Here is a 288,358-nt window from a genome sequence, read left to right as displayed (position 1 = left end):
TTGTTTAAAATTGTCGTCTTTTGGACAGGCCATTAGGTAGGCCATGTATTTTTATATTTTTCTGAAAATTCCTTCAGCCCTACACAAATAAATAGTATATATTTTTCAACGGACTTTAAAAAGAGGTAGATTCTCAATGCTCCTTCAGTTAAAATCCTGTTTGGAATTTCCATAGTTCCATAGAAATTTTATCGGAATCAGTTTAGTAGTTTTTAAATCAAAATAACTCAGTTGGCTTTACTTTAAATCAGTTTTTTCGTGGAACACAATCATCTTTTGATTGTAAATAATTTTATTCGTGATTTCAGCGCTGTTTGTGTCTATTCGTGTATGTTAGTGGCAACAGTTATTGTATTTTAATAGGCGTGTATTCATAGCTGGTTTGCTATTTCACATAATATTAGTAATAGTATAGTGGTTTAGGTATAAAAGCCTAAGATTTTATGTAGTAATGTTTCATGTAGTTAGTATTACTATCAACTTCACAAAATTCGTGCATATACAAGTAGTTCGTTTACGAATAGTAGTAAAAGATTTTGATATACATTTTATTTGAGCATATCAAATTAAATAATGCTGTAAAATAATGTACTATTCTTGGTACTGTGATGTTTGAAATAATGTTATACGTATTTAAATGAAATTGTAGTTTTGTGTTTATTCTAATTGTTTTTTTGGGGTACCTAACTTTATTGTCTCTCTTTTTATAATTTGCTTATACACTAATAGATCTAACGAGTAGATAGACAAATAAATAAATGAAATTTATACAGTTTATGGGTGTATATCGCCGTGTGGTCTTGGCATAGAATAGGCCATCCATTCCTTTCCCGTGGGTGTCGTAAGAGACGACTAAGGTAGGGCGAGGCATGGGCGGCAGTGTCCCTCTTAAAACATCTCTAAAGCCTAATTGCGATTGCCAATTAGCCTGCCAAGCATGGCAACCACTGGCAAAACTCCTTATGGAGAAGGTTTATGTGTAGCAGTAGACAGTTTACGACTGAAATAATAATAAAATAGGTGCATACGGAAATTATAATTTATTATACTTTGTTTTAAGATACACAGTTTTAATGTAACATAGTAATCTTACCTGCTTTTATTTCAAGTGGAACAAAATCTTATTTGTATTTCGACCTTCCACCTACCTTGGGAAAAGTTTAACAATTTTCCATACATTATCATTGGATTTCGGATTGTTTCGGATTTAGTAACAGGAACTAGCGCACCCGTTACTAGGAATATACTTACACAGGTCGACCTCCACGCGGTTCCTCCTGGAAACAATCGTGATTATTTTTGAATTCGTTAAGATGAGCTAACTGACCAGCTTCCATTCTCATCTATTGTCGTTCACTGGTACCTCAATAATAGTGTTAGTGTATACCGATGGTGTAGGACGGATTATAATTCCATTATAATCCCTATTAAAAAAAAAAAAAAAACCATCGGTACGTACTGTCTGAAAGTAAGTTTTTTTTTTTTTAACTACTAAGCACGTGTAAAAGAACAATGGTTAACCTCCAATGCTAACTGACGTAGACTAAAATTTAAAAAGTCACAGAAAACATTCTTATTCTAAATTTATTTTAAATTATACAAATAGGTATAATTAAATTGTAATTAGTAGAGCAATTAAGAGAGAGTAAGAGATATTTAAAAAAAATGTTAGATGTTAATGTTAAAAGGGGTTGTACGACCAATAGATGCCAAAACAATAATAAAAGTTTTGTCTATTTGAATCTGTGCGTTCTGGCATTACGCAGAAACTATTGCATTAGATTGGTTGCATTTGAAAAAGTGAAGAAGTTTATAGTTGTATTTATGATGGTCTAAGTTCAAAACTAGTGTATGTTTTATTTTGATAAGTCTTCTAGAAGTAGTTTATTTTGTTAGTTTTTCTAGTTCTAAATTTTACGCGTACGAAGTAGTTGACAATACTAGTACGATATTAACTCTCAATATATTGATTTAAAAATTATTTCTTTCTGTAACATATGAGAAAAGGAGATACGTAAGTTACAATGCCTACAATTGTTTTACAATGTCAGTTAGGAATTGTTGGTTAATCATCGAATTGTCATGCCCTTTCTTTTACTGTGAATTTTCTATAACTTTCATGTGCCATCACTTATCGACGGGTCATGATATATAGCACAGTGGTGTCATGGCCCGCTACAAGCGTCAAGGCCACTACCCCTAATGACAGGTTGACCGAGCCGCGTGTACCAGGAAAAAAAATACCTACTAATATCCATTCACTATCAAGTCTAACATCGGCATACAATATTGATTGGCCCCGATCGTGTGGAAGCCGCCCGTTTTAAAACATTACAAATGTATGTTACATATGAAATATGAATATGTATCTGCTTGACAAATGCTATTGTAGGTTACACAGTTTCGTCATCTTTAAACATTTCTTTGTATGATGTCGGGGGTTTAAAGTGGTCACTTTAAGTTTTCTGCTACAATACTTCAAAACTAACAACAACAAGTATTATGTATACTAGCACAACCGTGCGACTTCGTCCGCGTAAAATTATAATTCGGTTTAGAAAATATATAATACAAGAAAATATAAATCGTCACGAAACTAATATTTTAATATGTATATTATATTAATTATAATCATACAATTGTCTTTGAAATAAGTTATAATATTTTATAAGAGATAATAATGAAAGCAAATTAGATAATAACTGATTATTCAGTTCCAAATTGGTGACATAACGTGAAAAACAAATAATACAGACATAATGAAATCTCTCGCTTTTGATCGATTTGCTAACTACTAAAAAACAAACATGGAATGGTATACCGTCGGCGTTATCTGTAAACGTTGACGAGGCACCAGTGAGAGATGATGGGTGAGGATGATACCAGGTCAATTAACCCATCTTTACGAATTCCACAAGTATTAACTACGACGGTGTTTAGGGGGAACTGCATGGAAGTTGACCAGATAGTGTATATATATTGCTAGCAATGAAGCTGTTAAACCCCATTACTAATAATTCCTTTCCCCCCAACATAAGTGTTTTTATGGATGATAATAGAATGGTAACCCCGCCTGCACTACTGGTATACGCTGGCGGAGCACAAATGAGGGATGATAGGTGAGAATGAAAACTAAGATCAATTAGCTCATCGTGATGAATACAATTGGAATTAACCACGATGGCTTCCATGGAGGATCGGTGGAGGTCGACCTGAAAGTGTATATATAAGGAACTCTTAAACCCCATTACTAACAATTCCTTTCCACCCGACGTAAGTGGTTGTTACCATGGCAGATACTATTAAATATTTCTAATGTGTTGTTAATCATCACTAACCGTAGTTTAAATAATGGACATGGACACAGTTGAACTCTTGACCACCGGTAGCAAATTATATAAATCCCTTTGATTTTATGTAATTTAGTATCGCGACTAACCTTGGCAGCATACCGTCACGTTCTCATCACATACACTTATCTTTCCATGAGTAATAAAAAAAAAATTCTCATTATTATTCCTGTGCCTATTTTTAAATCATTTTGTTTTTCTTTCTTGTTCTATTATTCTATGTTTAGTCGAGGTCATATCTCCAATACCTTCCTTCTATCCTGGATTGTCATTTTGGATATTTGGATTTTGAATAATTAATTATTTAAAAAAAATATTTTAATATTCTATACTGTATTACAAAAGCCCAACCACTATTTGAATATGTTGTTTCGTTATAAATACGAAATAATAGTATTATTTTAAAGTTTATCTATACACCAACTCACTATCACCAATGACCGATGATTACAAGTTTTGAACTTGGAAAGTCCTTCAAATATATCTAATCTGTTGCTTGGTTAGATTTAAATATTACAAAATAAAAGACTTCTTATCGTCAATGTATTATTTAGATAATTATATCGTTTTTTGTGTTTAGTTTGTACAAAAAACTGAAACATTCACTTCCTAAAAATATGCTACATACAGCATACATATTATTTATAAATAAAATACCGATAATAATGAGTTATAGTGTAGGGTATTCTATTTTTACCTGTAGTTTGATAGTATTATATAGTATTTCCAATGGTATATTTATATGTTTTGTAAAAATAGACATTAGAATCATTTTTAGGCTGAGTTTTTAATATTAAAAACTTCTTTAATAAAAGTTATTTATTTATATAAATAATTTTATTGATTAAAATAAAATAAGGTACAAATGATGAACTTAATGCTAGTAGCATTCTCTACCAGTCAACCTTTGGGATGAGCAGTAAATCATGAACGCGGTGCTTTATTATAGGGATAGGTAAAGAAAATAATTAAATAATAAGTTAATAAATCAAATGAACTTATGACTGGTAGATAAGTTTGAATTTACATTTTTTATTACACTGGCGTATATAATAAATATGCATGTAAATAAATATTACATAATACCAATGAAAAATTGAATGGGTTACATTTATTGCAAAAATAATTATTTTTAATATTGATAGATAACGGGCAAGGCCGAAATCATATAACAATAAAAAATATTACTGCTTTAACGCTGTAAGGTTAACAGATAAACATACGGAATATAAAATAATAAAAATATATTTTGGTTGCGAGAGTATTCGATTAATAAGGTATATAACAACAGATCTTAAATTTTGTATGTCGTAGTTAAAATTTAATCTGTAGATGTTTTACGACGATTTCCAAAACAACACACATCTCAATTTCAATTTGTTTAAATTTTTTAATTTCATTTTTTAATACTATGTTACGCAATTACATCGCCGATTCTGAACCGATTTTTATCATTTCTTTTTGCAGTTGATAGACCCGGTTTACTTTCATTAATGTTAGTTCATTATTTTGAGATTTATAATGGAGTTGTTTTTTTTTCTTTGCGCCATAAAATAAATCTGTTTGTTATTAAGCAAAATCTATTTTTAGTCGTGATCGTAACTTGTATTTTCTAAATTCGAACGTTTTTAATATATCTAGGAAACAACTCGTGATAAGCGGAAGCCAAAAGAAGGAAAAAAAAAACTTGATATTCATTGGCGATTGTGTGTTCATGATCGAAGTAGTCTTTTTTCCAAGGAAAATGCATTTATTTGTAATACGAGTGTAATGCTTAAGTTATAGTGTCATAGTTTTCGTGTAAAATTTAAAAAATTGTGAAATGATTAGATATAGACAAGAGGTTAAATATTAAATAAATTACATGTTATTAGGTCAGACGTAACAAATATGTACTCAAGAGGGTTTCAGCGACCGATAAATAAAGGAAAACTATTTTACATTGAAAATTATCATATAATAAATCCTTCAAAAGGTTTGGGTAAATAAGATTCTCTCCTCGGTATAGGAGTAGACAATGTATGTGATATAAAGAATATGTGTTTACATTCTGAATTTACTTGCAAACGCATTAATATTCTATCCTCTATATTGATCTAGTACAGTTCGAGACAACTTTAATTATTAACGCCTCGTTGAGTGGTTAATTTATTATAATTTTCTACTTTGTATTCTCAATTATGTTACCATGCATTGAATGGAGTCATTTATACAGCGACGCAGTTTTGCTGGGCCGTTGTTTTGCTATTTTGCCACTGTTGAATCTTACTGTTTGTACAACATGCCTTTAACAAGACCATTGTTTTGTGTGCGGTGTATTTGGTAATGAAACCAAACTATCGATCGAAGATGAAACTGAACTGCTGGAACTCCGTCAATGTCCGGTGAATCCGCAATATTTAAACTTCATAATTATATCATATTGGACTTACATTATTGTTAGGAATTGTGTACAGGAGTGTATCGATATAATTAAGGTTTATTTTTTGCTCATTTATATAATTTAAATGTCTATATTAATTTTATTTATACAGCCTTTATTTAAAGCGCCTTGTTTAACTTTTTATCTATTAGTTTTATTCCACGGTATGCCCGTGTGAATTAAGATAAAAAAAGTATTCTATATATTAATCTACGGTATGATCTATGAGCAAAATCAAGTTTAATCCGAATTCATCCATCGTTTTGTGTATTTGAGTAACAAATGTGTTTACATCTAAATACCTTTATGTTACATTTTATATTCTGTATTTGTAATTTGCGTTAGTATAATTTCAGCTATTCCTTGACTATTCCTGAACTTAGCTTTCTACAGACTGCTATCGTTCTTTGAAATTGAGACTATTTAGTAAGGAGGGCGTAATGATTGACACATTGCTGCACTAGCTTCCTAATTCCTCGGACTATATCGTTCATGTTGTTTCTTTGGGAATATTTTCGTTTCAGAATCAATTCTGCAGCGACTGGATCCAAGTCACCCAGTTGCTATGCCTGATTGATCTAATTGTGTATCATATCACTCTACGTAATCAGTTTATTAATTATAAACTACTATTTGTAGAGTAGATATTGTATGTTGTTGTTGCCTGGATAGATTGTTTGTAGATGTACCAATGTATTTGTTTACTTTCTCGGTAACCACTAGAGGCACTACACCTTCCTTAGGTGGGTGTTATATTATCGTGATGTTAATCTATGATGGATATAGTGTCATTCATATCTATAAATGACAGTTACTGATGGAAAGTGCTAGTTCCATATGTTATATTTATATATTTATAGTTGACCTAATTTTACTATTTACTGTAGCATACAAAAATAAGATGTTTTTACCAAATATTACTGCTATAGATTAAATTCTTCATAGCATGTTATTATTTTTTCCAAACACTTGATTACATATGACTTTTTTTCAAAATGTTATTTGTATATATTATTGCTTTAAAATGAATTAACTATTTACTATCTAGCCTGTTTAACATACCTTTTAAATATCACGTCGACTAGCAATAAATTCTTCATTAGCTAGATGCACACAATATTTTTTAATTGGAAAGTCTGCTGGTTATGGAGATGTTTTTACGGTTCTGATAAAAATTTTATTACACGAGGGTTTGTGTACACGGCGATAAGAAAAAATCGTGTACGGTGGTTTGTTTGAATTGAATTATCATTTTGCTAACTTGGTAAATCGCTTCCACTATATATAATACATTTTATACATTAACAATTTTGATTTAGCCTTATGAAACATATGAAGGGATTGCATGTTAAATATTTAATTTTGTTAGCGTTACACTATTATTAAGAACAGTTATAGTTAGTGTAACTGTTCTCAAAATTTGTGTAATAATTTTAATATTATTTATTAATTAGTTATTAATAAAACAAACCTTATAATATTTTTCATATCTTTCGCAATGTATTTACATAGGATAGATCAGACTACGAATATTTAGACCTTCCTATTTTGCTTCAATTTTGATCAAAATTCAACTCCAACCAATTGTAATCTACCGATTCGTTGCAGTAATCATTAAACATATGAAAAAAAAATTGACATTGTTGAAATAATATCGGAAATGGTTATAATAATTCGTACAATGCTCGTTCCTCCCCTTCGTCCCCTACCTCTCCCCGCATCATGATAACATCACTTTTGTTGATTACAGTCACCCAGCTTCACATTTAGTAATGTATACTTATCTAAATCCAAACAAATATTTTGTGTACATACATTTAGTGATTACATTTTATATGTAACTATAATTATTAAAATGTACTAAAATGTATAATAATGTAAAGAAATATTGTTTGGGCGACTTCATAAAATGAAGGTTCTCAATTTGTCTATAATTTTATGTTACATGAAAACATAATTAATTCAGATACGTTCAAAAATTAAAAATAGAACAATAGTGTAGCATTAAACTTGTTCTTTTTTAGTCTATTTAGTAATAAAATTGTAATTAGACGATGTCTGTACATGAGAGATATTTAAGAAAAAATATATAATGGCTCCTAATAAGAGCAATAGAAATCAAAACGATATTTTTTTTGAAATTTTATCTGTCTGTCTATATGTTTGTATCGGCATAACGCAAAAATTACTGCATCAAATTAGATGCGGGTTTCACAGTTGTGTTCCTAAAGTTCTAATTTAAAAACTGATATGTTTTGTCTTGATACTCGTATCTAGAAGTAGTTTATTCCATTGGTTTTTCTACTTTTGAAAACCACGCGTACAAAGTAGCAGGCAAAATGCTAGTTAAGTATATGTTAATTAGTATGGCATAATGCGATTAACTTGTTGTTCAAATGCCCATATACAACCTTGGATTAAACGAAATAATTATCCTCATCGAATTTATAATAAATTTACATTATAAAAGAGATAAACTGACTAGTACAAATATATATTATTGATGCTTCAGTTTGTCACGCACATTATTAAATTTTCAATAGGTGCTAAAAATACTCCTATAGTTTTAATAATGATGTTATTTATTAGTTTTGACTTATACAATTATGTACATTCCAATTGTATATGTGATAATTTTATTTTCTACTGATATACAAATAAATGTGACTTTGTAGAGATATTTCGGTGTTTTTTGCTCAGTCGCACTCAAGCAGTTAACAAAATGTTCGTATTTTATTCACGTGGCAATCCTCGTGAGCAAGTTGCGGGATACAGTTTGTTACTGATGGATCTTTTTTTTTTCGGGAAATTATCTTATGAAGTTTGTTATTTTAGAAATATCTCAGAATTGCATAGTATTCTATCTTATTTGGATGTTTGTTCTATTTTTATCCCTAATTTAAAGCGGGGAGCTTTAAAATATACCCATTCTGTAATATACGAGTACTATGCCAAGAACCGAATGAGAATTCCACTTAGCAGCATTTCGTATCTGAAGTAACGGGTTTGAGATTTAGCATGTTTGTAAGTTCAGAATTTTGTCCGCTAAGCTTGTCAGCAGTCAGGCGCTAACAGTTTAAGTAAATGGTACAAATATTGCTACTCAGTACAATATAGTTTCTATATAAACCATATTAGAGTAATAGCAAGTAAAATTCCATCTTTGTACCGTTAAGTTGTCGAACCATTGATCGTGGTATTTCGTTGACTATAAATTAATTAATGAAATACGATATTTTTTCTCATATCATTCCGTCATAGATTAATTGATAATAATGTATATATTTTCATACCAGACTCTTTATGGAAAAAGTAGAGAGAAATGTGTACTTTATAGCAGGCGTCTAAAGGTTACATTGATTGTTTACCATCAGGCTGGCTGTAGGTGGGAACATATTACATATAGTTTCTCTGTTATAACATGAATTTTGAAAAGGGCTTCTGTACCATAAACTTTATAACATTAGCTGAGCTATTCAGCATTGAGAAAGCGCTAATGATAATGGTTATTCTTAACTAAGGCCTTATTAAATTTTCAACCACAGCCACTTGTAATACTGTGTTACAACTGCAAAAGAAGGTAAAGCAAATTTACGTTATGCTCTAAACTTGGCGTGTAGTAACAGTACAATTGTTAAAACGATAAACGGTTTTTAAAACCGGAATGATTTGGTAATATTGACAAATATAATTGTTTTTTTCTATTATGTATGTAGATGTATAGGTTTTGAATTCGTGAAATGTCTTTGTATTGTAATTAACATCAGCGTTTAGGCGTAACCCATGAATGCCTAAATACTTAATTGAGTGGTAAACATTTTGGTCGTATAATTTCTAATTAGGTATAAGTTTATATTTGTATTTCATTTTTCTTAAAGTTCAACGCGTAATATGTTGTAATATAAATATACAATTTTTAAGGGCGGGGGCAGCTGCCTTTCGTCTCTCTCCCTAAGCACGTGTTTGCCCAGTCATCATACTTTATGTTATACATACTCGTATTTCTGAACGCTAGTTTTTTCACAATGATACGATATCATAGCGCCAAGGAGTGCTGTCGATTTTCTACCAGAGTTTTATTAATAGACCTACAAGAGATGCTCTATTTTAGTTTTCGTTGATCGAAATGTCAATGAACTAACTTGACAACGTGACTATCCTAAAAGGGATACCTTAATAATATGCGCATCTCTACCCTTACTTTTTAATGAATAAGCATTGATATTGTGTATCGTTATTTGTAATCGCAACAAAGCTAAGTTCATCGGTGCTCCGAGTGCAATAACCTTAGGCGAGTAGATACAATGAGGTATACGCAAGTCACTTGTTTATTTTTAATATTATCCCTATTTATGTCGTTTCACTGAACATGTCGTGATATTATGTGGTATATAAGTAATGTAATATATATATTCTGAATAATTTTATATTCAGAATTTATTAGCCTTTAGCTGTCATATTAATAAAATAAAAAAACTTGTCTGTTGGTAGGAATTAGGTTTTATGCAATATCTACATTGAATAAGTTTCGATATATGCATGTATATAGAACTAATATAGATAAAATATATTATCCTAGTAACGATAATACATTAAGATTATTTTATACAAGAAAACCCACTTCAATCTTGAACAAATTAGTAGATTTAGATAGGTAATGAAACGAAAATGCAAGTAACACCTATTCAAAAAAGGATTATCGAAATCGGTTTCAAAAGGAAGAAGTTCTAAATTCAATTGTATTTTTTATGTGAATCTATGTTATTTGATATTATCTTTGATTTTTGCAATCGATAGGTAAATCCTATCTTCTCGTATTGATCCTATATTAATTACGTGACAATTGATAACTCTATTTTGGTTTAATTAAAGATTGTGTCCCAAGAACCAACTTCAATTGTGAAAAAAAGCAGTTCTTTTGGTCTAAAAATTGAACTACTTAACCGATTTTCATAAAATTTCTACCACCATTTTAAGATTAAAAAATTATTTTCCAAATCAGTTTAGAACTAATGGAGTTATGAACAATCATAAAAAAATACAATCGAATTGAGAACCTCCTGTTTTTGAAGTTGAATAAAACAAAATTTGATCCGGCTTCTATAGATTCGGTGTCCTAACAATAGTTTTCTATGAATCTCGAGTGTTTTATTTGATAACCGTGATGTCACACGCGACAATATGTTATGTATTTGTTTTGCAGCAATTATCTAGATTCTATAAATACATCCAGATAAAGATAGGTTTTGTTAATATTTAATTACAAGCACCTTGATTTCATAAGTGTGCACCGAGTTGTTAAGAAGTATTGTTCGTCTGAACTACATCGTCATCCTATTCGCATATATGTAGGTTCATAATTGGTGTATCGACGCAGTCTCCAGTTTCCTAACGTGATGTATATATCTCTCTTCCTACATCCCTCGATATGTGGCTGAAACGTGTCCGTTTTCCCGCGCATTAGAAGGTACAAGTAGTTGGAAGTAGTTGTCTCAATCTATTTCACGCATATGGTTGCGAAAGCGTATCTATCGATAGATTCGTTTGTCACATGTCTAGGAGATCTGTTTAACTGGGTAGCAAACCCCTATTCTATTAATCCGTGCATCTCATATAGTAATCAAGTTCTGACTTGGTAACCAATTTAAGTGGCAGATTTTAGTGGCGATGACTGCCATATTGTCAATCGACTTAAAAAAAGGAGGTTATCAGAATTCCGTCATTTATCTTATTTAGAAAATTCTTTTTTCTCATTTATCTGAAAGGACACATATTTAGTTTGGTCCTATAAAAAATTTATCAAAATCGGTTTATTACTTTAGTTTTTATATCAAAATATATGGAATTGCCCCAATGAAAGTCGGTGTTTTTTTTTGTCGAACAAAATCTTAAACTATATTTTAGACCTATTTAAATTTCACATTTTTGAAATAATAAATGTTTTATTTTAACGATTCAACTATTTAACTGTTGGTATTTCTTACTTACTAGCTTTTACCCGCGACTTCGTCCGCGTGTTCACTGTCTGGGATAAAAAAGAGCTTAATAGTAGTATCTTTTTTCATTCCGTGTAATACATGTATACCGAAATTCATTGCGATTGGTTAAGTCGTTAAGGCTCTAAAAGGAATCAAACAATTGAATTCACTTTCACATTTATAATATTAGTAAGGATTACCAGGATTATTGTAGCGTAGTTTTAGACACAATATGTATAGGTATGTATGGATGCTTCGAATACTTACAAGGTAATGTGTAGGTAAATGTTATCCTGACACAACACCAACTAGACATATTCAATGACTCGAAACGAATGATACGAAACACAAGTTACTCTATTGTCTTTAACCTCTGTGGCCTCACGTAACATACAGTTAGCATAATTTATAACTTGTGTGTAAATATAAAAGTATTATCATTTAACACAATCCCTTTTTAATATATTTAACATAAAATTTCGTTGTGAACCGCAAACTGTCCACACATGCGTATATAGTGTGAGTTATTTGTACCTAAATGGGCGCTGATAATTTTTATCTACTGAATTGTGTCAACAACTATATCTCGTTTGTTATTGTAGCGCAATAATACATATAAATAAGTACCTATTAATTTAAAGTACCATGAGGAAAAAAGATATACATAAATAATATTAATTTATTTTTAGTTTAATTTTAATAGTTTTGTTTTTTTTTACTCTGTACACTATTACAGAAATATGAAACCTACATATATACAATGTGTTTATTAAAATAATAAGATTTCGCAGTTTTTCAATTCATTCAAATGTTAAATTCTTTTCTCCGATATGTGGCGTCCCCATCGCATGTTACAATAAACTGCTTTCCCAGTGGAAGGGTAGAGTAACGTGGGTATGGACCATACGGAGCTAGTTACAAAGGGTAATTTAATCCTAAATCATTCATAAAATTAAACAACTTTAAGTCTAGTATATGAAAAAATATCATTTTTATATATATAACATTATGTTATTTCAACAAAATCATGAACAATGAAACCTGCACAATAAATTCTTTTGTATGTAAAATTGTTATTGCGTCTGTGTTTGACACACACCCTAAAAATTCTACTTATTTGTCATCCGCGCAGTTTCAAGACTGACGGGGAAATTCAAGCCTTTTTATATTTTATTAAAAAGTTTCGTATATGTTCAAACTAGAATATGATTTATCTATTCCAAATTTCATTGAACCTTTTGAGTGTAAACGATTACCCAAATATAATATAAATATAAATATCCATACATTTTTCACATTCATAATATTAAAAGGATAGTAAAAGATAGAGAGTAAGATATAATATTTTTTGTTTACGTAAAATTGTACGGTTTCATGCATGATTTTAATTGGGTTTCAGCTGGTGTGTTGTGATATATACGCAGAATATCAAATATTTTAGACCCAGTAGGTTTTGCTGTGTTCTCGGAGTATTCGTTGTTTTTTTATATTTATTATATTTCTATTATTAGCGACTCGCGCCAGCTGCGTGCGTGTAGATAGAAAATAATATATTGCCTATGTTACTCGCTGGTAAATATAGCTTGTTACAGATGAAAGAATTTTTTAAATCGGTTACGGAACTTTTGAGTTTATTCATTACAAACAAACAAAAAAAACAAAAAAACAAAAGAACGTACACATAAATCTTTTCTCTTTATAATATTAGTATAGATAATTTATTAGAAGTTCGACAATTATTTTTAAATAAAAAGTTTGCATTTATTTAATACTGCGCTAGCTAACTTAGTAACGTAAAATATTAATGAATATCCGATTTCGATAGTGATTCAATTGCGTGCGTGTTTCATAAAAAGTTAATTTTACGCAAACATTGCACGGATGGTTAAACTAAATACTTTAGTAGGTACGTCGGTCGAATACTGGCAACATAAAACACAGGAATAAAAATATTAAAACTACTATAATTATAAATATAAAATAGAATTCTTAATTTAAAATCCAATGAGTTATTAAAAATGTCCTCTTGTAACTAACTGTACCTACAGACAGATAAATTGCGATAGTTGTATGTTCGACAGTTATAGTAAGCACTACGTATCAAAATATACATTTTTATTGTTTGTATAGTATTTTATATTATATTGCTACAGTATCAACGCGTTAGTAATGAGTTGCTGTTGAAATTTTATTTCGCCTACACGGTACTGCTGGCGATACTGTGTAGAATATACCTATATCGCCAAGGTTAAGATAATACGTACATTGTATTTGCTGATACGAGTACAAGTCTGTATTAATTAACCGTATCAATTAACAGCTGTGCATACAGCACGGTGTTAATAAAATTAGTCAACTGCATGCAGCGACACGCGTTTGTCCAGTTTGTGAAATTATAAATCTTCAATTTTTGTATCATTTTGTTCATATATCATTTATTATTTTATAATGATTTACAATTACTATATTCATTTTCAATTAATACCATAGCGCCCCTTGATCGAGCTAATAATTTGATTACAAGTAAAATACCAATATAATCTAAAGTGATCATTTAAAGGAAGTTCTCAATTAGTCTGCATTTTTTTGTGTATGTTACACCATATCGTCGATAATTTTGAATCAAATTTGAGAATTTTTTTGCAATCAATAGGGTTTTACTCCGGTTTTGGTTACTTTCATAATTTTTTGTTTAATTCAAATAGAACAGCAATCAAGTCAACAATCTACGTGATAAAAAGTGGTAACCGTCGCCTATAGGGGGAGGGGGGGGGAAGGAATTGTTAATAATGGGGATCTAACAGCCACATTGCTAGCAGTATACTCTGTAGATTTCCATGCGGTTCCCCCTGGAAACTATCTTGGTTAATTATTCATGAATTTGAGTTTTGCTTTCATGCTTCACAGGTGCCCCACCAGAGTATATCAATAGCGCAGGAAGTTACCATTCCATTGTCACCCATTAACAAAAAAAAAAAACTATCGCCTATAAATATGATGTATATTAATTAATTATTATCCTACTATGCCTACTCTGTAAGGAACTTTTCATGATGATAAATAATTTATTGAATAATTTTGTCACTATTGAAGAAGTCGTTGTATTTTTAGGGGCGAAAATTATAAGCAATACTCCGTGGTAATAAACTTGCAACGCACGGTCGTCGTAAAATGTTATATTTACATATCGCGGTTTCTCCCGTGATCGTTTTGTGATGATGAGTAGACTACAAATGTTTTCAATAAGTGAGCTATCGAATGCAAAAAAAAAAAATCAAATCCGACTAGTAGTCTCAGAGATTAGTACATTGAAAGAAACAAAGTTTTCCTTTTTATTATATTATTATATATACGATGTATAAGCAGGGAGGGACATATCAATCTTATATGACTTGTCAATGCTGTGTTCATATCATTACAGGTGGTATATGTACGAGTAAATGGCTTTAATAACATAGAAGCGAATAGTTTACTTGAACAGTGTACCAGGTCTTAGAGGGGGTGGGGGGAGGGATTATTAGTAATAAGGTCTAACAGAGGGAGACTTTGTACAAAAGTCGATTGCTTGGGTACCTCTGTACCATTCATGTTTCAACCGTGAAGCAGTTGTGTTTGCATGGCTGTGTTTCGGTTTGAAGAGTGGGATATGACGTGAATTTACTAGGTACAGAGGAATAACGAATAAAATCATACGCGAAACAGTATACTCTGTTATATCCATGGTACTGCTCATGTCTATAGGCGACGGTTACCACTTTCCATCAGGTGGGCCGTCAGCTTGTTTGCCATTCTAAGTTGTATAAAAAAAAAAAACAATCTCATTGCTAGCAGCATACCAAGTCGATCTCCATATCAAGTTGAAGCCATAGGGGTTAATTCTTGTGGAATCTGTCATGGTAGGCAAACTGAGTTGCTTTCATCCTCTTTTATCATCACTCACAGATGTTCTGCCAACGTATACCAATAGTGATGGCGAGGTTACCATTCCATTGTCACCCATTTGGCTAGTACCAGGTCTTAGAAATGTTACGTTAGTATAATTCTTATTTCTGTAGTTATTATTTATAAATTTAGGCAATTTGAAGCTGAGTAAAACATTGAATTTCTTAGTATTCGCGACCTTGGTGACTGCGCATAAGCGTGCTCCATTTCCACCCCGACATCCTCGGATAGAGACGGCCCTGTACATGTTTTTAAAAGGTTATAAGAAAAGGTCAAGTTATAAAATAAAAAAAATTACAAAACTTATTCAAGTAACAGACAATTAAGTATAGAACATATTTTGATTCTCATATATTGAGTATGAAAAGATAAAAAATTATTTTTATACTAGCCGTTTATTACTGCCTCATCCGTGAAATCCCGTTATCTTCCATCCCCATAAAAATTTGGAGAAATTCAATAAAAGGAATATATTTTAAACCTCACAATTCATTTAAATTTGAATGGCTTTATCGATCATGAGTTTGAATCGGTTTTTTATTACTAGTAGTAAAAGTAAACTGCAAAGAAAGAAAGCAGCTCTTGTTTTATTAGGTAAAGCATGTGTGTTTGAAATTAAAAACAAGCTCAAGCTCAACTGATGGATTAATAATCATGGCTTATAGTCGTAAACAGCACCATAAATATCATTGAATTTTGTTACATATTTCACCTCTTTAAAGCCTTCCGTTTAAACAATAAATATAATAATATATTTGCTTTTGGTAGAAATACGAGTAAGACTGTAGTACTTATACGTCATTAGGTACCTAATACACTATTTAAATATTTGTTTTCAATGTTAATTTCATCTCGCAGATTGCTGTCGGTCGCAGTACACGAGACCACACTATAGACGTGAATTTGAGCTTGGAAGGACCTGCAGCGAAGGTGTCAAGGAAGCAAGCCACAATCCGCTTACGTAACAGCGGCGACTTTTTTATGTCATCAGAAGGCAAAAGGCCAATTTTCGTGGACGGCCGGCCAGTACTTCAAGGGAACAAAGTCAAGCTTAACCATAACAGTGTTATAGAGGTTTGTTTGCTCTTTTCACCATTCTTAATAGGTTTACTGGAGCAGAGCCTATGTGTTAACACCAGTTGGAAGTGGATCATTAACCGTACCTATATCTATACAAAACATATATTCAGAATGTGACAATATATTCTTATTTGATCATAGGACTTTAATTATCCGAGTAATTTATGAGGATACGTAAGCTTTGGCGTTCTTGACGATTCAGCGTTGTATTGTCTCTGTTAGCTGCTCAATCTTAAAACAGTGATATTTGTTATGGATATATTTTTTTATAATGTCAGCTGATGATCTACTTAATTATTAAATTATTTATTCTGATACGTAGGAAAACTTCTATTGCGATCCCAGTACGTATTACCTACATGTTAAACAGCACGCTCAACTTTTATCATTACATTATCTAAGGTTGTTTTAACTTTTTGTATAAAAGAGCAGGCCCTCTAAACAAGTGACAAACGAATTCGTCGATGGAATTGACATCGCTAGCGAGTCCATGAGTTGGAATGAGACATCCGACGTTGCTATCTTATAGACTTGCTAGCGATGTCGATTCCATCGACGAATTCGCTTGCCACATGTTTAGAGGCCCAGGTGTACTAATGTTATCTCTCAGGATGTAACATAACGCACGTGTTGCTTATTGATTTATAAATAGGTAAGACAGACCCATATGAATATTGTAAAATTTTACTGCTACGACAATATACTAATACCTACGTATTAACTATCCACAATGACAATACGTACCACAGTATAGTCAGTTCCTACTCCTTTTGAGCTGACCTCAATCACCTCTCCTGTTTCAAATATACCGTTCAAGAAAAAAACGTACATGCCCATATGCGTAGTAGGCACTTATTTTTCTTTTTCATTTACGTCTTTACAAACGTCATTTATTTATGTAGTAATAAGTCATGGATCACGCCATTTTCTATATTCGTAAAATATCCTGGTGATCATACAATCGGTTCAACGATATATTACGATACTTAGCGGATTCTGTTTTGTAGTACAGGTTCCCTGTAGATGATCAAAATTTTTTTTTGCCAGACTTGAGCATCTGGTCTCAAAGTTTAGTTTTTTTTTAACTCTAAATTACAAAAATTTAAAACAAAAGATTAGCAGTGTACTTAAAACTATGAATTCTAATTATATATGTCATAGACGCACCTAATCTTATATTAATTTTAAATCCCAATACGTCTCATTGGCATCCCAAGGCATTTCGTCGCCTATTTCATCGTTACGATATAATAAGATAGAGTTTTATATGGAATGATTATTATATTTTTTATACCTCAAAGGTGGCAAACAAACTATCTGTATACGGTCACTAGTCTATAGGCGCCTTCAACATTAGAGGTGTCACTGCATGCATTTTGCTGACCCTGAAGAAACCTTAATATACCCTTTTTGAAGAACGTTCTTCATGTATATGTTATAATTATGCTATTTTTATGTTCAACAGATCGCTGGACTGCGCTTCGTATTTCTTATAAACCAAGAGCTTATTAACGCAATTCGTCAGGAAGCTGTTAAAGTTAATATTCCTGTTTAGTAAATAAAACAATAAATATTTCATAACTGAGAAATGCATTTTCTTTAGAACACATTTATTTGGTCAATTTTAGAACATTTTTCAAAACTTGTACACTCAAAAACATATCTTATATCAATAGATATACAGTTATCGCAATGCACTATTTGTAATATAGATAGGTAGGTACCACCCAATTTTTACATTAAGTGTATTATTAATTAGATATTAAAACTATCACGAAACACTATCACGTGCGTTACTGGCATAAGATATGCATTAACGTTATATGACAAAACAAATTATTATTATTTTTAATTATTTCATAATTCATAACAAATTCCATAACCCCTAGTTTTTTAAAACCACAATAAATTATTAACTAATCACAATTTTCAAAACATAATCAACAAAGTGCAGGAACCATTAAAACTCAACAATTCACTCAATTGTGCATAACAAACATACTTTATAAAAGGAAATGGTATAGGAAAATTATATACTCTGTACAGTGATTATGGAAAGATCAGTCACTAAAATGTAATAGTTATTACAAACATGGTACCTGATAACTCGAATACTTATCTGTAACTGACCACTCTTAACTCATTGCCCTTACACCTTTGTACATTTAAGATTTACTTATATTACTAACATTCATACCTATCGTATGGAAATAATAACCTATCTATAATAAATAAACAGTCCAATAACGTTCAACACGCTTATAGTAATAAATTACCTATATTAAATAGTATTCAGTAACTGATTATAGTTAACTACGAAGGCAACACATGCAAAATATGCATGTAGGATTTAAAAGCACATTATTTGGTATATTTATTTAACACCCTGTACATATTATAAAAATAGTGATAATATTTTATTAACCTCGTTTAGGCACGATCAGGCAAACATAATATACAATGCGAAATTCTGGTATATGAGATCAATTTATTTTAAGAATGTCCAAAATATAAATATGATCCTTTTACAAGTATATATGGTTTAATATCATTTTGAATAAGCCCGATTAAAAGGCACTATAGTTTTTAAATACACATTTGAGTCGATGTGCAATACTGGATAGTGATAAGTAGTCATTGTTAAACAATTTCAGTTGAAATTTTTTGGTACAGTATTAAAATAAATACTTAAATATATTATAGGTATCTATAGGTATAAATATTGCACAACATGAAAATTCGATGTAACAATATTACATCTTGTAAAGGATTTTCAGCTATCTATCTGTATATTTCCCAAGAATTTTTATATTCTGAGTATTGGCTTTGGTTATTTCACGCTATAATTTTATTACCTATATAACTATACTATACAATTATAATACGACATACAAACCATTGACCAACAACAAGCATTCTTTACAAATTTATAATATAATTATTATGGACAATTATATAAATATATTAATAATATGTTAACATAGTTACAATTCAGATTTAGTGTGTAGTCTTTGTACTTCATCCTTTAATGTAAGAGTACACACTACTCGCGGTTAAATCAAATTTTTAAATAGTAATTTTATGTGCTTAGAATTTACATGAGCAATCATTGATCATTACCAGTGGAATGACCATTTTAACAATTATATATAATATAGATAACATCTGTATTTATGCTAACCACGAAAAATCCATAATGGATCAAGTGTGGGAGAAATATATAATTAAGTATTTTATCTACATTGAAAGCAGAGCAATACAGTAATATAAACATTTGGTAAAATATATAACGAGAGAAATAACTATAGATCTTATTACATACGGCATAAAAACATTTTTGAAACTCATCTGCTATTTTGCTTTTATATTTTAGGCACTTATAATAATATAAATTTTAAATCAATATATACATTTCAACAGAATCATCTAAAATTTAAAATATCAATAAAATTAAAATTTAAACACATGATAATACTTATTATGGCTATATTCACACGCAAAAATGTGAAAATATTATGGTAATTTTTTTGGAAAAAAGCATCTACTTAAAATGGAATGACAGTAAATATTATTATAAACTTTGAAAGTATATTAACAAAATAGAAATCAGATCCAATTGCACAATAAAAAACAATACCTACTTAATTTGTCTTTGTTTTATATCACACTTAGTACAGAATTTGGCTTGGTTTTCTAATCTAGGTACTATTTGATAGTGAACTAATGTGATTAAATACTTAATATTGGAATCGTAGGAATGCATAAAGAGACCAACGACCAGGGTGGGATATAATTATGATATTAAAAATCCAGGAACCAGTTCTATATGTAACTGCACCAAACTGTAGATTTCTTTAAACAAACTACCTTCAATATGTATGCTTTAATCTAATAGTACATTTGAGTTGTCCTATTGAAGATTCCTCCAATTTTGGCGACGATATAATAAACTTCGCGCTTTCCATAGATTTATATTTTTGGAATTTTTCAGCAAAAACATACGCATTTTTTCTATAACTAAAAACAGCTTTGGTTTTTTTCCTAAGTGCCATTTTGTCAATAAAATTATCTTTTTCTAAAAATACCCATGGTTGCCATTTACGTCCCGTTAAATCAGGATTAAACGCTGATGGCGTTTTTGGTGTACTAGCATAATGAGATCCATTCTCATTTTTTTTTATCACTACCTTGGGTATTGATTTTTTTACTTTTTTACTCTTTTCCTTAAGCATTTTAAATTGAATTTCATCTATACTTTTTAAGACCTCTTCAAACTTTGGTTTAGGTTTCTTTGGAATTTCTTTTTTTGAATTTGCATTAATGTGTTTTATCTTTGGTGCGGTTTTTAAAATTTTTAATTGTTTTAATTTTAGTAAACTATGTTGTGGTAATGGAAGTTTTATTTTAAGATCATGAAATGTTTCTTTCAAAGGGGGAATATATTTCTGAGCTGCTTTTGTAATCAAAGGTCGACTTGGGGTTAAATTATAATTACCACTATCATAGTGAATAGAGTTTTCAGTATATTTTGAATTTATTTCTTTGTTATTTCTTCCAATTTCCTCATCAATATATTGTGGTAGTCTTGATACTTTAAAGTTAGTAATTTTTAACACCATATTTGAGCCTTTTTCTTCAGATGTTGTTGAAGATACTTCTGGCGAACTAGAGGTTTTATATTCTGTGGTGTCCTCTTTTTTAATGTAATTAAATACATTATCTATACTGGACTCACAGGAATGTATGGTATCATCTTGTGTTTGTATATTCAATACGTTTGGTTGTATATTTGATGGTTGTACAGTTCTTTCTGATTCACTTTTAGAATCAAATGCTACATTTTCCTCGTCACATATGTCTTTAAAATTTATTGATAGAGTAGTAAAGATACTAGTAGGATTAGTCTGACACTTTTCTTGGTTTGAGTCTGATAAAATTTTTTCCAAGGATTCTTTATTATAGCACTTGTTCAATTCCTCAGTCACATAACATTCTCTATTAACGAGTGTTTTGTTGACATCCATTTGAGGTGTACGATACAAAGTTTCAACAAATTGAGCATCATCATTACACATTTTATCGCCATATATGTATTTTACTTTGTCTGTATGTTGGTTGCTATTAAATATTTCTGTATCTTCATTTTCTGATGAAATTTGTCTTGGAGATGAAGGCGCGCTATTTGTAATATCTTCGACAAGATCGTCACTGACTACAGTCTCCACGCAAGCGACGTCGTCTACCCATGGTTCCTCTAAAGACTCGTCTATATTTTCTAATGATAAACATTCAGATACGTCACATTTATTATTATCTTCTAAATGTATTTCTACTTTAGAAGGGGAATATGTGATTTCGTATTCATTATTAGTGGTATCCTCTACATTAATATTTTCTGACATTTCAGTGATGCATATTTTTTCTTGTTCACTTTCTTGTGTAATAATACAATTATTATCAATCAGAATACAAAAAGAAACGTTATCTTCATTATAAATAGAAGATATAGAATTCCGTCTAATGTTTTGAATACTACAAAAATTATCTTCTAATAACGGTTGTTCAATTAAATCGTGTAAATGTTGTTTTCTTCGTTTGGACTGCCACCGTAATTGTAAATCATCGTTACTATCATCTTTAAACCTATCTAATGCAGAATCTGATAGTGCTCTTTTAAGACATGTTTTTTCAGGTTGTGGTAAATTTTGTAATTGTAAAGAACATTCAATGACATTCAAGCAATTTTTATCGTCATGATCTATAGCCTCTTCGTAGATATTCTCCTCTTGTGATGAATTAATATTTTCTACAATATCTTTAGAGTTAGGATACGTTTGGACATAATCCACAACATTAGTTACGTTGTCTACTGAATTTGGTATACTATCACACATTGCATTAGATCTTTCTATGCAATTATCACTCATTTCAGTATTTTGTTTGGAAACTGTATTTGATAATGTAATAGTATTTTCTAATCTATTATGAGAGTCACCTTCTTTAGTGTTATCATGACAATATTGGTTTGAGACCAATATTAGTCTATTATTAATCTGTTTATCATTATTGGTATCGCAGTTTTCTTTGGTAGTAGGATTAATTTGAGTTTTAGGTCCAGATATTATCTCAAAATATTTATTACCATCATCTATACTTTTTCGCATATTAGACGTAGTTTCAATATTGTCCAAATTTGGCTTAATAATAAAACTGTCTTTAGAATAAAATTTGTAACATGCAGATTCCTCATGCATTATTAATTTCTGAATCCAAGGAGAAAACAATTCTTTGCTAATATGATAAGATATATTTTTAACAGTGTTAATATCAGATCCTACATCTGGTGGACTGAGACTATTACTTTGTATCAAAGAATGACATAAGGAAAAGTTTTCAGTATTGTTTTTATTCGAATTGTCAGATTTCTCTGTTTCTTTTGTATGTACAATATATACACCATCTTGATCTTTTTGAATTGTTTTCGTTTTTATTATTGCTTTTCCGTCATATTCTTTTAATGCATTATTATCATGTGATTCTAATGAAAAAATAGACATAGCAGGATTCACATTCTTTGAATTAATTTTAGATTCATAAGATTTAAAAGGTACGGGCGAAACAGGAGATTCAGATGAACTTCCATCAGGAGTTTTCATTTGTAATTTAATACAATTTACATTTGTATTATCTATGTTTGAAATTGTATCTTTAAAATTCAAATCATTACTCTTAATTTCAGCTTCAGATTGATGGGGTGATAAAGTAATGTTACATAAATTAGTGAATTTGTTTTCTAAGTTTTTATGAACATCCTGAACGCTTTTTTTACTGACATAAATTGTTTCTAATACAGTATCTTTAATGTCTGAGTTTTGCTGATGTTTTATATTCGTATTATTTAGATCTATGATTTCTGTATCATTTTCCGTATACAGTGATTGTTGTGACAGTCTAGGTTGGATATTTTGAGAATCGCTATCAATATGTGCTGATGTTATATCAGTAATGTTTGCGATTTGGGAATTACTTTGATTTTCAAGACTATAATTATTGCAGTTTACAGAAGCAGTTTGACGGGACGATGACACCGTACTTGCGAATTTTTCTGGATAGCTTTTTGTTTGTGAAATTGGCACAATATTTAATTCAGACAAATTTTGATAATTATTGAACACTTCTGTATTTATGTTCGAGGAAATATCAATATTTTCAGAAATTATGTTATTCATATCCATTTCTTCTGTAATGTTTTCAACAGAAGAAACGTTCTGGTCAATATTTTTTGATATATCTTCTGTATATTTTTTCGAGGAAATATTAACATTTTCTGAAGTTTCATTATTCGTATTTATATCTTTCGAAAGGTCTTCAATTGTAGATGTTTCGTTATTTAAATTATCGCAACTGATATAGTTTTCCTGAACACACTCAATGCTAACTTTTGTTTCAGATATATCATCAGCTACAGTAAATTCTGTAAAATCTTTTTCATTTTCTTTAGTTATTTTATTTTGTTTGTCGGTTTCGACAGTTTTGTGTAGAACCAGATTATTAGAAATATTTAATTTATTAGATACAGATTTTTCATTAGTTCTATTTTCATTATTGGTATCTGTTTTCAAGACCATTTTATTACAGTTATTTAATGATTCATCAACTTCCAATTTTGTTTCTATATCTGGTCTTAAGATAACTTCCGAAGAAGTGTCTTTACTTTTTGGATTTTTACTTATGCTGATATTTATAGGTTGTATTTTATTAGTGCTTTCTTTCGAAATATTATTATCTTTTACTGAAGTATGTTCATTTATAAACTCATTTGACAATGTAGACGTATGAACGTTAACAATTTCCTTACTAATTTTATCACTTTCATTATTATATTCTTTCAAATTGGTTTTGATAGGATTTTCTTCATTAATGTTTATATCTTTTGATTGACTATTTACTACAGAATGTGTGTCATATTGTGTACACAAATTAATATGCTCCATTGGAGATGTTTGAATTTCATTAATGAAGTCTTTATTTGCTGGACTCGTGGCGCAAACACTTTTTGATTTGCTTATACTAAAATCAATAGCAAAATCTACGCCATTTTCTGTTTTATCATTTTCCTTATTAATATTTGACATACCCAATGGACTTCTATAGTTAGGAGATAGATTTACTGGGTTAATTTGAAGGTTTTCTGTTAATTTATTAACAGGAGAAATAGTGTCTCTGTTATTTTCATTAACCTTAACATTATCAGGATTTTTAATAATCACACTATCTGTTCTTAAGGTCTGTAAACATAGTTGCAAATTATCACTTTTAGGTTCAGAGCCCTTTTTTATTTTTCTATATTTACTTAATTTGGCAAATTCTCTTTCGGATTCAATGCTGGGAGAAAATTGGCAACTTAGTTCAGATTCAGTTTGTAAAATATCTTTATTTTTTAATATAATTTCAGAACTATTTGTTGTTATTGCTGTTAAATCTTTAGCTGTAGTTATTACAGTTTCTCCTTTATTTGCATTAATAAATTGCTGGTTTACTTCAGTGAAATTTAACTCAATATCATTGTCAAGTCTTGGTAATGAAGCTAGACTGATACTAGAATTACTCTCTAAATCTTGCAAAGTATAATTGCTTTTTTCAGGCACAATATCATTTGTAGCAAACTGTGTATTAGCCATTTTGCAGCTAGGAATTTTCAAATCGTCATTTGATGTTATACGAGGGAGTGAATCTACTCTTGTGTGAATTGTTTCAACATTTTTGTTATTTTCATCAATGCTGTGCAAATGATGCGAGGTTAAAATAAGCGGGTTCGTTACTTTTTCTATAACTCTTTCTCCTAAAATAGTTTGAGCAGGTGTTGCTATCTCAACATTTAACATTTGTGGACTGCAAGGTTTTATTTCAAAGTTGCATCCAACTTCTTTATGAATCACTGACTGACTAATTTTTGCTTCAACATCTAATGGTGACACTGATCGCGTCACAATTTCTGAAGTTTGAAGGGGAACAGAACCTTTCATAGGCATTTGACAACGGATATCTCTCTGAGAAGAATGTTTCAAGTTAAAATTATTTGTTTTTGATGATTCAATTGCTTCTTCAAACTGATTAAGCAATTCAATATTATTATAACCTTTGATATTTTCTGGTAACTTTGAAACTTTTTGAATGTGATCATATTTACTTAGATCTTCATTTGGAACATTTACTAATCCAAGTACATATAGTTGATCCTGATTTTTTCCTAGCTCCTTGGGAACAGGAATTTTGTTACTGACATTTGGATGTGCTTGAGTTGCAATTTCCTTACAGTTTTCATTATTTTCTTCATCTCCTTCATTCCACATTTGTAAGAATTGTCTAACGTCAATACCTTTTTTTTCTTTGGATAACCTAGCAGAATTTATCTCAGGTTTAGATACAATAGCCGTTCTCGATTTAGGTACAAATTTAGGATCATATCGTTTATAAAAGTCATTTGAGATACGGTTCATTCCTAAATCCATGCTTCTTATGCTTGCTGTTGGAGATTGGCTCACATATCCACAATCTTCTTGAGTATTTATATGTGTTTGCATTGCATCATTGCTGGTATTGGAATCTGATGGGGATATGGCTATAGAATTAGGAGAAATTTGAGATGGAAACCTTGATAAAGGCAATGATGATTCCATATTTCTATATTGTGTCATATATTCATAATTTTTAAATGATGTATTTTCTTTTCTAAAATATGGATGTGGTAATGGATGCATATTTACTGTTGGATAATTAGGTACATATTGATTTTTTTGATGATGTGCTTTTGATATTTCATTAACATAGAAATTTTCAGAAGCTGAAAAAGGTTTTGGTCTACTATTGTCTACATAGTCAACATATATTTTGCTGTTATCATAAGGTAGTTTGTTTGCAGAAATTGATTTAACAGAGGTTTCTGATGGTAATGGATACATTTTATTTGGAATACAGTTCCCTAACATAGGCCCATAAGTAGGATGTATCACTTGGTTACGAATTGGTACATTATAATTACCTTGTGGATTGGGCCTTTGGTATCCATCCATAATAGGTTCAGATATTCTGCCATCAAAATATTTTAAAGGAATTTGTGGGTATGAAGCATAAGGAGGTAGTGATTTTTGCAAATCATATTTAGTAGATGGGAATGGTGGTGCAGGATGGAATGGATTTGAATAATTACCAATATATTCATACCTTGGTTGAGGATACCTTTCCTTGATTGTTGGGTAAGGTTTATAGCGATTATTGCCATCACAGCTATAAGGGTCTGCATATACAAGCCCAGGATCTTCATGTGTTGTTCTATGTAGTCTATTTATCTGCACCGGCCTGGGACCAGCACAGCTAGCATATTCAGGATACTGATAAAGTTCATGACCACTGTAGGGTTTTGCTGGTCTCATATTTGGGGGCCACCCATTAGGAGCATTTTGTGTAAGCACTGAGTTAACATTTGATGCACGTAATTCAGTATTTCTAGCACTGTTTTGGTCATTATTTATGTTATTAATATTATAAGGCACATCACAATATTTGGTCTCGGCAGGAATGTTTGTTTTCACATTTTTTAACAAAGTTACATTTCTGTCTTGAGAATAATTAGGATCTTCATTTATTCTCCCAGTGTTGTAGCTAGGCGGCACCATGATGCGTTGCATGTTTTCCTGGAATGTTTGTCTTGGTGATATATTTCTTAATGGTGTTTGGTAACTGGATGGTTTCAGAGGATAATCTGGTGGGTAATGGTATGAATTGTCCGTATATGGCCATGATTCGTAGGGTCCTTTTTTTAAGTCATTAGAAACTAATGGCGGTATCACTCTATCAGGCCCTATAACGGCGCAAGGCCGTGTCGGTACATCCACTTTACCCAACTGATTTGAAGTAATATCTTGATATGGTTTGTTTCTGTTGTATGATGGGGCGCTGCTGTTTGCATTGAACTTGATAGCATCGTTGTTGCGTTCTCCGAGAGTAGGTTCACTTCGTAAATCTTTAACATCCATGGCCGTTGCTAATCATACAGACATTTCCTCTTAATGTCACCATTTTTCATTTTCCACTTTTAATAAATTGGTTTCAATTCAATGTTCAGACGTCACATAAAATGTTTTTCATCCTGCAACATAAACAAAATATTAGCGAGATATGCAATGACAAATGTCAAAACGCGATGCCACATAGGTATACTTTCAGATTAGGAAACAATATTTCACTACATTTTAAATAGAACATAACATTACTACAATACCTTCCATACTTTTTAGGAACATTAAAACATCAATATTATTTCCTAGGAGACACCGATTTATTACGATCTCACACTACAGTCCTAATGGATATACAGAGCAATGTTGCCAATATTATAAAAAAAATACTATAAAGGTATTGACATACTATACATAATCACCATGGCCTCCGTAGATGGTGCTTAAATTATATAGTAAAGTATCAAACGTTAGATTATTATTACGGTAGCTTGGGTCAAGCAAATAATTAGACCTAGTAAATGCTTGTCAAGTAAGGAAGTTGAAGTATCTTCGTCTTTGTATAATAAACAGTTTTAAACACATACTTAGACTTTATTAAATTTGAAACGTTTATTATTTCAATAATTATACACTCGAAGAGATTATTGAAAAAAAAAAAAACGACATGAACCTTTAAACGCTTAAACCATAGGCACTTTAAAGGAGGACCAGTAGGCCGTATCCACCTTAAAATTATCTTGTGCCCACTCCAGATGCAAGTAAAGATGACTGATAGTACATATGAACCTTTTTTAACAAAATACGGCAATGACTATGTTCAAACCAGTTTTCTCATTTTTTTTTTTACTTTATAATATCTACTTATCGATGTCTTTATATGACGTGTAGCGACATAATTGTCAATTATATCTTTGTCAATTTTGATAGTTTTTACAACTTACCTATCTATGACTACCGATCAGAATTTAGAGGTTATAAAACAAAATAATAATAAAATAAATTTCAACAATCCAATCTGCAAAAATTATTTGTGATGAAGTATATATCTGTCAGTCTAATACTTTCTATTGTTTTTGCCGTTTATATTATAAACACAATATGGACACTAGCTGAAATTTTTATACCTCCTAAATGCAGTCGTGGCGAAATATGTTATACTTCACATTTGGCTTCAAATCCAGTTCAGCATTTAGTTCTCTATACTTCTGTGAAACAACGTCCGTCTTTAGGTGGTTCATCTGCAGATGCTATCACCAAAGTGCATACTTCTACCAAATTTGATTACCGTAGTTCCGCAACTTTGTGAGTCTGTTCATTACTTATTATTATTTAGTTTGTTACTTATAATTAATAAATATTTTCTTTATTGTAATTATCTTATATTTTCTTTATCTTTTCAGTAACATTATATTGAAAGTACCTCGTAAAACCCGTAATAATGGGACATTATTCATGCATGCAGTACTGTTAGATGATAGTCGACTTTATAGAGATTTCGATGAAATTCGTCGTACAGAATCTGTCCACACATTGCCCCTGATCACTTATATTGAACCTCAGGCAGCTACATTTAACCTACTTGAAAGCAATGTAAGTAAAAAAATATAAAGTTATAACAAGTTTTTAAGTAAGTATATGGTCTATTTGTGTAACAAATTTCATTCTAATCAGTTTAGTAATTTAAGTATGATTGAATAATGAACATCCAAACATCTTTACAAACTTTCACATTTATAAAAAATATATATTGTAGAGACAAAGATTTCATATAATGATTTGTATTTGAATGTAAGTGAATTAGTAATAACTAAATATAATAATTAATATAATAAGTCTAATTCAAGCTTTATTTTCTTATATTTTTAGAGCAATGTGAAAAAGCTAAAAGATGAGAGTTTTCATCCATTTGCACATATAGCAACGTCAGTGCCACTCTCTATTTTAACAGATAATTTGTATCTTCCTGACAATAAGTTACCTGGTGAATTACTTCCATACATGAGGTAAACTGTTAATCTGTAGAACTTACAATATACAGGATGGAAGGGACAGGTTGGTGAAAATGAAAACAGCTGATTTAGATAAATTAAATCAGATGGCAGATTATTTTCCCACTGGAAGTGTACCACCATATAATTTACAATTCTTAGTTTGGACTCTGCACAATGTTCCATGTGTTGCAGTAGGATTTTAATATGTATGTTAAATTGCTGTTATGACATAATATCATAGATTTCATGATTTCAAATGAAAAAAAAAACAAAAAAACTTAAAATTTTTCAGAATGTTATTTCATTTTGGTTTTCAGTTTAGAATAATGGTCTGCAATCACTGTTTCAGTTTTTGCTAACCCATCCCTTACTCCCTGTATACTTATTTTCAGCTTTACATATATTTATATTTTTTTTTCAAATAAATTTGAGGTTTTGTTGTTTTATATATATATTTAACACTTTGCTGATTGGTAAGCAGTAAACTTGTCATTGCGCTAACATGTAGGTACATTCTTCTACCATGAAGGGCAAGACCTTTTGGATTACAAAGGGTTCATGACCAAAAAATTACTTTGTATTTAGGTTTTTATCACAATTTTAGTTTAATTCCAAAGATTTCAACCATGATGGAATTCCCAGTTAGCAAAGTGTTAAAGTACTTTTCTCGTAATTCTTATCACTGAAATATTTTTAATGTATTTTCAGAGTTAGAAATGGGAAATTTCTACCTATAATCCAACACAATGTCCTTAAATCTCGGATGTCAACATTACAACTGTTAAATAGTAGTACATCAGAAGTGAATATAACTGTAAATGTTGCACCCACTTCATATGGATCGTTTGGGTTGGCCCTACATGTGAGACTTGCTTTGGAACAGCTACGCACACTTGGCTTCAGTGAAAAAGATATAGACGATGTTAAGGGAATATTTGCAGATACAAATTTGTACCTGCTGTCAGCAACAGTCTTGATAGCCAGTTGTCATGTAAGTGAATTTAAATAATAAATAATTATTATGATATTAGCGGGGCTGATAGTAGTTTGTCTTAGTTTTTTTTTTATTGCCACCAATAATTCAGGATTGCAAAAATATTATATATTTTTTTTTATTAATAGTTCACCCATAAGGATAGAGGGTGGTTATTGCCACTTGGTTCTCCTTGTCCATGCTATATATGAGTACTTTATAATTTATAATTGGTCTGTCACACACAAATGTTATCAATAAATGAATTATTAGATACCATGTTATAAATCTCATTGGATTTCTTATATGGTTCACACAGAATTATACTGAACTCTTATTTATATAAGTGGGGATGATTGTTGAAAAATATAATTTTTAGTTAGAAATATCTGCATATATACTAATTAAATTTTCAGTTGCTGTTCGACTTCTTAGCATTCAAGAATGATGTTTCATTCTGGCGCCGCAAAAGGTCGCTTGCGGGTTTATCCGCGCGTACAGTGGTCTGGCGCGCATTCTCACAGTTTATCATTTTCTTTTATCTAATAGATGAGCAGACGTCACTTCTAGTACTTGTACCAGCTGGTATAAGTGCTGTTATTGAGGTAATTTTTGCATGAAAATGCATTTACAATATTCCTTCACAACAAGTTCTGTTTAGTTTTGTTACTGTGTAATAAGTTGAAACAAAATGAACAATAAATACCATTAGTATTTATTGTTCATTTTAATGTATAGCAGAAAATACTATTTATTCTTCCCACTTATTATTAGTATTCTGTAATATAATAAAATTTATCACGTCACAAAAATTGTACAATGTAATTCTCTATGTCTGTAAAACATGTGAACATTGTTTTTTTTTATGCAACTTAGAATGGCAAACAAGCTGACGGTCCACCTGATGGAAAGTGATAACCGTCGCCTATAGACATGAGCAATACCATGGATATAACAGAGTGTACTGTTTCGCTCATGATACCCCCCATGCGTTGCCATTCCTGAGGACTCAGGTGTTATACCTCTGTACCCTGTAAATTCACGCCATATCCCACCCTTGAAACCGAAACACAGCCATGCAAACAATTGCTTCACGGTTGAAACACGAATAGGACAGAGGTATCCAAGCAATCGGTTTTTGTACAAAGTCTCCCTCTGGTTATTATTATATGTAAATGTAAAATTATATAATTTATTATAACATTATATTTATTTTATGATATATAAAATAATTCAATTGTTTTGTAGCTATGGAAAGTGACGAGGATTTTCCACGTGCGCGTCTCGTTTGCGGGGTGGCGCGTACGTGTGTGGCGCGAGCGTGCGGACGCGGCCGAGCGCAGCACGGCGCAAGCGGACGCGGAAGCCATGCGCTACCTCGCAATGCTGCTGTATCCACTCTGCATCCTTGGTGCACTCTATTCGCTGGTTTATGAGCCACATAAGAGGTAGCTATGATGTTTTTGTAGATTTGAAAATGGCAAAATACCTGTTAGGTTATAGAAATGGAAAGTAGTAACTTGTCTATAGTTAAAAAAAATATATCAAAGTAAGAAGTCAGTCGTTATTTATGTTATAAGAATATATGACCAAATAATGAAATGGAGTTGCAATAATATGAACAGGCATATAACTTTCCTACTATTCTTATAACCTTTCACAAAAAACATACATTGTACATGAAGTTGACAGGTATATATTGGTACAGTTTTCTTAATTTATTGTTTTTTTTTTCTGTATAGTATATATTATTTTATATTTACAAAAATCAATATTTTTAACAGGTAGTAGAAGTAGTATCCGTAGTATATGCTCTACTTAGTATGGGAGTAGATGACGCTGTGCAACCAAGACCTATTTGAGTATTTATTTTCGTTTTGCAGTTGGTACTCCTGGGCTCTTCATAGCATCGTGAATGGCGTGTACGCATTCGGGTTCTTATTCATGCTGCCTCAATTGTTCGTGAATTACCGCTTGCGATCGGTGGCGGCGCTGCCGTGGCGGGCGTTCATGTATAAAGCGTTCAACACGTTCATCGATGATGTATTCGCTTTTATTATAACCATGCCGACTGCGCATCGCGTCGCCTGCTTCAGAGACGACTTGGTCTTTCTCGTTTATTTGTACCAAAGATGGTAAGAATTTTGCATTTGTATTAAATATAGTAAAAAAAAAAAATTCGTTTCTCGTTTATATTTTAGTACAAAATACTGTGAAACATTTCAAGGAAGGGTATTACTATCTCTAAAAGATATATTAGTTTACTATATTGGTTGTTAATAGATGTCGTATTTATATTTATTAATTTAGTATAGTAACATATATTCACACAGATGTATTTAAAGGGGGAGGGGGCGTTCCCACTTTAGAGTATATTTATGCACCATTTTTTATTATCTATTTTTATTCAAACTGAATCATCCTCACAGAAGACATTTATTTTATACCACGAAGGTAGCAAACAAGTATACAGGATGCCTGCAACACTATTATTTATTTGTAATTTACAATTTTAATTCGAAATTTCATTCGTGTGATTGATTGATCTGGACAAAGAGTAACCTTAGTTTATTTTATCCCAAGATGCCAAATTTTATGACTTGGTTGAGAGGTTAAGTCACCAAGAGCTAACAAACAAATTCTTTTGCTACTTAACTACGTTTGTTTAATGGATGAAAAAGGAATGGTAACTCTGACTGCGCTATCGGTATGCGGTAGCGGAACACTAATGAAGGTTCATAGGTGAGACTAGAAGTTGGTAAGTTGGTCCATTGTGATCAATTGAACAACATTTAACCACGATTGTTTCCAGTGAGAACCACGTAGGAGTCGGCCTGGTAGAGTATACTATTACTATTACTAGCAGCGGAGTTGTTATTTCCCATTACTAGCAATTCCTTCTCCCCTCCTCTTATAGGGTATACTTTTTTTTCATAATGGATGATAATGGAAAGGTAACCCCACCCGCGCTATCGGTATACACCGGCGGGGCACCATTGAAGGATGATAGATGAGGATGAAGTAGGTCAGGTAGCCCATCGTGACGAATTCAACAAGAATTATTCACGATTGTTTCCAGGGGGAACCACCTGGAGGTCGACCTAATAAGGCATGTTGCTAGCAATGGGGCTGTCAAACTCCATTGCTAACAATCCCTTTCCCCCCCTATAGGGTATACTTGGTTTAACCAAATATATCCCCTTACACAGTATATAAGAACACATTGTGTTAATTTTTACCATCTTCTTTCAGGTTATATCCCGTCGATAAGTCGCGTACAGACACCGCCTCTAGTATGGATGCAAGTCCAGAAGAATTGGAACCATTGAAAGAGAAAGCGGAATAAATCGATGTGAAGTAATTAAGTATTTTGGTTAAACATTGTTTAACGAAATTCTATTGTTTTAAATTTCGATATATGAATATACACAGGTATTCAGAATGTTAAACATTGCTTAATTGATTGTTAATCACAATACAGGGTTAGCCGTAAAAGATATACCATTCTGAAACTCAGTATTCTTTAAACTGAAACAATTTTTCTAAGAAACATTTAAAATTTATACAAAAATAATTTTATATAAATTTTATACAAAAATTCAAAAAATATTTTCCTATTTCGATTATGTTTTTTATTCTGGGAAATTGTTTAATTTTATAATATCTACCATCACTAGGTTTCAGATTGGTATTCTATTTATGATTAATCTATTACTACTATTTATAATATTGTTGAAACGCATAGAGGCTGCGTGATATATTAATAAACGAACGCCAATGCTATTTTGATAAACAAATTAAATTATTTGTAAAAGACATTAAGGACTATTATATAAAAAAAAATATGTAGGTGTATTTGTTTAAGATTGACATTGTTTATTGTTTTTTATGTATATTGAGCGCCTTTAAAGATATTTACGAATAGATAATAAAATTACATTGTCTATGGAATATTTGTAAATTAGCTGCGGTAGAGCTGCCAACTGTCAGGTATCATTATGACGAGTTAAAAAAAAATATTATATTAAAAGTCTTAATTTAAAAACAATTATTAATTCTATTATTGATGTCAATTATACACAAGGAAGCATGAAATATTTTTCAATGTCATAGCTTTAAAATTTTTTATGTTTTCTATCTTTATCTATATAAAAAATTCTCACGGTGCATCTTTTTTTTTTATACAACTTAGAATGTCAAACAAGCTGACAGCCCACCTGATGGAAAGTGGTTTCACTATTTCATGGATCTTCTGTCAAAGAACTGCAGTTCATCTTAAATTTTACTTTCGTTATATATGCCCACTACTATGATCGTTTTAATACGTTTCAATAGTGCCAATAAAATTCAATTGTGTTTCCTCAACGATATATTATGGGGCTTTTAATAAAGTACATTTTTATAACAGTTATTATACCGCTATCAGAGCACTTTTAAAATGTCAATTGGAAATATTGAAGTTGTTTTTGAGAATTGACAGATAATTATGATACTTCGATAAGCATTGATATGAACATTCTTATTTTTTAAACAACGTACTGATAACACAACATCTTCTAATCAATAATACAAATATTTTCAATAAATAAAAAATTAAAAAAAAAAAACTATCTTGAAAGAGAAAACTTGTCCTGTTTCACTTATGTTTCGATTCAACCCTAACCTTGTATTGTTTGCTCTTGGCCTTGGCCTTATTGTCTTCTTGCTCATTATTTTTACGCATCCTATAAACCCGAATAGATGGCAGCTCTAAACTGTGATCTCTTGACTATTTACGTGATATTACTACTGTGTAAGTTAGCGTGTAGTAATAAGTAGCGTCATATTACAATAATATTCTAAAGTCATGTGCATTTAAAAATATATTATTCCCAATATACGATACGATAACGCTTTTATAACGGATTATTATTGTCTTAGAGTTTAACGCTGAAAAATTCCATTTATGAGATTGAATGAATACCAAAAAACATGACAATTTTTTTGTTTTACACATAGGTTGTATTTGTGAATTGTAAACAAGAAAATAGTGGAATTTAATGCGGTACAATTTCCTAGGTCTCGGTTATAGAGCGGCTGAGCGTTACGCAGGACGGTACATTTTCGGATCGTAGCTATTTGTATAGAGGCGGTAGGTGATACGTAACTCATTCTGCTGATTCGCGCTGTTTGTTATGAGTCATCTACGTCGTATTGATAAGTATATTAATAAAATGATATAAAAATATAAACAACTACATTAAATTGCATTAAATTAAAATAAAACATGGAAACAAAAAAAAATCGTTACCATCATTAAATTTACTTGGATTTTAATTAGAATTTCATTACATTGATGAAATCGAAATTGAATTATTTAATTATTAAAATCTTTATGAAAATTTAAGGATCGACGCCCTTCTCGCTTCTAATTGCTGTGCCCGACAGGGTCTACAATTACTAACATCTTTTATAATAATATTGTAGAATGCAACCCGTCACAAACTAAAGTTTCATCCCAATCATCTGGACGAGTGGCGGTCTTCCACCGTGCGTTTTTCAAGGCACTTTCTTCCACGCACAACCATTCTTTGGAATCAACTTCCAGCAGCAGTATTTCCGAACCGATACGACAACATAACCTTCAAGAAAAGAGTATATTCCTTTTTAAAAGGCCGGCAGCACACCTGCAATGCCGCTGGTGTTGTGGGTGATCATGGGCGGCGATAGTCACTTACCATCAGGTGAGCCGCATGCTCGTTTGCCCCGTGTTGTAAAAAAAATGCAATAAATAAATTCAATTGAATTGAATCGTTACGTGCGCAGTAGTCTTACACATCGCTGTGAAATGTCGTCATCGTCGTCTCTGTAAATGTTTTCGTACATCTCCATACTAGAATTTTCAGTATTGCGCCCCAAACTACTCTTCGTAATAAACCAATTGTCCAGTGAGACTTTAGATATATATTATCAACTATATAGACTCATATCTCTGGCTTCAAACCGTAAATTATTATTATCTAAATTATTATATATTTTAAATATAATACTTTTATAGTGACATACAAATGTACTTTAAATGTGGCCTATTGCAAAACAATGTTAGTTTTATTTCTCTTGCAATATAAGCCCCAGTAGTTTAAACTCTGCTATTAATTTATTAGTTTTATTTGTGCAATTGACTACAAAGATGAACAGTCTATTGTTTCAGTGGCCTCAAATCCATGAGGTTTTATGCCTTATAATTTATTCCTAATTAGATGTTGTCTAAGCATGCAAGCAAACATGTTATAATAATATGATGATATTTTAAGTCTGTCACATTGCCTGTATGAAATATTTAAATGTAAATTATTTAATGTTATCGATCGAATGTAAGTTTTTTTTTATTGTTATTTATTGACTTATTTTATGTGTTTGGATGTTTAGCTATAATTGTTCAGTTTAAAGTATGTTCTTTTAAATATGTTTCATTATTTTGGAATTTCTATTTGTCTTAGGGATGTCTATATGTTAGTTTCTACTATTCGATTTGACCTATGAAATTCCATTAGTAAATTAACTATATAATCTAAAATTTTCCATTGTAGGAAAATGTTGATAGTATGAGTACTTTCTGTATTTAACTATTTATTTTCAGCTCAATTAAATTTATTTATTTTAAGTAACTGACTATGGAAGGGGGAAATGTTTGCACAACATGTAACAAATATCTTCCCTATCCTGTAATATGATTAGGGCTTACGATTTATTGTATTTATTCGAGGTGTAGTCGTACCAATGCGAAATCTAGTGATAGTATTCGTGATTATATACAACTTTTCCTAAAAGACATCATTGGTCGACTTGTAATAAGATTTATTTTTATTTTGACGCCTTTAGAATTCTCAGATTTATGGCTGCTACTGCTGAGTTTCGGGTTGTTTTGTCAATTTTTTCATTGTCTGCGTCCTGTATACAAAAAGGTTGTATGGCCTGACAAATCATCAATGAAGTTCTAACAATGTGTACGTCCGCGGCCTGCTGACGACGACAGGTCTGCGCGACATTTCATTCCCAACTGTACTATCCCTACCTCATAATCTCATAGGTTACTGCTCGCATTTGCCGCGCATTTATTAGATACTCCTGCGCACAAATTTGATGGGCTTTAGTAAATTATTGTGGTGTTTTGTCTAGGTATTTTGTAAATTAACAATGACTGCTACCATATTTTGTAGGCAGTGTTGAGGCAAATGTAGGTTAAATTATACAAGAGTTATAGAAGTAAAAAAAAAATCTAAAAGTGAATTCGATTTATACGATATTATAGAAAATGGTCACAGGCTAATTTATTCTTTAAAATTAGAGCTACCATACATCCAATTAAATGAAATTACATTTTTCATTATTTATAACTTTATAAATAATAAATATTTACAGATAGTTCTTTTCATAATCTTGGGGAATCGTCAGTTTGATTGAAGTGGAAAATTTATTTGAACATTATAAACTTAAAAGTATAAATGAATTAATAAAAATTGAAATATCACTGCAGTTTTTAGCGTGAAACAAAAGTATGGTGTCTCTAATTTAAAAAGGTCATTAGTAAAAAAAGTACTGATGTAGAATTTTACTTTATTTTTAATGAAATTGTTTAATCCTTAATCATTAAATCCCTCAAGGATTTTAATATTATGATAAATGATGAATTACCCGAATTGGATGACGTAATTATTTCATTATTTTATATATTTTTATTTCTGAAATTAAACATTTTCTGTTTTATATTAAATGTGTTTTGTATAAAAGAAATTTAAAATATATGCCCCTGTAACTTTGTAATAAGGTTGTGTCAAAAGTTGTTTTCATTAAGTGTGAGATAGTACTGTAGATGCCTATGCTTTTGATTGGTAGATTCGACTTAAATTAAGAATTTGTATGAGGCTAATGATGAATAGTTTATAGTTGGTCTATAAGAGACTATTAATGCAATATTTCAATACTCAAAATTATTTTGTCATAATTGGATAAAAATGGAAATTATAATTTTGTTTATATTTTCATCGTGTTTGGAGTAACCCCACAGTACACAATACAAATACAGTCGTATGCATTAATATGTAAACACTACTACTTCGTTATAGTGACATTATTTACAGTATAAATTATCAAGGACCCCAAGTTTAGTGTATTCTGTGATGTCATGGTGCTGATAATGTTTATAGGCGACTGTTACCATGTTAACAAACTGACCTACTGGGGGGAAAGGGATTGTTAGTAATGGGGTCTCATTGCTAGCAATACACCTTATTAGGTCGACCTTCACGTGGTTCCCCCTGGAAATCATCGTGAACAATTATTATTGAATTCGTCACGATGGGCTAACTGCTTCATCTCACCTATCATCTCTCATTGGTGCCCCGCCAGTGTATACCGATAGCGCAGGTGGGGTTACCATTCCATTATTACTCATAAACTGACCCACTTGTAGGGACAGTTTGTATGTTACTTAAGTTGCATTTATTAAAAAAAAAATATGAACGCTCAAAGTTGTCCACTGAGGCATGGAAACAGCTGTTTGTAGTTTTAGAGCTTGATAAGAAATAAGAATCTGAATGAAAATATCTATAGAAGAAGCAACCGTGCTGTGGCTACTTTTTCAGTATCAGTTATTTAGCTGGCAATTAGAGTACTGACCGATATAATTAATAAATATAAATAAAGCTTCAATATGTTTCTCTATAGTTTTATTCTCTTATAACCTCATCCTCGCGACACAAGGATGCATGTAGGTAGATAAACATACGGTATATAGATAAATACATACGCATTAGGTAAAAACAAGTACCTAATGTTTAGTTAATAAACGTCATTTATAGGGGGAAAAGTGATTGTTAGTAATGAGATTTAACAGCTCCTTTGCTAGCAATACATCCTATTAGGTCGACTTCCACGCGGTTCCCCCTGGAATCCATAGTGATTAATTGTTGTTCAATTGGTCACTATGGGCCAACTGACCTGCCTTCATCCTCACCTGTCATCCTTCACTGATACCCCGGCAGCGTATATCGATAGCGCAGGCGAGGGTCCATCTTCACCCATTAAAAAAAATTAATAGTTTGTTATGTTACTATTAAGGGACGTCTTCTTTATTTGATTTTAGCGTTCCTTCACAAGAAATGAATATATATTTAGTTATTTATCAATTGATGTTAAATTAATATGAGAATAACATTTGGCAAGTCGTAACTAATAATCTTATCGCAACATGATTAAAATACGATAAACATGTTATTTATTCGGTAAACATGGTTCAAAAACCAATGAATAGTATTAATTCGTTAAGATTTCCATTCAAACTATACATTCAGTTTGTGTTCGGTAGTTTTTTTTTGATGGGTGAAATGGGTGGGGAATGGCAACCCCGCCTGCGCTAACGGGATACGCTGGCGGAGCACCAGTGAAGGGTGATTGATGTGAATGAAAACGGGCCAGTTAGCCCATCATGATGAATTCATCAGGAATTAACCATGATAGTTTCCAAGGGGAACCGCGAGGAGGTCGACCTGGTTCGATATATTGTTAGCAATGGGATTCTTAATCTCCATTACTAACAATCCCTTTCCCCCTGTGTTCGGTAGTAAGGTAGTACCTACCTAGCTGCGTGACATTTCACATGACTGTATGCATTGTCTTGTCAGGCGATAGTATAAACTCAATCAAGCGTTTTACTCACAAGAATCGGTATATAAAATATTTAATAGGTTGAATTAGGATATAACCTACCAATGTACTAAATTTCATTCAAATTTGCTGAGCAATGTGCCAAGTTTGTTTCATTAATATGTGGAGGAATCGAAAGAGGTCTTTAAGAAATTTTCTGAAAGAAAACAGTTACTTACTTAAATCTATTGTGTGACAACACAGCCCTCAGTAGGTATGCCAGTTCCATTCCCAGTTAGGTACTGTACCGATGAGCTAGACTTATTTTTATCGTTATTGATTGTTTTTATTTTAATTCATTCATTCTTTAATCCCTTCTGTCCAAAGGTTGTTCAGAAGAGATTGCTTAGCAACAAGACAGTCTTTTGTACTACACTGTGCTTATCAAAAATCCTTCAACAGGTTTTGTAATATTGATGCAATAGTGTTAAATAAATAAATAGTTATAGTGGGTAGGTACTCCTTATCAAGCGTAATACTCGCAACTAATGTGTCAAGACCATTGATTACCAGTTGATCCGAGGTATCAACCTAATTACTACGATTCAGATGGATCACACAGTTTCGCGCGACAATCATTCGGGGACCGACGCCGGTCGCGCACTCCGCGGTCAGTTACGTTCGTTGACAGATATATGTGTACAAACTATCTTATGACTTTGTGTTTGATTTAGTTTTATTATAGTGTTATTTACAAAATATGGAGCTCTTTGATATATTTTTGCAAGCTGGATTGACAACGTCGGTATTGGTGGTGTATCTGATATTCTTTAAGAAACGACAAGCTCATAATAAATTAAATTACACTCAGGCTGGTTAGTATATCCTTAGTTAATAACTTAGAATCATACGAAATAATGTTTAGTTTAAATTATTTATATAAATCTTTTATCTACTAAATTCTATAATGTCAATATGTTACCGATATATTAACAGGAATATCTATCTACCTACGATAATTCGGTATAATATGTAAGATCAAAGGTGAAAGATTTATTTTTATTTATTCAGTCATTAACTGTCCACAATTGGACATAGGTCTCACCAGTAATTGGTATGCGTTAGGCTTTAGTGATGTTTTAAGAGGCACGCTGCTGCCGACCATTAAAGAGTAAGGTGAAAGATACGATCTATTAATTAAGAAGATTGGTGGTGTAAAAAATTTCGCACAATACATGTGCTAATGGTTCTTATTTTTTGTATGATAATGGAATGGTAACCCCGTCTGCGCTATCGGTATACGCTGACGAGGCACCAGTGAGGGATGTTAGATGAGCATGAAAGCGACTCAATTAGTTCATCGTGACGAATGCAACAAGTATTAATCACAGTGGTTTCTAGGGGGAACCGCACGGAAGTCACCTTAACAGGGCTTGCTCCACATTACTAACAATCCCTTTTCCCCCATGTGATATATAAAAACCATTTAATATGCCTATATTAGTTGTTTATACTCATAGTAGGAGCTTTGTTTAATTTTTTTTAAATGACGAAAATGGAATGATGACCCTGACTGCACTCTCGGTATATGTTAGCGGGGTACCAGTGAGTAATATTTTTGATGATAAGTAAAAATGGCAATAAAGACAGAAATTCACCAGGATGGTTTTCAGATAGGAAGGCGCATGTAGGTCGATCTGAAAGAGTATATTGCTAACAAGAGAAACCAACTTTCATTACTATTTCATTACCAATAAGATCCCTCCCACCAGCTTTTCTTAGTTTGGGATTATTTTTTGTTAATATTTGTTTTTAGTTGGTTTTTATATATATACATTTTGTTCTACAAGAAAGCGAATTTAGCGTTATGCACATTGCACAGATTTTGGTTCGTAAGAAAAGTTCTGCAGAAAGTTTCCGCAAAAAAAGTTTCTTCGGTCGGCACAAATTGAACATGGAATTAAATGTTGAGTAAACTCTAACTAGCGGGAGACTTTGCACAAAAGTCAAAGTACAAAGGAATAACACCTTAGTCCTCAGAAATGGAAACGCATGGAAGTATGATGGGCGAAACAGTATACTCTGTAATGTCCATGGTATTGCTCATCTGCACCATCTATAGGCGACGGTTACCACTTTCCATCAAGTGGACCGTCAGCCATTCTAAGTTGCATAAAAAAATCTTAACTAATCGGTAGAAATAAATTCTAACTAATTGGTACTGTGTATCGAACTGTACAGATACTACAGTCGGTATTGTTTATTATTATAATACCACAGCATTATTAGAACTGCGATAATACACTAAATTAGGGGCTCTCAAAGTGTACAAAAGTATAGGAGGACGCCGTGAGACACTCTTGTTTAAGAAATGGAATTCGCCGTTACAAAATAAACATTGCCCACTGAAAACTAAACAATTTGAATCTGTCTCTGCACAATTTGAAGTTATTAGAGAAGATTACGGCGTTCAGAAAAATCTATTTAATTTATTAAAAGTTATGAAAACTTAGCTTCATATTGCGAATATTTTATTTTTGCCCATCTACGTAGTATCTTTGTACCTTCTTTCGAGTACTAATGACCACTGAGCGCCGAGACACAATATTAAACCTGTAAGTGCACGCAATTACAGATTTAATATTGTTTTATACGTAGTGAAAAAGTTTGGGAACCCCTGACTTAACATAATATATACGAGTTAATAGGTACTAACAATATTTAACTATAAACAAAGTTACAAAAATATTTAACTCCGTTGTTTATTTTAGGATGGAACTATCCACTTAAACGGTGGCTATCACGGTACTATGCCGTGGGTCGCTGGAAGGCCCAGTGCGTGCTTGTGCCTACAAGTGAACTGCCTCGCGCTGACTTGCACGACGGATGGGACTCTATCGACGTGCGCGCCACCAGCACGGATGGCGCTGCCGTGCTGCTGGGAATACGCAAACTGTGCGGCAGGCGACCCACCGCAGAAGTGACGGTGTACGTCAAGTTAACAGATGGATCCAGTTATAGATTACCAAGTATGTTTTGTCAATTACAGTAAGTAATATGTTTAAATTTGTGTTAGGTATGAACAAGATCCATTGTTTAACCTTTTGAAGGAAGAATCGTGCGTACTATTACTAATTCAATGAATAATATTGATTCGCCTGTATCCTCAAAAGATTGTAAGTTTAATTCTAAAGGAAGCCAAAATTTTGATATTTTTTATTTATTATGTTAATACTTACTATGAGGAGAGAATACTGATTTTTTATCTTTAATGCATTTATTTATCTGTGGCGTAACAACATTTAAGGCCAAAAAGGCAGCACTGTAGGACTCAATCGCTTGTTATAGGACATCCAGACACTATAACATGTCACTGGGAGGACACTGAAGGTGCTTGGAGCGCAGGTGGACTGAAGATCCAGATCCTGGAGCCTGAGACACGGCTGAGGATTATATTCAACGGACTCTTGACTTCAGTCGAAGACGGCATAACACATCATGTTAACTTTAATTTTATGTAAGTACGTAGACTATTTTTTATTATCTATTTTTGAGTATGGAAATCCGCTTGACCGTTCAACATATACATATATATGCATAAATATCACAAAAATGTTATTTCCTTGACACTGTTAAGGGTTAAGATGACAGTGATTTTCTGCTTTGCCCTTCAATTCAAAATAGCAACGTGCTTATTTGTCGTTTCAAGGTAGAAGTAGTTAAGATGGTGGTAGGTACCCATCGACAATAATTACACAAAACATTGATACATTTGGCACTACATATAGATATATAGGCATATAAATTCTAATTAGTCTGCTCTACTAAATATAGACGAGAAGAAAAAGTGTCAATCAAGGTCTCATTTAATTTAACAAACTGCATATAATTTACATGCAGGAATACGCATCAGCGTAGCCTCCTTATTATACAAACCTTTAATTAATTTTTGCAACCCATTAAGGGATGTAGTGTATGGATTCTTCTTGTATTTGTATCTACCGTCATATCTATGATCATTTTATACTAACAGTGTAAGATTCCTCGCTTACATCTTTACGAGTCATTTACCTGGTTTTTTGTTATTTTTTTTAAGATCTAGATAGGTAAGTATATATTTTCTATACATGTAATCTAACTATAGCAGTTAAAACCTGTTAGGTTGATATTGTTAATTTTATTTGTGGAGAAACTTCAGTCTCTTCCTCATTAATTCTAATTGCGCATATAGTGACTTCATAAAAACAAGGAAAGGGATATTTCCTTCCCTATTGTAGAGTTATGATAAACTTTCATAAACATAGCTTTACTTGTATTGTGGTCATCTCCTTAACGTAACGTAACGTCCTTAATGTAAGTGAATGTTTGTGTGCCCAAATAAAGTTCAATCTTCCATATTATCATATCAGGTTTAATTTTTCATAAGGCCATTCAAAACATTGAAACGAATAATACTGATTTCGTTCTCAAGTGTTCGTCTGGCGATGTTATGATAAACCAGATTATCATCCTAAGCAACAAGGTGTTTGTGTTCTTATCTACCGTTTATTTCATTTTGAGTGAATTATATGCCGATTTATCAAATTTTTTATTAATTTATCGCTATTAGACGCACGCATATCTACTAATTTAATGTTCGTAGGTATAAAATTGCAAGAATTTTACTAAGTTCGTCCAACGCATGATTACGAAACGTGTTTAAATATATTAATACTCGTAGATCTCAGTGAATATTGATTTGTTTCAGATGGAGATCTGCCACAAACGTATTGCGACACCCTGAGGACTGGAGCACTGAACTTGCAGCGGAATGTTTGGCCCAGGAGCAGTGGCGAGATAGCAAATGGCCATATTTATTGTACGTTTCTTACGTTTATTTAATTTGTTTTATATACTTGTATTTATTATATATAACTAGACTAAGGAAAAAAATTAATGTACTTATTATTCTTTCGTTTTGTTTTTAAGCAGAAGCCTTCTTGTTCCTCATCATAAAATTCCTGTTGTGGACGACAGTCCAGTTCAAATGCTTTAAACATTAAGCATTTACATCTTAAGTTTATTTTTTACCAGTTATTTACTGTTATGTTATACGATTTCAGAAGTAGGAAAACCAGTGAAAAAGACTTCTAGATACCGTATCAAGACAAAATGTACAACAGATTTAAAATAAAAATATATACTTTCTCAACTTTCCCCTTATTTGTACACCTTTATGGCCCGAATTTCTTAAATTCCTTTCTTATTACTTGTGTAGGGTATAAAAGGAATCTACTGTCTAAATTAGATATTTCTATCTTAAATAGTTTCGGCTGTGCAATGATGAGTCAGGACATTTCACTTTACTTCATCTTTTTTTAACATACTTTGGGATTGAATTTTGAAAATGCTGAAATTTCCATTATTTTTATTTCAGAGTATTTATGGTAAATATTAATTATTTATCGATTGAAAACAACTAATTTTAAATTTCACCCTTATATTTAAACTTTTAGGAGTTGAATTAAAAAAATGTCCTTTCTTATTACTGGTGTAGGGCATAAAAGAAACCTACTGTCAAAATTTGGTAATTGTAACTTTCACAGTTTCGACTATGCGTTGATGAGTCAGACAGTCAGGACTTTTCTCTTTATATATATATAGATTAAGAAGTATTTTGTATTGATTAATAATTAATGACACTTATGTAGAGGAACGTGGGAGGAGGGCGGTTGGATGCAAGATGGTGTTGTACAAGGCCGCTTTCAATCCTTCGATCAGCAAGGCATCCTGCAGAAGGACGAGTATCTCCGCCTGCGGGGAGTCAGAGAGAGAAGTTGGGCGCCCAACGGGTACGAAGGTCGGAGGCGATCTGTCACTGTCACGGCGTCATCTATGGATGGTACTTTGGTGCATCTTCGTGGACTTTCGTATAGAAATATCTTGACACAGTATGTATTATTTTTATGTTACATTTTTAACTTCTTTTTATTAAATATCAGCTGTAATCAGTGGCATTAACCATGACAATTAGGATAAAAGTAACCTTTGTTTTAATCAAGGACATACCTAGTTAATCTGTGTGTTAAACATTCAGCAGTGGTGATATATATATATATATATATATATATATATATATATATATATATATATATATATATATATATATCCAAAATATTAAATATCCAAATATCTTTATACAATTTATATAATTACACAATTAAATAATATTTTAGTGCAGGTAATTTGTTAATTTATGTTTGCAGATGCATATCAGGACACGTCAGATACCCAAATTACAAAGTGGAGAGTATAATCGACACAGACTTTGTACTGCAAGACTTTGCTGAGACTATCGCCGGGATACCGAAGGTTTACACGATAAATGTGAGCAGTAAGTTAAACGCTATTTATTACGGTCTTCAATCAACTTTATTCAATTCATCTGATCGATTAAATTGAAATATAATTCAGTCAAATTGAATGGAAAATCTGTACCTGACCTAATTTTACTAAGTATGTTATTTCTTAATATTTATTTTTTTTTTTTTTATTTTTATTTATTTATTTAACAAAGTATGTTTGTATTAGCACAGAATTTATCATTGCCTCCTACACTAGGCTGAGCCTGTCCTGTATTATATATATACATGCATATAGATATTAAACATAGGCTTTTTAGCAGTATCACAATTGTGTAACTAATCTGTATAATACAATTATTTTATTTATTTATTTTTCTTTCTCTCACCACCAATACACATGTATAAATAAGTATTATGAATGAGTGTGTGTGCATGCGTGTGTGTGTGGTGTGTGTCTCTCTGTGTGTGTGTTTGTGTGTGTGTGTGTGTGTTTTTGTATGTATGTGACCAGTATTTTCATTTATATGATTAACAAGAGCATATTTTCAGTATCGTCATAATTCATAGATTTCAGATGTTCGCTTACTTTTGATTTTGTTTCTTTTAGGGTACAGTTCTTTAGATTGTAAATTTTGCAAAATTTATTATATATGAATGGGATCATGCAAGAAGAGAAGCGTCTGTTTTTAGTAGTAGGTGTAGGGATAAAAACGCTTGTTTGAATCCTTTTATTCAATATATGCTTAACGCATTAAGACCTTTATTAAATAAAGAAGCTGTTGAATATCTAAAAGGCTTTTTGAACATGACCTTTAATATAGAACGCTGAGCTCTTTCTAGTTTCAGCAATATGATCTTAGCAGTAGATCCCCAAACTCGGATGCAATAAGTAAGCACTGACTGACACAGCGCGACATAAACATTTCGGAGTAAGGATGGATCCATCACGTCTCTGAGGATTCTCATGGTGGGAATAAGTTTTCTTACTCTGGCAGACATATAGTCAATGTGTTGCTTGAAAGTAAGTCTCTCATCTAATACCATCCCTAGATACTTTACAGTTGGAGAGTTCTTAATAGTGTCACAGGAGCACGTGTTAGAATGGTATATCGGATTTGTAACACTAGGAGTAATAGCCATACACATGTGTATCTTGATATCTGGAACGGAGAACGGCCTTGAAGCTTTAGTTTTATAAAAGCATACATATTTCGTTTTTAAAGTATTTATTGTCAGTAAATTTTTGTTTAACCATGTAGCAACTAAAACCAAACCTCTCTCAACGTTCAAATAACATTCGTTCCAATTATTACCATGGAATATAATAGCTGTGTCATCAGCATAACAAGTAAATTTTGCGTTGATTAATGGGGTTAATAGTAAGTCATTAATATAACAAAAAAAGAGCGTAGGACCCAAGATACTACCCTGTGGTACACCAAAGCAAGTATTCTCAAAATGACTAGTGTGATCATGCACTTTAATACACTGCTTTCTATTCGTTAGGTATGAATTAAACCACAAAAGTGGTTTGCCTCTAATTCCCAAACCTTCCAATTTTCGCAAGAGTATAGGAATTGACACGGTGTCAAATGCCTTTGTCAAGTCAAGGAACACTCCGACACACAATAGAGCATTCATGTACACTTTATTATATATAAATTTAATAGTACTGTATAAATATTACATTTTGGACATAATTTTTGTATCGACTAGATTGTAGCCATTTCAAATAAAATATTTCATTAATTTTCAAATGCTTAAGTAGATTTTAATTTTATAATTTTAAAACGTTTTCTATTTTATAATATTACATTTTTAATATATCTAGATAAATTTATACAGTGTTTACTATTTTGTGTTTATTTCAGCTAAATGGCGCACCATTTGCATGGTGCTTCGCATTAACTTCGATGGCGGTAAACTGCTAAGCGGAGTCCCGTACCAGCAAGAGCTGGAGTATCGTACTTTGGTGGTCAGTATTGACGAGTCGCCCGGCTCTGGCATACTTGAACTTGGCTATGAACCTTCAGGTAAATGTTTACAGACAAAAGCCTATAGTTCTATGTATTAGTGCTTTAATGTATATGGATCATTAATTTAGAACTATAATATGACTATCTGATCTGCAAAATGCTGTTTTGCCCCCTATCACTATTTACCGGGTACAGTTACAAAATTAAACATTAAAATCATTAAAATATTAGCGTGAGCGAATATTGTGATATGGGATTTTTATACATTAAAATAAATATTTGTTTATCTTCCGCCATCACAGTGTCAGTTTAGGTTTTGTTTCAATGGGCTTAAATATATTGATAATCTCGTCTTTAGTAGCTCGTGTTATTAGTAGATATTAGTTGACGGGGCACCAGAGAGAGACGATAGATGAGGATGAATGCAGGTCAGTTAGCTGATCCTGAAGAATTCACCAAGAATTAGTCACGATGGTTTCCAGGGAGAATCACGTGGTGATCATCCTGTAAGGTATATTGCTAGCAATGGGACTGTTCGACCTCGTTACTAATAATCCATTTCCATCTTTATTATTTACTGGGTTTGTTCATTAAACAATCACTTTACCGAATGACCGCGTAGGCAACCAATCTTTATTAGTAAGCACAATTTATCATACTTTATGTGCTTTTTAGTTTCGGTATACTCCAAACATTGGTCCTTTGAATCGAATTTGTACTAGCAATTTAAATTACCCTTTATCTAAAATGTTTATTCAAAAGGAAACAAAATTTGTTATTTAATGTAACATAAAATAGGACACTTGTAAAATAATATCTTGTTCAATAATGTAGTATTATTACAGTAATAACGGAGCCCGCAGTGCGTGTGTCCCCGCCGCGCGCCCTCAGGTGGCTCAGCGCGAGCGATGCTGGCTCGGTGGGTTACTGCCTACCATTCGAGGCGCGTGCAGCCGCCTGTCCCGACTATGTCGGCGGCAAGGGTGCTTCGCTGGCGTTACTTGCTTCTGTGCAGGATGTTGAGGTGGAAATTTTTATTAAATAATCATTTTAACTTAAGAGAGATTCTTAGTAATGAAGACTCTGGTTTCTATTTACTATACTGCTATGTTAATAAGTTAACTTCCAATGTAATAATCTTATGGAAACTATCGTGGTTAATTATTAACGAATTCGATACGATAGACTAACTGGCATGATTTCATCCTTATCATCATTAGCATAGGCGGCTGCATCACTCCATCTTCATCCATTAAAATACACTTTTATATCTTATATTACGTAAGTCCGTTATATTACATTTATGATTCTAACTACTTAAATTTTTGGGTCTACAAAGCATATGCTTCACTTTCAGGGCTACAAAGTGCCACCAGGATTTTGTTTGACTGTACGAGCTTTGGAGAAACAGCTCGAAGCTAATCCGGCACTACTGGCGGCTATTCGAGAGATCGAGGCCGCTAATGAAGACTACGACGAAACAAATTTTAAAGATAAATGCTCGAAGTATGTTGGTAATTGTATGCAATCTTTAATATTCAGTTTACTAGTATCAATCCTTTATATCTATTATTCTATGTTCTAATATTAAAGAAATTTTTGAAGTGAAATGCTAATTTTGGAAAAAAGAACATAAGTTTCTGTTATAGTTACAATTTACAAAAAGTGTAATGTCTGTGGGCTATCAACTTACAAGTTGGAGAAATCACTGCGATTTTGGAAAACATTTTTTGACAATTTTGCATATAGACTTTTGAAATAAAAATATTTTTAAATTATTTTCCGTTTACATAATTATATGAAATTTAGACTGATTTTCCTTTTTTGGAAATATTTCAAATGATCGATATTTTATATTTAAGGGCCGTCGAACTATTTGTCAAAACTGAAATAATAGAAGACGTAAGAAACGAAATACTCGTTCACCTTAAAGAGCTGAGAAATGCGGCTACGCAACAAAATTTGGAACAACGATTTGCAGTCAGATCTTCAGGTGCTGCCATATATACTATTTGATCTGTTAAATTGTAGTCCTGGAATTAAAAAAATATGTACAAAAGAAATCTAAATAATTTAGAAGTATCCAAATATTTTTTGTAACTAATTTAAATTATAACAGCGGTGGGTGAAGACAGCGAGACGCTGTCGGCGGCCGGCCAGAACGAGACGATCTTGGGTTGCGTGAGCGATGAGCAGGTAGTGCGTGCGGTGCAGCAGTGCTGGGCCTCTATGTTCGCCTTTACCAGTGCCTACTACCGCAGGTACGTGGAGTTCTGTGTCGTAATGGCGTGCATGTGGGAGCGTGAAACTAACAAGCCTCTTGTGCGGCCGCAGGCAGAACGGGCAGCAGTGCGTGTGCGGCGGCGGCGTGGTGGTGCAGGCGCTGGTAGTGGCGCGCGCTGCCGGCGTCATGTTCACGCGCCACCCTGACCGCGGCGACGCCTCGCGTCTCCTCATCACCGCCAACTACGGTCTCGGCGAGGTACATAGTTAACCGGTTATGGCATTTTGGAACAATATTTGGGTCATTATTTTTTTTTAATTACTGAAATAATGTTAATAATAGTAAAAATAAAAATTGATTTTAGTAGATAAAGAGATTAGCTACATATTTGATCATACTTTTGTCTCTAATCATCAGGGACGTAACGCCATTATATCATATTGTGTATAATTTCCTACTTACGATCAAATTACGTGAAAAATTGTTTATAAAACCACAAAATCCTCATTCCTCGACCCTCTATTCGGTCATTTGTGCGCTGATCTTCCTTTGACGGAAGATTACTACTTTCTGTCGTGATTGTTATTTCGATAACCGAGGATACGCTAATAGTGGCGTTAGTCTAAATTTTTGCTCTACAAGCTCTTTTAAATTGATAGCTACTGTGTTAAAATTGATAAAGTGTCACGATCGAAGATTGGTGCAACATTAATGTTCTACTATTTCATATTGCGTATACTAATAGACAATTCAATTTATTTGCAGACGGTTGTATCGGGATCAGTAGAACCAGATACGATAATAGTGAAACGAGGTCAAGAAGATGATCTTACAATCATGAAAATTGATTTGGGATCGAAGACTCAGCGAGTGACAACCGCCAGTGATGGGGTCACCACTGAGGATGTACCAGAAACAGAACGTGGGGTGGCGTGTATATCTGAAACTGAGGCGTTAAAGTTGGCCCAGGTTGGCGTGGCCCAAGAGCAGCTGTGGGGAGCAGGCAGGGATATCGAGTGGGCTATTACCAAGGTAAGAACAACAGTTTCTAAGTATGATGGTTGTTGTTAAAGTAGATAGAAATGCTAAATTTGTTATTTCAATAGTGGTCTTTTCTCATTTTTTATATATTCTTAAGGGTTTGAGGTTAATATGAATATAATAGATAGAGCATCGAATAACTCACAGTCGTTGAGATACCTAGAGAATATTGAGCTACTGCTAAAGTGGCTTTCATTATTGTCTTGGGCACGTGGATGGGTTTTTATCATTGAATGTCAACAGTGAAGAATAATTTGTCACTCTTAACATAGCAAAGCTTATCAATCAGGTTTGGTACTGGGTCTTTATATGAAGCTCTGCATTATCTTGTTATGGAATTTTATATAATATCTAAATATAGTCAATGATTCTATGGTAAGTGGGTAGAAAGTATGGTCATTGATGTTGGCATCCTGTAAGGTGCTATGCTATTATACCCAATGCTGTTTTAGTTGTATGTCAATGATATGTTCCCCTTGAGCGAAATTAATTGTTAAATTAATAAGAGCACTGGGAATATTTATCATGTCTCTAAATAGATCCATTTTCTTCAATTTTTTTTTTATCAGTTACAGCTAGTGCCTACTTGCATTATTTACTATTTTCAGTGTACAAATAGCTAAAGTTGATAATTGGAGTTGAAATAATAAAAGAACATTGTGGTATGAAGTGAATAATTATTTAATTTCGATCAAACAATTGTGGATACAGTTACAAGCAGAATTTGTTGTGTGTGTTGCTATGTATAAAATTAAAATGTTAATGTTTATACATTTTAAATTGCCAAATGTAAAATAGAAATTAACGTTAGTTTCTAACTCTCAGAATGGTTTGTATCTACTACAAGCGCGGCCCATCACGTCCCTGGAGCGCTGGACGGAGGAGGAACTGTTGCACGAACTAGACTCACCGATCATGTCTGATGAAGATCTCATCACTTTCGCCAACACTGGTGAGGTGAGGTACTAATTACTGTTAAAAATGAGGAAGATTACTTTGGATTATCGTTTAAATAAAAAAAAAAAACTTGAAAAGACGAAGAATGTAAGAATAGCTATTCCAGAACATAAAAGCAATTATCATCAAACTCATAGGGAATAGTTACAATTGGTGTTGTATTAGTTATTTACTACAAACATTAGTTTTTGAGGAAAGCGTCTCTACTGTCTTACTATCGCTGTCTCTATGTACTTTACTTACTACATTCTGCTTGGATACAGATTGTATTTTAGTACCAAGCATACATATATATATATATAGATAAGGCAATAAGTAGATTTGTATATTATCGATAATCAACATAGGTTGTTAAGAATTTAGAATATTATGTCTAATAAAAGTTTGAAAATACAGGTATTTCCAAAGCCAGTGAGTCCGTTGAATGTCGACCTCGTCGTCAATCCTCTAACAAGTAGTATGAACACTATGGTCAGTAATAACATGGAACCATACGAAGACAGCATAATAATTACTCATAATAGGGTTACAATATCATTGTACAACGTAAGTATTTTATAAAAGTTTACAAAATTGGTGATAAAGTGTTTCTTTTTTTAATTTATTTTTGGGATCCTCATGCTGAGATAAATGATAATTAGATATTTTTAAATCACACGGCTGTTCTATTATTCTATCACCAATATTTACGCTGATTTTGTATTATATTCGCATTTCAACTGAATAACTTTTTAAACTTTCATTCTCTTTCTCACATATTTAACTCTTGTTGCCATACAGTAGTATGTATCTAATAAATTTTAATATTTATTGTTTAATCCATATTAAACCTAAGTTGCAGTCTAAAAATTTTGTATTCTTTTGATTTTGAAGTGTACTTACAGTGTACAAAAGAGTACCTATAATTACAGTCAGCATATAGGAGAGCGCCTAAAGAAATCGATATGAACATACGTATGCTCGAGATGGCTCTTCATGGAAGGAAAGTTGCCGACCAGAACATTTTAGATGTGGCATTACGACGTCGACCGCCGCATTGGACCGACATCATTGAAGTAGTGAAAGGCCTTTTAACGGTAATATTTATTTAAATAGTTGTTGAATTTTTCTCTTATTATTTAATTTTGTTGAAATGGTAACTAGTGTTACTTATATGTTTTTGTGAATAAAGATAGTTGCAATTATTTTATCACCTTTATTTATATCGGTAAAATAATTGGGTCATTATTTAATTAATTATTTGATTAGAATTATTATGTTTAATTCCGGTACTATTAGTATGTTAGTAATTACGAACACTCGAAGATTGACCACCACCATTATTACTAGAAGTTCTACAACCTTCTTATTAGCCATCAATCTCCGACTGCCATTTTACGATACGTGTTTCATCTCTAAATGAGGGATCTTCAGATAAACTACGCTATGAATTTGCAGGTAAATAGTACTTTCATACCTACTTCTTTATTATCATTATTCATTGAAAAGCAGGTATGTAGGCTCCATGTCGTAAAACATGTAAACAAAATGGCAGTCAGAGATTGGTGGCTAATATGGAAAGTTGAGGAATTTCTGGTTGTATTGTGGTTCTTCGAGTGTTAGCAGCCACACACATACTAATGGTAGTGGAATATAAAAATAATTCTAATCAAATAACTTTTTTTACTTTTAAATTACTTTTTTTTACTTAACTAGTAAAAGATCATTTAATTACTATTAATGAGTGAGTCGTAGCCTATATTATTTAGTCTATTGATAATTTTTTATAATGAATATATGCTATAAAAAATTAACCTAATGCTCTGTTTATCTTCAGTAACATATTTGTTCAAATTTCAGTGTCTAATTTCTTCTAAGTGGAATATGGAGGATAGCGTTAAAACAGCAAATGAAATGAATATAAAAATGAACAGCAATGAACCTCTGGAAATGTTCGAGACTTTGATAAAGGAATTGGACACAATGAAGCGTCTTTCCAGCAATCACAGTTTCACCAGTGCTGCTAGCACCTCTAGTCAATTCATTGCGATGTCTGTATTGTTAGAAGGCGCTTCTGGTAACTTTTTAAACTTTATCACGTTAGCAATAAGAATTAATAATTTATTAATAATGCTCATAGAAATAAAGTCTGACAAACAGTAGACTGAAGTAGAAATGAAATGTCTTATGTATGCCATTTTAGAGCATATAATATTTAAAATAAAATTATTGATTACTTATGAAATGGATAAAGCAAGAGATGTGGGTGTAGGTTTGACCTAGGCTAAAAACCTAGGTTATTTAATTACTCCTGAATTTTCTTTTTTTGATAGATTTTACAACTGAACAATGCAATGAAATAAATACATTGCTTAGCTCTGGAGACGTATTATCTGCCGAAGTGCCATTAGGTCTAGCGAAATTGGCACGCCAACTGGAGGAGTCAGGAAAACGTGACCAATTTAAGGCACAGGACCCCAAGAAAGCTCTAGATTGGCTGATGATCAATTTACCCAATATACATGTGAATGTGTTAGATTTCTTGAAAGAACACGGTCATAGAGCTATTATGGAGGTAAATAATACTAAAATTGATATAAATATTTATTTTGACAATATCGGTTCATGCAAGAATAATTTGTTGGCAACTGTGGAAGTACTTACAGTACTAACATATACCATATGCTGCCGTGTGGTCCTGGCGTAAAACGGGCCATCTCTTCCTTTCCCGTGGATGTAGTAAGAAACGACTAAGAGAACTTAATGTTCGAGGAATGGACAGAAGCGTTCCTCTTAAAATAGTACCAAAATACACACTGTGGTTGCTAAACGTGGCAACTACTGACAAAAATCCCCTAATGTTAAACTGCCATAGGGAACGGGTTATTCCTTATAACAGTTTATGGGGGAGGCCTATGTTCAGCAGTGAACAAATTACAGCTGATATGATGGTGATGACCATATGCTTAGCAGTTTTTAGAAGTGTGTTAAAACTAAAATATAGATTATAACTATATATCTAGTATGTAATATATTGTTATTTACTACAGTTTGATATGGTAACCAAACCATGGGCCTTGGTTCCTGAAGAGCTAATGAAAATTCTTCAAAACTTAAGAGCGACCGAAAAAAATCAGGAAAGGAAAACTGATTCTGAAATAATCGCAGCGCTGAGTACTCCAAAAAAATCAATTACTAGGTAAATCTATAGCTATTTGACATTCTAATTATGAATAACTAATAAATTCTTGATTATTCTTGTAGGTATTAAATTTCCATTTATTATTTTGCTGTACAATGTTGTATATGTTAGCTAGTTAATTTGTAATATGTATTTTATTTTATTTGTAGGTATATACTGTCTTGGGTACTACCACTATGTCGCCGAACAGTGCGTCACAGAGAGGGCACAAAGGCACATCTAATCCTTGGCATCCACAAATTGCGTTTAGCGGCTATCGAACTCGGCAAGGAGTTGGTGCGCCGTTGGTACTTGCCGCACCATGATCTTGTATTCTTCTTCCGAGTGAAAGAGTTGGCTGACTACATTACTAGTAGAGATCCAGCGTTACTAAGGAAGTGAGTGAATACAATAAAATTATAGTTCTTTCTTTTTGTCTAATTTTGTGTCAATGTAAGATTTGTAGGTTCTGATAATAATTACAATCGTAACAAATTGCAGAGCAATACAACGCCAACAGTATTATCCAAAATGGTGTAAGCTTAAATATGCGGAAATGAACACAGGATGGGTTCAGCCTTTACCGGTGACTTCTCCAGCAGTGACAGCTGGAGACGTAAAGCTGGAAGCTACATCGGTCTGTGGGGGAGAGGTTATAGCTAGGGCTTGCGTTGTTAAAGATATTTCTGAGGTTAGATTTTGTTTACAATGAATAATTTTATCCTTAAAAATAAAATGTCAATTGTTCTGAGCAATATTTAATTTAAATCAATTATTTAACAAGTGATTGTATATAATAATTTATACTTATTACAGATTCATCAGCTGCAACAAGGTGACGTATTGATAACGCATGCCACAGACATCGGCTGGTCGCCTTACTTCCCGCTCGTGACAGGGATCGTCACAGAGCTCGGTGGTCTCGTATCACACGGTTGGTGTATTTTCTTATTTTTTAAGATCAGCTTTGTATTTTTTGTTATATATGTTTTGTATTTTTTTATCGACATTATTAAGTATTTATTTTGATTGTTTTCCACTTAAAATTTTTATTTCTAACTACTCTCAATTATATACCTAAGTAATCTCTATTTTACCACGATCTAATAAGAACAAACGACACTAAGATAAATTATGGTTTGTGTAGACGGGACGTTTTAACTGCGAATTTTATATTATGTATATTTTGCATGCAGAAGGAAACTCAAATTTCACGCCAAAACTGTTGATAGAAATGTTTTGATATATTTACTTTAACATAATTTTAAAATTACTGTTGGATGTTACTACAATATTTGTTTTCTTGTCCTTTTTTTATTCTAATAAAAGTATACAATTTTCTAAATTATTTTTTTCTTTCTAATAAGCACTTTATATATTCGACCATTTACAACAAAAATGCACACGTATTGTGGAAGTCCTTGGGCTTATACTAGTAGTATGATAAAAAGTGAAATTTTATCTATGGAAACATACGTCCATGTGCAGACATTCATTATTGTGTTGACTAACAAACTTGTATTTTAATTTCTATTTATTTTTAATCACAGGTGCAGTTATAGCACGCGAGTACGGTTTACCCTGTATTGTAGCAGCTATGGATGCTACAGATATTTTCAAAACAGGAGACATCGTTAGACTTTCCGGCACCAAGGGTTTAATAGAAAAAGTGCAAATAGCAGATCAATGTGACGAAAGTCAAAGTTGATAAACCATGTATAGATTGGATTTAAATTATTTTAGAACGTGATGATGGGATGTTAATGTTATTGTGAACCTTATTGTGAACATATATGTTGTCTAAATAAATAAATATTATTATTATTATTATAATAGAAATGTCGCTGTGAATGTTTTAAACAAAATGTATTTTAATTTTATCTAATAATAAAAGATTTTTTAAAGTAACATAGTATATTTATTAAAAAAATCACATTTTAGAGTGTTGCTGTACTTTCATCAGATCTTCTTTATTTTTCGATTCCTTTTATATTTTTTTTTTATTAATTAGGGTTCCGTACCAAAAGTTACAAAGTGAGCTTTATAGAGCGATTCTCATCAACTATCAGGTTTTGCTGTCAGTTTGAAATTTAAAATATTGTGCGATATTGGTGGTCCATGTATTAGGCGTAACTACAGATAATATAAGCGTAACTATTCACCCCGTACGGGCGGGCGTACGTAGTAAGTAGCCTTAGGTAGTAGCCTACTTAAATATTTGGCTTTTTTTTAATGGGTGATAATGGAATGGTAACCCCGCCTGCGCTTTCGGTATACATTGGCGGGGCACCAGTAAGAGATGACAGATGAGGATAAAAGCAGGTCAGTTAGCCCATCTTGACGAATTCGACTAGAAATAAAAATGATGGTTTCCAGGGGAAACCATGTGGAGGTCGATATGATAGGGTATATTTGACCCCATTACTAACAATCTAATAAATAAATAGGGAAGAAAGTTCCCTATTTATTTGACTTTACATTGATTTCAAAGTGATCAGTAGGTGTTATACATATATAATAATATTTTATTGGGGGGAAAGGGATTGTTAGTAATGGAGACTGAGAATCCCATTGCTAGCAATATGCCCAACCAGGTCGACCTCCTCGCGGTTCTCCCTGGAAACTACCATGTTTAATTCCTGATGAATTCATCATGATGGGCTAACTAGCCTGTTTTCATTCTCATCTATCACCCTTCACTGGTGCTCCGCCAGCGTATCCCGTTAGCGCAGGCGGGGTTACCATACCATTTCACCCACAAAAAAAAATTAAATAAATAGATAATAAGATTATTAATGGGTAATCAGTTTATTTATACCCTTTAAATGATTTTTGGTTTGTCTCATTTAAAAAAAAGTTTGTATATATTTATTATTCATAATCACATTTTATTTATTTATTGTTTTTTATCAATAAGCACATATTATAACTTATAGATATATATGTGGCTCTTACTAGGCAATAATTTAGGTATGAACATATCACGTTAAATATTCAGACAACAACTAAGGTAGTGCTCTGAAAACGCGACACGGCGTTTTCAGAGCACACACAGACAGAACGGCGAGCACATACAGATAGGTATTTATCGAAATAATAAGATCGCTAGTGTTTTTTATTTGCGTGGAGGTTAGAAATTACGCAACATTTGAGTTAGAAATTTTTTTAGTCATTCATTTTCGGCTCTTTTTTTTATACAACTTAGAATGGCAAACAAGCTGACGGCCTACCTGATGGAAAGTGGTAACCGTCGCCTATAGACATGAGCAGTTACTGTTTCGCCCATGATATCCCCATGCGTTACCATTCCTGAGGACTTAGGTGTTATTGCTCCGTACCCAGTAAATTCACGCCATATTTAAACCTTTAAACCGAAACACAGCCTTGTAATGTTTTTTTTTTTTTTTATTTTGATATTATAGTTTTTTGTGAATATGCAACTACTGATAAATGACGTACTCTTTTTTTAATAATTAACTACTATATTTTATGTATATAATACGACGCAAATATGATAACATAAATAAAAAAATTCCATTGTAGAAAACATAATTACAGTACATTTTGCAAGGATTATTTCGAGTAAGGTAGGTAACTGTTTTATCAGTGAAACTGTGAAATAGAATTTTTCGATAAATAAATAATCAATAATGCAGACATTAACGCAGACTACAATATTGATAATTTTGATAAATCCGGATTTTATGAATTTAATAAAGGCGCTTTTAGTGGAAAATAACCGGCTAAGTGTAAGACCGTTTGCACACCGAGGGTTCTGCACATTTTCGGGAAGTCGAGGAGAATTGAATCCGCTCTAAGTTTGGGAAGTATTTTTATAAATAATATTACAGAGAATACCGCCCTGTCTTAAGTCGACTAAATATAAGTACATTTACACAACATTAAGGTTTAAATAAATAATTTATTAAATATTTTACTGAACTAGATGTTATCTTACGTAAGTCCACATCACTGGTTATTTAATTAGAGTTATTTAGTTTTTCTTTTTTTTATTTTGTAGCGAAATTAAACAAAATAATTCTTGTTAAATGTTATTAAATACGTGATTAGTACATAATGATGGTTCATTATTTTTTCTTGTAACTATTATTTAATATTTTATTTTTATTGGTATTATTTCAGCCCGTTCAAAAACTTGGCAATATATTTGATTGGATATTGATAAATAATATCAAATTAAGCTAAAAAGTATGAGGTTCAATAAATTAAAATATATTTTGGAATATGCAAATGAAGCATTTTCATTTGATGTTATATTTGGACATATGGACAAATGGTGTTCACGGACGGAATCCCATCTTATCTAAAACTGACTTTAAAATAACCTAAGATAGCGCATACATTTGGTTGCCTATCGCATTATTAATTGCACTTTGTTTTTGTTTAATCTAATATGATTAATGAATAATAATTGCAAATAATCTTCACTTTAAACATGATTAAAATACCTGTGTATTTATGATAAAACTTATCTAATGTGATTACAAGGTCAATGGCCAATGAGGGAATTTCCTGTTGATTGTCCTGTGTACTGTTCAGAAAATAATAGCAAAAGTTACGTTTTTCGTTATGGCCTCAAAAACTACTGAACATATTTACGTGCAGTTTTCATTTATCAATAGAACGATTCCTGAGGAAGGTTCTTCAGGAAGGATATAATTTTTTAAGGTTTTATGTAAATTAGTAGAATGTTTAAGATGCCGGAAAAATCAAGCCATTTGGGAGCTTTGAGTTATAATAAAGTATGGTGGGGTTGTTTCTCTTTTACAGATGTACAAAAAAATCTGCGACGGTATATGTTTATCTTTTAAGGATATCTTATTATACCGATTTAATTTATACTCGACGCAATAAGCTGATACAATGCAAATGTAAGCATATACGCTTTTTACACGTGCGAATCCGGCGCGGCATACCAGTACAAGTATATAATTAATATTTGAATCTTCAGTGCAATATCGAAGAATATTGTATAGTTGGCAACGAGGGAGACTGGTGTTCCCAGGTGTTTGTTACCAAGTTATTATTAGGCTATTGGAGGAACAACAAGTAAAGTCACTTAAACAATAGGTATTGGGGGGGGCAAGAGACTGTTAGTAACGGGGTCTAATGAACCCATTGCTAGCAATACACCCTATCAGGTCGACCTTCACGCGGTTCCCCCTGGAAACCTCCGTAATTAATTCTAGTGGAATTCGTCACGATGAGCTAACTGACTTGCTTTCATCGTCACCTATCATCCCTCACTGGTGCCCCACCAGCGTATACCGATAGCGCAGGCGGGGTTACCATTCCATTATCACCCATAAAAAAAAAACTATAGGTATTATATTTCGCATACTCGAGAGTGTGTAGTTAGTCCAAAAGTTTAAGAAGTTCCTGTTTCAGAAGGCCAAGCGACGATATACATACGAGGTCTGTCCGGAAAGTTCGTATAAAAGTGTTCTGGAATGCGAGAAAGAGGAGTGGGTAGGCCAGGTAAGCGCAGGACCCCTTCCTTATGTCCCTAACAATGCTTCAGTTCTGGTCTGACCGCCGTGCGGTGCGAACTGGCTTGTCACGCCATCTGTGAAGTTACCTCTTAACGAAACCCCGTCAGCATGGAGCCCGCTTCCGTTGAAGAGCAGCGCGTCGTAATCAAGTTTCTCTCGAAACTCGGCAAGAATGGCCGTGAAATTTTTGCCGATCTCAGAACAGTTTATGGGGATGATGCTGTGAAGGAACCAACCGTCCACAAGTGGCTAAAAAGATTCAGAGAGGGCCGAGAAAGCGTTCAAGATGACCCACGTTCAGGACGTCCTTCCACTTCACATTCCGACGAAAACGTGGAAAGAATTCGAACTTGTGTTAATGGGGACCGTCGTTTAACGGTCAGACAGGTGGCTGAAGAGCTTAATTTGGGCAAAACCGTGGTCCACGAAATTCTAAGAAACGAACTTCAAATGAAAAAAATTTGCGCCAAGATTTGTCCCCGGATCAAAAATCACGAAGAGTTGCTTGCTGTGAGGACTGGTTGGAAGCCGAAGAGAATGGTGACTTTTTGATACCGAGTCATCACTGGAGATGAGTCTTGGTTCTACGAATTTGATGTCGAATTAAAATCCCAAAGCAAAGAGTGGAAGACATCCGGGGAACCACGAACAAAAAAATCAAGAAAATCCCGCTCAAATGTCAAGACAATGTTGATTGTTTTTTTCGATGTTCGGGGGATTGTCCATCAAGAATTCGTCCCTCCAGGCCAGACAGTTGATGGAAAATTCTACGTCGATGTGCTCATTCGCCTCAAAGCTCGTGTGGCACGAGTTCGTCCAGAATTGGCGCGAGAGGGGCGTTGGATTCTTCACCACGACAATGCCCCTGCCCACACCTCTCTTGTTGTCCGTGAGTTTTTGAGTAAAAATTCCATTATGACCGAACACCCCCCTATTCGCCGGATTTGGCCCCGTGTGACTTCTTCTTGTCCCCAAAAAACAAATTGGTACTTCGGGGGCGGCATTTGGGGGACATAAATGAGATAAAAAAAGCTACGACGGGGCAGCTGAGAAACCTACAACCAGAGGACTTTCAAGGAGCCTTCTCACAGTGGAAACGGCGTTGGCACAAGTGCATTATGTCACAGGGGGAGTACTTTGAAGGGGATAAAATTGATTTACCTGAATAATTGTAAAATAAAATTTTTAAAAAACTTTTATACGTACTTTCCGGACAAACCTCGTATTTGGAAGGGATACCAAAGAGATTAAAAATATCTTTATTGCCTGACATATTTACATATGGTGTACAATTATCTATTTCTGTATATGTCTATCAGAATGTTTTTAATATCGTTCTTGGTAATAAAACAATTATGATAAAAGACTGGCAGACAAGCGGATCCGATACCAAGTAAACTAACTTGGTGGATTTAATTCATTATCAAGGATGATACAAATCGAAATCATGTTGTCACGACCATTGATTGCCCATGTATGTGCGTTTATTACCTTGAGTGTAGAGATGAAGCACACAGTTTCGCGCGACTTTTAATCTGATATAGACGCGTAGTGTCGCATTTGTTGATAAATATTAGTATATAAATTTATGTGTTTAATTTACTTTAATTATAGTATTGTTAAGAATGGAACTTTTTGATATATTCTTACAAATTGGATTAGCAACATCAGTATTCGTTGTGTACTTAATATTCTTTAAGAAACGAAAATCACAAAATAAAGAAAATTATAGGCAGCCAGGTCAGTAATTGTTTTGATTCGTAAATTCTCATCAATATTATAATTTTGACTGTAAAAAGTTTCGTAGTAAACATTATATTTTAATGTTACTACCAGTTTAATTTATGTGTAAATTGGTCAAGAAAGCTGTCGAGCTTTCTTTAGTTTCGGGATCATTCGCGAATGCCTATAGTCAGGTCTGGAATGGTCACGAGACTAATAAGTTAAACTGGTAGTTATTATATTAAAATATAATATAATAAATGTTAAGGTGAGCATGTTTGTTTGTTATCTCTGGCATAGCTTATACACGTTGTAGGTTATTGGGATGAAGAAGGTAATGCTGCTTTTTCTCCCGGTAAATGTATATCGGTCACGCAGACGAAGTCGCGGGCACATCTTGTAAGTAAAAAATACGGTGTGTGTAACTTAATAATAATCTCTAACTTATTAATAATTATCTAGTTCTACGTACTAATACTCTAATAGATATTATCATTTTAAGAATTACAATAGATATTAGGCATAATAAATACTTGGGGTTCGATGAAAAGGATAGGAAATCTAGTACGAGTATTTTTTTATTGGATGATAATGGAATAGTAACCCCGCTCGTCCTATCGGTATACTCTGGTAAGGCAGTAGTGAGTAAGGTTTTGCGTGGGTGTCGTCTTGATACGGTATATATTTTTCTTTTTTATACCACTGAGGTGGCAAACAAGCATACGGCCCACCTGATAGTATGCGGTTATCGCAGCCTATGAACGCCTACAATACCAGGGATATTATTTTATTTATTTTATTTTATATTAAGTGCACGTAATGCAATTAATTGCTAGTAATGGGATTTTTTTACTTTATTTTAGGTTTATGTCTCGCTTGTTTGAAAGCGGTAATCGTTGCCTAAACTACAGTATCATGGCCATCACAGAATCACTGCGATGCCCATTGATTTTTTATTTTTGTATGATGTGTATTATGCGTCCCTATTCCTAAGGACTAGTGTGCATTTTTTCGAAATAAAAATGAAATTGTAACTCCGCCTGCACTATTGGTATACACTAGAAGGGTACCAGTAAGGGTGTGGATAAAAGCAGGTCTTGAGGTATATAGTTAGCAATGGGGTCGCTATTCCCCATTACTAACAATCCTTTCTCTCCCGAATGCACTCTGCATTGTCCCTGTACTCTATTCTCTGTAATTTCATATCAATATTTCTTTCTTCAATATTTTTTTTGTTTGAGGGCACAATGGATGTGCTCAGGGTTAGTAATAATTTTTTTACTGAGGAAGAGATAGTTAGTAATGTTTAATGTAGTGTAGTCCCATCCCTAAGATGTTAGTGTGTTGCTTCTGCCTATAAATTCGATATAAATTGAAACCGATGGTTTTCGTTCCATATAAATAGGCTTAATTCAGCCACCTTTTAATTCTAAAATGATCCTTTGTACTGAATGAAAGTATTATGTAAGTATAGCTATTTAGCAGCAAAACCACGAGGAGAGATATCTATGATTAACTTACTATACGGAATACTTTGTGTAGGTACTGATTCATGTGATCGAAGTCGCAGTATATGGCTAGTATGGAATACTTTTAAAATTTATTTAAAAACAAGACTGCATTTTTCGTCGCATCATCAATAAAAAAGCAGGTAGCAAGAAAAGGCAAAACAATTTTCATCGCTTTAATACCGATAGTGTATTTAAAATATTTGTAAACAACGCGAAAGTTTAAAATTTGTTTTTCAGGATGGAATTACATTCTTAAGTTGTGGTTATCACGGTACTATGCAGTGGGTCATTGGAAGGCCCAGTGCGTGCCTGTACCTATAAGCGAGTTGCCTCGCGCTGACTTGCACGACGGATGGGACTCTATCGACGTGCGCGCCACCAGCACGGATGGCGCCGCCGTGCTGCTAGGAATACGTAAATTGTGCGGCAGGCGACCCACTGCAGAAGTAACTGTGTACGTCAAGTTACCGGATGGATCCAGTTATAGATTACCAAGTATGCCGTTTTATCAATAATTAGATACAGAAAATGTTTTTGTATTATAGTATAATTTGATTTTTATCAGTTGCGGAATTGTTGTTATCATGTACTGTGTTATTAGCTGGAACAAGTCTTTAAAAAGTAACTAAAAATTCGAGTTTAATTGTATTCGTCCACAATTTCTAATTGGTTATTATATTTGTCGAAATAACACTTAATATCTGACGAGGAGGAAAAGTTGCCAGTTCTGTAATGCTTGCTTTTGGGAACTGATTTGTATAGTTCACAACCTATGACGTATTACCGCTAAAAATACATACATATATGATTCGTAATCATCTTCAACTAGTCGACCTTCGAGTGTACTTGACGCTTTCAATTTATATACTTTAAATTGATGTAAACGAAATATTAATGTATTGTTGCTTGTTTCGCATAAAAGGCCTCAGTAGATTTGGTTCTAGGAAATATCTTTACTTTCTGTAATAATTTACATTTACAATTAATTCTTGAATGTATGAAACTTCAAAAAGAAAGGTTAGAGGTTCCCGCTTTGGTATTTGATATATTTTTTTTTATATTATACAATGCAATAATTCTAATATCGATTTTAGGTCGAATCTTTAGTTCCTAAATTATATCGCACTATAAGTTAGCATAAGTCACGATGAACAAACTAAAGTGGCAATGGGCTGGTCACATAGCTCGAAGAAACGACAACCGATGGGAACAAAAAGGGTTTTGAGTGGCGACCCTGTAGGGGCAAATGCAATGCAGGATGAACACTCTATGGAGTAACGACTTCAAATGTAGGCAGACAGTGGATGCAGGTGGCTTAGGATCGTCCCTTATGGAAGTTTATGGTGGAGGCTTATGTTCAGCAATGAACAAATGACTGTTGATATTATGATGATAAGTCACTATTGCTTATTCTAGGACATCCAGACAGTATAATATGTCACTGGGAGGACACTGAAGGCGCTTGGAGCGCTGGTGGACTGAAGATCCAGATCCTGGAGCCGGAGACACGGCTGAGGATTATATTCAACGGACTCTTGACTTCAGTCGAAGACGGCATCACACAGCATGTTAACTTTAATTTTATGTATGTAGTCTGTTATAGTGATTGCACTAATGATTAACTATAAAGTTGGCGGTTCAACATGGATAATGTCAGATATTTTTAAAATTTTTGTTAATTTTATAATATACTTATATACATATATAAAGGAAAATTAACGAACATACTTTTTTGCCGTTTCCGACAATTGTATCGACTTTATCCAAAAGTTTTCTTCAGGGGGTGTACGGACTTTTGCGTCACAGCGTCTCGCGCGTAATTATATGGGATGCAGAAAGATATAAGCAATAGCCTATATAAAAAGTATAAAAAAGAAGTATATAAAAAGTATTTTGTTCCGGTCAAAAAATATATACCGGTCACGTGGTCAAAGTCGCGGGTAAAGGCTAGTAGACTGTACTAAATTGTTATACAAGTAAAAGTCGGATATAGTACAGTATAAATTAAAAAAAATTATACTTAATACGAGTACTCGTATTTGTCATGAAGTTTCGTAGATTTTCATTAGCGAATTTTGTTATTGGTACATAATATATCGGAGTTGTTATTAATATATTTTTAATCAATCTATTAATATATTGATAAAAATATCTGTATAATGTTATCAATGTGTTGCAATCGCGATGTACCCGAGGATGCAGACATTAATCATAATGCGATTTAATTAAATTTACCACGCGCGTCCGATGTGTATTTACGAAATGTCAATGTACTCATAAGTGTATTTGATAGAACGTGTTTCGTTTAGATGGAGATCTGGAACAAACGTTGTACGACATCCTGAGGACTGGAGCACAGAGCTCGCTGCACAAGCATTAGCTTTGGAGCAGTGGCGAGACAACGAATGGCACTATTTACTGTTAGTTTCTAACAGATTCATTTTTATTTATTTTAATTTTTTATATTTAAGTGAAAATGTCATTGAAAATATAAAATGTGACATGTTAATGATTTGTACTGTTATTCAAAGTGATTTGATTTTGTAATTCGTACATTTAATCTAATAGCGACTTATATTGAACGAACTTATGGTAAAATAGTCTTCCTTTGATATTGGAGAGAAGTTAGATTTCTCTCTAACTTTTATTATTATTATTAGAAATGAATTGTAATGAGTTTCTTATTTTTAATTATTTAATGAATAATTATAAATTATCTAGAGGGAAATGGGAGGAGGGCGGTTGGATGCAAGGTGGTGTTGTACAAGGCCGCTTCCAATCCTTTGACCAGCAAGGTATCCTGCAGAAGGACGAGTATCTCCGCCTGCGGGGAGTCAGAGAGAGAAGTTGGGCGCCCAACGGATACGAGGGTCGGAGGCGATCCGTCACCGTCACGGCATCGTCTAAGGACGGTACTCTGGTGCACCTTCGTGGAATTTCATATAGAAATATTTTGACACAGTATGTATAGACTTACATTTGGTATAAAATATATTTTTTTTGGTGGTGATAGTTTATTCCGTCATCATATCAACTGTTAAATATAAGCTCTTCCTTGGGGGGTCTTGCCAGTAGTTGGCACGCTTAGCAAGAGGGTTAGCAACCGTAATTAGGCTTTGGCGATGTTTTAAGAGGGATGTTGCTGTCCGTCCCTCGATGTTTAGTTGCCTCTTAAGACATCGGGATAGCTTGTTTGCTGCCTTGTAATAGTAGATACTTTGTGATTGTAATATATCGTATTAGGCGGTGTTTGATTTACATCTTGCTATGCTGTGGTTAGAGTTTGTTAATTTATGTTTTTAGATGCATATCAGGACACGTCAGATTCCCAAACTTCAAAGTGGAGACAATAATCAATACAGACTTTGTACTAAAAGACTTCGCTGAAACTATCGCCGGGATACCGAAGGTTTACACTATAAATGTGAGCAGTAAGTTAAACGCTATTTTTTTAAGTAGGTTTAATTGTAGGTATAGCCCACGAATTTTATTTAGGTACGTTAATATTTGAAAGGAACTCAATAGTTCCTTTAAAATATTAACAGTTATTCAATTATAATTAATTGAGTGCGAACTTTGTTTATTTTTCTTGTTTCTTGTATTTATTACTCTGTACCTACTTTTTAATGGTAGTTTTTTCTAACGCATGGGAATGGAATGGAAACCCCGCCTGTGTTAAATGTATACATTGACGGGACACCAGTAAGGGAGATAGGCGAGAATGATAGCAGGCGTGACGAATTCCACAAGAATTAACCATGATGATTTCCAGGGGGACCGTATGGATAAGGGTATATTGCTAGTAATAGGGCTGTTATAGATGGGCAGATAAATGAATAAATATTTTTTTATTTCATTTATACAACCGATCGTTTTTATTCTTACAACTAAAAGCTACACAATTCGCATAGTGCTACGGATTAACTCCGATGGCGGTAAACTGCTAAGTGGAGTCCCGTACCAGCAGGAGTTAGAGTATCGTACTTTGGTGGTCGATATCGACGAGTCGCCCGGCTCGGGCATACTTGAACTTGGCTATGAAACTTCAGGTAAAAATATTTTGAAACAAGCAAATCCTTCTATGAAGATCCACGGATGATTTATTTCTCCATATGTTATAAAACTAGTATGTGTTCATCGGCTTTGCTCTCATTGATTTTTTTGTTATTAAGTAATTTCGCGGTTGGCTGTTATCAATGTTTTGTTTTTTTTTATAGTTATATCGGAGCCAGTAGTGCGCGTGTCCCCGCCGCGTGTCCTCCGATGGCTCAGCGCGAGCGATGCGGGCTCGGTGGGCTACTGTCTGCCGTTCGAAGCGCGTGCAGCCGCCTGTCCCGACTACGTCGGCGGCAAGGGCGCCTCGCTGGCTTTGCTCGCTTCCGTGCAGGATGCTGAGGTGGGTGTGTGTAACGCGTATAAAACAGAATACACTGTTCTACGAGATATTTTATCAGAGAACATATATAAAAAGTCTGTTTTTCTAAGTAGTTTGACAATTAGGGAACAAAATATATTTATTCTATCCTGCCGAGGTTTTCCCAAGAGCCTACAGCATGGGGTTCTTCAAAAGGGGGGTAAGGAGGTTTCTTCGGGGTCGGCAGCGCACACGTGATGCCTCTGGTATTGCAGGTGTTCATAGGTTACGGTAACCACTTACCATCAGGTGGGCCGTATGCTTGTTTGCCACCTCAGTGATATAAAAAAATCCTAGGTTAAATCCTATAAGGTATTAAGTCTCGTATACTTATTATGACCTGACATGCTTAACTTTCAGACAAAAATACAGCTACACACGCTTTGTTGTTTCGTAGTAGAATTAAATAAGTACCTAGTGATGACTATTATTATCCAACCTGCTTGCACCATAGTTTAGAAAAAACAAGTTGAACTGGTAAAGACATCGAGTATATATTTCGAAGAACCAAAACTATTCAGTTGGAAGGTTTTTGAGTAATAACACTTTCCTAGTTGATTAGAATGTTTTTTTTTAATTCCGCTACCGTTAGTTGAGACAATATAAAATATATAATCTCTGCTATTAGTATGCATGCGATTACCAACATTTGAGGATTGACTACTATTATGGTTCTATGACCTTCGTCATTGAATTGTCTACAGTGTCTGACTGATATTGAGTCTATATACGTATTGTTTTACGTGATGCACCTTTGAACGAGGCATTAGGTAATTTAGCAATCACTACTCGGAACCTAATGTTAACCATTCGGCGCTCAGACTATTATTATATTCTATATTCAGCAACGAATTATAATTAACTAACCAGTGCTATGGATTTCCGTAAAATTATATCAAATCCAGTAAAACATAATATTTTACTATTCGTGTAATATTTATTATGTAGTATCCTAACATTTCACATAATATAATATAAATATTTATATTATTTTATATGCGACGATCTCAAATGTTATACGCAATTGATAGACGCAGATTCTCTCAGAATTAATATGGTAGAGATCCATGTTCAATAATAAATAGTCGACAATACTCGTTGAAACAATAACAACAATCAACCAAATACACACAAGGACGTTACGTACTTAAGTCTATACATAGAAACTTTTAATAGCTGTTATTTCGTGACATGAGGGCCTACCATGAAATGTTTTTCGAAATTCCGGAGCCGAATGAAACACAAATATGATGTTAAAATTACATAATACGGTAAGCCGTTCAAAAACATTAAAAATATTAAAATATTATATCTTTGGACTTTTATGGTAGGATTTGTGACGAACGAAATGTTAAGTTCCATTTACTGGGCCGTCTTAGGTGAGAAAAAAAACACGAAATTGAGTCCGAAACTTCGGAATTTCATTTCATGGTAGGCTCCATGTTTATTATTAGCCGATCGTTCTCACGATTGATTAAAGATGTGAGCACTCAACTTGCCGACATATATTTATGTGTGCACTTTTATTTTTATATTTTTTAATGGTTCTAAATCTTCAGAACAATAAACTTGGTTTTCAGGGCTACAAAGTGCCACCAGGATTTTGTTTAACTGTACGAGCTTTGGAGAAACAGCTCGAAGCTAATCCCACACTACTGGCGGCTATTCGAGAGATCGAGGCCGCTAATGAAGACTACGACGAGACAAATTTTAAAGATAAATGCACAAAGTATGTTATTTCTTTAGTTATTAACGAAACAAAATTTATGAATAATTTCCTTAATAGTAATAAATAATAAATGATTGGTACTAATCATGACACCTAAAACATGTATCATATAAACACCGATAATAAACGATAGAAATTGCTGATTATAAAAAAAAAGTTAGTGCAGATTGTGTAAGTGGTAGGTAAAATATTTGTTTTTGTAACTTGTTTAAAATTAACTATTGTTTATATATTCATACTCTACTACAGATAACGTCTCTGGTTTCTATTAATTTTCTCCCAAACGTTACAAATAGATGATGATTAAAGAATATCTGCTGAAGTTTATATTTTAATAATAAATGTAACCTTCAAAAGATTTTTTTTTCTTACTTAACGATTTTAGACTGTTACTAATTGAGATTTTATATTTTAGGACTGTAGAATTATTTATTAATACAGAAATAACTCCAGACGTAAGAAATGAAATACTCAATCACCTAAAGGAGCTGAGAAATGTAACTACGAAACAAAATTTGGAGCAACGATTTGCAGTAAGATCTTCGGGTGAGTATAGCAGCATTAATGACCAAGAAATGTTTTTAATTTAGACTTATAATAACGATTTTTAAGTAATTTGAATTTATTATAATAGCTGTGGGTGAAGACAGCGAGACGCTGTCGGCGGCCGGCCAGAATGAAACGATCCTAGGTTGCACGAGCGATGAGCAGGTAGTGCGTGCGGTGCAGCAGTGCTGGGCCTCCATGTTCGCCTTCACCAGTGCCTACTACCGCAGGTACGTAGAGTGCTGCCCCGTGGTGGCGTGCATGCAAGTGCGCGAAATTAACGAACCTCTTGTGCGGCCACAGGCAGAACGGGCAGCAGTGCGTGTGTGGCGGCGGCGTGGTGGTACAGGCGTTGGTAGTGGCGCGCGCTGCCGGCGTCATGTTTACACGCCATCCCGATCGTGGCGACGCCTCGCGTCTCCTAATCACCGCTAACTACGGTCTCGGTGAGGTACGCATAGGCTATTGCTACTCATGTAGTAATTATGGATTAGGTAACAATTAGTATTTATAACATCCTTTTGTTAATTATTATCATCATGTTTCACTGTAAATTTCTGTTTTTATTTGATATTCTTTGATTTTACTGAGTACTTGGCTATCAGTCGCAGAAGCATCTGCAGCACTTTTAACATCTAGAATATTGGGGTATGGATGTAAAACATGTTAATGTGTATGCAATCCAGTTGTAGTCTCCCACGGTCTACTTTGTAATAATATCTCATCCATAAACCTCATTAATGTCACCTTGCTGCTGCTAGAACACTATAGAATTTCATAACCGAATTTATTTGCAGACTGTTGTATCGGGATCAGTCGAACCAGATACAATAATAATAAGACGAGGTCAAGGAGGTGATCTTAAAATCATGAAAATCGAATTGGGCTCGAAGACACAGCGAGTGACGACCGCCAGTGATGGGGTCACCACTGAGGATGTACCGGAAACAGAACGTGGGGTTGCGTGTATATCTGAAGCTGAAATGTTGAAGTTGGCCCAGGTTGGAGTGGCCCAAGAGGAACTCTGGGGAGCTGGCAGGGATATCGAGTGGGCATTTGCTGATGTAAGAACAATATCTAGGAACTAAATGTGATCGTAGATAAATTATTAACAATTTGCACATTAATCCTTTAATTACAGAATATACTATATGTACCAAAACCTAGATAACAAATAGATATTATTAAATTATTTTTCTTGTTAACGTTTTATAAACAAATTGAAACAAATATCTAGAACTCATATATATGTATATACTTATAAGAATAAAAGTTTGTCTCCATTTAATGCTGCTGCTTTGGGGGGAAAGGGATTGTTAGTAAAGAGGATCTGACAAGTCCGTTGCTAGCAATATATCAGGTCGACCTCCACGCGGTTCCCCTTGGAAACCATCTTGGTTTATTCTATTCGAATTCGTCGCGATGAGCCTACTGACTTGCTTTCATCCTCACCTATCATCACTCACTGGTGTTTCGCCAGCGTATATCGGTAGCGCAAACAGGATTACCATTTCATTATCACCCTTTAAAAAAATACTCCTACTTTTTAACTATTTACAGAATGGTTTGTATCTACTGCAAGCGCGACCCATCACGTCCCTGGAGCGCTGGACGGAGGAGGAACTGTTGCACGAACTGGACACGCCGATTATGTCTGACGAAGATCTTACCACCTTCGCTAACACTGGTGAGGTGAGTTACTGTTTAATTATAAATCATGCACTTGATCATAGACATTTGTAAGTCTAAAAGCACAAAGTTTCTTTCAATCCTTATTATCAAAACAAAAAGTGTCAGTGTTATTAAAACTATAATTAAATAAAAATAAATAATTTTTGAGACTACAATGCGATGATTATTGATAATAATGACAAATCAGTTTAATTTAGAATACGATAACATATAAAGATAACAAAATACGATTGTTTGAAATACAGGTATTCCCAAAACCAGTGACTCCATTGACCGCTGACCTCGTTATCAAACCTCTGATTGCTGGCATGAATAAAATGATTAGTACAGATATGGAGCCACACGAGGACACCCTGTTAATTACTCACAACAGAGTAGCAATAGCAGAATACAGTGTAAGTTTAAAATATTTTTTTATGCAACTTAGAATGGCAAACAGGCTGACGGCTCATCTGATGGAAAGTGGTAACCGTCGTCATTGATATGAGTAGTACCATGGACATAACAGAGTATCATGATACCTCCCATGCGTTGCCATTTCTGAGGACTCAGGTATTTTTCCTCTATAGCTTGTAAATTCACTGCCATATCCCATACTTCAAATCGACTAAATAAGTACATACTAGTTTTAGCGTATCAAAGGCATAAAGAAAAAAGTATAATACTTCTATTTTTCTGGATATTTTTTAACTGCAGTATTAAACTGGATTGAAAAACCACCTATTTATGATGTTATATAAAAAAAACTGTAATTGTACTACATTTTATAGTAAAATTTTTTGGTGAAATTATCACGTTCATTTGATTCTTTTTAAAGTTCATCACTTTTATGATCCTTTTTTAAATTCTTTCGATTTTGGCATTTGTTTTATCGAAACGTGGGTGTTAAAAATTTTCCTATATTTTAACAATTTTATGGAGAGTAAATTTACTAATACAATTATTAAAAGCCGAAATGGCTTTGAATTACTACATATATTTAGTGATTATTATAAATTTTACAGACAACTTATCGCCGAGTACCTAAAGTAATTAACACAGGCGTACGTATGGTTGAGATAGCTCTCCATGGAAAAAAGATTGCTGACCAGAACATGTACGATATAGCGTTACGTCGTCGACCACCTAAATGGACCTACAGAATTGGACTATTTAGAATGCTTTTAAAGGTAATATTAATTTCTATAATGACTAATGATCCGATTACGCATAGATATATAGAATTTTCAAAAATAATGTGTCGCTCGTTGATAACGTAACTTTTTATAGGTGAAACAATTTTTGAAATCAGTTAAGTAGTTTTTGAGTTTATCTATTACAAAAATGCAAATAAACAATCATACAGACAATTTTTTTTCCTGTTTATAATATTAAAATAAGGCAATCTGTTCATACTTTAAAACCGACTGGTAAGATCTATATATTTGTGCAAATTTTAGTACCTCATTAATTCGAAATGGAAAATGGACGATAGTGTTAAAACAGCGAATAGAATGAATATAGTAATGGACAGCGATGAACTCCTGGAAACGTTTAAGATTCTGCTAAAGGAATTGGATACAATGTATCGCTTATCATTGAATCACAGTTACACTACTGCTGCTAGTACCTCTAGTCAATACATTGCAATGACTATATTGTTGGAAGGTGCCGCAGGTAATGATCTCAATTTATTCTACATACTTATTTATTTTATTTCCATGCCATATTTAATGTTGAAAAAGCATTGATACGTAGTTCTGTTCATGCCTATAAGCATTGGAACACCGCCGGTGGTTAACACTTTCCATCAGGTGAGCCATCGACTTGTTTGACATTCTACTCGTAAGTTGTGTAAAAAATAAAGAATGTACTGGTATCCACATTTAATAGTATCTACAGGAAGGTTCAATTATTTAGTAACGTTGGTATATTCTACCATTATAACGATTTCCGTGATTCTATACCCATAATGAGATTTGTATCCGGTGGCGGTATTTTAATTTGTTACTATTTTGATGTAAAAAAATCTGTAATTAATTTAATACATAATGATTTTTTGACAGATTTCACAACAGAACATTTTAACGAAATAAACATACTTCTTAATTCCGGAGAAGTACTATCTGCCGAAGTACCCTTAGGTTTAGCGAAATTGGCACGTCAACTGGGAGGTTCGGGGAAATATGATCAATTCAAAGCACAGGACCCTAAAGAAGCTTTCGATTGGTTGATAGCTAATTTACCTGATATACACGCGGAGGTGCTAGAGTTCTTGAAAGAACATGGTCATAGAGCCATTATGGAGGTAAATATTACTTTAAATTATATATTTATTTTAAATGTTCTGTAATTGTATTGAAATGGTACTCGTAATTTTGTTTATCGGTCTTTCGATCGTCGTGTCACGCTTGAATATAGATAGTCTATAAACATATTTCTAGTCTTGAAAAGTAAAGCATCGATAAAAAAGATTTTAGTTTGTAGTAAATGTTACGTTAAAAAAACACATACAAAATAAAACACAACATCACCTAAAAATTTCACAAAATTATATAGGTAGTCCCAAAAGACTTCTAGTAACTCTTTGCTTTTGCTGACTTGGCGAATATGTCCGTCTTTCTACCATTTTAGCTTTAATAACTAATATTTATTTTAGCTGCCGAATCATCTTGCGCTAGATTTTGTCAAAATGTTAGAGATACTCGTTTTTGTAGTAAATGAATTGAATATATTGTCTTGTACAGCTAATATATATCTTAAAAATAAATAAATAAGCATTTTCTTTAAGTATTGAAAAATTTGTACAATGATGTTGTGATTGCAATGGAACCTTGTGATGGTAATAATTATTTTTACATAATTAAAGAATATAATTTTTACATAAGTAAAATAACTTTACACGTAATTACAGTTTGATATGATAACTAAACCATGGGCCTTGGTTCCTGAAGAGTTGATGAAAATTCTTCAAAATATAAAAGTAACCGAAAAAGAAAACCAAGATAAGAAATCAGATTCTGAAATCATAGCTTCACTAACTACTCCAAAGAAGCCCCGTACCAGGTAATTTCAGATATTAAATTTCGCATTTTTATAAAAATAAATACAAGGATTGGCAAACAAGGTATAGACATTTACAATCTATAGACATTATTAGAATATGTCGCATAGGGTGGCCTACGATTGCATATAAGAGGCGTCAGAGGCGGTAATAAGAGATGAGGTCTTATCTCTTACGTGTATTATTGAGCAACTTATTATGTTACTTATTATTATGGTCGTGTACAGTGCATTTTTAGACGAGTTTTCTCAGGTTAAGCTAAGAATGAGCTCTCTGCCGGCGTTTTCCCTAGAGATTACAGTATGGGGTTCTTCAAAAAGGGTGGATTAAGGTAACTTCAGAGTCGGCAACGCGCACGTGGTAACTTTAGTGACACAGCCGTCCATAGCCTACAGTTACTGCTTATCATCAGACTAAGTGTATGCTTATGTACCATTTTCGTGATATAAAAAAAAAAAATTATAAAATATAGAGATTACTTTCTCAGTGCCCGCTATCTATATATCATGAGCTCATAATAGTCGTTAGTTTTGTATTCGTCGAAGTTTGATGTACATTCGCATCATGTAGCGTTGTTATTTATACATTTCTATTTATCTACATCATAATATAAAATATTTTATAAATTATACTTTCTTATATTTAATATTATTCCTATTTTAGGAAAGTATTGTCATGGATATTACCACTGTGTCGATGGACAGTACGTCACAGAGAAAGTACCAAAGCGCATCTAATTTTGGGCGTCCACAAGTTGCGGTTAGCGGCTATCAAGCTCGGCAAGGAGTTGGTCCGCCATTGGTACTTACCCCACCATGATCTCATATTCTTTTTCCGAGCTAATGAGTTGAGGGACTACATAACTAATAGAGACCCCGCATTATTGAGAAAGTAAGTAAATACATATAAGTATTTTCTTTTAAATGTAATTTTAACTTCTCTTTTTATCCTTCTGATTTTCTTATTTGGAATCAGTGAGAATCTTAATTTGTAAATAACATATTACAGAGCAATGCAGCGCCAACAATACTATTCAAAATGGTGTAAGCTTAAATACGCGGAAATGAACACTGGATGGATACATCCCCTACCGGTGAATTCTCCTGTAGTGACGGCTGGAGACGTGAAGTTGGAAGCCACATCGGTCTGTGGGGGAGAGGTTATAGCCAGGGCTTGTGTCGTTAAAGATATTTCTGAGGTTAGATTTTATTTAGATTAAAAAAAATTATTAAAAAAAATTGTAGTTTGAAAAATTATGTATGTATTTTAGTTGTTTAAACCAAGCATTTATTGCTCTTCATTTAATCTGTGACTATGTATAATAATTTGTACCTATTGCAGATCCATGAGCTGCAGCAAGGTGACGTATTGATAACGCATGCCACCGACATCGGCTGGTCGCCCTACTTTCCGCTCCTGACAGGGATTGTCACAGAGCTCGGTGGTCTCATATCACACGGTTGGTTCTTAGAACAATTATTTTTAGAACTTTAATATCAAAATATATATAATATTGATTCTAAACAAATGTTTGGAATATTGCAATCAACAGTGATTATACTCATAGTATATTTTATACCATAATATAATATTATATTCTGTCATAATGCTTCAAAAGGTGTTAGGTAGATTTTTATTTATTTAATCTTTATTGACCATATTACAAAAAAATGTCTGGTACAAAAGACGGACGGACTTAGCATTTTCTCCAAGTCAACCTATGGCAAAACAAAAATGTAATTATGCGGCAAAAAAATTGAAAATTGTTACAGATAAACAATTACACGTACGTATCCATATTGACTTATAAATAGGTATATATTTATTTTGAATGTTATTAATAATATTGAAGAATTTGTTTTTTTTCAATGGGTATAAATGGTATGGCCTACGCTAACGGGATACGCTGGCGAAGCACCAGTGAAGGGTGATCGATAAGAATGAAAATAGGCCAGTTGCCCATCATGATGAATTCATCAGGAATTAACCATGATAGTATCCAGGGAGAACCGATAAGGAAGAATTTACTAGTTTTAAGTTATAATAGCAGAATTATTTAAGAGCCGCAGATTAAAATGAAAATACTAATAGATTAAAATAGAAGAAATCATAAGTAATTTAATTTGTTCATGTAATTAAAGAAACTTTCATTCTACTATAATTAAAATCATCAAAACTAAAAATAAATTAATACTAAAACTTCTTATTTCTATTTCTAAATAAGTAATGATAAGTTTGTTGTTTAACCTTTGGTTTTAAATCTTACAGGTGCGGTCATAGCTCGTGAGTACGGTTTACCCTGTATTGTAGGGGCTGAGGATGCTACAGACATTTTCAAAACAGGAGATATGGTTAGACTTTCAGGCACCAAGGGACTGATCGAAAAGGTGCAAATGAACAAATCTGAAGAATATCAACGTTGATACAGCATTGAAATACTGAATTGGAATTGCACTACAATTTCGCCAACCATCTTGTAATTCTATTTAATTAAAATGTATTTTAAATTGTGATAATAAAAGGTATTTATTAAGTTAGTAATATTGTATTTTATTAAAGTAACGACTTTATATATATATATATATATATATATATATATATATATTATTATACCATTAAAGCTAGGTCAAAATGTTTTTAGTGGTAAATTTATATGCAACATATTCTATGATTATGGTTCTGGTTCGCTAATAGAATATTTTTTAAATAATAAATCAGAAAAAATTAATATTGTTTTTGAATATTGCCATAATTACGACATTGATATATTTTGATAAGCTAAAGTTATAAAAGTTCTTAGCTTCAAGAAAAATGCTTAACCTTAATAATTCTTGTTCTTGATAAGTATTTGGATATGATTTCTGTCGCAAAACTGAATACACCTATCCCCCGATTTACACGGTACTTGTTTTACACGTTTTCGCTTTTACACGGTTTTCCAAATAAGTTTTTTTTTGTTTTTATCGCACTCTACTAAATGCTACTGTGTTTGAACACGTGCGCTGTGTACACATCTCACGAGGAATCCCGAGCTTATGTGCTGACTTGCTGCACATGCACACTGTGTCTGTATTTCTTCGCATAAAATTAAAGTTTTATCTACGGAAAATTGTATTAGAGTGAAAGTTTCACAGTGTCAGAAAGATTTAATTTTTCATATTCGTAAATTACAAGTGGGTGCATAATTAAGATTTTTATAAATTAACATAAATTAAAAAAAAATTATAGGCTTATAATGTCGAAAGAAGTTAAAAGAAAAGTTATTTCTTTAGAAACTAAAATCGAAATTTTGTATCGCTTACGAAAGGGAGATAGAGTAGTAGATGTTGCAAAATCATATAACATGAACGAAGCTACAATAAGAACTATTACAATAAAAATATTGAAAAAAATCACCTACAATAAAAATATTGAAAAAAATCACAACTGTTAAATAGCAAAATTATGCATTTTCTGCAAGCTTTTCGATTTACACGTTTTTCTCAGGAACGTATCTACCGTGTAAATCGGGGGATAGGTGTAATCTGAGTTTTAGAGGCTTTTGAACTAACCTTGTAAAGTCTAAACACAACATATTAATTTAAGTGAGTATGGAAGTGTAATTTATCTACAAAATTTGGTGTTTTACAAGGCAGTATATTTGGCCCAATGCTTTTATAAAATAAAAAAATATATCATCAAATAACTTTATACGCGGACGTTATTATCTACATATTCATTTGCAGATTCATAACTGGAGGTTTTCAATTTTGCACATCCTGGTTTTGAATAAATTCGGTATCCACTATGTGAAAATTAGATAGTGCAGTTAGTAAACGAACTCTTTCACAGAATGTGGATTTAAAAAATATATTTTATTTACCCGTTTTTCTTAGCTAAAATTGTGTTCCGAAATATTTTTATTATAATATAGATATTTCGAAAATATATGATAAACGTCAGCGTAGAATTAAAGTACCTGACGAGATAAAGATAAGGCCTGCACTTTAAAGAATATATATAAAATATATATTTATATAAAATTATTATTTGTTTTTTAAAAATGTCAGTACATAAGATTATTCGTTGTATGTACCCTAATCCAATGTCATTTAATATTGATAAATAAAAAAAGAATTAATTATGATTTTACACTAAGCTAGGAAATTGTTACAATATAATGATAATGTGATACACGTATCGTGTTATCGAAACCTTTCATATCCGGTTTTTATAAGATATATTTTAGGTGCAAATATACTGAAGCAAAAGTTTTGAAATTTTATTTGTTAGCGTACCGGAATGTCTAGGTACTCGTATTTAGGATGTGGGTATCTACATACAAGATTAGTTGTACGAGTATTAAGTGTGCTAAATCCCCGGACAACTTACTACAGTAGCTACTATTTAGTAACTACAAAACTGAACTTGCTCCAAGAAACGACAAGAAAAATATATGCTTAATAGAGATTCTGAAATAAGTTTTTACGATATTGTCATATTAAGTCAATCTATTATTTAGTATAATCACGCAGTGGAATATGAAAATAATTTACAAATCTATGGTTTAGAGATGGGAATTAATGCGATCATTTAGGTAAAAAAAGTTATATTGATTATAAAACTAAACTTTTATGAAATACTACATTGATTTTTATATATTTTTTACGGGGCTAATTTGTAGTTATATCCTTCTAGATAAAAGAAAAGTAATTTTTTAAATAGATTTATAACTAATGACCAATTTTTTGTGTCATGCCTTTAGTAATTTGATTATTATGAATATTACACAAAAAATTTAATGAATTTGTAATTAATTATATTACAAATTCATTCATTATCATCTTGCTTACCAACTAATGGTAATATATACACACTCTCATATATTTATATCACCACAAACTAAGATTCACTTACGTTTATCGACTCCCCGCAATCTAATAGGATAGAGTGAAGAAGATTGCAGTTTTAATATCTCGTCAAGAGTGGCTTCACACTACGTTTGTCTTTACAGGGATCACTACTTTAGAAGCATTCTGATTAATCGGTTATTTTATCAGTCGTACGAGGGATAATGATTTTTTTTATGCGTGAAAATGGTATGGTAACCCCGCCTGCGCTAACGGGATACGCTGGCGGAGCACTAGTGAAGGGTGATCGATGAGAATGAAAACAGGCCAGTTAGCCCATCATGATAAATTCATCAGGAATTAACCATGATAGTTTCCAGGGGGAATCGCGAGGAAGTCGACCTGGTTGGGTATATTGATAGCAATGGGATTCTCAGTCTCCATTACTAACAATCCCTTTCCCCCGGAGGGATAATGGTTGGCGCATAGCTACTTAGCTTGCAGATATTTCGAATCGATATCTCAATTAAGGTTTTTAAAAAATAGAATTTCGACAAGTTATTGTACCTCTCTCAGATTTACTTTATTAGGAAAATATGCGTTATAAAATAAATAAAAAGCAAGAGAAATGTGCGTTATAAAATAAATAAAAAGAAAAGAGAAATTGATAATAGAGTGAAGTACAAAAGTAGTCACCTGCAAAGAAGTTGAAATTGGGTGTATTATATATTATAGGGTGTAGTATATTAGCTGTTAACTGCCCACTGTTGAACATAGCCTCTCCCATAAGGGGGCTTTTGTTAGTAGTTGCCACGTTTGCGCGGATTGGCAACCTGAAATTAGGTACTTGCAGTTAATCGCTTGCATTCAATTGAGAATATAATTCTATTATAGAGACTTATCATGTTACTGATAACAGATTAAGCCTGCAATAAATATGCGGTTTTATTTTGTTATGACGTAGGTATATAGATAATGTAACAATGTCAATAATTTATATTAAAAAAATAAATAAATATATCCTCTTACATTACCATTTACAACGCCATCTTTTTTTTATTTATACGACTTAGAATGGCAAGCAAGCTGACAGCCCACCTGATGGAAAGTGGTAACCGTTGCCTATGGACATAACAGAGTATACTGTTTTGCCCATGATACCCCCCATGCGTTGCCATTCCTGAGGATACAGGTGTTATTCCTCTATACCCTGTAAATTCACGCCATATCCCACCCTTCAAACCAAAACACAACTATTTCACAGTAGAAACACGAATGGGACAGAGGTACCTAAGCAATCGACTTTTGTACAAAGTCTCCATCTTTAGGGTAATTAGGTTTGTTGTGAACGGTGCTTACCAGTTTAAATTTAAATTAACAATATAAAGTTATGATATAATCTTAGATTATAGATATAATATACAAAGTCCGACTAGAAGGCGATATCTGTATTTATTACCACACGTAAAGTTTTAAAATTATTTTTCGTTACTGTTCGTTAATGTTATGCGATGACATCGTCAATTTTGAACCGATTTTGATAATTATTTTTGCGTTTATTTCCATGTAGGTAATTTATTTTGAGATGAATCCGCATTCTAAATTCAAATATGTTATGTTTTAGTACTTATGCATCAGAAGTTACGAAAATAATGACGGAGACCTATTGTTTCTTCTACAGTGATAAATGTGGATATGAGAAACATAATGGGAATTATCCTAGTACCAAAAATAAGTTTTAGATACTTATTTCATAAATGATAATAATAATTTTCATTGTATAAATAGTAAGGCTAAGTATGTGGTGAACAAATGTTTTTGGTAGTAAAGTTCTACAATAGAAATTCAACAATAAATTTGATTAGGACAGTAATGAAAAAAATTACAATATTATACCTAACATATTAAGCATTGTTTTAGTATTACTGTCGTTAGTTGTTTTACGACAGGCAGTGTCTTAAAAGAAACATATATGAGGATGAATTTCCTGGCAAAAAAATATCTTTCAAATAGTCTTCAGAATGAGTCTGTAATTCAGTTACAGTTATTATCAATCTTAGTTACTATTTTAATTAATATCTAGATAATATATATTGTACGGAACACTGTCATGACAGTACGACTCACGCTCGTATTTATTTTCATTATTTTGATGAAATATGACGCTTTATCGAATGCGATACCTGCACGGCCAAATAAAGTTGCGGTGATGAGATAACTTACTAATCATGATTATTGATTTCACAGTTTTGTATGCTTGTTATTCATAGTTGGTCTATAGTACAGTTCGCGAGGATATAATCTTTATTGTGATCCAATTTGAAAAAATCACGTAAGATATTAGTGTATTTTATTAAACATGGAACTATACGATGTATTGTTGCAAGCCGGATTGATAACATCTGTGTTGGTCACTTATCTAATATTCTTTAGCAAGCGTCAAACGCAAAATAAAGGAGATTACTCGCAGCCAGGTTCGTATTCTTTTTTTTTGGATGATAATGGAATGGTAACTTTGCTTTCGCTCACGGTATACGCTGGCGGGGCACCAGTGGGTGATGATAGGTGAAAATGAAAAGGTAAGTCTGTTAGCCCACCGTGATGAATACATCTGGAATTCGTTACGATGATTTCCAGGGGAGACCACGTGGAGGTCAACCTAACAGGGCATATTGCTAGCTATAGGACCGGTGATCCGATATATAAACTTGAGTTTGTCCAGTTATTTTGCTCAAGTCCTTAAGGATGATGTTTTGATGAAGTTGGCCTATCGTGATAAATTCAACAATTATTAAACAAGGTAGTTTTCACGGAGAACCGCATGGATGTCAACTTGTATGTACTCTATACATTGCTAGCAAGTGGGTGGTTAGACCCTTTTACTAATAATCCCTGCCCCCAAAAAACATACCGTATTACAGATCAAATCCTCACGGGTTTGATATTGTGTGCGTATATGTGTAGCTTGTTCCTATGTGGATAAGCGTTTTTGCATAACAATATCAATGTGTTATAATTAATGATTAGATTTGGTAATAAATAATGTAATGATAAATGGACAAGGACAAAGTTAATGGTTGTGTAGTGTTTTTGGAGTCGTATTGAAGAAACCATTATTTTGAGTAGGTATTTACATAAGTACATATTTTTTAATGTTATATTTTTAATATCCCACCAAGACATTAGCGAGATAGAGAGAATAGAGTTTCTCTGTTCGTAGTCATATTTTATATTTTTATTTTTACAGGGCGTCGCAAGCATACTCGTCGATTACATATATTCTGTACAAAAGTAAAGTTTTTAAGGAGCGCATCTTTAAAATCTTTACTTTTGCATTTGATTTTTTAGCAAAAGCAGAATGAATAAAAAGAATACTTTAAAGAGTGCTTTTTCTAGAAAGGAGTAGATAGATATATAATCTTTATTGCTTCCTCCATAAGATTACAATTTTAAACTTATTATAAATACAAACAATTATAAGAAAATATTAAACTAAGAAAACAATGGGGTAGCTTTATCGCTAAGAGCGATCAAGGGATCGCTCTTAGCGATCTAGTATAGTAGTAGTAGTAGTATAGATCTCTCTGTAAGGACAGGCAAATTTTGGATGGAGAAGAGTAATTGATATATAAAACAACTTTGCGGTAAAATTTGTACGTAATCTGGACAGTCATGATTAATCTGTAATGTATTTTAGGATGGAACTATCCACTTAAACGGTGGCTATCACGGTACTATGCCGTGGGTCGCTGGAAGGCCCAGTGCGTGCTTGTGCCTACAAGTGAGCTGCCTCGCGCTGACTTGCACGACGGATGGGACTCCGTCGACGTGCGCGCCACCAGCACGGATGGCGCTGCCGTGCTGCTGGGAATACGCAAATTGTGCGACAGGCGACCCACCGCAGAAGTGACGGTGTACGTTAAGTTAACAGATGGATCCAGTTATAGATTACCTAGTAAGTTATTTTGTTAATTAATTACATGTATAATTTAATCTCACGTTTAATAAAATTAACTGTCGTAATTAGAAAAGGACAGGATAATTACTATTCATATTCATATTATTAGTGGCCGTGTGGTTCTGGCATAGAATAGGCTAGAATAGGCCACCCCTACTTAGGTTATTGAAAGTGTTAATCGTCACCCACAGACAGGACAGCTCCATGTACATAACAGAGTATGCTGTGTTACTCATGATATAATTCATGCGTTTTTTAGGATTAAGGTATTATGCCTCTGTACCCTATAATTTTATTACCATATCCCACCCTTCGATTCGATCTAATACTGTGTAGATATGTACTTACCGCAATTCATAGTAAGAGAGTCGTTCTTTATATTACAGTAATAGCTTGAAAAAGCGCGGATCCTCCGTTATGGAACGATGGCTATGCCCACAACCCTTATAAACTTGTAACGTTACACTTTCACGATCTATTGGGGGCGATAGGCTGATAATATTATATCCAATACCTTTATACTTTTAATACTTTTTTAACTTTTGTGTGCGAGCATAATAATATTTTACAGGTTTATTATTTTACTATTATTCGTCCCATGTAGAACTAAACACTGTTTAAAATCTTATATTAAATACACTATTGGGACTTTTCACGACATGGTCCTGTCGTGATCATGACGTGGTGTCATTCGCGTCGAAACATCAGCAGTAAAGAAGTAGGTATGTAGGTACTATTTAGCTGCAAATTTTTTTATCACGTGAAGTTCCGTAAGAGTATTTAGAATATGAATAAACAACACGAAAGTTTAAAATTAACAACAAAATCTTAGGCGTCATATATTTTATAAACAACCTTTTTATGAATGCGATCGATCATGAATGAGTTCATACTCCGACTCGCACTTGGCCGATTTTCGGGTTGCAAACTTTACAAACTTTTTTGAGGGCTGGATCCGCACCTAAGCTTGAAGCGATATCGTTACAGTAATCCATGACATGTTTTAGGCCATCCAGACACTATAACATGCCACTGGGAGGACACTGAAGGCGCTTGGAGCGCAGGTGGACTGAAGACTCAGGTCATAGAACCGGAGATTCGGCTGAGAATTATGTTCAATGGCCTCCTGATGTCAGTTGAAGACGGCAAATCACAGCATGTTAACTTTAAATTTATGTATGTGACTCTGTTTTTTTATTTTTATTTTACATAATCATTATAATCAATTGATATTGTTCTTTTAGCCTGTTATTTGGTGTCGGTGTTTTAATTTCTAATATACATTATTATATTTTATAAAAATATTCTTGTTTGTTTTAGTTGGTCATCTGCCACTAAAGTGGTGCGCCACCCTGAGGACTGGAGCACTGAGCTCGCCGCACAAGTTTTGGCTATGGAGCAATGGCGAGATAGTAAATGGCCGTATTTACTGTATGCTTTCCACTATTCCTAAACACTTTTTTGGGAAATTATTATTAGCTAACTCTTTATATGGCGTACTTTGCTTGTTGTTATCATCACCATATTAGCCGTTAACTGTTCACTGCTGAAGATAGGCTGTCCCCTTGGGGGGGCAGTCGTTGCCACGCTGGGTAGGCTGGTTGGCAACCGCAGTTAACCCTTAGTGATGTTTTAAATGGGACGCTGCTGTCCATTCCTCGATTAAAGATTTCCTTTAATTTGCTTGCTGTTATGCTTTAGTGTTTTGTTTATATTACTTTTCATTTGTTGTTTTATGATTACACAGAAAATATCAACTATTTCAAAATTTGTATATATTTATTGCTATTAGTATATATTTATTGTATAATTTCACATTTTATATGGTATAAGATTAATTTTTGACATTTGTACAGAGGAACATGGGAGGAGGGAAGTTGGATGCAATTTGGTGTCGTGCAAGGCCGCTTTCAATCTTTCGACTAGCAAGGCATTCCACAGAAGGACGAATATCTCCGCCTGCGAGGGGTCAGAGAAAGGAGTTGGGCGCCCAACGGGTACGAAGGTCGGAGGCGATCCGTCACCGTCACTGCGTCGTCTAAGGATGGCATTCTGGTGCATCTTCGTGGACTTTCATATAGAAATATCTTGACACAGTACGTATTGGATAATTTTTAATATTACTTTAATTTATATACATATATTTAGTGTACACTTTCTGAACTGTTGCATTGTTCGTTTGCTTAGTCGTCTCTAACGATAACCTGAGCGTGAAATGATATAGTGATACTTCAAATTCTTGCTTCGTTACCACACGGAAAATTATTGTGCTTAATACTTGTAAGTTATTTAGCTAATCTAATTTTGCAGATGCATATCAGGACATGTCAGATTCCCTAGCTACAAAGTGGAGAGTATAGTTGACACCGATTTTGTTCTACAAGATTTCGGCGAAACTATTGATGGCATACCGAAGGTGTACACAATAAATGTAAGAAGTAAGTTGTAACTTGTTTCACTACTACTGCACCTAATAGTCTCATCTTCGATCGTTTGTATTAATGGCATACCTTATAATTTCCAAAATTGATCCGATTGGGAATCAAAATCAAGGTTTAATTTACATAACGTATTTACCACTACGCTACGAAGGTTGCAATATTGCATAAACAATTTAATTGACTTATATTATATGCATAATGTGTTATATTACTTTATAGCTAAAGGCCGCAGTCTTCGATTGGTACTTCGTATTAATTCTGTCGGTGGCAAACTGCTAAGTGGAGTCCCGTATCAACAGGAGCTGGAGTATCGTACTTTGGTCGTTACCATCGACGAATCGCCTGGCTCTGGCATACTAGAACTTGGCTATGAACCTTTAGGTAATTTTATTACTATCAGCATTTATTACTATCACCATTAAAGGGACTTTTTCCTTTAATAATAATTTAATTTTTTTTCGACTTTTTACCTTTTAAATTACACACAAATTAGAAATTAAATTGTTTACAACATAATGTAATTTTTATTTTCCATCAAATGTAATCTGATACTTTTGTGAAAATCAATGTCATATTGCACTAACAGTGCTATTAGTTTCTATTAATATTTTAATTATTTTTGATATATTATTTTAATTTTTTTTATACAACTTAGAATGGCAAACAAGCACAAGGTGGACCGTCGTCCACCTGATGGAAAGTGGTAACCGTCGCCTATAGATATGAGCAGTACCATGGACATAACATACTGTTTCGCCCATGATACGTGCGAGCGTTGCCATTCCTGAGGACTTAGGTGTAATTCCTCTGTACCCAGTAAATTCACGCCATACCCCACCCTTCAAACCGAAACACAGCCATGTAAACACAGCTGCTTCACGGTTGAAACACGAATGGGACAGGTACCCAAGCAATCGACTTTTGTACAAAGTCTCCCTCTGGTGAATTAATTATTGCATATTTCATTTAAGCTCCAACATGTTCAGTGAGTTATAAGGCTATGCTTGAAGTTTCGCTATGTGACAGAATTTATTTATTTATTACAGTTGTATTATACATTATAACACAATATCTTATAAGCATTACAAAATACATAATAAAGCCTTGTTAGGTACAGCAACCTGGGGATTAGACATAACAATTGAAATAAACATATCTACAGTAGAATGAAAGTAACTGACATAACCCGGAGTAAATAGTATTATATTATGTGTGGTAAAAGTAAGATGAAGTAGCAATGGGCCGGTCATATAGCTCGAAGAACCGATAACCGTCGGGGAAGAAAGGTTTTCGGTGGTGACAGACAAACGTACTGTAGGATGACCTCTGAAAATATGCATTGCACGGAGTCAGAGAATGCAGATAGGTCAGAACCGTTTTTTATGGCAGTCTATAGCAAAAATTTCAGTAGTGGGCAATTAATTGAAATGACAATGTTAATAAAATCATTTTTTTTAATTGAATTTTAAAGGCAGATTAATAAGATGTCGCTAATTACAGTTTGTCTGTATATTTTTGATATCTATTCACAGAAATAACAGAGCCAACAGTGCGCGTAACCCCGCCGCGCGTTCTCCGGTGGCTCAGCGCGAGCGATGCGGGCTCGGTGAGCTATTGCCTGCCATTCGAATCGCGCGCTGCCGCCTGTCCCGACTACGTGGGCGGCAAGGGTGCCTCGCTGGCGTTGCTCGCTTCCGTACAGGATGTTGAGGTTAGTATTTTTATCATATATCTACTGTGTAACTTTTTCAATCTTTGGGTTACAAAATAAAATCCTTGATTTTCAGGGCTACAAAGTGCCACCAGGATTTTGTTTGACTGTACGAGCTTTAGAGAAACAGCTGGAAGCTAATCCAAAACTACTGGAAGTTATCCGTGACATTGAAGCTGCTAATGAAAACTATGACGAAACCAATTTCAAAGATAAATGCGCTAAGTATGTTAATGTATACCAAATTTTGCCTATAGATATGTAATGAACAGTTTTCTTGATGGACGGCAATGCGACGTTATTATCGATCCTTTTTAGGTTCTTCATGCACTCAATCAAATTAGCAATTTTTGTAGCTTGTTTAAATATATTTTGTAGTCTACCTATTTTTTTTTTTTACTCACTTCAAGCTCTTCATCAATATCCACCGCAAATCTTGCAGCTCTGATAAAATTGCTAAGAAATATTTTATTGAAGTCCAACGTTTTCTGATATATTATAATTACATCTTAATATTTCAGGACCGTAGAATTGTTTATTAACACTGAAATAACCGAGGATGTGAAAAATGAAATACTCGCCTATTTAAAGGAATTGAGGGTAGCTACTACCAAACAAGATTTGGAACAACGATTTGCAGTCAGATCTTCAGGTATTGCTATTATACTTCGCGCTTCGTCCTCGAGATTATTATTTGTAGAATATAAACAACATGTAGTAACGCACAAGTGACACCGCCCCTGCACTATTGTTGAGAGAGGGATTCCCCCTTTTTCCTTTTTCTTTTTAGTCCCCGGTAGGTACATAGTCTACTTAGCCCGTTCATTTCATTTCCTGTTCATTCGCAATTTAGTGCTTCACCGCTCCGCACATAATACATCGCGTTGTCGTGTTAATAAAAAAAAAAAAAAAAAGATGCCAAAAAGGAATAGTAGTGATCTCAACGACCCAACATTCAACATTACATAGTGTCGTTGTAGACCAGGTATTTATTTTCAAAACTATATCTATACACAAAAGTAATTTTTGTCTCCAGAAGAATGCAATCGAGATAGTCATATGGGCTATATCACCGCATTCAAACGAAATGGTTGACGTGCAATTCAGCGGGAATTGTACACAACAGCCGTGTTTCGATAACTTTCGTTATCGCATTTTCAAATAACACCCATAAAAGGATATAATAAATATAAATATAGAATTTCATTTTTAATAAAATATTTTTAAATAAATTATTGGCAATATATATATAAAAGAGAAGTCGTTACTTTTGATTTCAGTTATAGAGAATATTTGATTATAGGGGTGTATTGTATAAACAATAATACTTATTGGAGACAAAAAATATTAGGTTTTAACGTATCCACGTTAACAATGTTAGTATGTATCCAGAGCCGTTATCAGGACGAACTCGACACATACTATACTTTTTTATACAATTGCATAAATTTATGCATATACACATCATATATTTATATATTATATGATGCATATGTCAGAGACGCCTCAATTAATAGCGGAATCAGTAGACTGGTTAATAGATCCTCCTGAGGAAGAGATACTAGAACCAGAGACTGTAAACCTTCCATCAGACGATGTAGATGTGATTCACGATGCGTTAACGTATCCAGACGGTAGGGAGTCTGTAGTAAAAAATAATCCGATTACGGATCAAGACGCTGGTCAAAACTGTCCAGGCCCGTCAAATGTGGAGCCTCAGTAGCTAGATACTGAGACTTTAGAAATTCTTGGAGTCGATCCAACGTGTACTAATAATTATGGTAGCGATGTCCATAAAGAATTGCCATTGCGATTTCAACACATCGCCCAAGAAGGAATTAGTAAAGAGCTTAAAAAATAATTAGTAAATAAATACCCACTACCAGCTAACTGCTTACTTGTAGTGCTCCCACAATAAATCCCGAGATAAAAAGCAGAGCTTCCAGAACTAGCTACTACGCGTGATAAAGGTATTGAGATAAAAAAGAAACCAATGGCTTCAGCCATATCTTGTTTAGGTCAAGCTATTTCAACATAGCTTAATTGTAATCAAAAAGATAAAGAACTTTTACAAAAACTTATGGATCTCAGCCGTCTAATGTGTGACATACAGCATAGCGACTCCATGACTAGACGACACTTCATTCTAAGTGCTTTAAAGAAGGATATGAAGGAATATCTTACAAACACAAAAGTTGATACCTTCTTATTTGGCTATAAATTGGCTGAAACAATAAAATCGACCGAAGCTGTTAACAAATCAGACATAGACCTAAAGGTGGTTTCTGATGGTACCAAAAACCTGCCAAGAAGAACCGACATTCTTCCTTCAAGGCCTTTAAACCGGAGAGCTCCAGCACCGGCACGCAAGCAGCCGGGCATGGGAGCGAGATTCCGTCAGCCTGCCGCAGCACGACCCTTGATTCTCCCAACGCAGCCGGCTGGGCACATAGCGACGTCGTGGGTTCCACCACCACCGCAGCCGCCGTCGCCACCTCCTCCGACACAACATCCACGTCGTCGTTACTACGTACGTCGTTACTAGATACGTATATTCCAGTTAAGTATGCAGGTCGTTTAACACACTTTTATGATCAATGGTCTATTATCACAAATATTCACTTGATCCTTTCATGGATTAAGGGTTACAAAATAATTTTTTCGTCACCTGTTTATCAAGAATCATACAGATTCAGAAAAATATCAATATATTGATGCAATTAATAATCTTCTACAAATTGACGCTGTTTCAGAGTGTATACCTTATAAGGGCAGTTTATATCTAATATTTTTAATATAATACAAAAACTTAATGGCAAAATGAGGCTCGTATTGAATCTCAAAAAATTAAATAAATTTATCCAGACGGATCATATACGAATAATATTTATTTACGAAGAATTAGAAGATTTACGAACTGCATTAAAATTAATATCAAAAGATTTCTATATGGCAACATTAGACCTTAAAGACGCTTATTTTTTAATAAACATTCATAATGAATCTAAAAAATATATCCGATTTATTTTTGACAATAAATTATATCAATTTAATGTTTTGCCATTTAGTTTAGCTACCGCACCTTACATTTTTATTAAATTAATGAAGCCGATTACTAGACTTTTAAAAACTGGCGATTTTTTATTTACCTTATACTTAGATAATTGGTTTTTATTGGGTAATTCTTATCAACAATGCTTGACAAATATTGAGATGACTTCCAAACTACTATCTTCCTCAGGTTTTACAATTAATCAGGATAAAAGTAACCTTGAGCCTTCATTATCTTGTAAATTTATGGGAATAGTTGTAGACTCACACAGTCTACAATTAAGCTTACCATTCGAAAATAGATTACGAATTCGATCTCAATCAGAAAGTTTTTGTCAATATGAACGTATTTTAATCAGGGAATTTGCTCAACTGGTAGCTTTACTCGTGTCGGCTTGTCCAGCCATTGAGTATGGATGATTTTGCACTAAAGATTTGGAGCGTTCAAAATTTCTTAATCTAAAAAATCATAACGATTATGATAAGTATAGGAATATACCTAGTTCCGTATATTCTGACTTTCAATGGTGATTAAATAATATAGATAGCTCTGTGTATCATCGTATCAGAGATGATACGTATGCCATTGCAATTTACTCTGACGCCTCAACTACGGGGTGGAGGGTTAATTATGGTAATAGTATTGCTAGCGACCAATGGTCAGATGATGAACTAAAGCATCATATAAATTATCTGGAGCTTCTCGCTGCGTTTTCTGGCCTTAAAAGTTTTTGCCAGAGATTCACATAATTGCCAAATACTGTCAAATAATACAAATAGACAATACTACTGTAATATCTTACATTAATCGTATGGATGGCATTCAATTTCCTCATTTTACTCAAATAAGTAGAGAGATTTGGCAATGGTGTGAGAACAGAAGGCTCTTTATATTCGCTTCCTATATTAAGTCTACAGATCATGCATCAATAATACATGATCAATCACGCAAATCCATCCAGATATAGAGTGGGGACTGGCTGATTGGGCCTTTAACAAGTTGACAAAAAAAAAAAAAAAAAAATCTATGTACCAGAAGTTGATCGAATTACAAATCGCATAAACAAAAAATGTGAAATTATGTCACATGGCATAGGGATCCGGACGTAATTGCTATTAATTCATTCACAATCAATTGAGCAAAAGTTTTACTTTTATGCCTTTCCATCATTTGCAGTGATTCTTAAGACGCTTAGAAAGATCATTTCTGATAAAGCTTGCGGTATAATTATTGTTCCTCTATGGCCTACACAACCATGGTACCCACTATTCAGAAACCTCCTTGTCTCTGAATTAATAAAACATTATCCTGCGGATAATGTTTTATTATTTAGTTCCAGTTATCAACGTGTAGGCTCAACGCTTACCTTGGTTACAGGAGTGTTATCAGGAAAGCATTATCCAGGAGAATTTTTCCACCAGCCTCTTTAGATATAATGTTAGCATCATTCTCTGATAGCTCAATTAGACAATATGATACTTGTTTAAAAAAATGGTGGAATTTTTGTAAAAACAATTCAGTTTATTTTTATAAAGCTTCGATTCCTATCATAATTTTTTTTTCTTACTCAGATATTCCATGACGGTTATCAATATGGAACATTAAATTCAATAAAGTTCGGCGTTATTCTTGCTTTTAGGTCCTATTTTATCAAAAGATGATAGTATAGAAAGATTTTTCAATGGAGTATATCGATTGAGACCTCCTCTTCCGAAGTATAACGCTACATGAGATACCAATGCTGTTTTAGATCATTGAAGCACATTGTGGCCTAATGATGAATTATCATTGGATAAATTAACAAAGAGAACCATTACCTTAATAGCAATAACGATAGCTCATAGAATACAAACTCTATCCAAAATTGATATAAAAAATATAGAATTTTTCAATGACCATATAGTAATTAAAATTCCTGACTTCCTTAAAACGTCACGAAGAGGTTCTAAGCAACCGATTATTGTTCTTCCTTTCTTCTTAGAAAATTCTGCTATCAGTCCAGCAAAAACTTCAGATTGTCATTTAAATAAAACAATTCTTCTAAGGAATTCTGATAATCTTTTTACTGGTGTCTGTCGACCTCACAAAGCGGTAGACAAACTATTAGCCGATGGGTGAAACTGATATTAGACGAATGTGGACTGGACGTACATATTTGTACTCTCTGCGCACAGCACGCGACATGCCGCCGCGTCCCGGGCACGCTCTCTAGGTGTCAGTGTAGATACAATACTTAAATGGAGCTGCTGCGGCTGGAATGCCAACTCCACTGCTTTCGCCAAATTTTACAGTAGGCCTATGATTAATACAGATAATTCGTCCTTTGCTAAGCCGATAATTAATAATAATCAAAAATAATATTATGTTTATCGAATTGTGTGATGATTAAAAAAGATTATGTACTATTATAGATTAATAGTAGAATAACATAATGTCGATTAATTTTTAGTTCTATTTGTTCACTTTGTAATCCAATAAAACATACAATCATAAAAGAAGTGTTTTCATTGATAATATTTTTTGGTTGTAACTCTCAAAGTCTACATGTTGTTTATATTCTACAAATAATAATCTCGAGGACGAAGCGCGAAGTATAATTAGTGATTAAACGAACTTACCCAAGTGAAGTTCTATCACAATTATACGAAGCGCTTCGTCCGAAGAGATTAGTACGTACTCCCTCCCGACCCAGTTTAATTATACCCATCAGAACTGTACCAAAAAATATTTCAATGGTCAAACATAAGTTTTAAATAATTTTTAACTCTGAACTTAATGAACAGGAAATGAAATGAACGGGCTAAGTAGACTATGTACCTACCGGGGAATAAAAAGAAAAAGGAAAAAGGGGGAATCCCTCTCTCAACAATAGTGCAGGGGCGGTGTCACTTGTGCGTTACTACATGTTGTTTATATTCTACAAATAATAATCTCTTCGGACGAAGCGCTTCGTATAATTGTGATAGAACTTCACTTGGGTAAGTTCGTTTAATCACTAATTATAACATATATATTACACGATCTGTTAATTGGTAATATTGGTATTAAAAAGTTATGCATGTAAGATTATTGTAAATGTAAATTGAGTATTTAAATATTTTTGTAACGTATTTCAATTATAACAGCGGTGGGCGAAGATAGCGAGATGCTGTCGGCAGCCGGCCAAAATGAGACGATCCTGGGCTGTACAAGTGATGAGCAGGTATTGCGCGCCGTGCAGCAGTGTTGGGCCTCCATGTTCGCCTTCACAAGCGCATACTACCGCAGGTAAGTGGAGTTCTGTGTCGCAGTGACGTGCATGTGGGAGCGCCAAGCTAACTAACTTCTTGTGCGGCCGCAGGCAGAACGGGCAGCAGTGCGTGTGCGGCGGTGGCGTGGTGGTGCAGGCGTTGGTAGTGGCGCGCGTTGCCGGCGTCATGTTTACGCGCCACCCCGACCGTGGCGATGCATCGCGCCTCCTTATCACCGCCAACTACGGACTTGGCGAGGTACGTACAGAGTGTGATAGTTTTTATCAGCTTCCATTCTGAATTATGGAATTTACTTAGGAATTCACCTGGTTATTATAATTTATGTACTTTTTGAGAAAATAAAGACTTTTAAAATGTAAATTTTTACGTAGGCTTTTGATTAGGTAATTTAGGTAACATTAAATTAACTAATTTAATATTATTATTATTTGTTGTCCTTTACAGACTGTAGTGTCCGGTTCCGTTGAGCCTGATACTATAATAGTAAAACGTTGTGAGGGGAATGCCCTTGAAATAATGAAAATCGAATTGGGTTCAAAAACACAACGCGTAACGACAGCTATTGATGGAGTAACTACTGAGGATGTACCAGAGACAGAGCGTAGAATTCCGTGTTTAACTGAAGCAGAAGCTTTGAAGCTGGCTCAACTTGGAGTGGCTCAAGAAGAGCTCTGGGGAGCGGGAAGGGATATTGAGTGGGCTATTACTAAGGTAACGATATTTTTAGATAAATGTAAACAAAAATTAATGGTATATTTGAAACAGCCCCATAAATCATAAAGTTAAAAAATTGGTCAGAGGCGACACGCTCCGAGGGTTTCATACACACGTATATTAATTTGACATAAAATTACTTTTATTGCATTTCTCATACGAAATAGACACCTAATAATTATAATTATAGATACTATTTTCATTTATTTTTGGTCATAATTATGGTTAACAACTGGACCATATACCTAAATTTATTTTTGGAGGTTTTTTAATAATTTTCCAGAAACAGTGATAGAAACTTTATTTTTCCTGTAATATTCACATATATCTTTGTTATTAAAAAAACTATCGAACGAAACCATGGTACGGTTACTGAGAATAGCGGACTCGTGTACTTTAGAAATCGTGAATTTTGGATTACGTGCTGAACTTTGCTTGAAACCTCGACATAATAGATTTGATATGGCATAGATAGTATTCTTTTTTAAAATGAGACTGATTCGTAATAGAGCACATAATTATGGACAGAATGGCACGTATCTACTGCAAGCGCGGCCCATCACGTCCCTGGGGCGCTGGACAGAGGAGGAACTGTTGCACGAACTGGACACGCCCATTATGTCTGACGAAGATCTTACCACCTTCGCTAACACTGGTGAGGTGAGGTACTTTAAAACGTAGTTGTTGAACTTTTCATTGCGTTTATAAAAAAATATTGCTCAAGATCAAACTTTGGTCACATCAATGAGATTATTATTGGATTTTTATATTTAGTAAGATATTTTTGTGTTTGCAAGGATTTTTGGTTGTTACTTGACTTGCTATAGTCACTACAACTAATTTATTTTGTTAATGTTTAATATCTTAATTAAGGTTTCATGTGTTTAGTAGTTAATCATAGAATAATTTACTTGTAATAAAAATTTTCTAATGTTTAAAAACAGTAACGGTCTAGTTCTGTCTGTTTTGTCAATTCTTTGGCTGAAACTATTTCTATTGAATATTCAAAAATACACTTAAAATAATTTATTTTAATAAAATAGATTTATATTGTGTTTTGTTAATAAAATTACTTACTAATAATTTCATAAACAGGTATTACCAAAGCCAGTGACTCCATTGTCAGTCGATATCGTAATGCGTCCTATGATTTCTGGAATGACCGACATAATTAATTCTAATATGGAACCATTTGAAGACGGAGTTATATTTACTCACAACAGGATTGGATTAGCACTGTACAACGTAAGTTTCTCAAAAACATTTCAATGTTATAAGTACCTACTAATGTCCAATACAATATCATTATCATCATCACATCAATCGTTAACGTTCCACTGCTGAACGTAGGCCTCCCCCATAAGGGGGGTTTTGTCAATAGTTGGCACGCTTGGCAGGCAGGTTGGTTTTAAGAGGATGCAGCTACTTATCCCTCAATCATTTGATTCCCTTAGTTGCCTCTTACAACACACACGGGAAAAGCCCATTCTATGCTTGGACCATACGGTGATACAACGATGTAGTATAGACAAAAACAAGTAGAAACGAATATTTTTTATATGTAGTTATAGTTATCGTAGCTATTCTAGGAAAGGATTATTTTAAATTTCTTCAATAAATGTTACCACAAATGGATCTAATGTGCTTCAGTAAAAAAAAAATACTTTTTATTCAATTTCTACAGACAAATTATCGACACATGCCTAAAGAAATTAATATGGATATACGTATGAGAGAGATGGCGGTACATGGAAGGAAGGTGGCTGATCAGAAAATTGTCGATACGGCTTTGCGTCGCCGGACCCCTCACTGGAGTTATAAAGTTCAAATTATAAAAACACTTTTAAAGGTAAGATAACATGGAAGATTTTCCTATTAAGTGGACAAGATGCTTCGAGAGCAATTATATGAAGTCGAATTATTAAACTTTTTTTCATTCTAATGAATATTTGGGTTAAAAAGCGACCAGCATTTTAATTGTTCTTCTGAAAGAATCAGCCAACTGTATTATTCTTCAAGAGAGTAATTTTTTATTCATGACTTTATTTTTCAAATTTTAGTGTCTAATTTCCTCAAAGTGGAAAATGGTAGATAATATCAAAATTGCCACTAAAATGAATATACAAATGAACAGCAATAAACCGCAGGAAATGTTTAAGACCCTTCTAAACCAGAAGGATACAATGAGTCGGCTTTCTTGGAATCACGCTGTCACCAGTACTGCTAGCACCGCTAGTCAATTCATTGCAATGTCTATATTGTTAGAGGGTGCCCCAGGTAACGAATTTGCAGTGTTAATGTATACTATTATATATTTTGTAGTATAGTAATTACACAATGATGAAAACATAATAATTAATCTGTGCCAAATATAGATAAAATTTGTTGTCGTACGTGTCGTAGTTATATAGTCGTATAGTAAGCAAAAGAACTTAAAAACCTGTTTTAACCTCTAATATTCTCGAAAAAGTTTTTTAACCTTACTTATTTTTTTTATAGATTTTACAATGGAACATTGTAACGAAATAAGTACGTTGCTTAGCTCTGGGGACGTACTCTCTGCCGAAGTACCGTTAAGTCTAGCGAAATTGGCGCTCCAGCTTGAAAACTCAGGAAAACTTGACCAATTCAAAATACAGGATCCGAAAAAAGCATTAGATTGGCTGAAGATCAACTTACCTCATGTGCATTCCAAAGTATTAGAGTTCTTGAAAATGCATGGTCATAGAGCAATTATGGAGGTACGTGATGACAATACCTATATACTTATGCTACTAGATAGTAGGTATTGAGGTTGTTGTGTTTAGAAATAACGAGTCGTAACGAAAGTTGTCTAGAAGGGAAATATCCAGTAGGAGGGTGATTTATAATAAGCACCTATATTCAATCATAATGTTGATATTAAAAATAAAGAACTAAATATACTTAAATAATAAATATGTTTTAGTTCGATATGGTAACAAAACCATGGATCTTGGTTCCTGAAGAACTCATGAAAATTCTTCAAAATATGAGAGTAACGGAAAAAGAAAATCAAGAAAAGAAATCTGATGCCGAAATCATCGCTTTATTGACTACACCAAAGAAATCAAGTACCAGGTACATTTTAACGGTGACAATTGTAAACATAGGGGCATTTTGTTTGTGAAAAGTATCTTATTTTATTCTTACTTGCAGGAAAATCTTATCATGGGTACTACCACTTTGTCGCCGGACAGTGCGTTATAGAGAGGGTACAAAGGCGCATCTTATCCTTGGTATCCACAAATTACGTCTGGCAGCTATCGAGCTCGGCAGAGTTGGTGCGCCGTTGGTACTTGCCGCACCATGATCTCGTATTCTTCTTTCGAGCGAAAGAGTTAGCTGACTACATCACTAGTAGAGATCCAGCAATACTAAGGAAGTAAGTTGATTTTACAAGCCAGTACATTATATGCCCTATTTAAATATTGCTACACGATAAAATAACAAACAATTTACAGGGCGATACAACGTCAACAGTATTATCCAAAATGGTGTCAGCTTAAATTTGCGGAAATCAATGAGGGTTGGGTCCAGCCTTTACCCGTAAAGGGCCCTACAGTGACTGCTGGAGATGTGAAGCTGGAGGCTACATCAGTCTGCGGGGGCGAGATTATAGCCCGAGCTTGTGTTGTTAAGGATCTTTCCGAGGTAAAAATTAAATGTAAATTGATGCTTAAAATGTGTTGAAGCCTTTATCGTAGTGAATAATTACTGGTGACCGAATTTGTCGTAATGAACCAATTGACCTGACTTCACATTCACATATCATGCCTTTTTTCTTATAATTTGTATTACAGATTCACCAACTGCAGCAAGGTGATGTGTTGATAACGCATGCTACTGACATTGGCTGGTCGCCTTATTTCCCGCTCTTAACTGGGATTGTCACAGAGCTCGGCGGTCTTATATCACATGGTCAGTATATAATATATATATATATATATATATATATATATATATATATATATATATATATATATATATATATATATATATATATATATATATATATATATATATATATATATATATATATATATATATATAGTTCGAAGAAACGATAACTGACGAGGAAGAGAGTTCTTAAGTGATCAGTGTATGTATATTATATATCCGGTTTTGGGAAACCCTTCGCCAGATAAAGTGATGAAATGTAATGTAGAGCATTTGATAATTAAAATCAGCTCCAGTTTCGACCAGACCGTTTCCAGTTAGAGTCTAAAAAGGAAAATTTTTATCTCGGCAATGATGATTATGATAAGTGTTCTGAATTTTTTACAGGAGCCGTGATAGCTCGCGAGTACGGTTTACCATGCATTGTAGGAGCTATGTACGCTACAGACGTTTTCAAAACGGGAGACATCGTAAGACTTTCTGGCACAAAGGGATTGATTGAAAAAGTGCAAATGTCGGAAGAATCTGTCGCAACCGAGAGTTAATGAAAATATTATATTCATCTAAAAATCTTGCATTTTTTATTAAACAAAACAAAATCACAAGGTACAAAGGTCATCAAAATAATATATACGTTGTTAATAAAGCAATATTTCTAAAATCCGTTAAAAATACATTGGGCAATCCTACCATCTTAGGACCATAGACATGAAGCATTTAGCATCGGCATCCGTAACATACATATTCTAATCGCGGGGATCAACCTCTTTTTGGATGCTCGGTGTAGCTACTACATGGTAAACATCAGCGTAACAACTTGTTAAAACATGGTACAGTAGGTAACGATCGCTAAAATGGGCAAGATCATATACACTTACCGAGTGCATCGATAGTTGTCGATGTTAAAACCACAACGTCTTGTTAAGGTTATAGAAAACATAGAATCATATGTTAAAAAGTTAAGTAGCTGAAGCTGTGTAATCACAAGCGGTCATTATCCTTGGTGAGCATGTCCAGATCGTAGCAGCTGAATGCCAAGGGGCGGCCGAAGATGATGACATGGCGGTGGGTATATGTGAATTACAGCCACTACACGTATATGTACGTCTTCACGTATCACGTTTGCCTGTACACCACCACGTGGGCTTTTTTTTAAAAAGTCATATAAAGTCTAAATATTTGAAAGCCGAATCAGTAATTATATACGATCTTCGTCCGTGGTGAGTACAAGCAATTCGTAGCAGTTGAACACGAAAGGGCGACCAAAAATGACGACGTGGCAGCGGTAGGCTGGCGTGTGTATGGCGCCGAGCAGGTGCGAACCGCGGTAGTGCACGCGGTCCACGTACACGCCCGCCGCTACACGCACCGCATCGTGCCCACTTCCCCCGCACGCCACGCCAGTTATCGCACCGCCGCATTGCACATCACCTGGTAATTATTACCTTTATCAGACATGTAAATTTAGGTGATTTAGAATTGATACCAGAGGTCGTTACCCTCACACCAGTAATAGCAATAGAATAAAAAACCATATTTTTTTAAAGTTCTCAAGTACTATTTATAGTTGTTACTGTTATATATACAGAGGACATTTGTATACGCGCATTTATATACATGCACCGTATTATTATTTGGTCATATTTTATTGACAGAGTGTTAGTGAGGTCAGTTAGATAGAAGGACAAGGAGTTTGTTGCTTACAAACTGTACTAATACATACAGTTAGTTACAGTAAAATGTTTACCTTTTTTTTTAACGTCTGGAAAATGCTTTATGCAGACCCATACACCTTGTGGGAGGTGAATGGGTACTGTGGGAATCCCCCCGTAAGGTGGGGGTGTACCCACTAAAAACCAGACGATATACCCTCGAGGTGCCATATGTCGGAGACATGGGTTCGCTTTCGCACTCACCACATCTCCGACGGAGTAAAATGTTTACCTGATACTTAGTGTAGTGGTGGACAGCTCCATCAGCGTATAGCAAACAGCAATGTTTGGAGGGATGCAGTGCGGCTGGTAGTACGTTGCATCTGAGTGAAAAGTTATAACTATTATTTAATATACATAATCAGTCACATGGAAATGGTCAAGCCGGCGCTCAAAACTCATACCGAGCTCCGTTTCAATTAAGTTAATAAACCAGTCCTGTTTAAGATATTGCAATATATTGCTTGTATGCGTTGTTATTCATTTATTCGCGCCATCACAGATGATTTTAGCCTTTTCTAATATGCTTATAACCACTTCACCGGATGACAACCTATACTTGACCAGGTTTTAATCAAGGTAGCAATTATTCTATACCATCACGCCAAGTAAGTATACTTGGTACATGTATTTCTTCTTGAACATTCCGATTACCATTGCATCGGAAGCACTCATAAGCATCACTCATCGGGCCTAATTTCGACCAAGCTGGCAATCACTCAGTAGGATATTGATGTGTACTTGTGCGTGGTGCGTGCTACTCAAGTGACCTCTCCTTCGAACACGCCAGCCGCCACCGCACCACTCGGCACCGCGCCGCACGCGCTAACAACCCACACTGGGCCCGGTTTTAAGCAAGCTGGCAACCAGTCTGCGGGTTATAATAAATGGTGATGGTTAATTTCAGTCTTAAGGTTTAAGATAAAATGTTATCTGAGCTAATATTAGAAACGGAAAAAAAAATATTTTTGTGTGTTTGTTTATTTGTTATGGATAAACTTTAAAACCTACTTAAGTGATTTTAATTTTTTTTTCATATAAAAAGCTACGTTTTCAGTGTAACATAGGCTGTATTTAATAAAAGAAAAAGAAAACCGTATGGTGTTTCTAGATTAGATATATTTAAACTATCTATTTTTAATGCATGTCTCTAGCGGGTAGGTAGAATATATATTTATTATATACTAGTGTTTTACCCATTACTTCATACGCATGAATTTCAGAAGTGGGACCAATGAAGTAGACTACTTGAAGATGGAGTATCAAGATACAATATACATTAGACTTTAAGTTAGACCTTTAATAACAGAAATGTGAATCGCATCTAATTTGGTGCAGTACTTTTTGCGTGATGCCGGAACGAACATACAAACAGACAGACAACATTTCTAAAAATTTATGTTTTGTCATTTGATGCCCTTATGTTTTTTTTAAATATCTCACATGTCATCATCATACCAACATTGTATAGTTACAATTTTATTATATTAGTAAAATGAAAAAATAATAACCACCAGTTTTAACGAATTTCGTACATGAATAAGTACATAAACAATCTTCGTAGATAGCTGATATAGGACATTTTTTACGCGATAGAATTATTATATTTTGTTTAATTTATAGACATAAAGTCTACCTGAAATTATTGTTCTGTATTTATGCTCCCAATAAAATTTCAAATGCGTATTGTACTTATTCCAATCTTCAGAATACTCTTCCACTTTCCTTTTGAAAAAGTTCCAGCGGCTAAAGTAAAAAACTTTATTTTTATAAGGATGCATGTGATCATCTACGGGGAATGAATTTTGTTGAGTGGAAAACTACAATACAGGCAAACACTGTGTAAAGAAATCACCTATTAGATGGTGCAATGATTTCAAGAGGGCAAATCTTTGATATATACTGCTGACTATTGGCTGGATAAAGGATTATCAGTAATTTTTGATGAATGAATTGAATGATGATTCACTTCATTCATCAAATACGATGTGTATATACCATCAATATACGACAATACGAGGTGTATATACCTTACATTGCAAAAATTCAATAGATGATAATGAAATGGTAACCGCGTCTGCACTAACGGTATACGCTGGCGGAGCACCAGTGAGGGATGATAAGTGAGGATGAAAGGGTAGGTCAGTTGGCCCACCGTGATGAATACACCTAGAATTCAGCACGAGGTTACCAGGGGGAACCACGTGGAGGTCGACCTAATAGGGTATATTGCTAGCAATGGGACTGATAATCCGCATTACTAACAATCCTTTCCCCTCATCGTAAAGATTAGGTACGACTGCAGGACCTAACTTGATTGACTTATAGAATTACATAGATCGTGTGTTGTCGTCGGAACAATCGCGTAAGCATGAGACGAATTATGAAAATAAAGAAGTAAAGTAGTATTTACAAAGTAATAAAGTAAACGCATGGGGGGTATCACGGGCGAAACAGTAACCTCTGGTTCTGTCTATAGTACTGCTCATGTCTTTAGGTGACGGTTACCACTTTTACATCAGGTGGGCCGTCAGCTTGTATACCATTAAGTTGCATAAAAAAAAATATAAGAATGACATTCAGCACTACATTTTCTCTGCCTGCCTCGTAAGAGATTTGGCCTGAATATTGCAAATTGAAATTATAGTAACTCTTTACATCTAAAACATAAATAAAATAAAACTTACAATTCATGTAGCGGAATATCTGATTCCGAACTTGGTAATAAGGAATCTGTTTCCTTTATCTGAGCAACAAAATAAAAAAGTTTTTTATAATATGAAATAAAAAATAAACGTTTTGGTTTATTGCCAGAGATTTTTTATTTTTTCTTTTCTTTAATAAAGAATCAAAAGATTTAAATTACTTATTTTTTTTTAAATTTTAATTATTAATTGTTAACATCTGAGCTTTGTTATTTACAATGTTGCTGTAATTTTCAATTTAAATTTTTTATTTCTTCCACTTGCACATATTATACAATTGTGCAAATTTTAGTGGCTGTTAAATTATTAATTAAGTGTGTATTATTATTACTATTGTTATAGCTGTTTGTTTGCTTTAAATAAATAAAATAGAGAAGAATTATTAGAAAACTAGTTGTTAGACTACTTTGATGTAACAAAAGCGTCACAACTAGGTATATTACCACAACAGTCAACCAGTGTGTCCATCTGTTGAACATTCCGATTATTTCCAACATATCCTTCTGGCATTCCATATAGATTTCCGTTTTCACTGTAGCTCGTGTTGGGGAGACGATCTGTATTAACGTACAATGCTCTTTAAGTATAGTAGGGTTACGTTACAATTTCTTATAACTGCTACCTCGAATGATAAACAAGTTGATAGTTCAGCTTATCTAAGGTACCTTATTTACCCTAATTACCTACTGTTGCTTAAAGTGTAAGCAACATCTTATCACTTTTTTAATAATAGCTTATATGGATATATGTACTAGTCATGGGTTATGAAGTTTATTTTTAAAAATGATGAAGATGGAACCGTGCTTTTTTTATTGGTGATAATGGACTGGTAACCCCACCCGCGCCATTGGTATACACTGGCGGGGCACCAGTGAAGGATGATAGGTGAGGATGAAGCAGGTCAGTTAGCCCATCGTGAGGAATTCAACAAGAATTGTTCACGATGGTTTCCGGGGGAACCACGTGGAGGTCGACTCCACGACAAACTCCATTGATAAGATGGAACCGTGCTAATGATATACATAAGCATAGTAGTATAGGATAGGAATAAGATACGTAAGAAACATTAGCAGCGAACTTTAAAATAAAGGGCGAGCACAAAAGATCATGGATGCAGTGTCACAGGTTTTCTGCCTGAAAAAGCCCGTCTTTCAATAATAATAATGGTATACAAAAACATTTTCATTCTCATCGTTTCATCCTCCACCGATAAAGAATCAACGTTAGCTCATCATGGCAAATTCATTACAAATCAACTAGGATATAGTATTCAAGGGGGACAGCGTGGAAATCGGAGTAACAGAGTATTGCTAGCAATGGGGGCTATTACTAATAATTAAACAATTCCTTCCCCTCAATTACGAAGTTTTACATAGATTTCTTACTGCCTGAAATTTGTTCTAAATATAAATAGACAGTATAATTTAAATACCTAAGATACGTAAGATGGGAGGGAAGGAAGAAATTTTAGTAATGCGGACTACCAGTCCTATTGCTAGCAAAATACCCTGTCAGGTCAACCTCCACGTGTTCCCCCCCCCGAAACCATCGTGCTGAATTCCTGGTGTATTCATTACATACCCGTTTGCCCTTGTATCGTATAGCAAGACGTAAAATAAGTTGTCGACTGAATATATTGTACTTTTGCCACTGTAAAGCTTCCGTGGCGACTTCTTTTAAACGCATTCCAATTTTCTTCTGCTTCGACTAAACAACAATAAATATTTTTCATTATAATTATTCGAGATTACATATTTATTATATTCTATTATTACTATTAATTATATGATTACTAGGTTAATCAAACACTGTGTTGTGCATTGAGCAAATAATGCGACAAGTATTTTTTAATGGATGATAATGGAATGATAATCCCGCCTGCGCTATCGGTATATGCTGGCAGCATCAGTACCATCTATAGTGAGAATGAAAAGACAGCCCTTCGTGATGAATACGCCTGGAATTCAGCTCGATGGTTTTCAGAGGGGGCTATGTGCAGGTCTTCCTGACAGGGTATATTGCTAGCAATGGGACTGGTAGTCTGCATTATTGACAATTCCTTCCCCCCTCTACGAGATGTATTTAGCAGTTTAATAGAATATATATTATATATACTGATTTCTTGATTTTCAGGATTAGGTATATAATAAAAGTAGATACTTTTCTCAGGAATTGAATAGAGGAAAGTAAATTACCCGGTACAATATTAGAGTTATGTTGGTGAGTTAATGCTCGATCTATATTCTCCTGTATCCAGTCTCTCCACGCTTCTATGTTCCACATGAGACTGACCATCATCGCGTGCCAATCAGCCATTTGATCCGTAGATATTATTGGCGTTCCTGTATTTAAAAAAACGTATAATTTTGGACGTGCACGTTTTACAGCGATATTGTAGAACGACTAGGCTCCCTGTAAGGTAGTGGCAATAATATAATTCTTAATTTGTCTCCATTCAAAAGTTAGTCTTAAGTAGGTAAGGTAGTTCAAAGTCTAGACCAAAAAATCAAAATCTACTCTTTTTTTAAATCAACTGAAAAAGCATGCGCATTTAATTTCCTCTTAAAGTTATGGGAATCCTTCTAGGAGGTGGGTAGGAAGCAGTGTGGACAGGTGCTCGGGAACATCGGCTCAATCCTCTGTCTCATTTGTGTTTCTACCGTGAAGCAGTTGTATTTGCATGGTTGTGTTTCGGTTTGAAGGATGGAATATGGCGTGAATTTACAGGGTACAGAGGAATAACACCTGAGTCCTTAGGAATGGCAACGCATGGGGGGTATCATGGGCGAAATAGCATACTCTGTTATGTCCATGGTACTGCTCATGTCTATAGGTGACGATTACCACTTTCCATCAGGTGGGCCGTTAGCTTGTTTGCCATTCTACATAAGTTGTATAAAAAAACATATTTAATATTCTTGTACATATACACTACAGTTGCACAGTTACCACCAAGATCTTACAGGGAACCTAGGTGTTCTACGATATCGCCGTAAAACGTGCACGTCCAAAATTATAAATTGAAGAACGGCGCAAATTGGTACACGCATACACACATATATACACATACACGTAATACATGCGCAGAATTGCCGTGACGATCTTACAGGAGAGCTTAGGTCTGCCACAGAAAAGTTACGGTAGTGCCGTGATCGTGTACGACCACATTGTTAACGTACGGAATGCTTAAAAGCTTCTCCAGATATATATACATTTTGCACTGTCATTGTATCGTGACGATAAAAACGTACGATATCGTGAAGTTCTACGGAAAAGTACAAAAACGCCCAAATACAACCATGCAAGTGGAGCCTGCTTCACGACAGAAACACGACTGAGATGGAGGTACTCAAGAAAACGACTTTTATACAGTCTGTTTAGTATGTACACTGTAGAGTAGACAATTAAAAAAAAATTGTGAAAACTATAAGTTTCTGGGGTTCTACTTAGATGTAATCGCTAGTGATATTATGGTGTTTTTGTTTTTATACCACAATTTTATAGCATGTTTCTGCACGATCTTAGAATGGCAAACAAGCTGACGGCCCACCTGATGGAAAGTGGTAACCGTCGCCTATAGACATGAGCAGTACCATGGACATAACAGAGTATACTGTTTCGCCCATGATACCCCCCATGCGTTGCCATTTCTGAGGACTCAGGTGTTATAAGCAAATTTCTTTAGTATGGTATTATAAGTTTAAAAACTTACGAGAATGGAATGTTGGTATGGCTTGATTTATTTTTCCTAGCATCATGGGTCCTTGGACTGTAGGAATCGGACTTGGTTGAGCTTGCACATTTGTGTCTTGTGTGTCTGCTTTATCGATCATAGTTTTTGGAGACTGCCAAAATGAACTCATAGCTTTTGTATTATTTGATGTTCCCGAAGTGTTTGTAGTTGGAGGCGTATAATACGAATCTGGCGAGGAATCATCCGTTACCTCATGATTTGCACTATGAGAGGTATCATTTTGATTTATTTGGAAATACTGCGTTCTTTCTGATGATAAATTCCGTTTGAACATAATTGTTTGTATTGAGGTAGGTTTCGGAGATTTCGGGTTAGTATCTGGAGGTATTGGCGTTTCTGATGAGTCATAAGGTGTCTGGGATGAGAGGATTGTAGGGTTACTATTGTAAGGAGATGATTGGTTGTAAGCAGTCGAGTACAAAAGATATGAGATGGTTGCTTCATGTTCACACCCGTTTGTTGGTTTACTCGTTGGACAAATTGGAGGCTTATCTCCACGACTATGAGTTTTATCAAGTTTCGATGGACACTGCGTGAATGAGATCTCAAGGCTTGGAGTGAATGTCCGGGTTGATCCTGGAATAATGCGCATGCGTTGTGCAGGTGTTAAGTCGGATAATGTTTGAGTAGAGATGTGTCTAGAACATGTACAACACGGCCCAGCGACGCGGCGCAATATTTCATCGCACCACAACTCGCATTATACGAAAACGTTCTTCATACATTTGCACACTTGAATCATTTCTAAAATGAGCAATTATTTGAGTTTAGTATAAACAAATATATATATTTAAATTAATACAACTATACACTTTCTACTTACGTGGCTGCAAGAAACCGACAGCTAAATACATTGTAGCGTCTTCTATGACATCTAAAAAGAATAGATATAATTTACCTTAAGCAGTTCTAACAATACCACAGAAAATTTACATATAAGTTTTCAAGTCTTTCTTTATTTCTTACCCTCAATAAGTGATTGATATTTTTAGGTGTACGTTCGTACATTAGATTATTTAACTTTATATGTATTTTTCTGGATACTACTGGATCAGTGTTCGTAACTCCAAGCTGGTCTGAATTCTTTCCGCGTAACCTATAGGAAGGGAGATTACGCATAGCATTTAAATATCGTGCAGTTAACGTGTATCGTATAGCCATTTTTTAATTTATAGGTTGGTATTAAATTTACTCTTAAATTTTTAAAAATATGACAAACTAAGCCTTACTTAAGCTATGTCGTCCCTATATTTTCAATCGACTTCAAAAAAGTGTATTATCAATTCGGTTGTATTTATAATATGTTGTGTTTGTATAATATTCTTGACTCCTTCGGATTTGGTAAATTCTTTTTTTTCTGAAAAGATGAACCCACTTACAGTTTGTTCCCACATAAATTATATAAAAATGGTTCAGTAGCTTAGTTTTCAAATCATAATAATTGGTTTAGTTACAATTTAGGTCGGTTTTTTCGTGGAACACAATATTAAATTATGTGGAAGCTACCTTGTTTATTAATAAATCATCGTAAAATAAAAAAAAAATCATTAAAACACCAAGACAATAATACATCTACTTATACATATAATATCAATGTAAAGACTCAAAGATTGAAGAGTCCAAAGGTCGAAGTTTCAAATTAATGAAAAAAAAAAAACACATACATATTAGCACCTTCCGCGTAAGATTTATGCATGGTGCCGTGCCTTAACAGAACATTATCCCCGGCTCTGTCCATTTGTTCTATTAATATCTTGAGCGTTTCGGTTTTTTCACCTACATTAATAAAACTGTGTGAATACATAAAATATAAACTAAATTAAAATCTGTATCGTTTAGTTGCATATTATTATTATTTCAGGCGTTAACTGTCCACTGCTGAACATAAGCTATCCCCATAAGAGGAATTTTGCCAGTAGTTGCCACGCCTGGCAGGTGGGTTGGCAATCGTAATTAGGCCTTTGAGGATGTTTTAAGAGGAACGCTGCTGCCCATCCCTCGCCCTCCCTTAGTCGTCTCTTATGACACCCACGGGAAAGGAAGGGGTGGTCTATTCTATGCCGAAGCACACACGGCGAGTTGCATATATATATTCATATTTATTAAATGCCTTCTCATTTAATTAAACTTAAAATTTTAATGAACTTAGGTTACATAGTAGTCCTGTGCTCCTTAAGAATCATAGTGTAAGTTACAAAAGGTAGTCCTAGAATTTCAGTAGTGTAATTTTAAACAAAATATTTTTCTATAAGTTTATGATATTACAAAAATCGAGCTTTTACAACTCTCTATAGATCAAATAGAGCGTTTTCATATGGATAGCATTTTCATTTTGTTAATCATAATTTTTTTTAAAAGTACAAATATAAAAAAGTATATAAAATGCATGTACCTTGAAGCATGATGTAGGATATCAGCAAACGGGTGGACTCAGTTATTACTTCTTTGGAACAAAATTGTATTAGAAATATATTATTATAATATGATTACACATAAAGTGTGAATGAATGATTAAAAAGATAATGCAAAGAGAAAGTAGAGTACGAAAGAATAATAGATATAATCTATAAAATGTATAGTAATTTTTTTTATGTAACTTAGAATAACAAACAAGCTGACGGCCCACCTGATAGAAACTAATAACCGTCGCCTATAGACATGAGTAATACCATGGACATAACAGAGTGTACTGTTTCGACCATGATACCCCGCATGCGTTGCCATTCCTGAGGACTCAGGTGTTATTCCTCTGTACCCTGTAAATTTACTGCCATATCCCGGCATTCAAACCGTAAACCGAAACACAGCAATGCAAACACATGCATGCATGAAGCAGTTTCACAGTAGAAACACGAATGCGATAAAGATGCCCAAGCAAACGACTTTTGGACAAAGTCCCCCTTCTGGTAATATATATTATATATCGCCAACTTAAAATACATCAGTAAGTGTGAAAAAGTGAGAACAATTCTTACCATTCAATACAGATTTACTGTAACCGGTGGCAGTCACGTTGGCCATCATAGCCATCAGCTTCGCTTCTGTAGACGATTACAAAGTGCTATTCGATCGATTGATTTGGTCATCGTATGACGTTAATTGACGGAGACTAAAAATAGTAAACATAGTTGGGGCTAGTTAAACAGAAAACGTCCATGTGATGAAACGTACAGTATTTGGTTGATAAACGTACGTATTTATCACTGAACTTAAAAAAAATACAAGTAAAGTTACAAGTCGATTATATCTTTGTTACGTTAAAACTTGACACGTTATTGTAAACCGATTTGGGAAATTCTTTTTTATCCAAAAGGATATACTTTTAGGTTGATCACGTAGAATTTTTTATCAAAATCGGTTTTGTAGTTTCACTTTTAAACGTAGTCGTTTGTGTGGGTTGTGGAACAAAATCTACTTGTTTACTTTGTATGCCGTACAAGCTAAACATGTCGAACGATATTTTATTGTCAATATCTGCATGTATATATACGCATGTTTTACATATAAATAATCTTGAATCTTAGGTTTGAAATACATTTTTGTGTATTTATTTTTTAATAAATTGTTCAAATCTATTCATAATAGTCACTATATTTACACATAGGCAGTACTTCCTTTCTTTTCATTAAGCTCGATAAATCCGTCTCCCGTATCCAACTGCCAGGACGGACCTCCCAGCACCCTTTGTAACTTTGAACTTCAAAAATACACACACATACACATGCATACGCACACGCACAGATACAGACAGGTAAAATACTAGAATACTAACTAAGCCGCGGAGTCTTTATAAGATTTAGGTATGTCTCCCTCAATTAAAGGCGCATCACCCGTAGCTTCCATTTCTCCAAGTAATGATAGATAAGCTTCAATTTTATCATCTACAATTTGAATATTGCAATAAATAAAAAAATATATATCAATTAGCAACAAAGTTATGAATATAAAATTTATGTTCAATAACACAAAGCGCCGTACACAACCAGGGGAAGGCTTTCGGATGAAGTCGAAACAATGGTCGGAAGCGACAAACATAGTAAGTTCATTAAGTTTCCGTTATACATACTTGTACATATAGACTTAAAAGACAAAAGACGAAAAATAAAGTTTATGTGATTAGTTTATGATCTTTGCATCTTCTTGGTTTTTAGGATCTTAATAAAGACTTTTTTCTAAACTATTTCTAACTGAAAAATGGGTCCACTAAACAATTGATTGGTGTTATATTACTTACCTGGTTTCGTCACTAGTTCAGTAAAATAATTTGCTGCATCTTTAATATAATCTGTAAAAAAAAATATATTTTAATATTATTATAAGTTATATAGTTTATAAAGTCAGTTCGATAATGAAAAATTATTTATTTAATGTCTATTTTTATTAATTAAAAGTTCTAAATAAGTTTTTACACTAATAAATTGCATTAGTTCCATATAACCTTTAGGAAAAGAACAGTATCAGAAAATATAACAGCGCATAAGTGGAAATAAGGCAATGAAAGTAGTAATAATATAATTATGATCATCATATCAGCCGTTATTTGTCCTCTGCTAAACATAGGTCGTTCTTTAAGCAGTTTACCATTGAGGGGATTTTGCTGATAATTGCCAGGCTTGGTAGACGGGTTGGCAACCGCAGTTTGGCTTTTGGTGATAGTTTAAGAGGGACGTTGCTGCCCATTCTATGCTGGGAACACACGGACAACAACAATATAAAGTAATTGTAAATGAATATAAATTGACATATTTGTATAACCTTTCATAGTGGCTGTCAATTTTCGGGCTATAGAACGGCATCGAATCATATCATCCAACTTTTTATTGAGGTAATACGCAACTTGTACACATGGCTTTTTCGCTTCTAGTGTCTTTGCTATCTTTAGCCTTTATTAATAAAAACTAATTTTAGTACTAAATTTTTTTATTATTAATCTGAGTAACGGCGGCAAAATTAGACACTAATATTGTCGGTGAAATGTGGGCGAATGTCACGTACACCATAACAGTAACTCTCCGATTACCTAATTATATTTCTGATTACCTGATAATTTGGAATTAAAGGCGTAAGCATATTTTAAACCGACTCCAAAAAAAAGGTGGTTCTCAGTTCGGTTGTATTATTTGTTTCATCATCATTATCATATCAGCTTTTAACTGTCCACTGTTGAACATAAGTGTCCCCCTATGGAGGTTTTGCCAGTAGTTGCCGCGCTTGGCAGGCGTTTGGAGATGTTAAGAGAGACGCTGCTGCCCATCCCTCGCATTCATTTGGTAGTTTTGTTCTTTAAAAAATAATTGGTTTTGCCGCGTTTGAAGTCGGTTTTTTTGTGGAACACCATCTTGTTTTTAATTTGATTATTTAATTTAGTGATTAACGAATGAATATGGAGAATCATTGTCTATTTATTCACTTATTATGCCAAATGTGCATAATAAACAAAACAATTGTGTAAAATCCTATTATCAATTACATTACGTAAATAAAAATCATCTTCAGTGCGGTACCTTTGTGCAGCAAAAAAGTACGTTTCGGCATCGCCATTAACTTCAATAAGTATTTCGTTGCCCCTCTTTTGCATTTCTGATATTAGAACTTCACGCACTAGAGCTTTATAATCTGACGATGTCATTTATTAGTATAATTTAAAATTAAATCAAAAGAGTATTCTAAAACATATCACACGTAGCGGCATTTTATGTTCTTATACAAATTCTTAAAAAATAAAGTAAGAGAGAACTTACTGCCAGAAACGAAATACTCCGAAAGCAGTCTAGAAGATTCGATAATGACATCTGCAAGAAATATTTATTTATTTATTTTTTTTGAAGGAAAATTAACATCTATAAAGTTTCATTATAAACTGCAAGGACAGGGTTTCACAAATAAAAACAACGTTTAACAAAATGCATATGACATTGCTAGTACCTACAATAAACATTAAATTTGAAGTAATAAGGTATACTTACACATTGTGGGTAGGCAGTTATGTAGAGTAAAAAAACTCATACGCTTAAAAATGAATTATTAAAGAATTACTGACTCGGCACACTCGGATATCGTGCGGATTCTAGTTTAGAACCAAATAAATTCCGTACAATTTGGATATAAATACAATAATACAAAAAAAAAAAAAAAATACATTTACTGCATATTTGGCTTTTGACGATTTTAAATACTTTTCTTGCTTAAAAAATTTCAGAATTTAGATAGATAGATAGATAGATAATTTATTTGCATCACTTACAGCACACAAACAGCAAAAGATACAAAAGCAAAGTGAAAAAAGATAAAAACGATACATGTACAAAAGATTAAAAAAAAAAACCAAAAACAAAATCAGAATGCATAATAAAAATTTTTTCTTCATGCGTGTGCCACAGTAATGCAAAATGGCCACAACTCAGCTTTTTGCTTTGCCCTAAAAAGAGCAAAACACTGATATTCTGTTGTGGCCAAAAGTGAGTCGCGAAATATCACTGAAAAAAAAAAATAAAAGAGAAAGAAATATAGATCAAATACATAGTGTGCGTTCGTTATATTCGCTATTTAGAGGAAGGGTAGTCAGAAGTTAATTTCTATCAGTTTCAAGCACTCAAAACATAATGAATACCTAAATTATACAAATACAATTAGGTACATAAAAGTATATTAAAGAGGCAACAGCAGGCGTGCCCATCGCCAAACAGCGATCCCTTTCAGACAACCCAAAGATGGAGAGAATTAAATTGTGTCTGTTAAAGGTGTGACAGAAAAGTAATAAGACTAAAATATGAGAGAAAAAATGGGTAAGTATCAATTTAAACACAGTATAAACAATATAAATAAAATAGACTTACATATAATCATAATAATAATTAAATACTTATAATATACTAAAAAGATAAACGCAAATAAATAATACATATGTGTATATGAGTATGCATATATTGGTGTATTAAGTACTACGACGAAGAAGAATAAAAATGTACTGTACAAAGGGAGAAAGCTTCCGCCTAATTTCAGTTAAACGATTTTCTTCTTAGTTTACTATTAGCCTAAAAGATCCAAAAAACAATATAAACATATCCTTGTCAATATTAGGTATCATTATGATAGTGTTTTTTATTAGCCCCTTGGTGTATTAACGGTTCCACCAATCTTCTCAAAATTTGACATAATATTTAGTATGAAAGAAGATATAAACTACATCACGCGGACAAAGTCGCGGATAAAAACAAGTTGTTAAATAATTATCTTGCATTGAGTCGTTCACATGCGCCGGCGTATGCTTACTGACCAATGTACTTAATTTCCTTTCGAATTTATTATGAAGTCGTGCGGTGTCCCCTGACTCTTTTACTGTTTTGTCCACTATCATCGGAGATTTCTTCAACCTTAACAAATGTAACTCAATATAATATTATGAAGACCTTGAAGACTTTCAAAGTAGGTTAGGTGCCCATTAATTTCACTACCATAAATACGACAAGAGATAAGAAAGAAAATCCTTGAGATCCCACTAGTTATAAACGCGAAAGTTTGTGTGGATGTAAGAACAGATGGATGTTTGTTTTACACTTTAACATTACTAAAAGGATTTTAACGAAATGGATAGGTTATATCCTATTGTAGAACACAGAATACTTTATATACTGATTCACGCGAGCGAAGCCATGGTATTCTGCTAATCAGGTAATAACATTATCAAAAATGAAGCGATTCGACCTTCAATCGATCTGGCTTGGAATGCCTTCAGCATTCTCTCCTGCATGCGTACGCTGAAGCCGTAAAGGCCATCTGCGGTTAACTGCAGTAGTTTAAACAACGAGCTTTTGACGTCACTATATAACTTGCGATCTTTACGGTGCTGACTATATCTTTGTATAGGTACATTTTTTGCCTTTCTACTTGTATAAAATAATACCGGTGAAGAGTTACCATTCTAAGATTTGAGCGTGCGACAACGATTGGTGGGGTTGTTGGTAAAATAATTGGTCGCCTTTGGCACGGAGTTGTTGGTGTAATATTTGCATTGCTGCTTCAAGTTCCGGGTCAATTTCTATTGATTTTAATTAATAATTATTCAAATTGATGTCTAATTAAAAAAAGAAATATATACCTCCAAGTTTAACAACATTACATACAAAAATTATTATTAAAATCAGTTGAGAAAAAAGAAAACACATTTATTTAGGGACACTTTCTTTTTGAAAGTTGCTCATGTAAATATAATCCTATATATAATACAAATAATTACATATTGAATAAACATCATAATTTTACTCACTTACGTTCAATAAGAGGAAATCTCCGATTTGGGCTTTTACCCGACTGCCTTCTTTCTCCTTGCTCAGTTGTTCGGCGGGCTTCATTTCCTCTCTGACGAGCTTCTTCTTTTATTTTCCGGCAAGCTTCTTCTTCTTCTGCTTTCCAGTGGGATTCTGTTTCTTCTCGTTTTTGGCGGGCTTCTTCCTCCTTTCTTTTTTGAGGAGCTTGTTCATCCTCTAATGTCATCGACAAACTTTTACCGTCAGTTTTAAAAATGAGAGAAGGTCGCGATCCTACACCTGCACCGGATACGCTCGCACCAGGTGCACCCGTACTGACAGCAACTAGTCCTGAGTGCCCAGCTACTTGACCTCTGTCAAATTAACAATATAAAATATTAAAATACTTATACCTCTATAATTTACACTTACATTATAAAAAAGAGTTGCTGCGACGTAAGAATACTACAGACATTGCAGAAAATAAAATGCTATGCTAGATCATATGCATTCTGAAGAAAAATTGATGAATTATGGATGATGTCTAAACAATAGGGGGTAACATGGGGGGTATCATGGACGAAACAGTATACTGTATTATGTCCATGGTACTGCTTGTGTCTATAGGCAATGGTTACCACTTTCCATCAAGTGGACCGTCAGCTTGTTTGCCATTCTAAGTTTAATAAAAAAAAAAAAATTATATAGAAATATATTCATGTCTTTAAAATAATTCTTCTATTAACGCAATTAAAATTTATTATTAATAACACGATATGATCATAAGATGATGACTATATGCTTAACTAAGTAAGATAATAATGGTAAAATTAAATAGCATAACTGTAACAAATGGGAAGTTGTCTTAATTAAAACTCTAATTCTGTTAGTTACCCTCCAGATTATGTTACTTTAACTACTTGTGATAAAATAAATTATATGCATACCCGGCAGCACTGCCGAAATGTTTGCCATCTAATAAAGCAAGTGCTTTGGCATCAAGACCATCTAAAACATTATCATAATTAGTTTATTAAACAATTCATATTTTCATTAACAATAAACATAAAAAAAACTGTATTCCAAAGAGAAGAAACAAGAGTATAATATAGAGATTTTTACAATTATGCAAATTAAAAAATTCTAGCAAATGTCAGTAATCAACTCCATGAATACAATACAGCTAAGAATGTGTGCCTTTTTAATTTGATTATTAATATATATTATTTAATATAATTATTTAGGATTTCCGAATATGAATAATTAGAAGGATCTTCCTATTTTAGTATTTTTAAGCATAAAATCTTTGCTAGCTATGTCAGCAATAAACATACTTGTAAGGCTGGAAGTATCTGAAATATATTTTAATAAAGTTATAGTTTAAATGTTAACTTGTACTTGTTTTTAATTTGGATCAAGATGTAGGTAAAAGTTTTAGGTTCTATTCACGGCCGGAAATACTCGTCAGCAATTGCTCTAGGTTTTCTTTGATTTTTACATATTTAGATCTGTTACTGGCCAGGAATTTTTGATTCTTTATAATTTAAAACTTACCATTCATATTTGCTTTTGCCAGTGCTGACCCTCGTTTTGTATCGAGCAAGCCAATTCCGCTAGTAACTTTGTTTAATATGACTGTAGATGGATGATGTCCTCCGAAGTGATGGGCTGAACTCATCCTAAAAAAATATTTATTTAAAACTTTACTGCACAAATATTACAAGATTTGTTAAAGAGTTTTGAATAAACATAATGTAGTACAAAAGGCGGTCTTCATTATTCATCATTTCAGCCATTATCCGTCCACTATTGGACATAAGCCTCCCCCATAGACTGCCATAAAGAACGGTCCTGAGCCACCTGCAGCCACTGACTCCCTGCAATGTATTTCAGGTCGTCACTCCATCTAGTGGGGGGTCGTCCTACACTGCGTTTGCCCGTACGCGGTCACCACTCAAGAACCTTTCTCCCCCATCGGTTGTCGGTTCTTCGAGCTATGTGACCAGCCCATTGCCACTTCAGCTTGTTTATCCTTCGGGCTATGTCGGTTATTTTGGTTCTTTTGCGAATATCCTCGTTTCGGATTCTATCACGCAAAGAGACTCCGAGCATAGCTCTCTTCATAGTCTGCTGAGTAACTTGAAGCTTTTGCATACGGGTAATCGTGCAGGACCATGTTTCGATTCCATAAGTCATCACTGGCAACACGCACTGGTTAAAGACCTTCGTCTTCAAATTCTGAGGTATTTTGGATAAAAAGATGTTGCGTAGTTTCTCGAACGCTGCCCAGCCGAGCTGGATTCGGCGGTTGACCACTCGGACAAAGTTGCACTTACCCATTATACCTACAAGGCGGTTTTATTGGTAAGTAATCTCGACCAGATAACGTTTTGGGTAGAAGGAATTAAAGAATGAATGGGTAGGTGGTATGTTTAAAAAATCGTTTTACTGCAATCACCAGATTTGTAAATAATGCTAATAGTCCACTGGTGTAATGTAATATAATAATTATTGGGTATAGTTATTAATTACACTATGAACTAAATGCAGGTGTTTATCGTATACTCGTAGGTTCTGTTATCGTCACTGCAGAAGACTATGATATTTATATAAGAGAAAATAGAGAGATATAGAGAAAAGAGAGAGCCATAAGAAAAAATATCTCTGACAATGTTACAATAACGTGTCTCCCAGGTAGATTATATAAATTATTTTGGTATGCATACATATGCTCGTAAATGACATTCAAAATAACAAAAATAGAAAAAAAGTACTGTCAACAGCCTCTGAATGGTTCTTTTTGAATTTGTTAATCGTCAGAAAACCCTTGCTATTTTCCTTCTTCATTCCATCATGGATCATTTGCATGGCTTCACCTGGACAAATGCATTTTGTATAAATATGGTACCTACTGATAGTGTCAGGGGAGAAAGGGATTGTTAGTAATGGAGACTGAGAATCCTATTGCTAGCAATATACCCAACCAGTAATGAATTACTGTTACTGAACCAGTATTAATAAATAATGAATTCATTATATAACTATAATATATTCATTTTATTTATATATATTATTATTATTTATAAATATTTCACAAAAATTGTAAAAAGTACTAACTAGGTGCTAACATGACGCATTCATCTGTAAACTTAGTTTAGGAGACACAATTTTTTTCGTCATTTTTCGACAATGATTTTATAATAAACTACGAGGCATGTTTTTTTTTTTCAGGAAAAGTATTTAGTTTCGCTGTTACTTTTACCTAGCTTTAATCAAAGAAAAATGTAAAACTTACTCGTAAATTTTAAGTATGAGGGTTGCGCTGAAATTAAATTTAAGAAAACTGTATATTGTGCCGATATAATTTTTTTTTTCAATCCTTATCAACCAATTGGAAATAAATATGATATTTTTTATGAACAACACCTGTATAATACTTACGACCTTTTAGAAGACCACCCTGAAATCAAAATAAGAAAACGGTAAATAATGATAAAAATGAAAGGAATAATTTTAGATTTACCTACTTGAAATCATCCTCCATTCTCCAATACAAATGAACACGATTCTGAAGATACGAAATCATGTAAATTAAAGCCAAATTAAATAAAAAAAAAAGGGAAAATGAAGAAAGATTTCTAATATTTTATAATTTTAAAATAAAGAACGTAATAGATAATTACCTTACATAGGCGTGTTCACTTGTATAGGATGTGAATAAAAAACAGAAATGTATTTAATATAATTTTACTATATTTTTAAATTTTCTGTTAAAAATAATATTTTATCCGTTTAACATCTTTGATATTTGTTCACATTAAATATATCGTTTTGAAGTCTTCAGAGTATTGATGGTATTTCGTCAAGTTGGAGCTGTAGAATCAGGTTCCATTTTATTACTGTTTAGGACTGTTTCTAAAGTATACAGAAGTACATAGAGGGACCGGACCTCCTTCCATAGTTTTTCACTATAATCAATATCTTGCAGTTTTCACCATCCTAAAGAAACCCCGCCAATGAGTTCATCATTATCATATATGTTGTAATGCAATATTTATGCTAGTTTGTAACTAACTTGAGAGTAAATTGTCATGTATTCAGAGAGTAAGTAATAATTGAAATTAGATAGGCAGCATAAATAGGTAAATATGTACCTACCTACCTATCTATTTAACTGCAGTTAACTATGTGCGTAAGTAGGTTACATAGGTAGGTATAGATTTTTTTTTGATGGGTGAAAATGGTATGGTAACCCCGCCTGTGCTAACGGGATACGCTGGCGGAGCACCAGTGCAGGGTGATAGATAAGAATGAAAACAGGCTAATTAGCCCATCATGATGAATTCATCAGGAATTAACTATGATAGTTTCCAGGGGGAACCACGAGGAGGTGAACCTGGCATATATTTTCTATATTGCTAGCAATAGTTAGTAATGGAGACTGAGAATCCCATTGCTAGCAATATACCTAATCAGGTGGACCTCCTCGCGGTTCCCCTGGAAACTATTATGGTTAATTCCTGATGAATTCATCATGATGGGCTAACTGGCCTGTTTTCATTTTCATCGATCACCCTTCACTGGTGCCCTGCCAGCGGATACCATTAGCGCAGGCGGGGTTACCATTCCATTTTCACATATCAAAAAAAAAGCCACAAGCGTACGACACTACCTACCTAAGAAACGTTAATTACATGGCTGTGGTACATTTCCGGTGGGCAAATAATCTGCCATCTGGTTCAGACCATTCATCTGAATCAGCTGTTTTTTGTACCACCTTGTATCTTACATCCTGTATCTATAATAGTACCCACCAGTGGCGTAACTACACCATATGGGGCCTGTGGCAAATTCTTTTGCCATCATAGGCCCTATCAGTAAAAAAAAAAACTTTTCAAGTAAAATAAAATACACTGGTACAATGTAAAAAAAAAATCCTGGCACGCGGCCGACCGCGGCCTCTAGAGCCGGGGTTCTTTTGGGTCGGGGACCCGTAGCATTTTGCCAGCCCTGCCACCCTATTGTTACGCCACTGGTACCCACCTACCTATTAAACCTATTTACTCGTATTTAATTTCTCTTATTATTTGCCTTTTGCGAACATGACAATTTATCCTTTTAAAATGGTTTTTAGATCAATCTCCTTTTTAACATTAATTATATTATAAGAAGATAGAACTAAAAAGAGATAATTGACTTCAGATTTCGATATACTTACACTGCCAATCATATTAAGAAAGTCATCGGTAAATCCAATATCACCTCCTGCTTCATAGGGTCCTATAATGTCTGTAAATAAAATTTGTAATATACATAACAGCATTATGATTTCTTTAAATGACTCTTTTATATTATATTATATACAGTATGCCATATATATGTATATATATAGAGAGAGAATTCCTGAAATATATGCGTTTGCAAACTTATTTAGAGATTCGTTGCCAATATTGTCAGATATCTGTTATAGGCAGATACTCTATTAATATTACTTACCTTAATTTTGCAAGAGCAGAGTGTGTATTCTATAACACGGGGATGAAAATGTTACATTACTTAAATACTCACTTAATTACATATTTGTTTTTGAAGACCTCGGAGTAGTTCTTGGAGTTTCGGCAGGGGTCGCGGGCGCACTTGCAGATGGAGTATCATCAGGCGTGGCAGTTGGGGTTGGAGATTCTGTCAGATTTTCTCTTCTAGAGCCAGATATGCCCTCTGTGTGAGCTGCATCAGTGCCCGGTTCCGGCTTTAGTGCATCAGCATCGCACTGTTCCATTTCTTCTTATTAAAACGAAATTATAAATTAAGCATACCTCAGACTCGAAAGTTTCTGCTTCAGAGAAAAGTGGGGTGACCGTGAAGAAACGTAATTGTTTGAACTTGTTGACTATTGTTCACCATGATACATTTACTAATAAATTTTTTATCTAATTAGTAACCCCATTTTCCTCATATTTTATTATATCTGTTCGCGACATTATTTGTATATATCGTAATTTATAGTTGTTAAGTCCTAGTTAATCGTTTTGTATTCTGTTATTTTATATAGATTTACATAGATTTAAGATAGTGTAAGTTAAATAAAGTATTCCTTTGCGTGTTGTCATTATTACCTACGAATAGAAATTGTAACAATAAATAGAATTAAGAAATTGTAAATTGAAATAAAATAAATAAATAGACGCTATAGAGTACCGATCTGAAGAGAAACGCGTCTCGTTCATTTTCGCCCCGTCCCGCTCGCACAGATCGCTATCGCGAGTTGGAAACGTTATCGTGCGAGCGGGCGGGTATAAAGATAGGCCGCCTCCCGTCGAGCGGCATTCGGATCGGCCAGCAGTCGAAGCGACAAGAAGGGAAAGTTTGGCAGCAGCTTGGCAGCACTGAAGATACATCGCAGCAGCATCACCGCTTCGGCACCGCTACAACACCTGCGTGTGCGCCACCGCAGCAACTCGACCGAGCAGCACCGCGGCAGCGCCATCGTACTAGCAACGCGGCTACACCATCTTGTGCACCACCGTACCAGCTCCACCGAGTGCACCGCCGCACTAGCACCATCGAAGCGGTAACTTCGAGTGTGCCCCGCCATCGCCTCAACGTCGCACCGCACGGATCCAGCGAACTCACCGTAGCCAGCACCAAGGAGAGAAGACGTTGTCTGGTGCGTTTGTTGTTGCAAACGTACCAGGCAACGAACCGGCTGTCATCGGAGCGGACAGTTGAGAATAGCCCACCCCGCCTACCCAAGATTGAAGTCCATCCGGGGACAGGCATCCCCAGAATGAAGGGATCGCGGACGACTGCTTGAGAGGACGACCTGTGAAGCAGAAGGAAGGTGAATCCGAAGAATTCGAAGAATGCCGAGCCCGGCCAGGCGGCCGGACGAAAAAGGCCCTTATCAGGGCCACAGTGTACCATTACCGCAGGAGGGGGGCTCAACCGCCGCTGCCCCCCCTCCAGCGCGCGCCCGTGCGCAGCGCCCGCGTACAGCGATCTCCCCCTCGCGGGGGAGAGAGCGCTCCCGCTCCCGCGCCGCGCAACGTGCCACGGGTACGACAAACCCGCCACGCGACGATGCAACCGCGCCGTGCAGTAACCGTGCAGGCGTAACCATCCCTCGCGCCGGTTTACCGGCGACACTAAGGCATCAAGCTCAGTGCGGCGAACAAGTGCCGAGTGATAGTGCAAACAGTGTCACCAGTGCAAATTACCGGCATCAACAACAGCATCCAGCAACGAGGACCACCACAGAGGGGCCCTCACAACAACAAGCCGCCGTCCCCCCATCGCCCGCATCACCGTCGCCATCGGAAGACTTCGCGGAGGCGGGCACCTCGTTCCTCACCTCGAGCGGCATGCCACCGCCGGGGGCGGCGAGCCTCTCCGAGTTCCGGAGGGGGGGTTCGTCGGGCGGCCTTTCGCCGAAATCAACATTAGAGCGAGACTCGTTGATTTTGGCGCAAGTGCTGTCCGCGGACCTCCTCTCCCAGGGAATGAAAGAGAGGATCGCCGCTCTGGTGGGGGATGAAGCGGAGAGACTGAGGGACCAGCCGTCGCCTCCAATAGAGGAGATGGAGCTGGCAAGAGAGATGGGTCGATCGTTCCAACTGGCAGCCATACGACCAGCCCGAAGGCCTAGAAGCCCAGATTCCGCGGCAAACGAGGGACACAAGCGTCCCTGCCAAGAGCCTTCACCGCCGCAGATATCGACTCCACTGCCACAGAGAGACCCAAGGCTGAGACCCAGGGAACTCCCAGTGCCAGCCCACTCACAGGGCCAGACATATGCGGGCGCAGTAAGGGCCCCTACGCAACCACCGGACATGACGAAAAACCAAGGCGCGGCCTCAAGCACAGCAAGAGACACTGCACCGCCCCCGCCCCCGCCAGCGGCAAAAAGACCCAGATTGCCCCCGCTAATAGTGGAATACCTGCCCGACTGGGTGCGCCACTTCAAGAACTTGAAAAAGTTGCTGAACTGCGCCCCGAACGCCCGCCCCTATGGCAAGGGGTGAGATTCACCCCGAGGTCCGAGGATGAGTACCGTGTCATCCAGAGGTACCTCTCCGACCTCGAGAAATCGGAAAAAATAAGTTGGTTTTCCTACCAACTGCCAGCGGAGAGGAGTCTGAAAGTGGCCATCCGGGGCATACCAGCCGACACTCCAGTGGAGGACATTGCCGACGCCCTGACGGAGCTGGGATACGTTCCTGAGTACATCCGTCAGATCAAAGCACGTCAGGGCCGCCCGGGGTGCATATTTCACGCACAGATCAAGCGCACCCCAGGCATCACCCCCGGCATATACGCTATTGATGAATTACTCTGCATGCCGGGGGTGAAAATCGAAGCCTGGCGGGGCAAGAACGGCCCCGCGCAATGCCACCGCTGCCAAAGTTTCAGGCATTCCTCCCATGGGTGTCACAGGAAGATGGCATGTGTCCGCTGCGGGGGTGAACACGTAGCCAGGGACTGCCCGCGGCCCAGAGAGGAGCCTCCGACCTGTGCAAACTGCGGAGAAAACCACACCGCTAACAACCCCGCCTGCCCTGTTTTCAAAAGAGAAATAAGAAACAGAAAGGCGGGCACGGCGCCCAGAACAACAGGCCAACTCGCCGGGCGAGATAGGACGCTCCCAGGCGGCACCAACGAATCCAACCTGATGGCCGCGGCAAACCCGGCTACAGAAAGAGGGAAACAGCTGCCTGAAAAACCCCGTAAAAAGAAGAGAGGCAAGAAGAAGAAGAAAGGGAAACGCAAAGACGCACCCACTGAGGCCGCGCCGACCAAGACACAGGCTTCGGCAAAAACAACCCGTCCGCTTGCGGTCGCCGCCCCCACAAAATACGAAGCCGCCACACAAAAGGCCGCATCAAGCGCGGCGCCACAACACGAAAGTGTCAAGGGGAAGATGGCGAAGCAGCCACTGGAATCCAGCACCTCCAACAACAACCACTTGATGAGGGCGATGATTAACATCTTGATGGAGGTGCTAGTCGCGGTACAAACCGGCGCAGACCCCTTGCCGGTAATAACCGCGGGCCTGGTGAAACTATCGCAGCTAGCATGATAAGAATAGTTCACTGGAACGCGGACGGGATCCGCAAGAAGCTGCCCCTACTGAAACTGATGCTCGTGGAGTATAAAGTCGACGTGTGTCTCATCTCGGAGACGATGCTAGGGGCCGCCGACGCACTCCACATACCGGGATACCATGCATACCGCAAGGACGAGCTTACGGACGACCGAAGGGTGTATCGCGGGTTGGCTGTCCTAGTAAGGAGGAACATCGTCCACCAGCCGCTCCCACAGGTGCAACTTGGATCGATGTACGCACTTGGGATCGAGCTGTGCAACAATAGAAATCCCATCCGTGTGTTTGCAGTATACAAACCGCCGACAACGAAACTTGCAACGGCCGACGTCGAGGCCCTTTTCAAGGAGCCGCTGCCGACCATCGCCGCAGGAGATTGGAACTGTAAACACACGGCTTGGAACTCCAACATAATCAGCGCCGAAGGCAGAAAACTCCTGGGGATAGTAGAGAAACTAAATATCGCTGTGCATGGTCCAGAGGTACCTACACACTATCCCCACGACGCCGCAAGAATACCCGACGTGCTCGACATAGCCCTCTACAAGGGACTGGACAGCCAACTGACGCAGGAAGTCCTCTTGGAGGACGTCCAATCCGACCACCTTCCCGTGTGCATGGATATCCTGATGACCCCGGTGCTCCTGACGCCGCAGGCCCCGCGCCGCCGGACGGATTGGGGGAAATTCACGGACTTCATGCAGGACAACACGCCAACGAGGGCAATTTTAACCTCCGCCGACGTCGAACAGCTTGCGGGAGACCTGTCAGTCTCCATACAGGCCGCCATGCAAAACGCATCTCAGCCGGGAAAGGTAGCGAAAACAACCAATACCATCCCGGCTGCAATAAAGAGGAAGCTCGCCGTTAAGCGCCGACTGCGCAGAGACTGGCAGGCCACCAGATGCCCCACCACCAAAACGAGGTTAAACAAGCTTGCAGAAGAAATAAAGCGTGACATCGAGTCCCACAGAAAGGAGAGTTGGGAAAGATACGTAGAGGAAGCCGGTGACGACTGGAACAGCATTCATCGCCTGTGTCGCCGGCTAACAAATTCCCACCCCCCAGTCCGACCTCTACTGGCGAACGACGGAACACCGAGGTACCGCGCAGTAGACCGAGCGGAGATTCACGCGGATCACCTAGAGCGCCAGTTCCAGCTCAATCCATCCTCAAATAGTGATCATGTTGCACGGATAGACAACTTCGTGAAGGAGTACCTATCATCGCCACTATCACCTCACGAAGATCCGATTGTCTTTACACCGGGACAAGTGCAGCGTGAAATCAGAAAGACGAAGCCTCGGAAAGCCCCCGGCAGCGACAACATCCCAAATACGGCGCTGCGTCACCTGCCGCCGCGCACTATAGCGGCACTGACGCGCCTGTACAATGGAATAGTACGCACAGGGCATTTCCCAGACCACTGGAAGATAGGCAAAGTCATCACGCTGCCTAAGCCCGGTAAGAACGTACTGAAACCGGAATCGTACCGGCCAGTGACGTTACTGCAACACATGTCAAAGGTGTTTGAGAAACTCCTCCTCAAACATCTACAACCACATTTAAAACCACGCCTGGAGCAGTTTGGATTTAGAGCGGAACACTCCACGACACTGCAACTGACCAGAGTCCTGCACGTCATAACGAGCGCCCACAATAAGCACGAGCACGTTATTGCAGTGTTACTGGACATGGAGAAAGCCTTCGACCGCGTGTGGCACAACGGTCTACTGTATAAAATGGCCACTCAGACCGATACACCAAGAAGGTTGGTCCGAATAGTGGCCTCATTCCTCCACTCAAGACGCTTCATGGTGACGGTGGAACAAACCTGTTCGGGAGAGCGACCCATCCGCGCGGGTGTACCACAGGGAAGCTGCCTATCGCCTGCGCTCTACGCGCTGTTCACCGACGACATTCCCACTACCCCCGAGTCTCTCCTCGCGCTGTACGCCGACGACGCCGCCTTCATAGTGACATCCATCGGCAAGAAGCACGCAGCGCTGAAAATGCAGCGGCAACTCGACACCCTACCAAAGTGGCTGGACGACTGGAGATTGTCGGTGAATGTGCGCAAAACGCAGGCGATCTACTTCGGACAACGTCACTGCCCTCCCAAATTGCACCTGCGCGACTCCCCGATCGAGTGGTCTACCACCGTCACCTACCTGGGGGTGAACATCGACCGGCGTCTAAGTTTCAACACCCACATCAAGGGGGTCTGCAACAAGACCAGGGTGGCCAGGCACCTCCTTCGCCCAGCGTTGACAGGAAGACTCCCTCTCCAAATAAAGACGGCCATTTACAAAACCTACATCCGACCGCGACTTACGTACGCAGCGCCGGCATGGTATGTCTACGCGTCTGCGTCGAATAAGAAGAAACTCAGCGCGCAACAACACCTTACACTGCGCACCATCGCCGGCGCGCATAAATACGTAAGGAACGCCACCTTGGAGAGGGACCTAAAGATCCCTCCGCTGAACGAATTCATCGGCAGCCTCGCAACGAAGATGTTCGCGCGTGCGGACGCATCGGGCTGGGACCACCTAAAGGGAATAGCGCCCCTGCACGCGCGACCTCCGGACCACAAGCCCTACGCACGCGAACTAATAGCTCGCGTGCAAGAAAACCCAGAGGAAGACGCCATGGACACATGAAGACCCCTCCCCCTCTGATGAGGGTTGAAAATGCCGTCCCGATCATTCAAACGCTGGCAGTTTGCTGGGCCTCCCCCACGGGGTCTCACCCGGCAGGCGAAGACCGCGCAGAGTGAACGGGGCGGCACGTTAAGAACCAGGTTCACCCCAACGACCCGCTCATATTAATGAGCGGCGGATAGAGACCACCTGAGAGGGGTAAAAAACCCCGGACAGGTTTCCCCGGCTCCCCCCTAGGGGAGAGCATGAGAAGAAGACGGACTTCGAGCGGCATTCGCTTCCGGGCAGCGACGCACTACACTCGAGAAGAAATAGGACAAGAAGAAAAAATACTCTCTTCAGACGGTACCGGAGGCTTCAGAATAGTAATCCCTGTGTTTCACTCCAGCCTGAACCAACGCCCCTACAGTCCACGCTCACCGAACGGCAGTCCACACCGTTCATCGTGGTCCTTCGAGAAGCCGGATTGCTGGAGGAACACCGTTGGTACATCGAGAAGCCGGATCGCTGGAGGAAGACCATTCTGAAGCCGGATCGCTGAAATGCCGACTACGAGAAACATGAAGTCGTCGCAACAAAAAATCGCCGTCACCGAAGCCACAACGTCCGCCGCCACCACGTCGACTACGGCCGCCGGAACGCTGTCCGTCGCTGCCACGCCGTCCGTTGCTGCCACCACGTCGTCTGCGGCTGTCAGAATGCCTTCTGTCGCTGCCACGTCGTCTACCGCCGCCACCACATCGACTACGAACACGTCCGGCGATACGACGACCACAGGAGCCACGGAGACTACCGAAGCCACAGGAACGACAGAGGAGACAGCAAGGAAGAAGGAACCGAAGCACGGCACGGCACGCACGGTTCGCACCACGGCCTCGCAGAAGAAGAAGGCTCTGGCCAAGGCACGGGAGGAGCTACTTCGAAAGGAGGTGGAATTGGCTGCTGCACGTGTCGCCGCCCTGGAAGCCGAATCAGAGGACGACGAGGAAGTAGAAGACGACGACGCTACCGTCAGAAGAGAACGAACGTCGGATTGGGTTCGTCGAAGCACGCTGGCACTCACAATGGAGCCGCATGTACCAGAGATAGAAGAAGTCACCGGCAAGCGTCAGGGGTTCGTCCCATCGAGACCCGTTGAAGAGGATTCGAGAGCGCCGCCGCCACAGCCGAGCAGCGACGCACTTCACCGGGACCACGCACGCCACGTTGACCCACATGCCGCCATGCCTACGATAGCAGCAGCGATGCAGTCGATGAAGAAGGAAGAACCGGTGCTGAAGGTGGGCATCGATTGTAATGAGTTTGCGATCGCCATGCAGATGGCCGCTCGCAACATACTGCCCTCCACAGCGTCAAGAGTCACCGAGTTGCCAGTCTTCAATGGATCGTCGAGCGAGTGGTTACCATGGAAGATGGCCTATGAAGAGAGCGCAAGTCAACTCACAGAACAAGAGAACCTAGCAAGACTGCGCAGAAGCTTGAAGGGGGCCGCAAAGGACGCGGCACGCTCCCTATTCGTCGGGTCTACGACCGCAGAAGAAGTGATGAAGATGTTAGCCGCGAGGTTCGGCCGCCCTGGAGCACTCGTCACAGCCGAACTGAACAAACTCCGCGCGCTACCACGACTCTCGGACAACGCAAGAGACGTCTGCCTCTTCGCAAGCAAGGTGCAGAACGTCGTCGCCACGATACGAGCGCTGAACAAGAGTCACTACCTCTACAACGAAGAAATAGTGAGAAACGTCACAGAGAAGATGCCGTCGGTACTACGCTTCAAGTACTACGATTTCGCCAACGACCAACCGGAGGGACAACCGGACCTCATAACACTCTCTCAGTTCCTGCAAAGGACCGCCGCACGATGTGGAAACTTCGCCCCCGCCGAGGAGATACCGTCCGAAGACCGGCGGGAGTCCGCTCCTAGGAAGACGGCGAAGACATACACGACGCAGGAGAAACCCGCTACACCACCGTGCCCGATGTGTCGACGAGAGGGACACGCTCCATCGGACTGCAAGACGATGAAGGAAGCGGACACATCGGCGAGGTGGGAGCTAGCAAAGACTCATAGGCTGTGTTTCCGCTGCCTCAAAGTAAGAAGATTTCGCCACGCCTGCAAGAGCAAGAGATGTGGAGTAGATGAGTGCACGCAGACTCATCACCCTCTGCTGCACACCACGCGACAACAGCCGGAGAATGAAGTAACAACACACGTCGTCGAGGACAAGTCCGCCGCAGTCACCGCATCGGCAAGGGAAAACGACAAGATCGCGTTCCTGAAGATCCTGCCGATACGAGTCACCGGTCCCACGGGAACGTGCGACACCTACGCGCTACTGGACGACGGGTCGACTTGCACCATCATCGAGACGACGGTGGCGGAGCGAATCGGTGCTACGGGTCCCCCCGCACCATTCTACATGGAAGGTGTGGCCGGGGCACGGATCAACGCAGCTCAATCGACGCGTGTTCACTTCAAGATCCGCGGGCGGAATTCACAAGAATACACAGTGGGGGCACGGACGATGGACAGACTGCAGTTATCACCGCAGTCGGTACCGCGCAGCGTCATCAAGGGCTGTCCACATCTGCGGGACATAGAGAGGGAATTGGTCTATGAAGAGGGCAAACCGACGGTACTGTTGGGGCAAGACAACTGGCACCTACTGCTGGCCCACGAAGTTAGAAGAGGATCCGACACGCAGCCGGTCGCATCACTCACCGACCTGGGATGGGTACTGCACGGTACGAGTCGCGGCAGGACAAGACAGCAGGTGCACAGAATCAGCCACATAGTGACGACACACGAAGAGGAACAATCGATGGAAGAAATGATGAAGCAACATTTCGCGCTCGAATCGCTGGGAATCGCACCGAAGAGGTCTTACAACGAAGAGGAACGTCGCGCCCTACGCATTTTAGAAGAGAAAACTCGTCCGTTACCGGCGGAAGGATACGAGACGGGGTTATTATGGAAGAAGGACGACCCTGTGCCGCCGTACAACTATGAATCGGCAATGCGACGTCTCCAACCGGTCGAAAGGAATTTCGACAAAAATGAAGAACAGTGGCCGCGTGAAGATAGTACGAGCGACGATAGTCAAGCGGAAACGGGAGAAGAACGCGTACACAAGCTACAGAACGCGACGCAGTTGTCTATAGCATTACCCGATCCGTCACGTTTTTCTAATTGGTTGAAACTTGTTCGCAGTTCAGCACGGGTGTTGCAGTTCATCGACCTCCTGCGACCGACCAGTCAACGCTGCACCGCCATCCGAAAGAGAAACAAGAAGAAAGAGAGCGCCGACCCCACTTGGACCCGCACGAAGAAAGTCGATAGAGAGAAGACGAAGATGAAAATCAAGAACAGCAATAGTCCATCTGTGTGTTTCATCCCCATAGACACACACTACCTAGATCGCGCGCGACGGCTATGGATTCGCGCGATACAACAAGAGGCGTTCGGCGACGAAATCGCAGTATTGAAACAAGGGAAACAGCTGCCGTCATCCAGTCGACTCATACAGCTGTCGGTCGTCATAGACAACGACGACATTCTGCGACTTCGAGAATAGCAGCCGCCGCCGATTTGTCAGCCGAGCAACGAGAGCCCCCCATCGTCGACGGAAACCACACCTGGGTGCGCCTATACATCGCATGGGTGCATCGGAAACTTCACCACGGCGGCTTCGAGATCACCACGAACGAGGTGCGACAACACTTGTGGGTGTTGCGCCTACGACACACCGTCCGCAGTGAACTGAAGAGGTGTCAGCTGTGCCGCCTACGAAGAGCAAGACCGGCGCAGCCGTCAACGGGCAACCATCCACAGAGCAGGCTGGCGCATCATCAACGACCGTTCACGTTCACCGGCCTAGACTACTTCGGGCCTATGACCGTGACAGTGGGCCGCACTCACCAGAAACGGTACGGAGTGCTCTTCACCTGCCTAACGACGCGCGCAGTCCACCTAGAAATCGCCGGCAGCCTCAGCACGGACTCCGCCATAATGGCCCTGCGGCGCTTCATAAGCCGCAGAGGGTGTCCCACTGAGCTATGGTCCGACCAAGGCACCAACCTCAAAGGTGCTGACGTCGAACTGAAGAAAGCAGCCGAGGAAGCCATCCAAGAAGAGTCATCAGTCCATTTCATCCGGTGGCGCTACATTCCCCCGAGCGCACCCTTCATGGGAGGTGCGTGGGAACGGTTGGTGCGTAGCGTGAAGACCGCACTAGCCACCACGTTGAACGAGCGGGCCCCCAAGGAAGAGGTCCTCCACACTCTGCTGGTCGAGGTCGAGCACACCCTCAATAGTCGACCGCTAACCCACGTGTCAACATCGGCAGACGACGATGCGCCCTAACCCCCAATCACTTCATATTGGGCGGTCCATCGCGCGTCCCACTGCCAGGCAGCTTCACAGAGAGCGACGCGGCGGGACACAAGGAGTGGCGTGCCAGCCAGAGGCTAGCTGACTGCTTCTTGAACCGGTGGGTGAAGGAGTACCTACCCGAGTTGCAACACCGGCGGGAGCCCCGAGCTACACACGGAGCCATCAAAATGGACGACCTGGTCCTGATAGCTGATGGGACCTTGCCTCGCAACACGTGGCCGCGAGGCGTGGTGGTGGCGACCTACCCTGGACCAGACGGCGAGATCCGAGCAGTCGACGTGCGGACGAACAAGGGCATCCTACGGCGACCCACTAAGAAGCTGATCATACTGCCCACATCGACATCGAGCAACGCGAACACGAGTTAACTCCAGCTACGAGAGCTGCGGCGGGAGATTATGTTCGCGACATTATTTGTATATATCGTAATTTATAGTTGTTAAGTCCTAGTTAATCGTTTTGTATTCTGTTATTTTATATAGATTTACATAGATTTAAGATAGTGTAAGTTAAATAAAGTATTCCTTTGCGTGTTGTCATTATTACCTACGAATAGAAATTGTAACAATAAATAGAATTAAGAAATTGTAAATTGAAATAAAATAAATAAATAGACGCTATAGAGTACCGATCTGAAGAGACACGCGTCTCGTTCATTTTCGCCCCGTCCCGCTCGCACAGATCGCTATCGCGAGTTGGAAACGTTATCGTGCGAGCGGGCGGGTATAAAGATAGGCCGCCTCCCGTCGAGCGGCATTCGCTTCCGGGCAGCGACGCACTACACTCGAGAAGAAATAGGACAAGAAGAAAAAATACTCTCTTCAGACGGTACCGGAGGCTTCAGAATAGTAATCCCTGTGTTTCACTCCAGCCTGAACCAACGCCCCTACAGTCCACGCTCACCGAACGGCAGTCCACACCGTTCAATATCTAAATACTAAAATAGTGGTATTTATACAACATGAACAATGGTCACAATTTCAAATCGAGTCCTTACCTTTTCATTGCTATCTTGTGTTCTTAATAGCGATTATTCTACTATTGTATTAAAAAAAAAAGTTTATTCTTACCATCATCTTCATCGAAGTCCATCATCAACATACGGTCATCTGATTCCGCTATTATCTCATCGATCCACACAGCAATCTGGGTATTAAGTTTATTTATTATTTTAAAAAGTATATACAACAGTAGAAAGAAAAGAAAAAAAGCAAGAAATACTCTTATTCAAGTAAACTTAGATTTAAGCATTTTTAAATAGTCATTGTTTTATTAAATCATTAATTAAATCAATCAATCAGTGTAAATACAGACATTAATTATAATTGATATAAATGATATATACTTGCATTTTGAATTTATGTTAAAAAGTTGTTAAATGTAGACATAATTATATAAACAATGTGATTGCAGTAACACATGATACCTTATCCGACATTTCCATCATGAAGCGCGATTTAGGATGAATGCAACGCCTGGACGGTGTCTTCATATGCATAACGTGGTTGCAAATCTCATCCAAGATAATGTTGGATAACCTTAACATTCTGTTTAAAATACATAAAATTTTAGTACAGTTGACCTAAAGACCTATCTGAATAAGAACTTAGGTTGTGACAAAGCAACTACAAGGAGAAAAAGCTTTGGTTATAATTTTTATGTTAACTAAATCTACACTGGATAATAAGTTATAATCGTCGTTTATAAACGCACACCGTGAATATCATAAAATACACATATTCAGTCTAGGTTCCAAGTATAAATAAACATTACTACCCATAGTCCTTAAGCAATTATACATACACTTGTTCAAGCATTCTTGTCTTCTAGTGAACAAAGGTGTTGTTTCATTTGTCAGTCGTTTTCATAAACAATTGAGGGTTTTAACTTACAGGAGATTCTTGTTCTTTGACTAGCTTATTAATATTCCAATGTTAGGAATGGTCTGCCTAGTAGCCTGCTATTACAGTCTGGTAAAGCTTATATAGGATTTCACCTCGAAGTTTCTTTCTCTTGGGTTTTGGGTGTTTTATTTCTGTAATCACCTTTTACGACATTCTGAGACTGAAAAAGAATATTGGATTCTATCTCCCTGACTATGCGAATGGTTGGTCTTTGTTCTTCAGCCTGCGATTTTTAAAATAATTTAAATTAACCTGTCAGCGAGAGCGTAGTGACCAGACCGTGATAGTCTTTGTTGGATGCCTTTGGCGAAGGCTATAGTTGCGTTCCGTGCCCACACGAATCTCTTGTCAGTGCATACAGCTAAAACGTTCTTCTTTATTTGGTTGACTCGTGTCCTTCAATTTAAGAAAAAAAAAAGTACAAATAAGAGTTTACTTGTAATGTGTCCCAATAATTCCATCATATCACCAATGACGAATGACTTATATCACGAGTACACCATATATTTGATAGGAATAATGATTAAGTAAATTATGGTTATACGAACACTGCATTTACGCAGAAAGAGACTACACAAATTTTCTTTAGAAATAATAACAAAATTCAAAAAAATATCAAAAATAAATTACGTGTTACTTTTCTTTTTTGTCTTGCGTAAATTAACGAAGTACTCATAGGCTTGATCCGGTTTGAAGGGCTCATCTGCATCCAACATTGATCGTAAACGAGCAATCTGTAAAACAATAAACATTAGGGCTTAGGACAGATCCTTGTGGCGTTCTACCAACACAGCAGATTTGTACTATTCCCAACGCTATGCAATTACGTTTATGAATATCGAATATTTTTATTTAGTCCATAAAAAAAATGGCAAGGCAAAATTTACCTCGTATAATGTTTGATAACAAACCGTTTCTGGTGGCAATGTATGTGCGTATTCCCGCCAAAGGTATATAATAGCTCTTCGTCTGGGCTTCGATATATGTTCCAGACGGTCTGAGAGCACGGCGCCGTGCCGCCGTAAGCAACGCATGTGAGCCCGCGTCGCTCGTCTCGACAATTTCACGTCTGTGGCTTTTGGGCCTCTGGAAATATTTTCAGTTTGATGGAAATACGATTATGATAACTGAAATTGAATTATTTTTTTATAACTTGACATAAGCTTCAGGCGCTAATTTATTTAAAATTAGTTTGATCTGAATTAAAGCCAAGCCTTTTCTGAAGTTTGTTAACAATCTAATAATGGTTTGAAAAAAACGTGAGCCTGTGAGCCCCATCTTAGGGCATATCATTACTTTCCATCTGGTGAGATCGTGTTCAATCGCGGTACCATTACTACAGTAAAAAAAATAGACTTCAGTCAAGTTATTATGGGTTTAGTATAGGAGTAAGCTATATAGATTACTCCTATAGGGTGCTACCAAATTATCTACATTCCCTTCCAGGGGATACAGTAGATATCTAGTAGTTATTACAAATGTACTATCGTCGCAAATAATCATACGGCCCTTTCAATAGTAAATGGGCTTACTGTAACCTAGGGACGCCTGTAAAACCAGGGATGTCACGCGCGCATTACTTTAAAAAGTCTTAATACGTCCTTATTTAAGAACCCCACGCTGTAGTCTCTAGCAGAGAGTCTCGGCAGAAAAATCATTCCACAACCTAAGTGTTCGCAGCAGGAAGCTCCTCTGAAATCGTACTGTGCGCGACCATACTGGTTCTAAGGTATGAACTTGGTTCCGAACTGGCAAAGACATCGAATAAAATAGGCACACTAAAATTTTGTTGTGAATTGAGAACCTCCACATTTTGAAGTAGGTTAAAAAGTACTATTACAAAAATTGAGATTCCTAAATATTTTTTGACATTGATACATGATATTGATTTGTTAAAAGAAACTCTATGAGGCGGAAATACGTATTTAAACAATTTGGTAAAATTTTTTGAAGAAAAGTCAAATGACCTGGGACGGGCCGGCTTCGGTGATGGTCGAATAGGCCTCTGTAGTGTGGATTTGTGCTGCATCCTGAGGTCCCGGCCGGCGACAATAGTGTCGGCAATCGACGACGGCGCTGGTTCTGTTGCGTAGGGAGGATACGGCGGGAACGATGTCCGCAGAGCTGGACTAGCTGTTGCAATAGCAGCTGTACTGTGTAGTTTATTTATGCCCGCACGAGACATATCATCATATTAGCCGTTAACTGTTTACTGCTGAATAGGAGTCTTCCCCATAAGGAGAGTTTTGCAAGTAGTTGCCACGCTTGACTGGCGGGGTAGCAACCACAATTGGCCTTTTAGGGATGATTTAGGAGGGACGCTGCTGCCCATCCCTTAGTTGCCTCTTACGACACTTATGGGAAAGGAAGGGGTGGCCTATTCTATGCCGGGACCACATGGATCACGAGACGTTTCATAAGATCTGAATGATTTAGGTGGTTTTCTTATACAGTTGATTTCATGTGAAAGAACTTAATAAAGTCTTTCATCATTCATTACATATTACATGATCTTCCTTCAAAACCGAGGGGAAATTAATTAAATGTAATTAATTTCCCCTCGGTTTTGAAGGAAGAAAGTACCAAGCTACTTCTGAGTCGGTGGGGTATAAAAGTTTATTGAAAGCAAACACCCATTTGCACTTAATAGTTACGAAATGATCATGTGTATATTCTCCTAATAGACGATTTCCGTGGCAGTAAGCACAGTTTTGCATAATGAGGTCCTGGATTCGATTTTCGATCAGGTTAATTTTTGGAAATGATTTTTTTAATTAGTCTGGATAGGGGTGTTTTGGTTCGTGTCCCCAAATATTCGTAGCCTGGTTTCTTATAAAAAAGGGTATTCTAACTTGAGGTCAGAACGATCGGAGTGGTTATGTAGGTACATATTTTTATAATTACACATATAGACATTACGATTACCTATTTCGAACAGTAGTAGCGGTTCGTTTAGTGTTAATATTCAGTCTCCGTGGTAATATATCAAAACAACTAGTAGAATATGATTGCAATTAAACAAATATACTTAAATGTATAAAGTGTACCTTCTTCGGGCTCAGAAACCGCCATTTCGCTAGGGGCAAATTCAGACGCTGTTCCAGAAGGTTCCACTGAATTAGCCATCTTGACTTTTTTATATTAAATAAACCAACCCTAGAAACAGTCCTATATTATTTGCTTAAATACATGCGTAGTTAATGGAGATCATTGATTGCATTTCAAGTATGACAGAACGTTTTTTCTTCGATATTTGAAAAATTGAACGATGTTTTATTCAAGTCGTTATTCTTCTTGTCAATGGCTTAAGAGCGTTCATACTTTTGCTTACCAAAATGTGACAACGTTGCAATTACCTATCAATATACAATATTAATAAAAAAAAAAACAATATTATTGATTGAAGTAAATACACATGGATTATATGCTGTCGGGTTAATTTAGATGCATCACTATTTTTTTAAATAAATTATTTCTAAAACTAACGTTTTAATTTGATAGTTTCGCGAAGGTATTATTTTATTTAACATCGTAAACTAAATTTATTATATTTTTATTTCAATCTATTAGAAATTTAATTAATATTGGTCCTTAAAGTTTTTTATATAATTTTCAATGTGTAATTTGAAAATAGTTTGAAAATGTAATTTTCAATTGAAATTTAAATTTTAAAGATTTGTTTAGAAAATAGCAATTCAGAATCGACCCTATAGCATACTGACATAGATTAAGGATAATTATCTGCGATACAAAGAATACGGTATAAATCAAAGATTTCGGTGTAATTCCTCGTTCTTAGGTAGCAATAGCTAAAAAATCATCACGTAAATAAATAGAATTAACTTGGCATCTTATTTATTGTGTAAATAAATAAATACTTTTTAAACTATAAATTCTACATACATATATCACAGAAAATCTTATTTTAAATTACAGGAATAAACTTTGTGAAAGAGAATATATTACCAAAAATTGCAAAACATGTGTATAAAATTAACATGAAATACAAACATAATAGATTTAGGAATTTCTCGATTTTTACATATAGGTATAATATACAAGCGTCTCTCTTCTCTGACGTTTTAAAAATAACCATTATCTGCGTATGTAATATTATTGTACTGCTCCTTAAAAAGAGCACAATATTCCCAGTCATGTCTATAAATGAAAGTTCCTGCTCCTTATACTGCGCTGGGCACTAGACAGTTCTAGGATGAGCACGACTCACTCGGCCTCCTTCTAAATACGCTTATAATAGTCTTTATAAATAATTTATTAATTTAGTATTATAGTTTAAACTAAATTAATAAATTTATATTGTTTATACTACATTATCTAGACATCGTCCTCATCCAAAAAATCCTCATATACGTCGTTGTCATCATTTTCCATGTTATCATTATATGTATGGTTGGCACATCGCGCATTTATGTTAGGACAGACCAATATTTCATAGTTTTCATGGGCTATTTCTCTACCATCGTATGGTATGTAACAGACAGAGTGAGAGGGCTGGACCTTTCCAGGGATAAGGTGTCCATTTTGGTAAGCACGTCCTATGAAGAGTTTTTTTCTGCCATCCTCAGAATAGCCCCCTTCGACTGCAGATACTGGGATTTTAGATTTACACGTTGGTACCCATACGCAATCATATCCAACTAAAACCTGGTAAAATAGAAATATATAAGATCAGTATATGATAAAAAATAAACTTAGAATTACATTAGTTATTTAACAATAAAAACACAAACATCCCTTAACAGGTCATAAGGAAGTCTTTCTATGTATTACATCGAAGTAGCATACCTAAAATACTGGCAGCATTACCTCTTTCGATAGCAATATTTATTTCTTTTCGCAATATAGTATATGTATCTATCCATACCTACTAACATCTCTTGGGTCACCAGTTATTACGATGAGGCACACTGTAACCTTCTTATTAAGTACTTATATACGTACGTACTATAAACGCATATATAACATATATTGCCTCACATCATTTATTATATACTATTCGTTTGATTTTATGTTATTTACATTCTATGCTGTGTGATCCCGGCATAGAATGGATCACTTATTCCTTTTCCATGGGTGTCGTAAGGAGCAACTCAAGGTCGAGGGATAGGTAGTAGTGTGTTTTTTTAAAACATCACCAGAGAGAGACTTTGTAGAAAAGCCGATTGCTTGGGTACCTCTGTCCCATTCGTGTTTCAACCGTGAAGCAGTTGTGTTTGCATGGCTGTGTTTCGGTTTGAAGAGTGGGATATGGCGTGAATTTACTGGGTACAGAGGAATAACACCTGAGTCCTCAGGAATGGCAACGCATGGAGGGTATCATGGGCAAAACAGTATACTCTGTTATTTCCATGGTACTGCTCATGTCTATAGGCGACGGTTACCACTTTCCATCAGGTGGGCCGTCAGCTTGTTTGCCATTCTAAGTTGTATAAAAAAAACCTAACTGCGGTAGTCAACTTGTTAGCCAAGTGTGGCAACTACTGATAAAATTTCCTAATAGGGCGAGGTCTATGTTCAGCCGCGGACAGTTAACGGCTGATTAATGATGATACTATTCATAAATAATAACTAAGTAGTTTTTTTTTTTACCTCAAATTCCTGTTTCTCGTGCTCTTGGCCACCCCATGATATATAACCCACTCCTTCAGATGACACAAATTTGCCAGGTGTCAATGACCCGTTGTGTTTGGACCTTATGATATACAGGGCGTCATTCTCATAACCTCCAATTACTGCACCATCAGGCAACTGATTATCAGCTTGCACCCATTGAACATGACCACCAGTCACTGGCAGTACTTCTGGTTCTTTTATCAGTGGTGGTACTATAACATAATGAAGTTAGTTTTATGCTTATAACTCCAAAAAAGTGAGTAAAACACATTCAAAAAAGAAAATATAAACCTGTTTGTATTACTCTTGTTTCTGCTATTACAAATAAGGTTTATTATACTTAATAAAATACCTTTAATTATTATTTATTTTTATATAATATATAAATATGATTAACAACAACAGTTCATTATATAATATTTTTTAATTCTTTAATAAAGTAAATACTTTGCAAAATAATGTTACAAGTTTAATCCTATTATTATTTAAATTTTATTGAACACATCCCATCACAACACATAATACATACAGAAATATGAGTGGAAAACAAATGTACAAACGTTTCTTACAACATGTTTATAAAATTGTGTGGATGCCTAGTGTATTCACTTTATAAATAACATTTGATTACAAGGTACTTTTAATCAGTTGCTTACAGACATTAAAAACACCATGAACATAACAAAATACCTTATGATGCCTATATTACTCCACATGCATTGCTATTCCTGAGATATAAGGCACCTCTGTTCTCTGTAATTTTACTATAATCATGCAAGCGCAGCTGTTAAGTGGTGGAAACAAGAGTGGGATATAGGATAAATATAAATAATTAAGTTAAAAAAAATTGTTATATTAGCCAGGTAACTACTATGAATTTCCAGGGGGGAAGGGATTTTTAGTAATGCAGATTACCAGTCCCATTGCTAACAATATACCCTATTAGGTTGACCTCCAGGTGCTCCCCTTGGAAACCATCATGCTAAATCACAGGTGTATTTAGCATGATAGTCTGACTGATCTACTCTTTCATTCTCACTTATCATCTTTCACTGGTGCACCACCAGCATATACCATTAGGGTAGGCAGAGTTGCCATTCCATTATCACCCATTAAAAAAAAACTATGAATTTCTAAGTTTTAATATAAAACAACTTACATTCAAATCTCCAATGGACAACATTAAAAAAATCAGTTCTTCCCTTCCCAGCAAACATTACATATTTTAACTTCTTTAATTCTGTACCTGGCAAGGTAACTATAGGTTTATTTTCACCATCTCTACCAAATTTTATAGACGAACCATGCCATGAGAGCCAGAAACTTCTATATTCATCTGCACTTAAGATATTGGGTGTTTCAACAGTTTGCCCTGGGGCCCCATCAGCCTGTCTTATTGAGGTGTGATTAAGATTGTATCCTATTATAATCTGTAATTAACAATGTTACTAGAAAAATTATAATATCTGTTTCATAGAGACTATGATAGCACTTTTGACATTTACACCCTAAACTCTGTAAATATTGACAGCTACATAGGAGTAAACACTATAAAGTACATTGTTTACTAATATTGATATATAAGTACTGCTAGAACAAAAACTTATGAACATAATAAATTCAAATTTCTTTTGTAGTTATGTAATTAACATTTTTAATTATTAAGAGTGTTTTAAATTTTTCATGATTGTTCAAATGTGATGATGAATATGAATGATCATTCTTTATTTTTAACTACATATATATTTATAGTTTTTTTTTTATTTTGAATAGAATAAATGTCATTATAATGAAATGCACTAAGTATTACACCTAACAACTTATTAACATGAAACTATGATTTAAATTACAAAAATTCTATTAAATTTAATGATCATGGTAATGTTTGTTTTTTCTTTTTTAAGTATATAATGACTCTAATACAGACACAGATTGGTAAAGTCTGTACCTTAAAAATATTAGTGTTACACTATTTTCAGTAATGTTACAAAAGCTTTATATTGGCAGCATTCTTTTTCTTAAGAAATCCTTTAGAAAATGTCAATATATATAATGCTGTAAAACTTTGAATTAAACTAAATATAAAAACTTTTAATTGATGTTCAAATACCTAGAATCAAAATAGAATAGGCAGTAATCATATTTTGTTTACCCAATATTCGCAGTTTTCATCAATATTCTTTGCCAATCCGATGGCAGCATTTCCAGAATCAGCCTTTATATCAACCTTAAGACCACAGAAAGGAACTCTGTAAAACATACTGTTTTCTTCAGGGTAAGTTGTAATCTCTGGAAAAAAATAATATTAAAATTAGAACATTTCATCAATATTGTGCAACATGTATTAGTCATACATGTCATTTCCCAAATAGGGTGACGTCAGGCAGGCGACCGGTCGTAAAACTATAAGCCAAATCTTTTTGTAATATTGATAAAAACATATTACCCCAAATAATAATTGGGATAAGGGTAGGAAGATGATGATTAGTCATACATTTTGTAGTCATATTTAACTACTTCATAACATAACTTTTTATATAAATTTATATATTATTACAAATAGTATCATAAAACAATTGTTTACAATAATAGTTGCCTTTAGCCAAAATGTATAATAACAAATAATTTTTACCTATTTGGTCACCCATTATTCACTCGATTTTCTAAAAAATATAATAATAAAAGTTAAAGATTTACTTAGAAGATGGATCTAGATCTAGTACACAGATTAAAGAGACTATGTTTAAAGATCTAGTATATAATAATTAATAAAATAAAAAATAAAAATAATCACAAATTAGAAAGATTATGTATGCCTATAATCATAGATTAGACTATGAATACATTTTTGTTGTTGTTGTACCTACGAAAACCACAGAATAAGTAAAGGAAAACGGGGTGAATACCTATTCACCCCGTTTTCGGTTTGTATGTATCAAATAGAATTTTACATTTCAATTTTTTCATTATGTTAGACAAATTATCATCTTTTACGCATTCTAAGTATCTTTGGTTGTTTAAATTATATGATTACTAGCGACCCGCCCCGGTTTCGCACGGGTGCAATGCTGATACTAAATGTACCTACCTACTACAGAATGTTAGGGGGAAAAGGATTGTTAGTAATGGAGACTGAGAATCCCATTACTAGCAATATACTCAATCAGGTCGACCTCCTCGTGATTCTCCCTGGAAACTATCATGGTATATTCCTGATGAATTCATCATAATGGGCTAACTGACCTGTTTTCATTCTCATCTATTATCTGGTGCTCCGCCAGCGTATCCCGTTAGCGCAGGCGGGGTTACCATACCATTTTCACCCATAAAAAAAACTACAGAATGTTATTATAAATAACATTTACAGCTTTTTTGTCATTAGACAATACAAACATTATAAAGTGCTATAGGGCGAAGTGGGGCATTCGACGTGCTATTATATAGGCACGCGCCGCCGGCCAGGCCGATACCGCCGCACCGCTTTTTTCCTGCATTTTAAATCTGTAATATCTTTAGAAATTTCGTTTAAATTACATGCTGTAATGGGCCATATTGATCTATATTAAATGGACAATGTATTTAACACTTCGTAAATAAGCCATTTTTTCTCGTAAAATGGTTATTGTGGGTTATCTTTAAGAGATAGACATATACCATCGCGGACTTTTTTGTTGACCTTTTTAAGATGTACAATACTGCAGTACATTATTTTGATTTATCTCGTGGGGTTCAGCCAGCATTTGCAATGTAAGCATAAAAAATGTGTTTATTTACGACATCACATTAGAAACCTCTAAATTTATCAGTGTTTCTCTATAATATTATTCATGTATTATATATATAAACCTTCCTCTTGAATCACTCTATCTATTAAAGAAAAGCGCTGAACAATTCGTTGTGTAATTATAAAGATTTAAGCATACATAGGGACGGACAGACAGCTACAGCGACTTTGTTTTATACTATGTAGTGATGATGATGATGATGATAGAGATAGTGATGATAAAATAGAAGATAATTTAAAAAGTAGACAGTAGCTGATTAATTATAGAAAAATGTGCTTTATCCCCATTTATACTGGATCCGGGGTGATTTGGAACAAACAGGTATCACGTCAGCTTTTAATTGTCCACTACTGAACGTAAGCCTCCTTTTGAGGGATTTTGCAGTAGTTGCCATGCTTGGCAGGCGAATTGGTAACCGCAGTCAAGCTTCAAAGATGTTTTAAGAAGGGACGTTGCCACCTATCTCTCGCTCTCCCTTGGTCGATACTTACGACACCCACGGGAAAGGAAGGGGTGGCCTATTCTATGCCGGGACCACACGGAGAAAGGCAAAGGGTTATTAAAATATATTATATGTATACACAGTAATTAAATAAACATTATTTAACAATAAATATTCTAAGTTATTTGACAATTTACTTTTTTAGTCGACTGATTGGGTATCTGTCTCATTCGTGTCTTTGTACATGATCTTCTTACATGATTGTAGTTTTGTTTGAAAGGTAGTATCATATAAGGTAGGTACATAAGGTATCTATGTACCTTACGTATGACATAAAACCTCAAAATGGCAAATAATAAGGAGCAGAATGGGCATCACAGTGTATTCTGTGAATTTCAGGATACTGTTCATATCTATAGGCGACGATTACCATTTTCTTCCGGTGGATCGTTAGCTTGTTTGAAATTAAAGTATCAAAAAAATTATAAAAACAAAAGAAATGTAATTTTCAATAATTTATATTATCTTTTAAATTTTGTAAATGTATTTGAATATGAATAAAGGTATGCCAGACAGATATCAAATCAGAAATGCTATAAAAAACTTTGGTGAATGTGAAGCAGAAGAGAAATTAATGAAATTATTTGACGACATCAAACTCTTCTGAAAGGAGATAAGGACTTTGTGGTTATTTGATTTCTATAATGGAGAGAATAAGAATTAAAAATTATTACGTGTTAAACTAAAAAAAAAAACATATTTTGAGGAAACCCGCCTACCAAGCGTGGCAACTACGGGCAGAACCTTCTATATGGGGGAGGTTATGTTCAGCAGGAGTGAACGGCTGATACAACAACCTCTATGCTAAGCCACTGTCCATGTAATATATGAATTTGAATCGGTTTGAATGGTGTGATATGATAATGAAATTACAGGGCATGTTGGCTCAACGTCTTAGTCCTCAGGAATGACAACACATGAGTGGTAAGTATATATTTATGGGTGTCATAATGCATTCAGTGATACCCTTGGTGCTGTTCATATTTATAAGCGACGATTACCACTTTCCTTAGGAGGCCGTCAGCTTGTATCCCATTTTAAGTTGCACAAAAAAATTACAAAGAAAATAGTCTTCAAATGGTATGAATTTATTTCAATTTGATTGCCATGAATGCGATAAAAATTGCTGCTGACTATTGTGAACACTTGTTTAATAATAATTTGTGATAGGTTATGTTAATTTGTGTGGAAGATTAATAATTAATGTAGACATGTATAATATTAAAATAATTTAATAAAAGTAAATTAACAGTTGTACATAGAACACGAAACAATAAAAATAATTGTACGGTGCGCATTACTCGCGTGGTACCTACTAAGCTATCATAGGCACAGCGTGATGTCCTTATATTTGTTCTGTTTGTTAATCCTAATATATCGCAATATTTTATTAAGCATATTGCAATTTACGTGAACATCTCATATAAGCAGCCTTCGTTCATAACAATCACTTAGCGAAGACTTATATCAAAACGTTACAATAATAATCATCATTATGTCATGTCGATTGTGCTTAAGCCATAAGAATTTCATAATCAGGGAAGCCAAGTTCTTGTCCTCCGAACGAGATGTAACAGACTCCGTGGGACTGTTGTACTTTGCCTGTAGTGACGCTGCCTTCGTGACGTACACGCCCTATGAAAAGAGTCTCGCCGTCTTCGGTTTGTCCGCCTGGGAATGCACCAGGTGGTACATTGGAGCCGTTTGTGGGCACCCAGTTATTGGGGCCACCGACTAAAACCTGCAAAATTAAATAAGTGAAACTAATATGTTTTTTTTTTTTATGCAACTTAGAATGGCAAACAACCTGACTGACGGCCCACCTGATGGAAAATGGTGACCTAGACATAAGTGCCATGGATATAACAGAGTATATGTTATCGATGTTGCATAAGATTATACAATTTCAACAAGTATATGTATATATATATATATATATATATTGTGTTTAAGTTTGAAATTACTGGGTACGTGTCTCTAGAAGCCTTTGCAAAATTGCAAGCGTTCGGGGGGTGCGGTAGTCAGTTACCGTCAGGCAGGCCGTATGCTTGCTATCCTCAACAGTCCACACAATATATAAATAATAGTTACGTCGTAGTACGTAGGATGTGAGTAAACCAACCTGGTAAGTAGGTTTTCCATGTTCTTGTCCACCCCATGGCACGTATGCACAACCGTGTGAGGCTACCAGTTTTCCTGGCAAAATAGCGCCTTCGTGTTGTGCTCTAGCGACGTAAAGAGGTTCCCCATTGGAATCCTGGCCGCCCAGAACGGCTTCAGGTGGCACTTGGCCTCCGGATGCTTCAGCCCACACACCCGCACCGCCTGGCGCAGGACCGCCTGGATATCCAGGTGGAGTGCTGTAGAGAGCTGCAGCTTGCGGCGCTGATGGTTGTGCTGTAATTTTATATTGCAAATCATTATTTGTACTATTTATCATGAAGTTTATAAAATCGTTAATATTGATAAATGTGTTATAATAATATATAATAAGTTTAAATTATCAGGATGTGCATATAAATTATTATATACAATATGTAATAAAAAAATATAAGTAAGCAAGCGTTAAATTCTTATCAAGTAGTTGTGTAGGATGCTATTATTTTTAACACAGAAATTGTCATGCATTGCGTATTAAGATTAATTATTTTATTTTTTATTAAAAAAAAAAAAACCAACAGCAAAAAAATTCATAATAAAAAAGACAGTAAAGACAAAAAGCCTTAGGTATTAAGATTTAGATTTTAGGATTCTTCGTAAACATTGAGCTTTGTTTGGGCATGGGCTTCACTTTATATAATATGAGAAGCATATTGGCTTTTTATTACTATACTAACTAAAAGTCTACTTTTTACGAATCATAATAGGATTTGTTTTGCATAAGAGAATAATATTCACAGGCTGATAGATACATTTCCAACGGTAGGTTCCAAGCAAATCCTATTATGATTTGCGTATAACGTGATTTTTAACTCCTTACTGTGCGATTTTTAACGACCGTTCCTAATCTAGTGCTGGTATAAAGTGATTTATTCCCCTAATTTCCTTTTTACTCTCTCTTCAAGATATCTATCTTGAGGATGTAAAAAGATTGGTGATACATTGTTACACAAATATTGGTAATACATTACCTATTGTTAATTAGAATTTTGTAATTAATTATCTAAAATCACTGCAATGTAACACCATGAGAGCATTGAGAGCATCAAAAGCGTGACAGTATTACCAAATAAAAAAATAAGTTATAAGAAACAAGCATGTTACAAGAAGTGGAGATTAGAATTGTCACAAAATGTACCCAACATACCACAAAATATCACATCGTCATCCTGAGGCAGAGATCGAGATCAAAACCAAGATCAAGATCGTACGTAATTGGTGTTGCACAAACATTAAGAACTACGTACTCCTTTTATAACATTGTATAATTGGTTAGTTCACTAGTTAAAGTGCAAGTATTTGAAAATTGCAAGAATATAATTTAATTAACAACGATTATGTAAGTATACCTAATTCGATCTAGAACAGTATAGGTAAATACTACGAACTGTAATGGAATGCACATTATTAGAATTCAGCAATTAACACCAAAAGCGTCTCATTCACAAAACATAATATTGAATGGGAAACTCAACGATTTTGCGCGCTGGAACCAAGGAAATGTGCTATACGCCATTGTCCGCGGGCACCGTATCCAGTACGCACGCCAAAGTGTGTTATGGGGAAAGGTGCTGGGTCCACCCAGTCCATAAGTACCGCGCCATTAGAACCGTCGCGTACAAGAAGGCGACCACATTTCCATTCAATTAGGAATTTCCTAAATTCGTTGGGATTCATAAGGCCAGGTGTCGGGAGGGTTACCTACGAACATTCCATTTATGTATTTCTCGTCTCAACGAATAGTTGAACAATAATAGCGACAATTAGCGAACACCGATTAACACCCTACCTTATCTGGCTTCTGTCTGTTGTATCTAATAACGGACTGGCTATTTTCCCAGCCACCGAGGATTATTTCGTACATAGGATCGACTTCTGCGGCAGTGCTGGTCAAACACACATGACAGTTGTGTGGACCACGATACTGAAGTTCCAATAATCCAGTAGCAACAGGCCCAAATTTGTATTCAAGCTGGTCTGGAGTATCGAACTCAGCCCCCTCTGCACCACAAGGATAATTTTGGATAAAAAAGAATTTTTACATTGGGTACATTTTGCAATGAGTAGCTAATGTTTATAGACTTACCTTCGATTTTCCATGTACCAGTAGCACCCCATCCTGTGCAAACTCCAACAAAGCCAACAGGGAATGGTTCAGGGTCTGTCCAAGAAATAAATGGAATGACTTCTCCTTCTCGGCCAGCTGACACTACACCACCATCCCAACGCACCCAGAAACCACGGAATTCTCCACCGTTCAAAATTCCAGGAGTGTCGACTTCAACTTTATCGGGCTTCGTTCTGTTCCTTCTGATTACACTCTTTGTGTTTCCCCAACCGCCAATAAAAACCTAAGAAAGAAATATTATTTATACATTAAATTTTTAAAACGACTTTACGAGTAAAAAGGAAGAAGGTTTTTTTCGTAATGTCATGGATCAAAAGCGCTTGTATTTTTTTTTTTTTGTGTTTCGTTACTTGTTAATCTTTGCCAAATATGAACTAATTTTGATAATTATTTTTACAATAATTCATGTTATGCATGAAAATAAGAGAGAATTTTTTTGAGTAGTAAAATCTTTAATTATTATTTAAATACTACGAACCTCATACATGGGGTCGGACTCCTGAGGGCCCAAGGTAAGTGCCAGATGTGCATCATTTGGTGTGCGTACTTTGAATGTCACGGATCCGCTTGATACAGGAAAGAATTGATATTGGAGGTTGTCCTCCGTGGCTACATCTGAAAAATAAAAATTAGTTCATTGTATAATTGATTAAACATTAATTTTATGAAATTGTTAGGAGGATGAGTTTATTTTACATTGTTTTGATACATTTTAATCTTATTTTATTGATATAATAAAATTGTAACTAGACGATGTCTGTATGTGTGAAATATTAGATAGGCAATAAAAGCCAAAATAATATTTTTTAGAAATTTTGTCTGTCTGTATGTTTGTAAATTGCTGGGAAATTGTTTTTATTTTAGTTCAGTATCAATACTTAACTAATATAATAAAATTGTAACTAGTCAATCTCTTTATATGGGAGATGTTTATTTTATAACATACGAGGCAAACGATATTAGATAACATAAGCTAAAATATTAATTTTTAGAATTTTTTTCCAGCATCACACATTAACTATTGCATCAGATTGATGAAGTTTTAACATTCGTGTTCCTGAAGATCTAACTTAAAAGCCGGTGTGTTTTATATTGATACGCCATCCAGAAGTGATGCATTCGATTGGATTTCCTATTTCTGAAATCTATATGTAAGAAAAAGTTAATTTAATAATATACTTAAGTGTTATAAAATTTACTTTTTTTCGTATAGTATTTTATTCTATATTATTATGGTCGGTGAATGTTTTTCTTTCTTTCTCATACAGATCTTGTATATTATAGTAATCTGCATCTTCACTATTGTATGGATATTTTGTACAATTTTATTAATTACATTATAGATCGTGATATACGTGTTGTTACTCAAGATTCAAATTGATTTTAATTAAATTATTTATATGCATATAATATTGTCGCCTACATATCACTTTACTTAATAACCACATTGATTAGGTATAATAAAATCCTCGATCTATCACGTAACATTTATTTTTACATTTATGAATCACTACTGCATTATACATATATGCAATAGAAAAATATTCAGAATTATTGTCGATCTGTTATGCTTCACTTGTATTATGTAAAAATTACCTATAGGTATGAAATGTGCCAGAATATCTTTCCAGCTCCACTTTTCATTTCAACACACACTATTTTTACATACAATGTAAAGAATGCGATACCTAACAATAAATGAGAGTATTCTTACCTACTTATATGACCATTGCTTATAAATATCTGAAACTCAGTTTGATAGTCTGTATGTCTGATTGATACGCCTTCTTTTCCTGCTACTTAACCGATGTGAATTAATTAACAGACAGATTTAATTTGAAGACACGCAAGACGCGTGATGTCATCAGATAAGTATTTGATTAATCCGAATTAATTGTATGAGCAATCAGGTAGTAGGAAGTATTTACAAAAGGGCGGAGGTATTGTTAGTAATAGGGATTTGCAACCTTCATTGCTAGTCATATACCCTATTAGATTTCCTATTGCTAGCAATATACCCAACCAGGTCGACCTCATCATGATCATCATGATGGGCTAACTGGCCTGTTTTCATTCTCATCTATCACCATTCGCTGGTGCTCCGCCAGCGTATCCCATTAGCGTAGGCGGGGTTACCATACCATTTTCACCCATAAAAAAAAATACCCTATTAGACTAACTCCTCGTGGTCCCCCTGGAAACCATACTGCTTAATTCCAAATAAAATTATCATGATGGGCTCACCAATCTACCTTTTCATCTTCTCCCATCATCGCTCACTAGTACCCCATTAGTATATGCCGTTAGCGCAGGTTGTTATCATACATTATTATCCATAAAGAAGTGTTAACAAGTTAATAAATGATAGGATTTTGTTTGCCACCACTGGTCTGTATGATGAATAATTCAAAATATGCTAGAGATTTTATATTCTATGGACGTTAGATTGGACTTTCGACGGTACTTATTTAGTTCGGTCGTCGCCTTCCATTTGGAGCAAGACTCTTAACAGCAAGTCTAAATATAGGATAGCAGCGTTGGTATGCGCTAAGTAGGTAGCTCCGCACCCACAACATATTCTCGTCAGTGCTATACTAATAGGCTACCTATATCCATTGCTGCATACAAAGGACTGATTTCAACATTTTGTAGATTTCCAGAGACGATGAATGCTATAAAATCGTTTCGTTAGTTAACGAGGCGACACGAATGGTCAGGTCGGATGATGTCATTCTATTAAATCAATGCTGTTGGCGACCTCCAGCCGCTAGTAGCGGTACTTAAGGGAGTACTAAGTCTGGGAGTTGAATACCTAATAATTTTTTATAACTTTGTAGATAACTAAAGGAACTAAAAAAGGCTATTAACAAGGTTTTATTAAATAAAGGAACTAAATTTTAACTAGTTAACTGAGAAGGTAATGTATTATATCATCGTTTCTGGGCCTTATTATAATTATTAAAATTATCAAGGTTATTAAAGTAACATTTAGGTCTATGTGTATAAAAAGCATTGTTTTGAATGTAAAATAATAAGTAGTTAATATGGAGGTATAAATTCCTCAATTATACAGTTTATTTCAATGTTTCTTACACTGATTATTGACTAGTAGCTTATAATTGGAAGATGTTTAATTTCATACTGCACAGACTAGTAGGTATTGGTCTATAACATGAATGTGGATTTTAACAGAAAAAAAAATGTTTGTAAATACTGAAGATATCGCGTAACATAGATAAGTAAACACAAAAAACCCGTAGATAAAAAACACAGATTTTCCAGAGAATACAAAATTAAGTTTTAAAATAATTACTGTGAAAACGGTTCTCATACTTTTTCCTTAGTATGATTAAGTATAAGCATAAATAATTTATTTCTAGTTCTTATTTTTATACATTAAGGATAAAAATAGCGTCCTGTATTTATTTTTATCTAAACAATACAGCGGTTTCTGTGTTTACTGACTTGTTATTGTATATTCAACGAACATACCTAATGTGTCAGATGCTCATCGATCATTGTTGTGATAAGTTTATTTCGCCATGACCTTGACCCAGCTGTAGAACCATTAAGCATAAACTATAATATAGCTTAGTATTACGTTACGTATGTCAATTTTTAAGAATAATTAAACTATTTTCAATATTTCTGGTTGATCTTATTTAAAAACTGTTCTGATATTAAAATGTCTACAACCATCGTTTTTGTTTTTCAAAATAGACAACTAGTTTTAATTTTGTCATACTTCTGTATAGATTTAAAGATGGTGCCTAAGGATTGTAGGTAGATACGAGTATGTGTTTAAAATTTATAAACACGAACATCTATCAATAATCAATAATGGATTAGGTAACGATCAAGTTCCAAATAAAAACAAACGAAGATTAAAACTTCAAAACATTCGTACTTAGGAACCTGTTCTGGCTGCTATTATCTCCTTGTATAGGTATTAAAATGTCCCCCATTCCTCAAAGTCAAATAACAAGTATTACTAAATATCCATCTATTTCTTGAATATTTATCTAATATGAATCTAAATAAAAAAAAAGTCTTTATATATGATGGAAGCTATGCAATATAAAAAAAAAGGTTATTTAACCTTAATTTTATTTGGAAAATAAACATAAAGCCAAAATAAAAATAGTGGGTTTTAAAGAAAACATCATCCAACTTTATTATATATTTATGACGTCAATTATAAACACAGGAAATGGCCCTGAGCCGTCTGTGTCTACTAGCTCTATGTAGCATACTTGAGGTCGTTGTTTCACCTAATCTTTTCAATTCAAACAATTTACGATACATATTTAGAATAATTTTGGATAGTTTAAACTACTATTTTTGAAAAAAAAATTATAGAATCGTCTGCATGGTTCTTATCTTTTTCACACCTATAAGTATTTGTTGTTAAACAGCGTATTTGTTAGGGTTTAAATAGTGAATTAAGGCGCCAAATGACGCCAAGATATTTTTAGAGTTTTATTAACTGGCTCCCTTTGTATAAAAAATTCACTTCTAAAGAGTGGCAAGTTCTAAGGCAGCCATAACCGTCCAAGGTGTATTCGATAATAGTTTGTAAGGAATGAATACATTATTATTATTTTATTAATGCACATATATTTCGATAACGTAATTATAATTCTTATAGGTAAATTTGCATAATTGCTTACCATTTTCATTAGTATAAAAAGCAGTTCAGTATTAATGTTATTAGCGACTTATTCTGTTTTAGCGGTTATGTAGGCAGCAATGCGGTCGTAAGACCAATTAAATACATTTACCATTCGACCTTATCGTTATGAACTCTAAGATCTGTCCGCATAATGCGATGTTTTTTATTTTAAAATTAACCATTTTACTTAAATATTTAATATTGCACTATAGGGAGGAAAGGGATTGTTAGCAATGGAGTTTGACAGCCCCATTGCTAGCAATATGCCTTATTAGGTCGACCTCCACGTGGTTTTCCCTGGAAACCATCGTGAACAATTCTTGTTGAATTCGTCACGATGGGCTAACTGACCTAATTCATCTTCACCTTCCTTCTATCCTTCACTGGTGCCCCGCCGGTGTATACCGATAGCGCGGGTGGGGTTACCATTCCTATATCATCCATCAAAAAAAAATTGCATTATAAAATTATTATCTTAGTTTTAAATAATAGTAGGTATTACAGTACAGATAATTATATTTTATTTCGAAAAGAGTAAACAAAAAAGATATGATACTTAACAGACTTGACACGCGGACTTTCGACTTTTGTAAGAGAACGTAGATTTTAGGTATTTTACTTGTGTGTTAGCCTATTACTTCCTACGCGTAGATATCAGAAATAGGAAAATCAATGAAATGGGCAACTTCTAGATGTTACATCAAGACGAAACATGCAAGTTTGAAGTGTTAACATTTTCCGGAACACACTGTGAAAACTGGATCCAATTTGGTATAGTAGATTGTATATGATGTTGAAACAAACATATATACCGACAGACAGGTATAATTACTAAAAACTATTGTTTTGGCATCTGTTAGTCTTATTAAGACCTCTTACATCAATAGTTCTTAAATATCTTTCACGTACAGACATCACCTTCTTACAATTTTGTTCTTAATTATTAGTATTAGTAAGATAAGAAGATAGGTGTATCAGTGGCGGAGTAAATTTTATGACTCAAAGCATTCAGTCTTAAAACTATTAATAACACTAAAAGAAGTACGAATTTTCGTATGCTTACACATATTTTAATGGTTTTGATGATAGACAAAAGCAACAGACAGTTCAATAAATATTCTAAAAGTTGTTGTTCTTCTGTCGAAAAGATCTATTTACCTACCTAGGTAGACTGTATAAAGTCGACCTTCAATTTAGGTTTAACTATTTAAGTATTGGGGACAGATTATAATGACAGTTACCTATAAAATGTGCACATAGTAAGTATGCTTGCTCTGTGCACATTTTACACTTGCTAATTATGTATGCATTCCTGCGTCGTCCACACAAACATTCCGTAAGTATTCGTGATAATATAATTAATTATCTACCTACGCGTATACAAATAACATTACCTTGACGAGGTCAAATTTATCGATACAATATAAGGTATACTTATAAAGACAGACGATACTTATTTAAGATCATGACTGCACAGATGATGTCATTCAGTCTTATTCTAAGATGTCTCCTAGTTTTTAATAGAACGTAAATTGTCTAGATTGCTTCGACTTGTTATTTTCATGTAATATAGAAATAGTTTACTAGGAATGCGATGATCTTTATGTATAATACACAACTACACAAAACGTAGAAAACGAAACGTATTGATTCTAACGAATTTTCTGCGACGCGCCACCGCACCCGTTTTTGGCCTTGTGCCAGTAAAACACCGGTTGTTAAGCACAACAATTATAATATCTATGGCAGATACCGGCTTGTCAAAATGTTTAAGATATGTACAATTGTAGAATTTAAGACAAATCAAAATATTGAGGAGGTAACTCTAAAAGTTACGACTTGACAATTTATAAAAAAACTTTTTCTAAAGTGACATTTTACTTAACTACCTACATGAATATTAAATTTTTTGGTTGCGCTATAATTATAGAAAATAAGCGAGATATACATTAAAAAATACTCACCCAAGAAGTTAGTCATGGTTCAAGATGTTTAATTTTCACAGTTACAACACTTCAATACGTGAGTACAGCCCGAGAGCTGTTATTAAACTGGGAACTCGAACTTCGGCGTCGTGGTACACTGCATCTCGCGGCCTCCGCGGTCCGCGGCGACTCGTCCGAGGTGACACGTAACACGATGATGTCATGGTATAATAGTTTGAAAATATTATTGTTTGGATTAAACAAGTATAGTTTTCACATTATGACACTAGGTACTTAGCACGTACGTTATGAACCGTTAATTAGGTAGTACGGTATCATCTCGTTTGTATCTACTTCCGATCAGGATTTGATCTCAGATCAAGAAACACTAATAGAGGTTAAGATATCTCGGATATCTAACCTAAGATATTTTATAATTAATAAAGAATTGAGGTTCCGTGTTCGTTTCTTGTTAGGAAACAAACTTTTCCACGCCTATGTGTTCTGGTTTGTGCCTTTAGATATTTTTGTCTGGTTTATCTAAAAACGTCAAAAATGTATTTATGTACGTACTTAATTATCAAATCAAACAGCAAAATTTAAGTCTATTTTGGATGTAACGAACATAAATAATAAAGAAGTGAAATCTTAACACTAGAAACAGATAAACTATTTTTTTCATAACAATTTATCAAAATGAAAATATGTGATAAAACTATAATATGCAGTCTAAGAAACGGGAGGGGGATTGTTAGTAATGCGGACTATCAGTCCTATTGCTAGCAATATATCCTGTCAGGTCGACCTCCACATGGTCCTCCCTGGAAACTATCATGCTGAATCCCAGGTGTATACCATCACGATAGGCTAACTGACCCGCCTTTTCATTCTCACCTATCATCCCTCACTGGTGCGTCTGGGTGGCCCATTTTACGTTGGAACTACACGGAATATTAGATTAAAGCTAACAATATGTACACAGTTTTACATTACACCTAAACGGAGCAGTAGAGTTCAAAGGTAGGTAAGTTTTTTTTATTAAAATATTATCGTGTAATTTTAATAATACCTAGTATTTTTAACCAAAGCAAAGTAAATGTTAAATACATTGTGCTATTGGTGTATGCCAGTGACGTACTTACCAGTGACAAATAATAGGGATGAAGCCAGGTTTCTTTTAATTGGTTTAATGGTTCTATTGGGTAATGGTCTAATAGTAACCCTGCCTGCACTTTTTATATACGCTGGCGGGGCACCAGTAAAGGATGATAGGTGAGGATAAAAGCAAGTCTGTTAGCCAATTCAAGAATTAAGAAGGTTTCGTCGTGGATAGAGAAACTTGCTAGCAACGCCATCTACTTTATGATATCTAGTTAGGCCAATATTCTCTTCTTTTTTGCTTATTAATATATAATATTTAATTATGGATGCCGACTAATTATAATTAAACACTAGTTTATCGTTAAGTGAGAAAATCGACCTCAATATCCCGTTACGATAACATGAATCATTTCAAGCGTCTACGTAACGTCACGTTATGGTCCTGGAGCAGTCATTTTTTTTGATACAATTAATCTCAATAAAACACATTTTTCGTATACGTTGTATATTTATATAATGCAATACGTTGTATATACATTGATTATTTATTGATGCTCCTTTCCACTATGTACATGTTGGAACAGAACTCTTATAGAGTTAAACTCGTCTTTATATATTTGCTATTCATTGTCATATTTCTTTATGTATTATTAGTGTGTACAATATAGTATAAATAAATATACATATATTTATGTTCTGATAATAATACATTATTCTATAATGTAATTATTAACTAAAAGAGAAAAGATTAATAGTTACGGGGACTAGCAAACCCATTACTAGCAATATACCATGTTGACCTCCACGTAGTCCTCCCTGAAACCATTATCGTTACTCCTAGATGAATTTTATATTATTAGCTAACTGACCTGCTTTCATCCTCACCTATCATCCTTCACTGGTGTCCCGCCATTGTATGTAGTTTGTAGGAACAACTGCAGCTAGATAATTCTACAATATTTTCTTTTTTTTTTATTTTACTGTTTTTTTTTTAATGTGTGATAATGGAATGGTACCCCACCCGCACTATCGGTATACACCGGCGGGGCACCAATGAAGGATGATAAGTGAGGATAAAGTAGGTCAGTTAGCCCATCGTGACGAATTCAACAAGAATTGTTCACGATAGTTTCCAGGGAGAACCACGTGGAGGTCAACCTAATAGGGCATATTGCTAGCAATGGGAATGTCAAACTCCATTGATAACAATCCCTTTCTCTCCTGATTTTACTGTTTTGGCATCTTTGAGCATGACCATAGATAAATAATATATTATATACTTTTTGTACCGCATTCTACCTAACAAATAGACGTCGGGGTGAAGGGATTGTTACTACCAGTGGTCCCATTATTAGCTGTATACCATGTCAGGTCCACCTCCACGCGGTTCCCCCTTGAAACCATTGTGCTTAATTCTTGTTCGTTTCGCCACGAAGAGCTATTTGCTTTTATCTCTCATTGGTATCTCGCCAGCGTATATAGATTGTGTAGGCGGGGTTACCATTTCAATTAATCATGAATTAAAACAAATTGACATTAATTAAGACTTAGACTCTTCATCTAGTCCCTTTCAATGCAAATAATGTCTTATATAAAATGCAAATGATAAATAATGGAAAACAATACATTTTGACGGGGGATTGCGAAGATGTTTTTCTTGGCAAGAATTTAATATTTATATTTCTTATTGTGTGAAGTAAATACGTTTGCTGAATGTTAGCTCTTGGACTATATCACTAGAGTTTACTCACATTGGTAATATAACTGACATTTTGACTTTAATATAAAAGTAGCGTGAGGTCACAATCTTAACAATAGTTTATTTTAAGATATGCGCTAAGTATGACGTCACGAGATTGATCATTTGTAACCTTTATGTAGTTATGAATAAGCCCCCCAAACAAGTCATACTTACACGCCCATAAAACGTAACCTACGTCACGTGTCATCACGAATGATCCAAGATCATTTGAATGTCCGATCATTTATACCTGCCGGTAACCAGTATCATACTTTTTTTATAGCATTACGGTAGAAATCAAATATATGGTACGACTGATGTTAAGCGCCTACTATAATCCGACTGGGGGGAAAGGGATTGTTAGTAATGGAGACTGAGAATCCCATTGCTAGCATTATACCCAACCAGGTCGACCTCCTCGCGGTTCTCCCTGGAAACTATCATGGTTAATTTATCACCCTTCACTGGTGCTCCGCCAGCGTATCCCGTTAGCGCAGGCGGAGTTACCATACCATTTTCACCCATAAAAAAAAAGCGGCTACATAATCAGACTAGGAGTAGGTAATATATGACAATATTTACATAGTGTAGTTACAATATCTATAACGGATATATTAAATATCAGTTTTTTTTATACAACTTAGAATGGCAAACAAGCTGACGGCCCACCTGATGGAAAGCGGTAACCCTCACCTATAGACATGAGCAGTACCGTGGACATAACAGAGTATACTGTTTCGCCCATGATACCCCCCATGCGTTGCTATTCCTGAGGGCACAGATGTTATTCCTCTGTACCCTGTAAATTCACGGCATATCCCACCCTTCAAACCGAAATACAGCCATGCAAACACAACTGCTTCACGGTTGAAACACGAATGGGACAGAGGTACCTAAGCAATCAACTTTTGTACAAAATCTCCCTCTGGAAATATGAATTAAATTAAGTTAATTTAAATTAATTCAGTTAATTAAACTAATTAACTGAATTAAAATAACATTCCCATTAATGATACTAAAGTAAACTTTCCATCAGGCTAGTAAGTCAGGGTCCGTCTAATTTAGGCATGGGTTACTAGCAATATACTCTATATTGCTAATGCTAATGCCATTTTTTTCAATGGGTGATAATGGAATGTTCACCCCGCTCGCGCTCTCGGTATACACTGTCGTTGCACCAGTGAAAGATGATAGGTGAGGATGAAGAAGGCCAGTTAGCCCATCGTGATGAATCCACTTGAATTAAACACGATCGTTTCCAGGGGTCTTTTTCGGGAGAGGGATCGTTTTAATTTAGTGTGAACTGATAAACATTGGTATCTATTGCGTGAATATGTAATATAGCAAACTGTAGCAACAACTATGAAGTTGCGACATGCTAACCAGCTAGCAAAGTAGCATTAATAATTCACATATACATATTTAACACATGTGAAATTATATTGATAATCATAAATACATAACGAACTATAATTTAGAGGTTATTTATTAGGTTAAATGGTTTTTTAATGGATGATAATGGAATCGTAATCTTGCCTGCGCTAATGGTATAGTGTGGGATAATAGGTGAGATGAAAAGGCAGGTCAGTTAGTCCGTCGTGATGAATACACTTGGAATTCAGTATAATGGTTGTATCAGGGGGTACCACTGGGAGTTGTTGAACTCTTATACTGCTAGCAGTGGGAATGGTAATGTGGACTGCATTACCAAATTTCACTTCTCCCATTCCCTCCCCCCCTTCCCCTCAAATGGAATGGTAAACACGCCCGCACGGCGGAATAACATTTTTTTAAGTTGTGCCATAGTGGCGAAGTCACTAGGAATTAACCACGATGGTATTTTTTAATGAGATAAAAATGCAATGATAACCTCAAGCTGGCTAGAGAAATCTTAGTTAAAACAAGTAATTAAGGTTCTAGAGCCGTTATTATCTATTGTCATCCTTGTATAGTCTAATTGAATAGAATTTATAAAAAGATAATCAAGTTTTGTTGAAATTATCAGAAAACCGCGCCTAAATGAAATTGGAAACAAATTGGTATTGTGCAGCAGGTATCCGCTGCTGATTTTCACCATCGTACAAACCGTCACAAACTAAAGTTCCGTCTTAACCAACTGGATAAGCGCAGCCCTACACCGTGCGTTTTTCAAGGCACTTTCTTCTACTCACAACCATGCTTTGGAATCAACTTCCAGCAGTAGTATTTAAGAATTTATAGATTGTAAGCTTCAAGAAAAATGCATATTCCTTTTTAAAAGACCGGCAATACACTTGTAATTCATTTAGCGTTACGAGTGCTCATCGGAAGAACCGCATTCTTGTTTTTCCTCTGTTATAAAAGAAAATCGAAACAATCACTTATTCGATTTTTGTTTTGCAGGTAGGTAAGTATGTTGGATATCAGTACACTATCTTATGGTCGGGACTTATATTAGTTTAATTATATTGTTATTAAATTCTGTTTAAAATTAAGAAATAGGCTATATTTTAATGGTAGACGATTTATGAAGGACGGTAACCACAGAGTAAGTAATTACTTCCTTATAATAGTAACTTTTAGAATTACTTTATTTATCCAAAAAAAAAAAATTCCAAAACAATCTATCTCTATTTGGAGGAAAAAACTCAATGCAGCAATGTTGGTTGTTTTTTTTTCAGACGATTTATATTTTTTAGTACAATGTGTAATGTAATGTATATAATAATAAAATTCATGATTTTAGCGCCATCTAACCATTATTTATTCATTAAATGAAAATTAAAAGCAAATAAAAATTATCGTACTACTAATTAAAAGATAGATCGATAGATGGCGCTTATAAAGTATCTAATGAGATAGCTCTAAATAATTAGTAATAAAAGCGATTGATGGCGTTAATTGTATTATAGTATTTATATTTTAGAATTTATTATTAGATAATTACAGTTATTAATTATAATTATACCAGAGGGAGACTTTGTACAAAAGTCGATTGCTTGGGTACCTCTGTCCCATTCGTGTTTCAACCGTGAAGCAGCTGCATGGCTGTGTTTTGGTTTGAAGGGTGGGATATGGCGTGAATTTACTGGGTACAGAGGAATAACACCTGAGTCCTTAGGAATGGCAACGCATGGGGGGTATCATGGGCGAAACAGTATACTCTGTTATGTCCATGGTACTGCTCATGTCTATAGGCGACGGTTACCACTTTCCATCAGGTGGACCGTCAGCTTGTTTGCCATTCTGAGTTGTATAAAAAAATAAAAAAAATTACAATAAAATCTAAAAATAAAATTATTTTTGCACTGGAACTCGTAATGTTTAACAGATTTTTAAACCATTGTAATTTTTCAACCATTTCATAAAGGAGGAGATATTTCTTTTTTGTGTGTATGTTTTATTATTTTGACGGATTTTGATAAAACTTTTTGCAATTGATATGTTTTATACAACGTAACAATTTATAAATCAATTATTGCGCTTGTTAAGCCGAATATCCGATTTCCATATAAACTTTCAACTTCTAGTTTATTTTTTTAAATACGAATTTTTAATAATTTCAATTTTTCCTTCGTTTTTTATCTATAAAGAATCTATCGTATAAAGTTTTTTCTTAATGGTTAAAGATAGATAGTATACAGGCCTGCACTATTAGTTTATAGTAGTAGGCAGGAGGCCCATCGATTGCCAGGAATTAATCATGATGGTTTTCTGTGAGAACCGTATGGAGATCGACCTAATCCTATTAGGACGGGAGGAAGGGATTGTTAGTAATGGGGAGATTAGTCCTCATTGCTATGAATATAATCTATCAGGTCGACCTTCACGCGGTTCCCCCTGGAAACTATCGTGACTAATTTATCGTTGAATTCGTCACGATGGGCTAACTGTCTTGCCTTTTCATCTTCACCTATCACCTCTTACTGGTGCCCTGCCAGTATATACCGATAGCGCAGGCGGGGTTACCATGCCATTTTCACCCATTAAAAAAAAACCTATTAGGTCAGGGGGAAAGGGATTATTAGTAATGAGGTGTAACTCTTGTATCCCTACGATAATTTCTAAGGGGACCTCCACGCGGTTCCCCTTAGAAACCATCGTAGTTAATTATTGTCGAATTCATCACTATGGGCCAACTGATCTGACTTCATCATCACCCATTAAAAAACTTATTAAGTCGATTTTCATATTGCATGGATTGGGACCAATAATCCTCGTTACATGCTATCATTTTTTTCTACCTACAGTTTTTATAGGCAAAAACCCTTATCTTTTTGTGGAAAAGTTTGTACAAAAGTCGTTTATTTGGGCATTGTATTCAAAAATGATTCCTAGGACATATATGGATATTGAAGATAATATAATCATACAATTTTTATGATCTGTTATAAGCTTGGCTTGATAGGTACTCTAGAGGTATGCAATTGACTAGGTAGTTTTTTTTTATTTGGAAATTACTAAAAAACATCAAAGAAACGCTAAACATCTGCGTAAATGATGGACAATTTGTCCGCGCATAAACTGTGTAAATTATTTACCTAGCTACTAGCACTACTCATAGTGATATACAATATTAGGGGTTTTATTATCACCGGACTAAAATATATGCCAAGGATTATTTGAATTAAATCAAAGAAAATTAAATCTAGTAAGACATTTTTTTTTATACAACTTAGAATGGCAAATAAGCTGACGGCCCACCTGATGGAAAGTGGTAACCGTCGCCTATAGACATGAGCAGTACCATGGACATAACAGAGTATACAATTTCGCCCATGATACCCCCCCCCCCCCATGCGTTGCCATTCCTGAGGACTCAGGTGTTATTCCTCTGTACCCAGTAAATTCACGCCATATCCCACCCTTCAAACCGAAACACAGCCATGCAAACACAACTGCTTCACGGTTGAAACACGAATGGGACAGAGGTACCCAAGCAATCGACTTTTGTACAAAGTCTCCCTCTGGTAAAGTAAAACGAGGTAAATGTAAAAGGAAATTTTGTCTATGACAAAAAGTCCTTCGTCTGTGCTTGTCATATATGTAGATGTTTATAAACCACCCGTTCCAGTTTATTGTATAGATTTATGTGCTTTTTAATTTATACGAGATGACATGAAGTAAAAAAAATCGATTTAGAACATAAAAAAAACCATTTTCAAATCTACCATCTGCTCACCTAGGGCGGCGGCAGCTGGCGTCGCACGCGCAATCAACAATGCCAGCGATCAATGAACCCACGATCACGAACGACCCCCGCCCTGACTGTCCCTGCACCCTTCACTATGTGTAGGGTTGTCTATCGATCTGTTCAATGTAATAGGGAACGAAATGCGCTTAGTGCTACGAGTTTCTAGTTGACTTGCTTCAAAGAAGTTTACAACAAGTATTATTCAATATTCAGACTAATGTCCGTTGAGGGTTAGTGCAATTTTTTTTTATTTATTAGAACTTTTGATTTGGTCTTGGCTATAAAGATTGATTAAAATGTTTAAGTTCTACACATTGAGAATATTTAAGCACATAATATTAAAAATTCGTATCTATTTAATGTTTTTAACAATGCTATTTATAATTTTACCATAGATAAAAATCGTAATACGTTAACCTTATTCACTTTTAATTCTAACTAAAAACGTAGCACTCTCGTGTTGCTAAATAGAAAATAAACAATGTTCCACGTACTCGTAAGTGAATACGAAAGTGAAAACTTACTTTTTTTGTCAACCCTACCGACCAGGTAGGACGTATTACATCCAGATAATATTTGTCGGTTCTTTCAAAGTTCCGACAACTAGAGGACGAACAGCTGATTCGTAAGGATTTATGTGAAATAAGTTTAAAAGAATAAAAATTAAAGAAAAATTTGACAAGATAGTTGAGTACTGTCAACATTTACTGTTTATAGCTGTATTATATTTCATTCAGGCGTTAGTGCCATAACTATAGTCCATTGCAGAATATAGGTTTTTTCATATTTTACTATAACAAGCGGCTTTGCGGTGCTTTGCTGGTACTGCTTAGGACTTCATGGTTTTGTTTTTGATTTCATAAACTCATAAATACTGTTGATTTGACTACTTAATCGTAATGGGATTTTTGAGAAAATTCATTGTATCTATTGGCTCACATATTTAAGCATTCTAACATCAGTTTTGCAATATAAATTCTAATGTTATTAATAAAACTAGAAAAAAAAAATGCGGATGAAGTCGGGCGCGTTCATTTGTGAAAAACTAAGTTACGCAATCGTTTTTCTATGATTCTTATGTTGGATATTTTTTTTAGAAAAACTAATAGTTGGGAAAATTGTCATTACTTAGCAAAATGTCACTTCGTGAAACTTTGGCCTGTCTATAGCAAAATCTATTTAACTGATTTTGGTGTAAGTCGGAGGCACTTGTTGACTGTTGTTATTTTCGTTGAGCACATCAGAATCTAAGAGGGAAATGGATTGTTAGTATTGAAGATCTAACAGCCCCATTGCTAGCAATATCCCTATCAGGTCGACTTTCACGCGGTTTCCCCAGGAAACCATCTTGATGAATTCTTTATGAATTCTTCACTCTGGGTTAACTAACCTGTTTTATTCTATGATATGATGATAGATGTATCATCTCTCACTGGTGCCCCACCAATGTATACTGATAGCGCAGGCGGGATTACCATTACATTATCATCTATTAAAAAAATGTGGTAGCGGCGAATCTACCTTCATTTTTATTGTTACATTTTACATTAGTAGGATTCAATAAAATTTTAATTTAATATGTTACAAAATTTTATTAACTGTCAATGTTAAGGAATTTCTTTTTATGGCATATACAACAATGTAAAGGTTTTACATATACATATAATGTTTTATATGTTATTGTTATTATTAGTTTCATGTTTCAATTTTGTGAAACTGTATAATTTTCCCCAAGAAGTTTTGCTGAATCCTTCAATTATTTTTTTGTTTTTTACACATATTTTGCCGTTACGTAATAGATTTAGTAGCGTAAAAGGTTAAAAAAATTTAAGAATGGTTTAAAATTTCTTGGGGTAAACTGTTCAGTTTCGTGAATGGTGTTGGGATTTAGTTTTGGTTTAAGCACAGATAATATAATATCAATAAAAAGGGGTTTTCAAAATACTTATAAATTTGAACATAAAGTTAATTATTAACCTAAGGTAGTTTTAATTTAGTACCTTAACTTCAACGTTACCATCTAAGTTTATATATAATTGAGAAAGCTGAATATCATTTAGGTTCAATTTTCTAAGTAATTATAAAATGTTATACTTAGGCTGTACCTAATTAAGTCAGGACCAACACGCTGTGATAACGAGGCATATCATTACGTATGAGTGGAGGGTACCAGGCAGTGGGGTACGGCACGCATGTGGCCAGCCAGGACCGACGCATCTGGTGACGAGGGGGGCGCGGCGGGGGCTAAAATTAGTAGCGAAGCGCCACGTGCGCTACGGACTACGAAACGAACGAAGCCGCTTCAGTCCGCGTTCAACCACCACGACGATCGCTCGCTCCCGTACTTTCAAGTGTTTATTTCTAAAGCTACACTCTCGTTCGGACTTCAAAGACCGCAGCAGCGGCGGCAGTGATAGTGTACGGAGTGTGGTACGGTAACCGGCGCAACGGAGGCGGTGCAAGGCATGTTGATGGCGGGCGCCCTGCCGGCCGAGCCCGAGGGGCTGCTGGCTCTAGGCGCGCTGCCTGGCCAAAAAGACACGACCTGGACGAAATTATTCGTCGGCGGACTCCCGTACCACACCACAGACAAGAGCTTAAGGGAACATTTTGCGGTCTACGGGGAGATCGAGGAGGCGGTCGTCATCACAGACAGACAAACGAGCAAGAGCAGAGGATATGGCTTTGTAAGACTCTCTTTATTTGTTTATCTTATTTTATATGTTCCCGTAATAAAAACTGAAACTTGCCGCTATTTATATATATTTCATAATAAGTAATGTTACCTATATTGACACGTAAAACCTGCCCGTGCGCAGTCAACATTTGTGGCTCTGAAACGGCAAGCATATCGTACATTACCTTGTTATCGCACCTTATTGCTACCTACGAGTACAATACAACTTGAGCACATAACTACAGAAGACTAGCCATGTGAGTTATATCGCAAAATTACCCAAACACGGAAGTTGTCGCTTAACGCAGGTGAACCTACTTATTAATCTTCTAATAAATTGCAGACGGCACTTTTAACTTGGATACAGAATTAAGTTTTCAAATGTGTAAAAAATAACAGTAAATTTGATACATATAAATAACAATTTGATACAGAATTTTAGTGGCCTATCCATTTTACACAAGTAAAATATCTACAGCTTGCAGGGCAGATAACATTGTTGTGTAATTTCATATAAAAGTCCAAATCTTGACTCAATTATGATTACTCTCACAGTTAACTTTCTATGCAACACCTATGTATAATTTAATTGTGTATAATTTTCTTAATAATAATTTTCTTTAATTAAGTTGAAAAGTATAAAAAAAGGAATGAATAGTATGAGAAACAGTCAGCTTTCCGGATACCCAGTTCAACTACCATCTCTTTAATGTAATAAAGTTTGAGGCTTTTTGTATCGTGCAAACTGGGGCTCGTGGGAAATGAATCACAACCCCATTTTTCAATTCGTACTGGGGTCGCTAGAGTCTGAGGGAGGGAACTTGTCCCTTTGCACCCTCTGTGTGACATCCAAATAACTGTAATAATCGCTACACACCGTTCGCAACGTTGAAGTTACAATCCTATGCGACCAATTACGCATCGAGAAAAAGCAGCCATTATGGTAAAGGCGATCTATGTAGGAATTAAATAAAAAGTTGTCCAATGACTTCATCTGTTTCAGTGGCAGTTAATTAAATCTGTGGAGTCGATTCTGGAGCACCACTGACTATCTCTATATCTAAAGTTTATATATTTCACGTTGATATTATAGCGAAATTATTAGTCTAAGGGGCCGTTTGCTTTTAAGGGCATTTGTTTTACCCATGGGAAAATATAGCTCTAAATATCTAAAATGTCCGACATGTGTAATGGTATTTAAGTATGTTCTCCATTACACAAAAGTTTTAATATAATTGCATCAGAACTGCTTTACATTTAGTTTTTGATGGTCGATACCATAAATGTCGACCCATTCTATCGATGTTTGAGTCATGCCACTGATACAAATTAGTATATTAAAAATATCTAAAAAAAAAAAAATTAAATTTTACTAAAAACATAAAACTTTTACGTTTGCGATCTATTCTAAACAAGTAAATGAAGATTGAAATTTATCTGTCGAGAAGGGTTTTGTCCTATAAAACCGCTGAGCAGAGACACGTCAAGCCGGCCGTGCTGAAGTACTTGTCGAATACAAAAGCCCGTCATTTGATACAGTGCGGGCTGTGGAACATTCAAGACTAACATTTTATTGCATGTTTATCAAATACACAAGATTTTGATATTTCAAACTTTGAAAGAATATTAGAACGTCATCATGAATCAAGTATGAATCATGGATAAGATGAGAGAAACAATATTCACTAACGTTTTATAGAGAAATGCAAAGACAGCGATTTAGTGGCACCATGCCATATTAGTCTGAATGCGTCAGCGCCCAATCCTAAATAATCCGGAGAATATTTATCATAAAAGATTAAACCAAAGTTACAGTTTCTTTGTGTTATTTAATAATAAAGAGCCTAAATATTACGAAGTATATAAGTATTTAATATAATTTTAGTAAAACCATTTTCATTATTATCAAAAAGACGAAGAAAGCTCCCAAACGTAAAGAGCAGTTTGACCCTTGATAATCGTGACATGAATAGTCACAAGATAAAATATTAACCATAACTTTGGAAGTAATGATTATATTAATGGGTATGATAATTTATATAATAGTTACAATGAAGTACCTACTAATACAACAATTAAAGACAAAGAATGATTTGCCATGGATAATCAACAAGATTTTTTCGTTTAGAATAAATCAGAACTAGAAATTGAATTAAAATGTAGTAGGTAAGCCTTAATTAAATTTAATAGTGTAAAAATTTTTAGAAGCCTTTGGTAGATTTCTTATCGATTCCCTCATTAGTTAAGATTAATTCGGGAATAATATCACAGTAGTAATGAGTTACTACTGTGGGGAGAGGAAGCCCTTTAAAACAAAATGCTAAGTAGCTGACATGAAGACATACGAAAATGGATTAATATCCTTTATCTTTTTTAGTTTTTAGTTCATTACTCCTCAGTCTTCAATTATTAACTGTGTTCAAATGAAACTAGTATTATTTTAGTTTGTACAAATTTGAATATTAGCTGAGAGAATATTTAGAGATTTATGTAATTAATTTACTTATTGGCTTATTTATTCGTTTTAAAATATTAAACTACTTGTAATAAAATCTTAAATACTCTAAAAATATTGTATCCATCTACTATTCGATTGTTCATTATCTATTTACTATTGATCATTTATAGATATTATATTAATCATTAAAAAATTTGTAGGTTTGTAGGTATCCTTCACCGGCGTACGATAAAACTGCAATTTACGTACAGATAAGCAATACGGCTTATCTGTGCGGAACATAATTTAATAATAAACTGGGTGATAGAATGCAAATAAATAAATTGTTGAGCTGGAATAGGAGCCAGCTACTTAAAGTATGTTGAATTTATTCACAAATAATTTGCATGTCTTTTCACAATGGCGAAGGCAGGATAGTGATAGATATTTTTTGTGGGTAATTGGGTAAATGTTATTGCAATTTGATTTTACATAACCGCGCTTCTATTTATTAAAAAAGACCCATTAGAAACTTTATATAGTCTTCCTTTCTCCCTTTCCCTTTAATTCTGTTTTTATTTTGTATATATTTATTAGTCTAATTATATGTTTAGAATGCATTAATATTGTATAAAAAGCAGGCAGGTGAATTTAGTAGTCACACAGTTAAACCAAACTCGAAATGTAACATCCAAAACAGGCCATATTTGGTTTGGGTCTTAAGACTGTATGATGACTGAGTAAGAATAAAATATATGCTACTTTACACATTTTATTAGTATTATTACACTATTTTACCAGAGGGAGACTTTGTACAAAAATCTTGCTTGGACACCTCTGTCCCATTCGTGTTTTTATCGTAAAGCAGTTGTGTTTGCATGGCTGTGTTTCAGTTTACGGTTTGAAGGGTGGGATATGGCAGTGAATTTTCAGGGTACAGAGGAATAATACCTGAGTCCTCAGGAATGGCAACGCATTTGGTATCATGGGCGAAACAGTATACTCTGTTATGTCCATGGTACTGCTCATGTCTATAGATGACAGTTACCACTTTCCGTCAGGTGAACCGTTGGCTTGTTTGCAATTCTAAGTTGCATAAAAAACACTTCAGTCTCAGGATGTCATAAGAAGCAACTAAAAAAGCAAAACAGAAACCACTACACATAAACGGAAACGAAGGAAAACTTATAATGAAGCCCATTATGAAGTGGTCAAACATTTCTAATTATATAAAGAAACCTCTGTCCAGTAGTGGGACATTAAGTAGTCGTCACATTTATTGTATATTTGCCTTACTATAAAATTGGCAATATTTTATACAAGGCAAAAAAAAGTTCGACCTACATTCTGATATAATACACAATGTCTGATTTATTTACGAATATAGATAATTTAAAATTTCAATATTCATTTTGCTCATACAATGTTTTTGTTTTAAATCTAGTATGTTGTTTCAAATCGGACAGCTTAGTATCAACAATGTTTGAACTCTTTTGTTCTATAAATGGATGAATCTCACGGACGATCTATAACCAAGGTTAATAATGATGAAAAGCTATTATGTAAGTCTATCTTATATATTTTTTTTTATGTTAGTGATGCTATTTCTTTATATAAAGAAATCGGCAAAAATAGTAAAGAAACCATGAAAGTGGGTTTCATAAGATCCATATATCAATTTCAGTTACAATAGTGAAACAAAGAATGATTGATGCAAGAGTTCAATAATGGTACGTCGGCATCAAACTAAGTTCAAATAGTTATATCCTGTAGTTTGCAATGAGCTGTAAATCAAATCAAAATACTGAGAGCGCCAAATTGTATGTAATGTATAAAATATGTAAAAGGTGTTATAAAAGTATGTAGATAGAGTAAATTTCGAATGATTGAATAGGCTTTATTTTTTATTTGGGCCGCTGCTTCGTACACGTGGATTTCAGAGATAGGAAAAGAAATGAAAGAGACAACTTTTAAATAGCGTGTCAAAATGAAACATGCACCAGTTAGATCTTCAGAAACAGTTTTGATCCATCATCCAATTTAGTGTTGTAGCTTTTGCGTGATGCCGAAAAAAAAAATCGAGTATTCATCTACGTATTGTAAAATTCAAAAATATTTCGTCTGCATCTTTTCTTGACTCTTTTGTAGCATACCTCTAACGACATTCACAGAGTCCCACGGAATTGCTTTACCTGTATTCTTGTTGACTCCGAGCCTCAAGGTAATAAAATTTGAGTGAGGACTAAGTGATTTAACTAATTATGACAGATGATTTCAAGCCTTGCCACGGGTATCTGTATCTTATGAATTGTGTAGGATCGATTTCTTTCGACATCTTAAATTGATCTTAACATGTTATTTTTTATTATTACACTGATCTTGCACCTCACTGATCTGTTGTAGGTGCATATATTAATTTTCTTAAACCGTTAATTACTCTAGAAAAGCTTTTAATTTACTCTTTATTTTTATCTTTCTTAATTCTTGTTTTCGAAAATTCTTTATAATATAAAGTATGTTTTAAATAATAAAGTATATCAAGTCTATTAATTCGTGCCAATATTAATGTTAATAAATTGATGTTTAATGATTCCCTAATAAAATTTTTTTTATTACTTTAAAATTTTCGATTTATTATATTCAAAAATTATAACAGAAGTGATTCCGAGTTTAGGGTTTTTATTTTTGTTCATTTTTTTTAAGTAATCACGACTATAGCGGGGTCACTGGCGCGGTTTCTAAATTTAATTTCCGAAAATGTGTTTTAACGATTTTAGACAATGACTTTCGAATGGACTCGCTAAATGGTAATTAATACGTAATTATATATTTAAAATCCATATTAAAGAACTCGAAGCTCTTAGCAAATGGGTGTATTTTTTTTTTTTTTTTTTTATAAACTTAGAATTAATTGGAAAGTGGTAACCGTCGCCTATAGACATGAGCAGTACCATGGACATAACAGAAATGTTTCGCCCATGATACCCCCATGCGTTGCCATTCCTGACTCAGATTCCTCTGTACCCAGTAAATTCACGCCATATCCCACCCTTCAAACCGAAACACAGCCATGCAAACACAACTGCTTCACGGTTGAAACACGAATGGGACAGAGGTACCCAAGCAATCGACTTTTGTACAAAGTCTCCCTCTGGTAAATTAAAGTTAATTGTAGGTATGATTGGAATGAGTCAACAGACGAGGCGTGGCGAGAGTGATCTGTGGGCGTCTCAGATTTGGGCACGCCTTCGACTACGGGAATGTTTTGTAATAACGGGATTATTATATTAATTTTTATTAAGCTTTAATTGTAAAGATATTTATTATTATCTTTTTATAAAATTTTACATTATTTTTTTTTGTCTTCAGTAAAATGTTATTTCATTAGGCATTATTAAAAGCAAATCTCTGTTCCAATTGGTTATAGTACCTACTTAATTTTAGTCCAGACTTTGGGATTATCTACACTACATTCATCTTCAATTTTATGATCAGTATTCCTCGAGTAATATATAATAATGTAATTTGTGTAGGTATGAATTTTAAATTCAAAGATGGAAATATTTTTCTGGTGATTTTGGTAATCGCAAAATGAACTAGAATCATTACGAGTATTAATGACGAGTGAATGTACGAATACTAATAATTCTAGTAAATTATTTTCTTATTTGAATAATCTAAGATTTTATTATCGTATATAGAATCAATATATAGACACAGAATCTAGACGTGAGAAAATACGACCTCAAAAATGTGAACCATTTTGAATTGATGTAGATATCTATATAATAACATACACAAAAGATACCATAAAATTTAAAGCCTTCTTTTTAAAGTCACTTGAAAATGTAACGCAAATAAAACATAACTGTTACCTCCATTTGCAATTAATGCTAAACAGCTACTTTCGGAAAATTATGTAAATTAAGCAGATAAAGACAGGATGTTACGATATCCCCGACACATGTGTACCTGTATAGCAATTTCTTTAAACAGTGTTATGATATCACCTAATATTTTTTTTAATGCATAATAATGGAAAAGTAACCCGGCCTGCGCTAACGATATACGCTGGCGGGGCACCAGTGAGGGATGATAGGTGAGAATGACAAAGCAGGTCAGTTAGCCCATCGTGGTGAATACATCTGGAATTCATTACGATGGTTTCCAGAGGGAACCACGTGGACGTCGACCTGATAGGGTATATTGCTAGCAATGGGACTGGTAGTCCGCATTTCTAACAACCCCTTCCCCCCTATTACCCAATATTGTAAATGTATGTTAATGTTAGATTCTATTGTAGTTTCTTCTAGGATTTACCTAGGTATAGGTTCTGTCGATGTACTTCTACCTCAGGAAAATCATAATACCTACCTACATTTTCCATGATATTGGAATATCATCATTAGTAAATCCATGGATACAGATCCCATGTATTAATGGATTTACTGATGATTATTTTTTCGTAATATCCGATATAAATACCAATATCTGTACAGACGTATGTATATGCATGGATGTTTTTCTTATAGCATTCTGTTCTAATTACGTACCCTGTAAGAGGTTTGTTATGAGAAATATATATTATTAAATAAATAGTACATTATTTGTAGACGAAGATTTCAGAATTACAAATAATATTACATTTGAAACGAGTAACAGTTAAGCAAGTAAGTTTTATTATCTGTTATCGGCCGTGCCTAACTTCAATTTGTACGCTTTATGTGTTACATACCATTCGGGCAGCGATATAAAGTTGATTGCTGTACACTGAAATAATATTACAAGAGTATTGCAGGTAATTTAATTAAAAGGAAATCGCAATATTGTATGATGAATGTACAAAATATTCTCGTTACATATAGTTTAGGTTAAATGTATTAAATATGTATATTCAATAGCTTGATTGTTAAGTGCCAATAAATTATTAAGTCTAAAGGCAGGAACCATTACATGGGTGTCGGTCCGCGCAGTAATATAAATAACCTCATAAGATTTTTTACTTGTATCATTCTCAACGTATTTTCTTTACTAGTAAATAGCTACATTCGTTACATTACTAATTTAAGATATGGTCAATATTTGTACTAAATTTTATTTAAATCCATTCAAAGGTTACTCAAACATATTTACGTGTTATTTCATATTTATTTTGTTGTTATTTTGGGATCTGTTTTTGGATGTTTTCCGGAGCTGTTTTGATTAAAATCAACGTAGTTTTTTGATACTATTAAGGTAAATTAGATCGTATGTTTTGGAGTCAAGAGTTTTTTTTTTGTATTTTGTATTAACGATGTCCTAACTTTTCCCATTCACATCATTAACTTTATTATTATTATCTTTCAATTCATTATTTTTGCCAGTGATTGAATAAGTAAGATATTGGATATGTGCAACATAATCTAATGTTTTTTACCTGTTATATCTATTTTCGGCTTAGTTTAACTTCGTGGATAACCTGTTTATATTTTATTGTATCAGACTTTCAAATTTGGAATAGGTTTATGGAAATCGCAGGTCCTGTTAAAAACATAAAATGTAAATAAATGCCAAGTCTCGCAACACAGTTTTTCCACTATAAAACGTTGTGAGATCTCTTGTAAAACCAAATCAGTTTCATTTGTAGTTATCGTATCAATGTTAGACATAACCGTGATTCCAATCTATTGTTTGATATAATTAACACTTCTCATTATATTTTCGTGAAGCTGTCATGGTCAGTTGACGCCCATAACTATCGCACGAGACCCTCCTCTCACCTGCTCACTCCTCAAAAACATAAAAGTGCACCTCGTAGGGACTCTTTCTCTGCTACATCCTTCTAGAACTAAAATTGTTGGCTACCGCTGCATGCTAAAAATATATCAATACTTTTAGTAAACATTATATAGAATTATATTACTAAATTATTATATTTATTAATTATTTATTTATTTATTACTTTATTGTACACAAAAATTACATTGTTATAGTTTAAGTAAGAGTTCTCTACCAGCAAACTTTGAATGGAAAGGAACATTAATTAATTTTTATTAATTATCATTATCATTGTAATTACTTACCTTTCTATTCTCCACAGTCAGTGAAGCTGTAGACGTTCGATGAGACGGAGGTGATCTATATGACCTTAGAAATTTCTCTTCTATTCACGTGAATAATTATTATGCTTAGTTCATTGTATTGGGAGCCATGCCACCTGTATACATTATACAATTATATTACTATTATGTATTGTATTATTATTTTTCTTCTTTCTTGTTATGTATAGGTATGTAGTTTGTTTTATTATTTCTTTCTTTTAAGTTTTTAATAATCATTATTTTTCATTTATTGAAAATGAATAATGAAATTTAGGATGTTTTATTTTTTTCCTTCTTTTATAGGCTAAATACTAACCAAATTTCAAAATTTGACACTCACAGATCATCAAAATAGATTTTTGATAATCTGTGAGTGTCAGTGACAAAATTAAAGAACTTTGACTAGCGATAATTCGTAAACTAAAAGGCAGAACTATTGGATATATTGACAAATAGCTAGTTATAGTATGCCCTTTTGATCACTAAAAAACATCTTGCTTTGTCCACAATGAAGTTATAGGGAGGTCAAAATGTCGTGAGTCGCTTCGAGAAAAGTATGGTACAGCTGTGCTCGCCTTGACGAGGGCACTGCCGTGCCCCCTGACGAGAATAGACGAATAGGATCGATTTCTTATCAGTATTATGAACTACGAGACAAATAAATAAAACATTTTGTATATAGAATGTCGATTCATTTAAATTTTTTGTTGTGCCTTATCTAATCTCATATCTACCTGAAACAACAGAAAAAATCTTTTAAAATTGAATGAAATTAAACCCACTCTATCTAGAGGTCATCACACATGTTGCTTTAGTTCTGTAGTCAATAGTCACATTTCTTGTTTTGTCCATTATAAAATGACACCAAATGTATAACGTATTCTTAGTATTCACGTATAGGGTATGTTGAGTTGCTGAGGGTCAACAGGGCTGGTTTTAACGATATTAGTAGACTGTAGACTCGAGGTGACGACCCGAGTGTCGCATGCATTACAATAGGTAATGCCGGTGTGACGTCAGCCCTGTATTATTTCGTATTTAAATCGATTCAGCGAGAATTTACAGAATAAAACAAATTTATATTAAGCTGTAGATTAAAAATTTTAAATTAGAGACAATTTTTGCGCAAAGGATTTACATATTTAAGGATTTATTGGAATTATACAATATTTCCATAGATATATTGTTTGAAATACAAGAAAAATGAAGCCTTCCATACACGAATATCAAGTTACTATGTATGAGAAGCTTTATATATTTATGGTCGTTTTTCAGCTTATGTTTCTTTAATATGTATAATTCAATTACGCTGGTTCGCAAAAACACTGCTTTAAAACGATGCCAATGTTTGTATCTTAAATATCGCTGGAAATTTATTAAACATTTTTTGACGCTATCAAGAACAAGAATATTCTTTATTAACTACTTAAGCTGTTTACAGATTTTATCCCAGTTAATGCACTTTATAGTTGAGTATATTTGTCAATTGAAATCATTAATCATAACGGGTACAAATAATGATATTGTTACTTTAATAGTCGAAGTCCGTGGCAAGCGAGTGGTTTTTTTTATGGTTGAAAATGGTATAGTAACCCCGCCTGCGCTATCGGGATACGCTGGCGGAGCACCAGTGAAGGGTGATAGATGAGAATGAAAACAGGCCAGTTAGCCCATCATGATGCCCATCAGGAATTAACCATGATAGTTTCCAGGAGGAACCGCGAGGAGGTCGACATGGTTGGGTATATTGCTAGCAATGGGAATCTCAGTCTCCATTACTAACAATCCCTTTCCCTTTAACAAGCGAGTGGTTGAGAATTGCCGAAAATATATAAACGATTATCACGAAAAATATTTAAAATTAAGAGCTTCCTCGTTTTATAGTAAATCGAAAATAATCTTAACCATATTTTTTATTTATTGCAGGTGATAATGGGTGATCGAGCGGCTGCAGAACGAGCATGCAAGGATCCAAACCCCATCATAGATGGTAGGAAAGCAAACGTCAACCTCGCGATACTTGGAGCGAAGCCTAGAGGGAATCTAGCGCCAGGTAAGTTTGTTTTTTAATTCTTTTCTTTATAGCTAGAAGGTGCATCTTTGCTCAACTATATTATTTAATGATATTATGTCGTAGTATATATGTTTTTTAAATACGATTGTGTTCTAAAAAAAATCAACTTCAATTGTGGCACAACCAGTTATTTTAATTTAAAAACTAAAGTACTGAACTGATTTTGATAAAATTTCTATTACTAGGACTAATTTTTTAGATAAAAAAAAAAAATTCCCAATCGGTTTCTATCTGATGGAGTTATGAGATAACAATCATATAAAAATACAACCGAATTGAGAACTTCTTTATTTTTGAAGTTGGTTCCTAAAAAGTACTTAAGCGATGCAATAGTGAATCGCGCTCATGAGTAAGGGTTCCTATTGAATTCGAAACTAGACAGGCATCCCCAAATTAAAACGTGAGTAAAGCCGACATAAATCATTACAAAAAGTAACTATATAGCATTTTTTAATAGTAATATTTTTTATTACTGTTCATATAAGGACAGAGGATAATATTTTTGATCGTTCAGTGTAAGAATGGTTTTGTAGTGCACTAATTTGTCAATTATGTAATAATATTGAAATTTTGGAAATTTTGGAATCAACCGGATTTATTTTTTGTGACAAAATTGCATCCAACTTTTATTATGATTATTAAATTGATCAATTGCGTTTCAAAATCGAAATTAATTTTATTTTACCAGTAAAATTATAATCATAACGCTTTTGTCTTTTAGTTCGTACGCCTGGATTTCAAAAGCAGGAAACGTATCAAAATTAAGACATATACCAGTTTTAAGTTAGATTTTCAGGAACACAACTACGAAGGACGTACGCAATTTGGTACTATTGCGTAATGCTGGACAAACAGACAAAATTTCTAAAAAAATATTGTTTTGGCTTCTATTGTTCTCATTAAGGACCCCTCATATCAATTTTTCTTAAACATCTTCCATGTAGAGACATTATTCCGTTACAATTTTATTATATTAGTAACATACGAGACTTTTAGTAATAATAATATATAAAACAATATTAGAATACAAAAATAATAATAATAATACATTTAATATTATATTTTGGCTCATGCACACGTCTCATACATACGTCCTTGCGCAAACTTCCAATATTGTAGTAAACAAGTAGGTAGTAGGTATTCACTATTTGTAAATGTTTAGGAAACAAGAGTAAAGACGAGTGTAGGTTTAAATAATAAAATTTCCGTTTCTGTATTCCTCCTCCTTCTTATTCTTATATTAGGTGACTCCATTACAATCTACCATGTCTAAATTGTATTAAAATTGAATTCTTGTGAACTGAACGCGTCGTTGTTTACATTACGAAGGGATAACCGTGGATACTGTCGGCTGTCGACGAACACGGGAGCGAAGCTTATCTCTCAGCTGTTTGAAAAAGGAACATTTTTTGCTCGCCCCTACTTTTTAGGGTACCGAACGTATTAACCGGAAACCCTTACTGATTTTTTTACGTACAACTGTTTATTGTAAGAGTTTTTTTTATTATACATCTATGTATCTAAATCTTCTATTACGTGGTGAACAGAGGAAACTGATAATCAAAGGCTTCTATCTTCTCATTTTTTTAATGATTTTAAAAGTAGGCTGTTTTCAATTCGATTGTATTTTTTGTAACATAAAGCAATAATCATTGTATTTAACAAATCCTGTACGGATCTGTCAATAGTTTTTCCAATTTATGTGTCTTATTTTAATAAATTGCGATAGATTCGTTATTGGGGTTGATTCTGAGGTGCCATGTTTTCAAAGATATCATTGAAATTTAAACTTTAGTTTGATATCACAGCGAAATCTGTACTCTAATTACCAATATGAACTAAATTTAATTTATAGTAATAGATTTAAGTAAAAATTAATATAAATTTAGTTAATGATGACCCATAAAAAAGTAATTTCATGAAACCATCTTATTAAAGTATTAGGCTAAGAGATATATATGTTTAGAGAAATCATGGCATAAAGCCAGGCCCAATGTCAAAAAAAAATGTTAAATTATCAATATACCTATATCTTTTTTTATTCCACTGAGGTGGCAAACAAGCATGCGGCCCGACTGATAGTAGGTGATTAAGGTAGCCTATGAACATCTGCAATCTGCATCTATACATATTTTTGTAATTCTCAAAGAACAACATAAAATATAATGTTGGTTTAGTTAAATTCAGATGGGAAATATACTCTGACGGTATTTTTTATCGGAAGTTTAGATGGTTACATACTCGTAAATTGGGTTATTGTGTGAATTTTTTGTACTGAACCATTATTGCGTTGAGCATATTCGTATTCGTCACACTTTTTTTTTAATTCTTATTGTCATGACGTCGAACAAAAAATAGTGAGCTTCGCGTGTGATGGAATCAGTAAGTACACTGGGGGGTCAATACGTCTCACATGTGATCGCTGACAATCCATTTCATACAGACATGTAGACTAGCTTAAAAAATGCTTAATATTATATTAATAGTTCTTTGTAAAGAAATAACAATAATCGTGATAAGTTTTGTAGTTCACACATTACTCGTATTTCGTCACCGTTTCCGTTCCCGTAGGTGTCGTAAAAGGCGACTAAAGGAAGTCAATGGTCGAGAGGTAGGCAGCAGCGTCCCTTTTAAAACATCACCAAAGCCTAACCCGTCTGTCAAGCGTAGCAACTACTGGCAAAATGACATGATAGACATGAGCAGTACCATGGACATAACAGAATATACTATTTCACCCATGATACCCCCCATGCGTTGCCATTCCTGAATACTAAGGTGTTATGCCTCTGTACCCTGTCAATTCACTGTCATATCTCACCCTTCAAACCGTAACACAGCCATGCAAACACAACTGCTTTACGGTTGAAACAGAAAAGAGACAGAGGTACCCAAGCAAACGACTTTCGTATAAAGTCTCCCTCTGGTAACTGTCCTTGTAGTATAAAAAAAAAGAATTTAGGCTTACACGTTTGATGCAGTCGAAATAATAGAAATTATTTTTAATGTGCCGATATGTTTCTAATAAAATTAAGTAGGGTACCTACCTATTGATAACTGATGCGTGCAATAAATATTGTTATTGATAACAAATGATACGCATACTTAGTAGCTTGTGATAAGAGTCTATTTAATAGCTATCTCAAAGCATTTACCGCAATAATATGTACGTATGTATTGAATAGTTTTTTTTTTCTGTGAAAACTTAGATCTTATTTAGACATTTTTTTTTAGATTTTTTGTAGGTATCTGTATAATCCTCATATAAAAAATAAAAGAATGACTGATATTGTAAAATATGAAAATTGTAAACATGTTCGGATTTCATTTGATGTATACTCGTATTTGCATGTTTTTTTTTTCTTTTTTGTTATGATGAAAATGGAATGGCAAACCCTCTTGAGCTAATGGAATATACTGGCGGGGCATCATTGATGCCTTAAGGATACTAGAGGGAGACTTTGTACAAAAGTCGATTGCTTGGGTACCTCTGTCCCATTCGTGTTTCAACCGTAAAGTAGTTGTGTTTGCATTACTGTATTTCGGTTTGACGGGTGGGATATGGCGTGAATTTACAGGGTACAGAGGAATAACACCTCAGTCCTCAGGAATGGCAACGCATCAACGTCATCAACGCAGCAACGCAAGGGTATCATGGACGAAACAGTATACTCTGTTATGTCCATGGTACTGCTCATGTCTATAGGCGGCGGTTACCACTTTCCATTAGGTGGGCCGTCAGCTTGTTTGCCATTCTAAGTTGTATAAAAAAAAATACTTCACTGATGCCGCATCAGTAAAGTGATAGATGAGAATAAAAACAGGTCATGTAGGCCAACATAACAAAATTTACCACGATGGCTTGAGGGGGACCGCGTGTAGGTCGACCTGGTTAGATATATAATTCTTCCCTCCCCGTATTTGGATGTTAGACTTCATACACATTTGCACGGACTTTAATGAAACTGTTTTGTCCTTTCTTTCAAATGGAGATTTAAAACCGTAAAGTTGTATAAAAGAAAGACAAAATAATTCAATAACTCTAAAATGGTTTATGAGAGATGTCACATTTTTTATAATTAAGGTAGGTTACTAGTTAATAATTCTATACTACATGAATAGATTCTCATATAGTATTTGGAACTGTATGCAGCATTTTTTCATGGGTGAAAATGGAATGATGAGGGATGATATGTGAGGATGAAAGCAGGTTAGTTGGTCCATCATGATAAATTAAGCAATAATTAACTACGATGTTTTCCAGGCGGAACGTTATTGATGTTAGTACATTGCTAGAAATGGGGCTGTTAGGCCCCATTATTAACAATCCCTTTCCCCTCCACTGTATTCAGTACTTTATGATCTAGACAATTTACCGCTAATAAAATAAAAACAGGTGTTCACGCCGTGATTAGTGTCGGAAACGAGGCGAGCGTTCCTACCGGAAGTACCTAAACGTTCGGAAACGGAAGTGTTCGGTGGCCGGTACGCTCGCTAATTGATTGTGTAGTACACACGCACCGGCAACCCTTACTGGGTGACATATTGGATTTTGTTGCTTTAAATAATGGTCCTGGATACCTCAAGGGCTATTATGGTTATTATCTTATGGAGGACTAAGCATCATCTAATCTCAAACTAAATAGAGTTTGTACTGTAAATTCTATACTAGATAACTGACAGTCTTTACATGTATGTATAAAAAAAAACAATTTTTTTACATTGCACAGACCAACATAATTTTCTGTATAGGGTAGTATTCGAACCCACAACCATCAGATACCATCAAGTTCGTGAATATAAAAATGTATACAGATTTTTATATGTTATTATTCTGGTAAAATTTTATGATTCTGTGCACGTCAGTGAAGTTACAGGTAATGGTTAGTTATTTTATAACTTGCTTGGGTACCTCTGTCCCATTCGTGTTTCAACCGTAAAGCAGTTGTGTTTGCATTACTGTGTTTCTGTTTGAAGGGTGGGATATGGCGTGAATTTACAGGGTACAGAGGAATTACACCTGAGTCCTCAGGAATGGCAACGGGTGGGGGGTATCATGGGCGAAACAGTATACTTTGTTATGTCCATGGTACTGTTCATGTCTATAGGCGACGGTTACCACTTTTCATCAGGTGGGCCGTCAGCTTGTATGTCATTCTAAGTTGTATAAAAAAAAGATGGACCCCATATTCAATATAGATATTAAATATTCAATCTTTTAAATTTGAAAACGATGATATTGTTAATTCGTCTGTACTCTATTTTTCTATTTGTTAAGCTGTAGTAATAGTTCTACTAACTTTAAAATGAACTTACAATCATTCTTGTAGCAATAGGATATATCAAATATTTTGTCCTGATTAAATAAGCAGGTAATAATAAATCGAAATAAAAAAAAAAATTATATACTAGATATATTATATATAGATATTAGCACCTATAAAATTGATTAACACTTCTATAACAGAAGTTCATTCACTAATTTCGTTTAATTATTTAAATTGGTTCGCGTCAAATATAATTTGGTTGGCAGGTGCTCAAATATAAAGTTATACAAAATTGCTTTGGCCATTAGAGCATTCCATGGTCAGTCTGTTTGTATGTGTTTGTGTGTAGACACACAATGATGTTGCATTATGGAACTTCCGCACTCTTGTATTACAATTGAAGTGTACTTACTTAGCTGATAACAGTACCTGATATCTGATATTAAGATGACGATAATGACTGCATCATCATGACTGATTATGATTAACAATAGTCTCTTGTATTCTGATTTTAATACTAATACTATTAGTACTAAACCAGATTTTACATTTATTTTTTGCTACGTACTATTACCGTCGATGTTTTTGACTAAACATACTATTCCTTACTTAGATTCAGTTTTCACTTTATGTTGACAATGTTCTTTTTACCAATATTATAAATTTGAAATTTGTTGATGTAAAGATATTTTGCCTAATAAGATCCGAATGCAATATTGTACAGCGATAGATCAATAATCTTTAACCTAATTCACGTGGAAAAGACACCGGATATTTTAAAAATTTTACATCATCGTCATATCCATTTTGAACTGTCCACTGCATTTTACCAGTAGTTGCCACATTTGGCAGGCGGAATGGCAACCGCAGTTAGACTTTGGAGATGTTTTAAGAGGGATGCTGCTGTCCATCTCTCGTCCTCCCTTAGTCGCTTCCTACGATACCCACAGAAAAGGAAGGGACGGGATAGGGCGAAAATTTTCACATACACGATAAATATGAATATTTTTTTTATATTAATGCCTATTTTTTTCTTCTAACCCGCCACCTTACCTACATAGATTGGTTTAAAAAATAGAATTGTGTTAATCCAAGGTAATCTAAGATTGGTACATCTTTTACGTAACATATTTCTTTGTATAAATGTAATCTCATAGTAATTTCAGTAGAAACATTTTAATGGTAGGATACGTAGAAATTTCTTGTTCATCATCGTTTTTGCTGGAAAAAGATTTTGTATCCCTGAAATTGTTATTTGATTTAAATATAATTATTATTCAGTTTAATTTTCTCATAAACTGGTCCGGTCTTCCTCTTCTTATATTGTCTCGCCAACTAGTGAAGGTTCAATATGAGCTCACGAAATCTCTCCTTGTTTTTTTTTCGAAATGGATTAATTCGGCTGCACTTGCAATACTCGTCTTCTCCCGGATGTTAAGGAGCCAAGGTTTTTTCTGCAATCGACCCTAATCTTGCCAGCAACATTGCTCATCATAATTACATAGAAAGTAATATTTGTCGTGTCTAAGTGACATGACCAAGAAGAAGTTTTCCGTTTTTTTTTTATGATGGGTGTTGCAATAACATGCGCTGTTGTTTAGTCTGGCGCAGAATCTATATTGCTGATCTTTCTGTGTTCAACTTATCCTCAACATCCGTCTACATACCTTTATTTTAAATGTTTCTATATTTTTTTAGGTCTTTTTTAATTGTTGACGACTTATATCTTTATAGAATTATGGACCAAATGTAGCAATAGTCCAGGTAAAAAATAAATCTATTTTGCCTTTGTCTAGTTATGAATTCGTGACTCCTTATATTTTTTAAAATCAAGTAGATTTTTTTATTAAAGTACCGCACTGAACAGCTGTTCAAAAAAATAACTGCGAAGCGAACTTGGTTTTGCGATAATACTCGTACATACGTGTGTATGCTAGTGTGTGCACACTGCACACATTGAGTACAGTGCGAGGGGTCGCGGGGAAGGCACACAATAGGTGCGCGCGCGCATGACGAGACACCTGGCTGTGTGCTGTACCGGCCTCGCCATATGTCGCCTACTGTGCCATCCGTGCCAAGCCAGCGCTGTGCCAACCCCATCGTGACGGTTCTGATGAACTACCACCGTGGCGTACTTTTCATGATCCAGATTAATTAATTAAGGAAATAGGTAGTCTTTTTCATTGCTAATATACTACCATTTAATACCATAATTATCTTTATTTTAATGTTACCTATAAATGGGAGAGTCTCACATTAAAATTTATAATAAACAAAAAAGTTGTTTTCTACTTCTTGGCGTCTTAACAATATAACAAACAGACATGAAATAAACGAATCGATAAATTTGTTACTAAGTAAAAAACTTGAGAACGTCTCTGAAGTCTGAAGAAGGAATCGCTGAAAGAAATCTGAAGGGGGTACTTATGAAGGAAAAAAAAAGAATTATAAAAATTGCCCGAAAAAGTGAAACACCTTTATTTTTCTTTTTCCTGGATATGTGATATATATGGAATTGTTTCGAGCTACCAATTTAAATATCTCAATCAAATATTGACGTACTTTTAAGAAAATTACGCCTGTCGGGTCGGCTAGTTTTAATTAATTTTGGTCAATTTTGTTATATCGTTCTACTGTGGCCTTTTAATCTTTATTTAAAAATTTAATTGGACTTTAAACATCCTCTGTAGTTTAAATTGAAGTGCCGATGGTATTTACTAAAGTTTATTTGAATAAAATTGACAATATGCCAAAAGCAATGACTAATTTGACAATACCTGCAATAAACGGATAATATAATAATATTCTCAGAAATATGTTTAGGGTAATGAGTTGCATCTGGCTTTATTTTATTAAGCGACTTCTAAGAAGTTTTCGATTCACTTGTATATTTCTGTTACGCGATTATTCCGCCAACTTTGAATTGATAATGATAATTATTTTTGTAATCTCTTCCGTGTTGATTTCATATTAATTTTCTTATCATTGATGCTTTTGGTTAGTCTAGCAAAAACTGGATGCTTCCAGAGAAAATATTCTTGTCTATTATCCATACTGGAAATCAGAGAGTTACAGGTTACGTAGTACATGTTAGTCTCCACGAATCAGGAGTACAGTGGTATCACGGTGTATTCTGTAACGGCCAAGCTGCTGTTTGTTAGTAAGTTGCTGGTCGTATCGCCTTTTATCAACCGACTTCAAAAAGAAGGAGGGTTTTAATTCGGGTGTATTTTTGTTGTTTGTTGCCTTATAACGCCAACAGATTTAAACTGATTTGGTAAGACTTTTTTATCTGAACAGATATATGTACAGACTCACAGGTCTCATAGATTTTTTTTTATAAATCGGTAGTTAGTTTAGGTTTTAAATCAAAATAACTCGTTTTGTTACATTATTTTTTTTATGGGATAGATTTTAATTATTTTTCTTATGAGTCGTCAAGATGTTTCTTGTATAAAAAAAGCATCGTTAGCATTTAGATCATTAACTTTTAAGCTAATGATTAATAATTAACTAGTAATTATGTAATTAATATATAATTAATTAAATATCTATAAACTATTAATTAAATAATTATTAACTATTAATTACACAATTATTGACTATTACTTAAATAATTATTAATTATTTAATTCGTTAATTCTAGTTAAGTACGAGAACTAAGAGGTCAGTTCTAGTATGTAACGTACTTATCGCGAGATCTTATCATAATTGGGATTTCCCTAAAGTTCTTTCTTTTAGTCTGCCAAACAATCTAAATTACTTAGACACAAATGTAATGCAGGTAAACAGGTTTTGTTGTAACGTGTATCAAAATGACATAAATAAGATAGGTCGATAAGAAAGACTTATGGGAAAACGATGTAAAACTTGTAACAGTAATAATCTTTACTAATAATATAAATGAGTTATTTTATATATTTGTTGTCTTTTAGCGCCTTAACGGTTTAACCAATCACTATTAAATTTGCTATACACATTCTATATGGGATGGAAAAGGATATAGGATTTTTATTTCTGTCAGAAAACATATTTCGGTTACGCGGAGAAAATTGCGAGTAAAAGCTAGTAATTAATTATTTAATACTAGATGTGTATAGGGTTTAGTACCTATTAGTGTATAGGCATAGATGAAAATACAAAAAAGTTTAGATTCATCTAAGCACTTCCATTGTACATAATACATTATTTACTCACTGTTATACCTAAACTACTACATATTTTAATATACACATTTGGCCTCGTAACGATATTAATGTATGTTGAGATAAAAATAGCCACATAAAATTGGCGATTATTCGAAATAGTTAGGTGTAACAGCTTCGCACAATGAATGCATTATTGTTGATTCACTGTTCAATAAATACCCTGTTTAGTCTACCAGTGTATCTTGTGAGATTAAGGTTTATGGCTGTGGTGCATTTGTTTATCGGACCTTTCATAAATGTATGGACCAGAATACTTTTGACTTCCAGCGACGCGAAGCGCGACTAGGGTTGTCATCTGTTCAGATTTGTTCTCGTTGGAAGACCGTCATTTGAAGAAGCATTGACACTTCGTTTGAAAGTGCGGTTTTCGTCTAGGCTTGGAATCTTTAATAATCCGTTTTATTTATATCTTTAATATAAAAAAAAAACTTACATTAACGAGTGTATAGATTTTAAGGCCAGTAATTCATCATTTCTAAACACCTTATCCTGTTTAAATTTGTTGATTTTACAGATAACAACCCTAGCGCGGGGTAATATGTTTTGTTAGTTGTATTGGACTGCATGTTGTTGGTTGGGCAGAGGGCAATCGACGGAAGCGGGGTCAGTATTGTTTCCAGGATATAAACATTTTAGGTGACTTTATTGCTTTTGTCTTTTTTTTTATTTTTAATGACAATATAATTTGACGAATATTCTCGAACGAGGTGAAACAGCATTGAAGTCATCTGTAAGATCCTATCTGTTCCTTGAAAAGTATAACTAAAAGGTTTTACCTTAGATTAAAACTAATGGTTAGTCTAAACAATCATTAATCTAAGGTTTTTTTATATATGTACTATTAGTCATTAGTAAGTACATAAATTACGTTTTATTTACATTTTCATAAATACAATTTTGTCTTCTTATTACATGATTAGACTTTTTACTTAGACGCCATGTGTAACTTCTGTTTATGTCTAGACAAAAGAAAGTCTACGTTATTAAAATAAAAGGTTTTAAAGTAATATTTTTTATCTATCTTTAGATCTATAGATTTCAGCTTATAAAATTACATATAGACATTATTACCTATACTGTGTTACTTAGAGTTTTGTTAAACACTGTTTAGATAAATAAATGTGTTTTAAATACTATTTGACTATGGAACATTTGTAAAAAGCTGAATTTGAATTCTGTTTAACTTCGAATCAAGTTTAAAATTTCAAATGACCGTTGGCCTTGTGCTTGTGCAACAGTTTTTCAGTCAACTACCAAGTCCAGTTCGAACTTCAAGTCCTGTTCATATTAAATGAAATTTAAGTGTGCAAAATCAAGATCCTATTGTGAAGTTTCCGTTAACGTGGCCGGTTCTGAAAGGGCCTTCGTTTCTCAATGCAATGTTCGTTGTTGCCGTTATTTAAGGACGGGATTTAATAAGTCGTATGCGTGTGCGCACCCGGCTTCTATGTAAATGGTTTATTATACCTGCGACGCTTTCATGCCCCTCATGCAAGAAATCGAACCAACAATACTGTTTTTTTAAATGTTTACAATTGCAAATGAGCTGCATAAACAGGGCGTTATTGTGAAATATTCTTTATCTATATCCACACGGTTTACATATGTACTTGTTAAGGTCTTTCTAAAATCCAAACTTCAGATAAAGAAAAATTATACATCAGTATATAACAAGGATTTGTAGCGTTTTTGGCTTTGCACATACGTAGTTAAACTTATATGAAAAGTGATTTACCACATAGCGATTTACTTAAGGTGGTACATTCTTTCCGCGCTGAATCCTGAGGTTTTTAATAATATACATAATTAATACACATTGTGGACCTTAGAAAACCGACTTTAAACCAGGCAAAACTAGTTACTTTGATTAAAAAACTAAAGTATTGAACCGATTTTGATAAAATTTCTGTGAGCTCAATCTGTAAGTAATTCCTTTAAAAAAAATCCGAATCTATTTATAACTAACGGAGTTATGAGGTATAAATATAAAAAAAAAAAATAGAAATCAAATACCTCCTTAACACCATCAACGCCTTATAACAGACAAGAACTATTTTAATACAAATTTATCAAAGAGGACAAATTGCCTTGTATGCCTCAAATTATTTCAGTGATTTTATCTAAACGGAATAAGAGTTTCTTTCGTATGGAAATTGTCATAAATCTTTCCTAGTAGGGTCTATATGAACTAAGAAGAAACGTTTTTAGGCAAAATTTCTGGATAAACTATAATAGGTGTATAATTATTATGTTGGTTAATTAGTTGTCAGTCTGCTTCTTATCCATAGGTATTTTTAGAAGTAGACCGAATTAGTCATCGAAGCATTTGGCGTTCCATTGTTTCTGCCTACCCTAATGGGAGACAGGCGTGACAGATATGTATGTATGTATGTACCAAATTAATCGTGCCCACCCTAGAACTGTCTGTTCACCCTAGGATGTAAGCTAGGCTTGGCAAAGACATGTCTGAGAATATATAATTATGCGCTTTTTTAAGTAAACATGCATACGCCAATATTCTTATTATAATGTTAATAACATTGTTAAACATTGTTAGTAACCTCAAATAACTATCCAATCCTAATGATGGTGGTATGCTCACTGCCTGCTAGGTTTGTTGATAATAAAATTTCGAATATGTTTGCCGAAATGAGGCCAAGTCGAATTTTATATTCACTTTAATTAAATAATCAGTGCTTGTCTTATTAAATCGACTAATATTTAAATAGTATTATATATGTATATACTATATTGCAATTAAACTTTTGTGGACTCGCATGTTTCACCTTCTATTTTTTATGGGGAGATTAAAATTCAAGAATAAAATTAACTTAAACGAATGATTTTTAAAAGATTAAGTAATGACGTGATTAATTAATGATGAAACAATTCGTTATAGTTACCATTAAAGTTCATTAAAACCACCTCTCTACATTGTATTTAGTTATTTATGTTACTTTTTTAGTGTATATAAAATGTTTAGTTTATAAAGTTGTGATATTTTTTATGGAAATCCATTCGCCTTCATTGATGGAGGGGTAACGGCGTATCTGTCTTCGGCGCACGCGCATCGGGCGCGCGCCAACATAAATAAGCATATATCTGTATAAGCAGTCCGTGAATCCGTGGATCTATAGATTCAGATTGATAGGATGATAGTGATGCATAGATTTTATAGAGAATTTAACAGTTAACATTTCATATTATTAACAATTAGCTGTATCTCGCCGCATCACCCGTGTAATTCAGTACATAAAATATCCTAATAAGCTAAGTTAGGATATAACCTATCCGTGTGCTAAATTTTATTCAAATCTGTTCAGTACTTTTACTTGAACTACTTACTTTTTCTCGGTAGATAGAGAGAACAAAACCATTTTTAAAATTAGAACTTAGTTATAATTTTGAAGATGGATTTTATAAATCGTTTTAATATTCGATTAATATTATTACATTTATTGAATTGATCTAGTTAGTTTTCATCATCACATATGTTATATTGCTTACCTATATTACCTATTTACCTACATATAGTTTAAATAATGTATTATCTATTAAATGAGAAAATAAATTATATTCACATATGGCGATGCGACGCCATTTCGCGAACCATAGAAATCGTGTGCTCAAGTGTTTCCATTCAAGGTTTCATTAACTCGATACGCTTTGTCGTTACATGTCACTTGACATTTATTTTATGACTTCAGTTATTATAGTTATAATTAAGTATAAACGGAGCCTCCATGCATAACAAATGTATAACAGGGTAGTAATTAAATACCTTCATCATTATACATTTTATTTAGTCATACTATTGTTTAAAGTACTTGGATTATGCCATAGGTTGACACAGGGAATGGTCACCTGCGTCTACCGGGATGAAACAGAGAATTTTTTTATACAACTTAGAATGGCAAACAAGCTGACGGCCCACCTGATGGAAAGTGGTAACCGTCGCCTATAGACATGAGCAGTACCATGGACATAACAGAGTATACTGTTTCGCCCATGATACCCCCCATGCGTTGCCATTCCTAAGGACTCAGGTGTTATTCTTTTGTACCCTGTAAATACACGCCATATCCCACCCTTCAAACCGAAACACAGCCATGCAAACACAACTGCTTCACGGTAGAAACACGAATGGGACAGAGGTACCCAAGCAATCGACTTTTGTACAAAGTCTCGCTCTGGTATATTGAGATTTTATTGAGCTAGGTGTTATCTTGTGGAAGTCCATATCACTGTTTATTTAATTAATTAAGCTAATATGAAATGTTGTGGAATTTCTGGTACTAATAGTGGTGGTCAATCTTCGAGTGTTGGCAGTCATATGCATACTAATGTTAGCAGAATTAAACAAAATAATTCTAATCAAATAACCAGTGAAGCAGAGAAACGCATCAGAGGGAGACTTTGTACAAAAGTCGATTGCTTGAATACTTCTGTCCCATTCATGTTTCAACTGTGAAGCAGTTGTGTTTGCATGGTTGTGTTTCGGTTTGAAGGGTGGGATATGGCGTAAATTTACAGGGTACAGAGGAATAACATCTGAGTCCTCAGGAATGGCAACGCATGGGGGGTATCATGGGCGAAACAGTTTACTCTGTTATGTCCATAGTACTGCTCATGTCTATAGGCGACGGTTACCACTTTCCATCAGGTGGGCCGTCAATTTGTTTGGCATTCTAAGTTGTATAAAAAAAAAAGAAAACCAGTGTAAGTAAGCTAAGATTTACGCAGGTTTTCTGATCTTTCTACCACTATAATAACTCAAAGGTTTGATGATAAATCTTTAATTAATATTTTTGTATTGCTGTTTTTAGGCAACTTTTTCAATTCTTCTATATTTTTTTTATAGCTATGTTATATGATTGTTGCCAATTCTGTACAGATTTTGAAATTTATTTTTACAATCCTTAAGTTTTCATCCCGTTGATATTCTAATATTAATTAAGTAACCATTATTTTTTTCTTTTCGGAGCAAAAAACTTAATTTTTGGACATTTTTTATACAACTGAGGTGGCAAACGTGTATGCTACACTTGATTGTAAGCTGTTACCGTAGTATGTTATGTGACTATGAAGAAATATTTTTACCTCTTTTTTTTTAAGAACCCCATTCTTTCATAAAAACTGCAGTCACGTATTCATACACGACAAATTTTTGTTTTCAGATTTTGACTATACTCCTTGAGGCATGTTGTTTAGTTTCATAAATATTTCATGTCACTGAATTTCGGCTTTATATACCTATTACGACTAACTCAGTGTACTCGTATGATAGTAATATATACCTACATAAAGAAATTGAAGCAAGGTTATATAGACAAGTAATATAAGACTCACATGTACAACAATGTTCAGTGTTATAATCTGTGTGTGTGTGTGTGTGCGTCATGAAAAATTATATCAACAACATCGTCTGAAAATTAATAAAATTCATTGTACAACGAACTATTTCGACGAATATAATGAATATATTGTACTCGTATCTTTATACTAAAGTATATCTAATATTTATGTAAGCATTCGATTTTCTTTAGAAAATGGTTTGCATTTTGAAGTTAATTTTTGAGTATATATTTATTTTATTACGCGATATTTTCACCAATTATAAATTAACTTTGATGAACCAAAATAGGTAAAAGATAAACAGAATTCGTCAATGAATTTAATAGTGAAAAAATCAATACAACACCAATACTAGGAGTAAACCCTATCGATTGAAAATAAAAACATCGAAGTCAGATTTGACGAAGATATCGTGTAACATATGCACAGAAAATACAGGCGACAACATTTCCAATTAGAAAAATATTAAAAGTTCAGAAATGGCGTTAGGTATAGAAGCAATAAAAACCACCTTTTGACTTCGATTGAAAATAAAATAATTTTGTTTCTACGTTCAATTTATTACTTTTTTAATTGCAGCTGTAAGGAAATTTCGTAGCCCAGTTTGTGATACGTGGCAGTAGAGCAATGGGCGATTTCAGCGTTGGAGGCGATTATGAAAACATTGTTAAACTTTTATTATATGGGCGTTGATGAAGGCCGCACTAGCACTTGTCCAAACATACGACGACACGTTGAATTATTGAGTGGTGCCGGCTCAAAACTAATCGATTCACACCTTTCTACGAACTAGTCGAAACATTGTCAGTGGCCTTTCATTTAATGACTTTAATTTATGCTCTATATAGTTGTGGAGATTGTAGATTTACTTCGTTATTTATTTGACTAGTTTTTTACTCGCGCCTTCGTCCGTTTGACCGGAATAATAAGCATAGATATGTATATGCCGTTCTTTATAGTAAAAATTTTAAAATAAAACGTTTTTCAATTTCGGAATAATTTTAAATTTTGTTCGATTAAATAAACTTAAGTAAAAATAATCAAATTGGTTTTGTTAACGCCTGCAAAGTACACCGAATTTAATTGTTAAAGGTTTTTTTTTTTATAAAAAATGTCGAATGTATTCCAAACTACAAGAAACTAAGAACTAGTGTTTACAAAGTTATAACGTAGGAAGGTTTTGCCTAATAAGTTTTGTAACATCATAACAAGTAATTCATATGATAAATTAATACACTTTTTATATAAAATGTGGCATTGTATTGTCTATTTATGTGAGTAATATGGATTACAGACTAGATTGTAAATGCGATTGCTTGATGTAAATCTATCAAAATGTGAAAATATTGAACAATGTTTATGGAACGTTGGCAGTATCACGCAACTTATTTGAAATAGGGCACCTATTTTTATTTTGTAATTATAAAAATGTCGCTAAATTTTAAAACATATATAATAACAGTATATAATATATGCTTATTTTACTGAACTAGGTGTTATTTTGTGAAAGTCCATATCACTGATTAGATTTTGTTTTATTCCTCTACCATTACTATAAGTGCGACTTGCAACACTCGAAGTATAACTCCTCTAATTATTACCAGAAGTTCTACGACCTTCCATGTTAGCCATAAATTTCCGACCGCCATTCCGTCCATGCATACGACCCGTGTTCCATCTCTAGACGAGGCATCTTCAGACAAATTAATCGATTGCTGCTTGAAGCTTTGAAGGTGAACATTAGGCTTATATTTATCTATACTATTTGTGCCCATGTCTTCGTCCGTGATATTGAAATTTATTTATACTATTTACCGGAATAAAAAACAATAGGTACGCTTTCTCAAAATAATTTCTACCTAGTGCATATAAAATTTAATGATGGTTGGTTCAGCTTGAATTAAACGCTTACATATTTAGCACAAATAAGTAGTTCATTCGATTCATAATTTCATGGTAACCCATTTTACGAAATTGTTGACACCTTGGTTGTTATTTAATTTTATCGCTTTCTCTGTGAACTTTTCGTATAAAGAACACATTTAATTAAACTATTAAACGTGTAATTTCAAATAAACTTTTAATATTGAAATCCCTAATTAATAAGGTACATTTTTGGGGCTGGAAGATAATGAAAGGGCAAGTACCTCAATGTTTGGCATTGCAGTTGGCGGGATCGCGTGCGCTGTTTAGCGCCCTTCGCCGATGCATTACTTATGCATGTCCCCCTTACGCCACTTCACCCCCTAATGCTCAGCAACCCCGATGGTTTTTATTTCGGCTATGGGATTTAGGCTTTGAATGCACTGATGACGGCGCACGTGCCTGATCGATAGTAAAACTATACTATATTTAATTCCACGGGTAACGGGGAGAGGAATGAAATTTAAGCGAAGCTTGATGCTAACAACAAACGTCCAATATTGAGCGTTGCGGTTAGTTTAGAAGTTGAATAAACGAGGAGAATATTTCACCCTTTGATGGCATTGTAATATTTTTATTAGCAATATAAGGTTTATAATAACCTTAATTAAAATAATAACCTTAATTAAAAGGTGTTACTTAGAGAAAAGTAAATAGACATGGGATAGTCCGACATATTTATCGATTATTATTGCTATCGTCGACGTGCCCACATCCCACATTTTATAATTTAAACTAGTTTACGATTAAATTAATATTATAAGGAAGAAAAATTAGATTTTTTGTTTATAATGAATAAACTCAAAAAATACTTAAATGATATTTAAAATTATTTCATCTATTGAAGCTACATAATCAGCAAATAACATAGGTTATATTTTATTAAAAAAAATACCGTCCAAACCAGGTGTAGGTTACTAGTGTTATACATTTTATTTAAATTGTTATCACTAGTCTAGTACAAACATTTGGTGTGGAGGACTAAGACTGACCAACACTAGTTGAGATTACAAGTGCTCTGATTCTTCTTATTAGTGATTAATGTGACCTGGAATTTGGATCGACTAACTGTCTGATAATGGGGGGAAAGGGATTGTTAGTAATGGAGACTGAGAATCCCATTGCTAGCAATATACCCAACCAGGTCGACCTCCTCGCAGTTCTCCCTGGAAACTATCATGGTTAATTCCTGATGAATTCATCATGATGGGCTAACTGGCCTGTTTTCAGTCTCATCTATCACCCTTCAGTGGTGCTCCGCCAGCGTATCCCGTTAGCGAAGGCGGTGGGGTTACCATTCCATTTTCATCCATCAAAAAAAAACTGTCCGATAATACCTATTATTACTAGGAATAAGGAAGGTCGTAATCTTTACTTGTCGGGCCAGTCACGCACGAAATCTAAGTAATGAGTACAAATTCAACAGTGAGTGAGATGGACTTTGGCAAAAGAATACTTAATTTATTTAAATAAATTTGAATAGCGTTTTAATATATAGGTTTAGGAATAGTACAATGTTTAGTTACCTCAGTTTGAATTAAAATATTTGAGCTAAACTCTACAACCTAAAATAGTAGACGTATAATATCAAAGAGAGATAAGTGATATTTCGAGATTTCAATTCACATCGTCCGACATTTGGTCAGCCGATGAAAAGTATGTTGATCGATACCACTGCGCGTTGTTTATAATTGTATGAAGTGAAGCCATACTGGAGGTTTGCAGTGCGCCAGTGAGTAGCGCGACCAATTTCTACCGCAATGGAGAATTATATTCGCGATAAATTCGAAACAAGTATAATTTACATTGATATTTTCATCTTTTCTATATTTAAGCGACTTCAAAAAGAAAGAGGTTTTCAATCTGACGGCATTTATTTATGTACGTTATATCATATTTTCGCCAATTCTGAATGGAATTTATTTCCATGTTAGTCTTTTGGACTGATTTTGAAACAAATGAAGTTTTTATGTGGAATGTTTTATATTGTCTCTTTTTAAATAATTTAACGGAAACTCATTTAAAAATTTAAATGTCATTTTACGGAAAACAACTCCAGAAATTTTATTTAAACCATAATGTAGCGAAATAAAATTCGCTTTTTAGGTAAATAGGTAAATTTCTAAATTATCCCGCTATCTCAAAAACATAATTATTAAATTATCTGAATAGATAAGTTTATATCCATGGCACACTAACGTCAACGTTGTTGAACGTGATCCAAGAAAATAATTGTGTCTTCCGTATCGTGCGGATATAATAATGTGGCATCTGTCCCAAAAAACTAAAAGAGTTCTGTGACTGAGTACCATATCATCACACCGATCTCAATATATTAATACAGTGAGATCAGCATCAGATTTTAATTCTAGATGTTTTATATAACGTCAACAACCCGGTGTCGCCACAGGAACACTCGAGTGTAGCAGTTCCGCTCCCTTTGTCGTACCATTTGTAACACGATCTCTAGCCGCGACTTCCGCACGAAGCCCTGCGATCCTTCGATAATCCTCTACCATCGTAGATTACGTTCCGAATATACTCATGTTTAAATACCTACCGGCCTAGGTACGAATACGATTCTTTAGATTCTAGCATACCTTTGAAGTTAACAATTTTAATTTTTTACAAGGATCCGTAAGCCAGTCCAGTAAGCTTTCTTCTTGTCTTAATTATTATTTATGTACAACAGCTGGCGAGCAGAGGTTGGGCGAGCGAGGCTGAGTTCGTCCGCCGAACGACGTGGTTATTTATAAAACAGAGTTGCGTCTCGTTTTGTCTTCGGCGCGCTCTTTATTTTGTCTAAATATACGCAGTTTTGGGAACGTCGTCGCAGCCGCCTCTGCCGCGACATCAGCTCTGGCAACGGGCCAGAGACTCATCTTTCTTCACCAGCTTATGTTAGCCTACGAAATTTTGACTTAAATTAGGGTAAATGGTTTATTTTTCAACAGATCTAACATATAGAATATCTAAGTATATCGAGTAAGATTTTGTTTTACACCTAATCGTATCTGTAAAATCCTTATCTTTAAATATCGATCGGTCGCAGCATACGCGTGTTTTCTCCAAAAATAAGTGTCCCAGGAACTAACGCTGCGAGGAGGGGTAATTAATCGCTGCCGTAAACGGAGCTTAGTTGCCGATAATTTGTGCTGGAGTCGAATTGATGGGTGCCAGTCTCGGAGCGACACCGGTCAGATCAAAGAGAAGGCCACCGGACACGCAAAGCGAGCTCTGTCACGGTCGTGAGACTAGTGCTCAGTTCGGCCATATGAAATTGGGCCATGACTGAATTGAATCTATTCTTAGGCTAACAAACTTACATGATAAATTAAAGTTACAATGTATTTACAATGAAAAACTGTAGTAACAATTAATGAATCGTTTTCTTTTATTGTAACATTTGGCATTGGCACTAGCACAAAATCAGAACTCATAAATGTAGCGTAAATAGGTTACGCGTCGATTGTTTAAAGTTGTATGGTTTTGTGCACATATATTTCGATAATTTTTTTTTAATGTGTATTAGAAATAATGGCATTGGAATAAATAGACATTGATGGCTTACACATAATATAAGTACTCGGTCCAACTCAGTCCGCGCCTGCATCTAAAATCGTATTTCCGTAGAATCCTTACAAGCGACGTTAAGCACTTACTGTATACTTACCGGGCTTTGCAGTTCGACGACCCGGATTCCAGAAGTCGTCCTAAAACAACCCGCAAAAGTATTCAAAACAAAGCTGTATTCGAATTACACCTACACATTACTTTAGTCAAATTGTTCTCCGAGGGAGGGATGTAGATGATTTCTGCATGACCGCGTCATTCGCCTTTCAGGAGTCAAATATAAAAATAATGCGTCATAGCTGTTTGTTCCACATTATTCAGTTATTGAATATTCGAACGTGAAACTATTGTATAGTAACCAGCAATCGATTACAACTGAAATCTATCTGGGTCACATACAACTAACAAAAGAACATCGCATTCAGGCCGTGCGACAATGGACATGGAAGGATAGAGGAAATTTTTTTAATGAATCAAGATAAGCTTTATGGTGGACAGTGGTTCGACCTCGGCCGTCAAATGGCATCCAATCGATCGAACTGCGGTGGCACATCACGCTCGCCCCCGTGCAGCACGCGATGAACCCCTTCATGTGAAATTGTGTCTTTCTGACCAGTTTCTATTCGATGTTGACAAGTGATGCAATCAGACATAAACGTTAGGACATTAACAAACGTTGAAAAAATAAGTGCATTAAGGAAGTTAGCATAAATATTTACACATAAAAAATACCTAGTGTATCGTTCAATGCCTTTGTGTCTATTTTAATGTCAAAACACAAGAGGAGCCAAATGTACGCAATTATTTTGGCAGTAATTATACGATGGATGCGATATTGGCAATCGGAAGGTCAACACGATATTACCGTAACAGTCGGACCGCGACATCATCCGGGGCTCTCCGGATGTGATCCACTGTAATCACCGGTGAAATTTCACCATGCACAATAGCTACGTTGTTATAGTCCGGCAGAGGTCACGCTCTTGCGGCCGTTACCCGTTAATCAGCGATTTATAATACCTATTCTATTATTATGATTGCACACTTCCTAAATGTGATATGTTATTTAGTATTCAAAATATAAATTTTAACAAGTACTACATGAAAAAAAAATAAACAGGAAATGTCATTGTGCCCAATGGTTTATCGATATCAATCAAGTAATCACTCGAAGCATTTTAGTTTTGTCCTGCTGCCAACTACTGAACCGAAACCCATTTATAGCGAATGTTTGTCGTCTTCTTGTCAAGAGGTATGCCCCTGGATGCCGGTGCCCGGGCGGTGTCCGCTCCGAGCTACAGAAATAGATGCCGCCTCGCGCGACTTAACAATGCAATAAAAAGAAATTAACACTTTGACGTTGCCTGCTCTAAGTTGACTCGTATGTCATTTGGATGTGGTCCAATCTCTTCGAAATATATTTTAGTTTCAAGTCCTCCACAGCCACTTCCGTTAAGTGAGAACAAAAATAACGACTTTGAACATAGGAGTAACGAAAGAGTAATAGGTAGTTAGGAACTTTTTTTACTCAGAATTGTTGTTCATGTCGTGTTGTCACCTTATTTTTGTGTACATTAAATTTATATATAGGTGATTTTGTTGCAGGGTTTGGTCTGGCGGCAGCGGCGGCGGCTGGAGTCCGTGCCGGCTACCCGACTGTATTACAATCGCCTTATGGGTGAGTACAGTCCGTTTCTGCTGCCTACAACGCATTTGTATCAATGTTCAATGGTTCAACACTCCGATATTTGCCAGCACTAGCGGCGCCGCATGTCGTTCTGAATACATCTCACGAGACAAAAATCAGATATTATTTTATTTAAAATGTCAGCTTTAAATTTCACACTAAGTTTATAGTCCGATTATTGTATAGAAAAATAAATGTTATTTTGTAGTAATAATTCACTGTAGTGTTGATCTATCTTATTTTGGGTGATATAGGCAAAATTTAACATTTTTTTCTATTTTGCTGATATCGGAATAATCCCGTCACACTTAGCTCACGAAAACACTTGTCGTGCAACATGTTTTGCGTAATTTGGCAATGTCGTATTCTCTTAAGCAGTGTTATCAAACATGTTGAGCGTCATGTGTAGCATCTCAATTGTAATACATGGCTAAATTAATCACTGTGCTGCCTGTGTAACTTGGAAATCACAGTAATAACCAGGGACACACTGCAATTGATAATATCGTTAGTAACCTATGACATTCTGGGTAATATGCATTATGCTGTTAGGTGTTCATAGGGTATAAGGGTATAAGGTACAGCAATATGGTTCGTCCAGTATGCTGAGCTGACTTTTGTCTCGGTAGATGATGGGAGCGGCGTCTCCGGACGGCTAGCGTGGCTAGCGGCGCGGCGGCCTGCGGACTACACCTAGAATAAATTATCAAACATTTTCACATAGGTATCTATGGCAAGCGTGAGCGTGAGAGTGGATTTTTTTCGTTTTGGGTGTGAATTAGTCGATTGGGTTTTTTAATGTTTACGTTTTATAAAGCTACAAAAGCATGGGCGGCTCCGGCGACGTAGGCGCGGGCGCCGCCCAACGCAACCACTACGCATCGTTCTCGACACTCAATGTTTTCTTTTATGTTTTATGCCGTGTTCGTGTAAGATTTTGTTGATTTGAATTGAGTTTTGTTGGTGGTGGATTTCGTATAATACACTTACTGAGTATTGCAATGTACGTGGACTTTGTAGGTTGGGCGGTGTGGTCGAGGTTGCGCTGTGTGTGCGTAGGTGTGCGCGCTACCTCGATCGCTTCTACCGCCGCCGTGCTAGTTCTACCGCTCATCTCAATTCGGTCATTACTATACCTATGCTGTAATAGTAATTGCTCTCGACTGCCGCCCGACCTGCAGCCTGCGTGTATCTATTAATTACACCGTGGCCGGAGGTGGCCGATCGATGCGCACTAGGGCCGTTCTACCACATATTCATATATAATTCATTGGAACTCATGATCGAAATGAAAAAATAATCAAGTGAAAGCCTCATTCGATTAATCCGCTCTATGTGTTTTTTTTTTCAATTAAATAAAACCACATGGTACTTACCAACAATGTCATTAGTCCAACTACAATAGCAGGGTTGTATTTTAGAATCAATCTACTTACTTGCAATGTATGTACTTATATACTTTGTTGGAATTTTCTAGACTCATATACCTAATATTTTCGCTACCTATTGTTTTAATATTTATCGTGGTGTTAATTATTTATTTATTGTAAGTGAGTAGTTATTTTCTTGGCCTCATTATAATATCAAATGTCTAATAAAATCCTAGTTTTAATAACTAATATTATTATATAATCAATAATATTATATAATAATATTAATAAATTAATATTTCATAAACCTGAACTAGCTAGGTGTAATAAAATACTTATTTAGTAATAATAATAATAACGTGTTTTATAACTATGTAGATGTGACAGCTCAGCTTGTGTGATGAATTGATGATTTGCCAGTTTTATAATGCTGTTTGTATCTATCTTAGTTTATGTATTTAATTATAGGTATATATATATATATATATATATATATATATATATATATATATATATATATATAATATATATCGTAATTTATTTATTTATATATGTTTTAAAATAGAAAACCTATATGGGAAAGATATAGACCATTTCTTTGTAATACAGAACGTGTCGGAATATTGTTTTAATATAGATGTGAATATAAATAGAAATAGGACAAGTAGGTATTTGCGAATAGGGACAGTAAATTTTCAGGTAGGCGTGATGAACGGGCGGAGCAATGTAGCGGGCGTGTTCTACGCATGCGCTCAGCACCCAAAATCCTGTACCATGATACCCAACCGCGTTTCACTCTCGAGTACCAATCCGACCATCCCTATCATCCCTGTAGAGTCAGAGAAAGATGGTTGCATAGTAAAAATTGTTCGGTCGGTAACAAAGTGGTTGCTGATCGAGAGTACTCATAAACTGCTGATGCGACACGATGTCCGCCGAAGGGATCTTGATGACACTTGACCGCCTTCGTATGTTCAGCAAATTAAGAATAGTCGCGTCACTTGTATTGTCCTGTAATAAAACATTTCTATAAAAATCAATTATATTTATTATAAAATTACATTTCCAACTATCTAGCAGGTTACGCTGGTACGTAATAGTATCTCTGTCTACAGTTGAATATTTCTTAATTGGCACACGGTCCGTTTAGCTACTTTGTTGCAATATCGTTCTTCCTGTGGGCCCCAAATGTCACCGGGATTTCGTAACTGACAGATGTACGCGTATCTAAATCTTAATTTTAACGTTTCCCCGACGATCTAATGATAAATACGGAATGCCGGATATTTCGGTCGAGGTAGAGTGAACAGTGCCGCACTCCAAATATTTTTAATACTGTCTTTTTTAACTTCCCGGGGAATGACGCACGGCGGCGGTTCCTCGACTATGTTATCTTCAGACAATACATTCGCATACTTACAATTTTATAACAATTTATCGATGTCTACTAACATAACAAAACTAGACTTGCTCGTGCCTGTCAGCTGCAGATGGGGCTAAGTTTAGTGTGACAGTTTTCAAGATTAATAATGCGGATGACCTTTCACTGATTGTCTGGCCAATATTCAATGTGGAGTACATATGCCGGTGAAAGGCCATCATCGGTGTTGAGGCGTCAGGCATTAAAGTTTATTCTTTAATGCGTGATGTCTGCTTATTGTCGGTTCTTCGTTATGAAGGTGATATTGAATTGGCAGGTTGTCACCTGGATACGTGTATGGAGCGCCGGGATATGTCGGTGCTGTTGGCGGGGTGGGAGCAGGTGTGGGCACAAGCGCGGGGGGTCTAGTGCAGTTACCACAGCTGCAGCACGCCGCGGCGGTAGCTGCTGCGAACCACCTATATGAGTATCAAGCGGCAGCCGCGCAAGGCGCAGCGGCCTACCAGCAACAGTACGCGGCGGCAGGATTTGATCCATATGCTACTGCTGCAGGTTTGTATATTTGTATTTTATGGCACCATTTATAAGATATAGTAAATAATTTGAGCGAAGTGATACGAGGTGCTATTTGTAATTAAAATAGTGTAAATTAATATGGAGGTATTTTCTTCTATTGATAACCAAATTAACTTTTTACTTTAATATTGGGCCAAGCAGCCTTATAAATCGATAACAAATATTATCTACACATATAAATAAAATTGGAGTGTCTGTTTGTAATATTGAAATAACCGTTTCTTACTACATGTATATGAATATATATACGGTACATACACCAAAATATTTTTTTTACAATTTATAACTTAATTTGGATTAAGTAAAAATAAAATAAAATTAAGTGGGTATCATAAAAAAGAAAAACAACTAAAAAAATAAAGAATCGACTGTTAGGCGGAACGAAGTTCGCCGGGTCAGCTAGTTATATATAAATCAATACACATATTTTATATCTAAGCTCCTAATCTCATTCAAACAATTTTGAGTTAGACTATTAGAGAAAAAGAAAATAGTACCTACAAGATTTTATACTAAAACATTACAACATCTGACATCATTGTGATACTCTTGATGTTACTTTTGTGTTGCATTGAAGACTAAACTTTCCATACCCAATAATCTTTGTATATCCACCTTTCAAATCGAAATTGAATCTTACAAGCATAACTCGATGGAAACATTGTATCAATATTTATTAGTACTTTTTTGATTAATTGCACTTAGTTGTATCAATTTAGCAGGTCAGCAACTAAACTATTTTAATTTCCTTGATTCCAGCAGCAGCGGCAGCAGCAGCCAGTGGGGCTGGGTACATGTCTCCTTACTACGCTCTGCCAGGCGGTGGCGTGCAAGCTCCACTCCTTCCCCCACTGCCTTATCCTCCGCCTCTCCAAGAGGCACGGATGCAGTAAATTTTGAAATTTAAGAGTACTCAATGCTGCTGTAGCAATACAGTACTTACACCTAAAAACAAAATACGGCAATATCTCAATTCTGACAAAATTTGCCCTTCTTGGGATGTCATATAAATATCGTGCTGGTTCTTGCTAAAGCAGCTTTGATTAGTAAAACAAATATGTTTAGATGAAAAAATATTATGAGACGGTGACAAATAGTTACATTTTACTTGCGAAGGCAGGTGAAAGACAGCCAGTCTTATCGTCTGAAGAGTGACGTTCAGGAAAGCCAAATATTTAGACTAACATAGATGATGTCTAGAACTAGTTGATTTTTAACAACCAAAAATATTAATGAATGACCAAAGCTATGAGCTTTTATGTTAGAATTAAGGAGCCATTGGGTACTTAATTTACTTTGAAGAAATATCTACTTGTAATATCCCGTATAATGTTTAGGAATAAGTATATTAAAGGCACTAAGTATATAGCTGTGTTACAAAGTTCTTGCCTCATCCATCCGACTTCCCAACATCACACATATTTTCCTACTTTTTTATACTAAATAGGTTAGTTAGGTGTACTTCTTATTGTAGATGCAATTTTGCTTTTTAATATATTCGAATATTGAAACTTTATAACGGTATAATATAAAACCTTAAAGCAAATAGCTGTTCAATGACAATAAAGAAAGATAATTTACAGCATTTGAAGCATCATTACGCCTCTTATTGTTAAGAGAAATCTGTAAACTTGTTATTTATTTTATGGCATAATTACATAGGTACCTATGTTAATATTTTTTTCTAATGATTAAAAAAAATGCAATTTAAAAAAATAAAAACTATTATCTAAACTTATTTATGTTCTAATTTTTTTCGTTTTTCTGACTACGTATCTATTGAAGAAGATATAGGATTACGATTATGAATTATTATATAAAGAACATATTACGCTGTCTCTACTAATTTTTTTTTTTATATTATGTAAGTAAACCATTCAATACCAATATTATATAACCTCATTCTTCAGATATGCAATGGATAAAGACACAGACAAAAGAGAAAGAAATGTTACAGTGTATTCTGTTATCTTCGTGGTTCTTGTCTACAGTTGTTAATATTTTTTTTATTAGATGTTGCTTAATAAAATTATTTTATAATAGCTTTAATATACTTGTGTATTTTGTTCGCAATCGTAATCACTACGTCTATATTTGGGTCAATGAAATTTATGGAAGTTCCTATAAGTTCATTATTAAATGTTTCCGTTAAATCTAAGTAAGCAGGTATTCGAAAAGGTTGTAATAGCCATAGTATTAGTTTTGTGTAAAAAATAAAACAAATGCATTCTTTCTTATAGGGAATCTTACACAAAACTTTCGAATGTATTGTGGCGTTACTGAAAGGTCTACTAACAATATTCACAAAAATCATAATGGCGGGAAAATATTTTTTTAAGATTTTATTTTCCATCCATCACCATAGACTAAAGCAGAGGTGAAGTTTGTTTATGTAATAACACCATGGCGACCTCGTCATTATAAAATGAAAATAAGTTTTTCTATCAAATACCTACTTGTAGTCTGGTAAAGATTTTCATATTATTTATATTTAATAATTCCATAAAAATAGTTGAAACCTATAAAATATACTTATCTAAACAATCCCATATCTATTATAGAACCATTTCCTCTATCTTAGTAGCATAGTTCTATCATCTTAATCACGGCCGAGTTCTCAAGTCTAAAATTTTGCAGCTCCCGCCGAAGATTCGCAGTGATTGTTAAGTTACTTTAAAGTGTTGTGACTTCGTTTTGAAGCTGGGTATTTCACTATAAATGTAATTGATCACATAACTATGTACGTATGCAGGAAATATTTTACTGTCTTCTGTGTTGAAACATCTAGTGCTGTGTAACTCTAGAATTTCTAGTTCTATAAAATGTCCATGTTGCTCAACAGGCCCTGTTAAAGGCTTGGTTTAGCTTAAGATTGAAGGAGATCAATAAAGGGCTACTAATTAAAATATAATTATAAGTGATATCTTAATCGCCGTATTACGAAAACATGTTTTGTTTAGGCCCTTTTAATATTATTTTGTTCTCCAAAGCGGTATAGGGTACTTATTAGTTAGAATAATTGAATTACTAGTCCATGTAATTTTAATGTAATGATTATAGGCGTTCATCGGCCGTCCTAATTTTTTTAATAGAAATCTCAAGAAATAACACGAGAACGATTCGGAAAGTAGGTAGGTACATTTTAATTGTGGACAATACTGAAAAAAATATTGATATTGTCTATTTCAAAACAAATAAAGATATAAATTCTACACAACTTTTGTGTACTGAATAATAAATTGCAATTGGATTATAAGTACTTAGTTTATTATAATCCACAAAAATTATCTTAGGTACCTACATTATATCTAAAGGGTTGGCCGGGAACCTACCTAGTACAAGTTAGGGACATTTAGAGTATAACTGAAAATTAGTTCGTAAGTCTTATTTTAATTATAAAAATATGCTGTTATTTGTAATTTATTTTGTTGATATTTGTAAATCTACATGTTGATAACTATTTATTATGTGGAAGAGTATGTAATAAAAAATTGTTAAATATTTACGGGCCGAATCTAATCTCTCTTGTTGCGTCTCGGTTTATTCGAGTTGAAATCGCGATTCGGTCTAATATATTGTATTGAATTATACACGATAATAAATATACATTAATATAAGTAGATTAAATTAGATGCATATACCAAATGGAACATAGAATCATGTTAGCCATAAATGCGGCCATCTTGCCTTAAAATGCATATTGATGTACTTATAGTTTATATAAATTTATATGACATTATATTACACATATCATCACAAATACAGATATACATTCATCAGAGTGACGACTACAGTGGGTAGTTCTTCTCTGATCAGTCCATATTATAGTGCATTTCATTTGACAGTAATTTTAAGCACAATCTATAATAGATATCTATCTATATTACTTACATACTTAAATGAATGTAAATTCATAATAAATACCTAATAATTGTTAAAATTAATTTAAAAATATACTACTATGTACTTAATTTAGGATATTCTAAAATGGAAAAATAAATTTTTAAGGTACTTAGTTGGAGTTTTTTTTATTTAAACACCTTGAATTAAATATAAATAGTTATTTAGTTATTTTTTCTTTTTTGTTTTCAAATTCAACGTTTTTGTTCGAAACTAAGGGGCTTCTAAAATTTCTCGCTTAATAAGACCATTACCAGAGGGAGACTTTGTACAAAAGTCGATTGCTTGGGCACCTCTATCCCATTCGTGTTTTAACCGTGAAGCAGTTGTGTTTGCATGGCTGTGTTTCGGTTTGAAGGATGGGATATGGCGTGAATTTACAGGGTACAGAGGAATAACACCTGAGTCCTCAGGAATGGCAACGCATGGGGGGGGTATCATGGGCGAAACAGTATACTCTGTTATGTCCATGGTACTGCTCATGTCTATAGGCGACCGTTACCACTTTCTATCAGGTGGGCCGTCAGCTTGTTTGCCATTCTAAGTTGTATTAAAAAAAAATAATAATAAGAAGAAGTAGACAATGCGCGCTATGAAAGGCATTAGATTAAACAGTAGCAAACCTATTATTTCTTTATGTATTAGAAAAATAAAACCAATATGGTAATTTCATTGTTCAATTTATGAATCAAATCAAAGTATGGTGCAAAGGAATCTTATTTTTGTTAAACTGTTGTATTCATTAATTTTATCTTAGTTTAGAGGTCCTACTTGCTAAGATTCGTAATGCTGTCGTCATTTTAATATCCAACTTATATTTAAATATCTATTTAATTAATCTTTAAAATGTCATCATATGAGAAAGAGACAAAGAGTATAAAAAAACTACATAAATAAAAATTAAATAGGCACATTTTATATGAATTTACATTGTATTAATAAATTATATGCGCCAACTGAACTTTATGTAGATTATACGCTAATCTAATTAATAAACTGAATATAATATTTACGTAGAACAATCATTTTAATATACAGAAAAAAATTAACATTGGATATATTACCCACCAAATGATTTAGGTGAGTGCAATGTAATAAGTTCATTACTGTCTAATTCTATATTTAAATATTCAGTTAAAAAAGATTTGGGTCGAAAGTGATGTCGTCAAGAATCTGGCATGTTTCCAAATGACATCATAATAATATAAAGTGTCTGTAAGTTTATCTAATCTAAGTCTACCTATCGTGGCAGTTATTTATTTACTTATTTAAAAAAGTGACGCGATGGCACTATGGTGAAAACAAAAAACAAAATGTAGCTAAATTAATATTAGTCAATGTGTTGGTCGGTAGGTAAAATAAGTTTATATATTTATATATAAACTTATTTTACCTATCAATTTTCGATAAAAGTAAGTACAGTTTTTATATTTGCGAAAGTATGAACACGTAATACAAAATTGATATTTCAGTACACGGTGGCGTTTTCTTATTTTTTCCGTCGACGTTTTTAATACAAAATCATTCAAATACGGAAATTCGTATATTACTAATTTAGTAGTGAATTATAAAATTAGTATTTACTTATCATTCAAACAAGAAAATCATTTAGATTCGTGCATCGCTAGTGAAAATAGAATAGTAATGCCGACTACATTATTGGTATACGCTGGCGGGGTTCAGCTTCTGACGGAAAAACCCGGTGTTGCCAGCCTGCTTGAAGATCTATGATGATTATTTAAAGCTAAATCGATTTTTTCACCATCAGCTACTCTCCCAGCCAGCCAAATTGATTCAGAATTCCAATAATACAATGAATAGTTGTTAATTAATTTTTTGTATCAAGATATAATGAGTGTTAATCTGACAGTAGAAAAAAAGTATACAAATGGGGACAATAATGCGCAGAATGGAATATAATGTTTTTGATATAACATTCCTTTACTAACGAAATGCAATGATTACATATTTAGTAGCACACTCGATTAATAATTAAATCTGTCAGTATTGTCATCGCTATCTAGTTATCGTATCTGACAGTTTGACACTGTATTGTCATTTTTGACATTGACATATATGTCATACTAAGTTCCTAGTCAGCAAGTCAATTATTGAGGTTATGTTTTTGTGTATAAATAATAATTATTTTCCAATAGCTTTGTGGCATAAATTATTCTAATCTGTTTTGTACGATTCATACAATTTCAATTGTAATTGATTTAAAATCGTTAGCTAATTCAGTATTATTAAGGATGGCTGGCCAGGGACACCAGTTCCCGGGTAATTTCCAAGGCAATGCCGGTGGCATGAGAACTGGGTTTGGTGGAGGACCCATGGGTGGTCAGATGCAAGGAATGCCTAACCAATTAGCAGGTAAAATTATTTATATTGTATATTCCTATACTTATGTGTGTAATATGCGAAACAATAAATGCTTATGAAACCGCGGGAAAATATGTCAAAGGTAATATAGAATTTTTATTTATTTATACCGTTTTTATATTTATCGTCTTCCTTCTTTTGCCTGTGTTTGATAATAGATTAGTATTCTTTTGTGTGAAAATGAGACAAGCTGATTTGTGACTAGTCAAAGAGACTAAAGTCTTCTTTGTAGCACATAAGCAAGCTTTCCAGTACATTCAAGTTCTGGAAAGCCTGCCTATGTGTACTTTATTGGTTAGCTAACGAATTTATCATTATGTTTACCATTCTAGATATACCTACTTATTGTTATTTCTTGTCACTTGCAGAGGTTAAAATTTATAGTAGAAATTTTATTATGTAAACTAATATTATAAACAGGAAATATTTGATTTTGTTACATGAAATGAATAAATTCAATAAATGCTCAATAAATGATTTTAAAAATTCTTTCACCTATAGAATATTACATTATTTGCAAGTAACATTATAAATATGAACATTTTCTAAATTGTTAGATAATAATTGAGCAACTTTGAATTAAGTTTGGTAAATAGATAGATCATATCTTGTCTTATAACTATTTACTACAAGTCACATCAGAGGCAAGAGTCCTAGGAATTCTTGATACCATAATGCTATACTGCAACACTAGTAGTAAGGAGTTATTATAAGTCAATGTTTTTTATACAAATTCATTAGGTAACTGTACTACAAGTACAGTACAATTATTTTGAAAATTTATATTAAAAATGAAAGTATCTTTTTGACAAATATTTCTAGTGATAATATGTATACTTATTAATATTATAAAGAGGAATGATTTGATTTTTTTTTGTAATAAATAAATTGAAAAACTACACAATGAATAAAAATTTTTTTTATATATTGTTTTCGAAAATGTTGTATTCATCTAAAGTCAGACTGGATCACTAGTCTCTCATAAAAATTTAAATAACAATATAATATAACAATTTTCAGGTGTTATGGGTGGGCCGATGTCAAATCCTGGCGGAATGGTTGGTATGGGCAATCAAATGGTACCACCATATGGAGCGGCCATGCAGAACCAAATGGGCAATATGGGAATGGGACCACAGGTTAATAAAAAATGATTTCTTTCATAGAAGTTATCATAGTCCTTTCTGCTGCTGCCTGCATATAAATTTTTTATATGAAAGTGATATTTCAATTTTTACTTTAGATATATTTTTTGTTTCACATTGTGTTTACTGTATGAATATTTTCTTGTCTAATTTTTTAAGCCTGGATAAAACACTATATTCCAATTATTACAGAGAATATTTAAGAGAGATTGTAGGTTTTAGTACAAGTAATACTAGAAGTTAAAACATTAATTTTTAAAATTTTGTTATTGTGCCCTCATCAGGCAAAAACTGTTGCATCAAATTGAATGAGGTTTTCACAGTTGTAGTCCTGAAGGTTTAACTTAAAAACTGTTGTATATTTAATCTTGGTATGCGATCTAGAAGTGGTTTATTTAATTATTTTTTTTGCAGCTGAAAACCATGTGTGTGAAGTAGCATACATAAAGCTGGTCTATTATGAAATGTAATAAATAATGTATTTAATTTTATGCATAATTGTAACCTGTGTTTTTACATATTTTAGAGTATGGGAGTTGGCGTGGGCGGCCCACCAGGTGGGGGACTTGGCCCTCAAACTGTACAGCAGCAAGGTACATGTTTTCTACATAGTGTTCTTTTGTGGCATATTGGTTTCAAAGCTCATTTAAAAACCTAAATAGTGAGATTGATCACATGACAGGAAGTAACAGTTGCCAATAGACAATAGCATCATGGAAATCTAGAATACATGATGATGCCCATTATCATGTAATGTGTGGTGTGATTCCTGATGACTACTAATATATATATATATATATATATTTGATTGAAATTGAAACTGCATAGAGATGTTGCATCTCTGTGCATCTTCTACCGAATTTATCATGGGGAGTGTTTTGAAGAATTGTTTGGATTGATACCTGCTGCTGATTTTCACCATTGTACAACCCGCCATAAACTAAAATTTCATTCCAACCATCTGTACGAGTGGCGGTCCTCCATCGTGCGTTTTTCAAGGCACTTTCTCCCACGCACAACCACTCTTTGGAATCAACTTCCAGCAGCAGTATTTCCGAACCGATACGACAACATAACCTTCAAGAAAAGAGCATATTCCTTTTTAAAAGGCCGGCAGCACACCTGCAATGCCGTAGGTGTTGTGGGTGACCATGGGCGGCGGTAGTCACTTACCATCACTTGAGCCGTATGCTCGTTTGCACCCTGTGTTGTAAAAAAAATATATATATGTGTAGGTGTATTACTATTCTATTTATTATTATAATATAGGTATGGAACATAATGTTTAATTTGAACTAGGTATTGTTAAGTTTAACTGTACAATTTTTATCATTGAACATTCTAGTTTTCTTTCAGCTTCTCAAAGGTTGGTTGAAAGAGATCTCTCTATAGAATAAGTCTGCATGTCTATCTGTCTGTCTGTCCAATGTAAAGTATGTACAGTAAAGATTTTACAATACAATACTATGTCTCCCTCCTCTGTTATTTTACTACTGTATCTAACTCCTTAAAGCGAAACACAGCTGTGTAAACATAGTTACTTCATAGTAGAAGATTAGTGAGTGGGACTTAAGTTCTGAATCAAATCACATTTAAAAAGTCTTTTTTCGTCTCTAAGATAAAAATACAAGTATACATTGATTGTGTAGATGATGAAATATTCGCGTGTTGTTATTTTCAGCGGGTATGCAAGGCGGTGGGGCAGTGGCTGCAACTGCCCCGTCACCAGCGCCCCCTGCCGCCGCACCGCCACCGCAGCACAAGGAGTTTAATACTGCTTCACTGTGCAAGTAAGGAATAAAAAAATATCAGTAACAATGTATTACTCCATTTGTATTTTACATCAAGTATGATTTGTATTGTTCAAATCCAATCAGTTGTTAAGCATGAGAAATGCCCAAACTTCTTTAAAAATATTAGTGAATAATATTAGTAGAGTATAAGAATTTTAAATGTAATAATGTATGTTTTTATTTTATAGATTTGGCCAGGAGACAGTACAAGATATTGTTAGCAGAACTCAAGATGTCTTCCAGACTTTGAAAGCTATTCAGGTGAGCAAAAGCAGTATTTTAATTTAATTATATTATGTAGATTACTTAGGTGAGTATTAAAAAATGACTTTAAAGTTATTTTTATAATCTTTTACAAAAAGATCCACCTTACTACAAAAGCCAAATGCTCTAATACTTTTTAAAGCTTTTTAAAATAAAAAAGGGAGAATGAATTTTGTTAAAATTAAAGTTGTTGTTTTTTATATTTAAAGATAATACTAGAGGGTGCTGCTTTTTTATGGTTGTTAGTAACTACCTGTTAACCATGGTTTTTCTTGCGTTCATCGGTGTATAAAAAATCCTATTCGTTTTGTTAAGATATGACCTACCTGTATATAAAATTTTATTGAAATCATTTTAGCATTTTAACTATTTAGAGTAACAAATATCTAAATATTTTTACAAACTATAACATCCTATTAATATAATAAATAGGACAGTTTGTAATGATACATCTTTGTTACGCTTTTGTGCAGAAACTAAATGAATATGAATAAATTTGGTCCATGGGTACTTTATATCCTAACTTATTACATAGGATATTTTATGTACTCATTTACACGGGTGATGCCGCGAGATACAGATATATGAGAGATAGATAATTTATAATATTAGTAGAATAGAAATATTATGTGATTATTGTTATGTTTGTAGCCACCAAATGGTACGCAGCACGGAGAAAATGCCAGTAACGACAAGAAGGCCAAGATGCAAGAGCAGCTTCGTACAATACGCCTTCTGTTCAAACGGTTAAGATTAATCTATGAGAAGTGTAATGAAACATGCCAGGTAATTTTTATATGCAACTCAAACTATCAAACAAGTTAACGACCCACATAATAATCTTCATCATTTTCTTTTTTCTGTTGTATGTGTGCTGTTAAGTATGTGTATGTTATGTATATATTTAATTGTTTATATATTATATATGTATGTATGTATATATGTTTGTATATGATAATATTTATATAATAGTGCGCCACCTACCCTTTGTCTTTTTCTCAATGACCTCTACCCAAAGGTTGTCTGGAAGAGATTGCTTAGCGATAAGGCCGCCTTTTGTATCACTTTTCATTAATATTTACTATATTTGTTATTTCTCTTTTTACTTGGTGCAATAAAGTGTAAAATAAATAAATAATGGATAATGGCAATCGTCACTTTTAGATATGAATAGATCCTAGGACATTACATAATTTAAAGTGACATTCAGTATAGGTCGTATAGGCTGCAGTTTATGGGCGGCAGATACAAGGGCTGGCAATTTTTGTTAACGTAAAATCACCTAATTGTAATTCGTTTTTTATTTTATACTTTTATCACTTATTCTCTAAATTTATTCAATAATTTTTCGATATCTACCTAACTTATTTATATTTTCATAAACGTCAAAACATCAAAACGTAAAGTAAACAGACAAGTGAGTCTCCCCTTCCTAGCAGGGTTACAGAACGTATATATTAAAAAAAAACTAAATTCAGTACTGATGCGTACCATTTGTACGTTGCCATTCTTGAAGACTTAAGAGATACCTCATATTCTGTAATTTTATTGCCATATCTTTGAAATTTTTGTCCTTATGGGTTTATTTAATATACTAGCTTCCTTTCGCCACTTTGTCTACGTGACCGGGATATGTTTACAGACCCTAACAAAAAGGAGTCCATGTTCTCCATATACAATACTATGAGTATACCAAATTAAGGGTTTAAGAGGTAACAAACAAACTCACTTTCGCATTCATAATATTCACACACTCCGGACACTTCATACAAAAATGCCATGATCCGTACTTGTTACAAACAAGTGATTTCTGTATTCTGTACATGTGACAATGTGTGCGTGTCTGTTTTTTTTAAATGGATGATAATTGATTGGCAACTCCGACTGCGCTGACTGTATACGCTAGCGGACCACCAATGAGGAGTGGAGTGATAGGCGAGGATGAAAAGGCATGTCAGTTAGCTCATCAATTGATGTTCCAAGTTAATTAACTTGGAACTGGGCACGATAGTTTCCAGAGGTAACTGTGAGGAGGTCGACCTGTCAGAGTATATAGCTAGCAATGGGGCTTCTAATCCCCATTACTAACAATCCCTTTTCTCCCTTGTGCGTGTGTGTTACATTTAGTGCGGGAAAATAGAGTTTGGGTGCTTTTAGGGTGAGATTAGATCGCAGCGGGCGGCAGGGAATCTCTATACTGTACTTTAGTATCTACTATTACTTATATTATGATATTAGTAAGGATTCCGGTTTTGTTTTAGGCGTACTTGATCTGTTTTGATCGTACTGGTTATCAGTATATATGTGTTTAATTTATAGGGCATGGAATACACACACATGGAAAGTTTGATCCCATTAAAGGACGAGGCGGAAAACAAGACATTGGATGAGAGGCGCAACACTGAGTCCTATAGACTTGCTTTGGAAGAAAATAGGGAGCTCACTGAACAGGTAATGTTATTTACAAGATTATTAGTATTTTATATTGATAGATGTATGATAAAAAATAGAGTTTTGAATTTTGATTGATGTACGATAAAAAATTAAAAACACGTATGATAAAACACACGTAAAAAGTGTCCGAGCTGACGTGAAGGATAATTAATGGATTGAGTTTTTTATGCAGCATGGAATGGTACTCGTAAACAAGTTGTCGTCCCATTTGATTTAAACAAACTGACGGCCCATCTAATGGAACAGTGGTCACTGTTGCCAGTAGACGAATGGAACTCTGGACGTAATGAATAAACTGTGTCGCTCATAGTTCCCCTTATACATTGTCATTTCTGAAGACTAAGGTGTTTTTTTTTTAATAAATGATAAATGGAATAGTACCTGCACTTGCGCTAACTATATATGTTGGCGGAGTACCACTGAGGGATGAGTAATATAATCTATATATTATTCTGGAAAAAAATTTAAGTCCCTAGAAAAATTACGTTAACGTAACTCAAGGTATCAAAAATTTCCATACTAAAACTAATGTACTCGTACAATACTAACTTGCCTTTTAATCTACCCGTACGTAATCGGGCTGTTAATTATTAAATATATAAAATGTAACATAATAGTTTTATGCCAACTAATAATAATCGCCATGTATAGAGTACTATTTATATACTTGTAAGGAATGGCGTTCCTTTGTTCAGTTAACTTTTCCAGTTTCTTATTAAAAAAAAAAGTTATAATATTGACTTTATGCTTATTTATTCTTTGGCAGGTGGTGTTGAAAAATAAGCAGTTAAAAGAAGTGATAACCAATTTAAGAACAATCATATGGGAGATCAATGTTATGTTGTCTATGAGAAAATCGTAAACTGCTAGTTATTTAAATGGTTTATTTATAATTAGATACTTAAATTTATTAATTGTAAATTGTTATAGATGACTTTTTAAAATATGCAAGTAATTTTTTCAATAATGATTGTGACTGAAGAAGATTCGAAGCGAGTGAGATTTCGAATTGCTCCTTCGATGTCATTAGGCGGTAGACATTACCAGTAAGAGTGTTTTACCACGTGAAGTTGTTGATTCACTTGGAAGGCTTTTTTAGTCACTATTAAAATGTGATTTTCATGAAGGAAATTAATAATGTTCACGACTATAATTCCTAATGGGATAGTCAGAGGCATCTGTCGACTGTTGTATAGTACAGATTTCACTTAGCATATGAGACTTCAACATAGCAGGTTTGGTTTGATGTTGACTTTAATAGTATTTTTATTAGCAGTTAAGTCATCATAAAGATTGTATACTTACTGACCACAGGCTCTCAGGTCTTCGGAAATGGCAGCATTTCATATAATAATTTTGAAAGTCGGTTTACAAATTCTTTTTTTTCTTACTTTAGTATATTAAGGAAACAATGTTTGCATTTTTTTTTTGTCCAGATAACATAAATTTTATTTATGATAATGAAATATATTCTTCGTACAATTACAGATGGTCTACCATGAAATGAAATTCCGAAATTTCGGGCTCAATTTCGTGTTTTTGTTCGTATCAAAATCGACCCAGTAAATGGAGCTTAACATTTCGTTCATCACAAATTCTATTCTAATAGTCCAAAGGAACGATATTTTAACCTTTTTAATAATTTTAAACAGCATGTATTATGCAATTTTAACATCAAATTTCTGTTTCGTTCGTCCCCGAAACTTCGGAAAATACTTCATGGTAGGCCCTCAGATTAGGACAGTGTATCGTTATTATTTTCAGGATATCGTAAGACACAACTAAGAGAATAAACGTACTAGCGTGATATTAGGCTAGAATCTTGTTATGGGGAGAGATTATTGTCCAGTAAAGGACATTAATGACAACATATCCATGACTATAATCCATGGATATATAATGTTGGTAAGTTCAATTAAATATTTTCCACCAAGTTGTATGTTTATTTCTGTAAATATTTTGATTGTAATGTAGTATTAGGTTTTTTAATATGTTGTACAAATGTAAATTAAGATACTTTGACGATATTGTCATACTGAAAAATTTGAATGAATATAAAAAATAGCAAAATGTACTCGAGACTGTTTCGAGACTTTAATATAATTTAAATGTCTTGTATTATTAAGTCTTATTCACACGGTGGTGATTTTAGCGACATGCTGGCGATTTTAAAATTAATGTGTTGCGAACATTAGCAGTGACTTTAAAATTGCAAGCGATTAAAATCAGTGCCGTGTGGATATGGTATTAGTTTTTTGTATGATTATTTTATACGGTACATGGCCTATACTATTGCAGCAATATTGCTTATAAATTCTGTGGAGTCTATTATCATATCTAATATCAATTGGCGAGGGAGAGCAGTGGAATCTTTAGAAATGGAGAGGTCAGTTCTTATTTCTTTTTTACCCATTAGGGTTGAAAATGGAATAGCCCGGCTTGTGTTATTGGTTTACGCTGGCGGGGCACCATTCCGTTTTTACGGCATTATGAAATGTCATATGGCAAACTAAAGAACTCATATTTATTAAAATAGAATTTTATGTCTTTTGTAGTAATAAAAAAAATCTATACTCGATTTGAGGAAGTTATGTAAATTTAAAATTGCCAATAACAATTCTTAATCGAGAAAGATCTTTTAGTAAATACAAATCATTTAGAATAATTGAATACATTTTGAGAATTGAAAAACCGTGTTATGTTGTATAATTGTAAATGTATTCAATTGAAAATAATGGGATGAAAGCAAATTTTTTTGTATTAAAAAATTTATTATTTGTATATAGTTGATTTTTTTTACTTCATATTTTTGTCGTGTTTTATATTTTGTAGTTATTTTACATAGATTAAATAATTTGCAATTTTAAATAGATATTTATCTGAAATTGACATTGATAACGTTCTTGACATAAACTTTGTCTGTTTCCGATATATATCAATGTCAAGAATTATTTATCTATTATTTATTAATTAAATTATTACGTCGTATGGTTCTAGCATAGAACGGGCCACTCCTTTCTTTCCCTTGAGTGTCGTAAAAACTTAATGAAACTTAATGGTCGAGGGATGGGCAGCAGCGTCCCTTTTTAAACATCTCCAAAAGTTCAACAGCGGTTGCCAACTTGCCTGCCAAACGTGGCAACTATAGTCAAAACTCTCTTTATGGAAAAGATTTATGTTCAGTAGTGGACTGTTAACGGCTAATATAATGGTTTTAATTATTTATACTCGTTTTTTTTAATCTAAATACGATTGAATATAATAAATGTTCCTTATGTTCCTATTGTGTATAAATTTTATATGGGTGATTCGTAAACCTATCATGACCTATACCGGAGGGAGACTGTACAAAAGTCGATTGCTTGGGTACCTCTGTCCCATTCGTGTTTCAACCGTGAAGCAGTTGTGTTTGTATGGCTGTTTCGGTTTGAAGGGTGGGATATGGCATGAATTTACTGGGTACAGAGGAATAACACCTGAGTCCTCAGGAATGGCAACGCATGGGGAGTATCATGAGCGAAACGGTATACTCTGTTATATCCATGGTACTGCTCATGTCTATAAGCGACGGTTACCGCTTACCATCAGGTGGGCCGTCAGCTTGTTTGCCATTCTAAGTTGTATAAAAAAAAAAAACATGTTACGCTTCATGCGTTGCCATTCCTAAAGACTAAGGTGTTATAGCCCTGTAATTTCTAATTTTATTGCTGTATCCCACTCCGATTGTTCGGTAAAAATATTAGGTTATATGGTTTAGAGAAATACAATAAAACTAAAAATAATAATAATTTAATGCTACAAAAGTAGTTTACATTATAAAATAAATAATTGAAGCGAATGGCAAGCGTAGTTAGGGCTCTCTGAGTATTCAGTAACTAGCATCTTAACGTAAGTACCTACGGGGATTATAAACTAACGCGTCCTTTATCTACGTTCGATGGGTTTTGCAATTTCGAAACTGGCTTTTTTCTTTTTTTCCAAGATTTTTTTCTCGTATGGGCGTTTGTCGATTATGTCAACGGGTTCTGGAATCTTCTTGATCTCTGATTGCTGTGGAATCTCTGGCACATCTGGTTGGGGCTGATCTGCTTGTTCTGGTATTTCTGGCGAAGCTTCTAGATCCTTCCCTGCACTTCGGCCGGCTGGAAGCGCGTGGAAAGCCTCGGCTAAGTCAGGGTTGATTTCCTCGAGTGGCGTGTCGCCTGTTCTGATATAGACTGGGACGTAGCCTGGCATTGGTGGTAGGATCTGCCATTTTGGACGTGCCTCTGAAACAAGATTGGATGTTGAATTAATTTAACATCCTAAAACCGTTATCTATACCTACTTGATTCCACTGAGACTTTATCTAGATTTTATAGCTTTCTCTTACATTAATTAATGTTTAGAGAATTAAAAAAAAGGAGTATCTAAAGACTTAAAAATAATAATTCTTAGTAAGATTATTTATATGGAAATATTATTCAACTAAATATGAATTTCGTGTCTGGTATATTGTACATTGTAGGCGTGGTTGACTAATCAATTCTTACAGCATCTAGGATTTCATTAAAATCTTTACAAATGCCGATGAACAAAAACATTATTGTACCTATATACTTAGGTATGATATCACTTCTGATTCACTTCTTATATGTTCGTTTAAGTTAAAATTATTTATTATATTTTTCTATAAAATACATAAAAATACAATTTATTCTTAATACAAAACTAAATATTAGTACTTTTTTATCTCGTTATTTCGTTATGGTAGCAATTAAAAAAAAAAAACAAAATATTCGTTCTGTTTTAAATAACATATATAATATGAACTTATTTCTAAACCCAGCAATTCTGAATATGCGTTAATCTATTGTTACATATGTTTTCGTTACTGCATCCATGACAAGAACAAGAAGCTAGACGTACTGTCTTAGTCTCTCACATATCATAGTGAAAATGCAAATATTTATTATCATTTGACTAAGAGTCCTAGATAATTTCATTAAATTTTGGCATGGTAGGGGTTTTTAATGGATGATAATGGAATGGCACCAATGGCGGGGCACCAATGTGAACAATGAAAAGGCTGGTCAGTTAGCCCATCGTGATAAATAGATCTGGAATTCAGCCCGATGATTTCCAGGGAAGACCACGTGGAGGTCGACCTGATAGGATATATTGCTAACAATGATACTGGTAGTCCGTATTACTGACAATTTCTCCTCCGGTTTGGTTAGGTTTTTTTTTTCTATCATTTTCTATCACCCTTCACTGGTGCTCCGCCAGCGTATCCCGTTAGCGCAGGCGGGGTAACCATACCATTTTCACCCATAAAAAAAACCATGATGATTTCCAGGGGGAACCGCGTGGAGGTCGACTTGAGAGAGTATATTGCTAGCAATGGGGCTATTAAATCTCATTACTAACAATCCCTTTCCCCCCGGTTAGTTTAGGTACTAGTATAGTATTATATTATTTGTGGTTTAGGTTAGTACCATATATTAAAAAGAAACGTGCTTTTACCTTACTTACATAGAAATTGATTGTAGGTAGTTAAATCTATATTTAAATATACGTGGGTATTATGTAAAATAGACTATTATCACTAAATAACAATCGCAATTAATATGTTCCATTTAACTAGGCAGATAAGTGCATAGGTTTGTTACTGCAGGATGCAAACTACTAGCGCATGCATCGTGCATGGTTACATACTCTTATATACGTATGTATGTACATCGTAAATTCGCTAATACGAATATAATGGTTAGGTCCGCAGTGCACCGCTTTTCTTGTTAGGTCGTTAAACCTATTAGACTAGACTAGGTACAGGCAAATTGTACTTGATAAAACAGGCTCCCTCTGATTCAATTTGTTCCCGAGCTTGTATAACAACGAACCTAATATATCAAGAAGAAAACTTGTTAAAATATATCAGGGAACCTATGGCAATATGCATTCTAGTGTATTTAAGATTATATATTGGTCCTTTGTAATGAAATCTAAATTGAGATCCCATTTCCGTACTAAGCCTCTCATTTGGGCCGTTGTATCTTTGGCCTCTTATATTCTCAGACATGTTTTTGCGAAGCTTCATTCGGGGCATGGAACCCATGGAATGCCAGTGGTAGCACGCGATGAAATAATTTTACCACGCAAATAATGAACCCGCTTCGTATTCGCACGGGTGTGATATTTTTCAAATGACTTCAAAAAAAGGAGGTTCGTTATTCTCAAAAAAAAAAAAAACATAGTAGTATGTTTGTTACCTTACAACTCCGTCAGTTATAAACCGCTTTGGAAAATTCTTTTTTTATTTGAAATGATATATTTCCAGATTTGTCCTATAGAAATCTTATTAAAATAGTAGTAGTTTATATTTTTAATTAAAATTGCTGGATTTTGTAAATCAAAATAATTGATTTTGCCACGACTGATATCAGTTTTTTTGTGGAACACAATTTTGACTTTTATTAACTCAAATTTTTCACTTTTCTGTGTGATTTTTTGTTCGGAAAACCTTGTGTTAACAATTACAAACACAACAAAAAAAGAATTCGCAAATTAAATTCGCAACTTCATTCTGAAGTGATGCGCTTACATTTAGCAGTTTATTTTTATTTATATAGAAGATTTAACAAATATCAATCTACAAAACAAAGAATTTTAGGTTAACAATATCCTGTTTTATTTTTAGTCTATTACTAAGTCAAGATTCTTTGATAGCATTCCAAAGGCGCCTTTTTTTTTAAAAAACTTAGCTTTTGCCCACGCCTTCTTACGCGTAGATTTTGGAAGTAGGAAAACCAATTAAATAGTCACATCTAGATGTCCTTTCGAAAATAAATATGCATTAAACTTTAAGTTCGAACTTCAGGATAGATAGGATATCAATAGAATAAATCAGGATAGATCTATAGAAACCGCTTTCAATTCGATGCAGGTTGCGTGATGCCGGAATAAACATACAAAAAGACAAATGTACAAAAGATAACAAATAAAAATCTTTTTGTCTTGTTATTATTCTTGTTTAGACCTCTCATATAAATTTTTCCCAGATAACTCCTAACCAAATTCATCTAGTTACAATTTTATTGTATGTATCTATTCTATGTATAGTAATATAAAAGGAAAGATTCGTTTGTTTGTTTTAAAATTTCTATCATCCACAGAAAGCTTCGTTATCAGTGAGTAACATAGGTTATATATTATTTTAGAAAGTTCTATCTACCCGTGTGAAGCCGGGCCCGATTGCTAGTAATAAATAATGGTACGCACACCTGACCTACATGATTCTAACACAAAGTTTCACAGGTGAGTAGTCTCTTTTAATTTCTACAATTTTTCTAATGCCGCGATGTGCTTTTTTCACAATCTGGACATAAATATGCAGAATCACAAGCGCATCAATTTGCATCTCGAATTGTTACGAATAAATAAATTGTAAATGCAATCTTGTTTATCGAGATCATTCGAAGAGTACAAATGAGCAGTGGGCGCGAAATCACCATTTTGTATCTGTGGTCAAGCTGTATTGTTAGATTTGCAGGCTTGCTGCTATTTGTGGCTGGTAAACTGAACTTCAAAGGTAGACTTTGAAGCTGATTATGTACTTATTTTACCTATTTTTGGCTAATTATATACATAATATATAACAGATCCATGAAGAACAATAAAGTTAATCTGATTATTGAGGTGCATTGGTAAGTTTTATTTTTACATTAGACCATACATATTCAATGTGTAATGGAGGCGATTAATCCATTAAAATCCAACGTTACGAAATCAAATTTTATTTAAGTGCCTAAAGTACTGTACGTACGTAGAGGAAGGTTGAATACTTTTAACGGAACTACCTTTGTTAGAAATATAATATAACCTATCCATTTGACTTCTCTCTCTTTCTTTTTTAAACAAAAACACTTATAAGTAAATAGTTTAGCAGGTTATTTTATAGATTATTACCCTTTAATAATGACCCTCTTCTTAATGAAAACTAAAATCTCTCACAGACTTATTTTTTACCTTTTAAGTTTTACCAGTAGTTAGTAATGGAATGCGCTTGGAAGATGGGTTGACAACCGCAATTAGGCTTTTAGAGATGTTTTAAGAGGGGCACTGCTATCCATCTCTCTACCATTAAGTTCCCTTAATTGCCTTAGTCAGTTCTCTTGAACCATTTTGATTAATTCCTCATGAGTACGTGATGATTGGCCAACTACTCTGATTTCTTATTCACCTATTATCTCTCACTAATTTACCTCCAGCGTATATTGATAGAGTAGGACATGTTACTTTACAAGTAATTTCCTCAATTTTTGCAAAGTCATAAAAGACATCGAGAGGTTCTTGTGAGCATGTGGTGGTAAACTAATAATTGTGACATGGTTAGCTCTAGCTGCAATCAAAACATCCAAATTGCGCGTGTGTGAATAGTGGCCATCCAGAATTAGAAGAACAGGTGAGGCTTCAGTTGGGTGGGTCTTGTCAACGAAATGATTGAACCAGTCTGTGAACAGATTTGCTTGAATCCATCCTGATGGGTGGCATCTTCCTATTGAGCCTGGTGGAGCTCCCTTCATCAACGTTTGCGTCATATTTTTGCGGGGAAATATCAGCAGTGGTGGAATAAATATGCCACTTGCGCTCATCGCTGATACCACAGTCACTAACGAGCCACGTTCAGCCGCAGTCAAGCTACCTACTTGTCTTTTACCTCATACCAATTACTTTAACTATTTTACTCTGTACAATAGATAGCCCGGTTTCGTCGACATTAAAAATTCTCTCTGGAGGATAATTATGTTTTTGGAATTCTTCTTCAATAATGTTAAAAAACTTATCCACTGCTTCTTTATTGAAACCTTGAGCCCGAGCATTGGAAGTTCCTGTTGGTGATCGGATGGCAAGTTTATCTTTGTGGCGTAATAAAAAATGATCAAGCCAAGCTCGCCCGGCTATGTTATTTCTAAACGGATTTTAATCCATTAAAATCCAACGTTACGCCTGAGTAATCAAATTTTATTTAAGTGCTCTAAAGTACTGTACGTACGTACTTATTTCTGTTTCGCAACTGTTTCCATCTTATCATAAGGTAACCTTAGGGTAGTACCTAAACTTCTAATTAACTTAAACAGCCTTTATTGCTTTAATAGGTATAACTTAGATTATTCCAACTCTCTAGTAAAGGAAAATAAATAATATTAATTCAGGAGACGGTGGTAGGCTCGCATCCTGCCATGTGGACATGTCGAGCATTGTATTCGTGTTGTCGACCAACGCCTCTGAATATCCGTGAAGGAATTACAGCCGTGGGCACTTATATTTTAAAAAAAGAACAACCATGAAACCATCTCATGGATCAGTGACGAAGGCCAATGCCCTCTAGTTTTCATTCTCTACAATATCCTTACATTGATGTTGTCCTGTACCGTTAGCTTAAGCTAATATCTTTCCATCTTTCATCTATCTACTTGTACGTAATGCGGATAATGTTTATGTCTGCCTTATAAGGTAAGAGGCCTGAACGATAAGACTATCTTAATTCTTACATATATCTATTGTTTTGTTCATTCGCATAGTTTTTGAATCATAGCGTACGAAATTTTTTCTTTTTAAAGACAGTATACTATATGTATGTAATATGAGTATTATAATGTATGTTATTTTTGAATTACTCTTTTAATTTAATATTGTTTATTACGTTGCATCGTCAATTGTATTTTCTGTTATTCCAGCCTATGGTGGACTGGTAGATAACACCATATTGAGTTAAGGTCGACATCTCTGTTTGTTTCTTTTCATATGTTTATGCAAGCTCGGCAATTACGTGCAATCATTTTTAGCACATCATTTATTTGGTAATGTATTGTAAATCTAGTGTGTCTGTTCCATCCAGCTCCACTCCTTACGCTTGATATGCTATAGGTATGTCTAATAAATTTCTTTATCTCATGTATGTAATATATTCTTAAAAATTTAAAAATAAAAATTGTTGCAAACAACAAAAAAAAAACATTGATTCCATTAATTTCCCATTACATATTTTTTTATGCTATTTAAAATGGCAAACAAGCTGAAGGTCCACTTGATGGAAAGTGGTAATCCTCGCCTATAGACATGAGCAGTACCATGGACATAACAGAGTATACTGTTTTGTCCATGATACACTCCATGCGTTGCCATTTCTGAGAACTCAGGTGCTATTCCTCTGTACCCTGTAAATTCAGTGCCATATACCACCCTTCAAACCGAAACACAACCATGCAAATGTATATAGATAATGTATGTAATAGGTACATACATCATATATATATATATATATATAAATTGTTTTATCCCAATATAAACAACAACAATCACGATACAGACATCCGGAAGCGTTACTCTCATAGAACGATTATAAATTATCGTGTACTTAACGTTAGTTAGTAACACATTTTAGGTATAATCATGCAGTAAAACGTGATTGCGAAGAAGACGACATACAATGCTAAATGCTTAGCTAAATGCAATAATGTGAGAATGGAAATTAATTTATATTGTAATTTAAGTACTTATGTTGTTTTTCAGTTGATAGGTAGTGGCCTTTTTTTTAAATAGAACTTAGAGACTAAGCAATATCATCATAAGGTTGTTGTACAAAACATTTTATTTATGATTACTTAGTTATTGACTTCTGTTTTCTTTGTAGAAGAAACATGAATAGGAGACAAAATGTTAAAATTTAATATAGATATTATTATATTTTTAAATATTTTTTTTTCAAACGGACAGACTGTACAAAAACATAAATATAATTTTAAAATTTTTGATGTAAAAATAGTTACTTATATCACGAGAGAATTAAAATGACCATCAAATCAGAAGTAAATACTACCTATTCATTATAAACAATAATTAATATAATTAGATTTATAATTGCCGAAGATATTGCATAGGAAACAATATGATTTCTTCCTTTTTGAAATTACAAGATGATAGCGACTTTAATGCGTCATAATAATTTTATGTGCTAAAAATGATCAGTTACTCAAACTACCATTTATTTACCAGGCAACGAATAAACCAAAGCACACGCTAGAATATTAGTAGCTATAATTATATTATAATAATACTTAAACGGGAAAAGTTAATTTACTAAACTGGCTCGATAAAGAATCTACCTAATAAGAAATATTTTTTGTTATTGTAAGATTGTCTGTGTCAAGTATGAACTATTTTTGTTTTTTTTTTGAAATAAGAACATCTCAATTAATGCATTAGTGATAATTTGGTGGGTTTATTCGATTTTCAAAAAACGACAATAAAATGTATATGTAACTACCCATCCTTGTATCATTAGGTATGTACTTGTACAGTCAGCTTCCGTATATGTAATATTACTTAGGAAATCAACGTCAATGTGATCAAAACCATTTTTTTTTTATAGTATTTTGTCTACCTAATTTGAGTTTTAATGAGCTGTATTTAATTTGTTTTTCTAACACACCTACCTACTCCACTTTGAGAATAAACTACTTGTGATTAAGCTTTTACTATGCATTTGTAATGCAAAGACAGTACGCATATGCATGCATCGTTACCTGCTAGCTAGAGTACACATCAAAAAGATGAGATGTGAATGCACGTATTCGACTTTCGCCTAACGGTGTGTTCATAATACTAGCCTTGGACTTTTTGCTTGTCAAATTGTTAACTGTACATCTATTTCTCAGATTCACCGACGAATTTAAACTCAATGTTAATTCAGATATGGTCAATTTTCTTTTGCAATTCATATTGCTACTATCGGATGTTCGGTACGTAGTCGCCCCAGATTATTAAAAATTAGTAAAATTTACTCATTGCTAAAGGCGATATTTTGCCCGTTATGACATATGGATGCCAAACCTGGAGCTTAACTAATCATAACATACATAAGTTAGAAACTTGCCAACACAGTATGGAACGAAGTATACTGAACATCAAATTAAAAGATAAAGTAAAACTGGACACTATAAGGAAGAAAACTGAATTCACGGATGTTACTTACTGTATCAAGAAACTAAAATGGAGGTGGGCAGGACATATAGTTAGAATAAATAAAGAAAAATGGTCTAAGGATATTACAGAGTGGTGTCCGAGACAATATAAAAGAAAAAAAGGGAGACAGCGTCGTAGATGGGAAGACGATATCAAAAAAATAGCGGGACACACCTGGAAAAGACAAGCGCAGAATCGCATTCAATGGCGAACTCTAGGGGAGGCCTATGCTGGACAGCAAGACAATCTTCACGTACCGGTGTCAAACAAATAACTAAATTATTATAATTATATTGTAAGATTGTTAATAAAGGCTATTATTATTATTATTATTATTATTATAAAGGCGATCTCATGATATCGAAGATTACTTATGTATGTAAGAGAGTTTTAAGTCTATTTAAGTAACAATTTTATTAAATATATATATTGTAAAATCAGGTGAGTACCTCATTTTTGCAAAGAAAGTTAATATAAAATTAATAAGCATCTTTAAGTGTCCACAACTATTGTTTGTTTACTTGTTTTAATAAATACATTTAAATATATTGAAACAACATTTTTAATTTTCTATAAACAACTTTTTGTAGTTATATTTTGTCTTAAATATATGTTACAATATTCTTTTCAGGTAAAGACCGTGTCATGTAGTAAGTACATCACATGCAACATCACTACATAGTATAATATAAAACAAAGTCGCTTTTCTGTCCGTCCCTATGTATGCTTAAATCTTTAAAATTACGCAACGCAGTTTTTTTTTAATAGATAGAGTGATTCAAGAAGAAGGTTTTTATGTATAATACTTGTATAACACAGTAGAGAAACACTGATGATTTTAGAGGTTTCTAATGTGATGTGATGTAATGTGTACCCGTGTGAAGCCGGGGCGGGTCGCTAGTTATTAATAATTAATTGAACGCTTAGTGTATTCAAATAATCATGTTTGTTATGTTTACATTTATAACTGTAACATTATCAGTCTGTTTACAAAATCATTTAAGTAAAACTTTAGCATAGACAAAATAATAATATTTTCTTTTTTTCTATGACTTTAGTAACACGCATAGTCCGTGTGGTGATGGTGTATGAAATATAATGTGATACTTCTTCTTTTCATTTCCAAGAAGCCCCTAATATCAGGTTACGATATCCCGGCCCATGATAAACAGCATTAATACCTGCAATAGCGCAAGAGATAGAAAACGAAATATAATTTATCAAGCCCCTTTAGCGAGCTGTTAATAGTGGTCAAATATTAATGCCTTATTAGAAGGAGTGGGACGTTAAAAGATTATAACTGAATAGGCAGTTGCATTTTTTTATGCAACTTAGAATTACAAACAAGCTGACGGCTCACCTTATGAAAAGTGGTAACTGTCGCCTATAGATATGAGCAGTACCATGGACGTAAGACAGTATACTGTTTCGCCCAGGATGTCATTCCTGAGGACTCAAGCGTTATTCCTCTGTACCCAGTAAATTCACTGTCATATCCCACTTTTCAAACCGAAGCACAGTCATTCAAACAACTGATTCACGGTAGAAACACGAATAAGACAGAGGTGTCCAAGCAAACGACTTTTGTACAAAGTCTCCTTCTGGTTTAAGGAATATTAAAGATTCATAGGTCCAACAATCTCCAACAATAATATTATGATATTTGATCCACACTAAATGCACCACATTTAATGTGCAATTAATCAATTCTACGAAAGTAGGTCAAGATGAAAAGTCATATCATGTTTCTTATCTATTTAATACATGTATAAGTCTAAACAGTACAGTAATATTACCAGTACATATATATCAAGCACTCACATTGCCCGGCCATTATCATAACTTATACAACAGATAAGTTAAACTTAATTGTAGAAATTTGCGTGAAAGTGGGTTGTGGTGAAGGGTACACGACTTGTTCATATATGTGGTACCTACTAGCTGTTCACCGCAGCATTGCTCTCGCGAAGTCATTATATCCCGTTCCCGTGGGAATTCCGGATTATCCCGAACAGTTTTTTGTCATTTAGCAGTCTTTCAAGAATGACACCACATGAGAAGTATGGGCCTCACAAAAATGTTCATTGTGTCATTTTACATCAGGTGGCCTGCGGTTTGTTTACAATTCTATGTTGCGTAAAAAATTGCATGAACAATATGTATAGCGCATACTTAACACAAATTTAAAATCGGCCGATTGTTCAATTTGTTGAAATTCGTACGAAAACTTAGGAATACATCCAAAATACTTAAACGATAATAAAGTTTAAATTCAAAGTTATGTCAGTTAATAGTAAAAATGGCGTTGATAAAACTGCCTTTTTTAAATGTATCTTCCAACAAATTTAGACTGCAAAGTGATACAATATGTTATTAAGAAATTACTGGTCCATAACCACCCCACTGGGGGATAGCGATTATTAGTAATAACAGAAATAACAGATCCATTACTAAGTATTACTACAATGTACCCTAATAGGTCGATATTCATGCCTTAGGATCCTTTGTGATTAACTTTTGATGAATTTATCACGATGGGCCAAATGGCCTGCTTCATCCTCACCTATCATCTCTCACTGGTGCCCTGCCACTGTGAACCGATAACGTAGGCGTGGTTACCATTTTTATTAAAAAAAAATTTCATTAAATACAACCACTCGACTTTAGAACTTTTATTGCTTTAAAAGACGCTTATCTGCGTTTGTAAAAAAAAATACGTCGTCGATATAAAAAAAGCTATCGACCAAGTATCAGTAGTCGGTCAGGTGTAATGGGAGAGTCATTGTCCTGTCCACTGGCGTATAACCTAACTTGAACCAGAACGGGTTGATCGTGTTTGTTTTTGCATTATTATAAAATTCCTACACTTTCAACTCTAAAGTTTATGCTATATCGCAGTGGTTGCAATCCATTGCGGTTTTCCTCGGCTTAGATTTAGTAACAATAGGTTCTGAACGGAAATAGTCAACGTAACGGTCAGTTAATAAATTTGTTATGACATTACGTGGTGGGAACAATTAAGTTTTTTGTAATATTGGACCTGAGAAACTCATTATAAAAGTTCGCAAGCTGTAATCAGTCTTGTAGACATCTTTCTCAGAAACATGATATCATGCTTTCTGGAGATATAGGTAGGTATGATTTAATAAATGTTTGTGGTGACTTCGAAAAAACTTAGATTGGGATGAGTAATTTGAAATTGATAAATGTACACAACAATCACGATTGTTTAAAAAAAACTATTGGTTAAGATATGTTTCGTGATTTGTTCAACACATCTGGGTTTCATAAGGTTACAACAAATAAAATCAGATCAAAGTCAAAACAGAACGACGGTAATTTTTATGTTAATTTTGAACTACGAAATTAAATTTTCAGATAAAATTTTCTTTAAACTACTATTGTGGCGAACAAGCATACGCCCTGATTGATGGTAAATGAGGTTACCGTAGCCTATACGCCTGTAGCACCAGGGATGTCATGCGAGCGTTGCTGACCCTTAAAGAACCTTAAGACCCCTTTTTGAAGAACCCCATCCTATAATCTTTAGGAAAGCCTCAGCAGGATAATCATTCTATTACCTGAGCCTTCGCGGGAAGAAGCTTCTCTGAATCTAATCTACAATTTAAATGTTATCTAATTTCATGTTGACGAAAGTAATAGGTATTTATTATACAAACCTTAACGTAAATAATAATTATTACTCAAAGTAAATATAATATTAGTATTGTACTGAATTATTTCATTTGAGAACACGTAAGTTTCTAATGAAGATATATATCTATTTTAAGTTACGATGGTAATCTTCATGTTTTAAAGTACTATTTAAAATTACAGAAACTAAAGGCAATGGTTTGTGTAATTTTACAGAACTATGTTATTATTGATCAACATTTAACACCATAAAAATAAAGCTGATGATATTATTAAAAATATGTACGAGTATAAATAAAAATAAGAGATGTTCGGCTTCTTTTTTTAAAACACGTAATTCTAAAAAGGTTTTTTTTGTAAAGACTGACGCTCAATCTTCTAAAGTAACTATTGATTTATTGATTACAATAGTTTTATTTTTATGGATTTGTATTTTTTTGTTGTTGTTATTACCTAAACATTAAACCAGCATTAGGTATCTACAGGTAATGAAATATATAAAAAGCTGTGAGGGCACGACCGCGGAAAGGACTGGATGAGTAATACGATATCGAATCCGTGTTACAATACTTTGTAGGTATTTATTATAGTCATATAAAAAAAAATAACTAGGCGATGTCTGTACATGGAAGATATTTGAGAAGTATTAATTTGAGAGGTCTTAATAAGACTAAAAACAATAATAAATTAAAGATGCGAAAACAAAATTCTTTTCACAATGGTGTTCCTGAAAGTCCACAGTATGGGGTTCTTCAAAAAAGGGATAAAAACGTTTCTTCAGGGTCGGCAACGCGCGTAATGCCCCTAATATTGCAGGCGTTCATAGGTTACGGTAACCGTTTACCGTCAGGTAGGTCGTAAGCTTGTTTTCCACCTCAGTGGTGTAAAAAAAAGGTCTAACGTAAAATTTAGTTTATCAAAAAGTAGTAGATTCAATTGGTTTTCCTATTTCTTTATGGGATATAGGTGTGTGTGTTTGGAAAAGTAATAGCATTTAGAAATAAACTTTTTAACTGGTATGGTACAGAGTCTGGTTATAGAATGTCGTAGGTACATAAACGGAAAACCAAGCTATTTTCCATATACGTTTAGTACAACATTTTTGACCTACTTTAGGCAGACTAATATCAACATTGGAATCGATACCTTAGCACCATTTTTGTCTTTAAAGTTTCAATTTAATATTACAGCAAAATGAGCAAAGTAAGGACCCGAATAAAGTAAATTTTAGTAGAGTTGTATCAGAACTGTTTCATTTCTCGATGTTCCATATCATAATAGTTTTTCTAAACTAGAACTAGGGGGTAACCCTATTTTAACTATTACACTATTTTGTCGCTTTCATTCAAACTGGGAATTTAGCACAAAAGAAAGAGATAAAACAGTTCAATAGCTAAAATAGCTTATGAAAGGTTTAATGTTTTTATAAATAAGGTGGTTAAATTAAAATTGTAATTTTACAGATATGTTTAGGAAATAGTTTTTGTAGGGTATGGTAGTTACGAGTATACCTCAGAATCGACGGGGGTCGATTTATGGTCTTATCTAAAATTACAAAAGATTATGAGAATAAAGTAAGAGTTTATATGGTGGAATTCACATGCAATTTTCTATTATATTGCTAAATATGGAAAGTATGTTAAGTGTTATAACAGAAAAAATAAAAAGAAAAGTTGAGAGGTGTAAACTGCCGTCAATTGAAAAGTTTAACATATAGAGTTCACCTAGATCGTCTACAGTGACTATTTACTTTCACGTATACCTTTTAAGTTATATTTTAATTAACTTAATAGATTTTCGAATGGAATAAATAAGGACAGTATATCCTAGATTAATGCATAATAAAATACTTTTTATTCTAATAAAAGCAAAGCAAACAATTTTTATATTTGAGGGCATTTGTAATGGTAAAATCTATTCTGAAGGTGTTGAGCTTTCGAAATAAATGTATCCGTACTAGTTATTAAATATAATTAATATGCTTTATGTATTAGATATTCTACTTAATTATGCATTTAACTTTGTTTTGTTTCATTGCTTGATTTTTTTGTCGTATACTGACTAAAGCTTTTTGTTTTGCTTTAGACACGATTTCGTTTTGCCTTAATTAGATTTAGAGCGTTCTATATTGTTCATAATTGCAGTGCAGTTAATTAAGATTATGAGACCGATAAAAACATCCTATTTAATAATAGTCACTGAATCTATTTATAATATGTATAATATGTTATGTACGTATTATGTATTATACATAGATTTTTTATTAATCTTCAAGATGGAGGAGCTTTTCAATAGAATGATATTTTTTGTATGTCACACAATATACTCGCAAATTCTGATCCGATTTTGATATTTTTTTGCAATCTACAAGGATTAAAGATCGGTTAGGGTCATATTAATTCCGTCACGATTGAAGTCACTGTTTATTGTAGAAAATGTTAAAATAATAAATAATATGGTTATATTTAGATACAATTAAAACACAAAAAGAATTAATGTTATGATAACATTAAATGTGTTATCTACAAAAATTATCATATTTTATAATATATTACAAATAATATTTATAACTTGTGTGCACGACGCACCTTTTTAGTTTCTTTTTTAAATTTATTAAAAAGATGTTTTGTTTGTAATTTGAAGTGTGTGTCAGTTTCGGTTTTGTTTTTGCCTTCGCTTTTTTACTCCGTTGGTTTGATATGTATATTTTTTTATATTATTATATTATCTTTCTAAAACACCGTGTTTCCATACCAGCATACAGTCCTTTCGCCCACAACTTGTATTGATAATGCCTTATAGGCGTTCTTAGTAAAATTACGTATATTATTTGTTTATTTAATATTTACAATAACTTTTATTACATCTAAATCTAAGATATACTATTTTTATATTATAGATAATTATTTTATTTCTAAACATTTGTTTGGTAATGTTTGAAAGTAAAATCTTAAATGTACTTAAAATTAAGTATAAAGCCTAATGAAATAACTCACCTATCACCACGTAGAATGCAACACACAATACAACCAGTGACTTGTACATTTTAAATTTGATACGTTTAAGTAATTAAAAAGTTGATTAATGAATAAAAAAAAATCGCGATCGATATACACGAGAGCACAGGCGCGTAGTATGAGTGCAAGTAAGCGAGTGATGCGCGGGCGCAGCGAACCGGATTAAAAATGTTAGGACTTACGCTCACTGCCCTAGTACGCAGGTCCCAGTGGACCAATATATAGTTTCTCTTTTTCCTCTTCACGTAATCCAGAGTCCAGATATTAGGGTTGGCAAAAAAGAATACTGACATATATTATATATAACCTACATAAGTATAATATTCTTACCAACTTATAACTTTTTTTTTCTTTTCTATAAGATTGCTGATTGATTCGTTGCTGGCGATCGATGATGCTGGAGTTTGGCATGTATAAGTTTGGTGATAATACAATATTATAGTACCATTGAGCTAGTCAGATGATGAAGATGGATGGTGGCCGTGTTTAATCTCGTTTGATTTTTCTTGACGATAGGATAAACTTAGACTTTAGACCTCATCTTTAGAATCTGAGCTGATGCTCTAAAATGAAGTCTAAAATTTATAAAACTTGTTTATTTAAATATTATTAAGCAGACTTATTTTATAGTTTGGTACATATTTTAACAGTCCATTTCTAGGCATATTTCTCTACCTATAACATGAGGAAAGAACTTAAAGTTATCCAAATATTATAAGTTAAGTATTAATATAGTATTTTATTTCGGGTTTTTTTTCTCTTATACTTGTGTGTTACTTCGCTTCCTTAGTAGCCTTTTATAACTACCCTAGTGGATTTACATTAAGTTATATATTACTTATTATTTTTACGAAACACAGTCATTATTAGTTTACGATTCACTATTTTATAAATCTTATTAAAACATATTTATTATTACAATTTTTGTTAAATATTTATTCTTTAGTTATCAGTTTTTAAATATAGTTACCATTTCTATTCTTTCTAAGAAAATGCAATTCGATGAAACTGAGAGACAAATAGTCTGACGTAATCTATAAATTTAAGTATTACCACAGATAATATAACAGTAGTCAATAAATAAATACTAGTGAACAAAAAACTTGATAATTTTCTAAAGAAATAAGAAGTAAAAACGCCTAGTAATAAACCAGGATAATGAAAGATTTCTATTTTTATCGTCAGTCCTTTGTTTCCTTTGTTTATTAAATTAGCAATCGTTTTAACAGAATTTCTCTGTTGTTGAGCGTAAAGTTATCTTTATTGATAATATACAGTTTTAATATACAGGAAAATGTTTATATATAAAGTAATAATTCCTGAAATCGATAATAATACATAATATTGTGAAATAAGTACTAGTTACATGATAAAGAAATTAAAACAAAAAAGTTTATTATAAGACGATACAATATAAGAAAAATCTTAGATGTCATATGATATATATATATATATATATATATATATATATATATATATATATATATATATATATATATATATATATATATATATATATATATATATGGCAGGCGAATTGGCAAATCGTAGTTAGGCTATATATTATACACATTCCATATTAATAATAATTATACAATTATAATGCTTCAGTTTGACTCTAATATGTATTAATATATAAAAATAAAAAGTAAAGGAAAAATATTTTTTTTGTAAAGAACTTGGAAATATTACTAAGTAGATGAACCTGATGAAAAATGGCAATCTTCGTGTATAGACATCGCCTATAGGTGCTCTTCAAATACTAAATTCAGCATTCTTCGTTCCACAATTTGGGAAGAAACATGTACATACAACTATGCCTAAAAATCGACAAAAGACAAGATAAATTAATAATGAATTGATAATTATTGTTTGTATAATAAAATTTATTGAGACCTAAGCAAGCCTAAATAATATACCTATGTATAAAATTAAAATGTTTCAGGTAATTTGATAAACCGCAGTGCAAAACGATTTTTTTTATACCACGAAGGTGGCAAACAGGCATATAGCCCGTTTGGTAATAAATAATTATTGTAGCTAATGGACTCCTTTAATATTAGAGATAACACGTGCGCGTTTCTGACGCCGAAAAAACCTGAAATTAATGTCGTATTAAACCCTGTATTCGTAGATAAAGAATCTTTGTCCCATTCGTGTTTCTACCGTGAAGCAGTTGTGTTTGCATGGCTGTGTTTCGGTTTGAAGGGTGGGATATGGCGTGAATTTACAGGGTACAGAGGAGTAACACCTGAGTCCTCAGGAATGGCAACGCATGGGGGGTCATGGGCGAAACAGTATACTCTGTTATGTCCATGGTACTGCTCATGTCTATAGGCGATGGTTACCACTTTCCATCAGGTGGGCCGTTAGCTTGTTCGCCATTCTAAGTTGTATAAAAAAAAAAAAAATTATAATTGATCTGTAAATTTAAGACGAGAACCAAGGAAGAAATTATAATTAACACATTTTAGTAACTTCTATGAATACACATTTGAAAGGAAGGCTTTGGTTAGTTGTAAAACTAATAATTTTCATAAATATTCAATAGCTAGTATTGAGAGAGCAAGAGAGTCGTGAAAGTAGTATGCAATCGTAATAACTTAAGTTCCTCACAGTAATTTATTGTCTTTCCGACACGCAACGTGTTATACCATATACGTGAAATTTAAACAGCTAGAAAGCTTTCATCTTAAGAGGCAGTTACTATTATATGGGATAATATTATGTGGGACTATGGGATCCTTGTTTTCATAGTCTTTTTTTAATCTAAAAAAAGAATTCAAAACTTAAAAAAAATGCAAAATCATCCTACAGATATTTTGATGGTAATCATTTGCCGTGGAACGTAGAATCTCCAATCTTCACCTGAGACCCTTCTTCTTTCTTCTTAAAAGATTAATGCATGAAATAAAAAAAACATTTTTGACAAAATTATTGTTCATACTCTAGTGTTAATTATTATTTAAATAAATATATTTTAATTATTTGTTATTTACCTGCTATCCTTCTGAAATAGTTTTCTATGATGTAAGCATGCAAGAGAAGTATTAGGTACATTGTAGGAAACTGGTGCTACCGTAGATATAGAAACAAGGCTAGTTCCTCGTGTTACGACGGAAAAATTAATCTATACTTGTAAAATAATTTAACTTAATTGACTACGAATGCACAGCTAAAGCTATTAAGTGTATAAATTTGAAATTTGGCGCATAGATTTACTTTATAAAGCAGACATCTACTGAGAAAAGAATTTTGAAAATTTCAACATAAAGAGGAAACACGAAACCATGCGTACAGAACCGTTGGTACATGGCGCACGTACATGCACACATACACTCACACGCACGCATACATAAACACACACACACACACACACACACATACACACACACACACACACACATACACACACACATCACACACATGTATGCATGCACACACACGCATGCATGCATTTAGATATACTTATTACTAATATTAGATAATGTTTATGTCTTAATTTCATGGTACTATGATTTATGTATTTGCATGGTTATGGAGGAGCGTGACCTTCTGATACAGGTGATAACACTTACTAGAAGGTCACAACAACGATCTTAGTATTGTATCAATTTTGTTACGAAATAAATATTTTTCATTTTTTCATTTTCACCTTACTCTGTACTTGTGGATTGTGTCCCCCAAAAAACCGACTTTAATTGTGACAAAATCAATTACCTTGATTTAAAAACTAAAGTACTAAACCGATTATGATAAAATTTGTATTGGACCAAACTGTGACTATATCCTTTCAAATTACAAAAGAATTTTCCAAAGCGGTTTAGAAGTGGCGGAGTTATGAGTTATAACAATCATAAAAAAAACTGAACAGAAAACCTCTTTGAATGCGGTTAAAAAGAAGATATTCAAGAATCAGTTTTGGTTACATACATAATATGTAGACCATATGTCATTACCTCGCCTTAATAGCTAAGGTTTATGGATAATGCAAATGTAACCTGCTCCTTTGTAACTCCGATACTTGTTAGTAAAAGCTAGTAAGTAACGAGCTTTTGCAATTTACAAATTACAAAGTATCGAAGATGTAATAAATTATAATACCACTAAGGAAAGAAATATTATAGATTTAGAATAAGTTATAGACGTCATAATATTCTTTCTTTTCGTTTAAGAGTTTCCTCTTATCGGTGCAACAAATTTTCTTTTTAATTAAATATTTAATAAAATTAGTCATAAAAACTTAGGAATGTCTAAATTATTTCTGACTTTAAGATGTAACTTTAAGGTTTTTATAAGCACACACTTATTTTATAGATTCTATGAAATAAGTGAATTCTTCTAAAATAACTCAGTTATGTATTTATTTTTAGAATTATTTTTGATTGAATGATCCATCAATGTTATCATCAATAGTCTATTCACTTCTACGTTTGCATATTCCACCCTTGATGTCTTCAAATAAAGGCGATTTTTGGATCTTTGAATCAATTAAACCTCGCTGTTTCTCGAGGATAATTGGTCTATTGGAAAGCAGGTTACCTCTATATATATTTATTGCAGGTTATAAATACCTCATAGCATATTTCGGTATCCATACATCCACTCAAGATTTACTTATTGCAAGGATTTATTAGTTATTTTGTGAAAATTTCAATCCAGAAAACATATTGTAGTGATTATATTGACTGTTTTTTTCAAAAGTGTTGCGTAACATGTTTTTTATTTAGCAAATGGCGAGGGTTGCATCAGTGAACAAGGCCAGACAAGGTCGGGTATTGGTGCATCGACCCCTCGAGTGCGTTGACCCTGAGCTCTGTCCACTACCAGTGTTCCTGCCTAAGAGCAGCTAAGAGTATCTATTAATTAAGCTATACTTAAGTTTAGACTGAAATATATAAATTGTTACTACTTAATTATATGTAATTGAATCGTATATAGAAAATATAAAGTTAAACGAAATACTTTTAATTTTCAGTAATGCAATCAATAATGATTTATAATTAGTAAATTGAAACTTTTGATTTATTATGTTATATACTATTTGATATATTTGGATTGGAAAGAGCCTATCTACATAAATACTGTAAAGAGGAGAGGTTTGATTTTTTGTTTGTAATGGATAAACTAGAAAATACTTAACCAATTTTAAAATGTCTTTCATCTATAGAAATCAGCAAGTAATATAGACTGTGTTGCTATGTGGCACCAGCATAGAATAGACGACCCCTTTCCCATGAGTGTCTTAAGAGGTGACTAAGGGAATTTAATGGTCGAGAGATGAAGCAGCAGTGTTCCTCTTAAAATATTGCCAAAAAATTAATTCCTTGCTAAACGTAGCAATTATTGGCAATACCTTCTTTCTAGATAAGGATATTATATGTTCAGCAGTGGACAGGTAACTAGGCTGATATGCATAAATATAGTCCATATTCATTATTATCATATAGTATTTCATTAAAAAAAATGAAATCCCTACAATAAATGCAATTACGGACCTATCTACTTGTGTGAAGTCGGAGAGGGTCTCCAGTTTCGACTCGTAACATAAAATGAGAATCCTTCGTGCATGTCTCATGGATGGAACTGGTTAGATATTAAAAAAATATTATTATTTTAGTCTAGAGAAAGTGTTTTGATATTAATATTGTTTATAATAATAAATTTTTATATAGTAGAAAGTAGAATTTCTTATAGCAATAGAGTTTAAAAAAAATATTCATTAGTATGCATAATTATAACAGTGTCATGTGACTAGTTACTCATAGTGGCATATCGCATTGTATTAAATACAAAGTGTATTTAATTTCCCAAGTTGAAATATTTTTATACCATTTTATTACTAAAGATTTAAAAAAGTTACCTATTATTTTTCACAGTGTATAATTCTCTAAATTTCCCCATAATTACGTTTAATATTATAAAAAAATGCTTTGAGTCATTACATGAGTCCATTTTGAGGTCTGTGTAGTTATAAATACTAAAGGCAGATTCTTTCGATACGAAAAAAGTCTATAAAATATTAGGGTATCATAGTTGTCATCAAGAGGAAGAGGAAGACCGAGGAATAACTACATGGGACAGATAAAAGAAACACTAGGTGTCATGTCGTATAGGGAGATCAAGGATATGGCCTGGGATAAAGCTGGCTGGAAGAAGATGCATGAATTAGTTGCACAGACAAGAGGAAACTCTTAAATGAAAAGAAGAAGTTGTATAAAAACTCTTAAATACCTATGATCCCTCATATTTTGTAGTCTAATATATCATTTACGAAACCTTTCTGTTGGTTGTACTATTTATTATTTTCTAGGTTGTATGGTTCGTCCGTACCGTTTGCGCGCACTTTTGACTTCACGAGATGTTAGCTGAGGCACTTAGTTAGTGACCGTAAAATTTAAAATGCTGTTTTACAGTTTTAAGTATAGTGTACTTAAACAATTCGAGTGTTTATTTTAATGTCAGACTTTGTGAACTGAATATGTCCCATTATTTTTAAACTTGCTGTTGCTTGATACTTTGTTTGCATATTTTTTTTTGAACCGACTTCAAAATGTAGAAGATTCTCAATTCTGTTGTATTTTTTTTATGTTTGTTACCTCATAACTCCATCAGTTCTGATTTGGATTTTTTTTTATCTGAAAGGATATATTAAAAGATTGGTCTCGTAGAAATTTTATAAAAATCAGTTAAGTAATTTAAGTTTTAGATAAAATAACTGGTTTTGTCATAATGGTAGTTATTTTTTTTTATGGGGATCACTCTTTAATTATTTGACACTTAAATAGGATATATCGCTGTATTTTAATTAAAATGCGAATGTGGTCTAAAATGCTCGACACTTTTAACTTTGATGAAGTCAGCCTTATAGAAAAACTAGCTTTTTGACCGCTACTTTGTACGCGTAATTTTTAAAAGTAAGAAAATCAATGAAATAATCTATTTCTAGATGGCGTATCATAACATATGTGTAACAGTGAAAACAGCATCTAATTTGACGCAGTAGTTTTTGTGTGATGTCGTAATAAACAGACAATTTTTTTAAAAGTTAATGTTTTGGTTCCTATTGCTCATATCAAGTTACAATTTTATTATATTACTAATTTGTATTTATTTGTATCGGATTACCATTCATTTTAAGAGAATTTTTATCTTTCAGGTTTGACAATATTTATAATTAGGTATATCTTGCAACTTTGTCTGCGTGAATTATTATTATAAATATTATATTAATATAATATTTTAAAACGACTGTAGGTTTGTTCTGGCCTCATGTAAAAATTCTGCACCGAATTAGATACGGTTTATACAATTATATTTCTAAAGGTCTAGCTTAAAATCTGGTATAGGTTTTATCCTGAAACGCCATCAAAAAGTAGTATATATCATGATTTTCTTACTTTTGAAATCCATGCGAAGTAGCGGGCAAAAAGCTAGTTAAAATATGACTGTCTGTGTATAAAATTTTATTGAAATCTGTTTAATAGTTTTTGTGTGAAATCTATCCATCATCACAAACTATCGCATTTATAATCAGAACATTGTTTTAGGCGGTAGTATTAATTATTTTCTTGCATAATGATTACATTTACTATAATATAATAGTGTAATCGTAGTTGTCTTTAGTAGGTATTTTAGATAGTTTGTTAAAGAGCGTAATACTTAAGGTCAATGTTATCAATACTTAATACTTGCTGATAGCAGAAAAATTGAGAATTCAACTGAGGTGACTATTATGAGCATTAGTAGCGAGAAAAGTTATTAGAAAGAGAGAGAGAGAGACAGAGAGAGAGTTACTTGTGACACACAGAGACTGCGAATTTGATTTTAATCTATATATAATCTATGCAACCTTATATAATCTATGTATCCTTATATTCTGAGAGGAGCAAGGCTCGTTTTAATTGTAGAGTGCAAGCCAGGCAATTGCCTAAAGCGGTAAAAGTTTTAAGTCCCCAAAATTTTGTACCATTGATTGTAAATTTTTTTTTTTCAGAAAGGCAATGTTACTTATCGGGGACTGACTATTTAAATAATACATGTCATAAAATCATACGTTCCGTTGTGTCGTAAAATCAGGCTATTTGGCCCCGGCATAGAACAGTCCACCCTTTCCTGTCCCGTTGGTGTCGTAAAAGGCAACTAAAGGAGCGCGAGAGTTGGGCAGCAGTGTCCCTCTTAAAACATCTCTAAAGCCTGCCAAGCGTGGCAACTATTGGCAGTACCTCCAAATAGGGAGGTTTATGTTCAGCAGTGGATAGTTAAAGGCTGATATAATGAGGATGATGATAAAATTACACAAATTGCCTAGCTCTCAAGCTAGCTTATCCTATGTATTGAAAACTATATAATATATTTAAAGATTGTGTCCTACAAAAAAAAAAATTGTGACAAAACCAGTAATATTGATCTAATAACTAAATTACTGAATCGATTTTGGTATAAGTTCTATGGGATTAATCTGTACGTATATTCTTTCAAATAAAAAAGAATTTTTCAAATCGGTTTAGAACTGACGGAGTTATGAGGTAACAAACACAAAAACAACTGAATTGATAACCTCTTTCTTTTTGAAGTCTTTGTTGAAGAAGCTGAAAATATCTGCGAACACAACTCAATACAATAAATAAATAAATGTCTATATTCAGACCGAAGTCAATTTAGGAAAGTTTGTTTTCTTAATAAGTCAAAACAAGAATCATAGGTTAAATCTAATTTGCATAAAATAATTGCTTGTAAAAATATTATATTATTATGTCACAATAATTGTTTGGACATGAATGGGAAAAAAAGAAATGTGTTCATCTATATAGTTGGTTGTATCTCATTCAAGTGATGTAAGAATATATATTTATGTCATAAGTTATCATCATGATATTATTAGTACATGTATATCAAGTGTTAGTTATATGGTTTTATTCTAATTCTTTTCACTATATGTGATTCTCAAGTGGATTTAACAAGAAGTAATTCTTAATTAATTTTCAAGTAGTAAATCCAATTGGTCATGGCTGGAAAGAAGCCATATAGTATATTTAAAAAAAGAAAAAGAATGATTTGAATTTTTTGCATACCATTTTTGTATCTCTTTGTGTAATGTTTTGTAACTATAATTTTGTTATGTAAATAAATACAAAAAACACTAGTGGAACTATAAAAGTGGTATCATTTTGGAGTACGTCGTCTACTAATCGTCTTTTTTAAAACAATATTTTTTAATTTAATTTTTAAACAATATTTATTTCATTTTAATAAGTTTAATTTTTATCAATATTGTTAATCAGCTACCCGCTAACAACATGCTTTCTAACTGCATTGGGTTGACTGGAAGAGATCTCAGTCAGAGATAAGTCCACTCTTGCTCACAGTATTTATAAATGCATTGACAATGAAGTTTCAAGTGCAATAAAGAATATATATTTAAAGACCTTTCGTTGTATTAACATTAACGCTACTACCCATCATGATTAATAAGTCATGGAGGGTAAAAGTGACATATTACGAGTACTAACTAGTTATATACTCCTTTGTTCACAGAATAAAACATTTCTCTTCATTATTTATAAACAATCTACCTAATACAGGGTCAGGTTGCAGAATGTCGTGATAACATCTTTATCAACGCGTGGCGATATCACAGAGGCTTTGTTTGTATTTAAATGAATAAGGAATAAGTATAATTGATCGTCGCCGCTTTTACTATTTATATATATATATAAAGTAATGTATAAAGGGTGATAATGGAATGGGAACCTCGATATACGCTGGTGCCCCAGTGAGGGCTTATAGGTGAAAGTGAAAAGGCAGGGCAATTAGTCCATAGTGACGAATATCATAAAAATTAACCACTATAGTTTCCAGGGGGAACCATGTGAAGCATGTGCTAACAATAGGGCTGTTAGTTCCCAGTAGTGACAATCTCTTGTCTCTTTACATATAGTAATGTTACAGACTAACATAATTATTTATTAGTTTGACTGGGAAAAATCTCTTCAAGAGATAAATCTGCTTGTATACCTTCTCATCTTCCTTATAAACTGATATCAAACATTTCAAATATCCATCACCTTTCCTTATACATATCAAGATTTTTGACAGAGTAATACCCTATATTATTTATTCTAATTGTAGATTAGGAGAGAGATTAGCGTATTGTTATTACTCTGGCTACATGGCTTTGCAAAAGCTTTTATTTATAGGTTTTCTCCTTTTCCACTGCTGTGTTTCAGTTTATTCCTTTAGTTTATTCTTATGACTTACTATTGGGATAGAGAAAGAGTATTCTGTCACTATATGAACGGGGCACCTCGCCAGGGTATACTAATGGTGTAGTTGGAGCTACCATTCTATTTAAATCATCATTCCTATCATATGTACATATCAATAAAAATAATATGTATAAAACTAGTATACAGTAGTGAAAACTGTAAGTTTTATTTTAAAGTCTACTGGTTTTTCATAAAATTGTATTAACTCGTATATATTTAATTAAATGAAAAAATGTATTAGCTTAGTTTCTTATCTGTTCTTTTCAACTGAATTTATATTCCGAACTGAGTTATAGGTTTATAAAAAATGAGTATTAAAAATCAAAAATACTTGTAATTAGATTTAGTTAAATATTTTTTTTATTTACTAAATTACAGGCATTGTGATAAGTATCGTTGAAGGTAAGATTAAATGAAAAAAAAATGGAAAATCTGTTATTATAATAGCTCTACAGGAACATCGATGCGATGATTCATAATTATAAAATTTACACGTTTTTTTTGCATTTCTGTTTTTTAGCATCTACAGCGCGAGGTTTAGGTCACGATCACCAATTAAGTTAATTGTGGTCTATCCAAACACGTTGTAGGTGTCAGAAACCATTATCGCAATTGTATTGTGCTCTTTTAGTAATAAGAGCCTTCATATATTACGCCACTACACGATTGTACAAAAGCAAAAAATACATAAAAGATTCTTAATCTTCAAGTTACCTAGTAAACGCATATGAGTAGCTAATCGGTGGAATATTAAACACATTTTAACCGATTTCAAAATGAAGGAGGTTCCCAATTCGGTTGCATTTTTTTATGTTTGTTACTATACTCGTATGTGTAACTCCTTTAGTTGTAAACCGAATTGATTTTTTTTTAATCTGAAATGATATAATTTGTTTTCCTGCTTCTGAAATTCTTTATGTACGAATTAGTGAGCAAAAAGCTAGTTTTAATTTATAACAATCGGAATTGTTATAAATAAACTAATATTATTGTTAATAATAAAATAATAATAACATTATTATTCGTGTTGTGACGTTGGTTGACGCTAATGAAATCTGAAAAGCTAGTTTTAATTTATAACAATCGGAATTGTTATAAATAAACTAATATTATTGTTAATAATAATAAAATAATAATATTATTATTCGTGTCGTGACGTTGGTTGACGCTAATGAAATCTGAAATTGTTGAATCGATTTTAATGAAATATTTAATGTCTATTGTTTACTCCAATTTGAGAGATAGGATAGTTATTATCCTGATAAGAAAAAATGGTACTGATAGGTAAAACTAGTACCTAATATTATAATAGTATAAAATGGTCTAAAAGTTACTATTTCGAAGGGAAAAGACGTAGTGTTATGTGAGAAGTCAAAGATTCCATTACTGTGATTTCGATTAAACTTCAACTCCTTCTTCAACTTTATTATGTGCCTACACTACTTTTTATCCGCGGTTTCGTCTGCGTGACTGGGATGTAGTGATTGTTCTAGACATAGAATAACCTATATCCTTTTCCATTTTAAATAGTGCATATGGTATATACTAAATTTCATGACGACTGGTAGAACAAAGAGGTAGTAAACAAACAAATTTACTTTCATATTATTTCACATTATTTGTTTATATTTGTACATTTAACAATCATGTAGGTAATTATGAATATTTTTTGAATAATTTTTCAATAAAAAATACGGCCTTACGCAAGGATTGTCTACCATTTTTTTTAAATCACATATAGAATATTCATTGGCCATGACATTAACAATGATCTTTTGAGTGCAATGAATGTCAAAGAAACAAACCACCTATATTATAAAGTTGTAATAGTCAGACATTGCCGTCTCGTTCTCGCATGCAGGTGGTAGCGATAGCATATCTATCGATAGATTCGTTTTCACATATTTAGGGGAGAGTCGTTTAGGACGAAATTCAGTCTTGGGAATCTTGGATCACAGTAAAACTTTGTCCGATTCATCTGTCATTACCATCACCATCATCGCCATCATCATTATAACCCATCTATCGTCCGCTATAAAACATAAGTGTCCCTCATATTTCGTTACGAAGTATAGTTCTGAGATATTTGCATTCAGCAACTTCTTGCAACACTTACGATCTTTTGAGGTCGACGCACACTGCACTTGCTTGCACAAGGTCCCCATTCGAGAACCTTTCTTCTTTATTGGTCATTCTGAGCTATCACCGCTCTTTAATGATTATTTATAATCTCTATCAATAGAACAAATATGATTTATGAAAGACGTAGTTTCTACGTAGCATATGCGTAGGTTCGTCGACTTATCACCCCGTCTGTTATTGTAGGTCATTAAAAATTTCTTATTGAACGCAGTAAGATGTCTAGACTCGTACGATGATAACCTGACCTTTTGTATTACACTAAAGCAGTTTATAAGTAAAAACAAATGAGATATAATTAGGTATGTTAATAAAGATCACGATTGTTCAGTGTAATAATATTATGATAAATTACAATATTTTAGTTATGATAAAAACGTGATCATGTAACATTGTTTTGTTTGTTTCCAGTCATGTTGTTTAGTACACACAAAGTACTTGGAAAAGAGAATGATAGACTACTGTTTATTACTACTGTTTTCTTTATTGATTATTTTTTATATACTAGAATAACTTAAAAAAAAGAAGGAATTGTTGTTGTTGAAACACGGATTAGTAACCTCATTGCTAGCAATACATAATAAACTAGCGGTTCCGCCTGGAAAATATTATAGTCGATTTATTCTTAAATTCCGTCACGATGAGCTTACTGGCCAGCTCCATTCTCACTTATCTTTCACTGGTACCATGCCAGTGTATACCAGTAACAGACTAGGTTATCATTCCATTACCACACTTTTGAAATTTCCTACTATTAAAACAGCACATATTTATTAAAACTGATTTTTAAAAAAGAAGCAGGAAGTATACTTACAGCGCTTGAAAGCTGCTTTATAATTTGGTACTAAAATCATAAATAAAAAATACAGTCACGTAATTTAAACTAGTTTATAAAAGTTTTAACAGCCTTAGTCTTCAGGTTTTCTACTCAGCTGTATGATAAGAGATATCTTAGCCAATTGTTAAATAAACAACATAACTATTATAAAAGTTCAGGCTCTATTTATAATGAAATTTGAAATGTTGATGGAGATTGTAAGAGAATTTTGGCAGAATTTGAACTATTCGAAATATGAATTCGAAATGTAAAATGCTATAAGCATTTACATTTCTTTAATCATAAGAATATTAACATAATCGAAGACAAACCAAACTAATTGTAAACATCTAGTTTATAATTAATATGAATTGATATCATCTCTATGTAATCAATGTGAAGTCCTGTCTCATAATATGAACTGAAATTACAGTAAAAAAAGTTTTGTTTATTTAATAAGTAACCATTACATATTCATTAAATGGTTACTTTAAAATCTGTATTCTAGAAATATTGCTGTTTACATTACATTTCCCTTTACAAATTATAACGCAACAAATTACATAGGTGTCGATGGCTGGTCGTGTATTATGTCTTCAGGCGTTTTTTTTCACCATTTTTTACCATTTGAGTCTGTTTAACTATTTTGCTGTTTTTTAATGGGTGATAATGAAATGGTAACTCCACCTGCGCTATCGGTATACACCGGCGGGGTACCAGTGAGGGATGATAGATGAGGATGAAGCAGGTCATATATATATATATATATATATATATATATATATATATATATATATATATATATATATATATATATATGTTTTAAGAAAGTCACCTCACTATAAACTTTATAATACCCTCCAATCGCGTCATATTCTACCGATTCCCCTAACATAAGAGAAACAGACAAATGGTCGGCCCCAGTCCAACATCTACCCCGTAACACTCTGCAACGGGTTGCTCTTGTGTGCCTATTTACTGTGTGGAGAACTCGTGAATCTCCTGGACATTCCCTATTATCGTTTCCAAGTGTCGCTAGTGATTGTTTACCCAACATATAGTGTGGTTTTCACGAATAGACCAGAATAGATCAGCGTCATTGTGACACTCACGTGGCGTGGCTTCCTGAAACCTGGTGCATCCTGAGCGTGTACCGTTTACGTTAAATCTGCAGTCAAGGTGAGTCCGTATCATTTTGACATACAAACTTCTTTTATGGGATCTAGAACCCGGGCCTTTAGGTCTCATATTATTACTTTTGCTTCCTTGTGCTAATAAGTTACTATTTAAATCAGCCACTTTCCTTAACAATATGTTTACTTAGTGCTCGGCGTAGATCTATGGGGATTTTATTTTATTCCAAAGGCTGATAGCGGTGGCAGTAAAAGAATTGCACATAAATCCGGAATGGCATGACCATTCCGGATTTATGAAGAAGATTGTGATTCGGTCATCCGAAGATTATTGTGATACCCAAGTGTGATACCTATCACAAACCTCATATTATCCTTATGTAATAAAGAAATTTAAAAAAATATCAAAAAAACGAATAATTGACCTAACCATAAGACAGTCTGCTAATGTTGAATAACAGTACAAATAAAAATAAATATATATTTAATTAATGTTTCGATTTGTTACAAATTTCATTTAGAGAGATACCACAAGGTTGGTTTTTTTATTACTTTACTTTTTTATTAAGTTTTATTGAAATGGTATAAGCAAGACTTGGAAAAATCGTTAATAAAAAATATTAAAAAATCCCGACTTGTTTTGATCTCTCTAATTATATCTTCAATTATCACAGACTAATAGCTAAGAAGCGGTTACTATTCTATTTTAATAAAAAAATTATAATAATGATCAGTAAATACCTACGGCTTCATTAATTTACATAGTATTATTTGTGGTTTTCCATACAATTTATAGTAGTTGTTTACATCTTTACTAAGAAACTATATGATCTGTTAATCTCAGCATGAGAAAACATACTTAATGGAAAATCATCAGGCAACCATAATTAAATATGAGATCATCTTAATAATAATTTCCGTATTAATTGTTTACATATTGGTATACCTAGTTTATACACCTTTGTTTTTTTTCCGCGGATATACAAAACTATGATATTTCCTGAATTAAAAAACCTATGGAAATTTGAAATTACAGAGTGTCATTGTAATTTTTATCATGCTCGAATAGATAGGCCATAATTTCAGTGAACAATGCAGAATGGAACTAGTCTTAATTTGCTACTTTTGCAGTCGCACCGCAAGCAGGAACTTTATCCTCACACCTTGGAGCCAAAGTGGTCACGCACAGTGTCGTTTCAGGGGAGCTTCCTCCCGTAAATACTCAAGTTGAGGAATGATCTTCTTGTCGAGTCTTTCCTTAGAGACTACAGTATGGGATTCATCAAAAAGGGCGTCTTAAGATTTCTTAAGGGTATGTATATTAATGTGCACGTGATATTTCTGATGTTACAGGCGTCTATAGGCTACGATAACCTCGTTTATTATAAGACGGTGTATTTTTTTTCTTTTACGAGTATACCACTGAGGTGGCAAACAAGGATACGGCCCACCTGATGGTAAGTGGTTACCGTAGCCTATGAACACCTGCAATACCAGAGGTATTACGCGTACGTTACTGACCCTGAAGAAACCTCTTTACCCCCCTTTTGAAGAATCCCATGCTGTAGTCTCTTGGGAAAATCTCGGCAGGGAGCTCATTCCACAACCTGAGCGTTCGTGGGAGGAAACATCTTTGAAACCGCGCGGTAGCGACCAGTGAGTGTATGAGGATGAACTCCCTGTCGATGGCGAGCCGTACGATGGTATGCTTGTTTGCTATCATAGTAGTATAAAAATAAAAGATATTGAAATCCTCGAAGGTAGAGCTGTGTGCTTCCTATCTAGATAAATAAAAATCCTTTTTATTAGTAGCATAATCTTTATATGTCATTTAATCCTTCGTTAAGTTGAAGATATAGTAGTGCCCACTCACAACTTTTATATTAATGTAAACTTAATACTATATGCTATATTAATATTAATAAGTGAGGATTAAGAGAAAGTAAGGTTAGGTTTTGCTTGCCAATTTGCCAAGCGAATCATCTACTGCACAATGGGGGAGGTCTACGTTCAGCAGTGGACAATTAATAACTGATATAATAATAATAAGAGAAGGTACACTCAAAATAATAATCCAATTATTAGTGCGGCAATGGCTATATCCTTTTCTTTCAGGAACAGATCTATGACCGTAGGACGTTAGAGTTGTTAAGGTAAGTGGATTTTTTAAAGTTTCCTATATAAATAATAATAAAAGACTTTTATTAAATAAGATTTATTTTATAAAAAAAAAAATTAAAAAGCAGTAACATAAAAATTAAGACAAGTAAGTTATATTCTAATAGATTTTGAGCAAAAATAGAGTAGACACAACTTGACAATAAGTTGCTAGTCGTTTTTGCTATCAATGTTAAAGCTATTTTGGCATTTAGTCTATAATATCCACATTGTCCACTTGTGCACTATAAAATCACAGATGTATTGATGAAATTTACACATTTGGATATTAATATTCACTTTAGGTCTCGAAACAGAAGTTAACGCTTGCCATATCTGTAACAAAAAAATAAATTTCAAAGTAAATTTTTGTATCTTACAATAATGTTTCTAATATACAAAGAGATCCATTATGGTGTAGTGGATTAACATAACGCTGCTACTTCGTAAGATTACAGTTTCGTTCTTCGTTTAACATATATATATATATGTATATTTTTTTTTGATGGTATTATTATTATTATAATTATTATTATCGATACAATACAATTATTAATGTAATTTAATATTTTACCACCAAAGTAGCAAAAATATATATTCCTAGTTATAAAATATAGAAAAGAGATTATAGAATATCTTCTATACCAGGATTTATTTTGTAGTATTGACCCTAAAGGTATTTCTGTGTCTTGCTTGAAGAATGTCTTATGTTGTAGATCGTTGTCCAAAAGTTCATTCCTAACCTCAGTGCCCCCAGGGGGAAATTTTTTAGAAACTTAATTACTTCGGAGGGTAGTAAACTCTATCAAAGGCCATAAAAATTCTCCATGTTAAAATTATTCAAATAAATTATTCAAGGGTGTTAAAATTATACAGTCACCATTCTGATGGTAATTTTGTGATTATTATATTTTTTCTTATGCAACTCAGAATGGCAAATAAGTTGATGGTCCACCTAATGTAAAGTAGCAGCTTTCGCCTATAGACATGAACAGTACCATAGACAACAAAGTATACTGTATTGCCCATGATACCCTTCATGCGTTGCTATTCCTAAGGATGGTGTTATGCTTCTGTACCCTGTAATTTTTTTTTATTATAATATAATATATTTGTATTTTATATTATTATAATGCTTATTAAGTTTTATTATTATTATTATTAAGTGAAAAACTTTTAATATTTTAATAATAATATTATAATGTTACACTGTTTAAATACTTACGAATAAAAAAGGCAAAACTCTACGTGGTAATAAATGAACAGAGTCATTGAACTTTAACGAACCAGTATTTCAGGTCGAATTGATATATGGGTCGTCACCTTGTCTCACTAAGAAATTGGATCAATTTAGTAAGTATACTGTATATTTAAAACTGTCAGTATCGATAGCAAATAATCTTTGTTGTTATAAAAATTTATTACCTATAAATAACGTATGTACCTTAGTTGTGGAAATAAATTTATCACTTCAAAAACATTGTTGACTGCATCATTATTATCTTTCTGTCAATATTTAACATCATTTGGATTGGGAGTGATATTATTGTTTATCTTTTTTATTTATCCCCATTTAGTCTCCCCAGTATTCACTCCTATTATAACTATGTCATCTTTCACGTAGTCCACTCGACTCTTTTCTATCTTCCTCTATCATCAGGACAATTTTAATGAAACTTTGTAAATGTATTATTTGCTTCATCTTGAGAGACAGGATTGTACTTATGTATCTGTTGAATTTGTGTATACGTTTCATATATGGTCTGCGTAAATATGATCATGTCTCCGCTTATAGAACAAAATTGAATTGGCTGCCAATTCGAAGGCGTCGAGACTTTCATATAATGTCGTTTTTATATTCCGTTCTATATAACCCTACTTTTCCCTCCTATCTTCGTGAACGTTTTGATTTTCTAGTTCCCCATGACGTGTCCTCCCGTTCGACGAAATCTCTTATCCTCAAACTCCCTTCACACTCATCTACGCGCTATAGTGGATCTTTTACCGTCCATGCTGTGGAATTCTCTTCCCATATCTATCCGTGAGAGTCAATCCCTAAATATTTTTAAGAGTAGACTTAAAGAGCATCTTCTATCTCTATGAACATATATTTATTTATCTATATGTGTAGGTTTATTGTATGTATATGTGTATGTATATGTAGGTTTATGCATAGATGTAGGTATATATTTATATATATGTATGTGTGTATTTGTACTATATAATATAATCTAATTAATTTAATTTTGGCTATTTAAAAATTGTACACTGCTGTATCCGCTGACATTGATGCTCCTTTCCACTTTGGGTTTGCTGGAAGAAAACTCTATCAGAGTTAAGCTCGCCTTTGTACTTTTGTTTACCTCTGTCATATTTTTATAACTAATGTGTACAATAAAGTATTAAATAAAATAAATTAAATATCTTGACAAATGGTATTGTTGTTGATAGTTTACACCCATGTGAAGCCAGGGTTGGTCGCTAGTTTTATATAAAATTTACGATAATATAGAACTATCCTCACCCGTAAGACCCTGAATGAGCTGATGCAGTGGCAGTCGCTGTTGCTGTGGCAGTGGCACTGCTACCACCATATCCACCTCCTCCGCAACTTCCTCCACAACCGCCACCTCCATGATAAACTGGTTGTGGCTGGTAACTGCTACCTCCGCCTAGTCCGCCACCGCCGCCATAGCCGCCACCACCGCCATAGCCACCTCCGCCACCGCCGCCATAGCCGCCTCCGCCACCGAAGCCGCCGCCGCCTCCGTAGCCGCCACCGAAACCACCTCCATATCCGCCGCCGCCGCCATTACCGTAACCGCCATGGCCACCTCCGTGTTCTGAAAATGAAAATAATAAATAAGTACTTTACTTTTAAAGACATCCAGTCTTCTATAGAATTATAATTACACAGTTGTATTAAATAGTTCCATTTTTATGCTACTGTAGTTAACTACATTGAAATAATAGTTAAGTTACTTGAGAGATATAACAGCACTTGCCATCGTAGAATTAGAAAAGACGAGTTCCAAAATTTTACACATTAAAAATAAATAAAATAAATATAATTAGTGAATATAATCGCAAATGGAGTAACAAGACACAATTCGACTGTTAATTGTTGATAATAAACTAATTGTTGACAATCTTACGTAGTTCTTTAACAATGACGATTGTCTTCGCGGGACCACCTCCGTAACCTTGGTGACCGCCGTAACCGCCATCATAGCCACCGCCGCCGCCATAACCGCCACCTCCGCCGTAACCACCGCCTCCGCCATAGCCAAAGCCGCCACCGCCGAACGAGATCCCGCCACCGAGACCCAGTAGTTTCTTTTTCAATAAATGGCGTTTTTGTCTATTCACGCGACCATATTCAGGATGCTCTTGGTCCTCTAGTTTCTACAAAAAAATAAATATTTGTGTAAACATTATTTATGTATTGCATTAAATATCATTTTAAAAACAAAGATAAACTACCTTTATAAAAACATAAGTATAAAGATCTAGATTAATCATGTCATTAAATAAATGTATAATATTTAATAAACAAAATTATAAACCATGGAACTCATAATTGGCCATTACATCATTGTTTTATGATGTATTAAAATAAGATATCGATATTAAATTTTCATTGACATGGGCATATATAGGTATATAAAATACGTAAATGGCGGTCTGCATATATATACAGCGCATCTGCTTGTAAATGGCGTATAAATTTTTATTTAAAGAATAGGTAGGTATCTATGTAAAGTAATCATAAAAAGTGCCATACAATGATACCAATCGTCTACTCCTCAAGTCTGGATACATCTTTTAGTTTAGAAAAAATCATTTATTAAATTGACCCAATCGGGAATCGAACCCGGTATCTTATTTACGTAAAGCAATGTGTCTACCACTAAGTTACGGACCAAGGTAATTGAAATTAAAATTTACATATAATAACAACTAGAAATTGATACACACATTGATTTTTGTTGTACTTAGTTTTACATATTTGACCAGTAAATAAGATTAAAAAGCAACTCTGATCGAATTATATATATTTATTATATTATAACTTCACTTTTTAAGTAATGAAATAGAATGTTTATCTAAAACAATATAGCTAAATTTTAAACAGGGCTATGTTATTTTACATTGGAGTTTATTTTTTGCACAGAATAATAATTCCATGTCGCAATAACAAAGAAATATTTTATTTTTACCTGGACATAAATTGGCCGTGGATTTCCTTCCAACGATTTCGCCTCTGGCTCTGGACGGACTTGTCCCTGGTTCTCCTGAGCAAGCAGGACTAAAATGGGAAACTGCCTCGACCGGTCATGTGTGTACGAGCTCCTGGAATCTTTTGGGGGTGCGAGCACTGGAGCGACAAGGACGACCCTCTCTCCCCCATCGAGGGTGTTATCGCCGACGGTCGGCGTCGCCCACGTGGCCGCCACGCTCGCTAATACCACCACGGTCACCACCACACAACTGGGTCCCATCGTGTACTGCCACAGGACTCACAAACGAAACCTATATATACAAGTTTTTTCCTGCTACCGCTCAACGTCATGAACTACCTATTCGATGCTAGTCGCAGGACGTTTCGGAGAACGAACGCTTCCCACGATGACGTTATCATTGAGACAAACGAATTGATATTACATGAACAATTAAGGTTCTACGCATCCTTTGGTATTGTTGGTTGATTTAAAAAAAAGCAAATATTAGTTGTAAATTAGCTTCGTCGAGCGAAACGTGATACTCCACGCCTCACGATTTGCGAAGTACGCGCACGTATATAGTAGTCTGGTTATTCCCTTAAACCGGATACTGGTCTTTGCATCTTCGCTTTGGGCTTGTAATACAACTTGAGTTTTTTTACGAGAGATTACGAAGATAGGTTTTATTTGTGGCGTACATACCTACATTATTGTGGCGTACTTTGTTGTTATTTTTATTTTATGTTCAAGCTTGCCTGTTTTACTGGTATTTCGAGTATTCTGTAGCGGTTTCTTTTCTTATGCTATAGGTATGTAATTACTCAAATATACTCAACAGTAGCATTATTTCATGTTTGATTATAATTAGGTAAATAATATTATTCATATGTTATAAAATATATTTATGAATATTTTTCTATGAAATAGTTATTTATTATAATATGTTCCTATTAAAATAACAAGAGGCATTGGTACAGAATATGTGGATGGCATTTTAGTTACTTGATAGAAGATATATATTTTGTTAACTTCGTCTACACATCTAAATATTTGTAAAAAAAATATGATCGTAAAATCAGTACACTAAACACAATAGCATAATTCCACTTGTGGTAAAAAAGTTACCTTGTTGTTCAACTAAATACCTAGCTCAATTAAATAAACCTGATTAAATTTATAAATGAACGTTATTTTTTGTTTTTGTATTTTCTATTGTTATTGTATGAATAAATACAAATTGAAATATACGGGATTTGAATTTTACTCCAGCGTGTTGTAGAAAATGCAAATTCGAAATTTGGACATGTCAAAATGTTCTCAATCACAGAATATAGCTATGATTTTTCTAATTATGATCCATTTTTATCATTTAACGCTATATTTATTTATATAAAAGATTATAAGATAGAGCGTTAAATGTTAAAAATGGACCAAAATTTAGTCAGCTAATTTGACGTTGGTCGACTAAATTTGACAAATATTTTCAAGCGACTTCAAAACGAAGGTAGTTAGTAGTTTTCAATTGTTTTTATATTTGTTACCTCTTAATTTCGTTAGTTCTAAACTATTTTGGAAAATTGTTTTTTATCTGAAAGGATATACTTACAGATAAAAAACAATTTTCCATCGGTTCAGTTTAATTTCTACATCAAAATAACTGTTTTGTTACAATGGAAGTCGGTTTTTATTTGTGGGTCACAATCTTTTGTTGTTTTAAATCAAAATAAAACTAAAATCAAGCAACTGTATTAAAAAAATCCCAGGTCAGTAAGGTCTACTCTTGAATTTAATATGATAATATATAATAATCTATTGCCAATGACAACTTTGTATTGCACTTATGAAACAACAATTAGGAATTAGGTTAGAATTGAGATAGATTTACAATACTTTGAATTGGCAACCTCTCTAATGTGCACCGATTAGGAATATGGAACCGTTATGTTGCTATAATTGTAATTCGAGAGCGCAAAATATCTCGATTCTAATATCGATTTAATATCGATCTAATGGATTTTTTTAAGAGTAATCCATCGATCGAATTTTTAAATTTGAATTGGGAACTATATTTTTCATATTTTTTAATACATACAGGCCAAACTATATCATCCTTTGATGAAAAACAAAATAAAGATTAGCCGTGTGGTCCTGGCATAGAATGGATCACCCCTTCCGTGGATATCATAAGAGACGATTAAGGAAATTTTATGTCCGAGGGATGGGCAGCGTCCCTCTTAAAATATCACCAAAGTCTAACTACGGTTGCCAACTCGACTGCTAAGCGTGGTAACTACTAGCAAAATCTCCAAAGAGGGAGGCCTTTGTCCAGTAGAGGACAGTCAGCAGCTGATATGATATGAAAATAAAATTTAACAATAATATCTCATTTGTCGACATGTTTTTTTACATTCACATATTTTGTCTCTTCATAGTATAATCATCACGTAATTTCTTCGGGTGGTACAATACGTAATCAACTTAGAACATAACGTATATCTATAACGTCGTTGATTAGCTCTGTGCCACATACAATTACGTGTAATAGAGGCTTGACAAAGACAGATAGACCCGTTATTAAAGATCAACGTCTGATAATCAATGGGGAATAGGTTTATTACCGTTCGCGTGCACATAAATAATCAGTTACATATAAAAGTTTTTTCCGTTGTAACTGACAGAGCAATGCAAAATACTTATAGAGTAAATAATACCTACTCGTTAGAGTAGTGTTGCCAGCATGGATTAGAATAAAAAAACATAAATTAATTATTAAGTCCAAGATATGAGTAACTCAATCTATGCTGTGTGGTCTCGGTATAGAATGAACCATCCCTTTCTTTCCAGTGGGTGTCGTAAGGAGCGATTAAGGGAATTTAATGATAGAGGGATGGGCTGCAATATTCCTTTAAAAATGCCACCAAAGAAGTTTCTTCACCACCACCAAGCGTGGCAAGTACTGGCAAAACTCCCTTTACGGGGTAGGCTTATGTTCGGCAGTGAACTATATATAGTGGATTATATACCTATATATGTATATATATTATGTGTATTTCGGTTCACTCATTTTGCTGCCACTAAGCAGCAGTGCTTGCAAGGTAAAGGGTAGGATATGCAATAGGGGAATTGTGTGGAGATACAATATCTTATTTTATAGCAATGGCAACCCATGATTGGACATCAAAATGTATTATGTAATTTCAATGATCTTATCTTAACTTATATTCGCATATGGGGTCAGCTAAGCTGTTGCACGTCGACCCATCGGGATCTTTTGTACTTCCCCCTGCCTTATACCATCATTTTATAGATCCTTTGTGTTACATTAACGATATCCCGCGGTTAAAGATATCTGTAGTCCCCTGGCTTTGGATAAGCCATTCCCAGTAGCAATTTCAATGATACTGTTCGTGTCTATCGGCGACGGCAATTATTCGATATAAAACGGTTACCGTCGCTTATAAACAATCGTCTTTTTTATGATTCTATTACTGGGTTCGGAATGTCGTTCTTAGCAGATCTGAGAAAAACCTGCAAAAACTCCTCAACAGTCACTTTTTTCAAATAACTTACATACTCTATGTACAAGATAAATTGTGTATAATATTCGTATGGAACTACAAGAAATTCATCAGAAGTTATCCTTTCAAATCTCTGTTCATATTATGTGTATTTATTTATATGTACGATACTATATCTAAAACAACATAGTTCTTAGACATTGTCAAATAAAATTAATTAATTAATACAATAACAGCATCTGTGACCTAAGTAAAACACATGAACCATTGTGTTGCGTTGCATGTCGAAAGAACCCGATTATAATTATAAGTTTAATAATTTTGAAATATAAAGAAGTGGTTCCTGGTAACTTTAATTTTATAACCTTAATTAATTATTATAAGTAATTGTTTATTACACATATGCTTTGTTAGAACTTTAAAAAATCTATTCCAAATCCAGACCAAATGGGTAGTCTGATAAGCACAGATATCAAGTAGATACCTTATTAAGTAGTAATAAAACTAAATAAATAATTCTAGTTTATATTTATACAGTGAATAAATTTACGGTAAATGTGTACTATCAAGTATTGTAGACAGTTTGTAGAACATTCTAGAATTATTTTGATTAAGTAAATTTCTATAACGCCTTTTAGATTCTGACATTTGTAGGTACTCCGTAATATGAACCGCGCGATATACCACTGTCTTCTGAAAAAAATAATAATTGTTATTGTATTTATAATAGCAGAAATGTGTTAGCAGAAATGGCATATTACTAATAATGGGACTGATAGTCCGCATTACCAACTATTTCTTGCCTGCTCCTCCCATCCAAATGATTGGAATGGAACTTTAGTTTGTGACGTAGTACAATGACAAGAACTATTGAACGGATTTGAAGGTTTGCTACGCGAGTAGGTTAGTATCTTACACGTGACGTGAATCAGTTCATAAAATTGCACTTTATGTACTGATTCACGTAAGTGAAACGGCGGTATTCAGTTAGTTTTAAATATATATTGGACTTGAAATGATCTCATCTTAGTTTAGGCGTCAGTAATCTAATTATGCATCATGTACCTACTGGTTATATTTTAATCCTCACAAGTAACTACTTTAGCAATATAACTATGCTTTTTTTATACAAAGACTGGTAGACTTTGTACTACTTTTGGCATATATATCACATCATAGCGAAATGATATCCTCGTTTACAGACGATAGTTACGATTTTCCACAATCTTCCACAATATTTACTGCATCAAGTTTAATAAAAAATATTTTCTCACCTGGTATTATAACAACAGTCGGTCCTCTATTTACTGTATTCGTATATGGCATATTTGAGTATGGTAATCCTCTATACGTATTTGGTACACCTGAAAACATAAATTAATTATAAAGCTGGTAAATAAAAAATAGTTTCAGAGTACTATGAACAATATTTATAACTAGCTGTGTCCTGAGGCTGACTAAAAGTTTTGTGAATCAGTAATTACGTAAAGTATCCTATCTACTACTCTACTATCTAATCTATATATAATCTATATATATATATATATATATCTACTATATAATCTATCCGTGTAAGAAATTTCATTCATTCTGTAGTTTTTGCGTGAAAGAGTAATATATATATATATATATATATATATATATATATATATATATATATATATATATATATATATATATATATATATATATATATATATATCCATCTCTAAAAACTTTTGCATTTATCATATTAATAGTAGGTAGTAAATTAGTAGGTTTTTTTATCATGTTATAAAATGTATGTACGTACAATTTTACTGTAATTATAATTAGCGCAACCGATCGTACCTCCATTCGGTGTCACAATTATCGTTGGATCACGGCTTTGTACCCTTGCTGATTTGCTTAGCACATTTTTTCCTGAAAAATTAATTAATTATCGACTATTGCTCATTTAAAGATATGAACACTAATTATTTATTTCTTAATTTATTGTAATTTGAAAATAAAATTTACGGTTAACCGTTCTACCCCTTGTTTTTATAAAAAAAAACACAAATTCAAAAGATATTCTAAATTTTAAAATAATCTTATTAGTGTACTTTTCAACCCGACAAATCAGTGTACCATTTTTGTGCCGTAAATTAACGTAAAATGGATAAAAAATTCAAAGAATAAAAAATCTTTAAATGAATTTATTTAATAATACTATTTGATTTAAATTAGCAATTTTTATTATTAATAGTTTTTAAGATGTACAAACCTAAAAATTCTCTTTTCACTCGATGTAAAGCGACAATATTTCGTCCATTCGTTATCTGAAAATTGTAATGCATATATAATTTGTGACGTACATTACGAATAATATTTTTGCGTATAATATACACAAGTATACTCACTTCTAGGTTACTAATATGTGCTTCGTGTAAACACTCCACATCGACTGTTAATTTCAATAAAATATATAATACTGACACAAATAATTGAATATTCATTTTGAGGATGATTGTAGGAACTGCACAATACTAATACTGTAATATAGGGACATACTCGTATTCTGAACCTTTTATATGCCTCGTTACAGTCTTGTGTAGAGATTATCAGTAGAGCAATTTCCTACATTATTTTTTCCTAATTGCTTCAAACTAGCCACTTATATAACCTTTACAAGAGTTTACAGTGTCCAACTGAATAAAACTGCTACCTATTTAGTTTGCTCATATCATCACAAAAAGTACATGAATAAAAATGTTCTACCTCATTTGTTAATGGTCTAAAGGCTAATTTCATTGTAGGTATGTTTTTGCAGTTTTTTTTCTAAAACCTCTTTGACGACCTCTTTATTTTTTTTTTCCTTAATTATATAATATAGTTCATTATATAATTTAATTTGTATATGATTTAAGCTTACATTATATAGATAAAGCATCGAGCCTCCAAAACGGGTCAAATTATTTGTCAGCTAATTGTCAAATTAGCTTATTAGTTTTTTTATCAGTGTTCTATATATTTACGCACACAGTGTATCTTGATGTATCTATATTTAAATATTTAATAAATAAAATGAGTTTTTACGAATTCAGAATATGCAAAAAATATAAAATTAAATAAAAACAATTAAATAAAAAATATAGAAGTTATAAAGGATTTACTCGTAATTATTTAACACGCAAAACTGTATGAAAAAGTTTGCCCGCTATTCTTGAAGCATGTTTATGGAGACACTCTATTTTTATAATCTAAGGATTTAAGTTTATAAATGATAAAGATCTCATTTTAGGTTAGTTATTTATTGATATATTTACATTAATTTTAAATATCTATTAATGATATAATTGCATTATTAGTATCGATCCTTTACTGCAAGGCATTCTAATATGTAAGATTTATTAACATTTTCGAGAATCTTCTTCGCCGTGTTTGCGGAAGTTTTTGATCCTCCAGTTTCTGAAAGTGACAAATGAGTATAATTATCTTAGTTTCACAAATAAACAATGTTTACGTTTATGAATTTGCTACTTACTTGGACGTAGATTGGTTGAGGCTCTCCTTTAGGTTCCTCTTCTTTAGTTACGTTATCACCAGTAGCCAGAAGCATTAATATAGGAAAGTCCTTTGCAGTTTCTGTATCCGCACCTCTTGCTCTGGAATCTTTGGGTGCTGCTAACACTGGTGCTACTAAAACCACTCGATCTTCAGTACCATTCACTATCAATCCACTCACAGTGTATGAAGTTAAAACAATTATTACTAATGCCAAATTCATCGTTCCAGAAGCAATCCTCATCGTGTCTAACATTGAATGTTCAATGAAATAAGCACTGAGCTTTATTTATACACGGCTCATTCAATAACATCACGATTTTATAAAATGATTGACATAATTTATAGCTCCTTTTGTTTTTAGGGATTTCTCGTTATGATTAACGTGATAACAAGAAAGTCCGTTTGAAAATTTATCTTGTATTTTTTGCTGCATGTCTTGTTAAAAGGTATTGGGCGTGTTGGCTTCAAGATATGTTTTTCCAATGTATCATTCATAATCATCGTCATCATAAATCACCTGTGCTGTTGAAAAGATGTCGGGTCTATGTGAAGTTGTCAGTTATAATCTACTGAAATACAATATAAAAAAAGTGTAGCCAATTTATTAATTTTACTGACTAAAACCCATAAACGACTCGCAATGAAATAATAATTACCAGTTTTTGACTAACAACACGTAACCTCGACTTTTTGTATCTAATTTTAGCAAGTTTTATATAGGTATTTACGTAGTATCTATTACTAACTTTTTAATAACATTTTAGTAAGCTACATCACGTTTATATGGTTAACAAAGTTAAACAACATCAAAATTCTTAAGGGTTGTGTTACGATTGAAACCTCTAGGATCGTATGGTAGAATGAAACCATTATATCAAGATATATATTGATAGATTTGCCCTTTGTTTTGTTTATTATTACGCACCCAAACCAAAATTAGGCACTTAATTATTAAAAAAGTACTGTAATTTTGAAAAAGAAAAAACTTTTCATTAAATATGGAGTATTTTTTATTTTCATTATATTTTTGGCAAGATTATTATAAATTTAATCTATGATTCATTGGAATAAATATGGCATGGATACATTATAGGACAAGCTTTATATTTTTCTTGCGTCGGGGTTAGTTACAGTAGGCATAGAAGTTGTAAATATAGTAACACTATACTAGTAATGTATATAATTATCATCATCATATCAGTCGATAGCTGCGCATTGCTGAACATAGACATCTTGGGGAGTTTTGTCAGTAGTTGCTATGCTTGGCAGGCTCGTTGGCAACCGCAGTTAGGTTTTGGTGTTCAAAGAAGTATGCTGCTGCCCAACCCTCGTCTTTTAAGTTTCGTTAGTCCCTTTTTACAATATATACGGAAAAGGAAAAGATAGTCTATACTATGCCTGGACCACAAGTTGGATATAATTGTTCTAATATAATAATACAATTATGCTCTTGAGGCATGAAGGATCTTCTACTAATTGCATCTTTTATAGCTGCTAGCTGATAGCCAAACCCATTGCTAATTCTATTTCAGATTTTGTATCATTTCTATTTAGAATCTCCATGATATCATAGGACTTTTGCCATATTTTGGTTTCTATCTTATCCATTATATAGATACTATACTTCTTACATTCAAGAATATACACGGTACAGAGAGACAATATTTATTGTGCTTCATGATTATAGTTTAATTCAATCAATATCAAGTACATAACTATATTAAAGAACATATAATTATTTCAAGGTTTCCTTCATGAATCATGATTATTATGCTCGTCTGCCGTTGAAACTGGTTTTTTGTCGTTATCCACCGGTTTCTTCGCATTTACCTGGGTTGAGATAATATTATTAAATACATACATAAATAGCTTAGACTTTATGTTTTATTCAATATATCAAATAATTGCACCAATGAAAAAAGGATTTAACATTAAAATTTTTAATGGTCATAATTTTTTAAAATTTGTAATTTAACGTACTTTAAATTGAAATGGTAATACAGTTAAAGTCACTCACATCTAACGTCAAGAGGTGTGGTTCAGATGCAAATACTTCATCTTCAGGTGGTATATAGTATATTCCATCAGGCAGTGTGTCTTGAGTATTCTTGTCCACTTTACTCAGTTCTAAGGCGCCATTTTTCGGAGGAATTCCACGTATCAAATCAAAAAGGTCACCTCCTTTGGCTGCATAATAAACTGTTTCTTTCCCATAAACATACTGCGCAAGAAATATTAGAAAAATCAAATGCTTCATATTTAATAACGTTTCTAAATATGTAAGTGCGTCGTTCAAATGTTTTTGTAATAACTTCGAGACGTTCTTATATAGCGTCTTGTCAGATTGTCTGTTTTTATTTGGTAGGTATGGTTGCTTTTCTTGGTTATGGTTGTTTTACCTGTTTTCTTTATATTTTCTTTTCCTTCCTCATAGTTCATTTACCTTCTCTCTAGCAAGAGTATATAACTTAATAAAGTAATTTAGAGATTTTATAATACTTTTCAATAAAATATGAGCGGCTAACGTCAACTTTGCATGCTTTTTTAACTATAGAATATAGCCAGTGTTATTTGCTGATTGATGTAGCTTTTTATAAGTGTGGAAGGTTAAGTATTTTTTAAGTTAATAAAACTTGACAGTCCAAATCAGTTTTGGAATAATTTTGACTTTTATAGTTATAATAATTATAAATAATATGGTAACTGATATGACAGAAGTCGTTTTAGAAATAAGTAATATAAAATATTTGCACTTACCCACTACAGTGAGTAAAATATGGTACCTCTGAGTTGAGATACGATTAGCAAATAACATGATTAATATATCAAATAACAATTGTAGAAAACAAAACAGACAGGCTTTTGGTATTTGTTTAAATTGGAAATAAGAACACAAGGTCATGTTATTATAACCTTTACCAAAATTACTAAGTGGCGAAGTAGCATATTTAAACAAGATTTGCGACAAAATGTGAATTTGTATTAATTAAAATTAATTAAATTATTCGTATAATTAGGAAATAGAGACAGGATTTTTACTTAAAAGTAGTAGTAGTTTTACAGGGTACAGAGGAATAACATCTGAGTCCTCAGGAATGGCAACGCAGGGGGGGTATCATGAGCGAAACGGTGTGCTCTGTTATGTTCATGGTGCTGCTCATGTCTATAGGCGACGGTTACCACTTTCCATCAGGTGGGCCGTCAGCTTGTTTGCCATTCTAAGTTGTATAAAAAAAAAAAAAAAAAGAATATAATATAAAAAAGGAATAAGTATGAATTTTATATAAGTTATAATTGGAATATCATTAAAAATTTGTTACGGTTATAAAAGAATTTAGTTATTACTTGTGTTAACACTTTATAAAGCATTAGGCATATCATTCAATTCTATTAAAATCGTGACTGTTTTTTTTTCTAAAGTTATATACACGTGGCTATATAAAAATGTGTATACATCGTCATTCAATTTGTTTTTATCGAGTTAACTCAAAACTTCGGTTTAATCATTTCAATTAATTACTATTATTTATTATAAATCCAGTAGCTTATATCTTTATGGATATGTAATGCATTACGTAAACCGTATTTCCCGAAGGTAGAATCCATTATGAATTCTATTTGCGAACGAATCAAAGACCTCGCTACAAAAATACGGCAGTATTAGGTACACTGAAAGCAGAATGTGAATGAAGTATATCTGCATACTATGCAATGTCTATTGAAGTTCATATAAGTTTATTATTATACATATATATAGTAATATAATATATATTAGATAAATATAAATGCCAAACAATCCCTCTTGATATTAATGCTAAGATATCTGCTATTATGAGGAACCAGGTTACGGATATTGGGGGGTGTCCCCCAATTGTGTTGTGAACACCTATATCCGAGCCAATTCAGAAATATTTTATTCCTAATTCAGCCCGTCTGGAAATGGAAACCAAGTTAAATATATACTTACTCTTTACCTTACTACATTACAAATTATTATTATTATTTACTATTATAAATGCGAATATTTGTATGAATGAATATTACTCTTTTACATAAAAAAAAGTATTAAATGTTAAATAAATAAATAAAAAAAAAGTAAATAAAGAACGGATTTAAATGGAATTTGGTATACGGATAGGTTTAGTCCTAACCTGAATCATAAGATTTATTTTAATTTTTATTTTAAACTTATGTTATACTAGCTTTTACCCACGACTTGTCTGTATGACCGGATTATGTTTTCTGATCGTGATAAAAAGTAGCTATATTTTTCCCTATCCCATATAGTAGGCTTATGCCAAATTTCATAGTGATTCGTTAAGTCGTTAAGGTGCTATAGGGTAATATACAAACAAACTCACTTTAACGTTCATAATATTAGTAAGGATTAATGATTGTCGCGGTATACAACTAACATTGAAATAAACATAAAACAAATTAAATTGAAATAACAGAAATAAAACTTTTTAAGAAATACAGTGGAAACAAAAATATGAACAACAAAAAACTAGCCTACCTCTTTAACATTTTTCTAGAAATGTCGCATGCCACAACGCGCTGTCTACAGTGCCATATAGAGCAATTAACTAAGTGGAGATTTTATTGTTCATAGAAAAGAATGACGTCAGTTGTAAGTAGGTATGTAAGAAATAATTAATTGTACCTACTAATTAATAAATCATAAGAACAGAAAATCTTTCCATAAAGATATCATTCTTACGATTACAATACTAAGTTAACGAGTTACTTAATAGTACACATTTCTAAAATGAGCCACCTTTCTTTCCCCGTAGGTGCCGTAAGAGGACGTTCGAGTAAGAAAATTTAATGGTCGAGGAATGGGCAGTAGAGCCCTTTTTAAAACACTACCAAAGTCTGACTGTGGTTGCCAACCCGCTTGTCAATGTTTTCAATTTGATGCATTAGCTTTTGTGTGATATTGGAACATACATACAAATGGTACATACATACAGACAGATAGACAAAATTCTGAAAATTATTGTGTTAGCTTCTATTGAATTTATCTCTATTTTATTTCTTATGTCTGTACATGTCGTCTGTATGTCGTCTAGTTACAATTTTATTATATTATTAAGACATGCTTTGTTTGTATATCAAATTTCAATTAAACCCATTGTCACTTTAAAGATTGACTAACAATCATAAAAACTTCTTTTTAAATATCTCTATTTATAAGTTTCCTACTCTAAATAGTATAAAGTAGTATTAAAAATATTAGGTAAATAGTTTGCAGTAATTAATTACATACTTATATAGTATTTCCCCACGTCGAAGTGGTTTTTCTGGTGAATGAAGATAATAAACTACAGGTATGACGCAATATATGTGTTTGCGGAGATCTTATGGTATGTATTATGATCTAATGGTATACATCCATTATCTTACTGCTAATAGCTAATAGATAGGTAATTAATTCGTTTAAATGATTAAGTAGTGACTGTAAGAAGGCACACTACATTTAATCCCCACGATGTTGTAAGTATATTATCTTAACTCATTACTTGCAATTGTTGTTAGTATTTATTAATAAGGTGTCAAAATTTATTTTTTTCTACAAAAAATTGTCATACATATGATCACATATATTGGCCAAACCCCCCAGAAAATAGGGGAGGCCTTTGTTCAGCAGTAGACAGTAAACGGCTAATATAATAATATCTCCCATGGGGATAGACAGAAGTAATGCAACTCCAAATGCTTTTGCAAACATTTTTATATTAGCGAAAACTAAAAAATAAATTTAAATGCTCAAAAAAAGTTAGTTCATACAAGCCCTAATTTTTTTGATAAGAATAAATATTATAAATATAACAAAATTTGATTGGTTTTAATAATTTCGGAAGATAAATACATTGGAATTTTATCTAACGATGACGATATTTTTACATTTTATAGATGTAAAAAATGTTGATTTCGTAAAACAAACATGTAATGTGATTTGGTTATAGTGATGATATTACTTCATAAATAAATAACATACAATTATTGAATAGCAAAGTTAATTAAATACTTATATATTTTATAAATCTTCGACTGAGAGGTCAACCGATGAATCTAACTCGGCTGGGCAGCGTTCGGAAAACTACGCCACATCTTTTCATTCAAAGTATCTCAGAGTTTAAAGCCGAAGGTCTTTATCCAATGCGTGTTACCAGTGATGATTTATGCAACCGAAACATGACACTACACAATCGCTCGTATACAAAAGCTTCAAATTACTCAACGGACGACTTCATATGCATTGCAGGGAGTCAGTGGATGCAGGTTGGTCGGGACCGTTCCTTATGGCAGTTTATGGGGGAAGTCAGTCAGCCAGATGTCCAGTAGTGGACGGATAATGGCTGAAACGAAGATGATGATGATGATGATATCTTATATATATTTTAAAACTGTATTAAATAACATTATTATTATATTGGCATCGAGCGAGTTATAAGGTAACAACAAAAATAATACAACCAAATTTGGAATCTCCTTATTTTTGATGTCGGTTGAAAGACCGTCTTCGGGGTACATTGTTCCATTCTCCAAACTATGACAGTGTTTAGGTGAGATATGGCAGTGAAGTTACAGGGTACGAAGGCATGAAATCTTATTCTTACCCTAATCTACTAAGATTAAACTAGTAAACTATTACTACCCCTTTCTTCAGGCGTGTCTTTAAATTGTTTTTTATTTCATATTGTATGAGGGTAGATAGTATTATACAAAAACCATTTTATTTCATTAAAATATTAAACCTGGTATTTTTTGTATAATTATTGAGTGTTTCTTAATATCTTTCATTAGAGTAATTTAAAAATTAGCTTAAAACTTTATTATGGTATTATTATATAGACTAATAAATTAATCAATAATATAAATTAAATAACACAATAAAATACATTATGAATTTATTAAAATAAGTACAGGATGTATTAAATTCTTAAAAGTTATTTGATAGAAATTTTATTCCGTCAATGTAATTACCAAACATAGACTACTTATAAATAGATAGTAACGTTAATATCTAAAAATTATTTATACAATAATTACAAATAATATTCTGATCTAATATTGTGGTGAATACTAAATTTTGTTACTAGAAGTTTCACTCGTATCCTCCTGAAACAAACATATTAATTAATGTTATTATTTTTAAATTAATAAAAATGTGAAATTGCTTTTGTAATAAAAGTAAACATGATTTTGAAACTTCAGAGATTCAGACTTGAATTCGATCTAAAGATCCCTGGACTGTCAACGGAATTGTCAACGCTCCTACTCAGGGTCACCCTAATCATCCCTTGCCTCATTCTCTGTTTTGCTACTTTCATTCATATATTTTATTGTATTTAGATATATCTATAGGGTTTACGTATAACAAAAGTATTACCTAAAAGTCCATAAAATTATCCTAATTTCTCCAAGCTTTTATTTAAAACCTTTTTTCTTTAATCTTTTTTTGCTGCTCTTTCTAGTAACAAAAATGATTAAGACATAGAAAACATTCTCATTTTGATTTATTCCAATCTTTTACCCGTGACTTTGCCCGCATGATGGGGATATCTTTACAGTACGTGTATGCTAAATTTCATAGTCAATGATTAAACCGTCAAGGCGCAAACATAATAAGCAAACTCACTTTTACATTGATAATATAAAGTGAGTATGATGAAATTATACGATCGCTGTGTGGTCTCTTCATAGAATAGGCCACCCCTTCTTTTCCTGTGGGTGTCATAGGAGTCCACTAAGGAAACAACTGTCGAGGTATGGGCAGCAGCATCCTTCTTAAAACATCTCCAAGGCCATAACTGCGGTTGCCTCCCAAGTATGACAAAGCCCCGAATAGAGGGAGGCCTATGTTCAGCAGTGGACAATTAATGGTTGATATGGTTTTAACGTCAATTCTCAATGTATTGATATAATAAAAATATTTCTATATGCAATATAGTAAAGGAGATAGGTACCTCTTTTTCTTTTCTAGATAGGTACTTATCTATCTCCTTTTCTATGTTACTTACCTAAGTTAGAAAAAATCTATAATTATTTTATAATATCAGGAGATATTGATGGTTAAACGTCTTTGCGTGATATCTATCAATGGCCAGAGGACAAATGTTTTGCCATTTCTGCCACCGACTAGCAACATAACTGCTCCGTTCAAATAGTTATTCTGTAGCATGTACATTGTAATGTACGAGTATGCAATGCTATTTGCATTAATGTAAGATATTGTCAGATAGTCAGAATTCACAAAAAAACCTAATCTTTATATGTTTAACTTGAAGCATACGATTACATAGGTTAGATCATAGATATATAAATAGGTACTTAGTGGTCTCCGGATTGGAGGTCTGATATTGCCAGACATTGTCTATTTCTAAATTAACATTTTGCAATTACATGCAGATTTTAAATAACAATTTTAATAATAATTAACTTTTTAGCAAGCTACTTCGTACATGAAGTCTAAACCTTATAAAATATATCAGTTCCAAATGGCGTATCAAAATGAAACCTAGATTTTAAGTTACACTTTAACAAACACAAGTGTGTAAACTACATACAATTTAGTGCATGATGCCGGAAGTAATATAAAAATGGTTAGACAGACAGACTGGCAGATAAAATTTCTAAAAATCATTGTCTAAAAATTATTGTAAAAAATTCATCCATGCACAGACATTGTCTCATTACAATTTTATTAAGTTAGTAAGATGTAACAAATTGTAATAAACATTATGCAAATTAAATAATTAATATGCGTGACAAATTCACAAGCGTGCCATATCCATACAATTTAATTTAGAACCCATTAAAATTTAAAAGAAAATACGCGAGTAGTCAATTTGTTATTGTTTCATTGACTATTTAATGACTAATACTTACTAATTTATAAATAGTATCATAGATATAACAATACCATGTTTACTGTTTATATATGTAAAAGTGTGTTTGTGTGTTGCCTTACAGAGCTTTGTCTTAACTAATTACTATAAAATTTGGTATACACGTACTAGATGGAACGGAAAAAAATATAGTTCAGTTTTATCTCGGTTAGTAAATATATTCTCGTCACGCGGACAAAATCGCGGGTAAAAACTAGCATAGCATAAAATTCGTACTTAGAGATTTGTAAAAAAATCCTGTGTGACTATCACAGAAATTTTATGAAAATCGGTATAGCAGTTTAGTTTTGAAATTAAAATAACTGATTTTCCTACAATTTCAGTTGGTTTTTTTATGAAACAGAATCTTAAGTTATTATATCTTTCAATCAATATAATTCATATCATGCAGACGAAGTCATGAATAAAAACTAGTTATAGAATAAATATATTGAACTAAATATGATTTACACTCATAATAACATGTTTACAATAACGGAATCTACTTGTATATGAATGAAATAAAATGAGCACTTACGAATTGTGACTAAATAAATCCTTACATAATTTTATTGTTGTTATGTGTAAGTTTATTTAAATTATGCTTGTATTCTCCATTTTAAAACATGTAACATGCATTACTGGTTCGTATTTTATTACTGCTATATATGTGGATGGAATATTAAAGAGACTGTTTTGAACTGATTCCTAGTTATCAGTATTATAACTCAATCGTCTTGGTATGTGTGTTTAAATAAAAATTACCATATTATGAAATAAAAAAGAATTTTTTCAATAAATTTAAATGTATTGTTGTATACACTATTTGTCTGGATCAAACGCGAAAAAAAATATATTAAAAATGGCTTTTATGTCAAAGAAGAAGAATTGAGTTATAAAGTACCTAATAAAAATATGATTATAAAAGATTAGATAAATATATTTTTATTACATTTTAATATCCCTTAATTGTGTTATAAGATTGGAGTTTAAAACTAAACTCTTACCTTTGGTGGAAGGAGGTCTCTTGAGGGTTTGTTTGCTGATAATCTATTAATTGTTGATACAGAAGTTGATTTCACATCCTTTGACGATAAATTCCTTTTGTTATCGAATGACACTGATCCTGAAACTTGTTTAAATGAAAATCTAGAAGTCGATTCAGTTGGTTCTACATGAGTTTTTAATTTTGGTGTTGTTGTAGGCGTCGCTTTTGAGATTCCAATAGCAGGAGCTGTTGTTGCATTATAAGTCTTATAAGGTGAAACTCCTTTTACTGTTTCTACGGCTTTTGTAGCTTCTACATTTTCTAAAGGAAATATCTTCCAAGAAGTAACAATGTATAAAGCGCTAAGTAAAATTAAAGCAAAAGTTATATGTTTCACCATTTTTATTATAATTAATACTCTAATTTGTGGACACGAAACACCCAAATCACTGATGAAACTCGAATGTCAAGTTTCATCTTTATACATGCTGATCAATTTGACATTGTAATCATGATGAAATTATCATAAATCTTCTTATCTAGTTCACCCTGAAAAAAAATTCTATAAAAACAAGTTTTCGAAATCTGCTGTATTATCAATATTCGGACAGGTGTTTGAGAGCACCAATAAATAGATGACCATAATAGATGAATCTAAATGTTGAACTTATACAGTAAATTATTCGATATATTCGATATTACTCAAACAGTAAAAATATTCGTAGCCAAGTACGGGCTAATGTTATTTGGATTGTAATTTTGAGTTCTTTCACGATCTAGGAAGCATATAATTAATTTAGGGCTCTATACAACAATCGACAAATGGGGTCCTAATTGAACAAACCATACAAAAAATGACCAACAGTGATATAATCAAATTCAAGCAAATGAAGCTCCTCGCGTTTACTAATCCAAATTACATCTAGATTATAAAAAAATGCAATTGTAAAAGTAATAGTTAATTGTAGTTAATTGTATTTTATATCCATTGGTTTTTGTAAAATGAAATAAATCTTCGTAGCTCTATATTAATTCCATAGCTCATAAAAAAAAAAAAACTAAGCAAAAATTACTGCAAACTAAATTGAAACCATAAATCCAGTGACATAGGATAGTCCAACAGATGTTGAATAATAAAATAATTTGCTTGTAGGTACTAGGTAGGTTGAATGTCTCAACTTGAGAGTAATTTGTAAGCTGGAGGCTTGTCATATGACTCAATGGTATATCCTGGATAACGTTATTGATGATCATTTTACATGACAACCATGTGTTAGCATTTTTTATATTCGTGCTGTGCCATTTCTATTGTCATGATCACAAGGATACTGCATGACGTCGCGAAATGAAGTCAGTAATTGTAATAGAAGAATTACTTCAGCAAAGAAAATTAGTTGTAGTAATTTAATTAAAGGTTACTTTGTAAGAAGTTGCGCTACAGAATTTATTTTATTTACGACTATTATTGTATTGTATGTAGAAAATGAATCTTGACTAAAGAATTTAACATTATTCTTTATTATAGTAATATGTGACTTTTTTTTTTTTTATTGCCGTGTGGTCTAGATGAGAATGAAAACAGGCCAGTTAGTCCATTATGATTATGTTGTAAAATGATACCTTAGGGGGAATCACGAGGAGGTCGAGCGATGAGCAGCAGCGCTTCTCTTAAAACATCTCCAAATCCCTTTCCCCCCGCCTAACTGCCGTTGCCAATCCGCCTACTAAGCGTAGCAACTACTGGCAAAACCACCAAAGGGGGAGACTTATGTTCAGTAGTGGACAGTTAAGGGCTAATATGATGATGATGATGATGAATATCTGATTGTTCTTTTTTTTATCGCAAACGCGTTATTATTTTTAAAAAAGTTTATTCTTATTCTTTAATTTAAAACTCTTTAATATTCTACGTATTTTCATTTCGTGTACAACAAGGAGTTTTTTTTTCTAGCTTGTTAGCCAAACATGTTGCTTTGTTAAACTTTTGATAGGTTCAACTACCTAAGAAAGAACTTTAAATTGGCTTAAGGTTTGCATGTTCAGCGTTGCAATCGTATAATTCATTGATTGGTTTCTCTTTTTTTACGGCATGTTTAGTCTGAATGGGGTTATTGGCTTTATTAAATAATTTATTATTATCATTATTCTGTAGTTAATTATTATATCTTAAGATTTTACTTATTTTAAATATGTAAAATCTTATTATCTATTATGTCACATTATATATTCGAATATATATTTTGTAACTAATTTAAAAACACGAATGTTCTAAGATAGAGAATGGAATATAATTATTTGAAATACATTTTATACTCACTTGCTATTTTGAATTACAACCATAATATTAAGTTAAAAAAGTTATTAATCTTTTTAATTATTCTTTTATTAGTATATTTCTTGTAATTTCGTTCACGTGATTGGAATAAATTTATTAATTGGGAATAAGTAGTCTGTATTCTTCCCAATTTCAAAAAGTATGACAAATTTCATTATGTTTGATTAGTTTATCAAGGTGGTAAGAGGTAACAAGTAAATAAATAAATACAAAACAAACTTACTTTCAATAATTATAAATAAGTTTATATAAAAATAGCAAGGATTATAAAAACAATAACAATCTACTTAGTAGCAGTGTAAGTGGACAGGATGTGGGCTGCGTTCTTTTACGTGAAATTATTTTTGTGGTTGCCATTTGTTATAATACAATGAAGTACAGTAATAATATACAGGGCATTATTCTATGTATGTGAAAACCCATACAGAATGGTTAATATCTTTGTTGCCATCTGAGATTAATTTTCCTGTTTAAAAAAAAAAACTTAGATACTTTACACGATCTTGCGATTTGTATTCATACAGTCTTATAAAATTCTTGCCTAAACACGACACGATATTTTAATTTTGATAAATATTTCAGATAGATTCAACACTTATACTTTATTTTTTTAATCTATATTTTATTATTTTATTGAAGCCAGACGCTTGTAAAAAAATGCAATAAGAAATTAATTTATATTCAGAAAACTTTATTTACGGAAGCTTGAATCAAAATCAAGAACTTGCTCTTCGTAAATTGTCGAAGATCAATATAAAGCAAGATATAATTTGGTTATGGCATAAAATATATAAACGATAGTATAATATAGTAGGTACATAAGTTTAGTTTGATTATGTATAGGTATTATTAATATATAAAATATTTTCAAATAATATCTGTTTATTTATCATTTTATCAGAATCTGACAGTACTGACAGACAGTACAGACAAGGGGTAACCCTTGTCAGTATTGTCAGATTGTAATGAAATGTTTTAGAGGCTCATAACGCAGATGATTTCTGCAATGAAATAGATAGAAAAAAAAAATATAACACGTGTAAACTTTAAGTCTGGTAAAACCCATGGGCAGTATTTAACCTTAATATACTCGTCAACAGCTTTTATTTCTGTCCTTAACTCTTGGAAATGTCAGAAGTATCTTCTACATAAACTCAGTCAACGTAACTAGCCACAGAGTATAGAATTTACAGAGGTCAACCTTCAGACAGTCAATAGTCTCACTGAAGTTGCACATAAAAAATTATATATCTCATTGTACTACAAATGTTCAAGTTTGTAAAGCTATTTACAGTTACAGCCGAAGAGATCAGAATGAAATTTGTTGTACTAATAAACAATATTCTAAATATATGAATTTAGGATATTTTATATTCTATTATATGAAGATGAAATCGTACACATTCATTAAAAAAAATTATAATAATTATCTAATCGTAATCACCATTTCAATTACAAATATTATATTATAAAAATAAAAGTATATACATACTCACGGTACAATTATTATTATTTTTTTTTATACAACTTAGAATGGCAAATAAGCTGACGGCCCACCTGATGGAAAGTGGTAACCGTCGCCTATAGACATGAGCAGTAGCATGGACATAACAGAGTATACTGTTTCGCCCATGATACCCCCCATGCGTTGCCATTTCTGAGAACTCAGATGTTATTCTTCCGTACCCAATAAATTCACGTCATATCCCACCCTTCAAACCGAAACACAGCCATGCCAACACAACTGCTTCACGGTAGAAACACGAATGGGACGGAGGTACCCAAGCAATCGACTTTTGTACAAAGTCTTCCTCTGGTATTTAAAAAATATATAAAAAAGACTAAAAATTTCATTATTTCAATACACGTAACGAATCTAAAAATGAACGCACGTGAAATTAGTAAGAGTGAGGTACAGTGACATCTTAGATAACGAAAGATAATATTTTAATGAAAATAAATACCCTATTTTCTTTGATTTCTGTAAACGATGACTGTTTGTACAAAGATTACTACTCTACGCTGTTATTAATTAAGGCGACAAAAAACCAGTTCAACTAGTTACTGTTATCTTTATAATACCTGTTCTAAATTTAATAGATTGCATACATATATTTTGGTTTACAAATGTCTGATCCATCTAATAGAAAATCACGAACAAAGAATTAGGTTCGGTCTATTACATTTTGATATTTGTGTTCTAATGTATACATTAATAGGTTAACTAAAAGAGAATGTTATTAGCATTAATTTCGCCTTTTGTCCCATATATGTATGTACGTGTAATTAATATTTTTTTTTAATAAGAAGTACTGGTTACATGATTCTGGAGAATCTGTGACAATACCTGTGACTTACCTTTGCAGTATCGTTTCAAAGCTAAGCATGGATTCCAATAAGAATTGGATATATTCGTAGCCTACTATAACTATGTCGGTAATCACGTGTTTCTCATATTACATAATATTTGAAGATCAACTAGTTGATTTGAATTTGTCTCACTTATTTACAATTAGAATTATTAAAAATGTAACAAAATAATATATTTTGTAATTTATAATAGTCTTTGACTAAGTATTTTAGCTTCTAGAGAATCTAAACAGCGGGGACTTATGGCAAGCAATTAAAACACCTAGCATATATTTTAAAATAAACAGAATGTAGAATATTAAAATTATCTTTGTGTATAATAATATTTTAATGGTTGAAAGATGGTATGTATCATCATCATCATCTTCATATCAGCCATTAACTGTCCACTGCCTCCAAGGCCTCTCCATATTGGGGCATGGGGAGGGGGAGAGGGTGAGTAGCTGCTCTTTTAACTAAAAGTTAACTGCTGTTACCAACCCGCCTGCCAAGGCTATTGCTAGTATAAAACCCCTCAAGGTTTTTTCAACAATGTTCAGCAGTGAACAGTTAATGGCTGATTACATCATTATCATCATCATCACAATAATAAAGTATTTTTTAAATTACTTTATTACCTATATTTATTAAAGAACCAGATAATTGACTAAATGTATCGAATGAATGTTAAAACAAAACAAAGTATTCGAGCTATTTATATCCACATGATGCAAACCGGTCTGAATGATTGTGGACGTAGGTTTATAAAAGTTGAACTGAAATTTTAAATATAGTATTGAAAAATATAAATTTATATTAAGATCAGTAACTATATATTCATATTCAGAGAGAAATTAGTAGAAAATCATTTAAAAAAAATGCATTGTTATTAGGTGCCAAGCGTGATATTAGTGATTATTGATCACTATATTATTGAATATATTAGCATAAATAAAGTAATAATGATATTAATAATGTTTTTAGCAGTAAAACATTAAGGGGTTAAGTAAAACATTAACAAATTTTCTTTTAATAATATTGCTGCTGAAATTGCTGTTGTCCTTTATATATAGCTTAACTTTAGTTTTTAATAACAATAAGGTTGTAATTAATTATTAGCAATATTAAAAATTACACCTTCATTTCGAGCGACATTTTATAGATTAAAATTACAAACGCCTATTGGTTTTATTTAGATGTTATTTAAATGGTAAGTCTGCAAATATTTGTTCAGGCGCTACTGTATAGTTGTAAGTTTATTTCTGGAACGAATGTAATCCTAAAATATATATTATACGTTTATAATATATAAATATGTTAAGTATTACTTTATGTTTTCTTAATTCTTGAATGAACCGCCTACATATTTCTCTATTTGCTCAATGGTTAAATAGTAGAGAAGACCATCCAGTGTTAAGTTCTCCAAATGTACATATATTTATACTGTGCATTAAAATTTAAATAAATAAATAAAATACAGTATTGAAATTTTCAAATGTATGGTGCCCACTTAAATATCTCGTGACTCTTCCACCCACTGTCTTCAGTCACTGCTGCGTGTAGACGGAATTCCTGTTTGCTCGTGCACTATTATTATTTGTCGAAGCAGTCAAAGTTTAATTTGTTTTATTTTTACAGATTTTCCTATTAAAATGATTTAATGTTTGAAATCGATAACATTGTATGTTGTAATCATTACGTCGTTTAAGAAACTATTTATTTTCTTGAACGAACAAACATGATGCATGATGATTGACTATTTGTAAACATACATACCACACTGTACCGTTTCGAATCCATCATATTTATACTACTAAGCGCAACTGCTTATTAGTATAAACATGATGGAATCTGAATTTTATATTTCGATTTGGAGATTGGAACTCTACTTCCAATCATCATCATTATCATCTTAGTTCCCAGGAATTGTACCGCATGAGGGTCATCTATCAGGTTCATAATTTTTTTTCAATTTTCATAAACATATTTTTTTAAATGACTGGAAATAGATAATAAGCTCGTAACAGACGTTGGGTTATAGCTAATTAAAGAAAAAATATGTACATACATACATAGTCACAAAGAACATGATTTTACAGACTAACTGAAATACATACATAGAAAAAAAAATACTTGATCAGACAGGATACATGTGTATGATACAGGATACTGGTGATCAAAAGTTATCAACTTATCTCGTCACCAAAGTTTTGTTGAATCACAGTCTGTTTTAAAAATATTTTCATTTTCCCTGTTAATTTTATATCATTACTTTTTAAAATTTATTTTAATTATTATTTTTATAAATGGTGCAATAAAGTGTAAATATATGAATATTTTTTTTTAAATCAACTTAAAATAGACAAACAGGAGCTAGTTCTGAGTGCTGTTCATAGTTTATAGTTAATTGTTAACTACTTTTTATTCTAGCTTAAGGACCAGGTTATTTACAAGAATATTTTTACATTTTTTGCCACAAATTGGTTAATAAATATACAGTAATATAAGGTATGGGTGTATTTGAAAACATAAGATTGTTACGATTTGGTATTGTCTATATTTTAAATTAATAAATAACATCTTATTCTAAAATATTTTATAAAAATAAATAATAAAATTGTATTCGACTATCGACTACTAACATCTATCTGTTTAACATTGACATCCTTTTTACAATTACAAAGTATTCTTAATTGTCAAGTTCAGCTCATTCTTAGAGAGCACATGGGTACATATACATGATATTCTTATAACCACGAGAATAAATTAATTAAATTAATCAGACATACATTAAGAACTACTAATGCTATGTGCATTAGTAATCAAAAGCACCGTATAAAATCTATAATTAAAATAATTCAAGACTAGTCAACAACTAGTGAATCGACGCATTCTATTATCACTGCATTTTTTTGTGAATTTCAACACGTTTCTATTTTTATTTTTGTTTCAATTCATAAATTTCGCAGTTTTAATAAGTATTTCATCAGGAGGATTAAAAAGCAACTGTTCGAGAATTATTTCGTTCTATAATTTAATATATTTCGCCATGATTGATTGGCTTCTTAAAATTTATATTAAAATTTATTTGAGTAAAGCGATTTTTAACCCAACTGTTAAATTACCCACTTAAATGTTATTAAATAAATTATAAAGAATAAAAAATAATTCAGTCAATAAGAGTTCTTCAAGACATTATTTTCAAAAGTTTGATTTACTGGATCGTTGTATAATTTCACTGGGCTTATTTCAAAATTCCTAATCTGTGTTCGTGATGGTTGAGTACATTCCTATGAATCAACATAGAAAATTTAGTAACAAAACAAGGCCTTTTAGTTATTTCTTAATTAGACACGAAAACAGATATGAAGTCATCTCCACTCCTCGTCCTCGGTCCCAATTTTCTGTAAGCAGATGCGCCGACGGCATTGCCTTTTCTCAACAGATCTGGAATTGGGAAATTCGGGACTCCGCGATGTCTGATGTCAAGGAGACCTTCACCAAAGTTCCCCTGAAAAAGTGAGTTATTTTTATTATTAATAATAATATTAAGTATTAGTTCTTCATTTTTTAATAACCTAAGAACATTCTATGGTTCTGATCATAAGTGCAAAATATAATGTATTACTATGCTGTCCAGATCGTTGATATTCTTTCCCAGATTTCATCGCGTTTAATTTGTTATTGATGTCAACAGCAGAATGCAGTAGTGAAATGTATATGTATTTGTAATATAATGTATTCTCAATTTAGTGGAAAAACATAGGATTTGTATCCATAGCCATAAAACTTAGATAGAAAAAAGAGACTGTCCCAGAAGAAATAAATTTAAAATACATGTTCTAAAAAACCACAGTGCCAACAGCCAGTATTAAAACAACAAAAGTTGTAATGGATCAACTAAACTGACTTCATTCTCACCTATCATCACTTATAAATACGATGCCAAGAATATCAATGTTGCAAGTTGGGTCACTGTTTCATTTTTGTCTTATAAAAAGTTCATTTGCTATATTGGTTATATTTCTAATATTCCTTTTCTTGCATTGTTCCATATATTGTATAATTTGTTTCAGTTGAATTGAATAAAAATGTAAACAAATGAATATTTTTCATTTTAACGATTATTTGTCAAACATGAGACTCTTTGCGGATAATTTTTGTTGTTTTTTTGAATAGAAGTTAAATAAAACATTGATTAATTAATTGAAAATCGCAATTTGTTACTAATTTCATGTTTATTGACTCAAAATTTGGTTACGTTTTCATTAATTTTAATTTGTTCGTATCACAGTTGCGTCATAAGATAATTTAAAGATATACTATTACTGTAGTGACAAATTGACAATATTTCTATTGCTCTATCAAGTTAGCTCTATAAAAAAAAATATTTATCAAATTGAAAAGACCACATTGTACCACGTGTTAAGAATACTTCGTTAAAAATTAAATAAAAAAATATGTACTATTACTATTTACGCTACGCGAATGGCGCAGATGAAAATGGTGTCCACGTGGACAAAGTTTACATTCTAGAACACAAAATTATGAAATTGTGGTAGTAATAAGTAGGTTATAAAGAAATAAGAATGGTAATAAAAAAGGTAATAAATAATATGTAGTCCAGTAACGTCTTACGTACAGATGTAATATTATGCAATTTCGAAAATGTTTCATAATTTATATAATAAAGAGAATATGTAATAATTTGTGTAATTTATTTACTATTATAAGTACTTAAATTTCTAGTTTCGTTCCTAGTTCCTCATAATCGTTATTAGCAGTTTGCAAATTTGTAAGTGCATACCTAACTCAAATACTTATGTATTATAAATTCAAAAACAATTGCAATTCTGTTTTCACGCTAAGTCCCTTGCGGAGTAGAAAATTAGAGAGAAATGAGTGGTGAATGCCTCTAGCATTCATTTCTAGTTTCATCCACTTTCACAACTCAACTTATACATTGTTGTATAGATTCCCCATAGACTACCTTAAAAAACGGTCCTGAGTGGACATCGATATAACAGTGAGACATCCGCTGACCTTTTACAATGCATTTGAGACAGTATCTTTGTTTAATCTTAAGTAATAACTTGTTAGCAATATCGATAATTCAATTTAGTTGTAAGAATTCTCAATGCCTACTTATTATTTCACGTTAGGCTATTTACGGAACAGTTAGTCTTCTGTCCCTAATACACCTCCGGGAATATAATTTTTTATAATTTGTACCATGCTTGTCCCAAAAATAAGAATTTAAAATTGTTTAAAAAAATATTTTACTAACATCAGGTTGTCCAAATCCATTGAGCGAATTGAACCCGAAAGCTGACGATGCACTTTGGCTGCCGGATCCAACTGAGTTGAAACCACCGGCAATGGACGAAGCTGATGATGCGGCCCCTGATACTGAGCCGCCAGGACCTTGAAACGATGCAGCTTGGCTGCTGGCTTGACTGCCGCTGAAGCTGGAAATAGTCAAATAAAGATGTTTAAATAATGAAACTTAAGAATTAGTAATACCATTTTGTTCAAAAACACGGTAAATTTAAAATGAATAACGTTTGAATGAAGCGATTTGTTCGTCCATGAATATCTGCAACACAATACGCTTGTGTGTTGCCAGCTTTTAAGACAGAAATTAAGTATACAATGACAAAAACTCTTTCACGAATAATTAAATATATGTAGTATCATTTATAAGGCAAATGTTTTATGTTGAAAAAAAAAAGAATATTAAAATTAATTAAAACTAGGATTTTCATTTGCACAAGTGTTGTACTTATTACACGTCAGTTATTTACTTCGATACATTATTTTGTTATGGAAAAGATTAGATTAATAGTAGGTAGTTATGAAATAGGTATGAAATTATATCTGTAATTAATGTTTTTGGAATAAATTATAGTTTATTAATATCAAAAGCTTGATTGGTTCACCATGCCTTAACAGGTTTCATTCAATTGACAAGGGTTTTACATGGTCGCTCAAAGTGGGACAGTAGTTTAATGAAATTGTAATTACTGGTTGTCATATGTACGGACGAGGTTACCATGTATGATGTATGAAATTGGTTAAGTTGAAATGTAACCGGTTTAAAAGTTGCGATAATATTAGAAAAACAAGTGTATTTAGGGCAGAATGTAATCTCGTGCCCGTTGACAAATATTGTCACCAAAAAGCGAAAGGAGTACTTCATAACTAAAATAAGAAGTTCTATGGTGATCTGATCAAATGACTACAACACAGCTTTTACAAATACAGTTATTTTCGAACCAAATTGTTTTATTTACTGATTTGTCTTATTTTAAAATAAATTCTTTAAATCTATTAATTCTACTTATATTAAAAATGTGAAAGTTGGAAAAGATATTTGGATGTTTGTGACACGTAAAGTATTTTTTAAATGAATTTTTGTTACTCAATCACGCTTAAACGTTTAAACAAATTGGAATAAAATTTGGCAAACGAGTAGTTTATATACTAATTTAACACATAAGCTGCTTTGTATACCCATTAAAAATTCCAATTAGAATTGGTATATTAAAAAAAAATTTAGTAAAGAGTAGTAATAAATAATGAGTCTACCCAGTGTGGCAATTACCCCCCCCCCCCCCCATAGGGGTGGGAAGGGATTGTTAGTAATATAGACTACCAGATCCATTGCTAGCAATATACCTTGTCAGGTCGACATCCACCTGGTCCCCTTTGGAAACCATCGTGCTGAATTCCAGGGTATACATCATGATGGGCTAACTGACCAGCCTATTTATCCTCATCTATCATCGCTCACTGGTGCCCCACCAGCGTATACCGTTAGCGCAGGCGGGGTTATTTATCATTTCATTATCATCCATTAAAAAGAAAAATATCCCTTAACGGGGGAAGGCCTATGTTCAGCAGTGACGGTGATGAATTGAGTAATGGTATTGGTAGTGGGGGGGGGGGGGGGGTATTTGATTTGTTTTACCTATAATTAGCAAATAAAGCTAAAAATATTATGGTGAGTTAGTTTTACCTATTGCCACTCGATCCTTAGTAGCACTGTTTGTCAGAGGAAAATGCATCTATCTAGCGATTAAGAAACAATTGTATTATGCGTCGTCTATAAACATGAACAGTGTTTAGACAACATAAAATATATTACACCGTGTAAGTTGTCCTTTTGTTGTCACTATTGAGGACATTTCCATAAAATTTAGTATGAAGGGTAAACATATTATTACAAGAGGTAATAGAAAATTTTAAGTGGATGATACGTTGCCATAGACTTAAAAGATGTACACGACGCTAGTACCTTAATTTATATAAAACTAAGCGTTCCACTGCTAAATTACTTAGACTGATATTACAGTACTTATTATTATATTAGCTAAATGTCTTCATTTCGCACTTTTATATTTTTGATAATATAATAATTTTCATTTTGAATTGTCGTAACTTTGTTTAATATAAACTCAAATTTAGTTGGAGTCCAAATCTACTTTTAAATGTTCCTTAATAAATTATACATATAAAGACGCACATGCGACATCTATATCATATATATGTGTACACTATATATTTATATACAGATTATCTCGTAAACGACCGGTAATGACAACAATAATTTAAAAAGTTATTATTAAAACCACGCTATTTATGTAAACATGGTGAGTAAAGCATTAAAATTATGCAAGTAAAAAGGAATGGCCATGCGAGTGGTTTAAAAAGTAGGTAGACGCGAGTACTTAAAAATATCGGATGGTTTAACATGTTAGGTAATAACGAAAATTATGGTAAAGTTTTGAACCCCTAATTTTTTCTTTCTAGGAAATACATATAATGGTTAGACTGTTATTTAAATATTACGTATTATTTATATCTTAGTGAATTTGTATATACACGTAAAGTATTTTTGTGTTCATTTAGAATATGATATATCTGTCTCATCATCATCTTCCTACCCTTATCCCAATTTATTTGGGGTCGGCGTAATATGTTTTTTTATACAACTTAGAATGGCAAACAAACTGACGACCCACCTGATGGAAAGTGGTAACCGTCACCTATAGACATGAGCAGTACCATGGACATAATAGAGTATACTGTTTCGCCCATGATACCCCCTACGCGTTGCCATTCCTGAGGACTCAGGTGTTATTCCTCTGTACCCAATAAATTCACGCCATATCCCATCCTTCAAACCGAAACACAGCCATGCAAACACAACTGCTTCATATGTTGAAACACGAATGAGACAGAGGTACTTAAGCAATCGACTTTTGTACAAAGTCTCCCTCTGGTGAAAAATCATATTACAAAAAGAATTGGCTTATAGTTTTACGACCGGCAGCCTGCCTGACGTCAATCCAGATGGTCTATCAGTGTATTAAATAAATTTACATAGGAAGTATGATTGAATAACATTCAAATATACAAATGTTTTTACAAGTTCTTACATATAATAAGATTACTGATTTATACAACGATATTTTAGGTCTTATTAATATTTTAGACAGAGATGAATAATGAGATGAATATAGTAAATAAAAATCAGTGCTATTGTCTATCTTGTACTTGTATTGCTTATTTACAACACTGATAAATTCGCCAAGAAATATTCGTTGAAATTATAATAATTATAAAATTACTTGTTTTTGTTGGATTGAAATTCCTATTTTTAAAGTTTTCAATTTCTTTTAACTTTTATTATTTATTATTAACTAACTTTCTATTTTTAAGGCAATTAACTTTCATACTTTTATATTATCATTTCTAAATACACACCAAATATTACTAAAATTTTTACCATAATACCTCTCGCTATAATAAAACAAGAAATAATCCAACAATAAGTTAACTCAGAAAATTAATTTTTATAAACAGGCCTGACCGAGGATTGAAGTCGGGACCTCATTACACAAGACAACGCACACTAGTGGTATACGAAGGTTATCATTACACACTCTTTCTACTATTATTATAATTACGTGTACAAACGTACCTTCCAAATCCGAACGACGACGACTGACTAGCTGATTGTGACGCACCGAATCCTTCATTGAAACCGAAAGAGAATGACTGTGAAGCCGAATGGCTTCCAATAGGTCCATTAGCACTGCTGCTTATACTTGCAGACAACCCTCCATTCTGTGAAGGTCCCACGTTAAAACCGCCACCAAATCCAAATTTTGGCTTGACATTACTGGGTGCAGAACGCGTCCTTTCGTTTGGCAATAAAGTACTAGGATCCCTCTCTAAATGCTCCAAAACGGGAAGAACTGGTGGTGTAATGGGCTCCAACTTCTTCTGCCGCCTCGCATCGTCCGGAAACACAAATCCATTTGCCGGCGCTGGAAGTGCACTCCTTGCGGCGACCGCGAATATTACGACACAGCAGAGGAACTTCATTGTTGAGGATATCGAAGATACTATGTCCTGTTGCCGGTGTATCTTGTATTAATAGGGTCGGACGAGGTCAAGCGCGATGTTGGCATGCGGCTCGTGCCACAGCCTTCAGAAAACCCACTGCGGTCCGTATGAGACTGCGTCCTGCCAAGTAGGTATCCCCTCCAGTCATAAAGCCTTCCTTATCGATATAACGATATTATTGTCTTACCGCATAGCGGGAAGATTTGCCCAGTGTGGGAGGTGATTGGGAAATCCAATTGATTTGCTATATAAGGTCGGAAACCGGTAACGGTGACGTGTATTTGATCAGTAAAAGGTTAACGTAATCTAGTTCAATGCGTTGACATAACAGTTAATAAATTATGTAGTACTATGCATGTGTAAACAATTGACTGTCAGTGTTGTGAGTTTTTGACGCAATTTCATTCATTATAAGAAAAAAAATTAGTACGTATAATAAATAAATAATTCATTCGTTCATTGTAATAATTATTAACATAATAAATGTAAAGATAGTAAAGGCGCTCGTTAAGGTGTTTGGTTGTTTGATATTAAGTTTGATACCCATATCATACATACAAATAACATATTGTCCTAGGCCAAAATTGTGGGGTAGTCAATACATAAATCAAAGCTTCTTAATTAATTTATGTAATGAACACTAATGGTGAAAATCTGCATCAAATATTTTGAGTTTTTTTTATGGGTAAAAATGGTATGTTAACCCCGCCTGCGCTAACGGGATACGCTGGCGGAGCACCAGTGAAGGGTGATCGATGAGAATGAAAACAGGTCAGTTAGCCCATCATAATGAATTCATCAGGAATTAACCATGAGGTCGACCTGGTTGGGTATATTGCTAGCAATGGGATTCTGTCTCCATTACTAACAATCCCTTTCCCCCCCTCTGAGAATATTTTGAGTTATGAACATGTTAATTGAAAGAGATAAGAAGCATTCTATGTTGTTAGTGTACCAGAATTTGTAACGATTGACTGATCTGTTAAGGCGCTAAGAAGTAACAGACAAAGGTTTATAAGGATGTTAGTATAGTATAGATGAATGTTTTGATGGATTTCAATGACATTTAGTACACGTATAGATTATAACCTAACTTATAACACAGGATATTTTATATACTGATTCACTCGAGCGAGGTAGGGAGATACAGCTAGTGTATAATTTTTTTTTTGTTGGGTGAAAATGGAATGGTAGCCCGCGCCAACGGGATACGCTGGCGGAGCACCAGTGAAGGGTGATAGGTGAGAATGAAAACATGCCAGTTAGCCTATCATGATGAATTCACCAGGAATTAACCACGATAGCTTCCAGGGGGAACCGCGAGGAGGTCGACCTGGTTGGGTATATTGTTAGCAATGGGATTCTCAGTCTCCATTACTAACAATCCCCTAGTGTATAATATTAGTAAGGATGATATAATTCTTATTAGTAAGATTATCTTTTACAATTTTTTTTCTGAACTACAATTATCAATTTTAGCATAGTTATATAGCAATACCTACTTACGTTATACTTATTCGTCTATAATGGATACAATATCTATTTTGAACATCATGATTTCATTTTACGTAAGTATTTAGCCTTACATGAAATCCGCATGTAATAGGTATTTCTACAGTTCTTTGTTTCTAACGAAATGATTCATATTTCGATGCCAGGTCAATGTATTTACAAACGAGCGACACTTATTAATATTTTAGTATTTTCTCAAGTTTTTATATTGTATACACAGCCAAATCAGAGATAATAGTGCGCTAAAAATCATTGTTATGCTTAAAAATATGTTAATAAGATTTTTAATTTATTTTATTTTAGTTTTTATGATTTAAAATTTAATAATTAAAATGATAAAATTATGCATACGCTCATTAAAACCAATTTCAGCGATAAACGTTTTTTAGCAACTGGCGGAATGATTTTATGCCGCATGAATAATAATTTAAAATTAAACAACGTTCTCAAACATATATTTTTATTTTAATACTAGCTTTGCTCGCGACTATGTATGCGTGGAATTTGGAAGCAGATAACCTCTTTATCTTAGATTATATAGATAGAGTGTCTTCATAGAAATGCTTTGAGTAAAATGGGTCAACTTTTTCATTCAATTTTGCGTGATAAACAGTTATGAGTGACTCCATTATAACTTCTATATTTATTTTGTCTTATAAATTTTGTATCTTTTAATGCGTAAATATTCATTTTATTTATTAAATAATACATCAAGATACATTTTATACGAATATATATATAATACTGATAAAAAAAGTTGACCCGTTTTTGAGGCTCAATGCTCTAACTATTCATTGTGAGCTCTTTTTAAAAAAATCACACCGTAAGGTTTACTGTTATGTTACGCACGGAGAAAAACCAACACATCCTTTATGCTTGCTTGCCACTGTAGTAGTATAAAAAAAAAAAAAACTTTTAGACTGGACAAGTTTTAAGATGTAACATACCTTGGATTTAATTTCGTCTTTTAGGATCACAACAATAGTTTCTATTTGAAACCGGAACATTCAAATAAAAAATTCTTAAATATATTGTTTTGACTTTTAATACTCTTATTAAGGCACTCCATATAATTTTTTTAATATTTCCCACGTACAGACAAACATCGTTTTGTTATAATTTTATAGTATGTAAAAATAATACATCTAATCAGTTGTAGAATAATAATAAATTAAAATATTACGTCAATAAATGTCAATAGTGAGACTAATTTACTGTTACTTTTAAATTCAATAAATTGGTTATTGACTCAATTAAGTATTTTTTTTAAATATTGTTGACGTAATTTTATTTAGTTTTTTTATTTAATATTTAAAGGTTTTATTTGGATTTTGTAAGATCAACAAAATCTACGCTAATCTACTAGGTATATCTAATTATGCCCTTTTGTAAGCTTTTTTTTATGCCACAAGGGTGGCAAATAAGCATACAGCCCGTCTGATGGTAAACGGTCACTGTAGCTTAATGACATCTGTGTTATTATTTTAAGGGTGCCATATGCACGTTGGCGACCCCGAAGAAACCTTAATAAACCATTTTTGAAGAATCCCATACTGTAGTCTCTAGGGAAAACCTCGGCTCATTCCACGGCTTGAGTGTCGTGAGAGAAAATAATAACGATAATATTAGGTAATAAAAAACTCCAATATTTACATAAATTAGTAATAAATCCTCACTAATATTATAAATGTGAAAAGAAGTTTTTTTATTTGTTGCCTTATAGCACCTTAATTGCTTAACCAATTACAATGAAATTTGGTATACACATATTATATTGAATGGAGAAGAAACGCTACTTTTTATCTCGGCCAGTAAACGGGTACGCGGGTAAAAGCTAGTATCTTATATTATTTATATTAATATATAATAAGTATATTCTTGTAAACGTCCTGAATATATAATAATAATGAAAGAATAAAAAGAGAAAATAAAATAATAATACACGTATTTTATTCTTTTGTTTTCTTTTCTTTATTGAAAAAGAACTTTATGGAAGTACATAATATGGAAGATATATACTTTTTTATATATCGTTCATGGTTTTACTCCTGGCGACTAGACTAGGGTGTTATGGCTCCATATTTAGTATTCTCATTACCATAAATAGTTGGGCAAGTAACAAGAGACAAGATACATATACAAGATATGGCATCCAGTTTTGCTGGTTTTATAAAAAGTAAAAAATTCCTTACGTTAAATTCACGTATCGATGACACTATGAAGTGTGGTTGGTAAATTCAAATAACTTATACATTACATGTTGTTGATCATATTTACATCACTATTTAAGTAGGGCCTGCATTTAACGCTGGAATCTTAGGCAAAAATTAATAATTTGTTTTTTAATTATTAAAACTTTATAATTAAAAATTGTTTCCCCACAAAATAAAAAAAAAAATGCCATCCATTGTGACAAAACCAGTAATTTTGTTTAT

General features: G+C 33.8%; 18 protein-coding genes and 3 long non-coding RNA genes across 28 annotated transcripts in view; 8 read left to right on the top strand and 13 right to left on the bottom strand.

Annotated features, from left to right (window-relative positions):
- Positions 1-12,457, bottom strand: part of LOC128200234 (uncharacterized) — a 29,828-nt gene extending 17,371 nt beyond the window's left edge. Inside the window, exon 1 of the long non-coding RNA XR_008252630.1 lies at positions 12,018-12,457. This is a non-coding gene — a long non-coding RNA (uncharacterized LOC128200234). The remainder of the gene's footprint in view (positions 1-12,017) is intronic.
- Positions 1-18,361, top strand: part of LOC113518160 (microspherule protein 1) — a 37,522-nt gene extending 19,161 nt beyond the window's left edge. The window contains exons 7-8 of the mRNA XM_026902944.3: positions 16,551-16,766; positions 18,238-18,361. Of these exons, the coding sequence (XP_026758745.1) occupies positions 16,551-16,766; positions 18,238-18,327 (306 nt within the window). The 3' untranslated portion in view covers positions 18,328-18,361. The remainder of the gene's footprint in view (positions 1-16,550; positions 16,767-18,237) is intronic.
- On the bottom strand, positions 18,344-28,164 carry LOC113518089 (homeobox-like protein HDP1). Of its 2 annotated transcripts, none has more exons than XM_026902853.3 (2): positions 28,054-28,164; positions 18,344-27,921 (listed from the first exon to the last, which is right to left on the bottom strand). In XM_026902853.3, the coding sequence occupies exon 2, from the start codon at positions 27,806-27,808 to the stop codon at positions 20,642-20,644; it is 7,167 nt and encodes a 2,388-aa protein (XP_026758654.2). In that variant the 5' UTR covers positions 27,809-27,921; positions 28,054-28,164; the 3' UTR covers positions 18,344-20,641. The 2 variants fall into 2 exon arrangements, with proteins under 2 accessions (XP_026758654.2, XP_026758655.2); XM_026902854.3 differs by having other exon boundaries at positions 28,063-28,152.
- Positions 28,165-28,721: 557 nt separating this feature from the next.
- On the top strand, positions 28,722-38,779 carry LOC113518277 (lipid scramblase CLPTM1L). Its single transcript, XM_026903123.3, has 8 exons — positions 28,722-29,095; positions 29,194-29,383; positions 29,660-29,796; positions 30,493-30,775; positions 31,174-31,362; positions 32,006-32,205; positions 32,641-32,892; positions 34,010-38,779. The coding sequence occupies exons 1-8, from the start codon at positions 28,827-28,829 to the stop codon at positions 34,101-34,103; spliced, it is 1,614 nt and encodes a 537-aa protein (XP_026758924.1). The 5' UTR covers positions 28,722-28,826; the 3' UTR covers positions 34,104-38,779.
- Positions 38,780-40,950: 2,171 nt separating this feature from the next.
- Positions 40,951-57,991, top strand: LOC113518574 (putative phosphoenolpyruvate synthase). The gene is made up of 23 exons (XM_026903559.3): positions 40,951-41,256; positions 43,153-43,410; positions 43,730-43,898; positions 45,129-45,239; positions 46,072-46,311; positions 46,627-46,754; positions 48,597-48,758; positions 49,547-49,725; positions 50,059-50,207; positions 50,564-50,694; positions 50,821-50,962; positions 51,036-51,183; positions 51,691-51,957; positions 52,792-52,923; positions 53,320-53,469; positions 53,835-53,999; positions 54,763-54,979; positions 55,236-55,477; positions 55,953-56,101; positions 56,254-56,481; positions 56,585-56,774; positions 56,900-57,017; positions 57,634-57,991. Exons 1-23 carry the CDS (start codon positions 41,142-41,144, stop codon positions 57,789-57,791), a joined length of 3,948 nt encoding a protein of 1,315 aa, XP_026759360.2. The 5' UTR covers positions 40,951-41,141; the 3' UTR covers positions 57,792-57,991.
- A 5,094-nt stretch (positions 57,992-63,085) lies between these two features.
- Positions 63,086-78,794, top strand: LOC113518573 (uncharacterized phosphotransferase YvkC-like). 2 transcript variants are annotated; one of them, XM_052892835.1, is made up of 24 exons: positions 63,086-63,336; positions 63,635-63,733; positions 65,067-65,324; positions 66,246-66,414; positions 67,139-67,249; positions 67,551-67,790; positions 68,133-68,260; positions 68,717-68,878; positions 69,047-69,225; positions 70,824-70,972; positions 71,388-71,518; positions 71,607-71,748; positions 71,822-71,969; positions 72,316-72,582; positions 73,079-73,210; positions 73,456-73,605; positions 74,215-74,379; positions 74,650-74,866; positions 75,256-75,497; positions 76,104-76,255; positions 76,917-77,144; positions 77,262-77,451; positions 77,595-77,712; positions 78,522-78,794. In XM_052892835.1, exons 1-24 carry the CDS (start codon positions 63,222-63,224, stop codon positions 78,674-78,676), a joined length of 4,047 nt encoding a protein of 1,348 aa, XP_052748795.1. In that variant the 5' UTR covers positions 63,086-63,221; the 3' UTR covers positions 78,677-78,794. The 2 variants fall into 2 exon arrangements, with proteins under 2 accessions (XP_052748795.1, XP_026759359.2); XM_026903558.3 differs by lacking the exon at positions 63,635-63,733 and having other exon boundaries at positions 63,087-63,336.
- A 4,548-nt stretch (positions 78,795-83,342) lies between these two features.
- Positions 83,343-101,340, top strand: LOC113518047 (putative phosphoenolpyruvate synthase). The gene is given in 24 exon segments (XM_026902801.3): positions 83,343-83,556; positions 84,780-85,037; positions 86,048-86,216; positions 86,361-86,471; positions 86,897-87,136; positions 87,351-87,478; positions 87,701-87,862; positions 89,014-89,192; positions 89,269-89,417; positions 89,714-89,844; positions 95,370-95,511; positions 95,585-95,732; positions 95,940-96,206; positions 96,738-96,869; positions 97,305-97,454; positions 97,894-98,058; positions 98,270-98,486; positions 98,709-98,950; positions 99,157-99,308; positions 99,387-99,503; positions 99,505-99,612; positions 99,692-99,881; positions 100,031-100,148; positions 100,515-101,340. Coding segments are annotated over 24 exon segments (3,948 nt in total). The 5' UTR covers positions 83,343-83,441; the 3' UTR covers positions 100,673-101,340.
- Positions 101,341-101,354: 14 nt separating this feature from the next.
- LOC113518048 (uncharacterized) lies at positions 101,355-102,788 on the bottom strand. The gene is made up of 3 exons (XR_008252620.1): positions 102,581-102,788; positions 102,072-102,162; positions 101,355-101,558 (listed from the first exon to the last, which is right to left on the bottom strand). It is a non-coding gene; the product is annotated as an uncharacterized LOC113518048 (long non-coding RNA).
- A 17,548-nt stretch (positions 102,789-120,336) lies between these two features.
- LOC116413524 (uncharacterized) lies at positions 120,337-138,157 on the bottom strand. 3 transcript variants are annotated; one of them, XM_052892819.1, is made up of 10 exons: positions 137,652-138,157; positions 136,572-136,737; positions 135,516-135,690; positions 135,235-135,338; positions 134,857-135,000; positions 134,127-134,247; positions 133,771-133,846; positions 122,113-122,328; positions 121,763-121,833; positions 120,496-120,543 (listed from the first exon to the last, which is right to left on the bottom strand). In XM_052892819.1, exons 1-8 carry the CDS (start codon positions 137,728-137,730, stop codon positions 122,117-122,119), a joined length of 1,077 nt encoding a protein of 358 aa, XP_052748779.1. In that variant the 5' UTR covers positions 137,731-138,157; the 3' UTR covers positions 120,496-120,543; positions 121,763-121,833; positions 122,113-122,116. The 3 variants fall into 3 exon arrangements, with proteins under 3 accessions (XP_031769080.2, XP_052748779.1, XP_052748780.1); XM_052892820.1 differs by having other exon boundaries at positions 122,113-122,325; positions 137,652-138,155; XM_031913220.2 differs by lacking the exon at positions 122,113-122,328 and having other exon boundaries at positions 120,337-120,543.
- A 285-nt stretch (positions 138,158-138,442) lies between these two features.
- On the bottom strand, positions 138,443-143,100 carry LOC113518210 (uncharacterized). The gene is made up of 6 exons (XM_026903015.3): positions 143,033-143,100; positions 142,871-142,901; positions 142,391-142,527; positions 141,398-141,668; positions 140,215-140,450; positions 138,443-139,269 (listed from the first exon to the last, which is right to left on the bottom strand). The coding sequence occupies exons 2-6, from the start codon at positions 142,884-142,886 to the stop codon at positions 138,940-138,942; spliced, it is 990 nt and encodes a 329-aa protein (XP_026758816.1). The 5' UTR covers positions 142,887-142,901; positions 143,033-143,100; the 3' UTR covers positions 138,443-138,939.
- Positions 143,101-145,741: 2,641 nt separating this feature from the next.
- On the bottom strand, positions 145,742-155,611 carry LOC113518552 (C3 and PZP-like alpha-2-macroglobulin domain-containing protein 8). Of its 2 annotated transcripts, XM_026903532.3 has the most exons (7): positions 155,450-155,611; positions 149,292-149,428; positions 148,772-149,036; positions 148,475-148,686; positions 148,161-148,386; positions 146,648-146,922; positions 145,742-146,266 (listed from the first exon to the last, which is right to left on the bottom strand). In XM_026903532.3, the coding sequence occupies exons 1-7, from the start codon at positions 155,463-155,465 to the stop codon at positions 146,039-146,041; spliced, it is 1,359 nt and encodes a 452-aa protein (XP_026759333.2). In that variant the 5' UTR covers positions 155,466-155,611; the 3' UTR covers positions 145,742-146,038. The 2 variants fall into 2 exon arrangements, with proteins under 2 accessions (XP_026759333.2, XP_026759335.2); XM_026903534.3 differs by lacking the exons at positions 148,161-148,386; positions 148,475-148,686.
- A 10,100-nt stretch (positions 155,612-165,711) lies between these two features.
- Positions 165,712-206,048, top strand: LOC113518334 (RNA-binding protein 24-B-like). 2 transcript variants are annotated; one of them, XM_031912981.2, is made up of 5 exons: positions 165,712-166,112; positions 176,546-176,672; positions 198,625-198,697; positions 201,774-202,009; positions 202,793-206,048. In XM_031912981.2, the coding sequence occupies exons 1-5, from the start codon at positions 165,891-165,893 to the stop codon at positions 202,924-202,926; spliced, it is 792 nt and encodes a 263-aa protein (XP_031768841.1). In that variant the 5' UTR covers positions 165,712-165,890; the 3' UTR covers positions 202,927-206,048. The 2 variants fall into 2 exon arrangements, with proteins under 2 accessions (XP_031768841.1, XP_026759005.1); XM_026903204.3 differs by having other exon boundaries at positions 165,713-166,112; positions 202,796-206,048.
- Positions 206,049-208,006: 1,958 nt separating this feature from the next.
- Positions 208,007-217,230, top strand: LOC113518322 (mediator of RNA polymerase II transcription subunit 30). Its single transcript, XM_031913249.2, has 8 exons — positions 208,007-208,306; positions 209,336-209,454; positions 209,987-210,053; positions 211,142-211,250; positions 211,442-211,514; positions 212,169-212,303; positions 213,837-213,968; positions 214,738-217,230. The coding sequence occupies exons 1-8, from the start codon at positions 208,186-208,188 to the stop codon at positions 214,831-214,833; spliced, it is 852 nt and encodes a 283-aa protein (XP_031769109.2). The 5' UTR covers positions 208,007-208,185; the 3' UTR covers positions 214,834-217,230.
- Positions 217,231-217,744: 514 nt separating this feature from the next.
- LOC113518265 (uncharacterized) lies at positions 217,745-232,851 on the bottom strand. Its single transcript, XM_026903101.3, has 2 exons — positions 232,628-232,851; positions 217,745-218,239 (listed from the first exon to the last, which is right to left on the bottom strand). The coding sequence occupies exons 1-2, from the start codon at positions 232,674-232,676 to the stop codon at positions 217,896-217,898; spliced, it is 393 nt and encodes a 130-aa protein (XP_026758902.2). The 5' UTR covers positions 232,677-232,851; the 3' UTR covers positions 217,745-217,895.
- Positions 232,852-249,204: 16,353 nt separating this feature from the next.
- Positions 249,205-253,725, bottom strand: LOC113518263 (uncharacterized). Its single transcript, XM_026903097.3, has 4 exons — positions 253,383-253,725; positions 252,318-252,567; positions 251,687-252,005; positions 249,205-249,498 (listed from the first exon to the last, which is right to left on the bottom strand). The coding sequence occupies exons 1-4, from the start codon at positions 253,662-253,664 to the stop codon at positions 249,483-249,485; spliced, it is 867 nt and encodes a 288-aa protein (XP_026758898.2). The 5' UTR covers positions 253,665-253,725; the 3' UTR covers positions 249,205-249,482.
- A 137-nt stretch (positions 253,726-253,862) lies between these two features.
- LOC116413522 (uncharacterized) lies at positions 253,863-265,556 on the top strand. Its single transcript, XR_008252616.1, has 3 exons — positions 253,863-254,194; positions 264,967-265,069; positions 265,225-265,556. It is a non-coding gene; the product is annotated as an uncharacterized LOC116413522 (long non-coding RNA).
- On the bottom strand, positions 257,415-259,440 carry LOC116413521 (uncharacterized). 2 transcript variants are annotated; one of them, XM_031913159.2, is made up of 5 exons: positions 259,285-259,440; positions 259,149-259,203; positions 258,734-258,805; positions 258,178-258,267; positions 257,415-257,596 (listed from the first exon to the last, which is right to left on the bottom strand). In XM_031913159.2, exons 1-5 carry the CDS (start codon positions 259,378-259,380, stop codon positions 257,538-257,540), a joined length of 372 nt encoding a protein of 123 aa, XP_031769019.2. In that variant the 5' UTR covers positions 259,381-259,440; the 3' UTR covers positions 257,415-257,537. The 2 variants fall into 2 exon arrangements, with proteins under 2 accessions (XP_031769019.2, XP_031769020.2); XM_031913160.2 differs by having other exon boundaries at positions 257,415-257,593.
- Positions 260,160-260,894, bottom strand: LOC113518051 (uncharacterized). Its single transcript, XM_026902805.3, has 2 exons — positions 260,409-260,894; positions 260,160-260,332 (listed from the first exon to the last, which is right to left on the bottom strand). The coding sequence occupies exons 1-2, from the start codon at positions 260,682-260,684 to the stop codon at positions 260,258-260,260; spliced, it is 351 nt and encodes a 116-aa protein (XP_026758606.3). The 5' UTR covers positions 260,685-260,894; the 3' UTR covers positions 260,160-260,257.
- On the bottom strand, positions 262,084-262,770 carry LOC113518442 (uncharacterized). Its single transcript, XM_026903363.3, has 2 exons — positions 262,449-262,770; positions 262,084-262,261 (listed from the first exon to the last, which is right to left on the bottom strand). Exons 1-2 carry the CDS (start codon positions 262,686-262,688, stop codon positions 262,184-262,186), a joined length of 318 nt encoding a protein of 105 aa, XP_026759164.2. The 5' UTR covers positions 262,689-262,770; the 3' UTR covers positions 262,084-262,183.
- Positions 265,557-267,366: 1,810 nt separating the features above from the next.
- On the bottom strand, positions 267,367-270,928 carry LOC116413538 (uncharacterized). The gene is made up of 2 exons (XM_031913336.2): positions 270,333-270,928; positions 267,367-267,556 (listed from the first exon to the last, which is right to left on the bottom strand). The coding sequence occupies exons 1-2, from the start codon at positions 270,711-270,713 to the stop codon at positions 267,521-267,523; spliced, it is 417 nt and encodes a 138-aa protein (XP_031769196.2). The 5' UTR covers positions 270,714-270,928; the 3' UTR covers positions 267,367-267,520.
- Positions 270,929-277,449: 6,521 nt separating this feature from the next.
- On the bottom strand, positions 277,450-284,534 carry LOC113518392 (uncharacterized). Its single transcript, XM_026903295.3, has 3 exons — positions 283,984-284,534; positions 280,285-280,465; positions 277,450-278,508 (listed from the first exon to the last, which is right to left on the bottom strand). Exons 1-3 carry the CDS (start codon positions 284,388-284,390, stop codon positions 278,341-278,343), a joined length of 756 nt encoding a protein of 251 aa, XP_026759096.2. The 5' UTR covers positions 284,391-284,534; the 3' UTR covers positions 277,450-278,340.
- Positions 284,535-288,358: the final 3,824 nt, after the last annotated feature.

This window comes from Galleria mellonella, unplaced genomic scaffold, assembly GCF_026898425.1.
Source record: "Galleria mellonella isolate WM207_F2 unplaced genomic scaffold, CSIRO_AGI_GalMel_v1 utg171, whole genome shotgun sequence".
NCBI classification, from domain to species: Eukaryota; Metazoa; Arthropoda; class Insecta; order Lepidoptera; family Pyralidae; genus Galleria; species Galleria mellonella.
The sequence above is the reverse complement of the archived record's forward strand: the minus strand, read 5'-3'. Positions and strand labels throughout refer to the sequence as shown.

Coding starts and splice junctions, on each gene's coding strand:
- LOC116413521 (XM_031913159.2), bottom strand. CDS start 259,380: ATGAATATTCAATTATTTGTGTCAGTATTATATATTTTATTGAAATTA. Junction 258,268..258,733: donor AATTGTGACACCGAATGGAG/GTACGATCGGTT, acceptor TTATGTTTTCAG/GTGTACCAAATACGTATAGA. Junction 257,597..258,177: donor GACTGTTGTTATAATACCAG/GTGAGAAAATAT, acceptor TATTTTTTTCAG/AAGACAGTGGTATATCGCGC.
- LOC113518277 (XM_026903123.3), top strand. CDS start 28,827: ATGAAGTATATATCTGTCAGTCTAATACTTTCTATTGTTTTTGCCGTT. Junction 29,384..29,659: donor TTAACCTACTTGAAAGCAAT/GTAAGTAAAAAA, acceptor TTATATTTTTAG/AGCAATGTGAAAAAGCTAAA. Junction 30,776..31,173: donor TCTTGATAGCCAGTTGTCAT/GTAAGTGAATTT, acceptor TTAAATTTTCAG/TTGCTGTTCGACTTCTTAGC.
- LOC113518392 (XM_026903295.3), bottom strand. CDS start 284,390: ATGAAGTTCCTCTGCTGTGTCGTAATATTCGCGGTCGCCGCAAGGAGT. Junction 280,466..283,983: donor TCGTCGTTCGGATTTGGAAG/GTACGTTTGTAC, acceptor GACTATTTCCAG/CTTCAGCGGCAGTCAAGCCA. Junction 278,509..280,284: donor ATGGATTTGGACAACCTGAT/GTTAGTAAAATA, acceptor TCACTTTTTCAG/GGGAACTTTGGTGAAGGTCT.
- LOC113518552 (XM_026903532.3), bottom strand. Junction 149,037..149,291: donor AGTCCGACCCCATGTATGAG/GTTCGTAGTATT, acceptor TTTCTTTCTTAG/GTTTTTATTGGCGGTTGGGG. Junction 148,687..148,771: donor TGGTACATGGAAAATCGAAG/GTAAGTCTATAA, acceptor CTTGTGGTGCAG/AGGGGGCTGAGTTCGATACT.
- LOC113518265 (XM_026903101.3), bottom strand. CDS start 232,676: ATGTACAAGTCACTGGTTGTATTGTGTGTTGCATTCTACGTGGTGATA. Junction 218,240..232,627: donor TGCATTCTACGTGGTGATAG/GTGAGTTATTTC, acceptor ATCTTGTTTCAG/AGGCACGTCCAAAATGGCAG.
- LOC113518210 (XM_026903015.3), bottom strand. Junction 141,669..142,390: donor ATGAAAACTGCGAATATTGG/GTAAACAAAATA, acceptor TGTTAATTACAG/ATTATAATAGGATACAATCT. Junction 139,270..140,214: donor ACGAGAAACAGGAATTTGAG/GTAAAAAAAAAA, acceptor CTATTTTACCAG/GTTTTAGTTGGATATGATTG.
- LOC116413524 (XM_052892819.1), bottom strand. CDS start 137,730: ATGGCTAATTCAGTGGAACCTTCTGGAACAGCGTCTGAATTTGCCCCT. Junction 136,738..137,651: donor GGTTTCTGAGCCCGAAGAAG/GTACACTTTATA, acceptor CTATTGCAACAG/CTAGTCCAGCTCTGCGGACA. Junction 122,329..133,770: donor GGACTTCGATGAAGATGATG/GTAAGAATAAAC, acceptor CGTTTTAATAAG/AAGAAATGGAACAGTGCGAT.
- LOC113518322 (XM_031913249.2), top strand. CDS start 208,186: ATGGCTGGCCAGGGACACCAGTTCCCGGGTAATTTCCAAGGCAATGCC. Junction 211,515..212,168: donor AGACTTTGAAAGCTATTCAG/GTGAGCAAAAGC, acceptor TTATGTTTGTAG/CCACCAAATGGTACGCAGCA. Junction 213,969..214,737: donor ATAGGGAGCTCACTGAACAG/GTAATGTTATTT, acceptor ATTCTTTGGCAG/GTGGTGTTGAAAAATAAGCA.
- LOC113518051 (XM_026902805.3), bottom strand. CDS start 260,684: ATGTTAGACACGATGAGGATTGCTTCTGGAACGATGAATTTGGCATTA. Junction 260,333..260,408: donor CTCAACCAATCTACGTCCAA/GTAAGTAGCAAA, acceptor TGTCACTTTCAG/AAACTGGAGGATCAAAAACT.
- LOC113518334 (XM_031912981.2), top strand. CDS start 165,891: ATGTTGATGGCGGGCGCCCTGCCGGCCGAGCCCGAGGGGCTGCTGGCT. Junction 166,113..176,545: donor AGAGCAGAGGATATGGCTTT/GTAAGACTCTCT, acceptor TATTTATTGCAG/GTGATAATGGGTGATCGAGC. Junction 198,698..201,773: donor GTATTACAATCGCCTTATGG/GTGAGTACAGTC, acceptor TTGAATTGGCAG/GTTGTCACCTGGATACGTGT.
- LOC113518574 (XM_026903559.3), top strand. CDS start 41,142: ATGGAGCTCTTTGATATATTTTTGCAAGCTGGATTGACAACGTCGGTA. Junction 50,963..51,035: donor ACCAGTGCCTACTACCGCAG/GTACGTGGAGTT, acceptor GTGCGGCCGCAG/GCAGAACGGGCAGCAGTGCG. Junction 51,184..51,690: donor CCAACTACGGTCTCGGCGAG/GTACATAGTTAA, acceptor ATTTATTTGCAG/ACGGTTGTATCGGGATCAGT.
- LOC116413538 (XM_031913336.2), bottom strand. CDS start 270,713: ATGGTGAAACATATAACTTTTGCTTTAATTTTACTTAGCGCTTTATAC. Junction 267,557..270,332: donor GAGACCTCCTTCCACCAAAG/GTAAGAGTTTAG, acceptor TGTTTGTTTCAG/GAGGATACGAGTGAAACTTC.
- LOC113518089 (XM_026902853.3), bottom strand. CDS start 27,808: ATGGATGTTAAAGATTTACGAAGTGAACCTACTCTCGGAGAACGCAAC.
- LOC113518442 (XM_026903363.3), bottom strand. CDS start 262,688: ATGAAGCATTTGATTTTTCTAATATTTCTTGCGCAGTATGTTTATGGG. Junction 262,262..262,448: donor CACACCTCTTGACGTTAGAT/GTGAGTGACTTT, acceptor ATCTCAACCCAG/GTAAATGCGAAGAAACCGGT.
- LOC113518263 (XM_026903097.3), bottom strand. CDS start 253,664: ATGGGACCCAGTTGTGTGGTGGTGACCGTGGTGGTATTAGCGAGCGTG. Junction 252,568..253,382: donor CACGGCCAATTTATGTCCAG/GTAAAAATAAAA, acceptor ATTTTTTTGTAG/AAACTAGAGGACCAAGAGCA. Junction 252,006..252,317: donor CGTCATTGTTAAAGAACTAC/GTAAGATTGTCA, acceptor TTTCATTTTCAG/AACACGGAGGTGGCCATGGC.
- LOC113518573 (XM_052892835.1), top strand. CDS start 63,222: ATGGAACTTTTTGATATATTCTTACAAATTGGATTAGCAACATCAGTA. Junction 70,973..71,387: donor TTTAAAGATAAATGCACAAA/GTATGTTATTTC, acceptor TTTATATTTTAG/GACTGTAGAATTATTTATTA. Junction 77,713..78,521: donor CGGTGGTCTCATATCACACG/GTTGGTTCTTAG, acceptor TAAATCTTACAG/GTGCGGTCATAGCTCGTGAG.